The 238226-nt window shown below is 38.6% G+C and overlaps 2 protein-coding genes, 2 non-coding genes and 2 pseudogenes across 4 annotated transcripts; 3 read left to right on the top strand and 3 right to left on the bottom strand.

The window, feature by feature from the left end:
• Positions 1 to 97949: 97949 nt before the first annotated feature.
• On the top strand, positions 97950 to 99188 carry LOC150015281 (large ribosomal subunit protein uL4 pseudogene; annotated as a pseudogene).
• An 8021-nt stretch (positions 99189 to 107209) lies between these two features.
• On the top strand, positions 107210 to 214740 carry DIPK1A (divergent protein kinase domain 1A). Its single transcript, XM_090269737.1, has 5 exons — positions 107210 to 107322; positions 190224 to 190358; positions 206827 to 206934; positions 212124 to 212300; positions 213446 to 214740. The coding sequence occupies exons 1-5, from the start codon at positions 107269 to 107271 to the stop codon at positions 214256 to 214258; spliced, it is 1287 nt and encodes a 428-aa protein (XP_090125863.1). The 5' UTR covers positions 107210 to 107268; the 3' UTR covers positions 214259 to 214740.
• Positions 214741 to 215694: 954 nt separating this feature from the next.
• Positions 215695 to 225254, bottom strand: RPL5 (ribosomal protein L5). The gene is made up of 9 exons (XM_090268287.1): positions 225071 to 225254; positions 224565 to 224818; positions 223848 to 223917; positions 223648 to 223763; positions 222534 to 222668; positions 221108 to 221310; positions 219837 to 220014; positions 216306 to 216394; positions 215695 to 215848 (listed from the first exon to the last, which is right to left on the bottom strand). The coding sequence occupies exons 1-9, from the start codon at positions 225252 to 225254 to the stop codon at positions 215749 to 215751; spliced, it is 1329 nt and encodes a 442-aa protein (XP_090124413.1). The 3' UTR covers positions 215695 to 215748.
• LOC150015279 (small nucleolar RNA SNORA66) lies at positions 216101 to 216233 on the bottom strand. The gene has a single exon (XR_016510280.1). It is a non-coding gene; the product is annotated as a small nucleolar RNA SNORA66 (small nucleolar RNA).
• On the bottom strand, positions 220087 to 220182 carry LOC150015278 (small nucleolar RNA SNORD21). The gene has a single exon (XR_016510266.1). It is a non-coding gene; the product is annotated as a small nucleolar RNA SNORD21 (small nucleolar RNA).
• A 495-nt stretch (positions 225255 to 225749) lies between the features above and the next one.
• Positions 225750 to 227472, top strand: LOC150015276 (testis-specific gene 10 protein pseudogene; annotated as a pseudogene).
• The last annotated feature ends 10754 nt before the right edge of the window (positions 227473 to 238226 follow it).

The raw sequence follows: 238226 nt of genomic DNA, 5'->3' as shown, positions 1-238226 counted from the left end.
TATTCTAGAACGTTAGTGGTAAAAAAGAATAAAGTAGTACAGCTGTAGCGCATCTGTTAAAACTATGTCCTGATTGAAAACAGAACTGAGCTTTAAATTATAATCTTAAAATTATTGACAGAAATTTCTTGGCATATCTACCCATTTTGAAAGAGAAATTCATTTGACTTGAGCTAGATAATGTTGGTGATCCAGCATGCCAGACATTTCCAATTCCCCGCCCTTTACCTTTCCTCTATGAGCTCGCCCAGCCTCTGGCAGCTCAGGTGGCTTTGGCTACAGGATGCCTGGGGAAACTTTTTCTTTCCTGATTGAGATGATTGACACAGCAGGGCACCTGTGCCCCCTCTCTCTGAAGCAACCCCAATGTGAGGGCTGGGTCCACAGTAGTCCCTTCTAACACGAGGGCAGAAATGGCCCAGAGAACCTCCGTGATGCCACCGCACACTGCCAAGCTGTGCCAGCCCCTGCCTGTCTCTAGACAGCTTTTTATGTAATAAAATGTCTTTATATTTGGGGGGGAAAAAAGAAGGGACTGGGAAGAAGTATCCAAAGTGATGAAAAGCAAAGACCTACAACCAAGATTACTCTATCCAGCTAAGCTATCATTTAGAATGGAAGGACAGATGAAGTGTTTCCCAAAATAAATTAAGGAGTTCATCATCACCAAGCCATTATTATATAAAATGTTAAAGGGACTTATTTAAGAAGAAGGAGATCAAAACTATGAACATTAAAATTACAACATACTCACAACTATCAACAACTGAATCTAAAAAGTAAAAAAGTCTAACTAAGCAAACCAGAATAGGAACAGAATCATAGGTATGGGGATCATTTGGAGGGTTATCAGCTGAGAAGGGGAAGGGGGAGAAATGGGGAAATGGTGCGGGAATTAAGAAACATAATTGGTGGACTTCCGGCCAAGATGGAGGCTTAGACGGACACGCTAGGTCTCCCTCAACAACTATAGAGGAATACAACTACTTCAAAACAAAGGATAACTAGAAATTCCAGAAAATAAAACTACACGGAAGCCCAACATATGAAGTTATAAACCAGCGGTGCCATTTGGGCAGGTAAGAGTTAAAGAAGACAAAGCTGTTTGCGGAGCGGCAGGCGGGGCGGCGAAAAATCCCGGAGGCAATCAAGCCCCTGGCGTGCGCGACTCCAATCAAGCCCCTGGCGTGCGCGACTCAGGGCGCTGGGGAGAGCAGCCGCAGCATCGCCTTGAACAGTGAGGTCCAGGGGGGCGGGAGGACGGATCCCGGTCTCCTAGCTGAATAACTGTGTGAATCCATCTTGGACCCCCGCCCCCACAGAAAGCACCACAGGGCTGCGAAATAGGTCGCAGACAGGCAGGCGCCGGCTGGTCGCTGATTTGTGACGCGTACACAGGCACCGCCCCGGACAGCCAGCCCAGGAAAACAAAACGCATCTGTCAAAATGTGGCAGACAAATATAGAGATCCCGGTGACACAACTCACCAGACAGCAGATAGAGAACCTGACAGATGAACAGATAAGAAACCTGTCAGAGGCTCAGTTCTGGGCCATTGTTATCAGGTGGCTTACAGAATTCACAAAAGAGCAGGAAAAAGATATGAAAGAAGCGAAAAACTTTCATAACGAAAGGAACAAAACCACATACGAGACAGATGGTGAGGAATCCAGAGTTCATTTCAACAAACTGGAATATGGAGAAGGAACAAGCAGTCAACCAATGCAGCGAGAGGAAATAGGAAGCAACAATGAGAGGATCAGAAACCTCTGGGACAGCTATAAAAGGCCCAACATAAGAATCATTGGTTTGCCAGAGAATGAGGAAGATGAACTAGAACTTGAAAAATTGAGTGAAAATATAATAAAGGAGAACTTCCCAGACTTGGGGAAGGGAATAGACATGCAGGTCCAGGAAGCAAGGAGAGTTCCCAAGAGACTGGACCCAGGGAGAACCACTCCAAGACACATTATAATCAAAATGTCAAAAATTAAGGATAAAGAGAGAATCTTAAAAGCAGCAAGAGAGAAGAAAAGAATTATGTACAAAGGGGTCCCAATTAGACTATCAGCTGACTTCTCAAGGGAAACACTACAGGCAAGAAGGGACTGGCAAGAAATATTCAAAGTAATGAAAATCCAAAACCTACAACCACGAATACTCTATCCAGCGAAATTGTCATTCAGAATAGAAGGACAGAGAAAGTGTTTCCAGGACAAAATAAAACTGAAAGAGTTCATTAGATCCAAACCACTGTTATATGAGATGTTAAAGGGACTGGTTTAAAAAACAGAAGCTAGGGAGATGAAACAAAGGCAAACGAAACAGGCAACGAGAATGGAAAAGGAACTGTGGGTAAGGGAAGCATAGTGGGGGGAGGTCAACAGGGAGGGGGAGTGGGGAGAGGGAGGGAGATGATATAGGAATTAGGGATCATGGTAGGAGGGAATGGAATAGACGGAGAGAGATTGGGAGGAACTGTATGCACAACTAATGGACATAATCTAAAAGGGGGGGACAACTGGAGGGAGGGGGGCCACCGGGTGGAGGGGAGCAGAGGGAAGGGAAATTGGCACAAATGTAATATTTTAATCAATAAAGCACATTAAATCTGAAAAAAAAAAAAAGAAGCATAATTGGTTGGTACAAAACAGGCAGGGGGATATTAATAATAATATAAGAAAGGATGAAGTCAAAGAATTTATATACACGACCCATGGACATGAACTAAGGAAGATGGGATTTCTTGAGGGGAGGGGATACTGGGCAGAGGGGAGGAAAGGGAAAAGAAATTGGGACAACTGTAACAACATAATCAATAAAATATACTTTTTAAAAAAGCACAATTTAAAAAGAAACCACCCTGGCTGGTGTGGCTTTAGTGGATTGGGCACTGGCCTGAGAACCAAAGGATCGCTGGTTCAATTCCCAGTCACGGCACGTGTCTGGGTTGCAGGCCAGGTCCCCATTTGGGGGCATGCAAGAGGCAATCACACATTGGTATTTCTCTCCCCCTCTTTCTCCTTCCCTTCCCCTCTCTAAAAATAAATAAATAAAATCTTTATTTAAAAATCCCACAGAATTGTAAAACCCGAAGAGTGAATTCTAATGTAACTATGCACTTTTGCAAATAAAAATGTATCAGTGTTGGTTTATCAATTTTAACACATGTACCACATCAATGCAAGGTACTAAGAGGGGAAACTAAGGCAGGAAGGTAGTATATGGGAACTCTTTGTGCTCTACTCAATCATTCTGTAAACGTTAAATGGCTCTAAAAATAAAGTGCATTAATTTTTTTGAGAGAAAATAAAATAATATGGATCTTCAAATCTCAATACTTTTCTGATGGATTCTCCATCTATATGATTGCTGAATCCTTTTCCTCTTCCTCTTAAATAAAAACCAGGACACCTCTTCCTCAGTCCTTTTCCTTTCATTTTCTAGTCAACTCTTTCTGAACTAGTTCATCTATTTCCATGCCTTCAACTGTTACTTATTATCTATGATTATTTCCTCCACTACTCTCATTAAAATTACCTACTTTCCCTGTGTTCCCATCTTGGCTCTATGTCTACCATTTTCTACCCCACTTCCACTTACTGTTTTGGGCCCATCAGATAAGTGATGACTTTACCTAGCACTCTGCTTATTTTATTCTGTTCCCTCTTCCTGGGCCCTCCTCATCTTTCTATATGTTATCCTTCCTTTAAGGCCTACAGAAAATGTACCATTTTTGTGAAGCCATTCCTGAGTCAACCTTCACATAAATTTAACATTTGCTTATAATCACAACTGGGCTTCAAGTAAGGGAAAAAACACCACATAGTCTAGTTTATATTCTCATTAGTCATAAATTTTGCTTATTTCCTTCACTAATCTGTGACTTCCTGGGAAGTAGGAAATAAATATTACTCAACTGCATTGCTCTGTTACCAAGTATGTACTAGGAGCATAGAAGATAGTAAGTACCTCATTTTGTAATTATCAGGCTTTGAGCAAAACTCTCACTATACTGCTTTTTACAATGTACTCATTGAACTCAGTGGAAACATTGATGAAATTGGTTGTCCACAAGAAATATTTCTGAAATATTAAAATTTACAGTTTAATGCTAATGGTCTTTTAGTGTTGAAAGTAACGTATTTCCTACTATATCATCAAGAAGCATGCAGTTTAAAATGTAATAAAAATTTATAAAATAGAGTATTAGAGTATCTCACTTGGTATGAGAGTCACAGTCTCATGTGAGAAATCAAATATTCACAAAGAACCTGAAACAGGGATAACACACGAGCTTGTTTTTTTCCAAGAATAAGACTCTCAGCACACTCTGAGTGTGACTCTCAGTACACTCAGCTCAATAACACACACACACACAAATAAAACTGAATATACTGTAGCAATGATCAGCCAAGTATATTAATTAATTTAGACTAGAAGAATACAAGCATTTTAACTATCAGAGTTAATTAGTGTATTTGGAAGTGGAGATGGAAAATGTTACAACATAGAGTACAAAACCCATTACTTCACATGCAGATAAGTATAAATAGAGGCGGGCTGGGGAAGGACTTGAAGATCAGCACCAGGTACAGGGATGTGAAAATACAGAATGTGATCAGGAGCAAAGCTCTCTCTCTTCCTTCTTCCTTCCTGGAATAAAGGTTAATTTAATGCTTATTACATAGGCATTGTGCTAGATACAGGAGATACAGATATTAAAAAGCCTTTATGAATCTAAAAGTAAATAAAAAATTTAATACAAATTAAATGCTATAATAGAATAAAAATTCTGTGAGGCAGAAGGACTCTTAAGGTTGTGCAGGAAAAGAGGAGGAAAGTGAAATTAGTGTATGGGGTGTGGATTGCTATCTCCAATGAGATAAAAATGTGAGGTGATAGATGATGTCCAAGGTCTACACCTCTAAAGGAGTAGTGTACCATGAAAAGTGAATAGGCCTGTCTTACTAGGACAAGGAATTTGTGCTGGGAATAGAGGTATATAAGTTTAAAACTATAGGCAGTCAAAGGGCTTGAGTCAACTTCTCATTAGAGTTTACCACTAGAGTTTTGGAAGCTGAGGTCCACATGGGGAGCATCAAGGATAAAAAAGGTGTGAAAATCTCCAGAATCTACCAGTGTGGACTCAAACCAGATAAATGGCTCTCGTCTCTTCCTTCCTCTCCTAACCCTGTTCTGGTTGGCTCCCAAATGGAAATAGCCTGAAAAATAAAGGAGGTTCAGTACTCACTGATACAGAATAGTGAATTAAAGACAATTTTCTTTCCATTTCTCAATGGCAGAACCATGTGTTCATTTTAATATGACAAGTTTAAACATGTTATTCTCCAATAGAAAAATTACTACAGATAATAAAAGAAATTGATAAAACATCAGGTCATAAAATTAGCATACAAAAATTACTAGCTTTTTTGTATATAAACAAAAACACTTAGAAGCTATAATAGAAGATCTCTTTACAAAGGAAAAATTTAAAAAAGAAAATACCTAAGTGTGAACAAGAAATGTCCAAAAGTTATATAAACCATAAAATACTATTGAAAGATACAGAAATAAACTTGAACAAATAGAAAGGTATATCATGTTTTCAGATACAAAAACTCAGCATCATAAAAAATGTCAATTCACTCTAAGTTACTGAATAAATTTAATTCAATTCCAATAAAAATATCTAGATTTTTTAAAAACTGGAACTAGACATTGATTATAGTGTATATATGGAATAATAAGAATAACTTGAAAAATCTAAAAATGAAAAGCATTGAGAGATAGGGCTAACCATAACAGAAAAAAGAACATTTTACAAAGTCCCCATAATTAAAACCAAGTGGTACTGGCACATAAATAAGCAGATGGATAAAGAGAATACAATAGAAAGTCAAGAACTAAGCAATTATGTATAAGGAAATTCAGTAATTGATAAAGACAGCACTATGAATTAGTGAGTAAAATGTGGGTTTTTAAATAAACAATGATGGAACAAGTAGATAATTATATGGAAAAAGATATAATTGAACTCATTTCTTATACCATATACCAGGATAAATCCTAATGGGATTAGAGTCTTTATTGTATAAGGAAGAAATTAGTGAATTTCTCTACAACCTGGGAATAGAGAAAACTTTCCTCCCCAGAAGCAAAAAGAAAAAAGATTAACAAATTTGATTTCATAAATATTTAAATTACATGATAAAAAACAGAATGAACAAAATGAAAAGAAAAGTTCCAAACTGGGAAAAATTCTGCATCATCTGTTATAGAGAAGGGATTAATATCCCTAGTATATAAAAAAAATTGTAAAGTATAAAACTGAATTAGAGATATAGACAGGTCACCCCCCCAAAAAATGCAAATATCTCTTAACCACGTGCAAAGAGATTGCACACCATCTCACTCCTAAAAAGAACAATGCAAGTCAAAACTACAGTGAGCCCTGGCTGAGTGGTTCAATTGGTTGGAGCACCATCCCAAACACCAAAGGTTGCAGGTTTTATCCCCAGTCAGGGCATGTATGGGAGGCAACCAACTGATCTCTCTCTCCCCACCCCCCCTCTCTCTCTCGCTTCCTTCCTCCCTCAAATCAAATAAAATGTTCTTGGGTGAGGATTTAAAAAAACTACAGTGAGATATGATCTCTCACCTGTAAGACTGGTGAGAATTAAAAAGTTTGACAACACTTTTCGTGAAGGTGTTGAGAAGTGTACACTTTTATATATTCCTTGTAGCAATGCAAAATGCACAAGTGTTAATGGTAGGGAAATTGGCAGTATCTAGCAAAATTACATGTGTATTTCACTCAGAAATTGAGGCGAGCCGCCCCCAACTCCCTTTGCTCAGTGGAAACTCACTGTCCAGCAGTATGGTCCCAGGATCATGGATGAGAGACAAATAAGTAACCCAAACATTGTATTTTGTCTGGGAGGAGGAAAGGTAGCTGATCTCTCTAGGGGAGAATAGCCCCAATTAAGCCTTCCAAGCTCCTTTTATTGAGAAGGGTATCCAGGGGATACAGAGTCAGGATACACAAATCACCAATCATTTTCAAATGCTTGGATTACTGTTAACAATCACTGGTACTAATAACAATGTAAGGAACACAGTGAGCATTCTGGGTCACAGTCTATTAGGCATCCTGGCACTGTATGGACATCAAGTGCATACACCTTCTGGGTACTTGATGTTACACAGGGTCTATTGCTAACTTAAGAGATGAGAAAAACACAGCAAGCTTCAAGGCAGAATATTCATTCTTTAAATCCAATTCCCATGGAAACCCCCTGAATGGGCTTTCAGGTCATGCCTGTCTCCAGCCTTCCAGGTCTTCCAGTCAAAAATTATAGGCCTCCCAGGCTGGGGGGCGGGGCGGGGGAGGAGCTAGCTGGTGGCCAGGCTACAATTCCCAAAACCATGCAGGGTGGGCCCCTACAAGAAATCCCACTTATGTCCCAAAAACAAGGAACAGACTGACAGTGCCCAGAAGGGAAGGGGGAGGAGGAGAATGAGGGAAAGAAGGGGAAGAGCCTAGTCAAGGAACTAGTATAAATGACCCATGGACATGAACAACAGGGTGGGAATTGACTGTGGGGTTGTGGGTTGGGGCAGTGGAGAACAATGGGGGAAAAATTGTGACAACTGTAATAGAACAATAGAAAAAGATATTAAAAAAAAGAATAATCATGGGGATGTAAAGTATCATACAACAAAAGGGGATACAGTCAACAATATTCTAATAACTATTCTAATAACTATGTATGGTGTCACATGGGTACGAGATGCATCAGGATGATCACTTAGTAAGTTATATAATGTCTAATCACTGAGTTTTATACCTGAAAGTAATATAAGATTGTATGTTGACTATAATTAAAAAATAAAAAATGATTTAAAAAAAAGATTAAATAACTTGTTCAAGTTCTCCCTCCTGCTAAGTGGTATGGGGATTTGAAAAAGGACTGATTCCAAAGCCTGTACTCATAAACACTGTGCTGAATGGTCTAACATTGTATTCCTCTGAACTCTCACAGCATTTGTTAATTGTACCACTCATTCATTCATCAAAGATTGTCTATCATGTACCAGTCATAATAAATGACTCTTGCTCATGTTGTTTAATATTTAGGCTATTGTTTGTTTGCTAAATTGTGGGTACATGTGTAAGTGTCTGACTTTCTTAGATTGATTATAAACTTCTTATGAGTGAGAAATTTTAGGTAGGCCCTACAATATAGCTTTCATCTTGCATTTGACTTCCACTCAGCTAACCACTAAATCATTTTTATTCTATCTTGAAATGCCTCTCAGATCTTTCTTGCTTTCCCTTCCTATTGCTACAACCCTAACACAACTTACATCATTTCTTCCTGTGTCACCTAAGTAATCTATGAACCTTCATTTTCTTCTTATCCCTTCAATGATTCTCCCTTTCTGCAGCCCTGATTTATCTGTACAAAATATGCATCTTACATCATTCCTCTTATCAAACACCACTCATACCACAGGACAAAGGCAATATTCCTGAGCCCTGAGCCTAAGGTCTATCAGAACCCTCCTCTCCTGCGCCTCCATTTTCTAGCCCACTAGTCCAGCCACATTTCCCAAACAGAACAAGTTCTTCCCTAGCCCTGGGTCTTCTGCCGTGGTGGAATGAACTTCCTTTCCTTGTTGACATGGTGAGCTCCTCCTCATCCTTCAAAGACCAGTGTTCTAGCTGTTAGTCTCATTAGTACCAGAATTGAAAGTTTCTCCTGTGCTTCACTTTGTTCACATTTCCATGTTTCACTCATTCACATGGATTTATTTAGATATTGATTAACTTGTTTCTTCCTTTTAGTGTGTGCTCCTTGAAAAGAAAGGACTATGTCTCCTCCTTGTTTTCTATTGTAGAGCAGGCTTACAATATAAATAAGTGATGCGTCAACAATTAGATGGACATTTCTTTTATTCTTCTATTTTTTAAACAGCATTTTTTTTTTTGCCCATGCTTTGCCATTAGTTAGTCTATATATACCCTTAAAAGAATATTTTAAAACCCCAATGTGTATTTTTTGTTATATATTTTTTCTCATAAGATTTTTTCCTTTCCCACCTCTATAACAACAGGGAATGATATCCCAAGGTGTCCTGGAGACCTTCTTTCCGCCCATTCTATTCAATTCTGAAGCATTAAATCAGCCTTCAGGCTTGTTTTGACTCTTAAGTTGTAGAGCTGCTGTTTGATTCAGACAAATGTCCTAGTCTTCTTTACATTTAAACTATTCACCAGTCAACATTCATTTATTTTCATGGCAAACATTAGTCACAACAGAAAGATAAAATCAAATAAAGTCACTATAATGGCTTTTACCAAAAATTAAATCCGTTCTGCCCTATCTTCAGTAGACAGAGGCACCAGGAAGCTTCAGAGGCCAGGTTTCCCAGGTTCTTATCAGCATGTCTGCTGTTTCCTGCTCATTTGAGGGAAAAGGCACTCTGTTGATCAGCACTCAGGGAGTCATTATTCATATGAAATTCACCAACGCTGATCCCAGAAGTTGGAGCACACTCTTCCATGGAGAACTCCCTGTCCAGGTCTAACTATACTCTATGTCTTGAAGTGTTTTTGTGTTGAGTACACATAAATATTATAATTTTATTGAACTTGATGATGCAAATATGGCATACATTTGATTTATATTATACCTGCTTATCATACTATAGACCACTTAAGGGCAGAAACTGTCAACTATAATACCTTAAGGAAAACACATCTAACATGTATTTCTTGAATTAAATGACCTGAAACCAGGGCTAGGAACACAATATACAAACTGAGTGAGGAAAAAGAAAATAAAAATATAGATTCCCCTTGTTCAAAACTCAGGAAAAGACTACCATAAAAAGTACTAAAATGTAATGTTTATATGAACATTATTCAGAGTAGCCAAAAAATGGAAACAATTCAAATGTCAACTAATCCATAGATTAAAAAAAAAAAAAAGTGGTATTTCATACAACGGAATATTATTCAATCACAAAAAGGAATGAAGTACTGATACATGCTACAACATGAATGAACCTTGAAAGCAGTATGCTAAGTAAAAGAAGCCAGTCACACACAAAAAACCACATCTACATGATTCCATTCCTATGAAACATCCATAACAGGGAGCTCTATAGAGATGAAAAGCAGATTAGTGGTTGCCTAGGACTGGACAGGACAGAGGGGCCTGCAGTGGTAAGAGGAGGCTTAGTTTTTTGAGGTGATGAAAATGTTATAAAATTGACTGTGGTGATGGTTGTACCTATCTGTGAATATACTAAAAACAATTGAATGTACATTTCTAATGGAAGAAGGGTATGCTATGTGAGCTATATCTTAATAAAGCTATTTTTTAAAAAGGTACTAAAATATAAAGTTTTCTTCTTTCTTTCATTGTCTCCTGAACCTGATGTTTTTTACTGGGTATTTAATGTTGTTCTAAATAAAGAAAAAACTACATTTAAATTATTAGCAGAAATTTTAATGTTCATCTTTGTATTATGCAATGTCAGTTTTAAATGCAAATGTAAGAGCATTTAACTCATGCAGAATTACCAAAATTACCCAATTCCTATATAGGGTGGGCAAAAGTAGGCTTACAGGGGTAATATAAATAAATAATACAATAATTAATAAATAACAACAAAAGAATAAACTCTGTGTGTCACATACTCACAACTGTAAATCTACTTTTGCCTGCCACTGTATTGTAGCTCATGGACTTTATTCTTGGAAGGATAGTGGAAAAACTGTACAAAATGAAGTCAACTGTTTTTTATTTCATTTCTTGAGATGCATACATTCTACAAGCACTAACTCCAGCTTACTGATGAGTAAGATAGAACTGAAAGGAAAAGAACTGTGGACTGCTATCTTTTGCTTTCCTTTATGTCATCATATTCAGAGTAAGTGATTGACTAATATAAGGAAGTGACATAAGTGAGAAAGGCTATGATAGGGTTCCTTAGTCATTTGTATTTTTAGGATGTCATGGCTTGCTTTCTGCTTTCAAAGCAAATTCTGGTTTGAATGAAAAATATGCCCTCTCAGGGCTATTAGGGACCCACTTCGCTTTGGACACAACAGGCTTATCTTGTACTTGCTTTGAGTCTTACTGAAGTCTCAGGCATTGTGGATCCGCACTGGAGTTCTATGCTTCTGGGACAAATCTAGAGAATTAATGAAAATTTGGCAGTAAAAAAAAAAAAAGGGGGGTGGGGGAGTTTATATTCCCTCTGCTTGTGTGCAGGCTTTATTGTCCCATCAGGCTTCACTTACAAAATACTCATATACTTTCAAAGGTAACATGTTTAAGAATTTCTAAATGAAGACAGCAGGGTATAAACCATCTGCGGGACAATTTTGAGGGTGGGCCCTGTGTGATTGCACAGGTTGCATGTCCATAAAGCCAATATTGATTGAAATATTTGATTTCTAAATTATTTTAGATGTGTCTTCAGATAAGCAATACATCTGAGGACATGAAATTGCAAACTCTAATCTTTTATCTGACTGAGTGACTGTGAGGAAATGATGTTTTATTCTTTAGGTTTTCAGGCTTTCATTGGATGTTTTCATCTTTCCTTTATACTGTCTTGACCTAAAAAATTTAGAAGAATGAATTACATTTTGCTCAGCAATTCCAGATTCAGTGAAAACACATTCCATAATCACCTGGATGTCCCCCAAGAGGGACTGTTGTTGACTGAGGGAATGGGGGCAAGATTGAACAGTTGGGTCTTGCAAGGAGCATGGTTGCGCATGGTTGTGGTTCACTGGGGCCCGCATCTGGTCTGGATCTGCATCAGACAAACCAGGAGAGATCTGAGATAAAAGCTCACCAGTCTCCCAATCCTCTCTCCAAATAAATGAGTCAAAAGGTAGTTTGTAAATTACAATTGCAAATGCTCAACAATAAATTTTAAATAGCTTTTTTATCTACAGCTAATTTAATTACCTTAATAAATAAAGGTAATCTATACAGATTGCTTAAGAGAAATAATCAAATAATAAGTTATTTATACTATTTACTATTTAATCAGAAAAATACTTTCATGAGGGTTCATGAAGCTAAAGCATAGACCACTTCTGTTACTTTATAACTATTACAGTAATAGGAGATTAAAAATACTTACTGAATGTAGAAGGAGACGAGAGAATCTCATTCTAATCTCCTTCTACATTTTTGAAGAAAAGCAGTTTAAGCTGGGGTGATGAACGGCTACATGTTATTGACTGCAGTAAATTCTACCATCCATTATTCTGTTAGCAAGAAAAAGTTGTTAGATGACAGTTCTCTTTTTAACCCAGTACTATGTAATGAATACAGGGTTTCATATAGGGCCTCATAGTAACAAAAAATTTTTAAATGATGTAATTACATTTGATTTTTATTTTAGTAACATCATATTTCAGGGCCTTGAAGATTTAATTCCCAGAACATTGTATTTATAGTGTACACATAAATTGTGTTTGATTGTCAATACATCTTGTCCTCTCACCAAATATACTCAAATAAGCAAAGATTTTAGTTTCTAGATTAAGATTTCTAAAATTTCTCTATGTATCATTAAAAACATTTCTACTTTTTAAAAAACTTGCTTTTTTCATTGTCAAATATAGATAATGAATTTATTTTTCCCACAGCCCTGCCCTTCCAAGGTTATAAAATTCATTTTTGTCGCCTTCTTGTGTCACAAGCCCTTCTATCAAAACAATGCATACTCTTTAGCAACTGCACGATGCAAGTGTAAATTTTATCCCTGTGCAGATGGATAATATACTAGTTTGGTAAGAGGAGGTGGAGACCTGGGAAATACAATCCCAGACCAATTTTCATGGCATTGTTCAAGCATAGAACAATCTGAGAGGCCACCTGGGACCTTCTACATTAAAGAACACTCAGTGCACGAAAAGATGCACCAAGCTTACCTTTTAAAATGATGATGCATCTAGCCTTACTTCTTAAAGAAAACCATTTAACTGTTTGACTATATAACTAATGTCAAAGTGAAATTTAAAAAAATCTTCTATCTCAATTACATTTCCTGGATGTAAAATTGTAGAAATCAAAGCTTTTTCTACTCTTACCCACCCCCTTCCCTTTATTTGACTCAAGTGAATTCCCAAGGTATTGAACTCCGTATCCAGTGAACAATTTTATCATGGATGACATTAATCCAAGCTTTATCTAAAAGATTGTTTATCTAAAAGAAGTAAATATATGTTGCTAATCTAAGAACTTATAAATGATCATTGCCTGCATCGATCACCTGTGACCTGGGAAGCTGCATTGGAAACAATGATGCCAAAGAGAAATATTTTTTTTTCTTTATCAACCCAACTAATAGATTCAGGAAATGCCTTGATTGCAATGTTTCCTAATTAGATCAGGGCAAGTGACAAAAATTTCCCATTGTTTCCTTACGGATAAGATGTTAAAGTATAGGCACACACATGGCATTACAAGTGTCTTCATAGCTGATGGGTTGTTGTACCCAAAGGCTATTCCCTACTAGTCTGGAGAGAATTTTCTAGAAAAGTGTCCTGAGAAAGTTCTTGGACTTGCCCAAGTCAAGTTTTATATCAATGATTTAGATCATGATTTTGAAAGGTTTTTTTTTTTTAAAGCAAAACTTCTCTCAAGGAAAATCTTCACAGAGGAGAAATATATGCAATAGATAAAAATGGAATGGCTTTGGTGAAGGTAGGAGAGTAAACAAAGACACTTTCACATAACTGTAGGTCTTTCCAGAGCTCAGTTAGAGCACTATTGACCCAGGTTAATAATACAAGCTAACTTTTATTGGGACTATGTGCCAGGCATTGTGCTTAGAACTCCAAAATCTATTATCTCATATAATCATCACCACAGCTTTCTATGAGAAAGAACCCCTTATTAGTTTCATTTCACAGATAAAGAAACTAAAAGTCAGAGTTACTAAGTTAATTAATGATTATACAGTGATAAATAATGACACCAGGTTTCCTGACTCCAAAGCCCAGTCTTTTAACTGCCATGTTATTTGGCCTTCTATGAAAGTGTGCATGTTACAGGTGTCAAACACTGGGCAGTGCAGAGAGGTGAGAGGAATAAAAGTGGCATTGGGCTCACTCAAAGCAGCCTAAACCCCAAATGCACCATTCAGCCAGTCACACTGAACTGATATACATCTGCCTTTCCCATCTCTTACCTTTATCTCTTTCCTCCTGCCTCTCTTCCTTTCCCAGCTACTCATCTGTGACTTCTCTCTGTTGGCATCAACACTTGATCAAATTTGGCACCTTGTGGTTGAACACAGGCTTCACTCTATGATGTTGTCATTGCTTCTCTGATGGAATCTGACAGTTACTTCTGCTTTCTAGGAGCCCACACATCTGTTTTCAGTTTTGTGATACCCCAGGTGTGGCCACCAGAAAGACAGACGTGGGACAACTGTTAGTAATGTAAAAACTGGGTGAACAGATGTATTCTTTCTTTTATTTAGAAAAACACAAGACTTTTTATCTTTTGAGGTAAAATTAAGTGCTCTAGTTCCCACACTTATATGTGAACTTCTTCTTTCCTAATAATTCACTAGTTTGAACTAAAGTATTTCAACATTGCTTTGAAAAGAAAAAGGTTGCTTATTCCATACTGGCATGTAGTCAGTAACGGAATACTTGTAAGAAACGTGGGAACAGTTTATTTTTTTCTTTCACAGCACACACACACACACACACACACACACACACACACACACACACTCATTCACAGTAAACACCTCAAATGCAGTAGGTAATTAATATTTCTATAGAATTCAATGCATGGAAAGAATCTTTCTGCAACCATCAACAAAAATGCATATAAAGAAAAATAGGTGGTTGCCGTAGCCAAGTAGCTCAGTTGGTTAGACTGTCCTCCCAATATGCCAAGATTGTGGGTTCAATCACAGGTTAGGGCACATATAAGAATCAACCAATGAATACATAAATAAGTGGAACCACAAATTGATGTTTCTCTCTCTTCCATTTCCTCTCATTAAAATCAATACATTTTTTAAAAATTGATTATGCTGTTACAGTTGTCCCAATTTCTTTCCCCTTTGCTCCCCTATGCTCAGTAACCCCCTTCCCTCCAGCAATCCCACCCCTCTTAGTTCATGTCCATGGGTCGTGCATATAAGTTCTTTGGCTTCACCCGTTCCTATATTATTCTTAACTTCTCCCTGTCTACTTTGTACCTACCAATTATCTTTCTTTAAATTTTATTTTAATTGTTTTTCTATTACAATAGTGCCACTTTTTCCCTCATTGCGACCCCCCATCAGCCTACCCCTTCTCCCAGTCAACGCCCACCCCATTGTCCATGTCCATGGGTTATTTATACTAGTTCCTTTACTAAATCTTTCCCCTACTTATACCCCTTCTGTCCCTCCCCCCTTCTCCCTGATAACTGTGACTCTGTTCCTTGTTCAATTTTGTTCATTTGTTTGTGTTGTTCATTAGTCTCCTGTATCAGGTGATATTATATGATATTTTTCTTTCATTGCCTGGCTTATTTCACTAAGCCATGTTGTTGCAAATAGCGACATAGTTGCTACATAGTATTCCATTGTGTAAATGTACCACAGTTATTAAATCCACTCATCTACAGATGGGCACTTAGGCTGTTTCCAGCACTTGGCTATTGTAAATAGCACTGCTATGAATATAGGGGTGCATAGGTTCTTTTGAATTGGTGTTTCAGGATTCTTCGGGTATAACCCTAGCAGTGGAATCGCTGGTTCAAAATGCAGTTCCATTTTTAGTTTTTTAAGGAAATTCCATACTGTTTTCCATAGTGGCTGCACCAGTCTGCATTCCCACCAACAGTGCAATAGGGTTCCCATTTCTCCACATCCTCACCAGCACTTGTTGTTTGTTGATTTGTTGATGATGGCCATTCTGACTGGTGTAAAGTGGTATCTCATTGTGGTCTTTATTTGCATCTCTCTGATGGCTAGTGATGTTGAGCATTCTTTCATATGCCTGTGGACCCTCTGTGTGTCCTCCTTGGAGAAGTATTTGTTCAGTTCCTTTGCTCATTTTTTAATTGGGCTGTCTGTCTTCTTTGTGTTGAGACGTGTAAGTTCTTTATATATTTTAGAGATCAATCTCTTGTCTGAGGTATCATTGGCAGATATGTTTTCCCATACAGTTGGTTCCCTTTTCATCTTGCTGATGTTTCCTTTTGCTGAGCAGAAACTCTTTAGTTTGACGTAGTCCCATTTATTTATTTTTTCCTTTATTTCCCTTGCCTTAGGAGATGTATTAGTGAAAATATTGTTACATGGGATAACTGAAATTTTCCTGCCTATGTTTTCCTCTAGGACTTTTATGGTGTCACAGCTTACATTTCCGTCTTGGATCCACCTTGAGTTTATTCTGGTGTATGGTGTAAGTTGGTGGTCTAGTTTCATTTTCTTGCATGTCCCTGTCCAGTTCTCCCAGCACCATTTGTTGAAGAGGCTCTTCTCATTCCATTTTATGTTCCTTTGTTGAATATTAGTTGACCATAGAGACCTGGGTTTATTTCTGGGCTCTCTATTCTGTTTCATTGATCTATATGTCTGCTCTTATGCCAGTACCAGGCTGTTTTGATTACAGTGGCCTTGTAGTATAGTTTGATGTCAGGGATTGTGATTCCTCTTATTGCGTTCTTCTGTCTCAAGATTGCTGTGGCAATTAAGGGTCTTTTTTGGTTCCATATAAATTTTTGAAGCATTGTTTCTATGTCTGTGGAATATGTCGCTAGTATCTTAATAGGGATTGCATTGAATCTATAAATTGCTTTGGGTAGTATGGACATTTTAATGATGTTGATTCTTTCCATCCATGAACATGGTATATGCTTGCATTTAGTTGTATCTCCCTTAATTTCTTTCATCAGTGTTATGTAGTTTTCCGAGTACAGGTCTTTTATCTCTTTGGGTAAATTTATTCCTAGGTACTTTATTTTTCTTGTTGCTATAGTAAATGGGAGCTTCTTTTCTAGTTTCTATCTCTGATATTTTATTGTCAGTGTACAGAAACACCTTTGATTTCTGAATATTGACTTTGTACCCTACTATTTTGCCAAATTTACTTATTAGATCAAGTAGTTTTTTCATGGAGTCTATAGGATTTTCTGTGTACACTATCATGTCATCTGCAAATAATGACAGTTTTGCTTCTTTTTTTCCAATTTGGATGCCTTTTATTTCTTTTTCTTGTCTGATTGCTGTGGCTAGAACTTCCAAGACTATGTTGAATAGGAGTGGAGAGAGTGGACATCCTTGTCTTTTTCCTGATCTCAGGGGGAATGCTTTCAGTTTTTGTCCATTGAGTATGAGGTTGGTTTCGGGTTTCTCATATATGACCTTTATTATGTTGAGGTATGCTCCCTCTATTCCCAGTTTGCTGAGTTTCTTCATCATAAATGGGTGTTGTACTTTATCAAATGCCTTTTCAGCATCTATTGGTATGATCATGTGGTTTTTGTCTTTCATTTTGTTTATGTGGGGTATTACATTTATTGATTTGTGAATATTAAATCATCCTTGCATCCCTGGGGTGAATCCCACTTGATTATGATGTACAATCTTTGTAATATGTTGCTGTATCTGGATTGACAATATTTTTTGAGTATTTTAGCATCTATGTTCATCAGTGATATTTGCCTGTAGTTTTCTTTCTTTGTTGTGTCTTGACCTGGTTTTGGAATTAGGGTAATACTGGCTTCATAGAAAAGAGTTTGGGAGTCTTCTCTCTTCTTGGATTTTTTTGGAATAGTTTGAGAAGGGTAGGCATTAGTTCTTCCCTAAATATTTTGTAAAATTCACCTGTGAAGCCATCTAGTCCAGGGCTTTTGTATGCCAAGAGTTTTTTTTATTACTATTTCAATCTCACTCTTTGTTACCAGTCTGTTCAAGCTTTGTGCTTCTCCTTGATTCAGTTTTGGAAGATTACATGTTTCTAGAAATTTGCCCATTTCATCTAGATTGTCAAGTTTCTTGGCATATAGTTGTTTGTGGTAATTTCTTACAACCTTTTGTATTTCTGTGATATAGGTTGTGATTTCTCCTCTTTTGTTTCTGATTTTGTTTATTTGGGTCCTCTCTTTTTTTCATGAGCCTGGCTAAAAGCTCCTCAATTTTGTTTATCTTTTCAAAGAGCCAGCTCCTTCTTCTGTTGACCCTTTGAATTGTTTGTTTAGTCTCTATGTCATTTAATTCTGCTCTGATCTTGATGATTTCCTTCCTTCTACTTTTCTGGGCTTTGTTTGTTGTTTTGTTCTAGTTCTTGTAGCTGTAGGGTTAGATTTTTTGTTTGAGATTCTTCTATCCTTTTCAGGTAGGACTGTATTGCTATGAACTTTCCTCACAGAACTACTTTTGCTGTGTCCCATAGGTTTTGGGCTGTTGTGTGTTCATTATCATTTGTTCCCAGAAACTTCTTGATTTCTTCCTTGATGTCATTGTTAACCCATTTATTATTTAATAGCATGTTATTTATTCTGCATGAGTTTGAATGTCTTTGAGTTTTTTCCTTGAGGTTGATTTTTCGTTTCAAGGCATTGTGATCTGAGAAGATGTTTGATATAATTTTAATTTTTTTGAATTTGTTGTAGCTTGTTTTGTATCCTACCATATGCTCTATCTTTGAAAATGTTCTATGTGCACTCGAAAAGGATGTATATTTTACTTATTTGGAGTTAAATGTTCTCTATATATCAATTAAGTCCATTCGATCTAGAGTGTTGTTCAATGCCTTAATATCCTTGGTGCTCTTTGCTTCGAAGATCTGTCAATTGTTGACAATGGAGTGTTAAAGTCCCCTACTATGAGTGTGTTGCTGTTGATATCCTTCTTGTAGTCTTCCAAGATTTACCTTATATATTTGGGTGCACCTATGCTGGGTGCATATATGTTTACCAGGGTTATACCTTCTTGATGGATTGTTCTCTTAAGTATTATAAAATGTCCTTCTTTGTCTTTTTATGGCCTTTGCTGTGAAATCTGTTTTGTCTCATATAAGTATTGCTACCCCAGCTTTTTTTTTTTATGTCCATTTGCTTGGAATATGTTTTTCCATTCCTTCGCTTTCAGTCTGTGTAAATCTTTTGTTTTGAGGTGTGTCTCTTGTAGACAGCATATATGTGGGTCATGTTTTCGTATCTATTCTGCTACCCTATGTCTTTTGATTGGAGCATTTAATCCATTTACATTTCAGGTTATTATTGACAGGCATTTATTTTTTTCCCCTTTATACCTGTGCTACTCTCCCTCTCTCTCTCCTTTTTCTTAAAGCATTCCCTTTAGCATCTCTTGCAATGCTGGTTTGGTGGAGATGTATTTTTTTAGTCTTCCTTTGTCTGGGAAGCTCCTTATTTCACCTTCCATTTTGAAAGAAACCCTTGCTGGGTAGAGTAGTCTTGGTTGTAGGCATTTGTTTTTCATTGGTTGGAATATTTTTTGCCATTCCCTTCTGGCTTGTAGTGTTTCTGTTGAGAAATCATTTGATAGTCTTGTCGGAGCTCTCTTGTATGTTATTTGTTTCTTTTTTCTTGCTGACTTTAGGATTCTCTCTTTGTCTTTGAATGTTGCCATTCTAATTATGATGTGCCTTGGAATGGGCCTTTTGGGTTACCTTCATTGGGATCCTCTGTGCTTTCTGGACTTGCATGACTTTTTTTCTTTTCAAGTTAGGAACATTTTCTGTCATTAATTTTTCAATCTGGTTTTCTATCCCATGCTCCTCTTCTTCTCCTTCTTTTATCTCTATGATATGGATATTGTTTCGTTTCATGTTGTTCTGTTGTTCTTGTAAACCCTCCTCATTCTTTTTATATCTTTTTTCATTTTGTTGCATTTTTCGGGAATTTTTTTCTATGTTGTCCTCTAACTCACTGATCTGATCCTCTGCTTCATTTAGCCTGCTTTTGATTGATTCTACTGTGCTCTTCAGTTCAGAAATTGCATTCTTCATTTCTTCCTGGTTCTTATTGATAGTTTCTATGTCCTTTGTTATGCTGGTATAGTTCTCAGTAAGTTCCTTGTAGCTTCCCTGGAGTTCTTTGTAGTTACCCTGAAGTTCATTGTAGTTTTCTTTGAGTTTGTCGAGTTCATTGAGCTTCCTCATTACTATTGTTTTGAATTCCATGTCTGATAGTTTGCTTGCTTCTATTTCATCTATCCCTCCTTCTGGGAATTCCTCCTTTCATTTTGGTGTGGTGTTGTTTCTGTTTGGTCGGTTGTTATTTCACTTCCCCATTTTGGGTACTGGTCTTGTTTCTGCTTCTTAGATTGATCTGATTTTATTTTCTGCCTTTATGGTGTGACCTTCTTGTATACATTTGTTGAGCTGCTGCCTCCAGCTGATGCCACTTGGAAGGGAGCAGTCTGCTTAAGTGATTTCTCCCATAGCACTGGGGATGATTCTGTTCTGCGACCTAGTCTACTGCTCTCCCAGCTCTTTCTCGAAAGCCAGTGCCCAAAACTTATTACAAAGTGCCTCTAGTTCACTTCACCATCCTTTGGCCTCAGCCAGGGGTGAGTGGACTCCCTCGCGCAGGCCAGGGACAGATTGACCCGTTGTGCACTGGGGCGGGAAAGTCCAAGGCAGACTGATTGCTCTCTTTGTTGTGTGTCTGTTGGGATGGGGCCATGGGCACCTGTGCGCGGGGGCTGGTGCATTAGTTTCATGCCTGTTAGGGTGGGGTAAAATCAATACATTTAAAAAAATGACTTTTAAAAAGTACTTTAACCTATACCCTTTAAAAACAACTTTATAATTTAATATACTTTTTGAAAAGTGCAATAGATTAGGTTATGCTATTGGTATATTAAAAACATGTTTTGTTTCTTAATTGTAAGTTCCATTAATTGAAACAAAATCACAGCATCAAAATAAAGAAAAAGAAAGAGAGAGAGAGAACAAAATGAAGAGAGAGAGAGAGAGAGAGAGAGAGAGGGAGAGAGAAAGAAAGAAAGAAAGAAAGAAAAGAAAAGGAAAGGAAAGGAAAGGAAAGAAAGAAAAGAAAAAAGAAGAAAGAAAATACGCCCTGACCAGGCTGCTCAGTTGGTTGGAGTATTGTCCCATAACACCAAAAGACTGAGGGTTTGATTCACCATCAGGGCGCATACTCAGATTGTGGATTTGATACCCGGTAGGGGAGCATTTGAGAGGCAACTGATTGGTGTGTCTCAGATCTCTCTCTCTCTAAAAAATATAATTAAAGAAATCAGTAAATATATCCTCAGGTGAGGATTTAAAAATATATATATGTGTGTGTTTCCAAAGAGAATTAAAGTGTTTTCACTCTGTTACTTCCAAAGTTCTCTCCATGGTACAGTCCAAATGAACTATGAGTTCAGGGAATTGGAGCTGCTGCAGGAGCCTGGCTTTGGCTCTCATTACATCAGGCCTTAGGAGCAAAGCCCTACAGAGGACCAAAAGATGAAGCAACCAGACTGCACCACCCTCTGTGCCGTCCAGACCTGGTTGTCACTCAGAACTCTCTGTCGAGGGATTATGTTCTTTAAAGCTGCTTCAGCTCCTATGTCCACCACAGCATCAAATACTCTATAATTCCATGGGCCCAGGCTATTGCCGGCATCTGTGGGAAAACTAAAGAGTAGGGAAGCACTGTCCTTTTGCTTGTGGAAGCCCCAAATTTGATACTTTCTGTCTGAGTTTCAGTCCCAAAATCAGGAACATTTCTGGAGCTTGGGACTAATTAAGAGGAAGATGTAGGGGTCAGACAGCTGGAGATCAAAATATCACCTTAACTACTGACAAAGCCTAATACAGAGGATGTAGTTTAGCAGTAGAACTGGACAGACTGGCCCACACACTCACAGGCAGAGAAGCAGGAAGGAGAATGCTCATCTTCTTCTGAAGTCACCAACCAGGTAAGTCACTCTGCCTGCTGTGCAGTGGTGTGGAAGGGGAAATAGTCTGAGGCAAGAATATATACAGACTCCTGACAGTGGCCAATAGCCTGACCATCTTTCAGAGACATGAAAGAAAAGTACTGGAAGATTGTAGACAAGGAACACAGATATGTGAAAGCACATAGAGAGTAGGCACTGAGGGTGGAGATTTGTGTATCATGTGTTAATGGTGGCCAGCAGCATTCACCACAGAAGTGCTGAACAAAGTAGGCAAGACTTCTCAGCTAGTTGATGTTAGCCAGCCTTTGCCATTGTCAACCCTGGAACAGGCATGTTGTGCACACAAACGGACTGGCCATCATGGCAGGAATAAAGGCTATGTATTGACCCAAATTATGGACTTTTACTTCACATGGCCAGTCTAGCTATGGCTGACTCTGACTGTCCAAACTGTCAGCAACATAGACCAACACTGGGGTCCTCTTATGGAACTATTCCTTAAGGAGATCAGTTTAAAGGTCCCTTTCATCCTGGAAGGGCCAGTGATACACCCTTGGAGGGGATGGATACCAATTCCAGGTATGATTGCCTTTCCTGCTTGCAGAGCTACAGCCAGTACTACCTTTAGGTACATATGAAATCCTACTCAACATAGACTCTGACCAGGGGATTCATTTAATAGGGAAGAAGGTGTGGGAATGTGTCCAACACTCCATTTCTTGTTTGAGTGGTGTGGTCAGAAAATGATGGATTTTCCATTTTCCATTTGGCATTACCTGAATAGTCATGGTGAAATTGTTATAATTTTTCTTTTATATATGCTATTATGAGCTGAATTGTGTCACCTGCAAAATTCATATGTTAAAATTCTAACCCTTAATACCTCGGAATGTGACTGCACTGGAGATAAGGCCTTTAAAAAGGTAATTAAAGTAAAATGAGGTCATTAGGGTGATGCTAACCCAATGTAACTGGTGTCCTTGTAAAAAGAGACTAGAGTGCAGACACTCACAGAGAAAAGCCTGTGTGAAGACACAGGGGGAAGACAGCCACATACAATCCAAGAAGAGAGACTTCAGAAAAAAAATCAACCCTGCCAACACCTTGATCTGGGACTTCTGGCATCCAGAACTGTGAGAAAATAAATTTCTGTCGTTTAAGCCCCCCAGTCTGTGGTATTGGTTATGACAGCCTTAACAAACTAATTTACATGCTAAATTAATAATAACTAACATTTATACAGACATACCTTGAAGGTACTGTGGGTTTGGTTCCAGATCACCACAACAAAGCAAGTATTGCAATAAAGTCAGTCATAATCTTCTTCCTGGCAGAGGGTCTTGCCTTTAATTTGTAAAAAATAAAACATCTGTGAAGCATGATAAAACAAGGTATGCCTATAGCAGTTAATTTTACCACTTACCAAACACTTTAGGTTACGTAGCTTAATTGAATCTCATCACAACTCTGTGAGGTGGTTGGTAGGGTGTTATAATCTTCAGTTAGGAAACCGAGACATGGGAATCCCTAAGACCACACAGTAAGTGACAAAATTAAGTCTTAAGTCCAAGTATTTGGACTCTATCTCCCCTCTGGGACCTTCTCTGTTTAAAAATTATCAGCGCCTAAATTTGTTACTTAGAATGGCACACAAGGTCCCTCTCATTCTAGTGTGCCCTAGCTTTCCTTTTCCATCCACTATCACTCTCCGTCTTCAGCCCATGCTTTACCAATATGGAATCACTCACCACTCCTCATGGGTCAAATGCACCTTGCTCTATCATGCCATTTGTGAACTGTTTCTCCAGCTGAGATGATTTTGCTCCTTTCAAATTATTACACAGCCGAGTCAAGCTATAACTAAATTCTAAGTTTTGGCTTAGTACATTCTGCTGGATTTTTGAAATAAATTATTAAAGTGTCAAAAAAAATTATTACACAGCCTTCAAAACCCAGCTTAAATATCACCTTCTCTGTGAACCCTACCATGACTTTCTCTCCTCTCTGCTCCCATATTTTGAATACATTTTGTTTCTACAATTGCAGCAAAATAGCAGAGTGAAACAGCTAGGGTATTAGAGCCGGGCAGCCATATGGTCAGATCCTGGCTCTGCCATGCTTCACTCAACCAATAGCTTTTATTGAGTATGAATTATACAAAATACACTGAGCCATGTTCCAGGAATACAAAGATAACAAAGCTGTTCACTCTGGAAGAAAATCAGTCCTAATGCAATTTAGTTGAGGATTCAGACAAATAGTAAAAATTTAGAGAGACATGTGCACTGCTAGAGATGTACAGGAAACACTAGACAAAGCACTGACTCTTCTCTAGGTCAAAGAACATATTAAAAAATGTTTTATTTATTTTTAGAGAGAGAGAAAGTAGAAAGAGAGGGAGACAAACATTGATGTGTGAGAGAAACATTGATTGGTTGCCTCTTGCACACACCCCAAATGGGGATTGGCAGGCAACCCAGGCACATACCCTGACCAGGAATTGAACCAGTGACCTTTCACTTTGTGGGATGACGCCCAACAAATTAAGCCATGCTGGCCAGCACAAGAAGGTTTTTTGAAGGACAAACAGGAATTAGATGAAGGTGAACAGAAAATTTTAGACAGAGAAATTAAATGTACCGAGGAGAGTGAGGAAATGGCACAGTAGCTCTTTAAGCTTTGGTCGCCTCATCTGCAAATGGAGAGATGTACACCTACCTATTAAGGATGGTCAGATTAAATGTGAATCATATGTAAATCATCTAGTAAAGTGCCTGACATTAATAAGTATTTCAAATCTTAAGGCTATGATTATTATGTTGTGATTATTTCTAAGTTTCTGTCTCTCCTACTTGACCATGGGGTTCCTCGAGGGCCAGAAATGGTCTTACTCATCTTTGTGTCATTAACTTCTGCCTGGCACATGGTGAGCACTCAATACATATTTGTTGCATAAGCTTATGAATGCATACAGAACTCGGCATGTGTTTTAGGATCTCGTCTTTTCTAAGGCAAAATTAAGAAGGTTAAGAAAGGAACCAAAAAACAATAGCAGCCCTAAAATATTCTTCAAACCTTTTAAAAGTTTCCCTTTTAAAATTAATAGAACAAGGTGGGCTTCCTTCTGGGATTTATCAGAAATTACCAAACCTGTTACCTTAAAAAAATTAAGAGTGCTACAGATCTAGGATGAACTGGTTTGGATATGAAAAAGAGGAGGAATAAGTGCAGGTCAGACCAAGTACAAATCCAAATCCCCTGATCTCTTGCCCTTCAACAATTATCAATACTTTATTACAGAGGACTTAAAGTTATACTTAACTGAGAAGTTGCTCAATGAGAGAAGGCTGGAAAACCAATGTCTCAGGAACTCCCTCTTTCCCCCCTCAGCAAATTCTAAGGGAGGATCCTGGGAACATGGTAAAAATGTTTTAATAAAGTTTATAAATACCATGTGTATAAATAGAAGCTTCTAGGTCTTTATTACAACTATTCTTTTTTAGCACCAAAAAAAAAAAAAAAATGATTATAAGATAAATAGACATCAGATTTCAAGGTCAGATTCTCTTGAAACAATCCCAAGCTATTAGCTGTGAGAGTAATTAAATTGTAATTGAAGCACATTTTAAATAGCCTAACAAATCTTTGTCCAGTCATGCCTTCCTAGAGGAGATGCTGTACTTCTAGTCAATATTAAAGATAATCCAGCTGTATGTATAACCTGAATTTATGGTCCAAATTATCAAATCCAAATTCTACTCTCTACTATACAATCTATTTTCTTCAGTTTGTATGCAGATTCTGCCAAGCAGGTGGTCTTTAGCTCGCAATTGACAACACTTACCAGCTGTTAAATTTACACAGTGCTCTCATTTAAATGCTTAATTGTTCTCAGTGGACTAAATCAATATACAGCTCATAAACCCTTTCCTAATGGTTCCCAAACATCTTTACCTATGTGATAGATCATAGTGTCTCTTGGTAGAAAATGAAATACCTGAATAACCTTATACTTTTATAATGTTTGTAATTATTTATTAGAAAAAATAACATCTTAGTGTTTTCTCTAAGTTAATTTTGGATAGAAGTAAAAAGAAATGTTCACTGCCAGGTGTCCTACTAGTCCCTTAACACCCTTTTTGAAATTAGAACTCAAGGATGTTACCTCCCTTTAAATTTACAGAGTCCGGGATGACCGGGGAGGATCAAGGAAATTTACATACTTTGTGGACAATGACTATATCATTACACATTCTTCCTGTGTCAATGGCATCTAAGGTAAAGAACACAAGAGCTGTGAGTGACCCAGTCTGGTGGGAGAGTCTGTGCAGACATTTCTGTCTACCTTCCCCCTTACCTAGTACATTCAATGTTGATTTTAAGAGCTCATCTTGTTCAACTTCATTGTTTTATGGATGAGGACACTGAGCCTCAGAAAGTTCAAGTGGTTTGCCCAGCTAGTGAGCGATGTAGGGCAGGCCCTTTCCTCCTGGGGCAGCATCTTGACCAGCTGACCATTCAGCCTCTCTTGTCCTCCAGTTCGTTGCCATCAACTGCAGCAATAAAAGGGCAGAATATAAGTAAGCCTTTTTAAATCCTTGCAAAATATACAGAAAAGGATTTTTTTTCAACCAGTGATACCCAGGTGCTTTCTGCTTTAAGTCAAACTACATATAAAAATAGATTTAAACTAGGCTAAATTATATACAGAATGCTTCTTGACTTAATTTAAAGAGATTTACTACTGGATTCCTTTAAGTATCTAGCTTCCCTACTGAATATTAAAGTTGGCTTATACTAACCTTAAGAACACATCTATTATGTAAATTAAGGTATATATGTCCTCAACTGGTGAGCAAGTGTTTCTTTTTTTTAAAATTTGTTTTTTTGTTTATTTATTTATTTTTAGAGAGAGGGGAAAGGAAAAAGAGAGGGAGAGAAACATTACTGTGTGGTTGCCTCTCACTTGTGCCCCCAACTGGGGACCTGACGTGCAACCTAGTCATGTGCCCTGACTGGGAATCAAACCAGCGACACTTGGCTCGCAGGCCGATGCTCAATCCACTGAGCCATAGCAACCAGGCGCAAGTGTTTTTAAAGTACCTAGCACGGTGCCAGGTGTTATATGATTAAAAAAAAAAAAAAGTACAATATAAGCCTGTTCCCTACTGACAAGGAGCTAGCATCTTAGTTGTGGGCATGAGACAAATACAATGAAGTGTTAAATTGTACAGTATGGAAAATTTGTAGGATATGGATAATAAAGAAAAAAAAAACACAAGTGAAAACTGTGAGATTTAAACATCTCTTTACTAATCTTTTTGTATGTGTGTGTGCAGTTTGGAATTATTTTTATTCAAAATGATTAAAATAAAAATATTCTAGCATTAAAAATGACAGACCAGCATCTAGAAAAACTGAATGTACACAGTACTAACCGAGGTTCTCTGTACCTATAGCTATACTGTAACAAATGGGTAATCCCTCATCTAAAAACAAACTAACCCACATCTCTATTCTCTCTTAAATAGCTATTCTGATGTGCTCTCACAGGTAGTCTTTCTCTTGTTTTCAATTTTATTTTTCCTTCTTTAATATAATTTTTGACGGTGAATGTACTAATCTTATTAGTATGATTTTCTGTTTATTCTTGGGTTAGCAAATGGAAGCAGGTTAAAAGCAACGCAAAATCAGAAACTTTGTCCTTATTCCTTGATACTAGTCATTTGACAGGTTTGCAAGAGTTTTAATGCCCCCTAGTGGCCAGTCATAATAGTATTGTCCGCCCACATTTACTATTCTGCAAACTTTAATGACAAAAACAACGGAGAAGACTGTAATTCAAAACTACTTTTCAAAGTTTTCTTTGAATAATAGAGACCACATACTACAGTGGCTAACACACAATCTCTGGAGCTAGACTGCCTCAATCCAAACACCAGCTTTGCACCTTACAGGTTGTTTGGATGTGGACAAATGCCAATTAATCCTTCCATATCTCAGTTCCCTGTCTGTAAAATGGGAATGGGAATAAAATAGCATCCTCTTCATGACATTATTATGATAATTAACAGAACTGTTATTACAGAGTAATTATAAGAGTGTCATTCACATAGTAAGCATAATATAAATGTTTGCTAAATAAATGATAACACAACAATGCTGGAGAGGATGTGGAGAAAAGGGAACCCTTTTGCACTGTTGGTGGGAATGCAGACTGGTGCCGCCACTATGGAAAACAGTTTGGAGATACATAAAAAAATTAAAAACGGATCTGCCTTTTCACTCAGCGATCCCACTTCTGGGAATATATCCAAAGGAACAAAAAACAACCATATTGATTTGAAAGAACATAAGCACCCCTATTTTCATTGCAGTATTATATACAATTGCCAAGATATGGGAGCAGCCCAAGTGTACATCAGTAGATGAGTGGATAAAACAACTATGGGACATTTATGCAATGGAATATTACTCGATCATAAAAAAGAAACTTTTACCCCTTGTGACAGTATGGATGTACCTAGAGAACATTATGCTAAGAGAAATAAGCCAGTCAGAGTAAGACATATACTATGTGATTTCATTCGTACATGTATGTGGACTCTAATGAGCAAACTGAACTAATAAGCAAAACACAGACAGACTCATAGATGAAGAACAGGGTAACAGCTAAGGTGGTGGAAAGTGGTGGGGGAGGGATTGAGGGAAAAGGAAAAAGGACTCATTGGCATGGACAACAGTGTGGTGATTGCCAGAAGGAGAGGGGTATAAGGTGACTAAATGGTAATAGAGAAAAAAAGGCGCAAAAAAATAAAAAATGCCTGGTATTCAGACTTCCGGCCAAGATGGAGACTTAGACTGACATGCTCAGTCTCCCTCTACAACTAAAAAGGAATACAACTACCTCAAAACAAAAGATAACCAGAAATTCCAGAAAATAAAACTACATGGAAGCCCATCGTATGAAGTTATAAACCAGCGGTGCTCATCCGGATGGGTAGGAGGGGTGAAAAATGGCGGTCCTGTCTGTGGTAGCAGCAGGCATAGCGGCGGGACAGCAAGAAACACCAGGGGAGCAATCCCGGCTGCAGTCGACTCCCAGCAGCTCGCGACCCCAATGCTGGGGAAGGCAGCCCCCCAATTGCCTCGGATGGTGAGGCCCAGAGGGCGGGGGAAAGGATCCTGGTCTTTCAGCGGAGAGTAACAGCAGGAATCCATTTTGGACCCCCACCCCCACACAAAGTGCCACAGTGCGGCGAAAATGGATTGCCGCCGGCCGCCAGGTAGTGATGAGTGCACGGAACTCTGCCCCCCACAGCCTGCCCAGGAAGAAAAGCTAAACACAAGTCTGTCAGAATGAAGCAGACAATGATTGAAATCCCAGTGATGCAGCTCACCAGGCAGCAGATGAGGAACCTGACAGATGAACAAATAGAAAACCTTTCTGAGGCTCAGTTCAGAGCTATTGTTATAAGGTGGCTTACAGAATTAACAAAAGATTTGGAACAAGACAGGAAAAAAGTGAAAGCTACTCATATTGAAATGAACAAAAACACATACGAGAAGTAGTGAGGAAATAAAATCCAGAGATCAAATCGACAAACCGGAACATAGAGAAGGAACAGGCAACCAATGCAGAAAGAGGAAACGAAAAGTAAGGAAAGTGAGGAAAGGATCAGAATGCTCTGGGACAGCTATAAGCGATCGAACATTTGAATAATAGGATTGCCAGAGGGCGAAGAAGAAAAACTAGAAATTGAAAAATTACGTGAAAAAACTTCCCGAACTTGGGGAAGGAAATAGACTTACAGGTCCAGGAAGCACAGAGAGTTCCAGAAAAACTGGACCCAGGGAGAAACACTCTAAGACACATTATAATCAAATTGTCAAAAGTTAAAGATAAAGAGAGAATCTTAAAAGCAGCAAGAGAGAAGAAAAGAATCATGTACAAAGGGGTCCCAATTAGACTATCAGCTGATTTCTCAAAGGAGACCCTACAGGCAAGAAGAGACTGGCAAGAAATATTCAAAGTAATGAAAATCAAAAATCTACAGCCATGAATACTCTATCCAGCAAAGCTGTCATTCAGAATTTAAGGGCAGGGAAAATGCTTCCAGGACAAAGTAAAACTGAAGGAGTTCATTAGATCCAAACCACTATTATATGAGATGTTAAAGGGACTTGTTTAGGAGAAAGAGGATCAAAACTATGAACATTAAAATGAAAACTGTATCACAACAACCAACAACAGAAGCTAGGGAATCAAAACAAAGGCAAACTAAATATGCAATGAGAGTGGAAAAAGAACTATAGGTATGGGGAACATATTGGGGGGAAGTCAGCAGGGAGGGGGAAGGGAGAAAGGGAGGGAAATGGTACAGGAATTAAGAAGCATAGTAGGAAGGAATGGAGTAGATAGGAAGAGGTTGAGAATAACTATATGCACAACCAATGGATATGGACTAAAAGGGGGGGACAGCTGGAGGGAGGGGGGGCCACTGGGTGGAGAGGAACAGAGGGAAAAGAAATTGGGACAACTGTAACAGCATAGTCAATAAAACATATTTTAAAAAATGCTTGGTATTCAAAAAAAAATGAAAACAAAATAAATTATAACAAATCACTATAAATGTCATTCTTTACCTTTTTTACATTTCTGTTAATGGGAATTTTTTTTACCTTCTCTGGGTGTAAGGTTATTTAATAATAAATAATGATGTGTGAGGAGATTTTAAAAATAGATTATTTTCTTATTTTATTTTATTTTATTTTATAGTTGATAGCCATCTCTGGCTAGAGTGATAATACTTATCTTATTAAGATTTTTCTTTTAGCCTTGACTGGTGTGGCTCAGTTGGCTGGGCATCGTTCTGCAAAGTGAAAGGTCATTGATTCCATTCCTGGTCAGGGCACATGCCTGGGTTGTGGGTTCCGTCCCTGGTCCGGATGCATGTGAGATGTAACCAATCAATATTTATCTCTCACATCAATGTTTCTCTTCCTCTTTCTCTTTCTCTTCCCCTCTCTCTAAAAGGAAAACAAACAAAAAAACGTGCTTTTAAGAGCCCTTTTAAGTTCACAGTAAACTGACAGGAAGGCCCAGGGATTTCCCATATACCTCCTGTCCCTGCACATGCATAGCCTCCCCCATTATCAACATCTCCCACTAGATAGAACATTTGTTCTCACTAATGAGCCCCTTGACACATCATTATTATCCCAAATCCATAGTTTATATATGTTTTACTCTTGGTGGTGTACACTCTATGAGTTTGGACAAATATGTAATGACATGTATCCATTATTACAGTATCATACAAAGTATTATCACTGCCCTAAAAATCCCCTGTGCTCCACCTATTCATTTCCTCACTCCCCCACACCCCTGGCAACCACTGATCTTTTGATTGCCTCCATAGTTTTGTCCTTCCTGGAACATCATAGAGTTGAAATAATATAGTATATAGCCTTTTAAGATTGGCTTCTTTCATTTAGTAATATGCATTTAAGGTTCTTTCATATTTTTCCATGGCTAGATAGCTCATTTCTTTTTAGCACCAAATAATATATTTCATTGTCTGGATGCACCACAGTTTATTTATCCATTCACCTATTTAACAACATTATGGTTGCTTCCAAGTTTTGTCAATTATGAATAAAGCTGCTATAAACACCTGTGTGTGTGTGTGCTTGTGTGGACATAGGTTTTAACTCCTTTGAGTAAATACCAAGGACTGTGATTGTTGGATCATATAAGAGTATGTTTCGTTTTGTAAGAAATCTTCAACTGTCTTCCAAAGTGGCTGTATCATTTTATATTCTCACCAGCAACAAATGAGAATTCTTATTGTTCTATATCCTTGTCAGCATTTGGGGTTGTCAATGTACTGGATTTTGGCCATTCTAATAGGTATGTGTTATTTCACTGTTGTTTTAATTTGCATTTCCCTGATAATATATGATGTGAAGTATCTTTTCATCTGTATATATTCTTCAGTCAGGTGTGACTTTATTTTTTAGAAGAGTTTTAGATTTACAGAAAAATTGAGAGGATGGTACATAGAATTCTCATATACCTAACACCCAGTTTCTCCTATTATTGCCATCTTACATTAGTATGGTACATTTGTTACAGTCTATGAACAAATATTGATGTGCTATTGTGATTTCCCTAGATTTTACCCAACGTCTTTCTGCTATTCAGGATCTCATCCAGGATGCCACATTATACTTAGTGTTCATGTCTCCTAGGTGCCTCTTGACTGACAGTTTTTCAGACTTGTTTTGAATGAGATTTTGACAGTTTTGAGGAGTACTGAGCAAGTATTTGTGGGATGTTCCTCAATTGGAATCTGATGTTTTCCTTATGATTAAATTGGGATTATGGGTTTGGGGGAGGAAAGTTCCAGAAGCAACGTGCCATTTTGGTCATATATTATTATCATTTATGACTGTCGATGTTGATCTTAATTACTTGGCTGATGTAGTTTTTATCAGGTTTCTTTAATGTAAAGTTATTCTATTTTTCCCCCTTTCCATAATCTTTGGAGGGAAGTCACTATATAGAGCTCACACTTAGAGAGTAGGGATTTATGTTATGCTTTCTCTCCTTGAGGAAGAGTATCTATATAAATTATTTGAAATTGTTCTGCATGGACAATCTGTCTCCTCTTTTCCATTTACTAATTTGTTCAACCACTCAGTTAAATAGGTATTGACTTGTAGATATTTATTTTTATATTTTGGGTCATTATCAAATATTACTTTTATTTCTATTATTTTTGCCCAATTGTTCCACCTTTTTCTTTGTCATATAACCATCAATATAATTTTTTAATCACATTTTAACTTTCTGTCACTACAAGATGATCCAGGCTCACCTATTTTCTGCCTTAGTCCTGGAATCAGCCATTTCTCCAAAAATTCCTAGTTCTTTTTATTGAAGAATGATATTAAGAATCAAGATCTGGATACTAGTGTGTTCATGCTAAGGATGACATTTCTTTTAGGACTTCTGAGTTAACAGAGGTCCTAAAAGCATATACCCAGAAATATATGGGTGTATACTAATCGGTATATATACAGTATTCCCTCATTTATCACGGGTATTACATTCTAGACCAACCCCCCCACCCCACGATAGATGAAAATCTTCAAAGTAGGAACCTTACATTTATTTTAGTATTTATATATATTTTAAGGCTTTATAAACCCTTCCCACAAACTTATAAACCATTCCCAGTCCCTTATTAACCTTTTCCACACTTTTATAAACACTACTTATGTTCTTAAACATATTCTACACTCTTAAACCTACGTAGCTTTAACAACATACGTATACAGTACCGCAATATCCTGCAATACAGTGAGGCCACAATAAATGAACCGCGATATAGAGAAGGGCTACTGTACACATCTATAAATATTTCTACATGTAACCATATATCCATATAGAGCTGAACAAGAGTTCTTACTGTTGTCTCCAACTCTAATTCATCATGTCATGGATCATTCTAGACTCCTCACCTTCCTGTAAATCCTCACTCTAACAGTGAGAGACTCAGCTTCCACTATCCACCATCCATTTACTCAATCATTCAGTTCTAGTGCATATGAATAGCAGTATTGTAATTGTTAACCCAAATCTCCAAGAGACAACTTTATAAACTAGAGTTCTATGCAATTTCTTTTGCCTTGAGTCAGTCTTACACATTCCACTCATTTTCAGTTTTGCTTAAGATCAATACCTTTTCCCCCTACAACCTTCAGTGAGGTTGTTTCATACATTTTTCATACAGTTAGATATTTTTGTCGTGGTCTGCTTTTTCTTCCTGGAATTCTCTGACCTCTGAAATAATTTAATTTTAATTTTAATTTTCATATATTAAGGTTCACTCTCTGTATTATACAGTTCTATAGGTTTTGATAAATGCACAATGTCATGTATCATTAAAGTATTATACAGAATAGTTTTCATCTCTTTAAGTGTCAACTATACTTCACCTTTCTACCCCTGCACCCTGAAACCCTGGCAACCACTGTTTTTATTGTCTCTATAATTTTGCCTTTTCCAGAGTGTCATAAATTGAAGTCATACAGTATGTAACCATTTTAGACTGGCTTATTTTGCTTAGAAATATGCATTTAAGATTCTTCCATGTCTTTTCATGGTTTAATAGCTCATTTCTTTTTGTCTATGAATAATATCCATTCAATGGATGTACAGTATACCCAGTCAGGCAATGCTTTAATAACTGAATATGCAGAGATAGAGAAGAAGTCATCCTTACCCTGGAAAATTTTACTATCATTGGAGTTGGTAGCCCATAAATAAATTACAGCATGATAACAACTATATTACATGTATAATCAAAGTGCTGTGGGCACCCATTGAAGAATGTGATAAGGTTTGGGAAAAGCTGGGATTTGTCTTGGGCCTTGAAAAAGAAAGTAGACATCTGAGGGTGAGAAGGAAGAAGGACAATGGTAGATAAAAATGAACCTGCCAACAAGTATTGTAGGAAGGTGAGGGATACTGCTCCAGGTCTGGATAAAAAGTATATATTTTCTAATCTGTATACCTAACCTTGGTGTTGTATTTGCAGGTCAGGAGGAAGAGGTTTTGTGGTGCTTTTTCACTTGGATAATAACAATGACAATGGCTTTCACTTATTTAGCATCTACTACCATGTGCCAGGCAATACTATGTACTTTACACATATTTTTCCCTGAAAGAAATGGACTTGTGTGTGTGTGTGAAAGACACATACATGAAAATATATGAAAGGATTCCATCATTCTTCCTGCTGGAAGCTGATACTACTGATGGTGACTGCTACTTAAGTGTGTGGGAGTGACTGAAGGGACACTGTCTTACATGTGTATAGAAAGACTGTGCTTTACAGTCTCCTGTAGCTGCCACTTTCAGCCCTTCCTCACCTCAGCTCATCTTTTCCAGGCCCCAAATCTTAAAAAGAAAAAAGCCATCTCATTACCAGTTGCTGCATCTCATGGCATGACCACCTCCTCTATCTTATCCAGGGATCAGACTTCAAGAGCACCTCGTTTTCTTCTTCACCTCTAAAATTCTGTATTTACCTAAACAATTCGGCCCTGGCTGGTTTGGCTCAGTGGATTGAGTGTCGGCCTGCGAGCTAAGTGTCGCTGGTTCGATCTTCCAGTCAGGGCACATCAGAGAAGGAAAACTCTGACTCCAAAAAACCTCCGCTGCCTTGCGGCATACCTCTTCAGGGGAAAGGCTAAGGGAGTAAACCCCGACAGAAAATCCGGAGCCGGAGTCCCTAAGGCGGTTTGACGTTGTAGTCAACACCGGCAACTCCTGCGGCGCACCTGAAGCCAAGCTGTATTGACTCCGTCTTTCCCTTGGATCCTTCAGCTGCGAAGAGAGGGGGGGTCTGCTGCATGGGCAACAGCAGACCCTCCATATCACCCTGCCCAGGCTCTGTAGCTTCAGCTTCACTGGAGAGGACACTCCAGCGTCATCGCAAGATGTCGATTCAACATGGGAGGAGACAGATACCGTGTCACTCCCGAGTCGGACTGCACAACCATTCTCGGCGGTGCAGATAGACTCTTAAGAAGCTACACCATCGTCTCTCGAGACGGACGGCTGCCGACGACCTAAACAATTCCAGAAACTGGAATCAGAATTGGAGGATACCAAGCTTTGATTTTATGAATGTAGCAAAAGGAGGTCAAGTTTCTCTTGACTCTTTTCCATGTAAGTTTCCTAAATAAAGTCAAAGCAAATCTGCTTATATGTATTTAGGCTGCCTGCTTCCTACTCAGAGACTTCAGAACTAAACTCTTCTCCCTCATGTCGACTATAATATATGGCAAGGCCTTGAGATTGGGCCAACACTCCATAAAGACCTACAGAACAGCACTGTTTTGGGATAGAGTTCCCTATGGCAAAGAGCTATAGAAATGCAGAAACTGGAAGAGCAAGAGCGTCTAATTTCTAACTCTCCTTGATCATCATGACTTTTGGCATTGGAAGATTGCATGCCAATTTGTACCAAAAAAACAAATTATCAGTTGGAGACAATCTTTGACGAAGACTTGGCAACCCTACTGACACTGCAGATCTTTTTCATATTTCAGCCAGTGCAATCTGCCAGGGCATGCGTACTGAGCGACATATTACACAGCTAAAAATAAAGCAGTGGTTAATTTGACACCCACTACTAGATGACAGAAAAGGAACCTACCAAGTGACTCATAATTATTATTTGCAACATTTCAAATTCTGGTAATTGAGTTTCCTGTGTTCATTCCCTAAGATGTGAATGTTTCCAAAAATAAACTCAAATCTGTTATAGAATAAGATTTCAAGATCTAAAAAATTATGGGAAGTCACAGTTGCGCAAATATCAACATATGTTCTTATCTACATTTGGTTAGGTAGTATTTAGATTATGGTCCTTATAATTTTATCTGTATTGTAATCATATCTTTCCCTTTAGTTAAAAAGTTATTTTAGTCAAGTTAAACTAGCAGTAGTTGTTTATACTGCTATGGACTGAAGCATCCTGAGGGCAGGTGTGTGTTTCAAGTGTCCTTTTACCTTCCAGCAGCAGAGGCTTCCAGTCATCCTCCAGTAGTTAAGGTACTACACCCTCCAGTTTTTAGTGGGTCACATGGCCACTTAGAAGAAAAACCACATTTCCTCAGATAGGTATGGCCTGGTAACTAATTTCAGACAAATGATATGTAAGCATAAGTGTTATACAGCAGCCTCCAGGAACCTTCCTTAATTTAGCTTTCCTCTCTGTTCCTTTCTTCTTTCTGCTGGCTGGCTGGTGGATCGGTGACCAGAAGTGAGCAGCTATCTTGGACAATGAAGTGATCTTAGAAGAGAGGCCAGGCCTGGCAGAGCAACATCGTGGAGCAAAATCACCATCCTGCCTCACTCTGAACTTTTAGGTGAGATAAACTTCTTTTTCAAGTCACTTGCAACTGAACAAATTCTAACCAATAAATGTTAAAATCTCTAACATATTCTAGCATGTCACCAGAGCAAAATATAGAGTAATAAAGTTTACTGAATAAATATTCCAAATATTGGGGTATGCATTATTTTTGTTGGCCCAGAAGTTCATGGGCAGAAACAGTAGAACAATGAGGTTATCCCCAGGTCAGCAGGAAATGAGATCAAGGAGCTCAAGCAACCAGGAGATTAGCAATTGCCAGGCAGATAAGGAAAAAAGAGTCAAAGCTAAGCCTCAGTGAAAGAACATGTGACTTAGGCTGGGGAATCTGGAGGTAAGAGGATTTTAGAAACATCTGTTTCTGGCCTGAAGGATAATGAGCAGGTAGGTCAGGGTCTGTGTCAGAGGCAATTTTGCTCCTCAGGAGACATTGGAAATATCTGGAGACAGTTTTGGTTTTTACAACTGGTTGGGGGAAGGTGATGCTGTGGGCATCTGGTGTGCAGAGGCCATGGGTACTGCTAAAAATCCTACCATGCACAGGACAGCCCCTATAACAAAGAATTACCTGGCCAAAAATGTTGACAATGTTGGAAGAAAACCTGGTCTAGCTGACTATAGTTATACAGGTTGGACCCCAAACACCAGTTACACTTGGAATTCAAGCCAGAGGTAACAGGGGTCATTTAGCCAACCTGGATAACAGTTTGGAAATAGACAATCCAGACTTCCATATTCAGCATCATTAAGCAGACTCTGTGTGACTAAACTGAGTACCTACAAATTGCTCCCAGAGTAGTAAATAGCTTATACCTCAAACTTCCTCTTGCAACACAAAGATAATTGCACCCTACCTAAGGCTGAGACTGTGACATGTTCACAAGCCATTAAGGAGTGTATGGTATATAAAACAGATATATATTGGGGTCCTAACATCTCAGATAGAGAAAGCCCCTCCCATTCCAAAAATGGGGAGAAGAATGAAATTGATAAGCAACTTCTCCTTTGATGTACATCATCTGCATACTAAATATGTGGAACCGTCCCCAGGTTCCCAAGTCCAAGGCTTGTGTAGCAGGTCCATGCCAGGGCGGCCGAGAGGGCATATCTATTCCTGATTCTACAGGAATAGATATGCTGTTTGAACTGAAGTAACCTTTTGACTTTTTCTAGGTGCTGGCTTTCCTTACAGTCTGAAGGTCAAAATTATTATCAGCTGGAGGGGCGGCATGAGGGAACTAAGGGAAAAGCAAGTTAATTGAGCTGCTCGGGCTGCTAGGCACTATGTGCATCAATCAGCTCACTTAAACCTCAGACTATCTCTGCTGGCTCTAGGATGAAAGTAATGTGGAAATGAAGTCCTATTTATAGTTCTGCATCTATGTTAGCATATATGCATTTGTTTCTCATACTAATTAGATAATAATAATTACATTTGTTTCTCAGAAAACATTTTCGCCCAATTGCATTAAATATTAATTGAACACTTATACACAAAACCCTATGCTTGGTGTTGTGGTTCCCGCCTACAAAAGGCTTTCCTTTCAGTGGGGAAGCATACATTCACACAAATAAACTACAATACAAGGTAGTATGTGACTATTTCTATGGACTGAAGTTTTAAATTGGGGTAATAAACTAATTTCAAGGATGAGTCACCAATTGACAGGGGTCTCAGATTTTGAGGGAGATGGAGTGTGTGTATGAGAGAGACCACCAAGACCCTAGAGAAAAGGGAAGAAAGGGAAGATGAAAGGCTCTAAAGAAAAACTCACCTGCCTCATAATTTTGTCTAATGGTAGCTCTGCCTATAATATCAAAACTGGGGTTTGTCAATAGGTCTTTACTATTGTACTTCCAATATTCTGCCTTAACGAGTCATATTTCTGAGTGGACCAAGCATTACACTAGCACTTACTAACAGATAAGCGGAAGTGTCACCAATTTTTTTCCGTAAATTATAGAAGAAAATCTTAACATTGAGAAAAATATATCCATCAACTTCTTTCCTGTGATTGAAAAAGATGGGCTCTGTTTAATTTTAGCTCTTGAAAGTAAGTGCTTTGAGAACCCTAGGTCTAATGCAAGCATCATAACCTGTGTTGAAGTCTAGATCATGGTACTCTCGGTTCTAGTTTGCTAAACAGTGTGGTAAGGGCACTCACTCAGAGAAGAGAGGAATTTAAAGACTCCGACCCTGCTCAAAAATACCCTTCTCCGTTAAATCCTACAAGAAAAGTCAACAATTCAGTCTCTTTAAAGAAATTTAGATATAATTCACGTACCATAAAACTCACCATTCAAATATGTACAATTCAGTGGCTTTTTAGTATATTTATGAGCTTGTATAACCATTGCTACTATCTAATTCCAGAACAGTTTTATCACCCCAAAAAGAAACCCTGACCCCGTTGGCAGTCCCTGTACCTTACCCCTCTCCTTAGCCCCTAATCTACTTTGACCAACTATGAGTTTGCTTATTTCTGGGCATTTCATTTAAATGGAATCATACAATATGTGGTCTTCTGTGACTGGTATATTTCAATTAGTATTATGTTTTAAGGTTCATTTATGTTGTAGCATTTATCAATACTTCATTCTTTTTATGTCTAAGTAATATTATGATGTGTGGATATATCAAATTTTAAAACCCATTCATCAGTTGATGGGCATTTGAGTTGCTTCTATTTTATGGCTACCATGAATAATGCTGCTATGTACATTTGTGAACAAGTTTTGGCATGGACATCATTGTTCAATTCTCTTGGTTATACACCCAGGAGTAGAATTGCTTGGTCATAAAAAGTGGTCACTCTTAAGGCCAAACCTCAAGGGAAGCTTTTTTTTTTTTTTTTTTTTTTAAATGGACTTTATATTTTTTAGAGCAGTCTTAGATTCAAAGCAAAATTAATGATTTTTCACACATGATTTTTCTTTACACCCCTTGTCCTCACACTTGCATAGCCTCCCTAATAGTCAGTATAGGGGAGCTTTTAAATTGTCCATATCTCAATGTGAATTGCTTCTAGTAACAACTCAGAGTACTTTCTCCTGGCACCTTGAAGAGGAATTTTATTTAGGAAGCAGGGGTTAGGTAAAGCATAATTTTAGAACTTAAGACAATGGGGGGGGGGAGACATTTACATTAGAACTCATCTTTATTTTTTAAGTATATTTTATTGATTATGTTGTTACAGTAGTTCCAATTTTTTCCCCCCTTTGCTCCCCTCTTCCCAGTACCCCTACTCCCTCCAGCAATCCCACTTCCCTTAGTTCATGTCCATGGGACATACATATAAGTTCTTTGGCTTCACCCTTTCCCCCTGTCTATTTTGTACCAACCAATTATGGTTCTTAATCCCTGCACCATTTCCCCATTTCTCCCCCTTCCTCCTCCCCATTGGTAACCCTCCAAATGATCCCCATACCTATGATTCTGTTCCTATTCTGGTTTAGTTAGTTGGATTTTGTTTTCATTTTATAGATTCAGTTGTTGATAGCTGTGAGTTTGTCATTTTAGTGTTCATAGTTTTGATCTTCTTTTTATTAAATTAGTCCCTTAACATTTCATATAATAATGACTTGGTGATGATGAACTCTTTTAGCTTTACTTTGTCTGGGAAGCACTTTATCTGCCCTTCCATTCTAAATGATAGCTTTCATGGATAGAGTAATTTTGGTTGTAGGTCTTTGCTTTTCATCGCATTGAATACTGCTTGCCAGTCCCTTCTTGCCTGCAAAGTATCTTTTGAGAAATCAGCTGATAGTCTTATAGACATCCCTTTGTAAGCAACTCTACGCTTCTCTCTTGCTGCTTTTAGGATTCTCTCTTTATCTTTTACCTTTGGCATTTTAATGATGATGTATCTTGGTGTGGTCCCCTCTGGGTCCAGCTCGCCCAGGACTCTCCATGGTTCCTGGACATGTATGTCTATTTCCTTCGCCAAATTTGGGAAGTTTTCCTCCATTATTTTTTCACATAAGTTTTCAATTTCTTGCTCTTCCTCTTCTCCTTCTTGCACCCCCACGATTCAGATGTTGACACGTTTAAAGTTATCCCAGAGGTTCCCAAGCCTCTCCTCATTTTTTTCAATTCTTGTTTCCTCATTCTGTACTGGTTGACCATTTTTCTTCCTTATGTTCCAAATCATTGATTTGAATCCAGGTTTCTTTCCTTTCACCGTTGGTTTTGTGTGGATTTTCCTTCATTTCATGGAGCATAGCCTTCACTTCTTCTTTTATGCATTTACCATACTCAAGCATATCTGTCAAGCCTATGAGCATCTTTATCACCAGTGTTTAGAATTCTGCATCTGTTAGGTTGGCTATCTCCTCGTCACTTAGTTCTCCCACTGGAACCTTCATCTGTTCCTCCTTTGGAACCACACCTCTCTGTCCCCTCATCTTGACAGGCTCCTGTGTTTGTTTGTTTCTGTGTCTTAGGTAGAGCTGTCACTCCTGTTACGTTGTAAGAGACGGAGCCTTAGGTATTCATCAGTACAGAGTGACCTGTTTCACCATGTTGTGGTGCTGTATGTGGGGGAGGGATCTGAGAGGGAACAATGTCGATTGCCCAGCACTCACCCCTTTTCCAGGCACTTCTTCTGGTTCTGATATGGGACTGGTGCTCCTCTAGCTGTTGCCCTGGCCATCGTTCCCAGAGTGGGTGGGTCTGTGGATGTTCTAGGACCAGGGGGGGCTGTAAAACAAGCGGACTCTGCTGAGAGACCGGAAGTTTCTGCCTCCACCCCAACCCCACTGGTTTTCACAGTCAGTAGCAATGAGGCTTGATTTTCCCCGGTGCTGGGACCATGTGCTACGTGGTCTGGTGAGGAGCTGGGGACACTCCCTAGGTGTCCCTCCTGACTTTTTAAAACGTGTAACTGTGCTTTCTGCTGACCTGCCACTGCCACCGCTGCTGCCACCACCACACCGCGTGCTCTCCCCATCTGGTTCCACCCCTCCTACCTGTCTGGATGAGTTTTTTTTTTTTTTTAACAACTGGTCTTATTAGTTTTATGCAAAGAAACTTATGTCATTACTTACTTTTAGAATGCCAAACTCTGGAGGGATCAGATAGGGAGAAAAATATATGGTGTGAAGGAAAATCCTTGTTCTTCTAATATTCACTGAACTTGCATTTCTATTCTTTATATTTTCATTTTTCCCCCCCACTAAAAATTTTTCTGTTTGTTTGTTTTTCCATTACAGTTGTCCCACTCTTTTCCCCCCTCTTGCTCCCCTGCACCCTGCCCCCCCTTCTTCCACATTCAGACCCCACCCAGTTGTCCATGTCTATGGGTCATTTATACATGTTCTTTGACTAGACCCTTCCCCTTCTTACCCCCTTCTCTCCCTCCCATCTCCCCCTTTGTTACTGTTAGTTTATTCCTTGTTTACATACCTCTATTCAATGTTGCTCATTTGTTTGTGGTGTTCATTAGTTTCCTGTAATAGGTGATAGCATAAGGTATTTTTCTTTTATTGCCTGGCTTATTTCACCAAGCATAATTCTCTTTAGTTCCAACCATGTTGTTGCAAATGGTAGAAATTCCTTCTTTCTTTCAGTACTTATTCATTGTCATTTTCCCCCTTTGTACTCGTGTTCCTCTCTGTCTCTCTGTTTCTTCATCTTCTTAAAGCAGACCCTTTAGCATCTCTTGCAATACTGGTTTGGTGGAGATGTATTCTTTTAGCCTTCTTTTGTCTCGGAAACTCCTTATTTCACCTTCCATTTTGAATGAGAGTCTTGCTGGGTAGAGTATTCTTGGTTGTAGGCCTTTGTTTTTCATTGCTTGGAATATTTTTTGCCATTCCCTTCTGGCTTGTAGTGTTTCTGCTGAGAAATCTGATGATAGCCTTATTGGAGCTCCCTTGTATGTTATTAGTTGTTTCTCTCTTGCTGCTTTTAGGATTCTCTCTTTGTCTTTGAATGTTGGCATTTTAATTATGATGTGTCTTGAAGTGGGCCTGTTGGGGTTCATCTTCATTGGGACCCTCTGTGCTTCCTGGACTTGCATGATTCTTTCTCTCTTCATGTTAGGGAAGTTTTCTGTCATTAGTTTTTCAAAGAGGTTTTCTATCCCTTGCTCTTCTTCTTCTCCTTCTGGAATTTCTATGATACGGATATTATTACGTTTCATGTTATCCTGCAGCTGTCTTAGAACCTCTTCAGCCTTGTTCAGTCTTTTTTCATTTTGTTGCACTGTCTGGGAGTTTTTGTCTACATTGTCCTCCAGCTCGCTGATCCGATCTTCTGCTTCCTCTAGCCTGCTTTTAATTCCTTCTACTGTGTTCTTCAATTCAGAACTCGTATTCTTCATTTCCTCCTGGCTCTTATTGATAGCTTCCATGTCCTTTTTCATGCTGGTGTAATTCTCAGTAAGTTCCTTGTAGTTTTTCTGGAGTTCCCTGTAGTTTTTCTGGAGTTCTTTGCAGTTTCCACTAAGTTAATTGAGCTTCCCCATAATCCATGTTTTGAATTCCGTATCTGATAGTTTGCTCCCCTCTATTTCATTTAGCACTCTTTCCGGGGATTCTACCTTTCCTTTCGATGGGGGATTGTTTCTCTGTCTCCCCATTTTTGTGACTCCTATTGTTTGTTGGTGCTTCTTAGAATTGAATTTTTTCTTTATATCTTTGTTTGTTGGACTTCCGTGCAGCTTGATTTTCTGGAACTTCTGGTTGTTTCTAGTTTTGAGGTGGTTGTATTCCTTCTTAGTCATGGAGGGAGATGCAGCGTGTCTGTCTACACCTCCATCTTGGCTGGAAGTAAGAACTCATCTAATCTTAACAGAAACTCCCCATGCTATGTTCTCACAGCATTGCCAATAGACAAAGACTAATTTTGCCCCCTAAACTCCAAGCCAAAAATCCCTGGGCGTGGATGCTAGTTCATTTCGCTTATAATTTGTCCTAGCTTTGACTAAGCTATGAAAAAGTCTGGCCAGGAAGGAAATAGACATACAAATCCAGGAAGCACGGAGTCCCAAACAAGCTAGACCACACCAAGACACATCATAATTAAAATGCAAAAGCTTCAAGATAAAGAGAGAATATTAAAAGCAGCAAGAGAAAAGCAGAAAGTTACCTACAAAGGGGTGCCTATAAGACTATCAGCTGATTTTTCAAAAGAAACTTTTACAGGCAAGAAGAGACTGGCAAGAAGTGTTCAATGTGATGAAAAGCAAGAACCTACAGCCAAGATTACTCTATCCATCAAAGCTATCTTTTAGAATGAAAGGGCAGATAAAGTGCTTCCCAGACAAGGTAAAGCGAAAGGAGTTCATCATCACTGAGTCGCTATTATATGAAATGTTAAAGGGACTTATTTAAGGAAAAGGAGATCAAAACTATGAACACTAAAATGACAACAAACTCACAACTATCAACAACTGAATCTAAAAAATACAAACAAAAACAAACTATGCAAACAACCAGAACAGGAACAGAATCATAGATATGGGGATCATTTGGAGGATTATCAGCTGGGAGGGGTAAGGGGGAGAAATGGGGAAGTGGTACATGGATTAAGAAGCATAATTGGTTGGTACTAAAATAGACAGGGGGAAGTTAAAAATAATATAGGAAAGGGTGAAGCCCAAGAACTTTTATGCATGTCCCATGGACATGAACTAAGAGGGGTGGTATTGCTGGAGGGAAGTGGGATACTGGGCAGAGGGAAGCAAAGGGAAAAAAATTGGGACAACTGTAACAGCATAATTAATAAAATGTACTTAAAAAAAAAAAGCCTGGCCAGGGCATGAAATATTTTGGCTCACTTAGTTTTGGTCATGTCTATAGAGAACAATACTCACCAAATTCAAAATAGTGGTTACTTCTGGGAACCAAGAGGGGTAACATTCAAAAGGAAGTTTAGCATTTGTTTAATATTTTAATTTAAAATATTTTAAGTATGGCTCTGACTGGTATGACTGAGTGGGTTGGGTGTTGTCCCACAAACCTAAAGGTTGCCTGTTCAATTCCTGGTCAGGGTGTTACAGAAACACGGGAGTCCAAAAATCCCCAGAGTTTGCCGCTGGGGGATGGGGAGAAGTAAGCAGCTTTTCAAATGCTTCCACATGCCTGAGGCTGGTGGCTACTGTCTTTCTTATGCAAATGGCTTTAATGCATCCAAAGCCTCAGGCAGATGGGAGGAGTCTTGAACCAGGGGACAGTATGGAAAGCACACAGAGCCTACGTAAGGGTCTGTGAATGGTCAGAACTGTTTGCAACGCACACTGCGTCAGATGACGCAGTCAGGGATATATAAGCAGCTGCAGACATTTTGGCTCAGACTCTCGCTCGCGCTCTGGCTCTCGCTCGTGCTCTCACTCTGAGACTCTCACTCTCAGACTCGGGCTCTTGCTCGCGCTCTGGCTCTCGCTCGTGCTCTCACTCTGAGACTCTCGCTCTGACTCGGGCTCTCACTCGCGCGCTAGCGCTCGCTCTCGCTCTCTCGCTCTCTCGTGTGCTCCCTCCACTTGGCTTGGTGAAGGGGCCTTCTCCATGTGGCTTGGAGAAGGGGTCTCCAGGCTGCTTTAAGAGGCTCTCACCATGCGGTTTTGAGAAGGAGCGGAGATCCGCGCGGTTTGCAGGAAGAAGGCAGTTTGCAAGGAGGCTGAGAATCCAGGTGGTTCTGCATTGAGAGATGGAGGGCACCACAGCACAGAAAGGACCTCCCCAATCAGATTGAATGATTGGCAGCTGCTGGTAAAGCTGAACTGTGTTTGGAAAGTAGGGAAACGGTTTCTCTGACTTTCCTAAAACTAGCCTGGTTTGGAAGGGGGGGAGGCAAGGATATGTGTTTGTGGGTGTTTTAAAGAGCATAAGACTTAACAATAGAAATCCGCAAATAACTAAATCTATATAACTGTTAAATAAACAATTCTTTTTCTTTTCACTAAACTCTGGTATTGAGAGTTATAATTTTGGCGGCGGGCAATCGGGCCCCTAACTAAAGAGCCCGTGGGTTTGTTTTCAATTGGAGCAGCCCAGGGGTTCTGTAACAAGGGCACATGCCTGGGTTGCAGGCCAGGTCCTCTGTTAGGGGCATGTGAGAGGCAACTAATTGATGTTTCTCTCTCCCTCTCTTCCCCTTTCTCTAATAAATAAACAATCTTTAAAATAAAATACGTTGAATATGTATATGCTTCTTTTTAAAATATATTATATAATATATTAGAGACAGAAACAGAGACACAGGAGAGAGAAATATTTTTTAAAATAGTATAAACATGAAAAAAGAATGGAAGCAATGATTTTGAATGGTAGAAATATGGCTGATTATTTTCCTTTTTATTCTTTTGTTAATTTTCAGCTCACCTTCACTAAATAAAACATAATATAAAAACAAAATTAATCACAAAAAATGGCAGAATTAAACTATTGCTAACAAGGCTTTTACTGAAATAAGCTGATGGAATAGCTTAACCACTATTTTCTGCAATGCCAAACTCACATTCTTACAGTTTCAGTTCCTAGGCTTAGGATTTATCTTTTTTTTTTCTTTTCTTAACTCTTTTCTTTTTAACATAGTGCTGATGTTCTGGAAATCTATAGAAAGATGTGAATATGACCTTGTGCCAAGTCTCTACTATCCAGAGTCATTTTAGATTCAGAACTGATTACATATTATCTCTAACCAGCAAACTGATTTGGTTCTTTGAAAGAATAGAATTTTAATGTCTCTTTTTATTAATATCTTGCATTTTTAATATTCTTTATAGAGTAGATTAGTTTTAGAATCCACAAAATCTATGGTAAAACTTATTTGATCACAGAAGTCTTTGCTGGTTCCAGCAATTGCTCGGTACCCCTTTTTAGAACTTGGAATTTTAGCAATCACTTGGTTGATTCTGTCTGAGTTAAAGAATTATCCAGGGCAAAGATTTATGTCTGCTTTGTTCATTGCTACTCATTTCCCTAGTTCCTGGAACAACAGTTAGGTAGCACAGATGTACTCAGTAAATGTTGAATAAATAAATGGATTTGAAGCATTTAAGAAATTCTTACTTGTGTATTGCTTAACTTAAGATTTGGTTTACTTTATCTCCAGTTGAGAGCCTCTAATAACATCCATAATAAAGCAGCAGAAACTGGGAGGCTGGACTGATCAGACATGGGTCTCATGCCCACTGGGGTAGTGGGAAGGAAGTATCAGATTGGAGTGGAAGAGGGAGTGGAGAGAAGTTACCAAAAGAATAGGCGATGGGGTATTGGGGAAATAAAACCAGTAGTGTGTGCATGGTAGCCCATGAACTCATCATAAACTATTCAATTGCATTAGAAATTTCAGGGGAAAAAACTTAAAATCATAAAGGAGGAGAAAACGCTAGGTATTTTAGTGAGGGGCAGAGGGGGTTGGAGGAAGCAAAGGCGAGCCAGAATGAGTGAGGTACTTGGAGATGGACACAGTGAGAGGGATCAGGCAGCAGATCAAGCAGGTCCAGCAGGCAGGGGTGCAGAGCTAGGTTTTATGCTCAGTGTAGTAGAAGTGGCATGACCCATTTATGTTTTTAAAAAATTATTCTAGCAGCTGTGTGGAGAACAAACATGGCGAGCTGGCAAGAGTGGAGGTCTGGAAACCATTTAAGAGGTTATTTCAGTCATCCAGGCAAATGATGCTTATGGTCAGGACCAAGGTGGTAGGAGGCAGGGTAGTGAGATATGTTAGATTAACCAGACATTAAGTCACTATCTACATAATTTATTGTCATTGGGATTCACACTACAAAAGAGCTGAATAAGGCAACTTGGTGCAGTCTGGGAGGCGAGAGAGCTGTCTAGTAACAATTTTTTTTGAGCAAATGACATCAAGCTGGGACTGGAAGGATGAGTGAAGAGGGAGAGGGGTACAGTTGGGAAGGCTTTGAGGCTAGGAAGAGTATAGCTCACTGCAGGAACTAAGAGAAGGCCGATGTGGCTGGAGCAGGGCATGAGCAGCAGTTATGTGAAATGAAGCTGATGTGGTCAGCAGGGGGCAGATCTTGTAGGGTCTTCTCAGCCTTATATGACTTGTAAGACTTGGGTTTTAGCCTAACAGCACTAGGAAGCTGTAGAAGAATTTTAAACCTTAGGGGAACATTACTTGTTCCCTCACTTAACTTATATTTAACAAGCATTGTCTACGTGACCATTATCTATATAAGATTCATAGTTTAGAAAAAGTATTTTGATTGCAATTATAAAGTGAATAAGATGCAGTAAGAGTGAGTGCAGAGGAATAGTGGGTGGGCTTCTGAAGTAGACAGTGGAGATGGTGGTGGTTTGAACCATGGAGGTGGCAGTGGGCATAGAGGGAGGGAGGCAGATGAGGTGGAGATTGGCAGTGCGGGGAGCAGGGGTGTGGGAGAGGATCAGAGATGGGGCGCTGCACAATAGATATTGGCAGATGAGGGTCAGCAAAGGGTTGGGGCATTTTATTAGATTCCATGGCACACCTACATAGCCCCCTGCTTCTTATTCTGTAAGTATCTTAGAATGTGCTTAGAGGACTGTGATAAAGCTTACAGAAAGGTTAGCAGAAAACAGATGGCTTCCTCAGGATATTTCTAAGTGAGCATATTTACAAAAGGTTACTTATAAAGATGGGGAAAGGGTGTAAGGGAACAACAAAGGATAACCCTAGGCCCCAACTAGATGTGATGCGGGAAGAGAGCAGTTACCAGTCCCAGAGGAGGAAGTCACATAATTGTTGGTTAAGGGACTTGGACAGGGGAGAAGCCAAGGGAGTAGAAATTCTTCCTGACTCACTCTTCTCCCTCTCATCAGTCTACTGCCACGGATCCCCCTTGCTCAACCCCAGCCAGAAGCCAGAGGGCTTGGAAAGGTTGTGGGGTGTTCAGGTCAAGCTCCAGGGCCAGTGCAAAGTGAAGGATGGAGAGTGGACCTGGAGGGGCAAACAAAAGTTCTTGCTGGAACTCAGCCAGTCAAATGAACAATTCAAATTCTCACCCCTTAGCCTGCATTGAAAAAAGATTGTAAACATTTTAAATGGGAAACAAAAATAGAAGAAGTGAAATGCTTTCAATTGCTGGAGGAAGTCCCTCCACCCATCCTTACCTAATACTCAGGATATTCAGTTGTAAATTCTGATGAAAATAATCTTTTGGGATCTGCGGCTTTTGTAAATCTTTTAGCAAGATCTTCTGAAATACAGTTTGAGAAGTAAGGAGTTTTATAGAAGTACAAAGGAATTCAGTTTGTATCCTGCCCAAACGTGTGGGTTGCTTTCTGCAACAGAGGCAGTCCTTGGAGTTTTAAGGTATCAGAACCAGGGAATCCTGGCTGGGTAACAAAATGATTTTGTGGCATCATGAATTGGAGCTACCCGGACTTTCTGCCTTTGTTTTCCCTATTACCCAAGTTACAGCAAATTTGTTTCTCTAAGCACATTGTCTTTTAAAAATCTATGACAAGTCATGGAAAAGTCATCATTCTTGCTTAAACTGTAGCTGGTCAGTACATTTTCCATCTATGACCTAGGGAAAAAGGTAAGCCAGGTATCTTATTTCCTTGCCTTCTAGAATGTTATGATCCCGGAACAGGCTTTTACTATTTGTCTTAATGGCTCTGATTTCCACTGCAAGTTAACAATGATTATCTGTGGTCTGACACTTCCCCTGGCGCTATACCAAAAAACAGGAGCAAGAAAGCACATTCTCAGCCAGAGATTTAACATCTAAGCCAGACATTAAGCTGTGAATCCAAATTTGCTTCTCTTCTATACACTCTTCTCTCCCTTGAGTAAAAATGTCATCTGACAGGTTCTTTGGTTTCCTGGCTTCAGAAAGCTATCTGAGCCCAGTAATTCCCAAAAATGTCACAGCATTTTCAAGTCAGTATAAATGTTGATCTGTTTTCCTAAGTAAAATATTTGTCTCCAAGTTAAAATCAATGAAGTATATATTTTTTTCTACTTAGAAATTTGGTTAGCAAATATTGTCTTGAGGCAGAACTGCAGCCTGAGATTAATAATGTAGAATGATCAACAGTAGGCTGTGAGGTGCTTACAAAGAAAGTGGAAAGTTATCTCTTCTCTCCCTTACTCTTCCTCCTCCAGCTCTGTGTCTGCCTCCCCAGCCCCAAAGGTTAGTCCTTCTCTTTGGAAAGAGAAAAACGAAAGGGGGTAGGGGGGAGAGGCTGTATAATAAACTTGGGAAAGCTTGGTTTCTGAACACTTTAAATATCAACATTCAATAACAACAAAAAGTTTTGATTAAAAGCCTTAGAAGCTAAAGGCAACTTAATTTTGCCTTTAGTTTTACAAATTAAGGCTGGGAGCAGAAATTTTTATTTAACAAAGATAAAAATTAATTTAAATAATCCAGTTCTAAAGTATAATCATTTAAGGGTGAGAGATGTTAGAGAAAGACAGGAGAACAAAGAGGTGAAGGAAGAAATAGAAAAATGACCTCAATGATTTTCAAATTCCTGAGAAGCTCAGATTTAATGTATTCATATTAGTTTTCAAATATTAATACCATTTTTGCATTAAAAAATTTAAATTTATAATTCCTTAAATATAACTCATATTTTTCATTAACAGTTAATTTTAGTATTTTTGAATCAAGTAATTTAAAAATTACAAAAAAATTTTTTTTTTTACTGTGTGGGGTTGCCTCTCACTTGCACCTCCAACTGAGGACCTGACGTGCAACCTAGTCATGTGCCCTGACTGGGAATCGAACCAGCGACACTTGGTTCGCAGACTGACGCTCAATCCACTAAGCCACAGCAGCCAGGTCTAAAAATTTTTAAATAAAAATTTATGTAAGGTGTACCAGAAGTTGATTTTCTATATATAGTGAAATGATTACTACAATTAAGCTAGCTAACATACAATGTCCTCACAGTCACCATTTTTTCATGCAATGAGTGCACCTAAATCTATGCTCCTAGCATACTTCCAGTGTTCAATACAATATTACTAAGTACAGTCACCATGCCTGCGCATTAGATCTCCAGACTTATTCATGCTATGTAACTATTAATTTTGTATCCTTTGCCCAAAATTTTTCCATTTCTATTCACCCTCTCCCCAGCCCCTGGTAACCGCTGTTATACTCTCTGCTTCTATGAGTTCAATTTTTTTTTTTTTAAGTTTAACATATAAGTGAGATAATATATTATTTGTCTTTCTATGTCTGGCTTATTTCACTTTGTAATGTCCTCCAGGTTTATCTGATATGCCCTCATTCTCTGCCCATACTCTCCTCTCTAGCCTGTTACAGACCCATTTACACACTCCCAAGGCCTGCCTAGTTTCTAATCTGACATCTGAAACCCACGGCACCCTAACTTCTATTGGCCTGGTTTATAATGAATAATTCCTTGCTTTGCATTGGCCTCTAGTATTTGTGGGCACCTAATTAAAACATTTATTGCTGACTCATTGCCCAGTTTAATAAGTGATCCTTTTCTTTTTCTGAGCAGTGGATCTAGTTACTAGCCCATGCCTTAGGCAGATGTGAGTTTGGATATGACACTGCCAATTTACCAGCTGTGTGAATTTTTGTTAAGTTACCTAACTACTCTGAGCTTAAATGTTATTTTTTTGTCAAATATGGGCAAGGGGGTGATTGTGAGAATTATTTGAGACTTCATACATAAAACAAATAGCATAATATCTGGCAGATAGATATTTTTCATTCTCCTTTCTCTCCAACCAGCCCAGTAGAGAAAAAAAGTGAGCGGAGAAGCTATGATTTTTATGGACATTTAAAGTTCTGTTTTACATCTCTCCAAGAAGAGTTTATAAGCACTCTCATAACTAAACTTTCTGGCAACAGGTCAGTCTCCTAGTCTCAATCCCAAGATTAAAAATCATAATAATAGGCCTTGACCGGTGTGGCTCAGTTGGTTGAGTGTTGTCTAGCAAAACAAAAGATCACTAGTTCGATTCCCGGTCAGGGCACATGCCTGCATTGCAGGTTAGGTCCCTGGTCAGCGTGCATGAAAGGCAAGAGGTGCCCAGCCAGGGTGCATACTGATTGATGTTTCTCTCCCTCTCTTTCTCTCTCCCTTCCCCTTTCTCCAATAATAATGATAATAATTACAAGAAAGCACTGGTGTCTTCGGTGTCAATACACAAAAGCTCAAGCAGTCGCTGACCATTCTCATTGATCTTTCCTCTCCCAAAGTTTCCAAGGCAGGTGGGCCAGGCCATGTGGTCGGCTCCTACTCTTGCGTTGAAGTCTCCAAGGAGATAGAGAGCGTTACTTCTGGGAATCTTGGATAACGCTTCGTCCAGTGCATGGTAGAACTGTTCTTTCTCTTCGGTGGTGGCGCAGAGGGTTGGGGCATACGCGCTAAGAATGCTGACTGGGCCGAAAGTTGTTGACAATCGGAGGGTAAGTAATCTCTCTGTGCCTCCTGTGGGTGGCTCTATGGAGTTAACAAGCGTGTTCTTCACAGCGAACCCAACACCGTGCTGTCTTGGTTGGTCCGGAGACTTCCCTTGCCAGTAGAAGGTGTAGTTGGTTTCTCTGATAGTTCCGTTGTCGGCCAACCGGGTCTCCTGTAGAGCCGCAATGTCGATGTTTAGTCGTGCCAGTTCCCTATCGATGACAGCGGTTTTCCTGGCACCCTTGATCCACGGAAGGTCTGCAGTAAGTCCGGGGCACATGGTCCTGATGTTCCAGCTAGCGAGGCGAAGAGCCGGAGGCTTCTTTCTTGTTGTTTGCTTGGAATTAACTGGTGCGGGTGTTTTGTGGCCCACTTTTCGAGAGGCGCCTCTCTGATCCCCACGCACCCAGTGGGGCAGGCGAGCCATGGCGAGACGGTAGCTGTCCAGTGAGGTGCGATGACCTCTCCCACCGTCAGAGGAGACCCCTGGCGCTTGTTTCCTTCGCCAATCGGATGAGCTTATAACCGGTATCTGTCTCCTCCCGTGTTGAGTCGACATCTTGCGATGACGCTGGAGTGACCTCTCAAGTGAAACTGAAGCTACAGAGCCTGGGCAGGGTGATATGGAGGGTCTGCTGTTGCCCATGCAGCAGACCCCCCCTCTCTTCGCAGCTGAAGGGTCCAAGGGAAAGACAAAGTCAATACAGCTTGGCTTCAGGTGCGCCGCAGGAGTTGCCGGTGTTGACTACAATGTCAAACCGCCTTAGGGACTCCGGCTCCGGATTTTCTGTCGGGGTTACTCCCTTAGCCTTTCCCCTGAAGAGGTATGCCGCAAGGCAGCGGAGGTTTTTTGGGGTCAGAGTTTTCCTTCTCTGATAGGCCATGTGTCACCATGGCCTGTGCATGACAAACACATTCTTCAAGTGCAAAGAGATCCACCAGGTGTCATGGAGGCACCCCCGCTCCCGTCATTGGCACCAGCTTGACCTCGTCATCACCAGAAGAACGGATATTGGCAGCACCCTCCTCACCCGCAGCTACCACAGTGCAGACTGCGACACGGACCATGCCCTCATGGTAAGCAAGGTGCGCATAATGCCGAAGAGGTTGCACCACTCCAAGATGAAGGGTCGCCCACGCATCAACACCAGTTGTGCCAGCAACCCAGTTAAGACCCAGCAATTCATCAACAAGATGGAAGATGCACTCGGCGAGGGAGTGGCGGCAGATGACATTATCGAATCCAATTGGCCACGTCTCCGCGACGCCATATACAACTCCGCCATTATTGCTTACGGGAAGAAAGAGCGGAAGAACGCTGACTGGTACGAGGCTCACTGGGAAGAAATGGAACCCGTGATCGAGGCTAAGAGGAAGGCCCTACTGGCTTACAAGGTCACGCCCACTCCCAGTACACTTCAAGCTCTACGGGCTGCCAGGAACAAAGTCCAGAAGACCGCCCGCCACTGTGCCAACACCTATTGGCTAAACCTGTGCAGAAGCATTCAGGAAGCCGCCGATATAGGCAACGCACGAGGAATGTATGAGGGTATCAAGAAGGCAACAGACCCAATCCCCTCCAAGATCGCCCCCCTTAAGTCCAAGACAGGTGAGGTCATCACTGACCAGGAACAGCAAATGCGGCGGTGGACTGAGCACTACCTCGAGCTGTACGCAACGAAGAACACCGTAACAGACACTGCTCTTAACGCCATCCCAGACCTACCAGTCATGGAGGAGCTAGACACCCCTCCTACTGCGGCAGAGCTCGGCAAAGCCATCGACCGCCTCGCTTGTGGGAAAGCACCAGGAAGCGACGGAATCCCTCCAGAAATCCTAAAGAGCGGGAAACCAGTCCTGCTACAGCCGCTCCACCATCTACTCTGTCGCTGCTGGAAGGAGGGTTACATCCCCCAGGATATGAGAGATGCCAACATTATCACCATGTACAAGAACAAAGGAGACCGCAGCGACTGCAACAACTACCGGGGCATCTCTCTCCTCAGCGTCGTCGGCAAAGTATTCGCCCGGGTTGCTCTTGCCCGCCTGCAGACCCTTGCTTCCCGCGTCTACCCAGAGTCCCAGTGTGGCTTCAGAGCTGGCCGCTCAACAGTGGACATGATCTTCTCCCTACGCCAGCTGCAGGAGAAGTGTCACGAGCAGCATAAACCACTCTACCTCGCCTTTATCAACCTCACGAAGGCGTTTGATCTGGTCAGTCGAAACGGACTCTTCAGCTTGCTACGGAAGATTGGCTGTCCACCACATCTGCTTGCTGTGGTCATGTCCTTTCACGACAACATGCACAGCACGGTGTCCTACAACGGCGCAACCTCTGAGGCCTTCCCAGTCAGCAGCGGAGTAAAGCAGGGCTGCGTCCTCGCGCCTACGCTGTTCGGAATCTTCTTCTCCATGCTCCTCCAATACGCCTTTAAGGACTGCAGCGAGGGTGTCTTCATTCACACCAGATCCGATGGCAAGCTCTACAACCTGGCCCGTCTACGAGCCAAGACCAAAGTCAAAGAGGTGCTCATCCGTGAGATGCTCTTCGCCGACGACGCAGCTTTGACATCACACTCCGAAGAGGGACTCCAGCAGCTAGTCACTTGCCTTTCCCACGCATGCAAGGAGTTCGGACTAGCCATCAGCCTGACGAAGACGAATGTTATGGCTCAAGGCATGGGGACTCCCCCATGCATCACCATCGACGGATACACCCTGGAGGTTGTCAACGACTTCACTTACCTCGGGTCCACCATCTTGAGCTCTCTGTCAGTCGACTTGGAGGTCAACCGGAGAATCGCCAGGGCAGCCACAGTTATGGCCAGACTGAACCGGCGAGCGTGGAACAATTCCAGCCTCACTGAGAAAACCAGACTGCACATCTACCAAGCCTGCGTACTCAGCACTCTCCTCTATGGCAGCGAGACGTGGACCACCTACGCAAGGCACGAAAGGAAACTCAACAGCTTCCACATGAGGTGCCTGCAACGCGTCCTGCATGTCGCCTGGCAGGATAAGGTCCCCAACACCGAGGTGCTGAAGCGAGCCAATATGAGCAGTTTGCATGCAGTTCTTAGCGAAAGACGCCTCAGGTGGCTCGGCCATGTCAAAAGAATGGATGCAGGCCGTATCCCCAAAGACCTCCTCTACGGCGAGCTAGCAGAAGGCAAGAGGATGACAGGGCGCCCAAAACTGCGGTTCAAAGACATCTGCAAAAAGGACATGACATAATGCTCCATCAATCTCAACACATGGGAAGTTCAAGCAGACGACCGCCTAGCCTGGAGGCTCGCGGTCAGGCAAGGTACGTCACGCGCGGAGGCTGCGCGCAACGAGGAGGAGGTCCAGAAAAGATCGAGGCGGAAGCAGCGTCAGCAGCAGCAACAACGGCCATCTGCCTTCACCTGTACCAAGTGCGGCAGGGATTGTCACTCCCGAGTCGGACTGCACAGCCATTCTCGGCGGTGCAGATAGACTCTCAAGAAGCTACGCCATCGTCTCTCGAGACGGACGGCTGCCGACGACGACGACCTTCGGTGTCAATGGCATTATTCAGCACTCTTGAAATAATTCAATCAAATCTCAGTAGTGATTTTTTTTTTTTCTGTAGGCTTTTTCTTTTATTGCTTGGCTAACTATGCTGGCCTAGTTTTTAGAAAGGGACTTGGATAGCAAAAGGAAAACTCTGAATATTAATCAGTTTCCATTCTTATAAATGGTAAACAGCATTAAAACTATCTGATCAAATCAATCCATTAAAAATTCTCTGTTATAAAAGCAAAAGAATTCTAAAAGAGTGAAAAAGAAATTTGGTATAATGTGCCTTTAAAAATTAATTTTTTTTAAGCAGTAAGGGTGATGGCAGATAAAACAATAATTAATCAGCATAAACATGGTTAAGAAAGCTGTTTCACAGAATATAAACCAGGAAGTGAAGAGAACCCCAGGCAAAATAATAAATAATAAGAATGATCAAGGCACTGACATTAAAGAAAATAAGTGGCCATTATAAAAGAGTCCTGACTAAGGAAAAACATGCAGTGATTTAAGCTGTGGAGATAATCCCATGATATATAGACAGATCTGCTGGATGATGAATTCCTGGGGACAGCAGGGAGGTATATTCTGTAAAAGAGGCACCTGGATGCCTGACATCTCTCCAGCTCTCCTATGCAAAGATATTCCAGGCATAACCAACCATACTTGCTAATATCCTATACTCATCCATACCCTTCCGGAGCATCTGGGATTTGGAATAATGAAGCCAATCCACACCACCTCCTTTCCACACAACCTCAGGGCTCTTCCCAACAATAAGCCTCAACCCCAGAAGTGGCTGACCAAGTTAAAAACACAAGGGTCTATCCAGCTCCTGATGAAGCAGGGTCAAGAAATTATGCAAAAATCTGTCTGTTTGCCTGAGATAGGATCATGAGTTTTGGTTTGCCTCAGGCTTCTGTTCTACCTGAACTGATTTTAACCCATAGTGTAATTGTGTAGGCATCCAGCCTAACCTCCCAGAATACTCCAGGGCTAAGGAAGAAGTTAGAACTGGACTGTTCCAAATGATGGCAGTGGACACAGGCCTGCCCAATTTGAGCCTATGCCCTTAGGAATGGCCTAAAACCAAACTCAGGGTTTGGGCATTACTCACTAAAGTATTTCTTTGTCATGGTATTAAAGACCAAAGGCAGGAAAGATTATATTATCATGTAACAATTGAAGTTTACTTTCCTTTCTGTTCTGTGGTTTCTTTTCCTAGTAACCTGTCTTCTTTATTAGGCAATATTAATGGTGAGGCAGAAAGTTCAGGTGTAGAGATTCTAGAAGAAAGAGCACAGCTGTAGGCAGTTGAGAAGAGAGATGTTATAACCATTAAGTCTCCTACTCCTTATGTCTCACTTCTAAATACATACATCTTCTCCATTCCTCCAGAAAAATTGAGGTCCTATTTGCATAAGCATCTAGGTTTCATAGGTTGAGTTATTCTTATCCATGGGCCCAACAAGGTTTAAAAATGGTCTTAGGTGCTCTCCTGTTGAGAGCAACCCTAAATGATACAATGACTCTGAAAATAACCCCCTGAAAGTCCTGGTGAAAAGAATCAGATTGCCATCTGCATACATCCTTGCTGAGCCTCAAGGCTTTTCTGTCCTTACATTAGCATTGCAGGTGAGATCTATCCTGGGTCCCACCTAAAAGCTGAGGTCCTGCCTTCCCACCTTGCTCCTGCTATCCCATTTCTTAGGAGCACCATTCTCTTTACACCCCCATCAACTTTGAATAGATTACCTTGAATGATACTACTCTCCTTAAAATTCCTGGGGATGGGATACATGTTAAGACCAGTGAACCCAGTAAATACACCCTTATCTTTTTTCTTTTACTGTAAAATACAGTTATTAATTAGAAGTAATGTTGTGTGGTATACCATAATGGTGAATGAAGCATTAAGTAAGTGTATATAATATTTCTGGAAGATGATTGTTGGCAGGAAAGATAGATTATCCAGAATACATTTCTATTCCTGTGAGGACAAATTGTCAAATTACAATTCCTTAGTAATAGTAATAGTAATAGTCGTCGTCGGCAGCCGTCCGTCTCGAGAGACGATGGTGTAGCTTCTTAAGAGTCTATCTGCACCGCCGAGAATGGCTGTGCAGTCCGACTCGGGAGTGACACGGTATCTGTCTCCTCCCGTGTTGAATCGACATCTTGCGATGACGCTGGAGTGTCCTCTCCAGTGAAGCTGAAGCTACAGAGCCTGGGCAGGGTGATATGGAGGGTCTGCTGTTGCCCATGCAGCAGACCCCCCCTCTCTTCGCAGCTGAAGGGTCCAAGGGAAAGACGGAGTCAATACAGCTTGGCTTCAGGTGCGCCGCAGGAGTTGCCGGTGTTGACTACAACGTCAAACCGCCTTAGGGACTCCGGCTCCGGATTTTCTGTTGGGGTTTACTCTCTTAGCCTTTCCCCTGAAGAGGTATGCCACAAGGCAGCAGAGGTTTTTTGGAGTCAGAGTTTTCCTTCTCTGATGTGCCCTGACTGGAAGATCGAACCAGCGACACTTAGCTCGCAGGCCGACGCTCAATCCACTGAGCCAAACCAGCCAGGGGTAAATAGTAATAGTAATAGTAATAGTAATAGTAATAGTAATAGTAATAGTAATAGAATGGAGGCAATGTAATCGACCTACCACCACGTTGTCTGGGCCTCCCCTGGAAAGTATTTGAGACTTGGAGCCTTGCACAGGCTAGGCAAAGGAAACAAAGCCTGTAAGACCTGACCGGAAAACCAGGGAAGCTGGGTGCATACATGCCTCAATGCTATAGCCAGTGGGCCCTGGTGGGAATCGAGCCATGAGAAAATGCTTTATGTCCTTTGAAGCTTGCCCTTTTTTTTTTTTTTTTTTTACCTCCCTTGATTGCTTTATTGTACCAGCAGCAGAGGTTTTAACTTTAACTCCCTATTTTATGGCTATCTGAAGTCTTTTTGTCTAACACACCCTGACCTGAGGAAAATTTCAATGTTCGTTCAGTTGTTATCCCTGAACAATAACTGTTTTCAGTAGTCAGCACTGTTTAACATTGATTGATGAGCTTCACATGCATGCTATATGCCCTTAAGCTTACTGCATTCAATCAAAGACCTTGGAGACAGGGAATCGAGGAATTTGTCTCAGACATTTGCAGGCCTTCTCTCCCCTAGCACAAGCTTCCTGGGAAGTCTTCATTTCATCTGTGACACCAGGAAATCTCTGCGGGTCAGGGGTCCCCAACACCAGGTGGCAGTGTTTTCATACCAAGCATTGTAAAGAATTGAGGACTCAAGATGGGTGGAATTGAGGTTCAAGACCAGGTTAACAATCACCAGTAGTGGTAACCAGATTACCTTTGTTGTAAGCAACCCCATATTAAGTCCATGAATAATCTCCATCCCCAACACCATTAGTCTTTCCATGAGCTTGTTGTGCAAGTACTAAAGTGTTTGAGGAAAGAATCTGAGTCACAAAATAGGTAATCTTGTTGACCTGGTTATTCAGAGCATCTTCTACTGCAAAGGCTATTTGATGGGCATTCACAGGGATAATCACTTTCTCACATTCTGGGGTCATTCCAAGATATTCATTCACATACATCCTCCCTAAACCTCCAGCTACTGATCCCCTGGTATTCTGTTCTTCCACTAAGTTTCTGAACATATGATCAAACCCTTAGCTCCTACACTTGAATTTATATAGATCTACAATTCAGTTTATCTTTCTTTCTTGACAAATGGACCATAAGATATACTGGCAAAGTTATGCCTACAGGGGGAATTTTTGTTCTTCACTGTTCTAAGTTGGACTGCCATAGCCATTCAATTTTGACTGGTAATGTCATATCAATTCAGGCTTGAATTTCTTTTTCCTTTGTCAACTGACCATAGGGAACTGTGTGGAGTGAGCGTGAAAGGTGTAGGCATACTGTGAGAGACACTGGCTCATGAAACTCACTTGGGTCTTCAGAATTTACTTAAACCTCATCTTATATATGCCATTTCCCCTTGATGATGGAATGCTTGACTCACTAAATTTATGATTCGGTGGCTCAGACAGCTGTCACTGAAGATGAGCAACTCACACAATATTGGGTGTCCTGTGTGCAGGTTGAGGTGGCTGCATGCCTTGGTAAGATACATGCATTCCAGAGCTGGGAGAGAAACTTCATGGAGATTCAGAGACCAGCTACTTGTGTGGTTTTTAGGAGTCCAGTGGTTAGAGGCTTGCCAAAATTACCTCTTCAAAATGAAATCCAAATTGTTGTATCTTTTCCCCTCCCCATAAAAAAAGTACAGAGCCTGAAAGTCTCTTTGGGTTCTGGAGGCAGCATATTCCACACTTAGGATGACTGCTACTGTCTATATACAGGATGACATGGAAATCTGCCAGCTGTAGGGGAGCTTGGAGCAGGAAAGGGCACTCCAGCAAGTCAATCAGCCCTTCTGCTTGGGTCATATGACCCAGCAGGCCCTATGGTGTTAGAGGCATCAGTGATGTCAACAACAACAAAAATGCAGTGAGGGTCTACAGAGAACCCCAGTGGGAGAATCACAAGGCTGGCTTCTGAGAATTTGGAGAAAGATCATACCATCCACAGCAGAAAATTATGTATCATTTGAAAAACAGTTCTAGGTAAGTTACAGAGGGCAAGTTATTCTGATAGAGGAAGAATGCTTGACTATGAAACATCAAGTGACCCACACATCCAGAACTTCCCATTATAGCTATGTTCTGTCAATTTCACCAAGTCAAAAAGTGGGAGGGCCCAGTAGTAATCTTTCACAAGATGGAAATTATATATCCAGGATCAACTTCAAGCAGGGCCAGAGGGCACAATAGGTTCTATGAGCAAGTAGCTCAGACCCTCATTTCACTCACCACAGATAATTACACTAGTCCCCCTCCCATGCCTTTTACAGCAGCCTCAGTTGTAGCAGAAGGAAAAGCCAAAATTGGTTTGTAGGTGGGTCAATTCATTAAGTATTTACAGGCTAAAAATGGGTGACTACATTAAAGCCACATTCAGAGATGGTCCTGGAAGACAGTGCAGAGGGGAAATCTTCTCATAGGACAGAGCAAAGAACAGAGTACCTGGTTGTATGTATTGGTAGAAAGAGAAATAGCTCAGGGTAAGAGTACATAGAGATTCCTGGGTCACGGGCAATGGCTAGACTGTCTTCCTGGAGGCCTGGAATGAAAAGGACTGGAAGACTAGAGATAAAGCCTGGGTAGAGAAACATATACAGTATTGTGGGAATAGTATTGGGTTGACCAAAGAGTCTGTTACATTTTTTTCTGTATGATGGCTCTAATAATGCGTAGTTGTCTTTAACTTTATTCAAAACAATTTTGTTAGATCGTATTGTGACAGTTATCATATCAACTTGCAATTAAAAAAAAATCAAAATTGGACTTCCAGCCAAGATGAAGGTGTAGACAGTCATGCTGGTTCTCCCTCCACAACTAAGGAATGCAACTACCTAAAAACTAGAGACAAGCAGAAGTTCCAGAAAATCAAGCTGCATGGAAGTTCAACAAACAAAGATATAAAGAAGACATATTCATCCAGACGGGTAGGAGGGGTGGAGCCCAGGTGGAGAGGATACGGTGTGGTGGTGGTGGCAGTGGCGGTGGCAGCAGGCTGACAGAAAACACAGTCACACGTTTTAAAAAGTCAGGAGGGATATGTGGGAAGCATTCCAAGCTCCTGACCAGACTGTGCAGCTCCTGGTCCCAGCGCTGGGGGAATTCAAGCCTCATTGCTTCTGACTATGCAAACCAATGGGGGTTGGGGTGGAGGAAGAAACTACCAGTCTCTCGGCAGAGTCTGCCTGTTTAAAGGACCCCCATGGTGCTAGTACATCCAGAGACCCACCCATTCTGGGAATGATGGCTAGGGCAACAGCTAGAGAGATATCAGTCCCAAACAGAAGTGGGAAAAGTGCCTGGAAAAAGGGTGAGTGCTGAGCAAGCAGCATTGTACCCTCTCTGACCACCCCCCCACACACAAAGTGCCACAACGTGGTGAAAAGGGTCGCCCTGTACTGATGAATATCTAAGGCTCAACCCCTTACAACGTAACAGGAGTGAGAGCTCTATCTAAGACACAGAGACAAACAAACACAAGAGCCTGTCAAGATGAGAAGACAGAGAAGTATGGCCCAAAAGGGGGAATGGATCAAGGTTCCAGTGGGAGAACTAAGCAATGAGGAGATAGCCATGTCTAACAGATGAGGAGATAGCCGATCTAACAGATGCAGAATTCAAAACACTGGTGATAAAGATGCTCACAGGCTTGACAGATATGCTTGAGTACAGCAAACGTATATGGGAAGAAGTGAAGGCTATGTTAGATGAAACGAAGGAATATCAACACAAAACGAATGGTGAAGGGAAGGAGGCTGAGGTTCAAATCAATGATTTGGAATATAAGGAAGAAAAAAACAGTCAACCAGTACAGAATGAGGAAACAAGAACTGGAAAAATGAGGAGAGGTTTAGGGACCTCTGGGACAACTTTAAACGTGCCAACATTCGAATCATAGGGGATCCAGAAGGAGAAGAGGAAGAGGAAGACATTGAAAGCTTATGTGAAAAAATAATGAAGAAAAACTCCCCAAATTTGGTGAAGGAAATAGTCCAGGAAGCACAGAGAATCCCAAACAAGCTAGACCCAAAGAGGACCACACCAAGACACATCATCACTAAAAAGCCAAAGGTTCAAGATAAAGAGAGAATCAGAGAAGCATCAAGAGAAAAGCAGAAAGTTGCCTACAAAGGGGTGCATATGAGACATCAGCTGATTTCTCAAAAGAAACTTTGCAGGCAAGAAGGGACTGGCAAGAAGTATTCAAGGTGATGAAAAACAAGGACCTACAACCAAGATTACTCTATCCAGCAAAGCTATCATTTAGAATGGAAGGACAGATGAAGTGCTTCCCAGACAAGGTAAAGTGAAAGAAGTTCATCATCACCAAGCCATTAGTATATGAAATGTTAAGGGACTAATTTAATAAAAAGAAGATCACAACTATGAACACTAAAATGACAAACTCACAGCTATCAACAACTGAATCTATAAAATGAAAACAAAATCCAACTAAGCAAACCAGAATAGGAACAGATCATAGGTATGGGGATCATTTGGAGGGTTATCAGCTGAGAGGGGGAAGGGGGAGAAATGAGGAAATGGTGCAGGAATTAGTAGCATAATCAGTTGGTACAAAACAGAGAGGGGGAAGTTAAGAATAATATAGGAAAGGGTGAAGCCAAAGAAGTTACATGCACGACCCATGGACAAGAACTAAGGAGAATGGGATTGCGGGGGAGAAGGGGGTTTCTGGGCAGAGGGAAGCAAAGGGAAAAAATTGGGACAACATAATCAATAAAATATACTTAAAGAAAAAAAAAAAATCTCTGGCACTTCCCGAGAACCACAGAACCACTTCACTGAAACTACATACTGCAGAAATCTGCATCACTGAAGCACTCGTTCTCCACTGTCCCTGGACCCTCTGAACCTGTCATTGTTTTTCCGTCATTGTTCTGAGAGCTTCTTACAGAATCTAGCAAAAAAAGTTACCTTGGTACCTTCCAAGTTCTAGAAACCTGCTCTGATTTATCTCAAGTCCCTGAAACTCCAATTTCACAGTGAATCTTTATTAGTTATCTATTGCTGCATAATAACCCCAAAATTTGCAGTTAAAGCAACATTTATTATCTCACACCATTCTGAAAGGTCAGAATCCATAAAGAGCTTACCAGGGTGGATCTGGCTTAGTGTCTCCTATGACATTGCTGGCAAGGTGTCATTTGAGGCCTTGAATGGAGCTGAGCATCTGCTTCCAAGGTGCTCACTCACATGGCCATTGGTTCAATTCCTTATAGAGTGGACCTCCCTCACAATATGGCAGCTGGTTTCTGTCAGAATGAGTGATACCAGACAGAGTAACCTAGACTGAAGCTGTAACTATAATGTCTTTTATGGCTTAGTCTTGGAATTGACATGTCAATTATGTCATATTCAGCTTGTTAGAAGCTATTCACTAATTCTAGCCCACACTTAAGGGAAGGGAATGTTTTTGAAAGGGTGAATATCAAAGAATTTGTGGACATATTATAAAACTATTAAGAGTCCAACTTTAGAAAGACTTCCAGCTATAGCATGAATCATCTATCCCATTAGTTTCCTCTGAATCCTAAAGCCGTTTGTCTCCAGGGAATAATAACAAATTGCAGATTTCAGCCCAAACTGGGTATTCAAAACCCTAGATATCATCAATTATTATCCCGTTAAGCTATTGAAGCCAATACCTATGCCTCCTGAGCACATGTGTATAAACTCTAGGGTGTCATTAGATTCTTTAAAAAAATTTAAGCATAATTTATTTTAGATTGCCAAGTATGCTGTTATTTTCCTCAAATTTTCCAACTATGTTGAGCTCTAAGGTTACAAAATACAAAGAAAGGCCACAGACTATAAAAAGGAGTGGGTTTTTTGTTTGTTTGTTTTTTTACTCAGAAAGAACTATTAATTTTATTCTAATCTGGTTCAAAGAAATAAATGAAAAACCAAAAAAAAGAAAAACAAAGAAAGAAAGAAACAATTTACAGAAGTCTTATGTAATGGTTTCAAATGGTAGACTTGGAATCTATAAACCTAAAAATATGGGGGGAAAATATCTGGGTTGGATAATCAATAAAAGTTTGATAAACTAAATATAACTTCTATTTTTAGGTATGATGGGATACAGAAACTAGATTTAATCTTATATCAGAAACAACAACACAAAATGACAAAATAACTTTGAAACTTAAGAAACTACCTCAAGCCCTGGCTGGTGTGGCTCAGTGGATTGAGTGTCAGTCTGAGAATTAAATGGTTTCTGGTTTGATTCCTAGTCAGGGCACATGCCTGGGTTGGGGGTTGGATTCCCAATTGGGGGCATGCGAGAGTCAATCGATCATTTTTCTCAACGTATCATCATTAGTTTCTCTCCCTCTTTCTCCCTCCCTTCCTCTCTTTCTAAAAATAAATAAATAAAATCTTAAAAAGAAACTACTTTAAAAACTAAAAAAAGAGCAAATTAAGCCCAGAATAAACAAAAAGGAAATAATAGAGATAAAAATAAAAATAAATGAAATGAAAAACAATAAAAAAAGTAATGAGACTTCCGGCCAAGATGGAGGCCTTGACTGACACACTCTGCCTCCCTCCACAACTAAGAAGGACTACAACTACCACAAAACCAGAAATAACCAGAAGTTCCAGAAAATAAAGCTACATGGAAGTCCAACATATGAAGTTATAAACAAGTGGTGCTCGTTCGGATGGGTAGGCGGGCAAAGCCGGGGTAAAGAGGTCAAGCTGTGCTGATAGCCTCAGCTGCGGCAATGGGCGGTGGGACTGTGATAAGCACAGACACTCGTATTTAAGGGGAGGCAAGAAGTGCCTGGGGAGTACCCCTGGCTGCAGACCAAACCCATCAGCTTGCGATTCCCACGCTGGGGAAGGCAGACCCCCATTGCCTCAGACTATGAGGCCCAGAGGGTGTTGGGATGGAGGAGGAGGCTCCTGGTCTCTCAGCGGAGAGTGAATGGCAGGAATCCATCTTGGACCCCCGCCCCCACACAAAGTGCCACAGCGTGGTGAGAAGGGTTGCCAGGTAGTGAAGAGTGCACAGGGCTCTGTCCCCTATAGCATAGGAGGTGTTACAGCCCCGCCCAAAAAGGAAAGGTAAACAAAAACTGTCAGGATGGCAGGGATCATGATAGAGATCCCAATCATGCAGCTGACCAGACAGCAAATATGTGATTTATCAGACCAGCAGATAGATAATCTTTCTGAGGCTCAGTTCAGACCTATAGTCATAAGGCAGCTTACAGAACTAACAGTGGATCATAAACAAGATGGGGAAGGAATGATGGCTAGTCCTGCTGAAATGAATGAAAACACATACGAAATGAGTGGTGAGGGAAGGAAAACCTGGGATCAAATCAACAAATTGGAACATAGAGAAGGAACAAACAGTCAACGAGTGCAGAAAAAGGAAACAAAAAGTGAGGAAAATGAGCAGAGGCTCAGAAACCTCTGGGACAGCTATAACCAGGCCAACATCCAAATCATAGGGTTGCCTGAAGGTGAAGAAGAAGAACTAGAAATTGAAAAATTGTGTGAAAAAATAATGAAGCAGAATTTCCCGAACTTGAGGAAGGATAAAGACTTACAGGTCCAGGAAGCACAGAGAGTTCCAAATAAACTGGACCTAGGGAGAACCACACCAAGACACATTATAATCAAAATATCAAAAATTAAGGATAAAGAGAGAATCTTAAAAGCAGCAAAATAGAAGAAGAGAATTACGTGCAAAGGGATCCCAATAAGACTCTCAGTTGATTTCTCAAAGGAGACTCTGCAGGCAAGAAGGGACTGGCAAGAAATATTCAAAGTAATGAAAATCAAAAACCTACAGCCACGATTACTCTATCCAACGAAACTGTCATTCAGAATAGAAGGGTAGAAAAAGTGTTTCCAGGACAAAGTAAAACTGAAGGAGTTAAAGGGATATAAAAAAATATTCCAAGCAAACGGACCGGAAAAAAAAGCCGGGGTAGCAGTTCTCATATCAGACAAAATGGATTTCAAAGCAAGGACAATAAAAAGAGACAAAGAAGGACATTTCATAATACTTAAAGGAACAATCCATCAAGAAGATATGACTTTGATAAACATATATGCACCCAACATAGGAGCACCCAAATACATAAAGCAAATACTAGAAGACCACAAAAAGGATATCAACAACAACACACTTATAGTAGGGGACTTCAACACTCCATTATCAACAATAGACAGATCATCAAAGCAAAGAAACACCAAGGATATACAGGCATTGAACAACACACTAAACCACATGGATCTAACTGATATATATAGAACTTTTCACCCCAAAGAAGCAAAATATACATTCTTTTCAAGTGCACATGGGACATTTTCAAAGATAGACCACATGATAGGTCACAAAACAAGCCTCAACAAATTCAAGAAAATTGAAATCATATCAAGCATCTTTTCAGATCACAATGCCTTGAAACTAGAAATCAACCTCAGAGGAAAAAATCAAAGACACCCAAACTCATGGAGATTGAATAACATGCTATTAAATAATGAATGGGCTAACAATGACATCAAAGAAGCAATCAAGAAATTTCTAGAAACTAATGATAATGAGCACACAACAACCCAAAACCTGTGGGACACAGCAAAAGCAGTCCTGAGAGGGAAGTTTATAGCAATACAGGCATATCTGAAAAGGCTAGAAGAATCTCAAATAAAAAACCTAACCACAATGCTACAAGAACTAGAACAACAACAACAAACAAAGCCTAGGGCAAGAAGAAGGAATGAAATCATCAAGATCAGAGCAGAACTAAATGACATAGAGACTAAACAAACAATCCAAAAGATCAACGAAACTAGGAGCTGGTTCTTCGAAAAAATCAACAAAATCGACAAGCCTCTAGCCAGTCTAATCAAGAAAAAAAGAGAGAAGACACAAATAAACAAAATCAGAAATGAAAGAGGAGAAATCACGACTGATACCTCAGAAATACAAATGATAGTTAGAAATTACTTCAGACAACTGTATGACAAGAAATTTGACAATCTAGAAGAAATGGACAAATTTCTAGAAACATACAACCTTCCAAAACTGAATCAAGAAGAAGTGGAAAGTCTCAACAGACCAATAACAAAGAAGGAAATTGAAACAGTAATCCAAAATCTCCCGGCACACAAAAGCCCTGGACCGGATGGCTTCACAGGCGAATTCTACAAAACATTCAGGGAAGAACTAACTCCTATCCTCCTCAAACTGTTCCAAAAAATCCAAGAAGAAGGGAAAATCCCAAACTCTTTCTATGAAGCCAGTATTATCCTAATCCCCAAACCAGGTCAAGACACAACAAAGAAAGAAAACTACAGGCCAATATCACTGATGAACATCGATGCTAAAATCCTCAATAAAATATTGGCAAACAGGATCCAGCAACACATCAAAAAGATCATACATCATGATCAAGTGGGCTTCATTCCAGGGATGCAAGGATGGTTTAATATTCGCAAATCAATAAATATAATACATCACCTAAACAGAATGAAAGACAAAAATCACATGATCATATCAATAGATGCAGAAAAAGCATTTGATAAAGTTCAACACCCATTTATGATGAAAACACTCAGCAAAATGGGAATAAAGGGAGCATATCTTAACATAATTAAGGCTATATATGAGAAGCCTGAGGCCAACATCATACTCAATGGACAAAAACTGAAAGCATTCCCCTTGAACTCAGGAACGAGACAAGGTTGTCCACTCTCTCCACTCCTTTTCAACATAGTGTTGGAAGTCCTAGCCACAGCAATCAGACAAGACAAAGAAATAAAAGGAATCCAAATTGGGAAAGAGGAAGTGAAACTTTCATTATATGCAGATGATATGATAGTATACCTAGAAAATCCTATAAACTCCACTAAAAGACTACTCAATATAATAAGTGAATTTGGCAAAATCGCAGGGTACAAAATAAATATACAGAAATCCAAGGCATTTCTGTACACCAACAATAAAATAGCAGAGACAGAGACAAAAAAGAAAATACCATTTACTATAACAACAAGAAAAATAAAGTACCTAGGAGTAAACTTAACCAAAGAGATAAAAGACCTGTACTCTGAAAATTACATAACATTGAAGAAAGAAATTAAGGAAGAAACAAATAAATGGAAGCAAATACCATGTTCTTGGATGGGAAGAATCAACATCATCAAAATGGCCATACTACCCAAAGCAATTTACAAATTCAATGCAATCCCTATTAAAATACCAATGACATATTTCACAGACCTAGAACAAATACTCCATAAATTCATATGGAACCAAAAAAGACCCCGAATAGCAAAAGCAATCTTGAGACAGAAGAACACAGCAGGAGGAATCACAACACCAGATATCAAACAATACTACAAAGCCACTGTAATCAAAACAGTATGGTACTGGCATAAGAACAGACATATAGATCAGTGGAACAGAATAGAGAGTCCAGAAATAAACCCAGGCCTTTATGGTCAACTAATCTTTGATAAAGGAGGAAGGAACATAAAATGGAGTGAGAAGAGCCTCTTTAACAAATGGTGCTGGGAGAACTGGATAGGGACCTGCAAAAAAATGAAACTAGACCACCAACTTACACCACACACGAGAATAAACTCAAGATGGATCAAAGACTTAAATGTAAGCCGTGACACCATAAAAGTCCTAGAGGAAAACATAGGCAAGAAAATATCAGATATCTCACGTAACAATCTCTTCACGGATACATCTCCTAAAGCAAGAGAAATAAAGGAAAAAATAAATAAATGGGATTACATCAAACTGAAGAGTTTCTGCTCAGCAAAAGAAAACAACAGCAAATTGAAAAGGAAACCAACCATATGGGAAAACATATTTGCCAATGACATCACAGACAGGGGACTGATATCCAAAATATATAAAGAGCTGATACGACTCAACATCAAGAAAACAAACAACCCAATTAAAAAATGGGCAAGGGACCTGAACAAACACTTCTCCGAAGAGGACATACAGAAGGTCCATAGACACATGAAAAAATGCTCAACATCATTAGCCATCAGGGAGATGCAAATAAAAACCACAATGAGATACCACCTTACACCAGTCAGAATGGCCATCATCAACAAATCAACAAGCAACAAGTGCTGGCGAGGATGTGGAGAAATGGGAACCCTACTGCATTGTTGGTGGGAATGCAGACTGGTGCAACCACTATGGAGAACAGTATGGAATTACCTCAAAAGATTAAAAATGGAACTGCCTTTTGAACCAGCGACTCCACTACTAGGATTATACCCGAAGAATCTTGAAACACCAATTCAAAAGAACTTATGCACCCCTATGTTCATAGCAGCACTGTTTACAATAGCTAAGTGCTGGAAACAACCTAAGTGCCCATCTGTAGATGAGTGGATCAAAAAACTGTGGTACATTTACACAATGGAATACTATGTAGCAGAAAGAAAGAAGGAACTCCTACCATTTGCAACAACATGGATGGAACTAGAGAGAATTATGCTTAGTGAAATAAGCCAGGCAAAGAAAGAAAAATACCATATGATATCACCTAATACAGGAAACTAAAGAACAACACAGACAAAGGAACTAAATAGAACAAAAAGCAGAGTAGCAGTCAATAGGGGGGAGGGGAGAGGGAGAGAAGGGGGATAAGTAAGGGAAGGGTTTAATTAAAGAGCCTGTATGAAGGACTCATGGACATGGACAGCGGGGAGGGATATGATTGCGGGAGAGGGGGTGGGCTGGGTGGGGGAGAGAAATTGGGGGAAAAGGGGACAACTGTAATTGAAAAACCAAAATAAAAAATAAAAAAAAAAAAAAAAACTGAAGGAGTTCATCAGATGCAAACCACTGTTATATGAAATGTTAAAGGGACTTGTTTAGGAAAAAGAGGATCAAAACTATGAACATTAAAATGAAAACTGTATCATAACAACCAACCACAGAAGCTAGGGAATTGAAATAAAGGCAAACTAAGTAGGCAACAAGAGTGTAAAAAGAATTATAGGTATAGGGAACATATTGGGGGGAGGTCAGTGTGGAGGGGGATGGGGTGAAAGGGAGGGAGATGGTGCAGGAATTAAGAAGCATAGTAGGAAGGAGTGGAGTAGATAGGAAGGTATTGAGAAGAACTATATGCACAACCAATGGGTATGGACTAGTGGGGGACAACTGTAGGAAGGGGGGATCACTGGGTGGAGGGGGACAAAGGGAAAGTAAATTGGGAGAACTGTAACAGCATAATCAATAAAACATATTTAAAAAAAAGTAATGAAACCAAAAGTTGATTCTTTGAGAAGATCAATAAAATTGATAAATTAAAACATTTTCTAGGGAAAAAGAGAGAATATACAAGTTATCAATATCAAGAATGAGAGCGGTGACATCACTAAAGATTCTACAGCTATTAGAGAGAAAATGAAAGCCCTGACCCATGTGACTCAGTTCGCTGGGCATTCTCCTGTAGAGCAAAGGTCACTGGTTTTATTCCCATTTAGGACATGTGCCTGGGTTGTAGGTTCCTGGTGAAGGCACATGCCTGGATGCAGGTTCATCTGGTTGGGGTTTATAGGAGAGGCAGCTGATCAATGTTCTCTCTCACATTGATATTTCTCTCCTTCTCTTTCTCCTTCCCTTTTCCTCTCTCTAAAAAATAAAGAAATACATATATTTTTATCTTCACCTGAGGACATTTTTTTCATTGCTTTTAGAGAGATGAGGAGGAAGATATATATATGGAGAGAGAGAGGGAGAGAGATTGATGTAAGAGAGAACATTGATTGAATGCCTTCTTGTACACATCCTCACTGGGAATGGAACCCATGACTTTTCAGTCTACAGGATGACCCTCCAACCAATTGCACTACACCAGCTAGAGCAATAAATAAATATATTTGTAAATATTTATTTATTTATTTTTAGAGAGAAGGAAAGGGAGGAAGAGAAACTATAGACCAATATACCTTGCGAATATAGTGCCAACATTTTAAAAATATTTTTAGTAAGTCAAATTCAGCAATATATAAAAGGGATAATACAGTACAGCCAAATAAGGTTAATCCCCATAATGTAAGGTTGGTTTAACACTTAAAAATCAATCGCTGATGTGGCTCAGTGGATTGAGCCCTGGTCTGTGAACCAAAGGATCACAGGTTTGATTCCCAGTTAGGTACATACCTGGGCCGTGGGCCAGGTTCCCAATCGCAGGTGTGTGAGAGGCAACCACACATTGATGTTTCTTTCCCTCTCTTTTCTCTCCCTTCCCCCCTCTCTATAAATAAATAAATAAAATCTTTAAAAAAAAATCAATAATTGAAATACACCGTATTAACAAAGTGAAAAAGAAAAGCCAGATAATTATCTCAATAGATGGAGAAAAAGCATTCAACAAAATTCAACATCCTTTGCTGATTAAAAACTCTCAGAGAAATAAGATTAGAAGGGAACTTCCTCAACTTGATAATGAAATATATCAAAAACCTATGCTAACATCACAGTTAATGAGGAAAGATAGAATGCTTTCCACTTAAGATTAAAAACAAGCCAATGATGATATTCATTTTCACTATTTCTACTCAACATCATACAGAGGTTTTAGCCAGAGCAAAGTATTAAGAAAAAGAAATAAAAGACAGCTACATCAGAAAAAAAGACTAAAATTGTTTTTAGTCACAGATAAAATAATTATCTATGTACAAAATCTGACAGAACTTCCAAAATCTACTAGAACTAATAAATGAGTTTATTAAGATCTCAGATCACAAAAATTGATTGTATTCCTATATACGTGGAAGAAACAACTAGAACTTGAAAAGTTTGGATCCGTCAAGATGGCAGTGTAGGAAGACAAAGCTCACCCACCTCTTTGCACAAGCACATGAAAATTACAGCCAAGATATAGAACAACCATCAGCCAGATCTGTCAGAAACCGAGCTTAGTGGAAGTCTGACAACTACAGAATTAAAGAAACCACATCCAACGAGATGGGTAGGCAGGGTGCAGATGCAGAATGGGCTGGTCTTTCATCCATATGTGGTGGATTAAAATTTGGGAGGAAAATCTCAGGACCGAGGAGTCCCTGCCCCTCACCAGGCCCCCCAGCTTAGGGTTCCATTGCCAGGAAGATAAGTCCCCACAACTTCAGGCTGCAAAAATTAGCGGGTATTGATTCGGTGAAAGAAACTGCTGGAGCCCTAAGCAATTCCTCTCGAAGAACCCACACATGGACTCACCTACTCAGATGCACTCTCTCTGAGCTCCAGCACCGGGGTAGCAGCTTGAAATGCAGCAGTGACATACAGGGAGAAACTGAGGTGTCTGGCATGAAGGTGAGCAAAGGCAAGTGTCTCTTTTCTAAACACTCCCCCAACAGAGCCAGCAAGCTGGTGCCATATCTGAGCCTCCATCAATCTGGCTAACACTGTTTGACCCACCTTGGAGATCCCCAGAGACTCCGCCCCACCCAAGCTGCTTTTCCATATAAATGACTGGTTTTGGCTCATACTTCCATATGAATGACTGGTCTCAGCTCTTGCTTCCTTCAATTTACAGGCTCACCCAAGCATCTTTATCATACGAATGACTGGTATTGGCTCATGCTTCCTAAATCCTTTCAAGCAATCAACAGCTGGCCTCAGTGAGCTCTAGGCCTGGCATTAATAGCAGCCAGCTTAGATTCACAGCTTTGCTTTGCTTGGGAATCTCTAAGCCCAGCATAAGTAGCAGCCATCTCAGGTTGCTTCATAGCTCAGGCACGGTGTCCTGGGCAAAACATAGGTGGGGCTGACCTTGGCCTGCACCACCCAGGAAACCCCAGGGCAAGTGCACCCAGTGAACAGCTACAGACCACGTCAGAGAATCACCACCCTGTATCTGCACAGCTAATCTTCCAAAGAGGGCAGAGGTAGGTGGTCCACAGTCACAGCCAGTCCTTACAGCTACTGGCTGGGTAAATCCCTCCCGATGATATGCCAATAGGAACCAAGGCTCAACTACAAGAGGAGGGTATCCTCAGCCCACACGGAGGACACATCTCAAGTACTCAGTTTAGGTGATAGGAGAGGCTGTGCTACTGGACCCTATAGGGCACCTACTACATTAGGCCATGCTACCAAGACACGGAGTCAAAGAAGCTCTACCCAATACACATAAACAAGCACAGGGAGGCTGCCAAATTGAGGGGACAAAGAAGTATGACCCAAAACCAAAACAAAACAAAATCCCAAAAAGAACTAAATGAAATGGAGACAGCCAATTTATCAGATGTAGTGTTCAAAACACTGGTGATCAGGATAATCAGAGAAATGATTGAGTTCAGCCACAAAATAAACGAAAAAGTGAGTTATACAAAGTGAAGTAAAGAAAGGTATACAGGGAACCAACAGTGTTGGGAAGGAAGCCAGGATTCAAATTAACTACTTGGAACAAAGGGAATAAATACACATTCACATAGAACAGAAAGAAGAAACAAGAATTGAAAAAAATGAGGAGAGGATTAGGAGCCTCTGGGACAACTTTAAATGTACCAACATCCAAATCATAGGAGTGCCAGATGGAGAAGAGGAAGAGCAAGAAATTGAAAACTTATTTGAAAAAATAATGAAAGGAAACTTTCCTAATGTGGTGAAAGCACAGAAAGTCCCAAACAAGGTGGACCCAAAGAGGACCACACCAAGACACATCATAATTAAAAAGCCAAAGGTTAAATATAAAGAAAGAATCTTAAAAGCAGCAAGGGAAAAGCAGGAAGTTATCTACAAAGGAGTTCCCATAACACTGTCAGTTAATTTCTCAAAAGAAACTTTGAAAGCAAGAAGGGGCTTGCAAGAAGTATTCAAAATGATGGAAAGCAAGGACCTACAACCAAGATTACTCTACCCAGCAAAGCTATCACTTAGAATGGAAGGGCAGATAAAGTGCTTCCCAGGCAAGGTAAAGCTAAAGGAGTTCATCATCACCAAGCTATCATTATAAGAAATGTCAAAGGGACTTATTTAAGAAAAAGAAGATCAAAACTATGGACATTAAAATGACAACAAACTCACAACGATCAATGACTAAATCTAAAAAACAAAAACAAACTAAGCAAACATTTAGAACAAGAACAGAATCATAGGTATGGAGATCATTTGGAGGGTTATCATCTGGGAAGGGGATGGGGCAGAGATGGGGAAATGGTGCAGGGATTAAGAAGCATAATTGGTTGGTACAAAATAGACAGGGAAGAGTTAAGAATAGCACAGGAAATGGAGAAGCCAAAGAACTTATATGTATGACTCATGGACATAAACTAAGGGAGGAGGATTGCTGGAGGGAATGGGGGTACTGGGCAGAGGGATGCTGAGGGAAAAAAATTGGGACAACTATAACAGCATAATCAATGAAATATACTTAAGAAAAAGAAATTAGAAATTTTAAATATCATTTATAATAGCATTAAAATATAAAATACTCATGAATAAATCTGACGTAAGATATATAAGACCCATACACTAAAAACTATAGAACATTTTTGGAAGAAATGAAAGAATATCTAAATAAATGGAAAGCTATATCTTATACATGAATTAGAAGACTAATTTTGTTAAGATGAAAATTCTTCCCAATTTGTTCTAAAGGTGCGTTGTAATTACAATAAAAATCCCAGTACACTTTTTCATAGAAATTCATGTAGAAATGCAAAAATCCTTTAATAGCCAAAATAATTTTGAAAAAAGAAAAACTATAACAAAGTTGGAAGGCAAACACACCTGATTTCAAGACTTATTATAAAACTATAGTACTCAAGGCTGTGTGGTATTTGGGGTAAATGTGGACAAGTAGAGCAATTCGATAGAATAGAAATTTTGAGAAAAAGACCCACATATTATAGACAACTGATTTTTAATAAATATGTAAAGTAGATCCAATAGAACAAGAATAGTACTTTTTTAAAATGGTGCTGAGCCCTGGCTGGTATAGCTCAGTAGATTGAGCGCCAGCCTGCGAACCAAAGGGCACCAGTTTGATTCCCAGTCAGAGCACTTGCCTGGGTTGCAGGTCAGATCCCCAGTTGGGGACACACGAGAGGCAACCACATATTATAGTTTCTCTCCCTCTCTTTCTCCCTCCTTTCCCCCCTCTCTAAAAATAAATAAATAATCTTAAAAAAAAAAGAATAAAAAATGGTGTTGAAACAATTGTATATCCAGAGGCAAAACAATGACCTTCAATCAACACCTCATACCATATGCAAAAATTAACTCAAAGTAGATCATAACCTAAATATAAAACCTAAAACTATGACACTTCTGAAAAAAAGGATATAATCTTTGTGACAATTTTATAGATCAAAAGCACAATTCATAAAAGAAGATTAATAAAGTGGACTTCATCAAAATTAAAAACTTTTGATTTTCAAAAAGTATTGTTCAGAGAATGAAAAGGCAAGTCACTGACTAGGAGCAAACATTTTTAAAGCATATATCTTGTAAATGACTTACATTCAGAGTACATAAAAAACTTTTACAACTCAATAAGAAGACAAACAATCCAATAAAAAATGGGCAAAAGATTTGAGTAGCTTCATCAAAGAAGACATACAGATGGCAAATAAGCACATGAAAGAATGTTCATTATTAGTCATTAGCGAAATGCAAATTAAAACCACAATGAGATACCACTGTGCAGCCACTATAATAAAAAAGAGAATAATAAGTTTTGGCAAAGATAAGAAGAAACTGGAACTTCATACACTGCCAGTGGGAATGTGAAACATTTCCAACCAGTTTGGAAGTCTTTTAAAAAGTTAAAATATACACCTATCACATGAGCTAGCCAACCCCTAGGGTCTTTTCAAGAGGAAAGTAAGCATATGTTTATATAAATAATTGTATAAGAATGTTCATAGCAGACTTATTTGTAATAGCCCCAAACTGGAAACAACCCAATATCTATTAATGAGCGAATAGATAAAGAAATTGTGATATAGCCATACAATGGTATACTACTCAGTATATCAAATATTGAACTATTATTTAAAGATTTTATTCTATATTTTTATAGAGAGGGGAAGGGAGGGATAAAGAGAGGGAGAGAAACATTGATGTGAGAGAGAAACATTGATTGGTTGCCTCTTGTATGTGCCCCGACTGGGGACTGAACCTGCAGCTTAGGCATATACTTTGACCAGGAATTGAACCAGTGACCTTTTGCTCTTTCGGACAATGCCCAACTGGGTCACAGTGGTCAGGGGATAAAAAAAAAGAACTATTGATACACAGAACAGCTGTACAAATCTCAAAATAACTATGCTAAGTGAAAACATCCAGACCAAAAAAGTACATACTGTCTTATTCCATTTATATAAAATTCTAGCAAATAAAAACTAATCAATAGCGATAGAAAATAGATGAGTGGTTACCTGGGTAGGGAGTGGCTGGTGGGTTGTACAGAGCTCATGAAAGCTTGTGTGGATAATGAATACATTCCCTATGTTGATCATGGTGATTGTTTCACAGGTGTATTCATGCATCAAAACTTACCAAATTGTACACTTCAGATATATGCAGATTTACTGTATACCAATTATACCTCAACAAAGGTGTTTAAAATGATAAAAGTGATAGTTCAGCAAGGACTCAAAGGAACTAAGAAAGTTAACTTTGTGGATAAATAATGGGAGATTACTGTATTAAAAAATTAACCAAATCTTGGCAGTGGACAATTATTTTTACTCAGCAACTTTCCTTTCTGGTATAATAGTGCTGTCTGTGACCCAGATTCCTTCTAATCTGTTGCTGCAATTTTGGCTTGTGGTACTGGCTATTCCAGGCCCAGCCAAAATGTTTCCATTCCAGGTAGTAGTAAGGAGGAAAGAATGCACACACTCTTCTGCTTATACCCCATTGACTAGAACTTAGTCACATAGTCACACGCAGGCAGGGAGAACTTGGAAATGCTGTCTTCATTCTGAGCTGCCATGTATCCAGATAAAAGTCATAGGAAAAGGGAGAATAAGGATATTGAGAAACATCTAATTAGTCTTTGCCATATCCACTTTTTTTGGGGGGGGGGAGGACTTCTTCTGTTCTCCTACAAAGCATGTGGTTCTATTGAGGACTGCCAATCATCTTAACAACTCATTAGTTACAGAAGTGGGCACATGACCAAAGCTGGGCCAATGAGGGTGACAAAGATGAGAGATGGGAACTTGGGAGCACCTGGCAGTCATGGGACCATCCTCTGGAAAGCCAGTATGCAGAGGGCAGTGAAGACCGAAAGGGCTCTGAAGGTGTTCAAATCCCTGCTCCAGTTCCCCTTGAGGTCTGCTTGGCTAAATTACTCACCCCTCATTTTTGCTATCTGAGACAATGTACTTTCTACAGCTCAACTGCCAACCAAAGGAAACACCAAGGGACCAGTTTTGTCCCTTGAGCAGAGCCCCCAAGGGGCTAGTTTCTCTAAAGAATTAAAATAAAAAATACAAATGGCTAGTAAACATGTAAAATGAGGCACAATCTCATTTCTAATTAGCAAAATAATTGTTAAAACAAAGGAGGATACATTTTTGTTTGCCTAGCAGATTGACAAAATTTCAAAAACTGGATAATATCCAATCTTAGTGAGGAAATAGACATTTTAATATACTATTCTGAAAATGTAAATTGGTACCATATTTGTAGAAAAACATTTTCCAATACCAACCACAATATAAAATGCATGTATCCTTTGATCAGAAATTTTACTTTTTTGGAAACTGCACTCCAGAAAACTATACATAAAGATACTCATTACATCAAATTATGCCTAATGATATTTATGAAAGTATTATTTGAAGATGAAAAACTTGGAATCAAAGTGAAATATTTATTAATAAAGAAGTTTCAACAAATTATGGTTCATTCACATGATGGCACATTTTATAACAATTTTATAACAAGATCATTTATAATTATGGCCCTATGGTGTGTGTGAATATATATAAAACTATTTTAAAGAATATGATGAATTTAGGAGATAGCATGTAGATGATATATTATTAAATGAAAAGAGCAAGTTACAGAGCAGTGTATAAAATACAATCTCATTTATTAAAAAAACACATATAGAGCCTGTCAAAATTTGGAATTCCTTAGGTCTCTGACTAGGACCCAATTTTCACTTAAAAAAAAAATCACAATAAGACAAAAATCAGAAGATAACAAGATAGAGACTTGTAAAAGTTTTGTTTTGTTTTATTTCAGGGAGGTGTGTGTGTGTTCTTTTGTAGTCCTACCAGGCATTGTCCTGATACCAACCACACTACCCCTGCCTGTCTGCCAGAAGGTGGTCTTGCTCAATGCTCTGAAAGGTATTGGGCCCCAGAGTGAGCTCTGCTCACTAAGCAATGAGCATCAACAACAGGAAAGACATCCTCTCCCTCTGTCAAACCTTTGCCAGACCAAGTGAGCAAAAGTTCCAAAGCAGGGAAAATGTTCTGATGCCTTCTATTAATGTCTTCTGAGTATAAATTGTGACCCCATGATAATGGCCAATCTTGGTCTTCTACTTGAGACCCAGAAGGACAGACAGGCTTCTCCCCTGACTTTTGTAGAAACACAAAAAACAAACATTGCTTCTTATACAAAGACTCAGAGCAGAGTATTTATGTATGCTCCATCAATTCTCTTTTGTTGCAGATATGAGTTCTGTCTTCCCAGAATGACCACAAAGATCTTGGTGAACCTTGCTTAAGAATAATAGACTGTAATTACAGTCTGTTCTTCTGATTTGCTCTCCATGAAAAAGAGAGAATCATTATGTTATGGGGCATCAGGCTCTCTGCTCCCACCCCATACCCCCATTGCTCCCTTCCTACAGGGGATTTCCTTAAGGTTGTGCATAGACAAAGGCCTGAAAGGAGACACAAAGAACCATCTCTGGTGGCTGGTTACCAGAGGCAGTAAGAATAGAGAAGATGAGGGTAGGAAGGCTTTCTGTGTGGTTTAAATATTTTACAAATGTTTATTATCTTTGCAATTAAAACATTTTCCTGCTGAGAATTCATGCTGTATGCCCGCTGTGTGTTTATTGAAATGGATTCCCTCCCCACACTCCCCCCAAAAATCTGAGGAATATCCTGGCTGTGTGTTTTTCAGTCTGCCTCCAGGAGGAAGTTGGGTGGCTATTTAGGTATGCATACTGATTAGGTACTTTTCTTTCATAAAGGGTATCAATTTTAGCTTGATCATCCTTAATTATTCCATAGAACTTCTACATTTCAGATTCTTCTCAAAAAGTATAACCTTGAGTAATCTGGTATTGAATTATTAGCAAAAGTTTAGTTGTAAAATCATATTCAGGGAGAACTGCCTGATGGGAATGGACTCATTCTTTTGTCAGTCTCAATTTTGCCAGGCTTGGAGATAGATCCTATCATTGCGAGGTTTCTTGGGCCCTTTTCTGAGCTGCGTTTTGGCATTTGGCCTTGGGTCTATAGTGCAAGGTGTTTTAAGAAACAGTCACTTTACAACACCGTGCTATATACTATAGGATTGTTATTGAGAACATTATCTAAGTATCACAAACACTATAGGAAAAGTTTTGTGAAGTAACATGCTGTATAGGTTTGTAGCCCAGGAGCAAAAGACTATAGCATCTAGGTTTGTGTAAGTGTACACCACGATTTCACACAACAGTGAAAACATCTAACACATTTCTCAGGATATATCCCTGTCATTAAGCAGCACATGACTGTACTTTCAAAACCTTTGTTGCTATATACCTATACCAATGTTCTCAATTAGTTTTGCAAATTTATGCTTATTTATTATATTCAATTTATTCTGCAGTCTTTGCACTCCCAAAGTATATTGTGTATATCCTAGAAAAGCATATTACAATGGTAAAAACTACATGTCTTTCTGTCTAAACTATAAATTCCTTGTTAGCATGAACTGAATGTTTTAATCTCTATATTCCCAATGATTTGTGTACAGACTTGCACATATGAAATTGTAACAGATATACAATATACGAGGTCTGTCTACAAAGTATCCAGCCATATACTGTGAAAAAGTTTTGTTGCTGTTGTTGTTTTTTTGCCACCTGCCTTTGTGAGGCTTTCAATCTAAAGCGGGGATTTAATATGCATTTTATTTTAAGTGAACAAGGAACATGATTAAGGAAGAGAGAGAGCCCTGCATGCAAGTCCATTCACAGCTGATGGTCCATTTCAGGACAAAGTCTCCTTTAAAACACTTCAATATAAGAAACATTGTACATAGGACATTAACGCCTCAGTCCCCTTTCAAAGTAGGCACCTTCGAACCTCACACAGTTCTCCAAATTGCCATCAGTTGCCCCATCATATTTTCCTGAATCTCATCAAAAGTCTGACATCTCTTCCCCTTGAAAGATGATTTTAATTTTGGGAAAAGCCAGAAGTTGCAGCGCACCAAATCTGTCTGTTGGGCGTGCTGAGTACCCTGGGAAATCTGATGTTTTGCAAAAAAACTGCACGAGACATGATGTGTAAGTGGGTGCATTGTCAGAATGAAGCTGCCAATCATCGGCTGCCCATAACTGGAGACTTATGACTTATCCGAATAGTTTCCCCAGAGGAATATTCAAGCTTAACACTAAACCTGATGCAGATTCATTGCTCTACTCACTCAGTCATTTTGAATACAAGAGCCACACAGTACACATGTTCACTCAACGATGTCTACCGCCCCACTGACTAGTACGAGGTTAAATCAAGCACAAGAGAAAATGATGCAATCAAGAGACACTGTAAACTCAAAATATGTGAGGCTGCCTCTGGAGTAACACGGCATCCTGGTTTACAGCAAACTAAAAAAATAAGTTGAAAGAGTACACTAACAAAAGTGTAGTTTAGTAAATACAGTACTGTTTATTATTATTATTTTATTACAATGACAATATTTATAAAGTTCCCAAGCTGAGTTCTAATACTTCAGAGAGAAGTATTACCTACAAATACTTATATACTTGGCATAGTTCCTTGTACATAATTAAATGCTTAATAAATGTGTTCAAAAAGCTTTGTAAAATGAATAAATAAATGCATGAATAAAATACATATACCTCCCTATCTTCTCACAATAGAGAGCTATAATACCTCCACTCCTTTTATATTTGTTGAGGTACTACAATAAGAACATAGTAATTTAGTCCCTAGGGCCATTAAATCAAAGGAAGGATATCTGAACTAGTAAGGCTGCCTGAGCAGGTTAACAGAGAGCTGTATGTTTTGAACACATGTCCAAAACATACAAAGAACTCTCACAAATCAATTTTAAAAAGGAAAGGCAACAACCCAATAGAAATATGGGCAAAAAACTTGATCAGATAAGTTACAAAAGAGGAGATCAAAATAACCAGTCAAATATATGGGCACAAATATATGGGCACATCAGAGAAGGAAAACTCTGATTCCAAAAAACCTCTGCTGCCTTGCGGCATACCTCTTCAGGGGAAAGGCTAAGGGAGTAAACCCCAACAGAAAATCTGGAGCCGGAGTCCCTAAGGCGGTTTGACGTTGTAGTCAACACCGGCAACTCCTGCGGCGCACCTGAAGCCAAGCTGTATTGACTCCGTCTTTCCCTTGGATCCTTCAGCTGTGAAGAGAGGGGGGGTCCACTGCATGGGCAACAGCAGACCCTCCATATCACCCTGCCCAGGCTCTGTAGCTTCAGCTTCACTGGAGAGGACACTCCAGCGTCATCGCAAGATGTCGATTCAACATGGGAGGAGACAGATACCGTGTCACTCCCGAGTCGGACTGCACAACCATTCTCGGCGGTGCAGATAGACTCTTAAGAAGCTACACCATCGTCTCTGGAGATGGACGGCTGCCGACGATAGGAAAAGTTATATTCCTTCCAGAGGGTCTCGTCCTCTGCTACTTAATGGACACTGCAAATCTTGTAGCAGCTTTGTTTTGCTTGGGCACTAGGAAACTGAGCCAAATGTTTGTGCTTCTCAGTGCTTATAGAGAAATTCATGGGTGAATTCTTAGTGCTTAGATGTTATATTAAAATTTTATGGCTAGGTATTATATTTTTCTACCTTTTTACTTTCTCTTTGCCCCTTTTCCTCATTTATATTAATACATTTTTATTGTTATATTTTATGAATTTGTATACATGACCTCAATTTTGGGGGGGGGCAATAAAAGATACTAAGAGGTCCACTTTATCTTTGTAGCATATAATTTGCTAAACCTCACATGATTCAAACAGGATTACAAAGTATTCTACAAGGTTGCTGATTATACCGTATTAACACCAGTGTTCTCAACAATGAACCCTGTTGTCATAACTCTAGAGTGACCATGAGAGTTACAGACTTCTGTAAAGCCAACATTGTCTAGTTCAAGCTATTGTGTTTTGGTTAGTGAAAAAAAAGTTGTAATATTATACTAAGTGAAATAAGCCAGTCAGAGAAAGACAGAAGCCATATAATTTCACTTATATGTGGAATCCAATGAACAAAATAAACAAACACACTCATAGGTACTGAGAACAGACTGACAGCTGTCAAAGGGAGAGGGGTCTGAGGGGCTGGGTGAAAGGGGTAAAGGGGTTAAGAAAACAATAACCCACTTAGACACAGACAACAGTATGGTGGTCAACAGAGGGAAGGGTGGGGAGGGGAGGTAGCAGAGGGTAAAGGGGGGATAAATGGTGATGGCAGGAGAATTGACTTGGGTTGGTAAACACACAGTACAATATACAGATGATGTATTATAGAATTGTGCACTTGAAACCTATATAATTTTATTAACCAATGTCACCCCAATAAATTCAATAAAAATTAAAGAAGACTTGAAGTCTAGACCCAGTTAATGTATTCATTTATTTAAATATTTATTACTAGTTTACTATGCGCCAGGCATGCAGTTAGGTTCTAAGGATACAATGATAAACAAATAACAGATATGGACTATTCCTTCATAGAGTTTGTAATATAGAAGTGAAGAAAGACATTAATCAAGTAATCCCACTTGTCATGGAAGTCAGGGAAGATGTCTTTGAATTGAGAACTGCAGGATAAGTAGGAGATTGGGGAAAGAGTAGGGAGAGGCATTTGGGGAAGTGGTAATAGAATGTGCAAAATAGAATGGGGGAAGCACAGTGCAATCAATGGAGGAACTAAAAGAAGAGCCCTGGCTAAATGCAGACATTTGAGGGACAGTGGTGCCAGCTGAGGCAACAGCAAGACAGGTGGAATGCCCCTAAACTACTGAACCACTTTAAATAATGACTAACCGTGTGAGCTATGACAAATGATCCAACCTTTCCAAGCCTGTTTTCTTAAGCATAAAACTCTGATCCTTAACTGCATGGTGATGCCAAGCTACCTATGGAGCTACCATTCAAATTACATGGGGATTTGAGCTAAACCTTCTCTAGGGAACAGCACACTGAAAATTTCTATTTACTCAAGAGATAGCTATCTACAGAAAAAGGGCTCTTGGGGAATTTGGGGGGTTTTTTGAAATCAAATTATGCAACGTGAAAAAAAGTCTCAGATATAAATAATCTTGTAATGGGTAACCTAGAGGGACTGATGTCTGCCACACCCCCTTTAGGTACTGAGGCTTTTACTTAACAGTTTTGTGTTAACATCTGCAGAAAATTTACAATATGCAAATTACTTTCTGATATACTTAATCCACACAACAAGCCTATGACTTAAGTATCATTTTTTAAAATATTTTTCAGAGATGAGAAAACCAGGGACCAGAAAAATTAGGTAACTTACTCAAGGCCATATAGCTAGAAAACTACAGAGCTGGGATCCAAACTCAGGTAATCTGATCCAAATCCATATAAATAACACCACAGGGGTCTCAACAATGCTGAATGTGGCCCAGAATTGCCTGTGAAGATGAGGGGGGCATGGAAGAACTGGATCCACCTGTTCTAATTTCATAAATCCAATGCACAAAAAAATTATCTTCTAAGGAAATGCCCTCAACTTCTGCTATCAACCCAGTCAAGTAAAGCATGAGCAGAAAGTCATTTACCTATCAGAGTAACTACATGAGATTGTCCCCAGTTTAAAAGAAGGAAGTAAAACAGACATAACACTCTGCCTATAGAGATAAAATATTCTGTTTCACAGATGGCCTTGACGGGGGTGGGGGTGGGGTGATTCTGAGAGACCTGTACTATATAAAGAGAAGGGAAATGTCACCAGACTTCCATATCTGTAGAATTTTATTGGCATTCTGTAAAGAGGATACCAGCTGTCAATATTTTTGTTTTAATAAAAAAAAACTACCTTTGGAATAAAATCAGACCCACACTGGGATGGAAAAGATGTCCTAGAGACAGCACGTTCTAACTTGCTGTGAGATTATTAAGAAGCAAGCTCTCCAATCCTGCAGAGTCAATGGGCAGAAACTATTTTTCAGTTCTTAACTTGTCCTGAGATGCTGTAAGTCTCTTGCCAAGTTGAATCAGTGGTGGCATCTGTGGGAACCAATTAAGAACTCCACATTACCTAGGAAGAGAGCAACACAGTGCTGTGAACTCTCATCTGCATCCAAAAGTGAAGAAATTAGTAAGGAATCTAGTCAAATCTTTTGTTAACAGAATGAAAAGGGAGGGTCTGCTCTGATTGGCCCAACTCCATATTCCCTGGGCAACTAAGGTTTCCTTTATCATACTTCTGACAGTCCCAAGCTGGATGCCATTTGGCCTGAAAATCAAGGTTTCTTTGGAGACTCCTTTGCCTGGGTACTTGACTTTTGCTGTCCAAACCTCTTGCAGAGGTTGTGCTCTAACCTCCTGACCACCCTTCTGCTCACTGGGTTCCTAACCACCTGCTGGCTTTTTGCGTTCATGGTCTTCTGACGCATTCCTGTGGGATTTTTGTTCATCTTGGTTGCTGTCTGCTTGCCTAGTTATTGGCAAACTCTAAATCCTGCCTGGCTTTGGCTTCTGAATCACTGATCTTGCCTGTCCTTTTGGTTCTTGTGCACTTCTAGACTCCTGTATTTCCACATTTAATGGCCCACTGCCTTGCAGATATCCACTGCCGGCTTCCCTTACCTGTTTGATTTTCTTAAAACCTGTTTTTGCAAAGCACCACCATTGTTCACAGTCCCAGAACTGACATTTTTAGAGCTTTTGATGGAGGAATCAAAAGGAAATGTCCTTGTGGAAAGAGGAAATACAGATTAAAGTGGAGGATTGCTTAGCCTTCTTTAGATGTGACTCAGGAAGGTAAAACAGAGAACAGCTTAAGGTCTGAATTCAAATAGAAAGCTGTTTATTGTTGGTAACACAGTAAGAAAATAATAATCATCTAGGAAGATTTTAAACTAAGAATACTGATAGGTCACTAATTCTTAATAACTTTCTGTTTTTCATATAAAGAAAAATTTGTTCTTTTGAAATAGAGGTTTTTAGCTTATTACCAAGTTTTGAACGTGTGAATTAAGATTTTTCTTAAAGTACATTTTATTGATATGCTATTACAGTTGTCCCTATTTTTCTCGAATTGCCCTCCTCCACCCAGTACCACCCTACTGTCCAATAATTCCCCCTTTAGTTCATGTCCATGGGTGGTGCATATAAGTTCTCTGGCTTCTCCATTTGCTATACTATTCTTAACATTCCTCTGTCCATTTTGTACCAACCAATTATGCTTCTTAATCCCTATATCTTTTCCCCCATTCTCTCCCTTTCCCTGCCCCACTGATAACCCACCAAATGATATCCATAGCTATAATTTTGTTTCTGTTCTAGCTGTTTGGTTAGTTTGTTTTTGTTTTTGATTCAGTTGTTAATAGTTGTGAGTTTGTCATTTTAATGTTCATAGCTTTGATCTTCTTTTCCTTAAGTAAGTCTCTTTTACATTTCATATAGCAGCTTGGTGATGATGAACTCCTTTAGCTTTACCTTGCCTGGGAAGCACTTTATCTGCCCTTTCATTCTAAATGATAGCTTTGCTGGGTAGAGTAATCTTGGTTGTAGGTCCTTGCTTTTCCTCACTTTGAATACTTCTTGCCAGTCCCTTCTAGCCTGCAAAGTTTCTTTTGAGAAATTAGTTGATAGACTTATGGGAACTCCTTTGTAGGTAACTGTCTGCTTTTCTCTTGCTGCTTTTATGATTCTCTCTTTATATTTAACCTTTGGCTTTTTAATTATGATGTGTCTTTGTGTGGTCCTCTTTGGGTCCACCTTGTTTGGGACTCTCTAAGCTCCCTGGACTTATATGTCTATTTCCTTCACCAGATTAGGGACGTTTTCTTTCATTACTTTTTCAAATAAGTTTTCAATTTATTGTTCTTCCTCTTATCCTTCTGGCATTTCAATGATCTGAATGTTGGCACTTTTGCAGATATCCCAGAGTCCACTTTTTCTCTCCTTATTTAAAAAAATTCTTGTTCTTTTATTCTGTTCTCATTGACTGTTTATTTCTTCCTTACATTCCAAATCATTGATTTGAACCCCAGCTTCCTTCCCTTCACTGTTGATTTCCTGTGGATTTTTCTTTATTTCACTTAGTGTAGCCTTCATTTCTTCCTTTATGTGTTTGCCATACACAATGAGTTCTCTGAACATCCTTACCAGTAATGTTTTGAACTCTGCATCTGATAGGCTGGCTATCTCCATTTTGTTTAGTTCTTTTTCTTGGGTTTTGTCCTGTTCTTTCATTTGAGCCATAATTCTTTGCCTCCTCAATTTGGCAGCCTCCCTGTGTCTGTTTCTGTGTATTAGGTTGAGCTCCTTTGACTCCCTGTCTTGGTGCACTTGTTACATTGTATGGGGTGGAGCCTCAGGTAATCACCAAAGCAGGGCAACCCACTTCTTTGCTTTGTGGCTCTGTATGTAGGGGAGGGGTCAGAGAGGGGACAGTGCTACTGCCTGGCTGCTGTAGGCTTGCTCAGCCTTTGTCCCGTTTCCAGTTACTTCACCCACTTCCTGTATGTGAATAGTGCCCCTCTAGTGTTACCCTGGTGGTGGTTCCCAGAGTGGATGGGTTTGCATACATTCTAGGACCATGTGGACCCTTTAAACAGACTCTCCTGAGAAACCAATAGTTTATGCCATGACCCCAACTCCCACGGGTTTTTACAGCCAGAAGTTATGAGGCTTTATTTTTCCAGTGCTGGAACCCTGGGTTGCACAGTCTGGCCTGGGGCTGAGATCGCTTGATCCACCACATGTGAACATGGACCACCCATTCTGCTGGTCACCACTGCTGCCTCCCTGCTGCCACCTCGCTACCACCACACATTGTCCTCTTCACCTTAGTTCCCCATCTTCACTTCTCCTATCCATGTGGAAGAATATGGCTTTTTAAAATCCTTGCTTGTTGGACTTCTATGCAGTTCAATTTTCTGGCAGTTCTGGTAGTTTTTTGTTTTGTGGTTAGTTGTGATCCTAATTATGGTCGTGCAAGGGGGCAAAGTGTGTCTATGTATGCCTCCATCTTGACAGGAAGTCCTAGATTTCTTAAATGGTTAAAATATTTTAACATTTACAAACACTTATAATAGAGAATTTATTTTTAGTGTCCCAAGTTTGAAACCAGTGTTTAATTAATGTAATTTAATTGTGCCATTTTCACAGGGACATACTGGCTCTTTTCTGAAAGGTTGTAGGAATTTAAGAGAGTTAATTCTTTTTTTTTTTTTAAGATTTTATTTATTTATTTTTAGAGAGCGGGGAAGGGAGGGAGAAAGAGAGGGAGAAAGAGAGGGAGAGAAACATCAATGTGTGGTTGCCTCTCGAACGCCCCCAACTGGGGACCTGGCCTGCAACCCCAAGCATGTGCCCTGACTAGGAATGAAACAGTCAGCCCTTTGGTTTGCAGGCCGGCACTCAATCCACTGAGCCACACCAGCCAGGGAAGAAGAGTTAAATTTTAAGGTACACATATATCTAGCTGTTCCATATCAAGAATATATTTTTCTTATAAATAAATTAACTCACTCTTGTCCTGTAAAATTTTGTGAATTATGTGACTCTAGAATGGTACAGTTGTAATTTTCCTTGAAATCAGAAGAACAAAATCAATAATTTCTATATTTTCCAGAATAGTACGTATATGTTCCAGTATGTCTTCCTATTGCTAACCCAAATTCAAACTGCACTATAGCTTCAAGTGTCTGCAAATGCAGTGGGCACAAGTTATGGAGTAGATCATTGGATTTCATTATATAATACTTTAACCTTTTTTTTTTTTTTTAAATCAACCTTTCTTTCGTTTCTTACTGCCCTCTCTTTGACTTCTTCATTTCCTCTTCATTAGTACCCCCAAGAAGACAAACCTAAAGAAGATGAGGGTAACTAGGACACCCAATTCTTTTTTCAACATAAGGCTGGGTGGAGGTGAAGCACCAAATCCACCACCTAAAACAGCTGGGTTTCGGATATCCATGCACTTCTTCAGGAACTGCAGCACCTAACGGTATGTTTTCTAGATCTGAAAAAAGATAATAATGGTTTCTTTCTGACTTTCTGATTTCTTTTCTTATTTTCCTGAGGCCTAAAATTCTAAGAAAAGAGGCATATTCTCTGGGGCTGTTTTTCTCCATTAGGACAATAGATAACTGATGTAAAGATTTATTCTCAGCTATACTATATAACCTTTGTTTTATTTTAAAATGAATAGAGTGAAGCAGCAGAAATATGCAGGGAATCAGACAGCCTGTGTGATACAAATTCTGACTGTATAACTTCACAGCATGACCTTGAGCAAATTCCTCAACCTCTTCTCACCTGAGAAAGATTTTTAAACAATTCCAACCCCATAGTCTGTGCCCTATTGTCAAGTCATCCTCGACACTGGTTTCACCTTGGTAATATTCTAAACTTTAGCTCTCTCCATGCATCCCTATTCTTATAATTAGACCTTGGCCTTTGTCCCTATTCCAAAGTTAATCTTCCACTTTCTACCTAGCACAGATCATCTTTAGGTTTGGAGCTCTGCCTTTCACACATATAGTGGTTATAGACCCTGACAATCTTTGGACAGACCTTCCAGTTACCACTTCCAACCTGTTTGTCTGAATCCCAGAGTACTCTCTCCCTGTGAGCTACTTGATTTTGTGCCAACTTGACTTGGTGTTCAACTGCTGCCTTGGGCTATGCTCTGAAAATTACTTTCATGAATTATGGCCTGATGCCTTTAAATAGCTTGAATACCTGTTGGTCTGTCAGTATTTGCAGGCTCCCATCCCATCCCAGTGGCTATGTTCAAGGCTGGTTCTCTTCTCCTCTCTTGTATTAGCAGGCCCTACCCAACCAAGTGCTAGATATATAATTCTGCATTATATGATCCAATAGGAACAAGAAGTTGTTATACTATGTTCCTTATATTCTGTTTAACAAGACAGGAACATGGGTGACATAGCTCAAAAAAGATCTCTATTGATGTAATAATGGTCAAGTTTTAGAAGAGTTGGTACTTAAAGGGACTAGTATTGTTTACTAAGAAAATAAATTTGTGTAGAAAAGCTCATTCCCTTAAAACTAAAAAATGAGTTTCTACCTAAAGCTTTTGGGGAAGATTTGAAGAAGATGCTGGCTGCTCATGAATTTGTTCAATAACAGATTTCACAAGAGTGATTGTAAACCAAAATCTGTTTATCCAGTTACACCTTTGATCTAAGAAAAAATCACCTTACCTGGCTTTCCAGGGTGACATTTTATATATCCATGTGTGGATAGTGAATACTCTGTTATAGGCATTATGCTAAGAGCTTTATAACATATACTCTTATTTAAACCACACACATATTTATCAACCTGTCACTAAAGAGGAAACTGAGACATAGAAATTTTAAGTAACTTGTCTGAGGTCACACAGCTAGAAAGTGGCAGAACCGACAGACAGATTCTGTCTTGGGATAGTTACTAACCACTAGATGGAACCAAGAAACACTATAAAAGACAAAAAGAAAATAAGCCTCAGGAAAGATAAGGAATGTGCTCCACGAGAAGTTTGGAACCCTTACTACATTTTCTCAACTGGTTGTTTCTAACTGGATTTTACTGGGGGTAATCAGTGAGGAAACATCTGGGTTCAAGATCCCCGCTGCCATCTGAGAGAATCGGATGTTTCCTGCATTGGAATGGTTATTCCTGTGCTCAAGAGAACTGGAAAACATTTAGGGCTGATCTTCAGAAGGAAGAAAACACTACAATCCACCCAGTGAACAGTGCGGTGGCAGTGCTACTAGGTAATTTCTTGCTGTATGATGCCTCTATGCAATTTTCCTTCTTGGTAGAGAGCATGGCATATACCTCTACACAAAATTAAGAGGGTAGTAAAACCATACTGTGGAATGCTGTTTGAATATTATGACAATGAGTTTGTCTATACAAAACCCTAAGACTATTGCCAGAGGCTGAAAATCCCTGGCTGGTTTGGCTCAGTGGATTGAGCGTCGGCCTGCGAGCTAAGTGTCGCTGGTTCGATCTTCCAGTCAGGGCACATCAGAGAAGGAAAACTCTGATTCCAAAAAACCTCCGCTGCCTTGCGGCATACCTCTTCAGGGGAAAGGCTAAGGGAGTAAACCCCAACAGAAAATCTGGAGCCGGAGTCCCTAAGGCGGATTGACGTTGTAGTCAACACCGGCAACTCCTGCGGCGCACCTGAAGCCAAGCTGTATTGACTCCGTCTTTCCCTTGGATCCTTCAGCTGCGAAGAGAGGGGGGGTCTGCTGCATGGGCAACAGCAGACCCTCCATATCACCCTGCCCAGGCTCTGTAGCTTCAGCTTCACTGGAGAGGACACTCCAGCGTCATCGCAAGATGTCGATTCAACACGGGAGGAGACAGATACCGTGTCACTCCCGAGTCGGACTGCACAGCCATTCTCGGAGGTGCAGATAGACTCTTAAGAAGCTACACCATCGTCTCTCAAGGCTCTGTAGTTTCAGCTTCACTGGAGAGGACACTCCAGCATCATCGCAAGATGTCGATTCAACACGGAAGGAGACAGATACCGTGTCACTCCCGAGTCGGACTGCACAACCATTCTCGGCGGTGCAGATAGACTCTTAAGAAGCTACACCATCGTCTCTCGAGACGGACGGCTCCCGAATACGAAAATTGCCAGAGGCTGAAAATATTCTCAGACAATCTCAGGACAAGTCTCATATCTTGCTGTCCATAACCCGCTGTAATAAGGCAATCCCTTCAATAACTTTCATGTGGCAGGTTTTATATTATTATTTTTTGACACACTTGCTATATTCATTATGAATTCTCAATATAAGTCTTTTAGTGCAACATTTTCCTTAAAGGGAATTTCAATTTCCAGAATTATAGTGTTATGCCTTGAGCCAGACAAAATCCTAGCACTAAATTATTATAGGCTGTTCTTTTTCTTAAGGAACTATTAAAAGAAAACAATATCTCTTCAGCACCCATAAGAAAAAGAAATGGTATAATGATTGTCATTCATAATACTGTTTCAGATTTTGAATATTGCTTTCAAGTTAAAAAGCATGGTTAAAATCTATTCTGTTCTTTTTAGTTGGCTTTAGAGAAAGAGAGAAACATTGATTTGTTGTTCCCCCCGTCCATGCATCTGTTGGTTGACTCTTGTGTGTGCCCTGACTTGGGATTGAACCCACAACCTTGCGTATAGGGACAATACTCTAACCAACTGAGATATGGGGCCAGGGCAAAATCTGTTCTATTTTTTTTACACTTTTTACCCTCTTTGCAGCCTCATTTATTCATTATTTCAACAAATGTTTATGTATTATCTCCTATATGCCATGTGCTGTGCTAGTTATTAGGGACATACAATGACTTAGAATTTGCCCTCAAATTCTAATCATTCCTTTTTTTTTTTCTAAAGCATTTCATATTAAAACCAGATACAGAAAATGCCTGTCCTACTTCATATTAAATTTCTTGTGTTCTACACTCTTAATATCATTTTATAACATTTTGGACATGATAGATTCATAATGCTTAGTGGTTGTGTTAGTGGAAAATTAGAGGACCATTGTACTTTTTTTATCCAATATTCAATTTGCCTTTTAATAGAAGATTAAAGAGAGTCCTGTCTCTCATTTTAGTTTATGTTCCCATGATTTACTCACAACAGACTTCATTTTTCTTGGTGCAAATTCAGTCACCACCTTGCCTTACCAATATCCTATACCATCTAGTGGATGTAAGCTAAATAGTGTAAAACTCCTTTTGTCTATTCTGTTCTCTGGGAAATTCCATGTAAAATAAGGGCTCTGTTTAACTGAATCATTAATTCAGAGACTAATATCATTTTTTAAATTCTCTTCACTAGTCCATTTCTTGCTTCCCATTTTGAAACTTCAAAGAAGTTCCCGACTAAGTCAACTTTTCAAATCACTCACTGCGAGATTAACTGAGAGGTCACAAAGTCAAATGCCTACAAGGATCAGCCTGGAGAGATAAATACATTCTGGGGGATAGAGCAGGAGAATTCAGGAATAAGGGGGACTACGGCAAACTGCAGCGCACAGCCCCCCACTCCAAAAGGAAGATGTGGATTTCAGTGCCAGCTCATTGTTGCTGAGTGAATGAAAGTCTTGGTTAGTGGATCATCTGATTTTCAAAAGAGTTGGAAATCTTGATCTTTATGTAAAATGTCCCACCCTGTAAATGGTGGACCAAACAAAACATGTCTGCCCAGGGCTGCCAATTGCAACCTCTGCTTCACTGGTATTGAATTCAAAGAATAATTATAAAAGCTCCATAGGTTTCTGCAATGTCCTTGAAAAATGTAAGGTGAGTTCTGTGATCCAACTTCACTATCAAGGGAAAGGGAAAGGAAGGGTTCTTACCAGGAGTGTAATTTGATATTGGTCTAATTAGTACATTTAACATTATTCTAATCAGGAGATTGTCATTCTGTAGTTTTTAAAAAAAATGTAATAAAGTAATCCGGAGAAACAAGATGGCGGAGGAGTAAGTGGAAGCTACACTAACTTCCTCTCAGAACTAGTCTGGATTTACAACGCAATTTTGGAGAAATCATCTGGAATAACCAACCGAACACCAGCTGGAGAGAAGTCTTATAACCACGGAGAGACAGAAAAGGCCGCTACATCACAACATGACCGGTAGGGAGTGCGGAGATGCAGAAGGGCTGGCTGAGCTCACACGGGTGGCAGCTGAAGGGACTGAGAAACAGCTCAGCAGCTGGGGATTCCCCCTGAGAAGGGCAGGGTCTAAACCCCCAGCTGGGCTTCCCAGCCTACAGCAACAGAGTGGAAAGTAAAATAGTATCCAGCTGAGAAAAGCGAAAAGCCACAGGGTTTCTTGCTAGCCAGAGAGAAACAGCTGGAGAAAAAGAGCTCTTAAGCGGATCACATACAAAAATATTTTGGCCCCCACTTACCCTGGGCTCAAGCAGAGGAAAGGCAGAGAGGACTAGAGACGATTGGGGAGAGTTTGGTGTGGTGGCTTTGAGGGGAGAGCTGGGGAAGCGGCCAGCCGGGTCCCAGTGCTGACTCATCCCCACACTGCAGGCAGACCATTCCCGGCCAATGGCGTCAGCCTGAGGGGAAGCAAAGGCCCTGCCTACAGGAATTAAGCTGCCACAACCACAGTCCTTAAGCCTGACAGCTAATCACAGATTGAATAGATTAACAACAAGCCAGACAAAGGCAATAGATCCCTGAAAGTCTCCAACAGGCTGCCTAGGCCCAGACTGGTACAGGATCTGACACCACCAGGGGCAGATCCAGGAAGTGCAGATCATTCTAAGAAGCACCAACAAACAATAGGAGTCACAAAAATGGGGAGACAGAGAAATAACCCCCCATCAAAAGGAAAGGCAGAGTCCCCAGAAAGAGTGCTAAATGAAATAGAGGGGAGCCAACTATCAGATATGGAATTGAAAGCATGTATTATGGAGAAGCTCAATGAGCTCAGCGGAAACTACAAAGAACTCCAGAAAAACTACAGTGAACTCCAGAAGAACTATAAGGAACTTACTGAGAATTATACCAGCATCAAAAAGGACATGGAAGCTATCAATAAGAACCAGGAGGAAATGAAGAATACGATCTCTGAATTGAAGAACACAGTAGAAGGAATTAAAAACAGGCTAGAGGAAGCAGAAAATCAGATCAGCGAGCTGGAGGACAATGTAGACAAAAACTCACAGACAGTGCAACAAAATGAAAAAAGGCTGAACACGACTGAAGAGGCTCTAAGACAGCTGCAGGACAACATGAAACGTAATAATATCCGTATCATAGGAATTTCAGGAGAAGAAGAAGAGCAAGGGATAGAAAACCTCTTTGAAAAACTAATGACAGAAAACTTCCCTAACATGAAGAGAGAAAGAATCATGCAAGTCCAGGAAGCACAGAGGGTCCCAATGAAGATGAACCCCAACAGGCCCACTTCAAGACACATCATAATTAAAATGCCAACATTCAAAGACAAAGAGAGAATCCTAAAAGCAGCAAGAGAGAAACAACTAATAACATACAAGGGAGCTCCAATAAGGCTATCATCAGATTTCTCAGCAGAAACACTACAAGCCAGAAGGGAATGGCAAAAAATATTCCAAGCAATGAAAAACAAAGGCCTACAACCAAGAATACTCTACCCAGCAAGGCTCTCATTCAAAATGGAAGGTGAAATAAGGAGTTTCCAAGACAAAAGAAGGTTAAAAGAATACATCTCCACCAAACCAGTATTGCAAGAGATGCTAAAGGGTCTGCTTTAAGAAGATGAAGAAACAGAGAGAGACAGAGAGGAACACGAGTACAAAGGGGGAAAATGACAATGAATAAGTACTGAAAGAAAGAAGGAACTTCTACCATTTGCAACAACATGATTGGAACTAGAGAGAATTATGCTTAGCGAAATAAGCCAGGCAACAAAAGAAAATTACCTTATGGTATCACCTGTTAAAGGAAACTAATGAACAACACAAACAAATGAGCAAAATTGAACCAGAGGTATGTAAACGAGGAATAAACTAACAGAAACAAAGGGGGAGATGGGAGGGAGAGAAGTGGTAAGAAGGGGAAGGGTCTAGTCAAAGAACATGTATAAATGATCCTTGGACATGGACAGCTGGGTGGGGACTGAATGTGGGAGAAGGGAGGGACAGGGTACAGAGAAGCAAGAGGGGAAAAAAGTGAGACAACTGTAATGGAAAAACAAACAAACAGAAAAATTTTTAGTGGGGGGAAAAAATTAAAATATAAAGAATGGAAACGCAAGTTCAGTGAATACTAGAAAGACAAGGATTTTCCTTCACACTGTATATATTTTCTCCCTATCTGATCCCTCCAGAATTTGGCATTCTAAAGAAGTAAGTAATGACCTAAGTTTATTTGCATAAAACTAATAAGACCAGTTGTTAATAATGATTTTTTGACTAAGACTTTGACTGGAATGTCATGCCTAAAGGAGACATGCTTGGGCTTTGGTTGTTACCAAAAAGCCCTGAGCAACTGGGACTGACTTTCAAAGGTAATAAAAATCCACGAGATAAAAGGCCTGGTACCTTGGGTGGATGAGCGGTCCATAGCAATCTTTCCAGGGAAGGAACAAAGGTTGTTTTCCTGAAAGATGGCTAGAAGGGACCTTAAGGCACAATGGAAAACCAGGAGGACCTGGAAAAGACAGGTGTTTACAGGCAAGGCTGAATGTCAGGTATGTGGCTCAGCTTCTGTGCCCTGAAGGGCAGACTGAAGGTCACCCTAAATGTTCCTTGCGTAAGTTCCAGCAAAGCAAAACTAAAGATCATAAGTGATCATTTGCTGCTCTTGTTGTGTTTATGCAAATGAACAGGATAAATTAAAAATGAACTTAATGCAGTCCCTTTAATGACAAGTAGGGTAATCTTAGGGAGAAAAATCAAGATTCAAGGAAGATCACAATGCCCAGTGGTAGACTATAAAGTAGTGCAGCTAACCGTCTTTAAAGCTTCTTTTCATTTAAAATTTGTTTTCATTTGAAAGTTAAACTATGTCTGTGGCATTATCAAAGATGTTTCATTTACAGGCAAGAAGAATGTCAAATGCCTTGCAACTGGATGTCTTTCCGATAAGACAGTCCTACAGATCTATAAACTTGTGTGTGGGTTATGTTACATAAATTAACATGTGTTTTCTGTTTTCAAAGGGCATAAGCCTATGATCTCATTACCTGAGTGATTGTCTGTATGTATAGGCCTCACTTAATCCTGTCTGCATTGCTGCCTTCTGAGACTCAATGGTTTGGCTGAACTAAGTGGTTGGGTTGGTGAAGAACGGGGTGGTCTGTGGGCTTCACTTTAAAACTGGTTTCTCTTTTCTATCCTAATGGCTTGGACAGAAAGAGCCCAGAGGCCTGAGAGGGGGGAAACCTAAAATATTTCCCTCAGTCCAAACTAAGTATAATGGGCAAAAGGGTTTTGGACAGGTGAGATGTACCTGGCATACCTTCCTCTAAAGAAGCCCTTCTTTTCCCTAATGTGGGACATTGAAAAATTAATACCTGTCTTTTGTCATCTAGTGGTTACGGATTGAATGATGTCCTTTAACCCTGTTGCCCCCAGAATACAACAAGGATGCCAGCCTGTTAAAGCAAGCCTGCCGTTGTCCAGAGACAGCCAACCAACCTGGAGTCTGCACGATCCTTCCCCTTGTGGGAAGGCCACCCTCCCCTCCACACCCCCACTCTTATTAGGGATTTCTTGACCCAAGGGTAGGTAGGACGATGACCATGTCCAGCTTGAAGCAACTAGAGGAGCTCGAGACCTTCGTCCATTGTCCTTTATAAGATTGTAAAGGGTCTTAAGTCTGAGAGGGAGGGATTGTTATTTTTTATTGTTAAAATATTTAACTAATTAATTAATTATTTTAAAAAAAAAGAAGAAGAATATATGAAAGGGTGAGCCATGAGCATGGACTTGGGGAGGGGATTGTCGGGGAAGGGGGGTGCTGGGCGGAGGGGAGCAAAGGGAAAAAAATTGGAACTATTGTAACAATATAATCAATAAAATATACTTAAATAAATAAAAAATAATAAAGTAATCCATTTTTATGTAAGGAAAGGGGAATGAAATATATATTCAATTAAAAATACATATTCAATTTTGCTTTTATTTATATATCTAAGGAACACTGGTACTGGAAAAGTGCATTCAGAGTTAACAAAAATATTATCTATGCAAAGTAGGGATAAGGTAGAAAGGCAGCCCTGACTGGTGTGGCTCAGTGGGTTGGATGTCGTCCTGCAAATTAAAAGGTCACTGGTTCCATTCCCAGTCAGAGCACGTGGTTGGGTTGCAGGCCAGGTCCCTGGTTGAGGGAATGCAAGAGGCAACCAACTGATGTTTCTCTCCCTCTTTTTCTCCTTCCCCTCTCCTCCTTTAAAAATAAATAAATAAAATCTTTTTTAAAAAGCATGAGTGTGAGAATAAGACTTCTCAATGTCTATTTTTATTTAGTTATTATTTTTGAACCAGGTGAGAGCATTACATACTCAAAAGTTAAAATAAAATTTAAAAATGAAAGTAAAACGCATTAAAATGTAAATTTATACTTTTCCTGTGGGGTTGAGAGGAGCATGGACTTTTCCCCTCCTCATCATAGCATGTGCTAGTTCATCGATACCTGTGTACTCTGAAAAAGGGGAACTCATTTGGAAAACATGTCACTTTGTTGATATTGTAAACTTTGTACACCAACTCATACCAAAACAATAGAAACCCTATACCATCAGTGAATTGGCAGATCATCAAACAGTGCTGAGTCTTGTACTGGCAGAACTGTGGCTCACATTCCCAGAATGCAAGGTGGTGAAACTCATAGTTCTGGCCAGGGTGCTTTTGTTGTGAGGGCCAGGTATTTGCACCAACTAAAACCTGGTGCTGTTGGCACCTCAGAGTAAATAAAACACAGAAGAGATAATGCAATCTGCTCTACTCTGGCTGCTTGGGCCTTAAGAGCGCTGGTCATGTCTAAAGGTCATTATATTGAGGAAGTTCCTGAACTTGTTTTCGTGGTTGAAGATAAAGCTAGAGGCTACAAGAAGACCAATGAGGCTGTTTTGCTTCTTAAGAAAATTAAGGCCTGAAATGATATAAAAAAGGTTTATGTCTCTCAGCAAATGAGAGCTGGCAAGGGCAAAATGAGAAACCATTGTATCCAGTGCAGAGGACCTTTCATCATCTATAATGAGGACAACAGTATCATCAAAGTTGTCAGAAACATCCCTGGAATTACCTGCTTAATATAAGCAAACTGAACATTTTGAGACTTGCTCCTGGTGGGCATGTAAGCCATTTTGGCATTTGGACTGAAATGCTTTCTGCCAAGTTAGATGATCTGTATGGCACCTGGTGTAAAGCTGCCGCCCTCAAGTGTAATTATAACCTTCCCATGCACAAGATACTCAGTACTGACCTTAGCAGAATCTTGAAAAGCCCAGAGATCCAAAGAGCCCTCCGAGCACCATGCAAGAAGATCATCACATAGTTCTGAAGAAAAATCCACTGAAAAACCTGAAAAACATGTTGAAGCTGAATCCATGTGCAAAGACCAGGCTCCAGAACACCATTCTTCATCAGGCCAAGAACCACAAACTCCAGGTGGATAAAGCAGCAGCAGCGCTAGAAGCCAAATCACATGAGAAGGGGGTTTCGGGCAAGAAGCCTGTGGTAAGAAAGAGGGCTGTTGGCATTATGAAGCAAAAGGCTTTGATGGCTTAAAAAAAAAAAAAAGGCCGCAAGAATCCAGCAGCTGAGAAGCCCACAGAAAAGAAACCCACCACAGAAGGAACCTATATTATAAATTGAAATTTGTTTATTCTGTAAAAGTCAAATCACTTTGGATGGCCAATTTTGAATAAAAACCTGATTAAGGGGCAGCGAGAAAAAATGAAGTCACTTTATTTTTTTCTGCAGAGTATGGTAGGTTGAAAATAGATTAAAATACATAAAATATATAACAGGATAAAATTCTATAAGGGAAGTAGAATTACAAAAGTTCAAGAAGAAAATTGGTAGTTACAAAATAGTTACGGGGATGTAAGTACAGCATATGGAATATAGTCAATAATATTGTAATAACTATTATATGGTGTCAGATAAGTGCTGGATTTATCAGGGTGATTATTCATAGGTTATATAAATGTCTGATCATGGGGTTGTACACCTGAAATTAATATATTGTACATCAACTGTAACTGAAAAAAATTTTTTTTAAAGTTCAAGGAGAAAGGGGAACAATTACGGCTAAAGAAACAATTTAAAATAATTTTTAAAGATTTTTATTTATTTATTTTTAGAGAGAGGAGAAGAGAGCAAGAGAAACATCAGTGTTAGGGAGAAACATTGACCAGTTGCTTCTCGTTTGTGCCCTGACTAACTGGAACCAAACCCACAATCCAGGCATGTGCCCTGACCAGGGATCAAACCAGAGACTTTTTGCTTTGCAGGACAAAACCCAACAAGCTGAGCCACACCAATCAGGGAAGAAACAATTTTTTGTTTACTCTTTAAATGGTATCAAATTGCCATGGCATTTATAATACACTCTTAGTCCATACGTAAGATTTGTGTGACCATTTTATTTTTCAATGTCAATATTTACAACAGACACTGAAAGTCACTTCCTTTACAATTATTTAATTTTATAAGAATAATTTTGGATGTTAATACATAAATGGGGAAGGGATACATGTATTTTTCAAAATTCTTTTGGTAGTGTGTAAACAAAAAGGTTTGAAGACGACTGATCTTGATTTTCATAAATTTGAAACCAGTGGAATTACTCCTTTGTCTCTGGAAGGCCGAAATTACTTTATACATAGCAACTAAGAAGCTACAGATTACTACCTCTGAACATAATCACATTGGATTAGTTTTGGATTAGCTGGTTTTTACTTAGAAAAACAGAAACTTTTAAGCTTCATAAGAATGAGTGCCAGGTAAATTTGACATAAAGAATTTGCAGCAGGACCACTGTAACAAGAGTGTAAAGAATACTCATATCAAGTGGTAGAAAAGTTTCTTACCTAACTTTGCCATGGCCAACCTGCTTGGATCCTTCTTGGGACTCATACAGGTGGATTTAAAACCAAAAGTGCAAGTCCAATGGTACAAGGACTCATCAAACCTAACTATAACGGGGTTCCCAGCCTGGACCATGGGGGCTGCTCCAGCCCCAGGTTTTTCTCTCAGGCTCCTGGGACATGTGACAACAAGGGAAACAGCACAAATTTGAAATGAAAATCATCTAAACTAATTTTCTCCTTTCAAATAAAAAAATTTTAACTACATTTAATCTTTGTTGACTCTAAATGGAAACTAAACAATCATTTCTTCTCATTAGGTTGAAACTTTGTCCTTATTATCCCTGTTTACAGCCGTTACCATAAGAAATCCCAGACACCCGTCATCTCCCACTCACCCAAGGCTCTTCATATCACCTATTTTGAAACCTTGCTCACCACTATACCATTTCTGAGACTCTTCCACTGTGTTCTCTGGAATTCACAGGCCATCATCAGCAAGATTCTCTGTATCTTCAATCTCTCCTTAGCAATATTTCCTTCACCTTCTGGTTCTAAAGCAAACCTGGTTCATGCTCCGACTTGGAGGTGGAAGAGGGATCCTCCTTGCTCTTCATTACTTCTTTCAGGCTATTCTTCCTCTTTCCTCTCTAATTCCTCCTCCTGATCAATACTTTTTTAAAACTTATGTCCTCTGATGTTGTCACTCTCTTCATCGTGGTAGTCACCTACTCACTCATAGACCACTCTGTCTTATTTCTCAAGGACTTCAGCTTTGGGCTACTGGAATCTTCTCCAGCACCTCTCCTTTCCTAAGTCTTGTTATGAAATAGGTAATCCTTATGACACTCTCACCTTGACTATTCCAATACCATATGCCACACTCTTCAGCTCTTTGACTGCCATTGTCACATTTCACCCTGGACTTCATCACATCTCCATAATCTTAATTTCATGCATCCCACTAATTTACCGTATTGTTGTGGCAACTATTGCAGAATTGAGATGGACTCCACCTAAAATTTGGTTTGGATGTTGAAACTGTTGATGCCACACATGTACCAAGAGAGCATGAAAAGGTTTATCCCTCACTAAAGAAGCTTTCTGTGAAGAGCAGAGCAGGCTTCAAGCTGTATGACTATGGCTTGAGGGGACAGAGAAAGGAGACACCTTAGGGTTTTACGGTGGTTGGAATAGGAGTGGGAACAGGGTGAAGGTTCTCTCACATTGTCTGGGTCTTACATGGTTTGAACTTCCCACTACCACCAAAGGAACGAGTACCCAAGTTTTCTTACCAGTTTTCCTAGGTGTGGGCATAGGGGAAAGAGGAGTGGTGGGGCTTCAAAGCTGTCGGCAAATATAAAAAATGGATCTGGGATCTGGTCAAGATGGTGGCTTAGGCAGACGTGGCTTGTCTCTTTGCATAACCACATCAAAGTACAACTAAAATATAGAACCACCATCAGTCAGAACCGTCAGAAATCAACTTGAATGGCCAAGTCTGGCAACTATGGAATTAAAGAAACCACACCCATTGAGACAGGTAGGAGAGGCACAGATGTAGAATGGGCTGGTCCCTCACCCATGTGTGGTGGATAAAAATTCGGGAGGGAAACTTCAGAAGCCAGGAGTCCCAGCCCCACACTAGGCCCCCCAGCCCAGGGTTCCAGTGCCAGGAAGAGTAGTTCCTACAACTTCTAGCTGCAAAAACCAGTGGGGATTGAATCAGGGGAAGAAACTGCTAAAGCCCCAAGCAGTTCCTCTTAAAAGAGCCCACACATGGACTCACCTACTCAGACTCACTCCCTCTGAGCTCCAGCACTGGGGTAGCAGCTTCAAAGGCACCAGTGGCATACAGGGACTAAATGAAGCGTCTGGCATCAAAGTGAGCAGAGGCCATTGTCTCTTTTCTAAGTCCTGCCCCCACAGAGCCCACAAGCTGGTGCCATTTCTGAGACTTCATCAACCTAGCTAACACTGTTTGACCTATCTTGGAGATCCCCAGAGACTCTGCCCCACCCAATTTATGGACTCACTCAAGTTGGTTTTTTGTAAGTACAGCTGGTTGTCTTGGCTCATGCTTCACAACTTCCTAAATCCTATCAAACAAGCAACAGCTGGTCTCAGTGAGCTCCAGGCCTGACACTAGCAGCAAAGCAGCCAGCTTAGAGTCACAGCTTGGCTTCACCTGGGAATCGATAAGCCTAGAACAAGTAGAAGCCATCTCATATTGCTTTATAGCTTAAGCAGGGTGTCCTGGGAAAAACACAGGTGGGGACTGCACCACCTGGCAACCCCCAGGGCCAATGCATCCAGTGGACAGCAACATACTATGTCAGAGCACCGCCATCCTGTCCCTGCACAGCTGATCATCCACAGAGGGCAGAGGTTGGTTGCCTGTGGTCACAGCTAGTCCTTGTAGCTGACTGTCCTGGGTAAATCCCTCCTACTGACCTGCCAACAGCAACCAGGGCTCAACTACAAGAGGAGGGTGTTCTCAGCCCACTGAAGGGCACACCTTGAGTACCCAGCTTGGGTGATAGGGGAGGCAGTGCTGCTACAGGACACCTACTACATTACCAAGCCATGGAGTCAAAGCAGCTCTACCCAATACACAGAAACAAGCACATGGAGGCTGCCAAATTGAGGAGGCAAAGAATTAAGGCCCAAATGAAAGAACAAAACAAAACCCCAGAAAAAGAATGAAATAAAATGGAGAAAGAAAACCTATTAGATGCAGAGTTCAGAACACTGGTGATCAGGATAATCAGAAAAATGGTTAAGTATGGCCATAATACAAAGTGAAATAAATAAAAAAATATAGGAAACTAACAGTGATGGGAAGTAAGCCGGGATTCAAATCAAAGATTTGGTACAAAATGAAGAAATAAACATTTACCCAGAACAGAAAGAAGAAAACAAGAATTGAAAAAAATGTACTAACATTCAAATCATAGGGGTGCCAGAAGAAGAAGAGGAAGAGCAAGAAATTGAAAACTTATTTGTAAAAAACAATGAAAGGAAACTTTCCTATTTTGGTAAAGGAAATAGACATATAAGTCCAGGAAGCACAGACAGTCCCAAACAAACGAGACCCAAAGAGGGCCCCACCAAGACACATCATAATTAAGAAGCCAAAGATTAAATATAAAGAGAGAATCTTAAAAACAGCAAGAAAAAAACAGAGAGTTACTTACAAAGGAGTTCCCTTAAGACCATCAGCTGATTTCTCAAAAGAAACTTTGAAGGCAAGAAGGGACTGACAAGAAGTATTCAAAGTGATGAAAAGCAAGTACCTACAACCAAGAATACTCCATCCAGCAAAGCTATCGTTTAGAATGGAAGGGCAGATAAAGTGCTTCCCAGACAAGGTAAAGCTAAAGGAATTCATCATCATCAAGCCATTACTACATGAAATGTTAAAGGGACTTATTTAAGAAAAAGAAAATCAAAGCTATGAACATTAAAAAGGCAATAAACTCATCACTATCAATGACTGAATCTAAAAAACAAAAGCAAAAACAAACTAAGCAAGTAACCAGAATAGGAACAGAATCATAGGTATGGGGATCATTTGGAGGGTTGTCAGCTGGGAGGAGGAAGCGGGAGAAATAGAGAAATGGTGTAGGGATCAAGAAGCATAATTGCTAAGTACAAAACAGACAGGGGGAAGTTAAAAATAGTATAGGAAATGGAAAAACCAAAGAACTTATATGCACAACCCATGGACATGAACTGGGAAGGGGAAGGAATTGCTGGAAGGAAGGGGAGCACTGGGCGGAGAGTTGTAAAGGGAAAAAATTGGGGATAACTATAACAGCATAATCAATAAAATATACTTACAAAATGGATACAGACTCTTTATTATACACCTCTGATCTTTTCAAATAATTTCCTCTTGTTCTCTGACCCCTATTGTTCCTCAATCCCACAAAGACTTGCAATTCATTGATCCTACCACCTTTTTTCTGTCCTTAATCTCTCCATATCCACTTGTTCCTCATCTTAAACTCCATGGTGAACCATAATTACTCCCTTACATCCTCAGCTTCCTTGCTCCTCTCTCCTTGCTCTTATTTCCTTGGTAAAACCTTAAATAGGATTCTAAGCCTACGCTGAGCTTATGTTTCAGCTAATATTGCTGAAAGAAAAAAAGCACAACCACACTGACTTGTCCCACTTAAATTCATGACCATGAACTCAGATGGGCCCTTTATGACACTCAGCAAGCTATATGATATTTTTCCTAGTCCATTCATCTTTCCATTCTCCTGGATGACTACTTCATACCTTCGCTTCTGGCCTTAAGCCTCCGTTACTCTTCCACACTTCCTCTCCACTCATGACCTTACTTCCTGTCTGAGAAAATTGAAACAATCAAAAGAGAACTTTCAAAGATTCCTACAGTCACTCCTACCCATCTGCCTGCCTATTTTCATAGATGAACAGTTTGTGCTCCTGTCTGCACATTATCCTTTCACTTATGTGCTGGATTCCAAATTCTCTTTCCTTCTCAAGGACACCTCTCCAACAATTCTCTCTTCTTGCTTCTACATAAATTTTTCCTTCTCTTCCTGTCATTCTCATCAGAAACGAACATTTTTCTCAATTTTTTTGTCAACCTACTTTTGACTTCACTTCCACCAACAGTTACTGTATAATTTTGGGGCTCCCTTTGCAGAACTTCTCAAAAGAATTGCATATAATGTTAGTCATCTCCAATTCCTCTCCTTACATGGTTTCTTAAACCCACTCCAATCAAGTCCCCACCACCACCTCCCATGCCTTGCTCCGCTGATATGTTACCAATGGCCTCCGTGGTAACAAATCCAATGGTCAATTCTTAGTTCTTACTCACATATGAGCACTCACATCTCCTTGATACACTACCTTCACTTGGCTTCTAGGCACTCACTCTTGGTTCTCCTACTTCATTAGCTGCTCCTTCTCAGACTTCTTTGCTGGCTCATTCACTTCTGCCACCTTGAGGTCGAAAGACTTCATCCTTAGTTCTCTTCTGTTTACAAATTCCCTTGGTGACATTGTCTAGTCTCCTGACTTTAAATATCATCTAAATGCTGACATCTTTCTTTATCTCTAGGTTGGACCACTCTCCTTAACCCCAGACTCATATATACCACTGCCTACTCTCAACCTCTGCTTGGATTTCTAATAAATATCTCAAATTTAAATGTCCAAACTTGAACTTCTGATCTTTCTCTTCAAACCTACTCTACCTGTAGTCTACCTCATCTCTACAGATTTGTTTTATTTTTTCATATCCCCTATCAATTTTAATCTATTTGATTTTTGGATTTATTACATTTATTATTTATTGCCTGTTGCCCCCACCTCCAAAATGTAGTATCTACAACGACTGAGTTTTTGTCTGTTTTGTTCACACATATAACCCAATCAACTAAAACAATTTCTGGGTGCTCCATTGATATTTATTTACTGAACGAATAAAAGAATGAATTAAACCAATAGGATCCATTCTTAGCTTACTCGGAAATTACTGAAGTGTCTTAACCCAAACTGAAAATCAATGAAAAATGGGTTTATTTGCCAGTAGTAAAATTCCACCCAGGTTTAAAACCTGTGTCTGTGCATGGTTTGGGGGAGGAGTGGGCAGGAAGGTATTTCTTCAGAAACGTAAAGCACCAGAACAAGACTTAGGTAAAAGCCACAGTGAGCGTTTGTCAAGGTTTGCTTCTGGGGAAACCACTTCTCAGAGCCACAGGCCCGAATGGGTTCTAAGTGGCCACCTAAACTTTGGTGGCATCATGTGAAAGGTTCAACGAGGGTGAAAAGCAGCAAAATGGCATGGCATCTTCCTCCAACTACAACTCTCTCCTAGCAACGTCTGTCCTCTCACTAGGGTGTCTCTGTTTTCCCTTATTTGGACTTCACTGTCAAAAGAAAGACACCACACCCTTCATTATGTAGCCCTAACTGAGTAGCTATGCCACGTCCTAGGTCTCCTGTCTTCAGGACTGTATTTAATTCAGTAATATTTTTCTTTTGAATCTGGTTTCTGGGTGGGGCCGGGAAAACTCTGAAGCTGTTTGAAAACAATACAAACAAAAAAGATCGGAATTTTTAAAAAGTACATTTTAAAAATAGTTCAAGACCCTTAGAAGCAAATTGAACTTGGGGGTCACGGTGAGTTCGGTACAGAGGAGCCCTGTGCGTATCAGCGAAGAGCCGAGTCCTCAGGGGATGTGCCCGTCGCGTTTCGGGCTGAGGCGGACGCCCCCTCCCTGAGCCGCACCCGCCACCGTGCACATGGGAGGACGAGCATGTCCCCAGGGAAGGCACCCCAAGCTTCCCTTGAATTTCCATGCAACCGGCCTAGACACGTCTGTACTGAAGGAGCAGAGTCCAAAGGGAGCGTCAGTACCGACGCGCGGGCTGGCGAGATGCACGCTGCCAGGGGAGCCGGGAGCCGGCGCTTCGGACCCGCGGGGGAGGCCGCCGCCCCGCCCCCCCTCCCCACGAGGAGCGTGCGACACCCCAGAGTCCGCGGAGCCCCATCCCTTCTTCGCACACCTCCCCTTTAAGCGCGGGGCACATTTGGATTTGTGTCGGCTGAGGCAAGGTGTGACTCCCTTTTATGGCGGAGTCGGCAGCAGCGGCTCTGACAGCCACGACGATCGCGCGAGCAGAGCAGGAAGCCGGGCCTCGGGCCGCCGTCACCGCAGCCCAGCCGGGAGGAGCGCCGAGAGCGCAGCGGCGGGGGCGGAGGAGTGGGCGGGCCCGGCAGGGCTGGGGGTGGGGAGGCGGGGGGAAGGCGGGGAGCCGGGCCGCCAGCGCTTGGGTCTGCCACTGACTGCGGCGCGGCGGGGCGATGTGTGATTACCATGGCGAGGAGTCTCTGTCCGGGGGCCTGGCTAAGGAAACCCTATTACCTCCAGGTAGGCCGGCGGCGAACCCGCCGCGCGCCCTCCCTCGCCGCGCGGTGCTAGCCTGCCTCCCTCCTCTTCCCTTGGTCGGCGCCCGCCCGAACCCCGCTGCCCCCTGCTGTCGACACCTGGCGGCGCGCCCTCCCCGCCGCCCGGGCGCCGCAGCCCCCAAGGCAGCGCTGCCCGCGACCCCCAACCGCTGCCCCGGTACCTTCCGCTCCCCGGCGGGCTAAGCTTGGGGACCTAGGTCACCCGTCCCGGGCTCGCCCTCGCACCCCTTGCTTCCCAGGAGCCCTGAGACGTGATTTGGGTGCGACCCTACAGCCCTAGCAGTCAGTACTCGGCAGACTGGGCTTGGGACGTGCCTCAGTTTTCTCCCTGATCTGGTGCTCTCCTTCCCCTTCTCCGGTGGGCCCCGCAGGTCGGCTATTTTCGACTCTGTGTCCTGGGTCTTCAATCGGTGATAGGTTAGGTGGTGTGTCATTCTTACATATTTTAGAAAATTATGGCAATTTGTCACACCAGTGTTTCCCCGAACCCCCAAGAAGCGGCGTGTGCCTCGTGCTGAGCCCCTTGGTTCGATCTCTCCATCACCCGTGATTTAAATGGGAGGTATGGCTCGGAAGCCCGAGCGAGTGGGATGGGTGTTTGCTTTTTAAAAGGAAAGGGGACAGTGTCTGGTGGCGATCTCAAATACTCCAGGAATGCAAACGTTATTCTCAGTCATGTCATGTGTACTGTTCGCGTGTTATTTTTTCATGATTTCCGTTCCACCCTCCGTTCCGCTGCCAGTCTGTGTCTTCGAACCCTACTACTGCCTTCATGTACTTACTGTTGGTCACCAGAGGGACCTAGTAGGCACCGTTAGCAGCTGAGCGCAAAACCATCACCCCTTTGGAAAAACAACTACAAATAAATGCCTGGCATGGGTCAGCAGTATTGTCTGTATTCAGAGGACAGTACTCTTTTACCACTTTTCATGAAAAGGCTTAAAGAAATTGATAGATAATTTTGGGACAGGAATTTCTGTTCAGCTGGTGCTTTTATAAATTATTTGAAAAGTTGAGAAGAAATCATCATGGGGCAAGTAAATCTTCCATTTTTGTTTGGAAATTGCATGTGTAAATCATTACCCTGCCATGAGTGATGTGCTGCAGATTAGAAGCATGGTTTGACAACCCATGAAATGATAGGTATTAGGAGTAAAACTGAACACACTGCGTCCTTATAGCAGCTCCACCAGTAGTAACTGTGCCTTGAGTAACGATGCAGCAACCCCGTCTAGAATTCAAACCAGGTGGTACCTTTATGTGAGCAAAATAATATCTTCCCAGACTATCCCCAAAATATGTTTATTGGGTTATATAAACTTTTTTTTAGTTACTAAAACTATTTAGCTGTTTATTTTTAAGTTTTTAGATTTCGCGGCAGTCTCTTTTAGACTTTGATTTGCTTGACTCGAAATGTTCTCCACAGATATGGCTGTGACATTTTTTGGCACCATAGCACACGAGCTTTTAGATTGGCTAAGATTAGTTTTTACAAATATTTATATATCCATTAATGGCAAGCATTTGGTATTTCTGCCTTTTTGATTGTGCATGTCATTGTCTGTTACCAAATTAAGATAAACACAGATTTTAAGCATTTCAAAAGGATTTGGGGGCACAGTGATATTTTAGTAGGTTATTTCTATATAAAATGATAAAACAGAAACTTTATTGATTATGGTATTATTTGAGACAAATTTAAAACTTGGGAACCCGGAAACTGGTGTTTTAAACACTGTCTTCGTGTTCATATTTATTCTTTGTATAAATCTTCTTATTGGTTGTCAGTTAAATCAGTTTTTTAAAAATTCTTGTGTAATATCTTCTTCCATTCCCTGTTGCCCAACTTCTGTTTTTTATGCTTCCATTACCAATAAGTGCTTCAAACTCAAAATTGTTTTGCACAAATCAAAATAAAATATTTTCAGCTGAGTCTATTATACAGCTACTGAAGTTTCTCAGCAACTGAAGGTTGAGCTAAATATATGGTATTACTTTCCTTTCTTATTTTCATTTTATTTTTCCGAGAATAAAATCATGTTCCTTTAGAAACAGCATGAGTCATGAACAGGAGCTGAGATTTGTTCATTTGTGCACCTCTTCCATTATGACCTTGAAAAAGTTTTATAACTTTTTGGTTCCATAGTTTCCATATCATAATGTGGAGATTGTACAGTAAGTACTATGAAGGAAAGGAATAAAGACCATCTGAGAGAAGGAGAACAGTTTATCCCTCTCCTTTAAAAGTATTTTACTGTGGAACATTTTATATATACATAAAGCAGAAAAGAATAGTGAACGCTCATGCACCTACCTATCAGCTGCCCTCCACAATTATCAGTATTTTGTTTCATTTCCCCTTCGCCGTATCTTTCTTCCGACTACCTAAAGTATTTTCAAGTAAATATGAGATATCATATCATTTTATTCAAATATCTCAGTGGCATTTCTAACAGATAAGGATATTTTTAGACATAATCACACTACCATTATCATACCTAAAAAAATTAATAACAATTCCTTACTTTTTCCCCCCTCCTAAATACGGGTTACCCCAAGCGAACCGAGTAAATTCAATTTGCCATGGAGTGGCTTTACTGTGATTTGAGAGGGTCTCTGGGCACAAAACAAAACAAGAACTCTCCCCTAACCAGTTTGTTCCTACTGGGAAGTCTTCATTTGAGGAAAGCTAATTCTCATTTCATGTCTTAGGATATAGATGTCTTAGAAAATAAATGTCTCTTTTAGTGACATTTTTAGGAAAATGTGTTTTCTTAATTCAAAGTGAGGCTGTAATTAGTCAACAGGTATAAAAGATCTTGTTTTGTTTGGGGGTAGGGAAAAGGCTGAAGAGTATGAAAGGAATTATATTTCAAAGATAGGGGGAAAAAATGAAGGGCCCAGCAAGAGGACAAGGAGGTTATAGAGACTGGCTTTGTATACTTGCAGCTTTGCAGTTGTCTTCAAATGGGTGGAATCAGAAAACATTTATGTCCTAAGGAGTTCAGGCCTTAGGGCTTGCAATTAATTGCCTCTTTCTCCTACAAATTACAGGAAAAAAAATTTGAGCAGTTGAGTTAAATATAAAGGAGCTTCATTCCCAGTGTCTTCATTAATCCAGGTATCACTGGGGTAATTGATCATATGATACTTCTAGAGAACTTTAGTATTATGCAACTAATGATATGTTTTTAGCTATAATATGGGTTGAATAGGCATTTATGGACTAATGTGGGGCCTAATCACTGTTTATAGCTTTGTTTATATAGCAAAAGAGATTCTGCTTGTGAAGAAGACAACTGATGTGGTGTATCCATAGAGTAGAATATTCAGCAATAAAGAATGAAGAACTGATAGATGCCATACCATGGATGAACCTCATAAACATTAATTTGAAAAAAGCCAGTCACAAGAGGCCACATAATTTTATGGTTCTATTTATATGAAGTGTCCAGAGCAGGCAAATCTATGGAGACAGAAAATAGATTAGTTGTTGCTTGGGGCTGGGAGGGTTGGGGGGAAATGGGTATGATGTTTCTTTTTGGGGTAATGGAAATGTTCCAAAATTGATACTGGTGATGGTTGCACAACTCTGTCAATATTCTCAAAACCATTGAGTTGTATACTTTAAACGAATACATTGTGTGGTATATGAATTATTTCCTAATAAAGCTGTAAAAGATAAAGAACTGAGTTTATATCATTGATGTGGTCTTTCTTTCTACATCTTGTTGCAGATTCTACCAGTGTCACTCCTTCCAGAGGAGTGGCTCAGGCACACTATTAGCCTGTGTGGCCTCTCAGAGCCAGGAGGGCTTGTGACTTGCACAACCAGCTTCTCATGGCAGTCCATTCTTCCCAGAGCATACTACCTTACACTTGCATCCTTTCCAGCAGTTTTTTAGAAACCTTACCTGGGAAATAGTACTTCCTGGTTTGGCTGAATGTACATTGGAGAGTAGAATCCTGCCTCTGAATCAGAAATTAGATGTATTAACCAGTTTAGATCATTTTTAGGTGTTTTTCTTCCACTCACCATTATAGTGATACTACTTGTGGTGTGGTAACTGCAACACCTGCATTTGTCCATTTTTAGCAGGATCTACTTTGTTTAGAGTTTACTTAAAGTCTGAGTTGACCAATAACATAGCAGCCCTATAATTTGTTGGTTTCGGTTTAGAATACCTTCTTCTCACTGAAGAATTCTTAAGTCCTGAAGAATTAAAGTTAAGACAATTTTGGGTTATGCACATTTTCTATTCCAGTCATTCTGTCTGCATGCCCTGTTGCACATAAAAAGCTATCAAAATTCTAATGAAATTTGAAGTCTCAGATACTTGGGTACTTCTGAAGGTTTTAACCCCTTTGGACTGCAAAAGTTTTAAATTTCTTGACGCGTCATCCTCTTAAAAATAACTACTCTAGCAGTTTCATTGTGTGTCCAATAAGGCTGTCATGAATAAATGGATAGATGGCATGTTCTAATTTGGGTATTAACACTTGTTTAACGTTTCTGATACTTGGCTCTTTGGCTTATATTGCACTATTTTCCAAACATGACTACTGAGAATGGTTTGGTTCTTTATAACTTCATGTGGATATTTTGTGGGATTTAGTGTCAGGATTACTGATAAAGATTATGGTAATAGTGACAATGTTGACAAATATCTTAGTAAGAGTAATATGGCTTCTTGCCCCATTTTCAGCCTCCTGGATTATTTTAAATCTAAGGATAATTAGAGCAGGTGGCTGTTCTCTGTTCCCCAAAGGCTTTAGAGAGAGAAGGACTACAGGTGGTGTGGTTCACATAGGCTTTCTCAGACCTGCTCTTCAGAGCTCAGCTTTTGCCATTGCCTGAAACTAAATCTCCAGATTAAATTTAAATCTAAATCTTTTGAGACTGGTATGTATACAGAGAGCATATGCATCCCATAATGTCTTAAATTCAAGTATAGAATTATAATGCAACCATTTGATATTACCATTAGTTGCTTTTATACCCCTGTTGGAAACTCAAATGGTGAATTCTCAGGCAGATTTCATCTTCACCACACTTTTGGGCTGGAGCACACAGTGAAAGTGTTCTTCATTGTCTCCTTCCCAGTGCCCTGGTGTTCAGCTTGATGGATTGTAGTGTTGTTTTGTATTCTTTATAGAAGTTTTCCCTTCCTTCTCTCTTCCTTCCTTCCTTCCTTCCAGCAGTTAGGTACATTTTAATGTTTTCATTTCTTCAAGTTGAATCTAGAAACCATACTGTACCACTGTTAAATACAAGCTTTTTATATTGTTTGATTGGAAAGATAAACATCTCACCTTTTTAACATACTTATTTCTAGACATTCAAACCACTTGTGAATAATTTCCCTTTCAAACCTTTTAATCTATAGAGTATAGGAGTTTACAAAAACCAAGATATTGTAATGTGAACATGTTAAAAAAAAACCAAAATATTAATGGATGAGTTTTCCTTCTGAAGTAAGTAGTTCTTTTTTTATTTTTTGGTTACCTGTTTAATGAAATTAAATAATTATCTTTTTTAGATGTGATCATGGTATTGTGGTTATTATTTTTCTTTTGTTTTTTATTGTGGCCCAAAACACACAAAGTTCACCATCTTTACCATTTTTAAGTGTATAGTACAGTAGTGTTAACTATATGCACATTGTTGGCAACAGATCTCTAGAACTTTTTCATCTTGCAAAACTGAAACTCTGCTTATTGAACAACTAACTACCCATTTTGTCACTCCCGCCCCAGCCTCTGGTAACTATTATACATTCTACTTTCTGTTTCTATGAGTTTGACTTCTTTAGATACCGCATATAAGTAGAATTAGGCAGTATTTGTTTTTGTGACTGGCTTATGCCCTCCAGGTTCATCTATGTTGTCCCAAATGGCAGAATTTGTTATTTTAAAGGCCAAACTATTGTGAATAATGCTGCACCGAACATGGGAGTGCTGATATCTCTTTTAGATCCTCCTTTCAATACATAAATATATCTTGAAGTGGGATTGCTGGATCACTGGGTAATTCTGTTTTTAATTTTTTGAGGAACCTCTGTACTGTTTTCTATAGTGGCTGCATCATTTTACATTTCAACCGGTAAGGCACAAGGTTCCAATTTCTGCACATCCTCACCACCATTTGTTATTTTCTGTTTTTGTTTTGTTTTTGATAGTGACCTTTTTAACAGGTGTGAGATGATATCTGCATTGTGGTTTTGATTTGCAGTTCCCTGATGATTAGTGTTTGGAGTCCTTTACACGCTTCAGTCATCTTTTCATGTGCTTCTTGGTTGTTCTTTGGAGAAAGTTCCTTCTTTATTTTACAGTTCTGTATGTTAGAAGTCAAGGCACAGTGTGGTCCAGCTGGTTCTCTGCTCTAGGTCTCACCAGGTTCAAAATCAAGGTGTTGCTAGGGTTGAATTTCTTTCTCGAGCTCTAGGAATGAATTAGCTTTCCAGGCTCTTTCAGGATGCTCTGAGAATTCAGTTCCATTCAGTTGTATAACTGAGGTCTCCATTACCTGGTGGTTGTTGGCTGGTGGTTGTTCCCAGCTTTTAGAGGCTGCCTCAATTCCTTGGTTCAGGGCTCCCTTTCTCTGTCTTCAAAGCCATCAACCGTGGTTGGAGTTCTTTGCATGCTTTGGCTCTTTCTTGGCTTTCCCTTCCGCCTCAGCTCTCTGACTCTTCTGCCCTCCTGTTCTGTGTCAAGGGCTTATATGATTACATTGGGTCCACCTGTGTAATCCTGGGTCGTATTTCTATTTTTAAAGTTGGCTGATTTAGTAACCTTAGTTTCAACTGCAAATCTCCTTCACAGCAACACCTGGATTAGTTTTTGATTAAATAACCAGGAGTCGGGAATTAAGGAGACATCTTTAGAATTCTGCCTATCACAGAAAGAATGTAAGTGAATTCTGACAGTTTAAAAAAATCAATCATTTCCTAAAATATTTTGTTTCTTTCCCATTATTATTAGGTTTAAAGATGTTGCCATAGAAGAGACTTTATAAGAGAGTTATTTATCATCCCTGCAGTTTCTGTGAGAGGAATTTTGGGTATTAAAAGGAAAGAAAATGCAGGTATCTGTTGAACAATCACATGTATAAATACTTGTTTTTTAATACAGTTGATCCTTGAACAACATGGATTTGAACTTATCAGGTCCATTTATACGTGGATCTGTTTCGATAAATAAAATAAATGTATTTTTCCTTTTTTACGATTTTCTCAGTGACTTTTTTTCTGGCTTACTTCATCATAAGAATATAGTATATAATACATATAACATGCAAAATATGTGTTAATTGATGGTTAATGTTATTGTTAAGGCTTCCAGTCAACAGTAGGCTATTTAGTAGTTAAATTTTGGGGTTAATCAATAGTTATACTTGTAAGAAATGAGGAAATAATGACTCCCAAACCAGTAGAAAATCATTAGTAACAAAGGGCAAATGTAATTAAAGGGTCTTAAGGGCAAATGTAATTAGAGGGTCTCAAGGGCAAATGTAGTTAGAGGATCTCTGAGAAGGAAGTTGACAGCATATTTACAAATCACAAAAGGGGCATCCTGAAGGGGAAAAGATAGTCATCACCAGACTAAGGGAAAATGGGAGAAGGTAATTGACAGTATTAACATATTTACAAATCACTAAAGGGGCATTTAGATAATCATTAGATTGTAACTCCACAGTATCCAGCATGGAGAAATGGGGAAGGAAAGAGAGAGGGAGGGGGGTTTAGATGCATTAGGGATAAAAGCAGCCAGCTCCCTCTTTTGGTGCGCACGTTCTCTTGGCTGAGGGTGTGCCTGACTCTGCAGACTCGTGAATAAACGCCTCGCTTTGCTGCTCAAGCCTTGTGTCCCAGTTTTTATTGTGAGCATTTCTCACATACTCAGATTTTCTGTGGGTGGGAGAGGGGTCAGCATTCTTAACTCCCGTGTTGTTGAAGGGTCAACTGTAGATGCAGTTCTTAAACCTTTAGTGCCCTTACACAAACTGGAGTAAGAGTTTGAACTCTAAAAAAAACTTCCTTAAAGTGTAACTTATTTATTTCTGTTTATCACTGTAATTAATTAAGGTTGTTTTTCTTTACCCCTTAGAGAAGGCAATACTTGATTTTGTTTCAGTGAGTCAGCTTCCAACATTTTGGATCACACCTGAACCAGCAGAAATGAATTTGTCCCCAGTGAAGGCAGAGCCTGTTTATTACCCTGGTCTTGTCCTTTATCCTGAGCATATATACACTCAGGATGTGCAAAATGATGTAGTATAGTACATATACTTTTACATATATTCAAAAATATTCTGTAATCACTCTAAGATATTAAACAGCAAGCACACACTTCTCTCTTTTGCATTCTTACTCTTTAGTGTTAACACCACCACAATCATTTTACCTCATCATTGTCATCACCATTAAGGTCCTTGCCACTCCCATTTTCTCCATTCTGTCAATCCCTCTGGCTTCCTTTTTCTGTTCAGTCAGGACTCCATTTTCTGTCATTTTAACTACTCTTCTGTGCTCACTACTTCCTTGCTTCTCTGACCTTCTTTCATTCTTGCCCTGAACTTCCACAATTTCCTTTTTGTCTCATCTTCCTTTGCCCCCTGCTTTCTCCAAGACCCCAGCCTTCTTTTCTCATTTTGTACATTTTCCTTGAGTAATTGCATCTCTTCACATGACTTCCATTAAAAACCAACACTAATAGGACTCAGCTCTGTGTCACCAGCCCAAAACTTTCCGCCAGAACTTGAGATTTGCATTTCCAACTGCTTATTTTATATCTACTAGCACTTTGTATTCAACATGTCCAAATCTAAACCCACCCACAACTTCTTTTCCTCTTTCAGTTAGTGATACTATCTAGTTACTCAAGAGAGAAATATATCCAAATCCTTTTAGACTCTCCCTCTTTCCTTACCCTCATATTTAATCCCTCAGTAGGTCCTCTAATGCATTTCCTAAATAATACTTGATTTCATTGCCTCTTCTTTTTAAAAAAAAAAATGTTTTACTTATTTTTTAGAGAGAGGGGAAGGGAAGGGGAAAGAGAGGGAGCAAAATATTAATGTACAACTGGTTGCCTCCTGCACACCCCCAATGGGGACCTGGCCCATAACCCAGGCATGTGCCCTGACTGGGAATCAAACCTGTGACATTTTGGTTTGTGGGATGATGCCTAGCCCACCAAGCCACGCCAGTCAGGGCCTTTTTCTATTTTTTTTTTCTTACACAGTGTTACCAACTATAGTCACCGTGTTATACATTGTATCTTCAGATCTTATTTTATAGCTGAAAGGTTGCCCCCTTTTAACTACCTCTTCTTGTTTTCCTCCTCTCCCCTCATGAATCCCTGGCAACCATTTTTCTATGAGTTTGCCTTAAAATTATTTTTTGTGTGGATTTCACATATAAGTGATAACACTCAGTATTTATCTTTTTCTGTTCAGCTTATTTCATTTAGCATCATGCCCTCAAGATCCATCCATTTTGTTGCAAATGGCAGACTTCCCTTTTTTCTCATGGCAGAATGATCCATTATGTGTATTACACTTTTATTTATTCATCTGTTGATGGACACCTGGGTCTTTCTATATCTGGGCTATTGTGATAAATGCCCCAATGAACCTGGGAGTGCAGATATCTCTTTGATATCTTGTTTCCATATCCTTTAGATATTAACCTGGAAGTAGAAATACTGGATCATGTAGTAGTTCTATTTTTAATTTTTTTGTAGAATTTTCATACTGTTTTCCATAATGGCTATACCAATTTACATTCTCACCTATAGTGCATGGGGTTTCCTTTTCTCCACATCTTTGCCAGCACTTGCTATCTCTGGTCTTTTTGATGATAGCCATTCTGACAGGTGTAAGGTGATATCTCACTGTAGTTTTGACTTGCATTTGCCTAATAATTAGTGATGGTGAGCACCCTTTCAGCCATTTGTCTCTGCTGGTACCACGATTCTCTCCTTTTGTCTCTTAGGCCCACTGCAATAGTCTCCAGAATGCCCATCCTGTTTCATTTACACCTTTCTTTAGGTACATCCTTCACATTGCTTTTCAGAGTAATCTTCCCCAAAGTGCACATTTGATCAGATCTCCTTCCCTGCTGGTGAAAGCCTTCAGTGGCTTCTCATTGCCCTCAGGAGACTATGCAGAGTTCTGAGCATGACCCTTCATTTCTGGCCCTTTCCTGTCTTGCTGTTTCATTCCTACCACTCCCACCTCATGCACTATTTGCTCTAGTAATCCTCAGAAACTTCCCGTTTCCCAAATACACCATGCTCTCTCTCTCTTACACACTAATCTGTCTTCCCCACCTTTTTTCCTTTTTGCCCTAGGATGCCCATCCTGAATTTCCCTGCATCCCTCTTCACCTGGTTTATTCTCAGTTTTCTGCTTGTCCCTTAAGTTTCAACTCAAAGCAAAGGTGACTTTTCAGTAATCACTCTCGAACATCCTACATGATATTAGTGTACCTCTTCTGTGCATCATATCCGGTACATATTTCTCTATGCTCCAGTCTGTGATCTCCTTGAGAGCTGAGATGGCAGTTTCTTCTCTATCCCCTGGGCCTGTCTCAGAGTAGATGCTCGGTGTGTTTGTTGAATGAATAAACTGTAGAGACATAGAGCTTTATGGAACTGATTAGATCAACTTATTTCTTATTTGAAAGAAAGGGTGTGATGTAAAATCTCCTACTTCAACTTCATTCTACACCCAGCTTTACTCCCAAAAGGTAGCCTCTTTGTATGGCTTATCTTTAGATTTTCTAGTGGCTACAACTCTGACTTCTAGAACAGTGTGTGTAAAGGGAACTGTACATATCCTGGAAGGTGCATGAGTTGCTGAATTTGGATACTGGCAGAAATTATTTGAAATTTTTATTTAGTCTCATGCAATTTATATCTTAAAATGTTTATTTATTTTTTTCAGAATAGCTGGTGATTTTCTCTTTTGTTTTTTTCTTATTTATTATTATATTAAGCATTCTCCCCTTTATGATCTATTCAAAATTATTATTATATACTTTTAACTTCTATATTTGTATGTTACAATATATATATAACAGATTAGTATAGTTATGTTTATATAGAATATAAATAAGTGAGTTTATAGATGTTAAGGATTTGTGCTCTAAAATATTTTCCTGACTGGGTTGTACAATTTAAAAGATTTGGGGCTGCTGCTCTGAATAATAGACTTTACCTCTAGTTCTTGATTTATCAACTTTAGATAAGAGCTATTGACTTTCCAGTTTTAAAAGTAAGTATTTAACTTTCTTATACTACAATCATATCCTCTTCCAGTGATTGATAGTTGTATCGTTAATTTTATTTATTCTGTTGCTTAATTGAATAACTTCAGATAATGACAATCCTATGTCTCATTTCAACCACTTTTGATAGTTTTTTCTTTTTTTAAAGTATATTTTATTTATTTTGCTGTTACAGTTGTCCCAATTTTTTCCCTTTGCCCCTCTCCACCCAGTACTCCCCTTCCCTCCAGCAACCCCTCTCCCTTAGTCCATGGGTCATGCGTGTAAGTTCTTTGGCTTTTCCGTTTTCTATGCTGTTCTTAACATCCGCCTGTCTATTTTGTTCCTACCAATTATGCTTCTTGATCCCTGTACCTTTTCCACCTATATCTCTCTTCCCCCTCCCAGCTGATAACTCTCCAAATGATTCCCATATCTATAATTCTGTTCCTGTTCCAATTGTTTGCTTAGTTTGTTTGTGTTTTTGTTTTTATTTTTTTAGATTCAGTTGTTGATATTGTGTTTGTTGTCATTTTAATGTTCATACCTTTGATCTTCTTCTTTGTCTTAAATAAATTTCTATAACATTTCATACAATAAGGACTTGGTGATGATGAACTCCTTTAGCTTTACCTTGTCTGGGAGGCACTTTATCTACCCTTCCATTTTCAATGATAGCTTTGCTGGATAGAGTAATCTTGGTTGTAGGTCCTTGCTTTTCATCACTTTGAATATTTCTTGTCAGTCCCTTCTTTCCTACAAAGTTTCTTTTGAGAAATCAGCTGGCTGTCTTATGGGAATGCCTTTGTAGGTAACTCTCTGCTTTTCTCTTGCAGCTTTTAAGATTCTCTCTTTTTCTTTAACCTTTGGCATTTTAATTATGATGTATCTTGGTGTGGTCCTCTTTGGGTCTAGCTTGTTTGGGACTCTTTGTGCTTCCTGGACTTGTATGTCTATTTCCTTCACCAAATTAGGGGAGTTTTCCTCCATTATGTTTTCAAATAAGTTTTCAATTTCTTGCTCTTTCTCTTCTCCTTCTGGTACCCCTGTGATTCAGATGTTGGCACATTTAGAGTTGTCCTAGGGTTCCTATTCCTCTCCCTGTTTTCTTCTATTCTCGTTTCTTCTTTCTGTTCCAGGTGAATGTTTCATTTCTTCCTTATGTTCCAAATCATTGATTTTAATTCTGGCTTCCTTCCCATAACTGTTGGTTTCCTCTATATTTTTCTTTATTTCACTTTGTATAACTTTTATTTCTTCCTTTATTTTGTGGCTGCACTCAATTGTTTCTTTGAGCATCCTGATCACCAGTGTTTTAAACTCTGCATCTGATAGTTTGAATATCTCCATTTTGTTTAGTTCTTTTTTTTTTTTTTTGTTATTCTTTTATTTGGGCCATATTTCTTTGCCCCCTTAATTTGGCAGCCTCCCTGTGCTTGTTTCTGTGTATTGGGTAGAGCTGCTTTGACTCCATGGCTTGGTAGCATGGCCTAATGTAGTAGGTGTCCTGTGGGGTTCAGTGGCACAGCCTCCCCTATCACGCAAGCTGATTAATTGAGGTGAGCCTTGGTTGCTGTTGTTAGGTCAATGGGAGAGATTTACCCATGCAGTCAGCTGCACGGACTAGCTGTGACCACTGATCACCAACCTCCACCCTCTGTGGAGTATCAGCTGTGCAAAGGCAGGGTGGTGGTGCTCTGATGTGGTCTGTAGCTCTCCACTGGCTGCACTGGCCCTGGTGTTTCCCAAGTGGTGCAGGCCAAGGTCAGCCCCAATGTGTGTTTTGCCCGGGGCACCGTGCCTAAGCTATAAAGCAATCTGAGATGGCTGCTACTTGTGCTGGCTTGGAGATTCCCAGGTGAAGCCAAGCTGTGAATCTAAGCTGGCTGCTGGTAGTGCTGAGTCTGGGGCTCACTGAGGCCAGCTGTTGCTTGTTGGAGAGGATTTAGGAAGTTGTGAAGCATGAGCCAAGATCAGCCATTCATATGGAAAAGCAGCTTGGGTGGGCCCATAAATCAGGTGGGGCAGAGTCTCTGTGTATCTCCAAGGCAGGTCAAATAGTGTTAGCTGGGTTGATACAGTCATCAGCTTGCCGGCTCTGTTGGGGGAGGGCTTAAAAAAGAGACAATGGCCTCTGCCGCCTTGATGCCAGACACTTCAGTTTCTCCCTGTATACCACTGGTGCCTTTGAAGCTGCTATCCCGGTGCTGGAGCTCAGAGGGAGTGAGTCTGAGTGGGTAAGTCCATCTATGGGTTCTTTAAGAGGAACTGTTTGGGGCTCCAGCAGTTTCTTCCCCCAATTCAATCCCCACTTGTTTTTGCAGCCAGAAGTTGTGGAGGTTTATCTTCCTGGCACTTGAACTCTGGGCTGAGGGACCTGGTTTGGGTCTGGGACTCCTTGCTCCTGAGATATCCCTTCCGAATTTTTATCTACCACATGTGGGTGAAGGATCAGCTTGTTCTGTGTTGTGCCCCTCCTACCCATCTCAATGGATGTGGTTTCTTTAATTCTGTAGTTGTCTGACTTCCATTCAAGTTGATTTCTGATGGTTCTGGCTGATGGTGGTTTTATAATTTAGTTATACTTTTGATGTGGTTGTGTGAGGAGGCGAGCCATGTCTGCCTACTCTGCCATCTTGACTGGATCTTCTTTTGACAGTTTTGTTGAGTCCCCTCCTTTTAAGATGGGACATGTGCTCCTTTTTCTGTCTGTTTTTCACACTTTGTGTCGACTTCTACATTTTATTATGTTACTACAACAAAGTCTCCATATAAGTTGAATCTAAAAGATGAGAACTGTAAATAGTACTATGTTCTATTTATAGTTCTACAAGGATTTATTCCTTCCCAGAAGCTAAACCATATTTCTTTTAGTAGAGAAGAGAACATGTGATGTTTGCACATTCCCTGTAAAAAGTTCCTTTTTGCTTATAATTCATGTGTGCTTGCTTTTTAATATTCTAACTAAAGAATAGTCATTTAAAGCCTAGTCTATGGGACCTGTAATGAAGTAACAGAGTTATGATTTGAGGTCACGACGGGCCACAATTTCTCCTGTGAGCAGTCAATACACCTTTTCTGGAATGGTTACCTGGTTATGCTCAGCTGTAGGGAGCAGGTGTTTCTTCTGTTATCTGCCCCCTAATTCAATGACCCGAGCTGATTCTGGGTTGCTGGACAATTTGAATAATGAAAACAACTCTCAAGGAGAGCATTGCAGGTAGGAATTGGCTATCATTTGGTGCCATGTTTATAGAAAATAAAAGGAGAATGAAACACTTTTGGCCCATCCTACTCTTAGGGTCCTGAAATTTATGTCTTGAGACCAAACATGTCAAAGTTAGTTCTAGTCTAAGATGAAGAGCATCTCTATTTTTAGTACCTCCTAAAGTGTGATTCTATAAATACTTAGGGCAGAACCAGTTTGTGTGCTAGGATTACATTTTTTTCTCTCCGGGGCCAGAGTCATGACTCCTGGGCTCTCAAGAATCTAAGATCAATAACAACTAGATCCTCTTTTCTTATATTCCATTTCTTCCTTATAATCAGGATGCATGTAAGCTCACCTCATATTTGAAATGTAGCTTTTTTGTGCCACTTGTCTTTTTTATTTTTTTTTAAACTTTTCAGGGAGTTTCTAATTGCCTTTGTTCTACTTTTTTGGGGAGCGGGCATAATACACCTTTGTCATGGCCTCACTTTTTCCATACTCTCAGTATTTTTTTCTATTCTCTGGAATCCCCCATTGTGACCAAATGTTTTTCTAGGCTACTGCACAGCTGTTTTCCAAGGATTTTCCTCCAGTCTTCTCCTGGCTTGGAATCACTGTTCTCTGGATCCATCCTGTGTCTTTCACTGTCCTGATTTATGCCATCATTTTACTGGAGTATATCCTGAAATAAGTTCTTGAGAAAAAATGTGCAGGAAATAAGCCTTCTGAGTCATACATACTAAAATGGTCATTCTACCTTAGTACTTGGTTGTAGTTAGGTTGAGTATAGCATTCTGGCTTGAAAATAATTTCCTCTAGAAAATGTGAAGGCATGCTTCCCTTGTTTTTTAACATCTGTTGCTGGTAAGAAGCTAGGTTGATTACTAGTCATTTGTGGGTGACTTGTTTTTCCTGTTCAGTCTCCTTATTCTATTTGCTTTTGCATTTTCATGATGAGACCTATAGATGAGGTTCTTTAATCAGTTAGTTTTTTTTAGTACTCACTGACCCCTTTCAGTCTTAAGACATGCTTCCCTTCTTTGCCCCTGTTGAATTATATTACTTATTTAATAATATCTCCCCTCTTTTTTTACGTTGTCTCTTTTTGGGGCTCTTACTAGTCAAATGGTGTACCTTTTGGATTAGTTGTTTGTCTCTTATCGTTTCTCTATCATTTCTACCTTTTTATCCATGTGCTCTCATTCTGAGTTTCTCAATTTTGCTTTCTAGATCATCTGTTGATTTTCTTTCATTTTTAGTCACTCTTTAAATTCTAAGAATTTTCAATTTAACTTAAAAGAGTTAGTCCAAGTTCTTTGTTCCCCTTTTTGTGGATTCCTATTCCCATTTTCTATGGATGCAATGCTCTCTTAAATCTTTGGATTATAGTAGGTTTTGAAATGTTTTCTTATGTCCCTTAATTATATTTGTCTTTTCAGGGTTCCATTTTCTATATGTTTTCCTTAGCTCTTCTTTTTCATGCTACTGATTTCCCTATGTGCCTGGTAATCCTTGGTTGTCTATTTCTATTTTAGAAAGAAAGGCTGAGGAACTGGTGTGGATTTCCTCTGCTACTTTAAAAGTTGGTCTCTTTTCCCCTTAAAGCTATCACTGAGTGGACAGCTGACTGACCCCTCTGTGTAGGGCAGAATGTCTTGGCTGACTGGCTTGCTCTAGAGTGAGCCTGTGCTCAGGCTTTGGGGGTCTGGTCCTTGTGCCAGAGGAGTGCCTTACTTTGGGAAAACAGCACTCCCACTAGAAACCTTGGCTTTCCCCAGGTTGTTTGTTACTTCAGCTCTCTGGTTGTTTCGGCTGAGGGTTAATGCCAGGCTGCCTGTGATCTATGTGGGGGTGGGGGAAGCAGATGTCAGTGCCAACCTGCACAGTTCCAGGTACAGACCTTCAATTACCCTCACTGTCTTCAGCCCACTTTCACCCCTGCCCTCCCTTGTACCTGCTGGCCCAGAGCCCAGAGCCCAGAGCCCAGAGCCGAGAGTCATCAGGTGTTCCCGGGCAGTCTGGCTCTCTAGATTCCTTCTAGCATTCCAAAAAGCAGTTGGGTTCCCAGTTCCTTTCAGGTTGCTTTGTGGGGCATTCTGGGCTATGACTTTCACTGCCTGTCTGCTCCATCAACACAATCTGATTTTTTATTTCTAGAAATTTGTTGAGTCTCTCATCCACTGGTGAACCTCCTACTTTACCTTTCCTTTTGCTCTTAGAAGTTTATTGCTTCAGACTTCTTTTAGTTTAGTGCAGTTTTACAATCTGTTAGTAAGCATATATATCCTCAATTTATCATCTTGAATTGAAAGTCTTGTTGTGAATTTAAACTATCTGTCTTCTGGATATTTACTCACTGAGCTTGTTTATCTTCATGACTGCAGTGTGTCCTTAAGCATTGAATAATTAATAAATTATTTCAATAAAACAAGGCAAGAGAATTAGAGTAAGTAATTTCAGAGGCATAAAGGTAATAATGGCACAATTTTTCAGAAACTCTTGTATAATAGCAACAGTTTATTTTAGTAAAAAAAAAGAAAAAAACTATTCATTTAAAGATTAGAGCCTTAAGGACTTGTGGTGAAGATGGAGGCCTAGACAGACACACTGCATCTCCCTCCACAAGTAAGAAGGAATACAACTACCTCAACACTAGAGACAACCAGAAGTTCCAGAAAATCGAACTGCATAGAAGTCCAACAAAGAAAGATATAAAGAAGAAATACTCATCCAGACAGGTAGGAGGGGCGGAAAGGATGCAGTGTGGTGGTGGCGGCAGCAGTGGCAGGCCGGCAGAAAGCACAAACATTTAAAAAAGTCAAGAGGGACACCCGAGGAACACTCTCAGCACCAGACCAGGCCGCACAGCTCACAGTTCCAGCACCGGGGACAATAGAGTCTCATTGCTTCTAACTGTGCAGCAGAGACAGAAACTGCTGGTATCTCAGCAGAGTCTGCTTCTTTAAAGGGCCCGCAAGGTCCTATAACATCTGCAGACCCATATACTCTGGGAACAATGGCTAGGACAACAGCTAGAGGGGCGCCAGTCCCATACAGAAGTGGGAGAAGTGCCTGGAAAAGGGGCAAGTGCTGAGCAAGCAACATTGTTCCCTCTCAGATTTCTCCCCCACACAGAGTGCCACAACGTTGTGAAATGGGTCACCCTGTACTGACAAATCCCTAAGGCTCCGCCCTTACAACTTAACAGATGTGACAGCTCTACCTAACACACAGAGGCCAACAAACACCGGAACCTGTCAAGATGAGGAGACAGAGAAGTATGGCCCAAAAGACAGAATGGATCAAGGTTCCAGTGGGAGAACTAAGTGATGAGGAGATAGCCAACCTAACATATTAAGAGTTCAAAACACTGGTGATAAAGATGCTCACAGATTTGACAGATATGCTTAAGTATGGCAAACACTTACAGGAAGAAATGAAGGCTATGCTAAATGAAACAAAGGAAAATCCACATAAAACCAATGGTGAAGAGAAGGAAACCAGGGTTCAAATCAATGATTTGGAACATAAGGAAGAAAAAAACAGTTAGCCAGGAAAGAATGAGGAAAGAAGAATTGAAAAAAGTGAGGAGAGGCTTAGGAACCTCTGGGAGGTGCCAACATCTGAATCATAGGGGTGCCAGAAGGAGAAGAGGAAGAGCAAGAAATTGAAAACTTATGTGAAAAAAATAATGAAGGAAAACTTTCCAACTTTGTCGAAGGAAATAGACATACAAGTCCAGGAAGCACAGAGAGTCCCAAACAAGCTAGACCCAAAGAGGACCACACCAAGACATATCATAATTAAGATGCGAAAGGTGAAAGATAAAGAGAGAATCTTAAAGGCAGCAAGAGAAAAGCAGAGAGTTACCTACAAAGGGGTTCCTATGAGAATATCAGCTGATTTCTCATAAGAAACTTTGCTGGCAAGAAGGGACTGGCAAGAAGTATTCAAGGTGATGAAAAGCAAGGACCTACAACCTAGACTACTCTATCCAGCAAAGCTACTGTTTAGAATGGAAGGGCAGATAAAGTGCTTCCCAGACAAGGTAAAGCTAAAGGAATTCATCATCACCAAGCCATTAGTATATGAAATGTTAAAGGGACACATTTAAGAAAAAGAAGATCAACACTATGAACATTAAAATGACAACAGACTTACAACTATCAACAACTGAATCTAAAAAACAAAAACAAACTAAGCCAACAACCAGAACAAGAACAGAATCATAGTGGGGATCATTTGCAGGGTTATCAGCTGGGAGTGGAAAGGGGGAGCAATGGGGAAATGGTGCAGGGACTAAGAAGCATAATTGGTTGGTACTAAAATAGGCAGGGGGAAGTTAAGAATAATATAGGAAACAGTGAAGCCAAAGAACTTACATGCATGTCCCATAGACATGAACTAAGTGGGGTGGGATTGTTGGAGGGAAGGGGGCTACTAGGAAGAGGTGAGCAAAGGGAAAAGAACTGTAACAAAGGAGTACTGTAACAACATAATCAATAAAATATACTTAAAAAGAAAAGATTAGAGCCTTAAGTTGGCATCAATTTTGTGCCTTATTTCTATAGGATATTACCTGCTGTGTCCCAGTTAAGTACTGTGCTGGCAGAACTGATGTGATAGATGCTTTCATAGACTTTGTATGTTGTTTGCAGGGGGAGAGGCACTGATAGGTAATAAAGGAATATACAAAAAACCCCAAAAATGTCAGGTAGCTATGTGCACAATGCAAGTAATTAAAATAGGAGGTGTGGTAATGAGTGTCAGGACATGTATGTTGGCCATTTGGTTGGAGAAACTTGCTGTGGACGGGGTGGTTACCTGCGATCCAGTAAGCAGGAGCCAGCCAGGCAGAAACTATGGACTTGGCATTACCATCTGAGAGCATATCCTTTCCACTTTATTCAGTGCTACCCTCACTTTGGTTTTTATCATACTTTTTCCTATAAAAGATTTTTATATTAATGTAATGAATTGCTTAAACGTTTCATCAGCTTTTAAATAGCACTTCGGCGAAATAGAAAGACTCATGAGATAATCTATTCCCCTAAGACAGAAAAGGGATAAACAAGCCTTTTTAGTCTGTGATAGCAGAATGGTTTGGTGATTTAAAGGCCTTAATTGTTATACTTTGAGCAGTGACTTAATTTGCTTAAGTCTTATTCTTAGCTTTCAAGTAGAGTTCTTCTTTTGATATATTGTGTTGCTATTTTGGTGCTTGTCATTTTGCTATTGCACGTTCATCTTGGATCTTACAGAGGTCCCTGGATTTCAAAACCACCAGGCGCCGAACACAGGGCAATTGAAAATATTGGTGTCTATGTTAAGATAGTGAATAACTAAGTAACACTATCTCAGGGAATGACTGGATAATATTTTCTTTGCAATTCAACTAATTTCCAATTTTTTCTCTCACAAAACTGAAGGACTACCTAATTGAGTTGTTTGCTAATTCACTAATAGATTATTAAGTATATTTTTGATGGTAGATTACTGTTATTTTAGTTACATAGCTCAAAAGATTTCAAAGACTTGAGAAATAATTGTTTTAACAAGACTTCCATTCTCATCTTCTCATTTATGTAAAGAAGGCTTCTCACCACTTAGTTATAAAAACAAAACGTAGGGATAGAATTGATGCTGAGCCCTGTTTCATTCTGGCAATAAATAATAGTCACCGTACAAAAACATGAACTCATTGAAGTAGAAAAATTTCACCCATGTCTTTAATAAAGGTTTTTTTCTTATGTTTTTAAAGAATTTTTAAAATAAAAATTCACAGCATATTTATATTTTAATCAATTGGATATTAATAATTATTGTAAAGAAAACTCAGCAGCTATTGTTTTAACAAATGGGGTTCTTCATTACAGAAAATAAAGAGAAATTTATTTTCAATTTATAAACAGATTTTTGTTTAGGAAAATATAAAGTGGCCAATTAAAGACTTTAGAACATAAAATGTATTATATTAAAAATAATTTGTATGGGAGGAATCACATTTCCTGATGTTAAGCCTTACTATATAGCTTCATTAATCAAGATAGTGCAGTACTGGCAGAGGGATAAATATATAGATCAATGGAATAGAATAGGGAACCCAGAAATAGAACTACATAAATGTAAGTAATTAATTTTTGACAAAGGCTTGAAAAGCAATTCAAATGGTGGAGGGATAGCCTTTTTATTAAGTGGTGCTGAACAACTGTGTATCTCTTGGCAAGAAAAGGAAATTGGCCTAAATCTTATATACTAATTAACTCAAAAGGATCATGGACATAGAAAACATAAAACTATAACACTTCTAGGAAAAAAGGAGAAAACCTCTGGGGTCTAGGACTAGGCAAAAAGTTTTTGAACTTGGCACCAAAAACATGATCCCTAAAAAGAAAAACTGATAAATTTGATTTCATCAAAATTAAAATCTTTTGCTCTGTGAAAGACCTTTAAGAGGATGAAAAGACAAGTTACAGACTGGGAGAAAATATTTTCAAGTCACATATCTGACAAAGGACTGATATCTAGAATATATAAAGAACTCTCAAAACTCAACTGTAAAAAATCAAACAACCCAATTAGAAAATGGAAAAAGACGTGCACAGACATTTCACCAAAGGATATAATATGGCAGATAAGTACAGGAAAAGATGTTCAACCTCATTAGCGATTAGGGAAAAGCAAATTAAAACCACAACGGCATACCACCAGATGGTTTAAATAAAACTTTTTAAGAATAGTGACACCACCAAACACTAGTGAGGATGCAGAGAAACTGGATCATTCATACATTGATGGTAGGAAGATAAAATGATATAGCCACTCTGGAGAACAGTTTGACATTTTCTTAAAAAAACTAAACATGTGCCCTGACTGGTATGGCTCAGTGGGTTGGGCGTTGTCCCACAAACCAAAAGGTCACTGGTTTGATTCCTGGTCAGGTCACATGCCTGGGTTGTGGGCCAGGTCCCAGGTTGGGGATGTGTGAGAGGCAACTGATTGATGTTTCTTTCATGCATCATTATTTCTCTCCCTTTACCTCCCTCCCTCCCTTCCCCCTTCTCTAAAAATAAATAAATAAAATCTTAAAAAACATAAAACCAAACATGCAATTACCCTATGGCCCAGCAACTAAACTAGGCATTTATTCCAGAGAAATGAAAACTTATTGCTATGGATTGAATTGTGTCCCACCCCACCCCAATATTCATCTGTTGAAGCCCTAACCCCCAGTGTGTGGTATTTATTTGGTGATGAGGCCTTTGGAGTTAATTAGGTTTGATGAGGTCATAAGGCCATATTCCCGGAATGGGATTAGAGCTCTCATAAGAAGATACACCAGAAAGCTAGCTTTCATTCTTACGTCCTTCCTGTCTGCCTCCCTCTGTCTCTGCCACGTGAGGGCACAATGAGAAGGCAATCATTTACAAGCCAGGAAGAGATCTCTCACCAGAACCGGAGTGTTCTGGCTCCTTGGTCTCAGACTTCCAGCCTCAAGAACCATGAGAAAGAAATTTCTGTTGTTTAAGCTACCCAGTCTATGGTATTTTGTTATGGTAGCTCGAGATAGCAAAGACACTTATGTTCACACAAACTTGTACAGGAATGTTTATAGCCACTTTATTTGTTATAGCCCCAAACTGGAACAACCCAGATATCTGTCATTGTGGTGTATGAATGGTTAAACAAATTGTGTTAGTCCAAACCATGGAATATGACTCAGCAATAAAAAAGGAATGAGCTATTGATACATGCAAATACTCGGATGAACCTGGAGGAAATTCTGATTAGTAAAAAGCCAGCCTCAAAAGGATACATAACTGCATGATTCCTTTTATGTTACATTTGTGGAATAATATAATTATAGGGATGAAAAAAAGATTAATGGTGGCCAGAGGTTAGGGAAGGGACAGGAAGAGGGAAGCTGTGACTATAGTGACGTAATATAAAGGAGTCTCCTGGGGATGGTACAGTAAAGTACTGGATTGTGGTCGTAGTTACACAGTTACATATGTGATAAAATTGCATAGAGTGCATACACACGCACATGCACACACACACAAGATGAGTGCATGTATACTGGTGAAATAGGAATAAGCCCTGGATTGTACAAATGTCAATTTTCTGGTTTTGATATTGTGCTGTTTTTATGCAGCAAATTAATGTTGGGGAGCACTGGGTGAGCAGTATGTGGGACCTCCCTGTACATTTCTTAGTACGTTCCTATGAAGCTCTAAATAATTCCAGTTAAAAGTTAAAAATAATTTGCAATGAAAGTAGAAAAGAAAATAAGTTCAAAGAAAAAAATGAGAAAATTTACCATTCTGAACCAGTTATTCATCAGTGTTTTGAAATGAATAATGGTGTTTATCAAATAACTGTAGAATTTAAATTCAATTTGATACTTTTAAGGTAATATAAGAGCTTTATTCTAAAACATCAATATGTACAATATATTAGAAATTACTCCTTTGCAACTGTTTAAATTTATAAGGAGAGCATTTAGGTGCCAAATTAAAAATGTGTGAGGGGGTGTATAGTTTGCGAAATTCTCTTGGGCCCACAAACAAAAAGCTACATTTAAGAGCATAATATCCATATTGATAAAGGTATACATTCCATAAGTATACTTCTAAAAAAAGTAAAAATCTTAATTATCAGAGGTAGTTGAAATATTAAATAACTTGGGAGCTATTGGTTAAGGGTAGGATTGTAGTACCAAAAAGCCATTAAATAAATAAAAATAAAAAATATGGCTCAGGAAAAATAAGAAAAAGAAAGTGGTTGTACTGTATTTAGATGATGTTATTGGCCCTAAATGCCTATTGTTTAAATCAATACAATTATGTTCAATAACTGTGTTCCAAATAGACAAGAGAAGCAAAGGAAAGGGAGGTAGGTGAGGGTTTTATTTTGAGCAATTTGTGTTAAGAAAGACAGAGTGTCAAGGAATATTTACCTCCACCCCCAGCAATCACCCTGAAAGGACTGAATCTGGTTCACTTTAGATAATGCATGATTGTAGACTTACTATGTCTATTGTTCCTCAGTCTCTTTTTATGCTTGATGATGTCTCTGTCTTAAGTATTAACCCTTTCGTTTCACCTTTTGTCAGCTTAATATACAAGTATTTGTGGGATTAATTATGGTATGAATGAAGTTCAATCATTTGATATATGTAAATTATGTTGATCATTTTCTAGTTGATAGAGGACTGGAATACAGGGGAAGGGAGCAGTTGAGAAGGTTGGGGAAGTAGACAGTTAAACTTTGAAAGCTGCAAATAGAAGCATAAAATGAGGTATTTTGGTCTTGCTAATGCATTACTTAACATGATTTATAATGTTTTGGTTAATATTTAAAAATACTGCACACTGCTTCATTAGGAATTTGTATCTTGAGGGTTAATTAACCTAAACTAGGTTTCATTAAACAGATTAATATAAAAATGGCCCATAGCTAGATCTACCAAGTAAATGTAAAAGTCATTATGTTAAGTAGCCTTCCCTCCCCAAAGGTGATAGAGTTAACCATACAAAATGATAGTGCCAGGTTATAAATGTCTTACATAGCAAGTATCAATATTTCTATTGAAGTAACTTTGAAATTAAAGAAAAGTGGAAAGAATTCTCATGTTATATGATTTTAAGGTGAGTAATAATATACTGTAGCATGCAATTTCAAGCATGTAATTTGACTTGTATCAAAGCACTGTTGTCTTTCTTAGGCTTATTTTGCTTATTTACTGGTGGGATGATGATTGATAGGACAGTTTTTTCTTACCTTCTTGATAACAATTCAAATTTTTCTTATTATTCGAATAACTATTTTCACTATGAAAGAGGAATGCTTTAGCTTTCTCATGAAATGCTATGATAGCCACAAATTATAAGATTTTTAATGATTTCAAAAGACACATACGGCTTTCTATGTTGGACTCTTGACTATTTTAAGCACATTTTGAAGTCAAATTAGTGAAATGAACAACTCCTCCCTTCAAATGGATTGTTTATCTTGGTATATATTTCTGATTACCTTGGAGGAATCAGTCAATTATTTCTTATTGAGAGCTGTTAACATATCCATTACATAAGGATTTCTAAAAATTCATGTACCAGTTATTTAAAAATTTGTCATGTTTTTTCTTTTTGAAACTTAAAAAATTGATTTCAGAGAGAGAAAAACATTGATTTTTTTGTTGCACTTATTTATGCATTCATTTGTTGCTTTTTTTATGTGCCCTGACTGAAGATGGAACCCTCAACCTTGGCTTACGGGGATGATGCTCTAACCAACTGAACTACCCGGCCAGTGCCTGTCATATTGAATATAGAAAATTTCATTATTGTGTATGATGACAAAAAAATGCTTTAACAAACTACAAAATTACGTGGCATTTTTTTTCACTTTCAGTAAATAAATAGGGGCATGTGTTACCTAATACGAAAAAAACTTCTAATATTTTTTTGTAGGACTTTAAATATAAAAGCAGTTTACATTTTTAAAAATATGCTTTATTGATTATGCTGTTACAGTTGTCCCAATTTCTTTTCCCTTGGTTCTCCTCCACCCAGTGACCCCACTCCCTCTACTTGTCCTCTCACTCCTTAGCCCATGCCCATTCGTTGTGCATATAGTTCTTCTCAACATCTTCCTGTCTACTCCACTCCCTCCGACTATGCTTCTTAGTTCCTGCATCATCTCCCTCCCTTTCTCCTCTTCCCCTCCCCGCTGACCTCCCCCCAGTATGTCCCCCATACCTATAATTCTTTTCCCACTCTTGTTGCCTACTTAGTTTGCCTTTGTTTCGATTCCCTAGCTTCTGTTGTTGGTTGTTGTGATACAGTTTTCATTTTAATGTTCATAGTTTTGATCCTCTTTCTCCTAAACAAGTCCCTTTAACATCTCATATAACAGTGTTTTGGGTCTGATGAACTCCTTCCATTTTACTTTGTTCTGGAAGCACTTTCTCTGCCCTTCTATTCTGAATGACAGCTTTGCTGGATAGAGTAATCGTGGCTGTAGGTTTTTGATTTTCATTACTTTGAATATTTCTTGCCAGTCCCTTCTTGCCTGCTGAGTTTCTTCTGAGAAATCAGCTGAGAGTCTTATTGGGACCCCTTTGTATGTAATCCTCTTCTTTTCTCTTGCTGCTTTTAAGATTCTCTCTTTATCCTTAATTTTTGACATTTTGATTATAATGTGTTTTGGTGTGGTTCTCCCTGGGTCCAGTTTTTTGGAACTCTCTGTGCTTCCTGGACCTGTAAGTCTGTTTCTGTCCCCAAGTTAGGGAAGTTCTGCTTCATTATTTTTTCACATAATTTTTCAATTTCTTGATATTCTTCTTCACCTTCTGGCAACTCTATGATTTGGATGTTGGCCTGGTTATAGCTTTCCCATAGGTTTCCAAGCCTCTCCTCATTTTCCTCACTTTTCGTTTCCTCTTTCTGCACTGGTTGACTGTTTGTTCCTTCCCTATGTTCCGATTTGTTGATTTGATCCCTGGTTTTCTTGCCCTCATCACTAGTTTCGTATGTGTTTTCATTCATTTCAGCAGGACTGTCCTTCATTCCTTCCCCGTCTTGTTTAAGATCTGCTGATAGGTCTGTAAGCATTTTTATAACCAAAGCTCTGAACTGTGCCTCAGAAAGATTTCCTGTCTGCTGCTTCGTTAGATTAGATATTTGCTGTCTGGGTAGCTGCGTGACTGGGATCTCTATCATGATCTGTGTTATCCTGACCATTTTGTGTTTACCTTTGTTTCCTGGGCAGGGCTGTCACACCTCCTACACTATAGGGGGAGGAGCCCTGTGTACTCATCACTACCAGGTGACCCTTCTCACCACGTTGTGGTCTTTTCTGTGGGGGCAGGGGTCCGAGATGGATTCCTGCCATTCAATCTCCGCTGAAAGACCAGGAGCCTCCTCCTCTGTCTGGGCCTCACAGTCCAAGGCAGTGGGAGTCTGCCTTCCCTGGCATTGGAATGACAATCTGACGGGTCTGGTCTGCAGCCAGGTGTGCTCCCCAGGTGCTTCTCTCCTCCCCTTAAATACGGGTGTCTGTGCTTACCGCCATCCCACTGCCATTGTTGCTGCTGCCATCGCCAGCACAGCTTGACCTCTCCACCTCGGCTTCGCCCCTCCTACCCATCCAGATGAGCACCACTTCTTTACAACTTCATACGTTGAACTTCCATTTATTTTCTGGAACTTCTGGTTATTTCTGGTTTTGCAGTAGTTGTATTCCTTCTTAGTTGTGGAGGGAGACAGAGCGTGTCAGTCTAGGCCTCCATCTTGGCCGGAATTCTTAGCAGTTTACATTTTTATTTGAGAAAAGGGCCCAGACAGAATAACACAATGGAGATATAAAAGGGATGCTATCTGTATTTACTGAAGAGAGCAGCATGTAAATTTTCTCCCCTGTAGCTATAAATCCTTTCAAGAGGCACATAGTAGATATTTGTCTAGATGGGATGGTCTCCATCCAAGCTGCTGGGTATAGCTTAAATTCAAACATTGGGCTGTCTCCATAGGGTAGCTGTGAGGATTATAGCACTACCAGGAGGTTGCTTTACCTATTGGTGTTGGGAGAGATGGAAGTGGGGAGTACCCCTAGGTAATATTTTGATTATGATTTTGTATGAAAAACTAACACACTCATTAAGTATATAGTTGTATGATATAAGCAAGTACGTTTTCTCTGTATTATAAAGAATGGCATTTAAGTTTTAATGACCTTTCGGTTGAGTGCTTCAAAAATAAACTTTGAAGTTCTTTATAAATGAAGAAGGAAGATGGAATCATCCTCAGGTCAAGGTGTGATTTTTAACTCTCATGTGGACTTTTGACACAAACTGAGTTACTTCTTTTAAGATCCACTTGGCTCTATTAAGCAATTTTGTCAAAAATAAAGATCAGTAGATTAAAAAAGAAAGATTTTACTTATTTTTAGAGAGAGGGGAAGGGAGGGAGAAGAGAAGGAGAAATAGAGGAAGATAAATACTGATGTGTTTATTGCCGCATTCCCAAGCTGGGGACCCAGCCTGCAACCCAGTCATGTGTCCTGACTGGGAATCTAACTGGTGACCTTTTAGTTCGCAGGACAACACCCAATCCACTGAGGTACACCAGCCAGGGCCAGTAAGAAAATTTTTGATTGTACATAGCTCTCTGCATTTCTTTAAGTCTTGCTCTAGAGAATATTATTTCTGAAAGTTATGCTAACAAGTATTGATTATTTAATATGGATACTAGTAAAGCTTTAATAATTGAGTTGGTAGAAAAAATATGATCAACTAGACTATTAATCGTTGCTCAGTTTCTGATCTTTAGCTAGATATTTCTCTATTCAGAAAAGTATCACTTAGCAGATACTTTCCCAAATTGCAGGTATGGTACCTTAGAGAAAAGAGGCACTCTTAGTCATTCTACTTTGGAAAATTCTAAACTTAAAAAGTAACTGTCAGGAGTGCCCTTCTAGCTACTAGTAGACAGCTATGCACAATCAAGAACCTTTTCACTGCTCTGGCCAGGTAGTTCACTTAGAGCATTGTCCTGATACGTCAAGGTCGTGGGTTCAATCTCAATAAGGGCACATACAAGAATCAACCAAATAATGCATAAATAAGTAGAACAACAAACCAATGTTTCTCTTTCTTTTCCTTTCTTTCCCTCCCTCTTCCTCTAAAATCAATCAATAAAAAAAAATTAAAAAGTAAAAGAACTTTCTCACTGATTTTCATTTTTGACAAAATTGCTTAATCTGTTTCTTCCATTATGGCCTAAGACATCCACTCTAAATTATTTTCTCATCTGTGACCAGTCTCCTAAGGCCTCTAATTTCCCATTTAGCCAGTTGTTGAAAGCTGTCAAACATTTTTTATTGTACACCTGTGCATTACATGGGCTTTCTGTCTTTACTTGTTGATGTCCAGTGTTCACTCTTTAACAGTCTATTCCCTCTATGAAGTCTTTCTTAAAAAGGTTGGGGGAAAAGTGTTCTGTTCATATATAGCCTACTAATATGATTAGGCAAAAGCCTAAGAGGGTTGTCATCACCTCATGCCGTAATGTCCCGGTATGACAATGAGGCAGTATGAAATGGTGGTTAAAAGCATGAGCTTAGGAGTTGGATATTCCAGGATCAGGTCCTGGCTCTACCTAAATCTTCATAATTGTAAAATTATCAAAATAATAAAAATATTTAATTCATGGAATTATGAGGATTAGATGAATAATGTATATAGTGTACTTTGCTCATAATAACAACAGGGATAAGGGGGGGAGAAAATAAATTTTTTTAATGCTCTTCTAATTTTTTTAAATCAGAGAGGAGCAAATTTCTACCATTAGACTGTTAGTAGATCTCTAATTCTGTGAAGCTGTGAAGTTGATAAAGGTTAAACTAATAATAATCAGTTTTGTTATTAGCCTTTATAGCACACTTTGCTGTTTATTTAAGGCGGGCTGACTTTTTTATGTGAAAGGCCAGACCCTTAACATCAAATAGTAGGAAAAAGTACTGCTTCTTAACTTTTTATTGAAGTATAAAATGCCTAGAGAAAAGTACATATGTGACCAAGAAATAGAACCTGTCAACTTGAGGAGGAAAAAAGCTGCCAAGAAGGGCTCTTGTGGTTAACAGGGCCCAAATTCACAATCAGATCTAAAAGCCATTGTTTACGGGGGCCTGTCATGCACACTGTATATCAGGGAAAAGGCGCAGATTGAACTACCAAGCCTCCTGTACTGCATTTCTGCTGGATCCTTATTAAGAAGCTCTGGCATGTAATGTGTTTCTACCAATGGAACTGAGATGTTCCCATCCAATAAGAGCTACGAAGCTATATCCTCATTTGCATCTTTACCCACTAATCAGAGTGGCTCCATTAAGACCAATCAGAACAGGAGATTCTGACCAATCTGGAGAGTGGAATTAGGACCAATCAAACTGCAGACTTGGAGTTCACTTTTGCTTTACAGTGAAGTGGCCACGACGGGAGCTTCCTCTATATAAGACAGCCTCCCCTTTGAGGGAGTGCATTTTTGGTTTCCTGTGAAGGCTGCATTACCCTGGTTTGCAAACTGTTTACCTGAGTAAAGTTTCTCCTTTTACTGCAGCCCAGATTGGGGACACCAGCTGGTATTGATTGGATTGGTGGTAGCGACCTTTGGCTGACAACCTTTCCAGCATTCTAGAAGCCCCTTCGTGTTCTCTTCCTATTATTATAATGGTGACCTGCAATGGTATACGACTACTATACTGACTTCTGATGGAATAGATTCGTTTTGTCTGTTTTTGTTTTTTATGTAAATGGACTCATATCTTTTGGGTCTGGCTGCTTTTGCTTAGCATTATGTTTATGAGTGTCATCCATATTGACATGGGTAGTTATATGTATTTATTTTCACTTCTGTATAGTATCCTATTGTGTGAGCATATCCCAACCTGTTTATCCATTCTACTGTTAATGGGTGTTTGGGTTACTTCCAGGTCTCAGCTATTACATATATTCAAGCTGTGGACATTCTAGTACCTGTTTTTTGGTGAATATATGTAAGCACATGTATTGGACTGGAGTCGTTGGGCATAGATATGTCTAACATTCTGTTTTAATAAATGATTGCAATTTTCCAAAAAAAATTGTACCAGTTTATACCACCTGCACTCTATGAGAGTTCCTTTTGCTCCATGTTCTCACTGATACTTGGTATTATATATATTTTTCATCTTAAATGTTCTGGTAGTTGTAGAATGATATCACATTGTGTTTTAAATTTGCATTTCCCTGATGACTATTGAAGTTAGACATCTTTTTAGGTTTATTTGCCATTTGGATAGCCTCTTTTGAGAAGTCACAAAGTTCAGGTCTTTTGTTTACATTTTTATTGAGTGTTCTATATTTTCTTATTGATCATCTGAATGACCAATTTGATCTCTGTATGCCATTGTTCAGATATAGTATTGTTATGTCTTCTTCCACTTCTGGGGATTGTCATCTTTATTAATATTGTTTCTTGATGAACAGAAACTCTTAATATAATCAGATTTATCAATATTTTTCTATATGGCCAGTTTTTAATATCCAGTATAAGAGGATACAAATACTTCAGATACTCTAATGTCACTGACAAAGATATTTTATGTTTTTCTCCAAAAGCTTTATTGCCTTATCCTTCACATTTAGAATTGTAGCCTACCAGGAACTTATTTTTGTGTATGCTATACTGAGAGGTTAAGATACTTTTTTTCTCAATTGTATATTCAAAATTGGATGTTGAGATTTTTTGAGAAGCAGCATATGAATAGTTTGGTCATTCACGGCTAGAATGACTTCTAATCCTAACACAAAGGAGACTGAAAGAGCATTTTAAGACAATTTTCTCTTTCTTGATTCACCATTTGGTTTCCAGCACAATAAATCATGTGGGAATTTCTGTTGAGATCCCCATAAGCTGGAAGTTGTCTTTGCTCCGATTACATAGAATGTGGTGTTCAGTGTCTGTACAGTAATACTTGTAAATTATTCATGATGGGTTAGTTACCAGTTAGTGTTCTGTGAGGAAGTTGGAATGATTGGAGAAAGATATAGATCTGATGATATCTAGTTTTTAACTTTATGAAAGGTTTTTAAAAAAATAAGCTTAATAATGATATTGCCTTACATTTATAGGAAAGTTTACATGGTACTTTTATTTACACTATTTCATTTTGATCCTTATGCTAACTAGCATTGTGCAATTTTCAAGACAAATACGGTTCCAGTTTAACAGAGGAAAAAAACTCAGATCAGTTAGTTAGCTTTATAAGTAATTTAACAAAATCGATAACCTAAGTAGTCTTATTTCTCTGATCCAATCATCTTTACAAGACTGCTCTAGGCAAATTGAACCAGAGATTCAGACAGCTCCAAAATATTTATTCTTTCAAGGAGATATAAAACTTCAGTGTTTAATCAAAACCAAATATTTTAGGTCTGACGAATGAGCTGGAGCTTGGAGGGGTTTTGGCTCATAGAGCTTGATAATATCACATTTTCCTATTGTCTTTTTATTGTACAACTATCAATTAGATTATCTCTTTATGATACTTTAATCTCTTTCTCTAGCACTTTACAAATGAACTTTGTGTTTGATGTCTTTTAGCAAACAGACTCAGAAACTAAATACAATTACATAATAAAGTGGACATAAACACTGGTAAGAATTTAATTCTACAAATGTAACTCAGAGGTCATGAAATTTGTGTTATCCTACTCAGTTGTAAGCTCCTGGCAGTTGGTGGGTAAAGAAACTGTGTATGTAATTTTTGGTTTTCCCTAGAGTAGCCTTCAGTGAATTTCATATGATGAACATCTGTAGTCTACATGAATTAATCATTATCTCAAGTAGAAAAGTGAAGGTTAAAGTTGTTTCTACAAATGGTAGATTTTTTTATTAAAAAGCTCTAAATGACCTACTTATTAAAAGACTCAAAGTTAAATCATCCAGGATTATATATAACAGCATTGAATAAAATAATAGATCAAGGTTTTCTTGATATGTGACAAAGGTGCACGGTTGTTCTGGCAGAGCTAGACTAAAACAGCCACTCTGAGCTGTTTGTGTTCTCCTTCACTGTTTCCCCCTGCAGAAAAAACTAGACTTGGGTTTTTTAAAAACAACTACTATTTAATTAAATGAATACAGAAAGATATGATCTAAATCACCATCACTTTAAATATGTACTACAATTTTCTGACAATAGTGTTCTTCTGACTCTAGTACCAAATCTGCTTTTTTGAAAATAGTAGAGCTATTATCTGTGTTTTAACTTGTTTAGTTAATCAAGGGTGTAATGATGTATTTATATCTTTGCTCTATTATTAGAATAAGTTATAAGATGATAAGATAAAGATTGTTTCCTCCAGTTATCTAGTATTGTAAATGATAGAATTAGATTTAGTGATCCTGATCCAACCTGTTTTTTAAAAAGATTTTAGTTATTTATTTTTAGATAGAGGGTAAGGGAGGGAGAAAGAGAGGGAGAGAAATAACAGTCAGTTGCCTCTGGTACATCCCCAGCCTGGGACCTGGCCTAGCTTGCAACCCAGGCATGTGCTTTGATCAGGAATCGAACAAGCAACCTTTCAGTTTACTGGACAACACCCAACCCACTGAGCCACACCAGTCAGGGCGAACTTGCTTGTTTTATGTAGGTAAGGAGGAAACAGGCTCACGTCACACAGCTAGTCAGTAACAGAGCTAAGATTAATTCCTGGTCTTAGGATCCTGACTCCAGTGCCCTGCCACTTTTAAATATATTAGGCCATAAGTTTTAAAAGAATCTTACCAAGTTTAAAGATACAGAATTTCCTAATTTTGTTTTAATAGTTTTAAATCCAGTCCTAACCTCATTTTACTTTGATGACTCTGGAACTTAAAATATATAGTCCTGCCCTGGCCGGGTAGCTCAGTTGCTTGGGGTGTCTTCCTGATATGCCAGTGTTGCGGGTTTGATCCCGAGTCAGGGCATATACAAGAATCAACCAATGAATGTATTGATAAGTGGAACAACAAATCAATGTCTCTCTCTCTTTTTCTCCTTTCCTTTCTCTCTCTAAAATCAATTTTAAAAATACACAGTCCTTTTAAAAACTGTTATGCACAAAGTTACAAAATAAAAGTATATACCATTTCTAGCAAAATATCGGTTGAGAAAGAGCCTATCTATAACTTTTAAGTTTTTGATATAGCTCATATAATAAAAGTTTAAGGTACAAGAAACTGTCTTTTTAATATTATTTAGGCAGGTGGTACTGCTCAACAGAGAAGTTGAAAGATTATTGAACTGGGAGTCTTCAGACGTATATTTTGTACTGTCACCAATTAGTTGTGTGATTTCAGACAAATGGACTACCTTTTCTGGGCTTTGGTTTGCTTGTCTGTAAGATAAGGAAATAGGGCTAGAATCATAACTGTCTCTTCAATAATTACTGTCATTATTGCACACTGTGAGAAGTTAGGCAGAGCAAGTTTGTTGTCAGAGGTCTTTGGACATGAAAATGATCTGTGCCTAATATTCTTTATCTTGACATTACTAAGTAACCACAGACCAGCCAGCCTGTGATCAATCTCCATCTGTAGAACAGCCACTATTGTCCATGTATAGAAGTCTGGAGAAGGGCCAGATTTTATTTTTGCCAGATACACTCTTGGCAAATATGTATCCCTAGAGATGTCTGTTTAATTTTGTGGTACAGTGCATGGTTTACTGAAAAAAGAATGGAATGCTGAACTATTTCATTCTAAATGCTCTTGGAGATAGTTCATGTTCGTTTGTTTCCATACTCCCTGTGTTCCAACATGTTTTGAGGGCAGAGGTGAGCCAAAATGAAATGAAAAGAGGAAGATGAGGAGCCTTCCCCAGTATATGCTGACTCTGGAAATGAATTTGAACTGTGTGAGTTGTATGTGTGTTTACATATATCGAAAACTTCTGATATGTAGTATTAAATATCTTGCCATAGTTGTCATTGTAGACTTTCTCATACTGTACATCTGTTTAGAAATCTTAAAACTTCTTAATTCAATTCTTAATACTGTTAAGCATTTAAAGCCCTCTACATGTGGTCCTTTCTCCTCCATTCAGCTAAATTAATTCAGCAAATATTGTTTTCAGCATCTATTAGTTAAAAATAAATAAAATCCAGCTTCTTGAAGATGTATAATATCAGTGTTAATTTTTACTTGTTCAGAAATATTTTCCCATTTAGAAACTTTTTCTACCTCATTCCATTCCACTTAAACTGTTCTCATTACCACATTCATCAGGAAGTTTTCAATCTTAATTGTACTTTTTTTATGGAATTGGGTACTGTTGACCATGCCTGCTTTCTTGATACTTTCTCCTTCCTTAGTTTCTAGGCATAGAAACTATTTACATTTTCTATTTCTTCCTGGAATTTTTTTTTAAGGAACAAAGTTTCTATTTTATTGATCTTCATTTTAGATCATTGTTTTTTTATTAGTTTCTGTCTTTATTATTCCTTTCTTTCTACTTCCTTGGTTTTCGCCCCCATTTTGTTTATCTGTTTTGCAGTTCTTTTTGTAACTCCCTGATTGTTGTTTAGCTCTTTGATTTTTAAAAAATAGACTTTATTTTTAGAGCAGTTTTAGATTCACGGCAAAGTTGACCGGAAAGTACAGAGTTCCCACATATCGTATACACATACAGCCTCACCTGCTGTCAACATCCTGCACCACAGTGTTACATTTGTTACAACTTATGAACCTGCATTGACATATCATTATCACCCAAAGTTCAGTTTACATTAGGGTTCATTCTAGGTGGTGGTGTATATTCTATAGGTTTGGACAACTGTATAATGATATATATCCACCATTATAGTATCATATAAAGTAGTTTTACTGTCCTAAAAATCCTGTGCTCCACCTATTCATTTCCCCACCCCAATGCTTGGCACCCACTGTTCTTTTTACTCCATTGTTTTGCCTTCTTCCAGAATATCATATAGTTGAAATGGAATGTAGCCTTAAAAAATATTTTATTTATTTATTTATTTATAGAAAGAAGGGAAGGGAGGGAGAAAGAGGGGGAGAGAAACACCACTGTGCGAGACAAACAATTGGTTGCCTCTCGCATACTCCCGACTGGGGACCTGGCCCACAACCCATACATGTGCCCTGACCAGGAATCGAAAAAGCGACCTCTCAGTTTGCAGGCCAGCACTTAATCCACTGAGCCACACTAGCCAGGGTGAAATGCAGCCTTTTCAGATTGGCTTCTTTCGCTTTATATTTATTTAAGGTTTCTCCATGGCTTTTCATCACTCATAGCAAATTTCTTGTTAAGACTGAATAATATTCCATTGTCTGGATGTATCACTGTTTGTCTGTTCATCTACTGAAGAATATTTTGTTTGCTTCCAAGTTTTAACAACTATGAATCAAGCTGCTGTAAACATCTTTGTGCAGGTTTTTGTGTGGACATAAGTTTTCAATTCATTTGGGTAAATACTAAGGAGCACGACTGTTGGATTGTATAATAAAGAGTATGTTTCATATATAAGAAACTGCCAGTTTTCCAAAGTAGCTGTATAATTTTGCATTCCCACCAGCATTATGAGAGTTCCTGTTGCTCCATATCTTCACCAGCATTTGTGTTGTCAGTGTTTTGAATTTTAGCCAGTCTAATAAGTGTGTTCTGATTTGCTGTTCTCTGATACCATATGATGCGGAGCATCTTTTCATATGCTTATTTGCCATTTGTGTATCTTCTTTGGAGAGGTATCTTCAGATATTTTAACTAAGTAATTTTCAAACTTCTTTTCTGACCTATGCCTTTGAGGCCATAGATTTCCCTGTTAATGCTTTAGTTGCTTATCTGTTTGTATGATTTGACCCCTTTGAATTTTGTTGAGACTTTCTTTGTATCTCAGCTTAAAAAAACAAAACAAAACAAGTTTCATGTGTGTTTGAAAATAACATGTATTTAGCAGTGTTATATGAAATGTTCTATTTAGGTCAAGTTTCCTAATCATGTTACTGTGTTATTCCGATCCTTTCCAATTTTACTGATATTTTTGTCTACTTAATCAATTTACTGAGAGTGGTGTTAAAGTCTCCCACAATTATTGTGAACCTGTCTCTTCATGATGGTTTCACATTTTATTATTAGGAAGTGTGCCTTGAAGTCTGTTTTGACTGGTACTAATATAGCTATATTATCAGGTATAGTACCAGCTATAGCTATACCAGCTTTCTTTCAGTTTGTGTTTGGTTAGTATAACCTTTTCCATTTTTTTACTTTCAGCCTTTTTGTATTGTTAAATACGTGTAATTCTTATGAATACCACATCATTAGATTTTTGTTTTGTTTTTATCTAGTCTAAAAATACTTGTCTTTTAACAGACTGTTAATCTTTGTTTCTTTAACAGGCTCATTTTGTTCGCTTATATTTCATGTTCTTATTAATCTGTTTGGATTTAAATCTATGATCTTGTTTTGTCTCTTTTAGCTTATATGATGCTACTGTCTTGGTTCTCTTCCGACCTTTCTAAGTATTTCTTAGTTTTTTGTGTGTGAGTGCCACTTTCTGTTTACCAGTTATATGCTCATGGTTCCCAGGACTAATTATTTATCTTTTATTTTTCTTACTCTATTTACTTACCGTAGGTGACTTCATTCATATTCATAATTTCAACTACTACTTATTTGCTGAGCTTCAAACCTATATATGATATTTAACAGCTTCCTGGACTTTACCACCTGTAAATCCTATCACCATTCCAAATTGATCATAACCAAAATCACATTTTACTCTAAAACTGATCTATGTCCTCTATTTCCTGGATTGCTTTATCACTACCATTCTTTTACAATATATCCTGGTCTGTGCTCCCTGCATACCCAATCTCCAGGTCCTGGAGGCATCTCCTTTCTATTCCCAAAGCCCCTGCCTTATTTTTGTTTCTTCATAATTTTCCTAGTACATTACAAAAGTCTTCTAAATTGTCTTGCTACATTTATTCTTACATCACTACATTTTACTCTCCATTGCTTTCAGAATGATCTTGAAGGGTTTCAAGCAGAAAAATGACATTAGATATGCATTTTAGAAATACAGCACTGAAAACTTCTAAATGTGGCAGAATTATTAAAGAAGTCTAATGGCTGTGTCCTTTCTTCTCTAGTTCTCTAGAGCAATGACTTTCAAACTTTTTCATCCATAGTGTGTAGTAAGAAATACGTTTTTAGACCATTATCGAATACACACACACATGTGCGGACGCACACATATGAAACAAAAGTTTCAGTGGTAATACTTACCTTTTCTACTCATCTTTTACAGCATTCTGATATTCTCTGGTCTAGGCTATTTCATTTTTTAAAAATGTCATTTTGGTCCACTAAGTTGATTTCATTACCTCTAGTTTGAAAAACTGCTCAAGAATATGTCTCTTTCAACTGATCCTATACAAAGGAGTCTTTTTCAATAAATGGTTGTGGAACAACTGGACATCAATGTGCAAAAAGTAAATGTATTTATTTATTTTAATTTTTTAATTTAATTTTTTTATTTTTAGAAAGAAGGTGGTGGGGAGAGAGAAACATTTGTTTGTTGTTCCACTTATTTATGTATTCATTGGTTGATTCTTGTATGTGCTCTGACTGAGGATGGAACCTGCAACCTTGGTTTATCCAGATGATACTCTAACCAACTTACCAGGGTCCCAAAAAGTAAATTTAGACACTGACTTCATATCTGCCACAAAAATGAACTCAAAATGGATCATAGACCTAAATGTAAAATACAAAATATAAAAATTATAGAAAATAACATAGGAGAAAATTTAGGTGACTTTGGGTTTGGCAGTGAGTTTTTATTTTTATTATTTTAATTTTTTTGAAGAAAATCACTTTATTCTAATAGATTCACAAAAGTATATCACAAAAGCTGGCTTGAGGCCACACATTTATTTGCCCAGCCCCAAACTCAGTACCATCTTAACGAACTTCTCTGTACAGTAAGAACACCCTCTTCCATTGCAATTCTGAGGCAAGGAAACTATCAATGATAGAAGAGAGGTTTAACTGGTAGTTTTATACATAATGCATAGCATCTAATAAAAAATCACTAGACCTGAGAAGAAAATTAAGACCATACTCAGGAAAAAAGAAATCAATAAAAAACCATCTCCAGGAAGATCCATATGTTCAAATTAGAAGACAAGTACCTTAAAAAAGCCATTATAAATATGCTGAAGGATTAGAAAGGAAAATACATCTGTAATGATTGACCAAATGAGAAATCTCAGCAGAGAAAGAGAAACGTTTTTAAGTGAAAACTGGAGAACAGGAAAGTACAGTAACTGAAATGAATAAACTGGATGAGCTTAATAGCAGATTTGGGTGTCAAAGAAAGTCAATTAACGTAGGCAGATCCAAAGAATATATTCAAATTGAAGAGCAAGCAAGAAAAGAGATTTATGAAAACTAGACAGAGCCTGAGAAACCTCTTCAACAGTAGCAGGCAGTCTAATATACATGTAATTGGAGTCTCTAAAGAAAAGAAAGAGAGAATAGGCCAAAAGTATTGAGAAACAATAGTAAATTTGGCAAAAATATAAACTTACAGATCCAAGAAACACAGAAAGCCCCAAGAATAAAGTACAAAGATAACCACATCAGGTAGATTTTATAGTCAAACTGCTAAAGTCTTGCTGCACCCAAAGAAAAACAACACTTTACACACAAGGAACCAATAATACAAAATTACCGCTGATTTTTAGCAGTCCTGTACTGTAAGAAATGCTAAAAGAAGTTTTTCAGGTTGACAGAAAATGATACTAGATGGTAACTCATATTTTCAGGACTGAATGAAGATCAATAGAAATGGTAAAAATGTGCATAACTATAAAAAACTATATATTTTAATTTCTTAATTTCTTTAAAATAAATAGTGGTTAAATGAAATATTATAGCACTATATTTTGGAGTTTATAGCATGAATGATTGGGTTAAATAGAATTGTGCTTTTACAAGATGATAATATTTAATGTTTACTAGTACAATATTAACTCTAGATAGTTATTAAAAGTACATATTTTAATCTCTAAAGCAACCAGTAAAAGAAAATGCAGAGTTACAGCTAAAAAGTCAGTGGGACCACAATGATATAGCAGTTTACACCCACTAGGATGGGTATAATAAAAAAGATGGAGAATAACAGGTGTTAGCCAGGATGTAGAGATATAGGAACTCCTATACATCACTGGTGGGAATCTAAAATGGTGTAGCTGTTCTGGAAAAACTTTGGCAGTTCCTTAACAAGTGTAACATAGAGCTGCATATGACCCAGCAGTTCTGCTCTTAAGTACAGTATATACCTAAAGGAAATGAAAATGTACAGCCATATAAAAAGATATGCACATGAATGTTTATGACACAATTATTCAAAATAGTCAGAAAGTAGAAACTACCCATTGTCCATCAACTGGTTAATGGAAAAATAAAATGTGGTATATCCATACAATGGAATATTGTTCGGTAAAAAAAAAAAACTGACACATGCTACAATGTGGATAAATCTTGAATGGAAGCATTACACCAAGTGAAATAAGTTAGTGAGAAAAGACCACATATTGTATGATTCCATTTACATGAATGTCCAAAACAGGCAAATCTATATAGAGAGTAAGTTGATTAGTAGTTGCTTAGGGTTGAGTGGATGAGGGGGACTAGGGAAGGACACCTAATGGGTATGAAGTTTCTTTTAATTGGATGAAAATGTTCTGAAGTTAGATTTTTTTGATGGTTATACAACCTTATGAATATATACATGTATTTTAAAAACATTGAATTGTTTTTTTCAAACAATTCACTTTAAGTGGGTAAATTGTATGGTATGTGAATTGTATTTTAGAAATACTAAGAACTTTTTTAGTTAACCCCAAAGGAAGAACAAGGAAACAAGCAAACAGATGACACAAATAGAAAACAGATAACAAAATGGCAAATCTAAATCCAGTCAAATCTAATGTAAATGTTAGACCAACGCTGCAACTAAAAGGCATAGTTGTCAAACAGGATAAAATGCATGACCAAATTATAAGTTGTCTACAGGCCTGTACTTTTAAAATGAAGACATTAAGGTTGAAAGTAAAAGAATGGAAAATAATGAAAAGATATATCATGTAAGATTGATATTTTAATACTTCACAAAATATACTTAAAAATAAGGAGTGTTACCAGACATTGGGACTTTTTATAAAGATAAAGATTCAATATATCAGAAAACATAATTACAAATGTGTACTGCTTAAAAATGTAGCTTCAAAATACTTGACATATAAGACAAAACTCAAGGAAAAAAGGACTCGTCTACAATCATAGTTGGAGATTTTCACATCCCTTTCAGAGTAATTAATAGAAAAAGTAAGTAAAAACCTACAGATATAGATCTGAACCACCTTGACATAATTAATAGTTGTAGAACCCAACAACTAGAGAAAATAGAATCTTTTCATGTACTCTGGAACTTTTAACAAGATAGACCATATAGAGGGCCATGAAACATGTCTTAATAAGTTTCAAAAGATTGAAATCAAATGGAGATGTTCTCTGATAACAAATAAATTAAATCACAAATCAGTAACAAAAAGATACTGGAAAATTCCCAAAGATTTAGAAATTAAATCGTGTATTTCTGAATAACCCATAGATCAAAAGAAAATCACAAGGGAAATTGGAAAATATTTTCAACTGAATAATAGTGGAAAACAAACATGTCAGCATTTGTGAGATACAGCGAAAGCTTTGCTAAGAGAAGAGTTTATAGCTTTATTGTTTATATTAGAAAGGAAGAAGAGTTAAAGTTTATTGTGTAAACTTTCTGGAAGCTAGAAAAATATAAGAAAGGTAAAGCCAAGAAGGAAGAAAACACCATATATATCAGTTAAATAGAAAATAGCAGAGAAAATTAACAAAACCAAAACAGTTTGTTTCAAAAGTTCTATAAAATTGTAAAAGCCCTAGAAAAACATAAGTTACAAATATTAGAAATGAAAGAGGGAGTATCATTATAGATCATACACATTAAAAGAATAAGGGAATTCTAAGGACAACTTATGCCAATAAAATTGACAACTTAGTGAAATAGAAAAATTCCTGGAAAAATACAACTTGCCAGAACTCACACAAAATGAAATAAAAAATCTGCTTAGTCTTGTGTATGTCAAAGAAACAGAATTTTTAATTAAAAAAATATTCCCCCAAAGAAGACTCCGGACCCAGAGATTGTAACTGGTAATTATGAAAGCAACTATAACAATTTCACAAATGCTTTCAGAAAATAAAGGAAAAAAAACACTTCTCAACTAATTTTATGAGGCCAGTATAATTCTGATACCAAAACATAGTAAAGACATTATGAAAAATTAAAATTAAAAACATTTATTATGAACATAGACATAAAGCTCTTATTTTTTCTCCCCCTTTGGTTGATTCCAGAGAGAAGGAAAGAGAGGGAGAAAGAGGAGGAGAGAAACCTCGATTGGTTGCCTCTTGCACATGCCCCAACCGGGGACAGAACCCGCAACCCAAGCACGTGCCCTGACCAGGAATCAAACCCCAAAACCTTTCAGTTTGCAAGACAGCGCCCCACCATCTGAGCCACACCGGCCAAGGCAGGCATAAAGCTCTTCAGAAAAACATTAGCAAATTGAACCCAGCAAGATATAAAAGTATTAATACAGCATGATTAAGTGAGTTTTATCCCAGGAATGTAAGATTCGTTTTGTATTGAAAATAAATAAATATAATCCATCGTGTCAACAGAATAAGGAAAACCATCATCATCTCAACAGACAAAATTCAGCATCCATAATTGATGTATGGATCCTGGAATTAGAAAGGTACTTCCTCAACCTAATAAAAGGCATTTACAAAATACCTGTAGCTAACATCATTCTTAATAGTAAATCACCTCTCTTAAGACCAGTAACAAGGCAAAGGTGCCCAGTCTCAACATTTTCCTGAATGTTCTTGCCAATGTAATAAGATAAGGAAAAGTCAAAGGAATAAAGGTTGCGAAGGAAGAAGTAAAAAATGTTCCTATATGCAGATTATTTATATAGAAAATTCTAAGGAATCAACAAAAACTTACTATAGTCAATAAGTGAATTTAGCTTAGCAAAGTCTTGAGATACCAGACCAATAAAAATATTAATTTTATTTTTACATGAGATTTAAAAAACAATTCTATTTCAATATCATCAACAATAAAATACTGAAGAATAAATCTGACATGCACAGCTGTCTACACTGAAACGTACAGAATACCACTGAGAAAAATTAGATGGAAATACATGGAGGTATATAATGTTTATGGATTGAAAGCTTCTGTTTTGTTAACACATAACTTCTAGATTAATCTGTTGATGCAGTACAGAGCCAATCATAATCCCAGCCAATTGTCTTGCAAAGAAAAACAGATCAGCTCCTTCCCTGGGAACTACACCCAGCATCTCAGCATCAAGCTGCCATATCTTTGAACTGTGTCTGTGAGCATCTGTGCTATATCTCAGTTTATCTTGTGCATCTGTTGGCAAGATGTGTACTAAGGTGATGAATTGCTTCTTCACTTTATGCCATTTTGGCCTATAAAAGGTTTTATAGGTATGCTCTACTTTTGGATAGCTGGGGAAACCTGTATGTTATGAAAGACCTGGAAGACTTCCTGAAGGACTACAATTAAGCAGAAGGCAATCACAAGTTCTTATTAGAATCCTCATCTCAGCAAACCAAACTGATGGAACTGATCAAACTAATGAATCTGAAGGAATGGGAATGTGTATGGGCATCTGGGAATTAAATTTAAAAGCAAATAATTTTCTTATGAGTTATTTCCCCAGGACGAAACTGTGTGATTGGGCACAAACAACTCATTTCGAAAATCCTATACTTCAGGCACAATATTTAGTTCAGTTAAATAATATTACAGTTTAATGTTTTTTATAAAGGAAAGAATAACTTCTCAGAAAAAAGACCAGAAGGAAATAGTAGTTAAATAAATTAAGTGATTACTATGAGACTATATGATTTTTTTAAATCCTCATCCAAGGACATGCTTATTGATTTTAGAGAGAGGAGAAGGGAGAGAGAGAGAGAGAGAGAGAGAGAGGGAGAGAAACATCAGTGTGAAAGAAAAATATTAATTGGTTGCCTCTCATAGATGCCTGGACCAGGGAACAAACCTGCAACCTAGGCATGTGCCCTGACCAGGAATCGAATCCATGACCTTTTGGTTTATTGGTCAGTGTTTCAACTAACTGGGCCACACCGGCCAGGGCGAGACTACATGATTTTTAAAATCTTCTACTTTCTTATATTTTTCATCTTTTGAAATGAGCATGTATTGTTTAAAAAAAAAACCCACAAGAAAAATGTATGAAAATGCTATTACTAAGCAAAAAAAAGCATACAAAATAGTGGAATAAGAAGTGATCCAAAAAAGAGGATTTCATTAAACAGTGAAAGGAGAGAATATTATTAGCTAAAACAATGTAAAAGGGAACATTTAAAACATTAACCCTTTCAATTTCAAAATTCTTAAATTTTAAAAGCAGGCCATAGGCAAATGTGACAACTTAATACCCTTATGCAGTATCCTCCAAAGAGGTAAATATTAAGACCACATTCTGATGAACTTCAAATGTGATGGATTTCCAGGTGACTGGAGAGCTAAGGAGCTGAGGACGGAACTCCTGGTCTCTTGTCTTGTCCCCTCTTGTAGATGACTTGCTTGTACTTTTTAGTGACTACCCTGGTTCCATACTTGAAAGTAGAGGCCAGACCAAACTTTTAGCCACACCCACATCTAACAGGCCCCACCTCTATCAATCAGTAGCCCGCCTGATCATCCCTCCTCAGATATCTTAAGAGAAAAGCCAGAAATCTACTACCTTCCCAGCTCTGGACAGTTCCACCGCTTATTCCCTGCCTGCCAGCAGTTGGCAGGGCAACACAAGGTGATTACTTTTGACTTTTTTTCTTGGGAGCCTCCTGTGTGTTAACAGCTGGGGACCATTAACAACTCTCCTCTTGAGGATTCCTTGGAGAATTCTCTATATATGCTGCTCCCAACTCAGGAAATCTTTCCAGACACCTTCCCTGACTGGTTTGACCATGAGAATCTTCTAGGCCCTTTACTTGGATCCAGTTCTTAACTACTGTGCAGCCCTGAGGAACTGATCTTTTCCAGACTCCACTTTTACTCCTGAAACACACTGCCGGAGACTGCCCCACAGCTCCTCTCTCACCTAAGTCTCGTGCCTGAGTTCCCACTCTCCCACTATCCTCAGTGGCACTTAGAATATGGCTAATTGTCTTTTTGTTTCTTTTAAAAATCTCTCCTCTCTAATTATTCAATAGTAGACCTGTCTATAGCACTGTATTTTACGTCGTTTTTTTACATTTACTTATTTTGGTAAGTATCCTCTGGACTTGGTCTGATATTCTCATATTTGAATTTTACTTTCCCCTTCATTTTCTGGGAATCTTTCACAATATTTTCATCTTCAAACACAATTGTTTTCTGAACACAACTGTAAACTCCTGTGGGCTGGAATAGTGTTCTCATACTTCTTAAATCCAACATAGGGCAAAACAACCCCATATTTAAAAATAATAATAAAATGTTCATAACAGCAGCAAGTAAATATTTCTCTGGCTCTGCATTAGCTGCCTCGCCCCCAACTGTGGAAACTCTGGCTTCCTCCAAACTCTTTCCCAACTAGTTCAGAATCCCCAAGGATATCTCAAATCTGCCTTGGACTACAGTTCTCTGGGCTACTTTGTGGGTAGGCATTTCCCCAAGCCTGTGTTTCATCAATGTTTTCCTCTCTATCACCACATCTCCCATCCTTTCTTTATTCTCCTTACACTCTGCTACTATGGTAAAGTCTTCTGCAACTCCCATGCACTGGTGCTTAATGTCCTCTGAGACCCAGTTCTTCTATTTATTTCTTCATCTGGTCCCGTTAAAAACACAGCATTGCCTGCCTCTCCAGCACTGACCCATTGTCTGCACTCTAGATATGTGCTAGGATTTACCTTCCCTTAGAATCTTTCCTAAGAGAATATTTGAGCCATAGAGCAAGTAATCCCCTTCATGGACTTACCAACCAACCAAACATATTAAGACATCTCTTACATCTAAGATTGAGCCCAGGGACCATCTCCTCCAGGCAGTCTTTCCTAAATTCCCTCCCATACCTCTACCCATCACTTCCAGTTGGGTAATATATATTTTTTCTTTGTCCTATGGTTTTCTGAACATGTCCTGGATATAATTTTTGTCATGTTATGTGATAGTTATCTTTTCCTGAACTGATTCCCCATCGAAACCTTGAGCCCTTTCTGGGGGAAAATTATGTCTCATCTTTGAATTCTGAGTGTCTAGCTTAGTTCTGGCACTAAGATTCCACAGAATCTCCAGCTGGGCCCCTAATGGGCTTGTGTGCACCACAATTGATTTGGTTCAAATAATACATTGTTTTGATTAATGGCAGTTCTATTTTTCAGAACTTTATGCCAAAGTAGTTTACTTCTTTTTCATTTAAGATTTATGTGAAACCAATTTATCAAACATTTGATGAGCATTGTGTGTCCAAAATACTTTCCTACCCCCTGGAGCTATGGAGATGAATAAGACATAGTTCCTGCACAAAGGAGGTCACAGAAGCTTTCTTGGGTCTCCCTTCCCCCATTTTTCAACTCTTTGTCATCTGGATTATTTTTACTGAGCCTGGAATTGTAGCTAATGAAATCAAAACATGTAAAGAGCTTAATAACAATATAGTACACTCAGAGTTTAATTGCAATATAATATACTCAGTCCAACAATAGAAGTTTGTTCTGGGTATAGAGATGGCACAGAAGAAAGCATCATAGAATTCATGGGTGATCCTGGAGGAGGTGACTTATAAGTGACTTAGTAAGGATGAAAAGACAATCCAGATGCTCAGGTGGGTGAAAGGTCCTCCTGAGAGAAGAAAAAGCATGTGCAAAGTCCTAGAGATGTGAAATAGCACCATGTGTTCCAGAAACAATAACACTTTGTTATCTGTGCAGCATAAAGTTCAGCAGGGTGGGGTGGGAGATGAAGCTAGGGTAATAGGTAATATCTGGAGGGCTAAGATGTTTCATGTTTGGACAACTTCTTAGTTAAGAGAATGGTGTTCTTTAATATAGCTGGTGGTGTTAATAATCCAAGTATGAAGCTGAGTATTGCAATTTTCCATCCTCTTCCATCATAAAATTAAGCAAGGTTCTGCAGCCATCTAGCTACATTTTAGTGTTCATTGTATGAGTGGATAAGAATGAAAAGAGGATGCTCTCTGGAGTTTATGGTTTTATCACGGATGGAGAATGTATTCACACAAAGTTTCTACAGACTAGTGCAAATTAAAATTGTAAAGATGGTGTATGAGTACAGTCTTGACATTGGGTTATACGAATGATTAGAGAAGTGTAGGGTTATAAAGATACAACCTGATTTTTGGATTAAGAAAAACAATTTTCATCAGAGCTGTCTGAACATGGAAAATGCAAAAATGGAGGAATATACTTGTAAATTAGAAACTTTAATGATTTGTAGTCTATAGTAAAGAAATGGCCTAGCTAGACCGAGAAATAATCATCTTTGAGCTTTATAGTATAAGCAGGAACCAGTTTTATTTTTCCTTTATAATAAATTTATCTTTTTATTCTCTATGAAGAACATGAACCTGTGTTAAAAGTTTTAACACTTATTTTTCACTAATTTTATGTTATGTACTTTTAGGTATTCAATTTGTCTTAGAGTTTGTTTGTTGTTTATAAAAAAGGATCCTTGTGTTTCTGCCAAGCCAGTCTCAGTTCAGACTACACTGGGATTATTTCAGCCTCTCCTTTCATCTTTTTACTCTCAAAAATAAGCCACAGTCTCTTCCTTTTTCCTTGCAGAATGTATTAACCCAACATCATCTCCTTGTCCCGTTAGTCTTCCCATCCCCACAGCCCTCTACTTGGATGTTCTTTCCTCTCATGGAGCTTTTGTTACACCATAGGGTTTCTCTGTGCACCATCCTAGAGTCTTTGATCATTAAATCACATTTCACATTTTGGTAAACTCAGATTTAGAAGGTGATGTGTTTTAATCAATCCTCCAAAAGAAAATTGTGGGAATATTTGACTTCCTATTTGTATAGTTCATAAATATTTGACAGTGAGCATTTGCTATTTTTATAATTAAAAAGTAAAAATGGTTTAATTTTGAAAAATTAAATTCAATAATAGAAACTTTAGTACATTTCAGGTCTGTTAAATTTAGCTCTATCTATACCTACACACATACACACACCACAGTGCAAAATTGTGTTGAAAAACTCATACTAGTTAGAAAGCAAGAGCCATAAAAATGTTCATAGTGTATGAATGACCCAGAAACTATACTTCTGAAAAACAACTTAAGGAAGTAATTCAAAAGAAGGAAAAGAATAAGAATCTATATACAGCTTGTCAAACACACAGAAAAATTGGGGAAATAGGACTTTCATAAGGGAAAAAGGACAACAATGATTCATCAACTGGATGGAATACGTATTATTGAAACACCGAAAATGATTGTAATAAAAACTATATTAATAACATAGCATGTTTATACTATAATAAGAAAAATAATACAAAATTATATATGCATCGAATACAGCTATGTATAATATAAATTACATGTGGACAACTAGAAGGAAAAATGGATAATAAAAATAGCTGTTTTCTAGTGTAGTGAAATTATCAGTGATTTTAAACGTCATTGAATGTTTTTTCAGTAAATAAAATTGGAAAAATTTAGAGTTTTGGATTTTCGGTTAATTCAGATTATTGCTATTCTGGGACTTTTACAGCAAAAAAGATGAAGGACTTTGGAATCTGAGGGCTTTTCCTCTTTCTTTCATTGACCAAAGGAATTACCCCCTAGGAAAGAAGGAAACCTGTACTTTCTTAGAAAGTTATAAAAAGGAACATTCTCTAGGCATGTGATACTTGAATGGCTTCCAAGGGGGAGATTGTAGACTCCATTCTGAGAAATATTTAAGAAAAATTAGAAAGTGGTTGTGGTTGATTTATTTATATTACTAAAAATGGATCAAGCCTGATAATTTTTTAATAACCACTTTATTGAGAAAAAATTTACATACTATAAAATTCACCCTTTGAAGCACACAATCAGTAGTTTTTAATATATTTACAGATTTGTATCACTGTAACTATTATCTCTTTTTAGAACATTAAAAAAAAGTACCCATTGGCAGCCACACCCCATTCCTCTACCCTGGCAACCACTAATCAACCTTCTGTTTCTATGGATTTGCCTGTCCTAGACACTTCATATAAATGGAATCATACATGGAATCTACAATATGTGGACATTTGTGCCTGTCTGCTTTCATTTAGCATAATAATTTTGAGATTCAGCCATGTCCTAGCATGTATTAGCACTTCATTCCTTTTTATGGTTGAATAATATTCCATTGTAGAGTATGCCACATTTTGTTTATCCATTCATTAGTTGATGGACTTTTGGGTTGTCCTCCCACCCTCAATTTTGGGACCTTTTAAGTAATACTGCTATATAAACCTGTGTAAAGGGTTATCAGGTGGACATATGTTTTTAGGTTTGGGGGGGATAAATGTAGGAGTGGAATTTCTGGATTATATGGTAAACCTATGTTAAACATTTTGAGGATCTGCCAAACTCTTTTCCAGAGTTTCTGTACCACTTTACACTCCCATCAGCAATGTGGGAGAGTTCCATGATGATCTTTTGACATCCCTTCCAGTTCTTAATAGAGTGCTTGGCACCTAGTAAACATTGAATAGATGCCATTATTCTTACTGATATTGTCCTCACTGTCACTAGAGAAAACTGGAAATTGCCCTGGGATACATTGTAAGTAAAATGAAATTACTGTTATGTTTCTTTTACTAGGTTTATTTTGACCTTTTTTTTTTTTTGAAATTTTGTAAGAGTTTATTTAAGCCCAAATGAGGACATTTATATAATTAATTTTTTCCTTAATTATATTTTAGAGAGAGAGGTTGTAAATGTGTACGTGAATGTCTTCCTTTCAATAAATTATGTTGACATGGTTCTGAAGTCTGTAACTATTAAGTAAACTCATGTACTCATATTTAGGGCATGCCATTTCATCCTCCTGGGTCCCCTCACCTGCTGCCTTGAATATTGGTGGTGGGTTAGACACAACAGCAGCTGTTATGTCACAGCAGGCTTTTAGCGCAAAGGAGCATGAAGAAGAAAAATAGAGACCTGGGCCTTGAATACCAGGATCACCAAGGTTAGAAGTGCAGTGGGGTGTGTGGGGGGGGATGTGCTCACTTTCTTAATGTGTGACCGTTCTTTCATGTCCTTACCTCCTTTGCCCTTTTCCTCCTCCCTCACTCCCTTACTGCCTCCCTCACACTTCCAGTTCCTATTTTAAGGACAAATTAATATAAAAGGGTTTCATACATTATTAATAATTAAACTCATAGATATAGGAACAGTATTGTGGCTGTTGGGGGTGGGCGGGTAGTAAAGGGTAAAAGGGGTCAAATATATGGTGATGGGAGAAGATTTGACTTTAGGTGGTGGGCACCCAATGCAATATAAGATGATGTATCATAGAACTGTGCATTTGACATCTATATCATTTTATTAACCAATATCACCCCAATAAACTTAAGTTTAAAAAATTTTGACCATACAAAGACCTAGTTCTAGCCATTGTTCAACATCTTTCATGGTTTTTCCCTTATTGCCACATTTAAAAAATATTTTCTTGCTGTGGCTCAGTTGGTTGGAGCATCATCCTGTATACCAAAGGGTTACAGGTTTGATTCCATTCAGGGCACATACCTTGGTTGTGGGTTTGATCCCTAGTCAGGGAATGGTGCAGTGATGGTGGGGGGAGGGAGGGGCAAATGATCGATATTTCTCACATTGATGTTTCTCTGGCTCTCTCACCCCCTTCCTTTCTCTCTAAAGCATATCCTTAGGTGAGGATTAAAAAAATTTATTTTCTTCCCTTCATGCCTGTTAATCTAATTATTTGACAGATAATTATTGCTCACATAGTATATACCAAGCACTGTTTTAGGTCCCTGCTCCTATTATTTTCCATTGTCTTTTGTATCACTTTTTATTTATCCCTTTCATTCCCTTTCTTTCCCAGACTGGAAGTTAGGGAGAGACAAATGAGAGAAAGAAATTGTAGGATGGAGTACTTATGTATATTGTAGTCTCTGCATATTCTAATAATTTCACTAATTTTAATTTCAAAAATCATGTATTTTGCTTGAATGCCTTAGTTTTATATAACAAGACATTCCATTTGTGTGTGCACTGGATTTAAAAACTACTAATTATCTCTTTCTCCAGAATTTCAATATTAATTTATTTTCTAAGTCTGACAAAAGGGGAAAGAGGTCCTGGCAGGAGGAGAAAGACAGAGGTACACCAGAGGAGATTGCCAGAGTGAGACAAAATGAAAGTCTGACAGAATGGGGGCTAGGAGGCAGAAAAGTTGCTGAGGCTTCTGGGAATATAATAATAGTTTATATACAGTATTGTTACATTATGTTCTCTCATGTGTCAGCTCAGTAAACTACTTTTGTTTTACCTCATGGAGCCAGGAGAAATTTTAGAGATTATTTAATTCACTTAAAAAAAGTATGTCATGGGACTTCTGGTCACGATGGCAGTGTAGGCAGAACAGCTTGCTTCCTTGCAGAGCCACGTCAAAATTACAACTAAACTATAGAACAGTCGTTCTCAGAACTGTCAGAAATCAAGTTGAATGGAAGCCTGACAACTATGGTATTAAAGGAACCACATCTATTCAGACTGGTAGGAGGGGTGGAAACGTGGTACAGGCTAGTCCCACATCCACGAGGGGTAGATAAAAATTTGGGAGGATACCTCAGGAGTGAGGAGTCCCAGACACACACCAGAACTCCAAGTCCAAGGTTCCAATTCCAGGAAGATAAGTCCCCATAACTTCCAGCTGCTAAAACCAGCACAGATTGAGTCATTAGAAGAAATTGTTAGAGCCCCAAGCAATTCCTCTCAAAGAACGCACACACAGAGACTCACCTCCTCAGACTCACTCCCTCTGAGCTGCAGCACTGGGGTAGCAGCTTGAAAGGCACCATGGTATACAGGGAGAAACTGAAGTGTTTGACATCAAAGCAACTTGGGGAAAGCTTTCTCCCAGAAAGAAAGGCAGGCAGAAGCCACTGTCCCTTTTCTGAGCCCTCCCCTCACAAAGCCAAAGAGCCACAGAGCCAGCAGGCTGGTGCCATATCTGACTCCATCAACCTGGCTAACACTGTTTGCCCTGCCCTGGAGGTGCCCTGAGACTCAGACCCACCCAAGTTATGGGCCCACTCAAGCTATAAAGAGTGACTTTTCCATATGAATGGCTGATCTTGGCTCATGTCACACAACTTCCGTATTCCTCTCAAACAAGCAACAGCTGGCTTCAGTGAGCCCTCAGCCCCCATACCTCCTCCTGAGTGGCCCCAGGCCCAGCACTAACAGTAGCCAGCCTTGATTCACAGCTTGGGAATCTCCAAGCCCAGCACAAGTAGCAGCCATCTCAGATTGCTTTATAGCTCATGCAGGGTAGTCCCGGGCAGAACACAAGTGGGGCTGACCTTGGCCTGCACCACCTTGAAAACCCCGGAGCCAGCACACCCAGTGGACAGCTACAGACCACATTGGAACACCACCACCCTGCTCCTGCACAGCTGATCCTGCATGGAGGGTGGAGGTTGGTGGTTTGTGGTCACAGCCAGTCCTTGCCCCTGACTGGTATGACTGAATCCCTCCCATTGACCTGCCAATAGCAACCAAGGCTCAACTACAGAGGAGGGTGTACTCAGCCTACACGGATGGTACACCTCGAGTACCCAACTTGGGTGGTAGGAGAGGTTGGAGAGGCTGTGCCACTGGACCCTACAGGACATCTACTATATTAGGTTAATCCACCAAGGCAGGAACTAATAGCAGCTCTACCTAATAATAGAAACAAACATAGGGAGGCTGCCAAAAGGAAGAGGCAAAGAATCATGGCCCAAATGAAAGAACAGATCAAAACTGCAGAAAAAGAATTAAACAAAATGGAGATAAGCAATCTATCAGATGCAGAGTTCAAAACACTGATTATAAGGATGCTCATGGATCTTAGTGAGGACCTCAGCAGAAGAAAGAAGATCCAGTCAGAAACAAAGGATGCTCTAATTGAAATAAAGAACAATTTACAGGGAAACAACAGTAGAGTGGATGAAGCTGAGTCAAATCAATGATTTGGGACATAAGGAAGCAAAAAACAAACAAACAAAAAACACCAAAAACAATCAGAACAAGAAGACCCCCCCAAAAAAGAATAGAGTAAGGAGCCTCTGGTACAACTTTAAATGTTCCATTATTCACATCATAGGACTGCAAGAAGAAGAGAAAGAGCAAGAAATTGGAAATTATTTGAAAAACAATGAAAGAAAAGTTCCCTAATTTGGTGAAGGAAATAGACATGCAAGTCCAGAAAGCACAGAAAATCTCAAACAAGTTGGACCCATTCCAAGAGATATCATCATTAAAATGCCAGAAGTTAAAGAGAATCTTGTAGCAAGAGAAAAGAAATTAGTTACCTATAGGGGAGTTTCCATAAGACTGTCACCTGATTTCTCAAAAGAAACTTTGCAGGCTAGAAGGGATTGGCAAGAATAATTCAAAGTCATGAAAAGCAGGGAGGGACACCAGGCAGGATTGCTCTACTCAGTAAAGATATCATTTAGAATCGAAAGGCAAAGAGCTTACCAGATAAGCTGGGGACGCGAGTGAGAGGCAACCACACTGAGATGTTTCTCTCCCTCTCTTTCTCCATTCCCCCTCTCTAAAAATAAAATAAGTAAACAAACAAATAAATAAATAAGTTATTTTAAAAATAGCTATACACACACACACACACAAATGAATCTAAGAAACTAAGCAAACAAGAAGAACAGAATCATAGATACAGAGAAGGTTTTAATAGTTGCCAGATGGGAGGGAGGCATGGGGAAATGGGTGAAGAGGTGAGGGGATTAAGAAGTACAGATAGGTAGTTACAGAATAGCCATGGGGCTATAAAGTACAGTATAGGAAATGGAGCAGCAAAAGAACTTATACGCATGACTCACAAACATGAATAATGGTGTGGGGATTGCCTGAGGGAGTGGGGTGGGGGTGCTGGGTGGAAGAGGCCAAAGGGGGAAAAATTGGGACAACTGTAATAGCATTATTAATAAAATATAAAATTTAAAAAATAATTGTATTTCTCTGAAAAAAAAAGGTCATGCTATAAAAAAGAATAATAATTTTTAAAGCACTAGTGCAAACAGACAGGGCTACTATCACCTGGAGGTGACTGACCTGAGTCTGAGGCAATCAGTATCTCCACCCACCTGTAACCCTATTTCACACAGCAATTGAGGAGCTCTGGAATAAATTGTGTAAACCACAGAATTATGTTGAGTCAGTATTGAATTTTACTCCTTACTGAGAAAAGTCAAAATTAAAAGACTTAAGACTCTTTTGTCTGCATAGAAAATCTGTCATTTAGTGTAGCCAACTTCATTAGCTAGATCTTCAAAATAACTTGCTGCAGCTTCTATATCAGTACCTGCTGTTTCACCTTGGACTTCCGTGTTATGGAGACAGCTTATTTCCTTAAACCTCATGAACCAGACTCTGCTAGCTTAATACATTTCTTCTGCAGCTTCGTCACCTCTCTCAGCCTTCATAGAATTTAAGAGTTAGAACCTTGCTCTGAATTAAGCTTTGGCTTAAAGAAAGGTGTGGTTGGTTTGATCTTCTATCCAGACCACTAATACTTGCTCCATATCAGCAGTAAGGTTGTTTTGCTTATCTTTCGTATGTTCACTGGAGTAGCACTTTTTATTCCCTTCAAAAACTTTTCCTTTGCATTCATAACTTTGCTAATTATTTGGAACAGGAGACTTAGCTTTTGACCAGTGCTGGCTTTCAACATGTCTTCATCACAAAGCCTAATCATGTCTAGCTTTTGATTTAAATTGAGAGCCATGAGACTTTTCCTCTCACTTGAACACTTAGAGGTCATTTTAGGTTATTAATTGGCCTAATTTCATATTATTGTGTCTCAGGGAATAAGTAGGCCTGAGGGCAGGATATGTTGCTGGTGGAGCAAGCAGAATATGCTGATCATTTACTAATTAAGTTCACTGCCTTATATGGGCATGGTTCATGGTATCCTAAAGCAATTACAGTAGTCGTCGGCAGCCGTCCGTCTCGAGAGACGATGGTGTAGCTTCTTAAGAGTCTATCTGCACCGCCGAGAATGGCTGTGCAGTCCGACTCGGGAGTGACATGGTATCTGTCTCCTCCCGTGTTGAATCGACATCTTGTGATGACGCTGAAGCTACAGAGCCTGGGCAGGGTAATATGGAGGGTCTGCTGTTGCCCATGCAGCAGACCCCCCCTCTCTTCGCAGCTGAAGGGTCCAAGGGAAAGACGGAGTCGATACAGCTTGGCTTCAGGTGCGCCGCAGGAGTTGCCGGTGTTGACTACAACGTCAAACCGCCTTAGGGACTCCGGCTCCGGATTTTCTGTCGGGGTTTACTCCCTTAGCCTTTCCCCTGAAGAGGTATGCCGCAAGGCAGCGGAGGTTTTTTGGAGTCAGAGTTTTCCTTCTCTGATGTACCCTGACTGGAAGATCGAACCAGCGACACTTAGCTCGCAGGCCGACGCTCAATCCACTGAGCTAAACCAGCCAGGGCAATTACAGTAGTAATTGTAATATATTGGCATAGTTTGAAATATTACAGAAATTACCAAAATGTGATACTGAGACATAAAGTGAGCAAATGCTATTGGAAAAATGATGCCAACAGGCTTCTCTGTGGCAGGGTTGCCCTAAACCTTCTATATGGAAAAAAATGAAATATCTGGAAAATGCAATAAAACAAGGTTTATCTGTATGTGTTTGGATGATATTGTGGCTAGTAATATGTGTTAAGTATAGCTACATCAGAAAAAAGTAGTTCATATTTTAGATTATTGAACCTGATTTCTAACTTTTAGCTCTCCATGGCCACTTGGGTTTTGGAGAAAATTTGAGTGGGGATGTTGAACTCAAAGTCCTAGATCTTTGGACTCATCATCAAGCCTTGGAGAAGGGGGAATTGGGATTTGAAGGTTCAAGCAGGTGAAACTTGTTTATATTTTAATGATTATGTTGTTACAGTAGTACCAATTTTTTTCCCTTTGCTCCCCTCTGCCCAGTACCTACCACCTTCCCTCCAGCAATCCCACCCCCCTTAGTTCATGTCCATGGTTCATGCATATAAATTATTTGGCTTCACACTTTCCTATATTATTCTTAACTTCTCCCTTTCTATTTTGTACAAACCAATTATGCTTCTTAATCCCTGCACCATTTACCCATTTCTCCCCCTCGCCCCTCCCAGCTGATAACCCTCCAAATGATCCCCATACCTGTGACTCTATTCCTATTCTGGTTTGCTTAGTTGGATTTTGTTTTTATTTTTAAGATTCAGTTGTTGATAGTTGTGAGTTTGTTGTCATTTTAATGTTCATAATCTTGATCTTCTTTTTCTTAAGTGAGTCCCTTTGACATTTCATATAATAATGGCTTGGTGATGAACTCCTTTAGCTTTACCTTATCTGGGAAACACTTCATCTGCCCTTCCATTCTAAATGATAGCTTTGCTGGATAGAGTAATCTTGGTTGTAAGTCCTTGCTTTTCATCACATTGAATACTTCTTGCCAGCCCCTACTTGCCTGCAAAGTTTCTTTTGAGAAATCAGCTGATGGTCCTGTAGGCAAGTCTTTGCTTTTCTCTTGCTGCTTTTAAGATTCTCTCTTTATCTTTAACCTTTGGCATTTTAATTACGATGTGTCTTGGAGTGGTCCTCCTTAGGACTAGCTTGTTTGGGACTGTGATTCCTGGACTTGTGTGTCTATTTCCTTTGCTAAATTTGGGGAGTTTTTGCTTCATTATTTTTTCACATAAGTTCTCAATTTCTTGCTCTTCCTCTTCTCCTTCTGGCACCTCTATGGTTTGGATGTTGGCACATTTGAAGTTGTCCCAGAGGTTCCTAAGCCTCTCATTTTTTTCAGTTCTTGTTTCCTCATTCTGTACTGGTTGACTTTTTTTCTTCCTTATGTTACAAATCATTGATTTGAACCCCGGTTTCCTTCCCTTCACCATTGGTTTTGTGTGGATTTTCCTTCGTTTCATTTAGCATAGCCTTCACTTCTTCCCTTATGAGTTTGCCATACTTAAGCATATTTGTCAAGCCTTTGAGCATCTTTATCACCAGTGTTTTGAACTCTATGTCTGTTAGGTTGGTTGTCTCCTCATCACTTATTCCTCCCACTGAAACCTTGATCCATTCCCTCTTTTGGGCCATACTTCTATGTCTCCTCATCTTGACAGGCTCCTGTGTTTGTTTGCCTCCGTGTCTTAGGTAGAGCTGTTGCACCTGTTACATTGTAAGGGGTGGAGTCTTAGGTATACGTAAGTACAGGGCGACCTGTTCCACCACATTGTGGTGCTATGTAGGGGGGAGGGATCTGAGAGGGAACAATGTCGCTTGCTCAGCACTCACCCCTTTTCCAGGCACTTCTCCCACTTCCATATGGGACTGGCGCCCCTCTAGCTGCTGCCCTGGCTGTCGTTCCCAGAGTGGGTGAGTCTGTGAATGTTCTAGGACTGTGGGGCCCTTTAAACAAGTGGACTCTGCTGAGAGACCAGCAGTTTCTTCCTCCACCCCAACCCCCACTGGTTTTCAGTCAGAAGCAATGAAGCTTTATTTTTCCCAGTGCTGGAACTGTGAGCTGTACGGTCTGGTCTGGTGCTGGAGCGCTCCCCAGGTGTCCCTCCTGACTTTTTAAATTGCGTGACTGCACTTTCCACTGGCCTGCTGCTGCCACCACCACACCGCGTCCTCTCCGCCCTGGCTCTGCCCCTCCTACCTGTCTGGATGAATATTTCTTCTTTATATCTTTGTTTGTTGGACTTCCATGCAGCTCGATTTTTGGAACTTGTAGTTGTCTCTAGTTTTGAGGTAGTTGTATTCCTTCTTAGTTGTGGAGGGAGATGCAGTATGTCTATCTAGGCCTCCATCTTGGCTGGAAGTCCCCAAGTGAAGCATTTTTACAGCTATCTAATCTATAGTATTTTGAAAGTTACATCTGTATTTTTATCAAACACTTTTTTCTCTGCCTTTCTCTCTTTAGGTCTAAAGAAATTCTTCAGGTTTTGTTGTTGTTGTTGCTGTTCTATTACAGTTGTCCCATTTTTACTCCTTTGCTCTCTCCTGCCCTGCTCACCTCCACCCCTCTCTCACAGTCAATCCCCACCCTGTTGTCTGTGTCCATGGGTCACTTATACCTGTTTCTTGACTAGTTCCTTCCCCTTCTTTTCACCCTTCTTCCCTTCCATTCCCTCTTTCCTCTGGTCACCGTCAGTCTGTTCATTGTTTCCATGCCTCTGGTTCTATGTTGCTCATTTGTTTGTGTTGTTCATTAGGTGCCTGTATCGGGTGATATGATATGGTACTTGTCTTTCATCATCTGGCTTATTTCACTAAACATAATACTCTCTAGTTCCATCCATGTTGTTGCAAGTGGTAGGAATTCCTTTTTTCTGCTGCATAATATTCCATTGTGTAAATGTACCACAGTTATTAAATCCACTCATCCATGGATGGGCACTTAGGCTGTTTCCAGCACTTGGCTATTGTAAATAGCACTGCTATGAACATACGGGTGCATAGGTTCTTTTGAATTGGTGTTTCAGTATTCTGCGGGTATAATCTCAGCAGTGAATCACTGGATCAAAAGGTAGCTCCATTTTTAGTTTTTTGAGGAAATTCCATACTGTTTTCCACAGTGGCTTCACCAGTCTTCATTCCCACCAACAATGCACTAGGGTTCCCTTTTCTCCACATCCTCACCAGCACTTATTGTTTGTTGATTTGTTAATGATGGCCCATTCCTACCAGTGTGAGGTGTTATCTCATTGTGGTTTCAATTTGCATCTTTCTAATGGCCGGTGATACTCAGCATCCTCTCATATGCCTATGGGCCCTCTGTATGTTCTCCGTGGAGAGATGTCTGTTCAGGTCCTTTGTCCATTTTTTAAATTGGATTATTTATCCTCCTGCTTTTGAGTCATGTAAGTTATTTATATATTTTAGAGATCAATCCCTTGTCTGAGGTATCATTGGCAAATATGTTTTTCCATATGATTGGTTCTCTTTCCATCTTGCTGATGTTTTCTTTTGCTGACCAGAAACTCTTTAGTTTGATGTAGTCCCATTTGTTTGTTATTTCTTTTATTTCCCTTGCCTTATGAGATACATGGGATATGCTGTGGGAGGTACCTGATATTTTACTGCCTGTGTTTTCCTCTGTGACTTCTATGGTGTCACTTCTTACATTTAAGTCTTTTATTCATTTTGAGTTTATTCTGGTGTACAGTGTAAGTTGGCGGTTAATGAGAGGTATATTGTCTTTCAAAAATTCCATGAGTGTTTGAAACATACAAATATATATATTACGTTTGTAAGTTCTGAATCATAATATAAAAACTAATGTACATGAACCTATTACAAAATGAATGTGTTTCTTTTTTTAAACCAGGACATTTATTGCAACTAATTATTTAAATCCTTAAGATGGACTGGGTGCTGCAACAGCTGCCCTCTTGGGTTTAGGTGTGGTCCCATCCATGCCCCAATGTGCAGTGTATAATTTTGGTGCCTTGTTTGACCAGTCCTGGTGGTATTTCATCTTTTAGCCTTAGCACCCAGTTATACATTCTCTTCCACATGGCAGGGTAGCCACATTTGCCACGGGTTGACTTCTGAAGGTGGTAGTTTTAAGTTAAGGTTCGTCCATGTTAGTAAGTGCTGGGGTTGGGGTGAGAACTGAAACGCTCTCATTCTAAATTCAGTGCTCTTTCTAATAACTATCTCTTTGTTGATACACATCATTACTCATTTTTAAAGTGTGCATTCCTGCAACTGAAACAAATTGAAATTGGTGAGAATACCAAAAGTTGGTGAGGATGCAGAGAAACTATGTCCTCATACATCGCTGGTGAGAATGTGAAATGGTACAGCCACTCTGGAAAAGAGTTTGGCAGGCCCTTTAAAAATTGAACATGTAACTGCCATACAATCCAGCAGTTATACTCTTGGGCATTTATTCAGAGAAATGAAAACTTATTTTCATAGAAAAACCTCTTCATGAATGTTCATAGCATCTTTAGTTGTAATACTCTACTACTGGAATCAGTCCAGATGTCCTGCAATAAGTGGATATTTAAACAAACAGTGGTATATACTACTCAGTAATAAAAAGTAAGGAACTATTGATATATACAACACCTGGAGGAATCTCCAGGATATTATGCTGAGTGAAAAAAACCAACTCCAAAAATTTACATACTGTATGAATCTGTTTATATAACAGTCTTGAAATTGTAAAGAGGGAGAACTGATTTATGGCTGCCCTGTAATGAGGAGATGGGATGGAGGTAGATGTGGTTATAAAGAGCTGTATGGGGAGCCTTGTCTTAATGAAACTGTTGTGCACTTGACTGTACTAGTGGATACACAAACCTACACATAACAAAATTGTATAGAACTAAATACATTTACACAAACACACACAAATGAGCACAAGTAAAACAGAAAACCTGAGTAAATCAGTAGATTATATCGAAGTTGTTATCATGGTTGTGATATTATAATTTTACAGAATGTTACCATTGGGAAAACTGGGCAAAGGGATCTCTGTGTTATTTCTAAAACCACATGTAATTCTATAGTCATCTCAAAATAAACAAAAACCTAACAGAAATTCAATTTTGAATAACTAAATTTTTGGACTTCTTGTCAAGATGGAAGCATAGGTAAACATGCCTCGACTCCTTGTACAACTACAGCAAAAAATTACAACTAGAGCACAAAACAAATATCACCCAGAATGGTCAGAAAGTCAAACTGTATGGAAGTCCGACAGTCAAGGATTTAAAGAAGCCACATTCATCCAGACAGGTAGGAGGGGCAGAGACACAGAGAGGTGCAGAGAATCATAAAAGCAGCAAGAGAAAAGCAGACAGTTACCTACAAAACAGTTCCAATAAGACCGTCAGATGATTTCTCAAAAGAAACTTTGCAGGCAAGAAGGGACTGGCAAGAAGTATTCAAAGTGATGAAAAGCAAGGACCTATAACCAAGATTACTCTCTCCAGCAAAGCTATCATTTAAAAATGAAAGGCAGGTAAAGTGCTTCCCACAAGGTAAAGCTAAAGGAGTTCATTATCACCAAGGCATTATTATATGAAACGCATAAAGGGAATTATATAAGAAAAAGAAGAAGATAAAAAAGATAAACATTAAAATGGCAATAAATTCACATCAGTAACTGAGTCTAAATAAACTAAGCAAACAAACAGAATAGAAATAGAATCATAGATATGGAGAACATTTGGAGGGCTATCAGTTGGGAGGGGGAAGAGGGAGAATAGGGGGAAAGATTCAGGGATTAAGAAGCTCAAATTGGTAGGTACAAAATAGGGGAATGTTAAGGACAGTATAAGAAATGGAGTAGCTAAAGAACTTAAATGCGTGATCCATGGATGTGAACTAAGGGGGTGGATTGCTGATGGGAATGGGGGTACCAGGTGGAGGGCATGGGGGGAGAAATTGGGATACCTGTAATAGCATAATCAATAAAAGAGTAAAAACAGAAATCTAAATTATTGGCTGATACTTTTAAGAGCTATAGCATATTTCTTTTATTAATAATAGTTTTTGTTAAATTTATGTTTTTTAATTTTTTTACTTATTCTTAGAGTGAGAAACATTGATTTGTTGTTTCACTTATTTATGCATCTGTTGACAGATTCTTATATGTACTCTGACTGGGGATCAAACTTACAACCTTGGCATATGGGGATGATACTCTAACCAACTGAGCTATCTGGCCAGGGCAGGTTTTCTTACCTATTAATAAATCATTTATTATTTAATGAAATATTGTAATGGTGGGGACCTTGAATGATACATTCCAGTCCTAGCTCTATTGCCAGTAGGTAGTTGTTCAATGTAATCTTATTTTATATAGTTGACAGAGGTTTCATTAGAGGTTATTATTATTTTTTAAAATATTTATTTTTAAAGAGAGGGAGGAGGAGGGAAAAAGAGAGGGGAAAAAACATCAATGTGCAAAAGGAATATTGATTGGTTGCCTCTCACATGCTCCCAACATGTGCCCTGACTGGGAACCAAACCAGGAACTTCTCCGTCTGCATGATGGCACTCAATCCAGTGAGCCACACCAGCCAGGGTGAGAGGTTATTATTTTTATATAATCCTTTCTCCCTCAATATAATATGAATAATATGGGGAACTTTAAAATGCCTATTTCCAGGCTCCATCCCCTAAGACTTCTGATTCAGTATGTCTGGAGGTTTGTCCTGACAACCTGCATTTAAAAAATTATGTCAGGTGATTCTGATTCAAAATTTCAGTGATTGCACTTTGGGAATATTAAATTATAATTTTTATGGTAAATAAATAAGAACCCTGTAAATTCCTTTGTAGCATAAAGGATTTGTGGTTAGGTGAGAATTTTAAGAGCAAAGCACTGATAAAATTTTTCAAACACCCACATGTTGAAAAAAGAATGTTTGAGCAAACTGAGTATGTACTTGCTCTGAATCAACAAGAACTTTGGACAAAAAGGAACTTGCCTGTGGTTCTTATTCATGTTGAAGGAGTCCTGCCCATTTTTTAACTATTTGGCCTGCCTGACAGCTCATGATTTACTTTGTACAAAGAAGGCGAAGATTCCTCTTTTAGTTATGTAGACTGTATAAAGGGCATACTTTTCTCGGGTGAGGAAGGCTGAAGTGCTTTATAAGCTTTGAATCTAATGTACTCATTAATTACTTATTTTCTGTAAATGAGATTTCAACTAAAGTAATGACCCAGGCTTATTTTTTTCCCTAACCCTAGAAGTCAAATCAGTTAAAAGGATTGTTGTTATTGAAAAACATATGCAAAGAAATTATCCTATTCTGTTTTTTGGGGGGGTGCTTAGTTTGCAGCTTGTTGAAATCTGAGTGCCCTCTCTCTGCTCTGCCACCTAGAGCAAATAATTAGCACATTTTTCCTTGGGGCTTCTTCACTTCCCAAACTCCTGGGTATATATATGCTTTGAGCTAGCCAGTTGTTCTATGAAAGCTCAATCTCTCTAGGCTTCAGGCTAGGAAGGTTCAATCCTACCCGCTCCTCTCAAGAGAATTCATAGCAGAACAACACATCTTACCAATGATACCCCTGCAAATCTGTCCTCATTTTTTACCTCAGATCTGACTGGGAATGGAGTCAGAGAACCAGTACTTAGCCCTTTTGGCTTTTAATGTGTGTGTTTTCTTGGGCAGTTAGTTAGCTTTGGTGTGTGGCTTTTATTGTATATTTGTGACTCACAGTACAAAGCACATAGCATCATGTATGAGGGGGGACCCAGAAAAACCTGGAATCATCTTTGGGTGGGCTCTTTGTAGTACAGTCTTCCCCGCTAGGTGAGTATTCTAGAAACCCATATGTATCAGTGTACCAGCTGGCATTGTTGTTAGAGGCTGTGTTTGGCTTCAGTGATATTTTTTTTTAAGACTCTTTCAACATGTTTGCCCATTTCGTGATGGGTGATTTACGAGCACACCTGCCCATATCATGCTGAGTGTTCAGCAGTTTATGACCCAAAGCAGCATAACCCCTATGCCCCACCCGTCCTATTCACCCAGTCTTGCCCCAAGCAACTTCTTTTTTGTTTTCCTGGATGAAAAAAGTCCTCAAAGAGAAACGTTTTGCTGTTGTGGAAGAGGTGGGAAAAAAAAAATTGACAGGAGTGCTGAAAGGCATCAAAATTGATGAATTCAAAAAAACTTTTGAGCATGGAAAAAAGGTCACTCTAGGTGTATTGCATCAAATGGAGAGTACTTTGAAGGTGACTGAAGTGTAAACATGTAAGAATAAATATAAAATTTTTAATAAAGTTCTGTTTTTTGAACCCCCCCCCCTTGTATTATACATAAGTTGATGCTTTATGTAGTAAAAATACAAAAATATACATGGGAAAGATAGATACAGATTTCCATATAATGATTCCCTCTGAGGATGAAGGGGAAGATGAGGAATGTAAGGGGAAAGGGTTTAGGTCTGTTTGTAACATTTTTTTTCTTCTTAGAAAAGTTTTAAATCAATATGGCAAACTGTTGACATCTGTTTACATTTAGTGGTAGATGTAGAGCTACTTTTCATATTATTATCTCTAATACAGATATTTTTTCTGTGTGTTTGAAATACCTTATCATTTAAAATTAAATGGGAAAATGAACCTAGGTTACAGTGATTTTGTTTTGCAGATTTCTCTCTTTCTTTATTCTTAAAGACAGAGAAAATAGAAGTCATCTGGTAGAAATTATCCCTGCTCCCCACCCTCAGATGTACACATGTGCACCGTCCTTTCCTTCTTTCCTTGAGGTACAGTGGAGTCACTGTCTCTTCATCTCTACTCTGGACCCCCATCCTTCTAACTTTCTCAGGAACCTTGTCCTGTTAATCTGTCAACACCCTAGTAGTTTCTCTTAAAAACAAAAACAAAAACAAAACTCTGCTTCAAGCCCAGCTAATGCCCTATGTCTTTCCTCCCCTTCATAGTCAAACTTATCTTGAGATATTTATTTGGTTGTCTTTATTTTCACACCTTCTACTCTTCAACATCCTCCAATCCAGCTTCTTTCCCATGAAGTTGTTCTTGTCAAGGTCAATAGGACTTCTGTGTCACTAAATCCAATGGATGTCTTTCGGTTCCCAGCTTTGTCACCTCTCAGCGGCATTTGACAATCATTGATCCCTCTTTGTGTCTTGAAATCCTCTTTCCCTGATTTCCATGTTACAACATTTTTATGGGTTTTTTTTTTTTTCCAATCTATTTTCTCCTCCATGCTCTCCTATATCAGTTCTTCTTTTTTCAGCCAGCCATTAAATAGTGAAGATTCCCAGGTCTCAGTCCTAAAGCCTTTTCTCCCTCTGAATTTTTTCCATGATAGCATCTACTCCCATGGTTTCTATTACAATACTTTTGCTGTGAGTCCTCTGGACCTTCCTTGTGACTCCCACACCTCTACTGGAGGAACCATAGTTAAAGATAAGAGGTAATTTAGGTTCCATACAGGTAACTCAGCCCTCTATCTTCACAGGTAGGCTGGTCTGGGGTAATTAGGTTCTGGATAGAGACCCGCAGTATAATGAAAGAACAAGAGTGCTAGACCTGACATGTATTTTGGAGAAAAGAACACTACCAGGTCCCACGTACTGTTTCACTGATCTTTGCACTTTTTTTTCATTGTGCATCTCTGCTGGGAAGTCTTTTTTTGAGTATACATGCCTGGTATGTGTCACTATTAATAATATACACATTATTATACTTCCATGAATAGGAACTTTTGTTTTTCTTTTGTTCATGATTTTGTTTAATTTTCACAACATCTACCTTTTATAGATAAAGATACTAAAGGTCAGGAAAATTTACTAACTTGTCCAAGATCACAGAACTTACCAACTGGGTTATATGTAAAAAATCCCAACTATTTGAGGCTTTAGTTACAAAGTTGCAAATTTCAGCTGTGATCTGCAAGGCTTCTAGCTCTGAACAACCTGTGCTCCTTTGCAGTTGCTAATACTCACCTAAGATATCATCTCTGGTTTAATATTTTTAATAGATAATGTGTCATGATGATCTGTTTATTAATAATGAGAAATTTTAGGAATTGGTGGAAGAGAAAGTAAATACTTAAAATAGTGTCAAATTAATTTGGTGTTTGGTGTATAGCCATGTGCCACTTGATGGGAATATGTTCTAAAAAAGACATTGTGGGGCTTTTTGGTCATTGTGCAAACATCATAAAGTATACTCACAGAAACCTACATGGAATAGCCTACTATGCACCTAGGCTATATGGTATAACCCATTACTTCTATGGTACAATCCTATACAGCATGTTACTGTACAAAACAACACAAAGTTAAATCAAACAAGAAAAAAAATGATACAATCAATAGGTGGATCAGGCTGCAGCTTACAGTTATACAGAAAACTATCTTTGCAATGAGTAGAAAGAGTACTTGAAAATGCTAAGTATAAGTAGAGTAAATACATAAGCCAGTAATATAGTCACTTACCATCATTATCAAATATGTACTGTATATAATTATATGTGCTATACTTTTTTATGACTGGCAATATCGTAGGTTTGTTTGCATTAGCATCACCACAATTATATGCGTAATGCTTTGTGCTACAAAGTTAGGGCAACTACGACATCACTAGGTGATAGGAATTTTTCAGCTTCATTATAATTTTATGCAATTAAAAAATTATGAGTTGTTTATTTCAGAAATTTTCCATTTAATGTTTTCATACCATGGTTGGCCATAGGTAAGTGAAACAGCAGAAAGCAAAAACATGGATGGGGGGCAGGCTACTATATTTAAAAGATTGGTAGCAACGGTCACTTCAAACATAGTCTATAAGATAGCTGTGATCTTGAATACCATAGGTAATTCTGTTAGAATATTTTCAGGAGAATTTTTAGATAATTATCTTTCAGCATTTTCCCCTACAGCAAATGGAAGCCTATTATTTCTCTAAGTACTAGGGTTGCAGTAAATAACTGCCAGCCTGGTTGGTGCCTCTCTCTCCACAATGTCAGCAAAAACATTTTCATTTAGAGACTGTCTCAGTTCAGTGCATTTTCTTTATGTCAGCTCCTTCTTTTCTTTATAAAATTGCTATGATCAAAATAGCTGTCTTTGGCCTCTGAAGCATTTTCTGTAGGCTTTGTTTTGTTTTTAGCTTTCTTTGGAATTTAAAAGAGAAATGGGAAGACAATGTTAGATTAACACCTGTCTGAGAAATTCCAAAATTAGAGATGGCCATCTGGCTTGCATGATTTGTAATATTTTCAAATTAGGATCACCATTCCAAACAGATTTTTAGACTATTGTAAGATAATAATTTATTTTAAAATGGCTACAACTATCAACATTTAACTATTAAACTGAAAAGAGGATAGTTAGACATTGGTGATGTTTATTCCACTGAGGAATGCTTCTGTAACCTCTTTGTTCTCTAAGAGACTGATATGGGTCATTTAAGGCTCTTATTTCTCATTCCTTGGACCCACATAACCTGAAGCTTAGATTCCTCTGTGCTTCTAATTGTTCTAGGTCAGGCCGAAAGTAATCAAACACAGCAGCTCTTAAGATATCTGAATTTTATGGAAGACATCCCTGTGTTGAAAGTACTTTAAAATTTGACTAGCTCTCCTGTATCCAGTGATCATTTTGAAATAAATTTCTAGCTACATCCACAAAATTCTGCATTTTAGAAATCCTGAGGTTATTATTCACCCGCTCTATTCAGTTCTCAAATGGTCTAGGTATACTAGAGCTTTTGCCAAATCTAGTGCTAAAGATTCAAAGAGTAAATAAAAAAGCCAAGGTCACTGTCAAAGAAATGGAACTAAAACTGTAATTGATTATAGAATTGGATGCTGGGGAAGGTTAAAAAATAAGTGCATTTGAGAAACCAGTGAATGTTAATAATCACAATCTTTTTGGAAAGCAGTGTAACATTATGTATTATACATCTTTTAAAACTGTATACCCTTTGACTTAGAATTTTCACTTATTAAAATCTCTCCTGGAAACAAAAATAAAATATTTATATCCTTAATGCAATAGGTAGTAGAGCAAGTATGGACTCTGAAGCCAGGTTGCTTCAATTCAAGTCCTGGTTCTTCTACTTACTGCTAGTGTAGTTTTGCTTAACTTCTGTATGTTTTTCAGTTTCTCCATCTATTAATTAATGAATAGTTTCCTACTCACAGAGTTCTTGTACAGAAATAATAGTAATCCCCTCCAGTATCTTTTAGCTACCACAGCAATGCTGTATATTACAAATTGCCCCAAAACTCAGTGGCATACAGTGAGCATTTATCTCTTAGTCATACATCCACAGGTCAGTCTGGATTCAGCTTTTCTAGGGTGGCTTGGCTCCAGGCCATGCATTTGGCTCAGGTGCCCTACAGTATCATTTATTCTTCTGGGATTAGTGTCCTACCAGGGGTCTGTTCTTCCTCAAGCAGTATCTAAAGTGCAAGAAGTTCAGTCCAATTGCACACTTTTCCTTCCATCACATCTACTAACAAACATTGGCCAACGCAGGTCACATGGCTGACCCCAACATCAGTGAGGCAGGGACAGTGGGGCAGGGCGCAGGGCTGAATATTTACAGTCCAAGTTCTAACATATTTTTGGTTTTGCTAGCCATCCAATCTCTGCTGTAGCCACTCAGCTCTGCCATTACAGCATGAAAGCAACTTTAGACAGTACATCAATAAATGGGAGTGGCTGTGTTCTAATAAAACTATTTGCAAAAACAGGTGGCAGTCTGGATTCAGCTCATGGACTATAGTTGTCCAAACCTGGCCAATTTACTGCACCAGATCATAGATTTTTTAAATGAAGGTTAAATTAATATATAGACAGTGCTAATAACAGTTGGTACCAAGTCATACTAATAAATATTGGCTCTGATTAATAGTATTGTTGTTAGTATTATTGTAGCACAGTACTGGAAATAATAAAAATGTCCAACAATAGAGATAGGGTTAAGTAAATTACAGCACATCTACACTGTTAAATGTTATACATCCACTTAAATATGTTTTTTAAAAATCAAAAATATTAGCTTAGAAACATGTTTATAGTGTGTTAAGAGAAAGGGACAAATGATATTATATGACCCCAAATATTTTTCTTACAAGATAATGTATTTTAAATATTTACATACATGGAAAAAACTAGAAAAGATACACCACGCTGCATCACTTATTTTTTTACATAAAATTTTTTTTGTTTTTTAATAATTGATTTATAACATTTTATTAGTTTTAAGTGTATGACATGATTTGATATATGTGTGTATTTTGAGATTATTACCATAATAAGTTTAGTTAACATCCATCACCACACACAGTAATAAATATTTTTCTTGTAATGAGGACTTTTAAGATCTACTCTCTTACCAGCTTTTAGATATACAAAACAGTATTGTTAACTATGCTGTACATTATATTCCCAGGTTATTTATCTTATAAAATTATATAATTATTGTCTTTTTTTCTACACTGAGCATGTACTGTTTTTTGGTATTAAAGTACATTGATGAGAAAAAATATAGAATCTGGGTTTACTGAGGATTCTTTTAAGTTCTGATTTAGTTTCTATTATACATGCTACATTTTAATTGCTTAACAAATTAGTAAGAGTTTACCTTCACAGATAGCTGATTAGATGGACACTACCCAACCTGTTGTATTCTTTTTAAATTATATTTTATTAATTATGTTATTGCATTTGTCCCAATTTTTCTTCCTTTGCTCCCTTCCACTCAGCAACCCCCCACCCCCAGGAAATCCCCACACCATTGTTCATGTTCGTGGGTCATGCATGAAATGGCTTCTCCATTTTCTATACTGTACTTTACAGCCCCATGGCTATTCTGTAACTACCTATTTGTACTTCTTAATCCCCTCACTTCACCCATTCCCCGTACCCCACCCACTCCTATCTGGCAACTATCAAAATGCTCTCCATATCCATGATTCTGTCTCTGTTCTTGTTTGCTTAGTTTGTTTTTTATATTCAGTCATTAATAGATATGTATTGTTGCCTTATTGTTCATAATTTTCATCTTCTTTTTCTGAAATAAATTCCTTTAATATTTCATGTAATAATGGTTTGGTGATATGAACTCCTTTAGTTTTTTTCTTCTCTGAGAAGCTCTTTATCTGCCCTTCAATTCTAAATGATAGCTTCACTCCGTAGAGCAATCTTAGCTGTAGACCCCTGCTTTTCATGACTCTGAATATTTCTTGCCCAGTTCCTTCTTGCCTGCAAAGCTTCTTTTGAGAAATCAGCTGACAGTCTTATGGGAACTACCCTGTAGGTAACATCTTTTCTCTGGCTGCTTTTAAAATTCTATCTTGCCATGACTGGTGTGGCTTACTGGATCGATTACCAGCCTAGGAACAAAAGGGTCACTGGTTCAATTCCCAGTCAGGGCACATGCCTGGGTTGTGGCCTGGGTCCCCAGTTTGGGATATGGGAGAGACAACCACACATTGATGTTTCTTTCCCTCCTTCCCTTTTCCCCTCCCAAAAAATAAGTAAATAAATTTAAAAAAAAAAAAGATTCTCTCTTTATCTTTAACCTTTGGCATTTTAATTATGAGTGTCTTAGAGTGGGCCTCTTTGCATCTATCTCATTTGGGATTCTCTGTGCTTCCTGGACTTGCATGTCTATTTCCTTCACCAAATTAGAGGAGTTTTCCGCCATTATTTTTTCAAATAGATTTCCAATTTCTTGCTCTTTCTCTTTTCCTTCTAGCATCCCTATGATGCGAAATGTTGGAACACTTTGACATTGACCCTGAGGCTGCTAAAACTATCTCGGTTTTTTGGATTCTTTTTTCTTCTTGTTGTTCTGATTGGTTGTTTTTTGCTTCCTTGTGTTCCAGATCTTTGACTTGACTCTTGGCTTCATCCACTCTACTGTTGTTTTTATTGTAAATTATTGTTTATTTTAATTAGTGTATTTTTCATTTCTGACTGCATCTTTTTTATGTTGTAGAGATCCTCACTAAGTTCCTTGAGCATCCTTATAATCAGTGTTTCGATCTCTGCATCTGAGAGATTGTTTATCTCCTTTTTGTTTAGTTCTTTTTCTGCAGTTTTGATCTGTTCTTTCATTTGGGCCACATTTCTCTGTCTCCTCATTTGGCTGCCTCCCTATGTTTGTTTCTATGTATTAGGTAGAGCTGCTATTACTCCCTGTCTTGGTAGCATGGCCTGATGTAGTAGGTGTCCTGTAAGGTCCAGTGTGGTTGTGGGAGGAGGCAAGTCTTGCTTACCTATTCCCATCTTTGTCGTCTTTTCTCATGCTGTATTCTTTAAACATTTTTTAATTGAGTTTTGAGAGAGAGAAACATCGATTTGTTGTTCCACTTGTTAATGCATTTATTGGTTGATTCTTGTATATTCCCTGACCTGAGATTGAACCCACAACCTTAGCATATGGGGACAATTCTCTAACCAAAGTTGTTCTGTTGTAGGGCTACTAGAAATCTATAGTAGGTTACAAACAAATGGGAGTAGAATACCCACTCAGACTCTCAAGTTGTAGAAATAGTAGCTCCTTTCAGATCACATTTCCTGAGCTACCACAGTCTTTTCAGTGATACAGAGGCAGAATGTTGTCACATAGAGCTGAACAACCTCCCTCACCTCTTCTCTATCCTCCCCAGTATTTGAATATACCCATCTGCTTTTCTCTTGTATCAAAAGGAGGATAAGTTTCAATATTTAAATGCTACTGTGTCTCAAAGTCATACAAATGAATACAGGGAAAGGAAGCCTTAGAACCCAACAGCCTCCTTCATTAACCTCATAGAATAGTAACTAAAATTAATTCCTTTTTTATAGTCCCTTTACAATGGTCAAGTTTATTCCAAGTTATAATCAGTTAGCCTCTAGATACTCCTCAAGATTCTAAATGATGTTGAGAATTATGTTAAATAAGTTGTACAACCCTATAAGTAGCTATTCCAAATATATTTGCCCTAAAATATGCTTTACAATCTGGAGTTTAAAGGGACCATGCTCTTTAACCTCCAATTTTAGGTAAAAATGTAGCTAATCTTCATTTGTAGTAAGTGAATTGTTAGTGAATTTAAGTGCCAACTAGGATTCCTATGTAAGATTTGCCTGTGGCTACTGTATATTTTAGTAACTTTTAGACCCAGTGTGATGTCACTGGACCACTATAAAGAGAAAATGGACACCTGACTTCCCCATTCTGAGTGCCAGAATCTTAACTGAAATAATAATATGATGTGAACCTTATTCAGAAACATATCTATAGCCACATCTCAAGTAATTCTTTAATTTAGGACTTTGTGTATATCAACTAAAGATTCATTGATGGTTACTGAGCCTATGATATGGAATTAGAACTATATTCTTTCAAGTTTAAACATAAATATGTACAACTACACATACTATTAATGAATGTTAGTTGCCAGTTCCATTTCTTCCCCACCAAGGAAAAAAGAAGAACCTTTAATCATAATGACCAAGAAAATTATCTCTGTTCTGGCTGGGTCCTCCACATTGCTTTTCTCCTCACCCCTAGATCCTGCTTTGCTGATCCTATCCTAGAATGGTAGCTAGTCTCCAAAGATGACCCCTCAGTGAACCATGCCTCCTGGTACTCATGCCCTTCTGTAGTGCCCCCTACATTCAATCTGAAGTGGCCCAATGTAACCAAAAGAAATGATGCAGCTTCCATCTTGGTCTGTGGGAAGTCAAAAATCATGTAGGAAACCTGAGTACTCTGAGCACATTCTCTGAAGAAGTGTGGCTAGCCACATGAAGCTGTTCCAGGCATTCCAGCTGAGGGGTTGGACATGTGAATGAGGAAGCCATCTGCAAGCCCAACCCAGTCAGCTCTTCATTACATGACTCCAGCTCTAGTCACAAATTCATGAAAAACCTGAGGTAACTGACCAGCTGAGTCCAGTCAACCCTCAGAACCATGAAAGACTTAAATTGTTGTAAGCCATTAAGTTTTGGGATAGTTTGTTATATAACAACAGAAAATTGGAACACTTAGTTTTCTTAACACCCTATCCTTTTGCACTGGGATATTGAAGAATACAGTGATTGAGTTTTTTTCATTTGCTATTGCAAATGCTATCGTTCCTTTTATGTAGAGTGCTAATAGAGGCTACACCTGCCTCCCAGATGCTCTGTAAAATAATGGCTTTTGTTCATTAAAAGCCTTCTGTGTGCCTTCTCTTGTAACCCTGTGATGGCTTTGATCTGTTTTCTAGGTCTTGCAGCTCTCTTAAACATGTGCCTGGACTCTGTTCTCTAAAACAGCAGCAAAGCAAGAATTATATTCAACTTTTGGCAGGAAAAGTCATTTCTTCATTGGCTAAGAATTAAAGTTGCACACATACCCCCAGGGAATTCTATAACATTTCCATGTTATGTCTTTACACTTCCTCCTGCACCAACCAACTCAGGGCTGAAACTGTTTAATCATTCTAAGCCTCATGTCATATCAGCATATGGTTGAACTATATGTTCTTATTATCTCTCCCAAACTTTCTAAGTCCATGAGTTCCAGGAACAATGCATGAAATCTACAGCTAGCATAGTTTTCAAAATTATTGTTGCTACAAATATCTAAAATTTATTTAAAGAAATGGGTAAAGTCATATTTGGGGCTATATGTCAATAACTTTAAGTCTAGTTTTTGTGGGGTTTTTTTGCGACCAGATTACTTCTAAATATGTTGTAAAAGTCATCTAGCTATAATATTGTCAATATAACAATATGAAAAAATTTCTGAAGATTACTTCAAAGTAACTGGTAATTTAAAAATTTGAATAAAATGGACAAACATGTCTCTCAGCTTTTTCTATAAAATGATGAATGGTGAAATGATTATATTTGAAGCTAGCAATTGTATTTCATCAATTGTGTTTATCAATTGTTTCTTGAGAATTTAAAACCACTCAATAAAGATGGAGGCATAGGTAAACACACTTTGTCTCCTCGCACAACTATAGAAAAAAATCACAACTAAACTACAAAACAAATATCACTCAGAGCTGTCAGAAAATCAAGCTGCATGGATTGGTCTGACAACCAAGGATTTAAAGAAGCTGAATTTATTCAGATGGGTAGGAAGGGTGGAGTGGCACTAAGAAGCTGTGGAATGGGCAGTCCCACGTTTACATGTGGTGGATTAAAATCGGGAGGGATACCTCAGGAGTGAGGGTTTCCGACCCCAAACCAGAATACCCAGCAGCCCAGAGTTCCAGTGCTGAGAAGATAAATTCCCATAACTTCTGGCCATAAAGACCAGTAGGGGTTGGGGTGGCAGGAGAGACTGCCAGATTATCAGGAGACTCCTTTTGGAGGGCTCATATGTACGTAGAACTTACACAGACCCACCCCCTCTGGGATTCAGCACCAGGGAAACAGCTGGAAGGGCACAAGTGGCATACAGAGAGAAAGTGAAGTGACTGGAAACATGGTGAGTAACAGAAAACAGCTTCCTCCCAGGCAAACCTCCAGAAGCCAGACAGCAGCATTGTTCTCTCTCTGAGCCCTCCCCCAACACAGCCACAAAGTGGTGAAACAGATTGCCTTTCCCTGGCAATCACCTAAGGCTCTGCCCCACACAATTTACAGGTCCACTCTTCCTCAAGAGACCATGCTACTAAGATAGGGAGTCGAAGCAGCTCTACCTAATACACAGAATCCAACACAGGGAGACTGCAAAATTGAGGAGGCAAAGAAATGTGGCTCAAATGAAAGAACAGAACAAAACTCCAGAAAAAGAACTAAACAAAATGGAGATAAGCAACCTATCAGATGCAGAGTTCAAAACACTGGTTATCAGGATGCTCAAAGAACTCATTGAGTATGACAACAGCATACGAAAGACCCCGGCAGAAATGAAGGTTACGATAAATGAAATAAAGAAAAATCTACAGGGAACCAACAGTGAAGGGGATGAAACTGAGAATAAGATCAACAATCTGGAACATAAGGAAGTAAAAGGCATTAACAGAACAGCAAGAATAAAAAGGAATTCAAAAAAAACAAGGATAGGCTATGGAGCCTCTGTGACATCTCCAAATGTACCAACAACTGAGTGAATCATAGGGGTGCCAGCATGAGAAGAGGAAGAGCAAGAAATTGACAATTTATTTTTAAAAATAATGAAACAAAACTTCCCCAATCTGGTGAAGGGAATAAACATGCAAATCCAGGAAGCACAGAGTCCCAAACAAGTTGAACCCAAAGACCACACCAAGATGCATCATGATTAAAATACCAAAGGTTAAAGGTAAAGAAAGAACCTTAAAATCAGCAAGAGAAAAGCACAGTTACCTACAAAGGAGTTCCCATAAAATTATGAGCTGAGGACTTCCAGCCAAGATGGAGGCATAGACAGAAACACTGCATTTCCCTCCACAACTAAGAAGGAATACAACTACCTTGAAACCAGAAACAACCAGAAGTTCCAGAAAATCAAACTGCATGGAAGTCCAGCAAACAAAAATATAAAGAAGAAATACTCATCCGGACAGGTAGGAGGGGTGGAGCCGGGGCGGAGAGGACTCGGTGTGGTGGCAGCAGCAGCGGCGGTGGCAGCAACAGGCCAGCAGAAAGAGCAGTCACACGTTTTAAAGTCAGGAGGGACACCTGGGGAGCATTCCCAGCTCCTCACTAGATCTAGCAGCTCACAGTCCCAGCACCAAGGAAAATCAAGCCTCATTGCTTCTGACTGTGCAGACCAGTGAGGGTTGGGGTGGAGGCAGAAACTGCCAGTCTCTCAGCAGAATCTGCTTGTTTAAAGGGCCCCCACGGTCCTAGAATGTCCGTAGACCCACCCACTCTGGTAATGATGGCCAGAGCAGCAGCTGGAAGGGTGCCAGTCCAGTACAGAAGTGGGAGAGGTTCCTCTCAGACCCCTCCCCAACATACAGCGCCACAATGTGGTGAAACAGGTCACCCTGTACTGACGAATCCCTAAGGCTCCACTTCTTACAATGTAACAGAAGCGACAGCTTTACCTGGGACGTGGAGGCAGACAAACACAGGAGCCTGTCAGAGTGAGGAGACAGAGAAGTATGTCCCAAAAGGGGGAATGGATCAAGGTTCCAGTGGGAGAGCTAAGTGATGAGGAGATAGCCAGTCTAACAGATGAGGAGATAGGCAACCTAACAGGTGCAGAATTCAAAACAATGGTGATAAAGATGCTCACAGGCTTGACAGATGTGCTTGAGTACGGCAAACGCATAAGAGAAGTGAAGGCTATGCTAAGTGAAATGGAGGAAAATCTACACAAAACCAATGGTGAAGGGAAGGAAACCGGGGTTCAAATCAATGATTTGGAACATAAGGAGGAAAAAAAACAGTCAACCAGTGCAGAAGGAGGAAGCAAGAATTGAAAAAAATGAGGACAACTTCCCAAATTTTGTGAAGGAGATGGACATACAGGTCTGGGAAGGATGGAGGGTCCTGGGCAAGCTGGACCCAGAAGGGACCACACCGGGATGCATCGTGACTGAGATGCAAAGGTAAAAGATAAAGAGAGTCCTGGGGGCAGCAAGAGAGAGTCGAAGAGTTGCCTACAGGGGGTTGCCTATAGGACTATCAGCTGATTTCTCAGAGGACACTTTGCAGGCAGGAAGGGACTGGCAAGCAGTATTCAATGTGATGAAAGGCAACCTGCAACCAGGACTACTCTATCCAGCAAGGCTATCATTTGGAATGGAAGGGCAGATGAAGTGCTAAAGGAGTTCATCATCACCAAGCCACTATTATATGAAATGTAAAAGGAACTTATTTTAGAAAAAGAAGATGAAAACTATGAACATTAAAATGGCAACAAATTCACAACTATCAACAACTGAATCTAAAAAAAAAAAGAGAGACACCTCAAGCAAACAACCAGAACAGGAACAGAATCATAGATATGGAGTTCATTTGGAGGGTTATCAGTTGGGAGGGGGAAGGGGGAGAATGGAGGAAAAGGTACAGGGATTAAGAAGCAGAATTGGTAGATACAAAATAGACAAGGAAATATTAAGAACAGTATAGGAAATGTGAAGCCAAAGAACTTATATGATTGACCTATGAACATGAACTAAGGATGGAATTGCAGGTGGGAATAGGGGTAGTGGGCAGAAGGGGACAAAATGGGAAAATTTGGACAACTGTAATAGCATAATCAATAAAATATGTTTAAAAACCACTCAATATGTTAAGTAAACTATTTGTGGGTAAGAGTAGAAATATGATGGGTATTTTCCTTCCCTACTCAAAGTTAAGAACTTCTATGTAGGGAGAATTTAGGGGTAGAATAAATGGGACCTTGTGCTTTATATGTTTATGAAAGATATTGAATATGAAATAGATAAATAATAGTCTTAAATTTTGATGTGTTGTCCCTTTATGCCTATTTCTGAAATTTATTGTAAAATTATTTAACAAAACTAAAGCTTTTCAGATTTGTTTTGAAATAAAAAAGTTATCTCAGTGAGATCAAATGATATAAAAAAAATGAAGAAGTGTTCCTGTTTTCTAGAGTGGAATTGGTAAAGAAAGTTTGTTTTGTTACAGAACTCTACCAATGCTATTCTGGAACAGCAGCCTGCCACCAAGAACCATGATTCCCAATGAAAGAATTTGGTGAAAAGGAAAGGGAGTTGTTTATTTAAAGGTTATATAGATTTAGAATAATGGCAGATTTCTCTTGTTAAGTCCAACTCCCTTTACCACTACCCAAAAACACATAGTCCTGGCTCCTTTGCCAAAACAGGCAAATAATTTCAGAATATGCCACTCAGAGGTACCGTCTTTCAGACCAGCAGAAGTCTGCAGCTCAGTATTTCTGGTCACAGTTCAGCTCCAAGCGTCTCTTACAAATCTGGGTGGCTGGGCAGGTCCCATGCAGCTCTGTCAGCTCTGCTGCTGTCTTCTCCAAGCAGACTTGAATCTGGATAGCTGGGCAGGTACCCCACCACTGCACTGTCAGCTCTGGCAACTCACTTCTGAGTTCCAGACTCTCTCTCTTTTTCCAAACAGCATTCTTTCCCCCTCTTACTCCAGACTACGTGGCTTGGCCCTGACTCCTGGTGGACTTCCTCTCTTACACTCCAGACCTTGTGGCAGACACCCTTCTCTTTCAGGCCGTCCTCATTTAAATACTCGGCCTGGAACTTCCTGCATGATCTCATATCTCGCCCTTCCTATGGTGTGTTAGCTTCTGCCCTTTTGCCAGTTTCCCAGTATCTTTTATTTTCCTTTGGCTGCCATCTTTAGTCAGGGCAAAAGTTCCCAGTGACATCCGAGGTGGGCATCACCCCCTGCCTCTTATGCAGGCGCTATATCCTGACTATGTCAGGAGTCCCTGGATGTTCTCACAGTCAAGTACACAATTCCCCTCTTCACCATAAGTGGCAGCCCTCTTCCTTGCATGGAGGCAGGGCTATTAACTTGCCATTTGTTATGCAACATATTTTAAATGCTGCACCATCTACTCTTCCCTTTCTCCAATTAAGGATTGTGGGGGTTTTCTCCTATTTTCAGGGTACCCTCATTCTGCATCACATTAGTTTCATCATTTATATCTTTTCCATCTCCAGTAATTTTTCTTTATCGTAATAAGATATTGCTACTCATTTCCTCCAGTTATAAAGAATGACTTCTCAAGGAACTAGTATGAATGATCTATGGACATGGACAACGGGGTGGGCATGGACTGAGGGAGAAGGGGTTGGTGGGGTGAGGGTGAGAACAATGGGGGGAAAAGTAGGACAACTGTAATAGAAAAATCATGTCTTCTAATGGTTATTTCTAGACAGATGTTTATTTTTATAATTAACAGTATTATGCTTCAGACACTAATTTCAAATAAAATGATAGTATCATGTAAATTTGATTCTTTCAACCCCATAATTTTTGTTTTCATTTTATCATGAACCATAATACAAGGTTTCTCAACCTTACCACTATTGACATTTGGGCCAGGTAATTCTTTGTTGTTGATGGTGGTGGTGGTGGTGGTGGTGGTGGTGGTGGTGGTGGTGACGATGAGCTGACTTTTCTGTGCATTGTAGCAACATCTCTGTCCTGTACCTACAAGATTCCAGTAGCACTCCCCAATTGTGAAACAAACATTATCTCCAGCCATTGCCAGGAGTTCCCTGGGAGACAAAATTTACTCCTGTTGAGAATCACTGCCATAGTATATCTACTAAAATTCTTATCATGCTTTTCAGGATCATAATTTGGAATAAAACAGTGTAAAATCAGTAGCTAGGCACAAAATCAACAGCATAGAAATGTTGCTAGACAGTATTTTGTATAATTCAATAGTTCAACATAAATAAAATGGTCATAAACAGTAACTACATTTCATAATCAAAGACAAGATTGTCTAGGTAATTGGTACAGAACAGACCACTGGGAACATTTTTGTGAGTGCCACACAGGGCAATAAAATTAGTTAATAGTTACACATGTCATTTACGGCTGTTTTTCTTCAATCACTATTTTAAATATGAAGTAGCAGGATCTGTAGATATTAAGAGGACATGTGAAGGTCCTTGTACTATTTTGTGTTACACCAAAAATCACAGTAGTTTTCCATGGCATGCTGGAGTAAAAATGTGTTTCACTCCTTTTGTCATTATGTCTACAACAGGTGATCCCCAGTGCCCTGCTGGGAACATCATTAATTGAACTTCCTCTCCAAAATTTTTGGCATTCTGCATCATGACGAGCACTCAGCAGGCCAGCCAATTTACAAGATGTTTTTCAGTTTAAACATATGCCAGAGGAAAAATTTAAATGTAGCTATTTGAGTTATATAGAAAAGAAAAATTATTTCAATTTATTAAATTGGATATGCAGGAGGGAGAAATTTACAAAAGCCTTAGTTTCCAATATCTATTAACTTATTATGCATTAGAAAGCACTTTATGGTAGTTTTATTGAACATTTGTATGAAAACCTAAATAAAAGTTACTGATGGAGAATCTAAAGTGCAGTTGACATCACTAGATTTTTTGAAGTGGGTGTCCAGAAGAAGGTAAACTACGACCAAATCTTGAACACTGGGTGAGAACCCTACTCTCCAGAAGAGTTTGTGTTGTGACTTATTCCTGCTGTGGAACAAAGCAGGAAGAGGAAAAAAGAATATAGTGTCAGGTCTTCCCTGATTCTGTTACTAAATGAGTTGAGAGTAAGCTTGTTTTAAAACCTTGTCTCAACAACAACAAAAAAAAATCGTGAAAAACATTAATTTAATATTAGACTTAAAAGTAAAATTATGTCATGCTATGGTCTTTCAAGTTACACTTTTAGCTCTGGCTGGTGTAGGTCAGTGGGTTGAGCACTGGCCTGTGAATCAAAGGGTTGCTGGTTCGATTCCCAGTCAGGGCACATGCCTGGGTTGCAGGCCAGGTCCCCAGTTGGAGGTGCGCGAAAGACAACCACACATTGATGTTCCTCTCCCTCTCTTTCTCCCTCCCTTCCCCTCTCTCTAAGAACAACAAAAAAGTTACACTTTTTAACTATTTTAATGGTTCTTTTGTGGTAGATTTATTATGTGTTTGTCCCTAACTGGAGATGTACTGAAAGTACCTAACACAATACTTGGCACACAGTAGACAATCAATAAATAATTGCTGAATGAATGTGTGGGAAGAGGGTGTCTTGGTGTAGCAGTCTGTCTTATTGTACAATATAAAGATTTTTAAATCAGGAGACAAAAAATATACAAAAAGAAGGGGTGTACCCATCACCCAGCTTGAACAGTTATCAACTCATGACCAATCTTGTTTCAATCATGCTCCCCATACCTTTCCCTTCTCATATTATTTTGAAGCAAATTTCAATATATCAATTCTTTGATAAGTATTTCAATATCTATCTTTAAAAGATTAGGGCTCTTTTCTTCAAACATTGCCACAGATCCTTAGCATACCTGTTGAATAAAATAATAAGATAATTCCTTAATATCACCAGGTACCATGTCAGTCTTCAAATTTTCAGTTATCTCATAAATGCCACCCCCCCACACACATATTTTTATTTGAACCAGGACGCAAAAAAGGTCTGCATATTTTTTAAAAATCCACCACATATTGTCATTATTTGATTTATTTCTTAAATATTTTTAATCACTAATTTTCCCCATCCTCTATTTATCTCCCCCCCCCCTTATACTTTACTTCTTGAAGAAACTGGGTTGTGTGTTGCAGCGTTTCCCACAGCCTAGAGTTTGCTGATTGTATCCTAATAGTGTCCCTTACTTAAGTGTCACTTAGGTTCCTCTGTCTCTTGTATTTCCTGTAAACTGGTAGTTGGAGCTAAAGGTTTGATCAGATTCAGATTCAGTTTTCTTCTTGGCAAGTTCAAAAAGAATAATGGCAGCATTATTGGCTTTTTGCTTAGTGCCTTGCATATTGATTTAACTAACATTTATTGAGTATTTTTCTGTGTGCCTAGGAATGTACTTATATTTTACAGGTATTGTGTCATTTAATCATATTTAAGCGTCATAATACTATTACATATCCATTTCTAGCTGATGACCAGACCTCTTATTAGGGCCATCTTTTTTCCTTTATATTGAATTTATTGGGGTGACACTGAATAACAAAATTATACAGGTTTCAGGTGCACAATTTTATGATACATCATCTGTACACTGTGTTGTGTGTTCGCCACCCCAAGTCAAGTCTTATTCCATCACCATTTATCCTCCCTATACCTCTTCCACCTATTCCCCAACCTTCTCCCCAACAACAGCAGTCACTACTCTATTGTCTGTGTCTGTGAATTTCTCTCTCTCTTTTTGCTCAGTCTCTCCATCCCTCTGCCCACCCCTCCACCTCTACAGCTGTCAGCCTGCTCTCTTTCATGAATCTGTCACTGTTTTGCTTGTTAGTTCATTCTGATCATTAGATTCCACATATTAGTGAAATCATATGGTACTTGTCTTACTCTGACTGGCTTATTTCAGGGTCAAGTAATTTTAAATGTCTTTCAAACAAACCCCTTGATATATACCCCCATTGTCATTTATGTGATTTAATTTGGAATTGTCTGAATTTTCTTTTTACTGGATTTATTTAGACTATACAAAAATACCTCGCATTAAAGACATTTTTATATTTTAATAAAATTAAAATAATAAAGCTTAAAGACCTATTATTTAACTGTGAATTTGTTGCACTTAAGCTTTTTGTAATGGGGTTAACCATAATTTAACTTCACAAAGACTGATATCTAAACCACACATAGGGCTAACAGAATTCAGTTCCTGTCTCTTTTTTCGTTTTCACTCAGTGTCTTCTGGAGGTGCGCTTTTATATCTTTTTCATCTCTTTCTGCTTTCATTGTATGTTCACAGTGCTCACAGGGTCCTACTGTTGCCCAGCATAAGAAACTGGCTTGTGATTTTAAAAGCAAAACTACCTTTTCATTGTTTGTTTACACATCTTTAATTTTTTCTGCTCAGTTCTTTCCATAGTCCTAAATTCTACTGTTTATAAAACCAGACCATTGGAACTCCAGACTAAAAAAAGAAATGTTAAATTATCTTGACCAGCTAACACTTTTGAAGATTAAACTGCTTGATAGGTGGTTTGTTGACTCCAAGAAAGAATATGGCTGTCAAAAAGGGCCCCTTGTCGTTAACGGGGCCCACGTTTATCATTGGAGTCTAGCAGCTATTGTTTATAGAGGCCTCTTACACCGCATATCAGGGAAAAGCCTCAGGCTGAGCTGCCAGCCTCTTGCACTGAGTTCCTGCTACCTGAGCTGTACCTAACAAAGAAGTTCCTGGAATCGTATTTTAACCAATGGGCTGAGACCTGCCCCATCCAATTGGAGCTACACAGCTATATCTTCATTTGCATCTTTACTGACTAATCTGAGCAGCTCCATAACAACCAATGAGGACAGTGCTGTTTGAACCAATCAACTGCAAATTTGGATTTCCGCTTTGCATTAAAATGGACCAGTCCAGGACCAGGGCAAGCACATTGTCTATATAAGCCAGCTATCCTTTTGTGGAGAGTGGGGCATGTACTTTTGATTTCCACTGGTTGCTGTGTTTCCCTGGTTTGCAAAATACCTGAATAAAGTTTCCCCTTTTACTGCACCCCAGATGGGGACACCTGTTGGCACTAGATTGGTGGCAGCAATCTTTTGTTGACAGGTTGATGGAGAAAAGTACCAACCAGCCCAAGTAACAGATACTAGAGCACTGGGAGCAAAACAATGCAAAGAGGATCCTATTATACAGCTTTACAAGCTGACTTGCAAGGAGTGATGATGTATTCTTTGTATATCTTAACCTTTCTTCTCCAATCATTTCTCCTTTAATAGTTTAACATTCTCAACTTCGCAGAATATCTATCAGGTGAAGCATTTGGTTGATCAAATAGAAGGAACATAAGGCACTAGTGAATACAACAGGGAACTCGGAGTTTGGTTTCTTATTCTGGTTGTACCTCACTATGAGGTATTGGGCAACTAGCCAAATTCTTGTTCTTATTTTTTTTAAATATAGTTATTTTTATCATAATTATCCATACAGAACTTCAAGATTCTTATTGGAAACAGTCTTCTGTAAGTTTGTAGTAAATAGAAATTGTGTCTCTCTTTACCTGATCTTACAGGGTGTCCAGGGTAGTGTGGTACACGTGCTTGTGCTTAATAAATAGCTTTCAGTGATGGTGGTATTTGGAAGGTTATACATTTTAAAGGGTATTTTGTTCCCCTTTTCCTTGGCAGGACCAAGGAGCTTCCTTTTCTAAGACCAGTACTGTTTGAACTCAGTGAAAGTACACTTTGTTCTAGGAGAATTGCCATATGAAAGCCTAGAATATATATTGAGTTCTTCCAAGAGGGGGGAAAATCACGTTCTAGGACAGTGAATGCTGACTTGGTGCTGAATGAATGATTGTTATGTGCTCTTTTACTCACAGGCTCGCTTCTCATATGTGCGGATGAAATACCTTTTCTTTTCCTGGTTGGCGGTTTTTGTTGGAAGCTGGATTATATATGTGCAGTACTCCACCTATACAGAACTATGCAGAGGAAAGGACTGTAAGAAAATAATAGTAAGTATTTTATATTTTCTGGTATATGGCAAAACTTAGATTAATAAGTTATATTGATAACACATTATATTTACTATTTACATATTTAATATTTTCAAAAAGTAACAGTTAATTTGACCTTAAAGTTGTGCTTCTTAGCATTTTGATATAAACAAGTTAGTAGGAGTCTGCCCCACTTTGAAAATCCAATATTCAGAAGTCTAAATATATAATATAGATTAGTGTGAGAACATTTTTATTACAAAGAGGCATTTTTATTTTTCAAACATACTTTAAATTTAGTTTAATCAGATGGGATTGTTATGTACAGGCAACCTTTCCAGAACGCATCTTATGAATAAATGGAGTCATTCTTGAATATCAGAAATTTATCTAAAAAGCATATAAGTTCTCTTATTATTTCATTTCTATCCCAATGTTTGGCTGTATCTTAGGAAGATCACTCTATCAGTCTAAGATTTCTAGTAGTAATTATTGGTTCCATAGCACTTGTATTTTAAATGTTTGAGAATAAGTAAATTTAATGCCTTGTTTTCTGCTAATGTATTCTGCTGTAAATAATATTTAAACATTTCTTCTGAGAATTATCTTTTTGATAACAATGATTGTTGAATTCCAATTATTATAACTTGTTAAAGGTTCTATAATTATTGAGTGGCTACTCTTAACCCACGCCAGTGGTGCTAGGTGTGTGCATAGAGCAGAGAGCAAGACATCCCAATGTTACACACTTATAGGAGGGAAGAAAATGAATAATTACAGTAGGAAAGTTAAATATTACAATGAGAAGTATCACAGGAACATAAGACAGGGAGACCTGACCTTTCCAAAATCCTAAGAAAATAAAAATCAATTTAACTTTAGGTGCTCTATGAGTCAGGATTTTTTAAAAAAATTATTCTTCAGGAATATTACAACCTCTTAACTAGGCAAGGGAGGAATTACTAAATAATACAAGAAGTATAAGAAGCAGGGAAATTAATTAGCAAAGGAGAGCCCAGATCAAGGTTTAAAGATATCAATCTTATGTCCATTCCAATTGGTCATACAGATCCTTGATGAATTTTAATGTAGGAGGAACCTCCAGGGCCAGGCAATGTACTGGGTACTTTTACATGGCCATTAATACTTAATATAATACTATGAAAGTCCGTCCTTTCAAATAAACAAATGTGACTCAGAGAGAGAAGAATTTGCCTGTGATGGTGGAGCCAGAATTTGATCCTGATTCTGTCTCTGTATAAAGTTCATACTCTCTCTGCTACCCTGTGTCAGAAAAGACTGATAAAGAAAGCTAAAGTTTAATAAAGCTAAAAAATAACCAAACCCTATAAAGCTTACCTTCAATGAAGAAGCAGAAGTTATGCTATTAAATATAATAACATATAAATAACCAAAACTATTTGAAATGCTTATTTCCCTTCTTCTAGACCACCTTTCTCAAACTAGGTGCCTAGGAGCACATTAAAAGGTTTTTCATGGATACAGGATTTCCATGGCCAGATATATTTGAAAACAGAGGATTAAACAAAGATAAATAACTGACTTAACTGAGGACTTCTCAAGATCTTTAATATGCTGATGTGGATTATGCGTCTCCAGAGAAAGCAAGTGTACTTGATTAAGAAGAAAATCTGTGCTTTCCACAGCCCTCCCTGGAAGACATACTAACATCATCATTTATTAGAATAGTTGTTCTAACAAATTAAGCCAGATGAAACAGATATGCTTTTACCTTACATTAACACAATAAACTTCAAAATGTAAGGCGTATGTTGGTACATATTCTCTTATGAGTGGGCTATGGTATCTCATTATTTTCCTTTAATTTTGCTTTAATTGATAAGAAATAGAAGCAGAATATAATTCTAGATAATTTAATACTTATATTAATAAAACTCGAAAATGATGGAAAAATTTTCTGAGCCTGAAACATATCTTTCCTCTAAGGCTAGCTTAAAAAAGAAACATAGTCACTCTGCATTTGGAAAGTATGTTTTTAAAACTTACCAAAACTAATAGTACTAAGATAGTACGTACTAATATTACACAGGAATTGTTTGATTAGAACTATAAGCAAGCAGAAAAAAATTTTTTTAAAGTATAAATGAAAGCTTTTAAAAAAAATCCTCACCTGAGGATATGTTTATTGATTATAGAGAGGAAAGGAGAGAGGGGGAGAGAGAAACATTGAATGGTTACCTCCCGTATGCACACTGACCCAGTAAATAGGTATGTGCCCTGACTGGGAATGGAACCCACAGCCATTTACTGTATTGGGCAATGCTCCAACCAACTGAGCCATCCTGCCAGGGCAATGAAAGCTTTTTTAAAAAATCACATGTAAGTGAACTTGTGCAGTTTAAATTTGTGTTGTTCAAACGTGAGCCATAGAATAGTTTCTACCTTTTGGCTATTGTAAATAATGCTGCTATGAACATTGGTGTTTGAGTCCCTGCCTTCAATTCTTTTGGGTATATACCTAGAAGTAGAATTGCTGAATCAGATGGTAATTCTGTATTTAACTTTTTAAGGGACTGCCATCTTGTCTTCCTAATTCTATTAAATTTATTTCAATTCTCTATTGAAATTATCCATTGTTTTATTTATTTTTCTCTTCTTTTTTCGTTGTTTACTTGAACATGAACGTAGTTGTTTTAAAATCCTTTTTGGATGACTCCAATATCTGGATCTGTTTCTGTTGTCCATGTTTATCGCATTTTTGGTCCTGTCGTTTTGTCTTTTGGCATGCCTGCAATTTTTTACATAATGCTTCCAGATAGTTTCCCTTCCCTCTAGTAGGCAGTTATAATGGTCTCTGGTCATCTTAACCCCATCATGCACTCTTTGGACAAGAGGCTGGGTTGCACCTCTGGTAAAGCTCAAGCTATTTTTGGCTCATCTTCATTCCAAGAACATAGCCCTCTAGAGACTTTAACTGAAAGCCTGGGAATTTATCGGGGTTTCTCCCTCTGGCAGGTTCATAACTCTAGTCTGTATCTTGTGAGGCTGCCAAAACGTCTGCTCTGCTTTTCAAAGGCTTTCCAATGAGATTTTTAGCCTCGCATTCTGTAAAGCCTCAGGATTTGGCACATATCCCAACAGGATAACTGGCTGTATGTTTGAGGCTCCCTTAGTTTCCTATGAAAGCTTGCTGGTTTCTTGTCCCCACAGCAGCTCTCTTGTAGTATATAGTACTGGGTCTCAGACCTCTCTGTTCATGCCCAGTATTAGCAAAGTCCCCCAGGAAAGAAGAGGCTGTGAGTCAGCTTACTTCTCTGAAGTTCTTTTAGTTTCACTTTTACCCCTGGGGTTCAGCCCTTCAGGGTCTCAGCCCAAAGCATGGTGTACTAAGATCCCATCCTTGGTAGTCACTGAACTAGATTTTTATCTTCCATAAGACTCTGTATTTCAGGTCATATCTGAAGGCAGTTGCAGCCACAAAATCTGGGTTCGTCTCTCTCAAATCTTATCCTCTCCCAGGTCTTGATTAAGTAATATCTTGTTAGCTTTTTGAAGCTTTAATATATACTTTAAAATATTTTTTTCTGCTTCTTAGTTCTAATCAAATAATACCTATATGATATTAGTACTATCTTAGTATTACTGATCTTAGTACTACTACCAGTTTTGGTAATATGAACATAATTCCCAAATGCAGAAAAGCAATAATTTTTTAAAAGCCAGCCTTAGGGAAAAGATATATTTTAGACTTAGAAAACATTTTCATCATTTTCAAGTTTTAGGAAAATAAACATTAAATTATACTAGAGTTATTTCTTATCTATTAAAGAGAAATTAAAGTCTCTAGGGAATTACTGTGGCTGTCTCATTCAGGACTTTGACTCCAAAGTGAGATCATTGTTTAGGAGTTAGGAATGACAGGTGATCAACAGAGTGTGGTAAATAGTTCACTTATGTTTAAAAATTGTAGTCTATCACATCTTACATAGCTTTCTTCTCTGTATACCTGTCTCTGTCTTTTCCCCTCTCTTTCCATATGTGTGTGAGGGGTCATATCTATTGTAGTGTTTAAGAGCGGAAGCATTGGAATAAGAGCTTCAGGTTTGAGTTCTACCTTTGCTGTTCCTTAGCTGTATATGCCTGGGCAAGTTATTTAGCTTCTGTAAAATGAGGTGAATAATACTATATGTCTCATCAAATGGTTGTAAGGATAAGGTGAGTTCATGTATTAAAAGATCAATAATACTGTATTGTATATTTGAAAGTTGCCATAAGAGTAGGTTTCAAAGTTATCACAAGAAAAAAAAATGTAACTGTATGATGATGGAAGTTAACTAGAGTTATTGTGGTGGTTATTTCACAATATAGATGCTCCCTAACTTATGATGGTTCAGCTTATGATTTTTCAACATTATGATTGTGAAAACAATGCACATCATAAATTACGAGATATTCAACACCTTACTGGCTTTTTGTTAGATGATTTTTCCCAACTCTAGGCTAATATAAGTGTTCTGAGCACATGTAATGTATGCAAGGCTAAGCTATGATGTTCTTTAGATTAGGTGTATTAAATACATTTTAGATTTAATGATAGTTTCAATTTACAATGGGCTTATTGGGATGTAACACTGTTGTAAGTCAAGGAGCATCTGTATATACAAATATCAAATTTATTTGTATATACAGATATCAGATTACTACAATGTACACCCGGAACTAAAATAATGTTATATGTCAATTATATTTCCATTTTTTAAAAAAGAGAGACTTATTACCAGGAATTGGCTTACGCAGTTGTGGGGGCTGGCTAAGCAAGTCTAAAATCTATAGGATAGGCTGTCCAGAAAGGCGGTCTGGAGCGTCTGGGCCTGGGCTGAGGCTGATGTCCACGGATAGAATTTCTTCATCAGGGAGGCCGGAACAGTTTCCTTAAGGCCCTTCAACTAATTGAATCAGGCCAGCACAATCTATCTAGGATAAACTCTCTTCAAAGTCAATTGCTTATGTACTTTCATCACATCTACAAAACCTTCACAGCAATACCTAGATTGTTGTTTGCTTTATTAACTGGGGGCTTCAGGGTAGCCAAGGTGACACATCCAAAGACCAACACATCAGGCTAAAATTATTCTGTTAATACTATAAATAGCTGTACTACAAAAAAATGTATAGGAAGAAGGCTTCAATGACTAGAGAGATCATCGTGGGTAGAATAGTGGAGAATAGTGGAGAAAGGCTATTTAGAGGAGATAGAACTTCTGCAGGGCCTTATAGAATAGAAGGGATTTAGAAAGATGCTAAGGAGCATCTTTCTCTTTTTAATTACAAGCCCAGTTTGCCTGAACACTTTTATCCCAAAGAACAAGAAGCTGAGAATTCCCAGAACCATGCATTACTAGCCCCTGAACTACAGCTCGGTCACTGAGCCTTTTGGCTGCCTGTAAATTAATGTATTTTCCTCTTTTGTCCTTTTATTGTAAATTTAAAAAACAAAGTGTTGAACAAATCAGGTATGTATTTCATATAAATTATAAACTACATGTATTAGCCTCTTTTAGTAATCAAGTCTATTATAATTTCAACATTGGTCATCACTATAGAATATTACTATAATTTCCATAAGATGTTTTCTCTAATCACTGGATATTATAAGGTTAAGAGGATTCTCAATTTATTTAAGTTTCTAGGAAGCTGGGAGCGATAACTGGGATTAATTTTGCACATTGTCCATTGATTTGCAATTTGAATTCAAATTTCTTATTTTCAGTTTTAGTAAAAGTATGAAACTTCCTACTGTCATATCTGTTACTTAGAACTTGATTCTAGTGAAATGTATAACAGGCTTTTAAAACTTCTGAGAAGGGAAATGGAGTAGGGGTGGTACACCCTGCGAATCCAAGGCTAACCTGTAGAAGTTGTTTACAGGCAGCTCTCTAAAACTGACTAATGCTAATTAGATGTGCTTGAGAGGATTCATTTCTTTATGCAATTGTGCTTCTTTCTCTCTCTCTCCCTCTCTCTCACCAACCTAATTAGAATGTTATACAATATAACTCACTGTACAGTACATTTTCTCTGATCATAGAAATCACTTATTCACTCGTTATTTAAGCAAGTCCTATTTGGAGCTTAATCATAAAGTATTTTGCACAATTTGACGTGGTTTGCTGGGTTCTTTAAAGAAGAAAAAAAAGTGAGAGAGGGAGAAAACTTTTTCTTCTATACATTTTTCAGGACAACATTCTTTAATATTGATATTTCTGGCATGTTCCTCTATGATCCAAAGTGAGGTTCTCCCTGGGTACTAATGAGGAATCACAGTGCCATTTTGGTGAACCTTTGTGACTGTTATGTGAGCATGTGCTTTAAAATTGAAGCATTAAAAGATGAAAGAGCCTCTAAATTTTATTATAGTCTCTTTTAAGATTTAATTTCTAGAGATGATTGTTTGTTGCCTAAAACAACTAGTTTAACATATACTAAATTTAATATATTTATTATAACCATGTTTCCAGTTAGATAGCAATACATAGCTAATGACTTCATTTAACTTTGCATCTGCTCAGGAATATTTATTATTTGACTGCAGAGGTTCATTTTGTTCCATTATCTTATATTTTTAAAATATATGGGACCAATCTACTTGGTACACACTGTTTTAAAAGTACAAGCTTAATTTTTTCCTTTGAAGAAAAGTATAGTCTTCCTTTCTGCCAACTTGAGTTAGGTTACCAATCTTTTCTTTGTAAATTTATAGAAAAATATTTACTGAATAAGTTTATTTCAAGTCTTAACTAACATAAGCTTTATTCTAAGGATAATCTCACTGGTTTTATTATAATAGCAGTTCTGGTGGCCTTCATGTGTTATGCTGCACTCATGTCACGTGATGGTCACTGTGATTCTGAGACAAGTGGTATCATTGTAATCCTTTGCCATCATTCCTGAGAAGCAATAAAGAGACTAAGGGTGAAAGCCAGTTTAGAAGAAACAAGCCAGTAATAAAACACCATGTCACTTTAGTTCTGTGCTTACTAGCACTGTGCTAGAATCTGGAGGTACAGAGATAAGAGGATATGGAAAAATAAACAAGAAGCACATGACTAAGACTGGAAGTAGTGTTGCTAGATTTAGTAAAAACAAACAAAACAAAACAAAAAACAGGGTCTTTGGTATTGTAAATAATGCTACACTGAACATGGGGATGCATATATTTTTTCAGGTTAGTGTTTTAATTTTCTTTGGATAAATACCCACAAGTTGAATGGTTGGATCATATGTGGTTCTATTTTTAATTTCTTGAGGAATGTGTATACTGTTTTCTATAGTACCTCTTAATCATTTTTAAGTGTAAAGTTTAGTAGTGTTAAGTATATCCACATTGTGTGTAACCAATCTCCATAACTTTTTCATCTTGCAAAATTGAAACTCCATACCCTTTATACAACTTCCCATTCCCCCTACCCACAGGGCCTAGCATCCACCCTTCTCCTTTCTGTTCCTATGAGTTTGACTACTTTAGAGACCTTGTCAGTGGAGCCTTACAGTATTTGTCGTTTTATGACTGGCTTATTTCACTTAGCATAATATCCTCAAATTTATCCATATTGTAGCCTGTGTCAGAATTTCCTTCCTTTTGAAGGCTGGACAATATCCCATTGTATGTGTGTGCCACATTTTGTTTACCCAGTTATCCACTGATAGACCCTTGGGTTGCTTCTACCTTTTGGCTGGGAAATGGTTTTAAGTTAACTTATCCAGTTTGGTCATGCATGTTTCTTAGATTCTGTTTTGAAAGATAATGGCAGCCATTGTATCATAATGTTTGATACAGGTGAGTATTAGTACTTCCACACAACCAAATTACTAGGTTATAATGAAAATGATTTCTACTATACATATAGGCATTTATTCAGCACAAAGTTATTTACAGGTAGCCACACAACATTTCATATAATCAGTCTGTAAACTCATTGAATCTCTAACTCAGTCATTTTAGCAGTTCTGTCACCTTGCTTGAAAGATTTACTTAAGGCAGAAGCAATGATGCTTCAGAGACAAGCGTATTATTACCCTTATAATTAGTATCAGGGAACTAGAAATTCTGAACCAGTGATTCTCAGAAAGTTGTCTCTTTGACCAGAAGCATTGGTGTCATCTGGCAAGTTGCTACAAATGCAGATTTTCAGCTCCCCCTAAACCCTAATGAGGCAGAAACGCTGAGAGTGATGTTCAGCTGTTTGTGTTTGAACAAGACCTCCAGGAGATCTGAAGTGGCCTAAAGTCTGAGAATCTCTGCTGTAAAATGATTAGCTCTGGGTACCTCCCTAAAGATAAAGATTATAGCTTCATCTGGTTCTTATACCCTTTTTGTGAAAGGGTAGGGAATATCTCATATTTAACCAATTCATATATCTTAAATACCTTTAATTGCACCAATAGGCATTTCTAACATTCATCATGCTGTTTAACAGGCCACATATTTCACAAATGAAAATCTAATTTGCTAGTAACAAATTTAAGGAATGGATTAATCTTGATCAGGATATGGAGCATGGGTTTCCTTATTACCTCATTAGAACTCTAGCTGAGCACCTGTACAAGCCTGCATCCTGGTTAGGATATTAGAAGCACCTGGACTATAAATTCACCTGCACATGCACAACTTACCACCATCACCACACTGTGTATGCTGACAAATTTTAACATATATTAGAGACATTGTAACTGAAGGGAAGGAGAGGGGTGTGTGTGTGTGGAGGGGTGTGTGTGGTGGGAGATGAAAAGAGAGTACAATGATCACTGTTAATGGCCAGGAAAAAGAAGTCAGGAAAGATGGAAAATATGAGAAGCTGAACACAGTGCAAGTGCAGAGAATGGGGAAGATTTTAAAGCTGATGTAGGACTTGGGAGAGGGTGCTGACTAGAGACTTGGAGAATTTTCAGGCATTGTTAAGAACCCAATTCTGCTGTTTTTTTCTAAGTAAGGAGAAATGGATAAGATTGCCTCAAATACATTTTTAGAACATGAATCTTAGAAAATCATTTAAAACCTAGTACTGTGCTTCTGTTCATTGTCTTTGCCCCTGAGATACAATTTCCGTTGCTTATGAAATCATTCTTTCATCTTAGGTGGGTTTTGTAAAATTTAGCCAAAGAGCGCCATCTTCTGGTATTATGGTACTATGTCCAAGCAAAGGAGGATATATGGTAAAATCATTGTAGTAATAAAAATATCTTAGGGAAGGAAAAACCTTTGACGTTTTCTGCTGAGTTTTCTATTGTAGAGTTGAACATTCTTTATAAGCTTTATGTCTTTTTAGTTAGAAGATCAAATTACTGACCGTGATTATAGTTGTGTATGGCCCTGCCTGAAAAAGCAAAACAAAACAGTGTGTGGCTAACCATCCTTTTTATACAAGCATGAGGGAAATTTGCTTTTGGTTCGTGATGGAAGCCACAAGTTGAAGAGCCTGTTTTTTGTAACTGCCTCTTTGATGCAGGGTTGGCTTGAGGCCTTTCCTCAAAACAAGAATGTGATTCTTTTAGCTGAATGCCAGATTATTCTTCACTGCTTAACAGCTTACTGATAAAGGTATTGGTTTTTTCTTTTTTGTCTGTTTTAAATTTTATGAAAAAGTATTAATTTTACTTCAGGGGGAGCACTGGGAACAGGTATGTGACCCAGCCATTGTTAAACCTGCTACACTTTCCTCTCCAAGATGAGTAATTCTGTTTCTTTTACCTCAGTGGTTAAAAGCACAAGCTCTGGAGGCAGACATCTGGGTTAGTCAGATCTCAGCACCACCACTAACCTGTTCTGCTTCTTAACCTCTTCTTAACCTCACTTGCCTCAGTTTGTTCATCAGCAAAATGGAGATACTGTAATGGTAATAATACTTCTTTCAGAGGAAGGTTGTAAAGATTAAGGAGATCTACATGAAAGCTCTTAGAGCAATGTTAACATGTAGAAAACAACATGACAAATACCCAGGTACCTACCTTCTATGTAACAAACCTTAACCTTTCACCATATTTGCTTCATTTTTAAAAAGAAAAAAATCATTACGGTACAGGTGAAGCTCTCTTTATCTTCTCTGATAGTCTCCTTCCTCCTCCCCAGGAGTAACCACCATCTTGAATTTGATATGAGTTCTTGCCATCAGGTTTTCATAATTCCACTGTGTGTATGGGTATATAAATAATATCTAGTATTGTGGTTTATGTTCCTAAACTTTAATAAATGACACTAAACTGCACATATTCTGCAACTTTTTCCATCTGAAATTATGTTTTCAACATTTTTCCATTTGATATATATAGGCCAAATTCTTTTATTTTAATTACTGAATAGCATTTTATTGTATGACTATGCCACAATTTATTCAGCTATTTACTTGATAGACATTTACGTTGTTACCTTATTTTTGTTATTGTTTTACTTTATTTTCTTTTGTCTTTATTTTTATTGTTGACACTATGGCAGATGGTCCCATTTTTGTTAACTATTTTTCACTCTTAAAAAAATCCTGTATCACACCCTGAGGTCCTCCTTGACATGATTGAACCTGCAACCCAGGTATGTGCCCTGACAGAAATGAACCCTCAATCTTTTGGTGTATGGGACAATGCTCCAACCAACTGAACCACCCAGCCAGGGCTACTGATTCAATTTTTTATAAATGTTTATTAGTCTTATTCAGATTTTCTATTTCTTCTTACATCAGTTTTATTTATATTTTTCTATAAAAATTGCTTATTCAAATGTTTTGCCACAGAGTTGTTAATATTATTTACTATCACAACCCTTTCTTTTTCAGTCATCTTTATTTGTGCCTTCTCTTTTTCTCATGATCACTCTTGCTAAAGGTTTATCTCTCTTGTTAAAGTTTTCAAAGAACTAGCTTTTGGTATCATTGATCACTCAATTATTAAGCCTCTTTAGTTGAGTGCTATCTACTTATACTGTCTCTTGTTTTTTCATCATTGTAAAGTTGAAAATTTTCCTCTAAGAACTGTGTTAGCTGTATCCCACAAGTTTCGATGTGTATAACTTTGTTGTTGTTCCGTTCTAGATATTCTACATTTCAATTGTGATTTCTCTTTTAGTCCACAAATTAGTTAGGAGTGTGCTTTTATTTATTTATTTTATTGTTGTATTTTTCCATTACTATTTAGTCCCCCTCCCCACCATCACCACACTGTTGTCCATGTCCATTAGTCCTTTTTCCTTCTTGTTCAATCCCTCCACCCCCTAACCTCCCCTCTTATGGAAGATAAGAATGTGCTTTTTAGTTTCCAAACATGTCTGTATTTATTTATTGTTGGTTTCTCATTTCTTTGTGGTCAGAGGATGTGGTTTATGCAATCTTAATTTTTGAAAACCCTACAAGCTTTTGAATAAGGCCTCAGAACTCCTACCACCTTTGGCTCAATAAAGAAACATGCCAATGAAATTGATGGCCATCTACTACCAAGCAAAGATGCCAGACAAATGATTCTATGTTTCCTAAAAATCCTCCTAAAATGACCTGGGGAAGAAAGTATTGAGCATCTCTCTCTGAGTGGTCTCCCCAAAACTTGAGTGTAAGAACTATTACTCTGCTCCTTCTATGAAGATGAAACCTAATATTCATGCTTACAACTAGGTATGAAGGAGAAAGCAGGCTCAGTCAAGGGCTCACCTAGGAATTTCTTTGCTAATGATAGCTGAAGGACAGCAAGCCCTAAGTGCTGACACTTAACGCTACACATGGGCAGGGCTCTCCATCTCCATCAAGGCTCTGCTATCCTCACAGCAAACTGTGGGAAGTATTAGATTTAAACTTTATATACTACACTTAGTGGAAATGGGAAAAACAATATTTGCCAATCACAATACAATAAAGCTCAAAATTAACAAAAATATATCTGGAAATTTTTTAATATTTAAATTATTGAGTCAAAGAGAATACAAATAGAAAATTTAAGTATCTAAGAATAACAATAATAATGTATTTAAAAAAATACATTAGAGCCCTGGCCGGATAACTCAGTTGGCTAGAGCTTTGTGCTGATACACCAAAGTTGTGGGTTCAATCTCCCGTCAGAGTACACATAAGAATCAACCAATGAATGAGTAAATGAGTGGAACAACAAATCAATGTTTCTCTCCTTTCCTCTCTCTGAAATCAATTCAAATAAAATAAAATATATCAGAAACTAAAGATAAAGCTAACCATAAAATTGAAGAAGTATTTAGAGAAGAATATAGTCTTAATTACATTAATAAATGACAACAAAACAGATGGATGAATTAAAAATTCAAGATATTAGAAAACATCTAAAGAAAGCAGAATTAAGGAATTAACCAATATAGAATAAAAATAAAAGACTATGTTCCTGTAGCTGAGGGAATTCCTCTGATCATCATCTTCAAATCTCTGCTGCTGGCTGATATAGCTGTACTATCTTTTATTTTCAACTTTGACACTGTTTTCTCATGATTTTTTATTTAGGTGAACTTACTCATTGACATTTATAGACATCACTTAGTTCTGTGTCACATTTTACAACCTGCTTTACGTTTTTAAAGATTGGTTTCTATTTTTCTTGAGAGGTTTTCTATTTCTTTAATTTGTTTTATGCATGTACCTTCTGATAATTTAGGAAGGTTTGTATTTGTTTTTACCTCTTCCAGTGGTTAGCTTTATACTATAACTTCCTTTATTGATGAGAGAGAGAGAGAGAGAGAGAGAGAGAGAGAGAGAGAGAGAGAGAGAGATTTATTGTTCCACTTATCTATGCATTTGTAACTGTGTAAACTTGAGCAAGTTACTTAACAGATTTTTTTTTCTTATTTTTACAATGGATATAGAAATAGATTCTATGGCTGTAACAGGGTTGTTGTCATGATAATAAAAGTATAGCACCGGAACAGTCCCTGACACATACTAAGCATTTAGTAGCTATAAGATATTGTATTAACAATTGTTAAGAAATAGATTCTTAGGGTCGATTTAATCCCAGGACTACATTTCAAATGGCTTCCATGTTTAGTTTCTCCATTCATCTCTTGGTTCCCTGAAATACATTCTCTAATAGTTCAAGAGATATTATTGGGGACCTCCAGCCAAGATGGAGGCCTAGATAGACATGCTGCATCTCCCTCCATAACTAAGAAGGGATACAACTACCTCAACACTAGAGACAACCAGAAGTTTCAGAAAATCGAGCTGCATGGAAGTCCAACAAACAAAGATATAAAGAAGAAATACTCATCCAGACAGGTAGGAGGGGCAGAGCTGGAAAGGACGCGGTGTGGTGGCGGCAGCAGTGGCAGCAGTGGCGGCAGCAGACCAGCAAAAAGCACAGTCACACGTTTTTAAAAGTGGGGAGGGACACTTGGGGAGCACTCCCAGCACCAGACCAGACCGCGCAGCTCATGGTTCCAGTGCTGGGGAAAATAAAGCTTCTTTGCTTCTGACTGTGAATATCAGTGGGGACTGGGGTGGAGGAAGAAAGTGCCAGTCTCTCAGCAGAGTCTGCTAGTTTAAAGGGCCCCCACAGTCCTGAAATGTTTGCAGACCCACCCACTCTGGGAAGTGCAGCCAGGGCAACAGCTAGAGGGGCACCAGTCCTATACGTAAGTGAGAGAAGCACCTAGAAGAGGGCTGAATGCTGAGCAAGTGGCACTGTTCCCTCTCAGATCCCTCCCCCACATACATTGCCACGACATGGTGAAACGGGTCACCCCATACTGATGAATACCTAAAGTTCCACTCTTTATAACGCAACAGGTGTGATAGCTCTACCTAAGACACAAACACAGGAGGATGTCAAGTTGAGACAAGAAGTATGGCCCAAAAAAGGGAATAGATCAAGATTCCAGTGAGAGAACTAAATGTCTAGGAAACAGACAAACTAAGAGATGAAGAGATGGCCAGCCTAACAGACACAGAGTTCAAAACACTGGTGATAAAAATGCTTACAGACTTGACAGATATGCTTGAGTATGGCAAACACAGAAGGGAAGAAGTGAAGGCTATGCTAAGTGAAACGAAGGAAAATCCACACACAAGCAATAGTGAAGGAAAGGAAACTGGGGTTCAAATAAATGATTTGGAACATAAGGAAGATATAAACAGCCAACCAGTACAGAATGAGGAAACAAGAATTGAAAAAAATGAGAGGATTAGAAACCTCTGGGACAACTTTAAACATGCCAATATCCGAATCATAGGGGTGCCAGAAGGAGAAGAGGAAGAGCAAGAAATTGAAAACTTATGTGAAAAAATAATGAAGGAAAACATCCCAAATTTGAAAAAGGAAATAGAAATACAAGTCCAAGAAGCACAGAGAATCCCAAACAAGGTAGACCCAAAGAGGACCATGCCAAGATATAATTAAAATGCCAAAGGTTAAAGAGAAACAGAGAATCTTAAAAGCAGCAAGAGAAAAGCAGACAGTTGCCTACAAAGGGATTCCCATATGGCTATCATCTGACTTCTCAAAAGAAACTTTGTATGCAAGAAGGGACTGGCAAGAAGTATTTAAAGTGATGAAAAGCAGGGACCTACAACCAAGATTATCCAGCAAAGCTATCATTTAGAATGGAAGGGCAAATAAAGTGCTTTCCATGCAAGGTAAAGCTAAAGGAATTCATTATCACCAAGCCCTTATTATATGAAATGTTAAATTGACTTATTTAAGAAAAGGAGAATCAAAAACTATGAACATTAAAATGACAAACTCACAACTATTAACAACAGAACCTATAAAAAAAATAAAAACAGAAACAAACTAAGCAACCAACCAGAACAGGAACAGAATCATAGGTGTAGGGACCATTTGGAAGGTTATCATCAGGGAGGATGGAGGGGGAGAAAGGGGGAAATGGTGTAGGGATTAAGAGGCACAATTGGTAGTTACAAAATGAGAAGGGGGAATATAAGAATAGTATAGGAAATGGAGAAGCCAAAGAACTTATATGCACAACCCATGACATGAACTAAGGGTGGGATTGCTGGAGGGAAGGAGGGTACTGGGTGGAGGGGAGCAAAGGGAAGAAGTTGAGACAATTGTAACAGCACAAACAATAAAATATACTTTTAAAAAAAGAGATATTATTTGGTGTTATATTTTGTGATCCTTACATGTTCAGAAACATTTGATGCCTTTTACTTGAAAGAAAGTTTGGCTATGTAAAATGATCATTGCTATTACTGAGCACTGATTATCTGTTGAGGTATTATTTTAAACTGTTTCATTAAGTCCTTTGAATTCATAGCCATGTTTGTTCTGCTTCAGGGCAGCGTTTTTCTAGAAATTTTATTTATCTGACACTTGCTTTCCCTATTCCTTTCCTCCGTTTCCTTGTAAATTTGCTGTACAGATCTCATGCTTGTTTTCTTTTGATTATTACTCATTACTGAGAATTTTTGGAAGCAATTGGGGCAGTAAACTGAATCTGTAGAGAAGCTTCTGTGCCCACAGTTCATGTGCGTTGTGTGTGTGCAAAAGAAAACAGGTGAGACAGAAAGACAGAGACACTCACACAGGTTGGTTTAGCCTGTGCATCTCCCTAGCAACAATAGAGATGCTCATGACATGGTGTTCTCCAACCCTTATTTCATTAACAGCCTACCTCCAACATGGATAACATTTGAAAGATTTTTATCACTCAACATTCCCTTGCCCTGCACTTCATGATGCCAAATAGAGTCCCTGAAAGTTCCCACAGCCGTACCTCTTAAACCTTCATAGCAAACCATGGTGATGATTCTTCTCCTTAGATGTACCACCTATGCAGTGTTTTGCCAGCTTTGTCTGAGAATTGAGGTCACAACAGGTATTTAATCTCAGCGTGTTTCTGGACGCTGGTATAATTTTCACTGAATTTGGCAGGCCATCCTTATTTATTGTGTCCTAGGATTACATTAGTACCTCATTTTATCAAAGATAGAGTTGGCAGTTCTTTTTTAAAATTTTGTTTCCTTTTCCTTTTTATTGAATTTATCGGGGTGACACTGGTTAACAAAATATACAGGTTTTAGGTGCACAGTTCTACTACACATCATTTGTACACTGTGTTGTGTGTTCACCACCCTGTTTATTTCTTGATTTTTGGATGACCTCAGGATAACAGAGATAACTTTATTTTGTTATTTAAAACCTTTTGTTAACTTAAACTTTATTTTTAAACTTATTTTAAAACCAGAGCCATTTTAAAAAATAGTGCTCCTATTCTTGGAGAGAGTAGATACCGTACTGCCTCAGACCATGTTAAGTGGGAAGAAGTTTCAGAATTCTGTGCATGCTATTCGCAACAAGGTCTCGCATCATCACATCGCTACTAAGGAATAGAGCTTGGGTTCAAATCCAAGTCTGTCCATATCCCAAGCCAGAGTTCTTTGTATTGTGGAACCTTCTCTTAAAGAATATAAATATCTCTTTATGGTGTCTTTATTATGTTTCTTCTTGTGACCGTTTTTCTATTAACTACTTTATGTCCTGTTTTTAGTGTGACAAGTACAAGACTGGAGTTATTGATGGGCCTGCATGTAACAGTCTTTGTGTTACAGAAACTCTTTACTTTGGAAAATGCTTATCTACCAAGCCCAGCAATCAGGTATGGATATTATGAATACACATTACAGATTGATGGTACACTCTAATTTCATCTTTAACTAAAGCATTATTAAAAGAATTCTTGAACCTGAACTTTAAGACATTTTATATATTCTAGTTTGGCGTGCTTTGATTCACTCATCCCACTGATGGTTATTGATCCCCTATTCCATATTCCAGCACTGTTTCAGTTACTAGGAATACAATGGGGATTGAGATAGATAAGATTACTTTGTTATGGATCTTCCATTACCCAGAGGTGTGAGAAATACAAACATTTAGTAGATAAATGAATGGGCAAGATAATTATAGAGTGTGGTATCTTTTATAAGGATATAAACAGGGTGAATTAATGGAGAATGCAGGGGTCAGGGGTTGTGAAGATGTGCTTTAGAGGGGGTGATCAGGCCTTAATGAAAAATCAAACTACAGGCAAGGGGCAAAGGACAGGATGAGCTAAGTCACAAAAAAAAGAACTACAAATAACTGATAAACAATGAAAAAAATGTTCTACCTTACTTGCCATCAAAGAAACATAAATGACAAAAGTAAAATACTATTGGGCTAGAAGAAACTATAACAAGCATCAACACTGATTTTCCTTGGGCAGTGGAATATTACATAATTTTTAAGGTCATCTTTTTTCTTTATATTATTTCTAAATTTCCAGTATATCTTCCTATAATTACTCATAATTATAGGTAAAAGTATAAATGTATTTTAAGTCGACAATGCTAACAATGTTTAAGAGGATTTCTGAAACAAAATCTAACATGTAAATAACTATCATATGATCAGAACTGTTTAAGACATTGGAGAGTCCATGGAGAACAAGACAGATTAAGCCTCTGGCCTCCTGTGCCTTATGTTTCTTGTGAAAGAAGAGATAATATATGAGTCATTAACTTAATAAATAAGGTCGTATTCAGACAGTGCTAAAGGCTATAAAGAAAATAAAATGGGGTAATGGGTTAGAGAGTGACCTGAAACGGAAGAGGGGCCCACTCTAGATGGGTGGTTAAGGAAGGCCTATCCAAAGTGACACCTGAAAAAAAAAAAAAATGAAAAAAAAAACAAAGTGACACCTGAGCTGAGAGTTGGAACATGTGAAGGAGCAGCTGTGAAGATCTGTGAGTTCATTCCAAGAACCAAGAGCAAACAAGGCAGGTCATTAAACAGAAATAAGGTTGTTACGTCCAAGGAACAGAAAGAAGACCACCGTAGCTGGGAAATAGAGACCCAGGAATATGTGGTACAAGATCGAATTAGAGAATAAGGCCAGGACTGCTCACACAAAGCCTAACAGGCAATGGAAAGGTCTTTGGACTTAAGTCAAACTGAATTTGAGGATTTGAAAGCAGAAGAGTGATATAATCTGCTTTGCTTAGATTAATATTATTACTGACTAATATAATCCCATTTGTTTTTTATATATAAGCAAGAGTACACTGCCTGGCCTCAAATGCTGGGTTTGCCATGATTGTGTTATCTTCAGCATGCTAGGTAACACTACTGTGTTACCTTCACACCCCTCTGCTTCAGTTTTCCATCTGGAAATTGAGAGTAATAGTATTTATTTTATAGGGTTGTTATAAGGAATAAAATAATAAATTAGTAGACCAGAGCACACAGTAAGCACCATATAATGTTAGTTTGATAAAAAGATAAATAGTTCATAGTGACTAATTCTGGGCTATGGGATTAGGGAAATGGATATAGCAGAACTTTGCCTTTCATCTTTTTATGTAATTTGACTTTTAAAAAATTGTATTTATAGCTGTAAGTGCTTACATTAAGAAACAAGAAAGATCTCAAATAAACAACTTAGCTTTACAATTTAAAGAACTAGAAAAAGACAACTAAATTCAAAGCTAACAAAAGAAAAGAAATAATACAGGTTATAGTAGAGATAAAAGAAATAAAGAATAGAAAAACAATAGAGTGTGTCAATGAAAACAAAAGTTGGTTCTTTGAAAATATCAATGCACTTTTAGCTAGGTAGTCAAGAAAAAAAGAGAGAAGACTCAAATTGCTAAAATCAGAAATGAAGCGGTGGGGGGCATTTCTACTGATTCTACAGAAATTAAAAGGATTATGTGAGTACTATGAACAATTGTACACCAACAAATTAGATAACCTAGATGAAATGGGCAAATTTATAGAAACACAATACTTACCAAGAAATAGAAAATTTGAATAGACCTATATATACCTAGTAAGGAAACTAAATCAGTAATCCAAGTCTCCTAACAAGAAAAGCCCTGGGCCTGCTGGCTTCACTGGTGAATTCTACTCAACCTTTAAAGAACTAACACCAATCCACCTCAGACTTTTTTATAAAATATTAAAGATGCCCTGATTGGTGTGGCTCAGTTGGTTCGGTGTCATCCCTCAAAGCAAAAGACCACTGGTCTAATTTCTGTCAGTGCACATGCAGGTTCAGTCCCCAGTTGGGTTGCATACGAGAGGCAACTGATCAATGTTTCTCTCTCACATTGATGTTTCTCTCCCTCTCTTTCTCCTTCCCTTCCCCTCTTTAATAATAAATAAAAATTTAAAAATTGAAGAGGAAGGAATACTTTCTTACTCATTCTATGAGGCCCGCTTTACTCTGATACCAAGGTCATATAAAGACACTACAGAAAACAGATCAGTATCCCATGCAAAGAGTGATGTAGAAATCCTCAACAAAATAATAGCAAACCAATTTTAGCCATCGATTAAAAAGGATCATACACCCTTATCAAGTGGGGTTTATCCCTGGAATTTGAGGATGGTTCAACATAGGAAAATCGATCAATGTAATACACCACATTAACAGAATGAAGGAAAAGAGAAGGATCCTCTCAATTGATGCAGAGAAAGTATTTGACAAAATTCAGTACCCTTTCATGATAAGAACAGTCAACAAATTAGGAATAAAAGGCAACTATCTGAACATAGTAAAACCCATATATGAAAAAACCACCCATAGCTAACATCATACTCAATGGTGAAAGACTGAAAGCTTTTCCTTTAGGATCAGAAACAAGATTAGGATAACCACTTTCAACACTTCTATTCAACAAAATACTGGAAGTTCTTGCCACTAACCAAATCAATTAATTAGATAAGAAAAAAATATTGGGTTGGCCAAAATGTTTATTTTTTTTCTGTAAGATAGCTCTGTTGACACTTAGTTGGCTTTAACTTCATTTGAAATAATTTTGTTAGATTGCATTGTGATAGCTGTCATATCAGCGTGCATTTTTAAAAAACTGATCAAAATTGGTGAATTTGTGTTCCGTCATTTTAATATTGAAGATGGAAGAATATACACAACATTTTCCACATATTATGCTTTATTATTTCAAGAAAGGTAAAAACACAACTGAAATGCAAAAAAAGATTTGTGTAGTACATGGAAAAGGTGCTGTGACTGACCAAACATGTCAAAAGTGGTTTGCAAAGGTTTGTGCTGGAGATTTCTGACTGGATGATGCTCCGTGGTCACATAGACCAGTTGAAGTTGATAGTGATCAAATTGAGACATTAATTGAGAACAATCAACGTTATACCACACAGGAGATAGCTGACATACTCCAGATATCCAAATCAGTAAAGTTATTGGTCAAAATGAAAAAAAATGTGTCTTATTTTGCAGAAAAAAACTATATCAACTTTTTGGCCAACCAAATACAAGGCATCCAGATTGGAAAGGAAGAAGTAAAATCATCTCTGTTGACATATGATATGATCTGATCTAGAAAACCCTAAAGATTCCACACACAAAAAAATTGTTAGAGCTAATAAGTTAATTCATCAAAGTAGCATGAAAGAAAGCAACACACAAAATTCAATTCCATTTCTATACACTAACAGTGAACAACCCAAAAAGGCAATTAAGAAAACCATTCTATTTACATAGCATCCAAAAGAATACTTAGTAATTAACCAGGACGTGAAAGACTTGTACAATGAAAACTTCTGAAAGAAATTAATGACAAGCAAATGGAACACATTCCATATTCATGGTTGTAATCCTGAATATTAAGTTGTTAATATTCCCCCAACGTGATCTCCAAAGTCAGTGCAGTCAAAATCCCAATGACAATTTTTGCAGAAGTAGAAAAAAAACATCTTAAAACTCATATGGCATCTCAAGGGACCCTGAATAGCCAAAACAATATTGAAAAAGAAATACGAAGCTGGAGGACTCACACTCGTGATTTCAACTCTTACTATAAAGCTACAGTAATTAAAACAGAGTGTTATTGAAATCAAGACCATCATATAAACCAATGGAATAGAGAGCTCAGAAAAAGCCCTCACATATATAACCAAATGATTTTTGAGAAAGGTGCTAAGACCATTTAATAGAGCAAGGACTGTCTCCAACAGAAAAGAATACGTATGGTGAGGATGTAGAGAAATTGGAACCCTTGTGCACCATTGGTGGGAATGTAAAATGATACAGCCACTGCAGAAAACAGTATGACAGTTCCTGAAAAAAAAAAAAAGAAAATAGAATAACCTTATGATCCACAGTTCTATTTCTGGAACTGAAAGCAGGGTCTTGAAGAGATATTTGACACCCATGTTTATGCTAACATTCACAATAGCTACAACATGGAAGCAGCCCAAGTGTCCATTGGCAGATGAATGGAAATGCAAAATATACTATATTTATAATGGAATATTACTCAACTTTAAAAAGGAAGGAAATTCTGACACATGCTACAATATGGGTGAACCTTGAGGACATAATGCTAAGTGAAATAAGGTAGTCACAAAAAGACAAATTCTATGTGATTCCATTTATATGAGTGAGTAGTCAAAATCATAGACAAAAAGTAGAATGGTGGTGCCAGGGGCTGGGAGGAAAGGGGCAATAAGTTATAGTTTAATGGGTATAAAGTTTCCGTTTTTCAAGAAGGATGGTTTTGTAGTTTTATTACAATAACAAAAATAGAAAAATAAAATTGATTATGGTAAAAAATATAAATGTATTTAAGCATACATTACTTCTATATTTAAAAATTAAGAAAGAACTTTAGAGTATGATTTTGAGTTTGCAATTCAAAAAGAAAATCACAATCTTAGTGCTTCGTTGCTTGTTTGTTTATGGGTGTTCTTAGAGGAGGAGGATACTGGAAATGTGATAGTTTTCTACTCAGCCTAAAGCATAACTTGCCATTCTTTTTCACATAGATGTATTTAGGGATTTGGGATAATCTACCAGGGGTTGTGAAATGTCAGATGGAACAAGCACTTCACCTTGATTTTGGAACTGAATTGGAACCAAGAAAAGAAATAGTGTTATTTGATAAACCAACCAGGGGAACTACTGTACAGAAATTCAAAGAAATGGTCTACAGTCTCTTTAAAGTAAGTATATTCGTTCGCATGTTGCTAGTGTGAAGCGGTATAATCTTCTGGATGAATTGATAGGACCTCATCCTAAACCACAAAAATGTTGCTATTTCTTTGACTTGTATCAGGGATTCTGTCTTGAGTGAAATAATTCAAAGGAAAAAATACATGGAAGATGTTTAACATTACAATAGCTAAAAATGTCCAGATATGAGAGGTGAGTTCATTAAATAAACAGGCTGCTCTATAGTTTGACATTGTAGCTGGTACAAGTTTTTTAAAAGGTGAAATAAAATTAGTACACCCTGATTTGCAAATTATTTTTTAAAAACTTAAATACTCATGCAGGTATTAAGTAGAAATATTGAGATGAAAATAATTACTTTTGGAAAGAATCCTTTTTTCTCATTGTTATTGCTCTTATATTTTCACTCATAATCTTTCTTTTCTCTGGACAGTTTATGTTTTCAGACTATTTTATCCCAGAGAACCTACATAGGGAAATATTTTTTAATGTTCATTATTGGAACTTAAACAAAATAATTGTGTTAATGTAAAAACTACAAAATAGAAAATTTTCAGTTGACCCTTCTTATAACTGGATATGAGCACATTATACTGCAATTTTGCAAGTAAATATATGAGTAAGACAAAATAATTAGTATCTTGGTTAACCATATTTATGCAGAGTGTAAGAGGGTTATGGGACTTAGGGTGGCCATTTCTTAACAAGCAGATTTAGCCAAGTTTTACTGCAATTAAATAAAACATAGTTCTGCCCTGGCCGGGTGCCCAGTTGGTTGTAGCATTGTCCTATACACCAAAAGGTTGCAGGTTCAAACCCTGGTCAGGGCACATACCTAGATTGCAGGTTTGATCCCTGTTCTGGGTATGCATGAGAAGCAACCAATTGATGTTTCCCTCCCTGATTCTCCCTCCCTCCCTCCCACCCCTCTATCAAATCAATTAACATACTCCCAGGTGTGGAGAAGAAAATAAGTTCTGACTCACTTAGCAATCTTCATAAATATTTGGAGATGTTTTAAGTTCCTTTAGAGGATTCAGTAGCAACATTACTTAGCATGGCAATAATCACCATAAAGGAAATTAGTCTATTTTTCATTCCTTCTGTTTAATTAGCTAAAATCTTATCTTTACAGGCAAAACTGGGTGACCAGGGAAATCTTTCTGAATTGGTTAATCTCATCTTGACAGTGGCTGATGGAGACAAAGATGGCCAGGTTTCCTTGGGAGAAGCAAAGTCAGCATGGGCACTTCTTCAATTAAATGAATTTCTTCTCATGGTGATACTTCAAGATAAAGAACATACCCCCAAATTAATGGGCTTCTGTGGTGATCTCTATGTAATGGAAAGTGTTGAATATACCTCTCTTTATGGAATGAGCCTTCCATGGGTCATTGAACTTTTTATTCCATCTGGGTTCAGAAGAAGCATGGATCAGTTGTTCACACCATCATGGCCCAGAAAGGCTAAAATAGCCATAGGACTTCTAGAATTTGTGGAGGATGTTTTCCATGGCCCGTATGGAAACTTCCTCATGTGTGATACCAGTGCCAAAAACCTAGGATATAATGATAAGTATGATTTAAAAATGGTAGACATGAGAAAAATTGTGCCAGAGACAAACCTGAAAGAACTTATAAAGGATCGTCACTGTGAGTCTGATCTGGACTGTGTCTATGGCACGGATTGTCGAACTAGCTGTGATCAGAGTACAATGAAGTGCACTTCAGAAGTGATACAACCAAACTTGGCAAAAGCATGTCAGTTACTCAAAGACTACCTACTGCGTGGTGCTCCAAGTGAAATTCGTGAAGAATTAGAAAAGCAACTTTATTCTTGTATTGCTCTCAAAGTCACAGCAAATCAAATGGAAATGGAACATTCCTTGATACTAAATAACTTAAAAACATTACTGTGGAAGAAAATTTCCTACACAAATGACTCTTAGTTCATTTGGACATTGTGACCATTGTGGGAAACTTAACACTTAGAAAATATTAAGCATTTAAAAAAATGGCTTCTGATTCAAATCCCTGTCACTTATACAAAATTCCTTTCCCAAGGTCCCAAGTCATCATCTTAAAATATGTCAATTACTGAAGTAATGGCAGAAGATATAGGGTCAATAGGTCCAAAAATATTTCATTCCTGCTTTCAGAAGCCCTGGCATATTTCCCAGTACATTCACTGTGTAACTATTTTGACTGACTGAAATAATGCTGTGAAGCCTCATTCCATAAACATCACAGTGAGAGTATTTTGTAGATTTATGTTACCCAAAATACCACTGCTGGAAACATTGTTTGCATTGAAGCTGCTGTTTAAAATTTATACGTAAGTTTACTAATGTCTTAGCATGGTAAAACTTGCACATTAACAGAAATGAAGTCTGCAGAACAGGTAAATTAAAACTACTCATTTATAAACAGATGTTAATAGTATGCTTTGTTATGTTATAGACTTAAAACATATTTCAACTCAAGACACCAAACTGGCTTCAAAATGTTTTGAACTCTTCCTGAGCCACTTAAAATTCAAATCCTATCAAGAAGTGTTCTCCTTAGCAACATGTAATTGCCACTTTTAGAAAATGGATGAGCTTTCCATCTTAGATTCAAATGGTTCATCCTGGTATCCATCAGCCAAATGAGTCCTTCAAAAAAAATGACCATTTTAAGGCCACGACCCAATCTAGATACATGTAGCTTGAATTTTTGAGTTATGGAGATGACAGAGGGCTGTCTTAAAACTTAAGTAATTTGACATTTTCAAACATATTTCCTATTGGTCAAAGGGCTATTTGCAGAGACATGTAAATTTATCCAGCTAATATTTTCTCATGTAAACTAGATGTGCAAAGATTTGCTCCTTTCATGATTTTCATGTTTGTTGAGACCTGGGAATCTACATTTCAACATCTCCATAAAATGAAACACCTTTTAGAGAAAAGACAGAGTTATTTTCTGTTCAAAGATTTTACCTGATTAAAAGTATGTTATGTGACCTTCATTGGATAGCTCTCTCTCAAAAATTAGCCATGATTAGCACCAGTTTTGTTTCAAGTTATATACTTTGAAGGTACCGATCCTTCCCACTAATCATCTGCTTACAATAAATGAATGAAATAAGTATTTCCTAGTGGAGGATTAGTATGTTGCTTGCCAGACTTGTAAGGGAGAACTGTACATCCTACAATATGAGGGATAACTTATATCAGGGATAACAGAAGCCCAAGAAGCAGGTGTGAACTTTTGAGTCAATATGCAAGACATATTTTTCTGGAGAAAACTACACTTGTTTCTTTAAGAAAAATACTGTCTATTTCAGGGTATTCCCTACAGTTTCACTAACAAGAGCTTAACACAGAAATAGCTGCTTGTTGAATAAGTTTATTATCTTTATCTGAAAAGTCTTCATAGAAAATTGTGGTTTGGTTTATTAGCTCTCAGCAGCCCGTTCCTGAGCTCGGAGGAAGCTTGCTTTCTTCTGAGCTACCCGATCTTTCTTCTGGGCAAGGGACATTTTGGGACGATTCCACCTATTAAACAAAAGAAGAAACAGGAGAGTTATTTTTGAAAAACCACAACTAACAAGGATAGAGAATATTTACCTTGAATTGAAAAAGACAAAAACTTTTTAGTATTTCTAATACATGTACTTATTTATGATTTTAAGCTAACTTTCCGAAACCTCAAATTTGCGATACTATCATTTTACCACACAATGCCAAAGATCAAACATGTTACTACAATGTTTAGAATTGTGAAGTATTAGCAGTAGCTTGTAGTTACACTGTACTAGGATAGAATGGACCACCTCAGTAGTTTCTGAGGCTAATACATTTCTATCACCACGATTACTTTAGCAAACCTGGTTCCCTTCACTTCTGCAACATCATGCAGAGTTAGTGATCGAGTTTGCACTTGACTCAGTCTGGGTAACATGAAACAAAGCAGGGACCCCGTCCCAACTCTTTCCTTTGAAAAGATGCATACCTCTTCTTTTTAACCTCTCTCTTCGGTTTCTTCTCATAGACTGGATTCTCTCGTATAGCAGCATGAGCTTTCTTATACATATCCTCCATCTGAAACAAAGCAAAGCAAACAGTACTTGGCTTCATTTCATATGCCCTAAACAATACAACAACATAATGTCATCTATTACTTGCTCAGTTTTGTCTTTCTAAGCCAGATTCTCAAAAAGCACTATAAACTAGGTCAGTTTTATCATCTGCTTAAATTTCTAAATTTCTTAATGCCCAATTTTTACCATAGGCAACTGAATTGATATTCACAAAACTCAGGAGGGCTTCAGCTACACTTTATTTTTCAAAAATTTTTATTTATTTATTTTTAGAGAAAGGGGAAGGGACAGAGAAAGAGGAGGAGAGAAACATCAATGTGTGGTTGCCTCTTGCGCACCCCCAACTGGGAACCTGGCCCCAAACCCACGCATGTGCCTTGACTGGGAATCGAACCAGTGACCCCTTGGTTCACAGGCCAGTGCTCAATCCACTGAGCCATACCAGCCAGGGCACAGGTATACTTTTTAAGTCATTCAAGCTTAGAGCAAATTGATTTCTGCAGAACTACATTTTATATTCATTTAAAATAGTGTCTAACCTAAATTCTTTCATTTAAGGGAGGACACGTGCCAAAACAAAGTTTTTAAGATGTTGAGTGTTGGGATGGTAAGCAAATATACAGATGACATATTGTAGAACTGTATACCTCAAGCCAATATAATTTTGTTAACCAATGTCACCCCAATTAAAAAAAAAAAAAAGAAATTAAGAGTGTGTGAGGCTGTACTGCCTGGGTAGCTCAGTCGGTTAGAGTATCATGCTGATACACCAAGGTTGTGGGTTTGATACCCAGTCGGGGCACATATAAGACTTGACCAATGACACATATCGATTTTTCTCTCAAATCAATTTACAAAAAAAAAAAAAAGATGTATAAAGACAGTTAGTCTGTCCCCTCACACTCCCCAGATTTATATTTTCCATTGGTCTCTGATAGGTCTTTCAAAGCCATTCCCAGTATCATATACCAGGGACCTCTTACATCTACTACTACTAGTCACTAGTTTCTGGCGGCAATATTAGGCTTCTGGAACCAGAAAGGTCAGAATTTCTCTAGAATACCTTGAAAAGCCATCCAATTAGATATCCTAATAAAAATTTTGTTCTAAAATGTATCAAAAAAAATGTTGCAACTCTGAATTGTTTCAATTACTGCCCCCAAATACAGTTGACCCTTGAATAATACACGTTTGAACTGTGTAGGTCTATTTATACACAGATCTTTTTTCAATCAATATACAGTTGGCCCTCAATATCTCCAGGTTTTTCATCTATGGATCAAAAAAATTTTCAATCCACAGGGGGCAGCTGCAGTCAAATTGTGGGGAAGTCAAAGGTTTTATGTGGATTTTCAACTGTGCACGCACTTGAGGGGACTGGTGCCTCTAACCCCCACGTTGTTCAAAAGTCAACTGTAAATGACTTGATCCTGTGCAAGATCATTCATGAGGAGCAGCTGTAAAATGCCTGAGTGTTCATTATCAAAACTAGTAAAAATCACAGCCCCCTAAAGAATGAGGCAATCCAGGTCTCTGAAATTACTCATGTGGAGAATGTGATTACTATTACTAAAGCTTAGCAAAGGGAAATAATGCAAAATTTTTCACTACATGCAAACTCAACTACCTAAATCCCTTCTGAGTTATTTCTCTTCCTCTTTTAGCACTCTACAACTCTCCACTGTATTTAACAAACTTATTTGAACACTTCATATATATTAAAAAAAAGAAAAAAACAGAAAAATCTAAGCAACCCAGTTCATTTCTTCCACAAGATCAGACCAGCAGGAAATAAAAGTGCTTGTAGATAATGCTGAGTTTAGGTAAAGACCATTTCCTGTTGGAGACACACTAGATGTCTGCACAGGGCTTCATGAGGAAAGATGCTTCCATAAAGTTAATGAGCTAGATGGAAAGTACACTAGCCTTAGAGTCCTGGCTGAAGCACAGAAGCTATATAAGAAAGCATTAGGAAACAGATATCTGAAAAGTTTAAAAAGTTTTGAGCATACAGTAGTCCCTCTCTAGATCGCGGTTCACTTACCGCGGCCTCACTGTATCCCAGGATTTTAAAAAATATTATGCTTAATTATTTATAGTGGATTTTTCGCTATATCACAGATTTTGCGGTACTGTATATGTATATTGTTACATAGGTTTAAGAGTGTAGAATATGTTTAAGAACATAAGTAGCATTTATAAAAGTGTGGACAAGGTTAATAAGGGAGTGGGAAAGGTTAATATGGGACTGGGAATGGTTTATAAGTGTGTGGGAAGGATTTATATAGCCTTAAAATATATATAAATACTAAAATGTAAGGTTCCTACTTCACGGATTTTCACCTATCGTGGGGGTGTCTAGAACGTAATACCCACGATAAGTGAGGGAATACTGTATATGATATGACCAGAGCAAGAAATGGTTGAGGAAGAAAAATTCTGCAGGTCAAGTAAATCAGTCAAAAGTAAAAAACTATTTTAGCAGGTGAACAAAGACAGTATCAGTAGCAATCTAAGGGAATATATAGATGCATCTACACAGCTAATATAAAAATACCTTTTTCCTAGTTCAAAACTCAACTTGTGTGTTTATCCAGTCCTAGACTATGTATTGTACAAAGCATACAAGTGACCTTTTCACAGTAACTCTATTTTAAAAATAATTTTCATAACCAAAGAAAGCTATGCCAAAAATAGAAACTATCCACTAACAGAAAACAGTACTTAATACACAACCCATCCATTTATATTTATAATAGTTTTACAGTAATCAGTGTGATTTTTCTACACTTTCACTACAGTTTCAACACTGGTGCTATCAATTACTCCAATGTGTTCATAGAGATAGCCCTGGAGACTCAACTTTAAGGGTGATCAATTTTCCAACATTAAACTCACTTTTGCAAACATTGTTTCCCTTTACTTCTCCAGCATCATGTTAGAATCCATACATCTACTTTTCTTTGTTATGCCTGAGACATTCAGAAGTCCAGAACATAGCACTTGTTTGTTATGAAGAAAGAACCTTTCTTCCCCATGGTGTCAAAAATGAATGAAGTTTAGTAACTAGTGGCTCATAGCAGACAGGGTACATTGTAACTATGACCACAGGAATGAAATCTATAAATGCAGAACAGCCAAATGCATTAAAGCCACCAAAGGCTTTAAATTTGGATGCTTAAAACCTGCCATTGTTCAGCACCTAAAAGATTCCAAAAAAAAAAAAAAGAGGCCTGCTGACAAGTCTAGCTCGTTATACACTTCATCCTTTAACCTACCCTGGCTTATGCCATTTCATTTTAAGCCAAGGACAGCTTATAAGTCTTATCTGTACATATGAATATACCCACATTCAATTTTTAACCATTAACCTAAAGTAAAACTACATAATGTACCCACTAAAAAAAACAAACAGTAAACCAGGTTTCATATAAAATTTTTACCATGTCTGGAGTTACGCTGTTCTTTATGTATTGAGAGAATTGTTTCTTGTAAGCATCTTCATCTTCTTCCATTAGGTAACGCATATAATCTGCGACATTCTGACCCATGATGTGCTTCCGATGTACTTCTGCATTGAATTCTTTGCTTTCTGAATCATAACCAGGGAATCGTTTGGTACTAAAATAAAGTTTTTCACATTTTAGTATACACTAACTGAAATCAGTTCACTAGCAGGAATTCATTTCAGTAGCTGCCATCAGTCCCGTCTTGAAACAATTAATTGCATCATATGCAACCAAAGGACCAACTACTGACTGCTCAGTTGGTGGGATATCATCATTCAGCAGCTAATCTCTGAATTCCAGGGTAGAAAATCATGCCACAAAGTACCTTTAAAAACCATTAAATGAACCAAGGCTTTCACCACTATAAAGTTAGTTCTCCTTATTATCATAGGAAAGTTTCAAAACTGCTCCCTGCAAATCCTACAATTTCTCTGTGGTGCCTCAGGGCAAGTAAGAGTGATTTACTCAAAGTCACATAGATGCCTTTCCAACAAAACTGCAGATCCTCAAAAAAGAACAAAAACCCTTCCCCCACATTATAAGAGTAAGTTCCAGTTAGGTTACATTTTTACAGGCTTACAAATATATATACATACCAGAAAAATTGTTTTGGTTAAATCACCTACCACTAAAATATTTGTAAGAAGCTAATAAATCACTTTAAGATGTATCTACATAACAATTACAAAAATCATTAATTCAAACTAAAAGAACCACCAAATCAAAACCTACTTAGTTTCTAAGAACGGCCTACAATCTTATTTCTAGTTGAAAGTTTAAAAATCTGTTATAAGCCTTTTTCTATAGTCTACTTTTTTCCATTACTTAGTAAAGCCATTTTCTTTCTGAATGGAAAAAAGAAAATGCATTGGAAGGGAAGAGAGTGGTGGTGAAATCAAGTTGCTCATTTAAAACCAAAATCAACCAAGTCACACCTAAAAGGTAGTGGTTTCAACCCCAGCTCTTCCACTTATTGGCTCCAGAACCTCAGACAAATCATTTACCTCTCAACCCGTCTCTTCACTTGTAAAATACACTATAATTCCTTCCTGTCCTGCCAGGTTCCTTTTGCAGTGTCTAGCATATAGCAGGCGCACAACAACAGCTACTATTACTTTTCATTAATTCAGTAGTCTCTACAATCCAACTAGTTAGAAACAGCAAAGTTCTGGAGTCCAGGCAATGAGGCCTTGATACTATATTACCTGTGAGGGATAGACAAGCCTCCATCCACAGCTCCTTTCAGGGCTCCAAAAACTTTATTTCCAGTAGTAGTTCTGGCAAGCCCTGCATCCAAATAGCAGGTGAAGGCACCAGGTTGACCATCAATGCTTTCCACATTGTATTCATCTCCAGTCACCTCCACTTGGCCTTCATAGATCTTGTCCATGCCAAACCTATTGAGAAGCTATGAACAGAGAAGCCAGTCTAAATACCTGTCTGAATATATTCAAACAACTCTAATATCAAGTCACAACTTTGACATCCAACAACAAAAAAATTTCCTTCCAATTTACTTATCCTTTAATCCCAATCTACTTTTAAATATCAATTTTTAAATGCTACAAAATGAAACTTCATTTCAATTTCACCAACTGTATCAACTTTATTCAATAGCTTCTTAATCTGCTACATGTCCATATTTGATTTATGCAGCAATCAATTAGGAGGTACATAAATTTGATTCTTAAATTTACTCAAGGGAGGTAATCACATTACTCAAGCAATCTTATTTGGCTACAACTCAACAACCAAATATTACATGTTATCATATGTAGTTTTAAGTAGGATCCTTGGTTGAAGACATCTTTTGTGGCTCTATCTCTAATTATATTATGTTAATATGGGCAACTCCTGTTAGTACGTATCACCTAGCTATGGTTTCATAAGCAATGCCTTTGCACCAAGTTGCTCTCCTATATAATGACAATGTTCTCCACTCCCACTCAAACACATTTATAACCAACGAAGGTATAGGTCCCCAACAATGATGTATGCATGCTTAATAATTCCACTGCAAAACAGGATCACAGTATCTATAAGGCAAAGTCACATTTTCATCTTTTATGCATATTTCAGTAAATGCTGCCACCCAGAGGCAAAGATGATGAAACTCCCCCACCAATGCTGCCTCTCCCAAGTTTAAGACATTGCTTATTAAATTTTAATAGGTATATAAATCACTTGGAATCTCATTAAAACAGATTCTAAAGATCTGTCCAATGAGGTAGCCACTAAGGAGCCATAGCTAACTATTCAAATTTAAATTTCAGTACATCAACAGCACTAGACACATTTCAGGTGCTCAACAACCACATGTGACTGCTGGCTACCACATCAGCTCTGATTACAGATGTCACTGCACAAAATTCTATTGGTCTAGATATACCTAACAGCAGAAAACAGGAAAACTGCTTACCCAAATTATTAGAAAATGCACTGCTATCTCAAACCTTGCATTTATAAACTCATCTTTCCTAATGATGCCCTTCTAAGCCACAGATTACTATTAGGCACTCTCTTGACCCCACAGCTGAAGGTATCTTGTCCCTGTGTGAACATTTATCTTTCAGACAACTTCAAACAATGAAATACATCAAAATACATCAATTAAAGTAATCCTGTACATACCCTGCGGGCCAGCAGCAGGCCAGTACAATATGCTGCAGCGTAATTTGTCAGGCCAACCTTCACACCATACTTTGGGAGTTCATGAGCATAAGCTGCACAAACTATCATATCTCCTTCTATACGAGCATAAGCAATCTATAGTATAAGAGAAAAACCAGGTTAGTAATCTGCTTTCACTGTTTGTCCTAAGCGCCTTTGTTTTCAAAGAACTCGACACAGATCTGCATCACGTAAAATCTATCTTTGTTAAACCCGCTCAACTCTAAGTAGTTCATGGCTTGGTCAACTACAGCAAGTAGATTTATGAGCCTGTAAATATGTTCGACTAATGTCACAGTATGTCAGGCTAACATTACCACATTGAGACTGAATATTAAAATGCCTTCTAAATAAATTATACTGTAGTTCCTTACTTCTAAATACTGAAAAGACTTAGCTGGGATAGCTGGTGAATTAAGAGGCACTTTAAAAAGTCAAAGGAATTCCCGATTATTTCAAACATCTTTTGAACTAAGCATTTAAAAATCAATAAGGTTTCAGACACCTTGTGTTTAGTTATGTCAGGAAGCCATTGCCTTCACAACCGCAAATTAGTTTACCCAGAAACAGGCCTGCCTGCCTCATGCATGCAAAGGCCTAGAAAACCTCAAAAAAATTTTCCCTAGTTGTAAAATTCCAGAAAATTATCTTCTAGGAGCACACTGGCACTTTCTGGAGATCTCTGATGTGTACGACAACTTCATACATGATAATTAAAAACTATTTTCAAACAATATCCAAGAATAAGAACAATCTTGAAAGTTTAATTTAACCTTCACAAGGACGCAACCCCTCAGAAGGGTGGGCATGCAGCCTGTAAGGCCATACAGCAGGAACCAGGATGCAGCCCATGACAAATCCTACCATTCCACTGGGGTCGGAAGGGGCAGGAACCTTCTACATGGCCTCAAATTTATCCTTCCAGCCCACCCACCCCACAAAACAGTACGTTACATTTCTCTAATCCCCCCTACCACCAATTAAAAATAAGTGGGATTAAAATGGGTCAGGATGGTCAAACATGGCTGACCTTCAGCCAAGAATATTCATTGCTTGAGTCTAGAATGCAACTTACCTGACAAATGATATCTCTGTTGGTTACACGAACTATCATCCTGTATTTGGGTGTGTTGTACTTATTTTTATCCTGGATTACCAAGCGTTTCCGGGCATAATAATCAGTTTTACCCTCTGGAAAAAAAAATAATTTAAGCAAGTCTACTCCACTACAAAGAATATTCCTTTAATATTGTGAACACGAAAACCTGACCTTACCTCGTCGTCTTCTAAATTTCACTTGGTATCTCTTGAAGTAGGCCTTATTTTTAACAACTTTCACAAACCCCTTTAAGAAAAAAAGATCATTATTCAATGTTTTAGAATATGCTACTTTTGACATTCTAGATGTAACAAACTAACACCTGAACTTCAGAAGTGAATCTAGACAACTGTCATGTTTGTCAAGTCCAGCCTTTCTCCTACAAGGGTCAAGAATCGTTTTCCTACTTTCCATCTGTCAAGACTGATAAGCGACCTCTTCAGACCAACGACACAGGCTTTCTGAAGCACCCGTCGCGCTCCCGGAAAAGCCACGAAGCGTGGAGCTGGGTTCTAGGAGCCGCAGCCCGTCTCGCTCGGAATCCCCCACCTAGTCTGAGGCCGACGAATGCCATCTCCCCAGTCCGGCCGCCTGACGCGGCCCCCTCGGACTAGCTGGCACTATTCCCTCAGGCTGTCTAATCAACTCACCGCAGCCCCCACCTTCAATCAGTGCCTCAGCCCCTTTTCTTCGCCAATCCCTTTCCCCCGAAGCTTGCGCGCCGAGCGGCAGCCATTAAAGCCACGCTAGAAGCTGCAGCCTGACCAGGGCAGAGCCTTCAATCTAATGCCATCCGATCCCTCCGCCACGCGAGACCAATCGCAGGCTGGCATTAGGGCAAGGTGAGGGAATCCCCGTCCATCTGTAGTCCCGAGATCGGGATACCCACTCACCATCCTGCGGATGAGAGACCCACGGCCGCGGCTCGCCACAGACCTGCAGGCCCAGCACAGCCCCGGTGGGAGGAAAAGGGCTGCAGCCCTTGCGCAGGCGCAGTATGTAGCGTCCGCGATCACGCTAGCGACGTGTAGAAGAGAGGTCCTCTCGCCGTCAGGCGTGCGGCATGCCGCCTCCTGCTGGTAGGAGGACCCATGCGGGCCTTCGTCTTGCAGCAAATCCTTAGTGCTCCTGGCTGATGGTGATCCGACTGCGAGGAACAATGAGCAGTGACAAGGAGGATTACCTATAGGAGGCTTTCACTCTTCTGTGTCAGGAAGTTGCTTCATAACATGTATTACTTTTGTAAGCAGGAAAAAGTTTAAAAACTAGACAAAGAATTTGCTCCGCAACTCTTTGTCTGCTCTGGGACTCTGCCTCCTGAGCTACTCATCCCGGTCCGGAACAGAGTCCTCCCAGGAAGCCTTGGGTTAAGAATCCTTCTTCGGCCTTCTTACCCTACCTGTGTATTCTGCTTCGGCTCGCCCTGAACTGTAAACTCCCGGGGGGTGTGCCCTACTGTCAAGTTCACCTTTGAATCTACAGCATCTAGCGCGGTGCTGACATTCAGTAAAATGACAAGAGAAGTGCTCTCTCCTTCCTGCCTCTTTATCTCCATCGCTTTCCCTGATCCCTGACCACCTCATTCCTTTCCTCTCCCTCCATCTTTCTGGTCTAGTCAGCTTAACTTTTTTCTGTTTAAGTCTTTTTTTTACTCATTCTTTTAAAACCAATTGTAATAAGTCATTTTCCTATTTTCCACATGGAGACTGATGAGAACCAACCAACTAACCAATAAAAGCACCTCAAGACAAAGTATTCCCTCGCCTAACAGTACTTCAAAGGTGATATTTGGGCTATTGCATGGGAATTATTTGGGTGCTGGTTAAAATGCAGGCTTATGAATATATGCCATCTCTTCTGAATCAAAATCGCTGGTTTGAGGGGTGGGAATCTGCCTTTTAAATTTGGCTTAAGTTTTAATCAAATCAAGAGGTCTCAGGAAAGTAGAAAACAAATCCTATTTTGCCCAATAATGGAATTAACTGCGTACTAGGGAAAGAAGACAAATTACTTACCAGCACAGCAGTTTAAAATAATGACATTTTCCAATGATTTAAGCCGGCGCTTGTGAGGTGGGTATGCATGATTTTAATCTAGCAGGAAAGAATCAGTGTGTAAACAGCTCACTGTCAGAGCTGGGAGAAGGATCTGCCAAACAAGATGACAGGTTAAGTGGTTCCAAAAAACTGCCACTAGAATAAATCAGAATTAAGATGCCAAGTTACTCTGGTTTCAATTTGTATCTCATCATAAAACCAGAAAAATGTGCATTGAGTCCACTTCGGTCAATGTCAACAGGGCCATCAAGGAGAAATGTTAAAACACTCCTCACAGCTAAGTATGGTTCTGTCTTTGTTGAGGGGCTTTTGGAAGTGCAAAGAAAGAGGCATGCAATTTGTATTTACATAATATTTAAAGATCTTTATTTTTGTGATTCATCAAATTATTAGCCTATGACAGGTGCCACATGTCTTGGTCAGGCCCTGCTTACACTGAAGATGGAAGCATCAGGAAGAAAAGTACATGGAAATAGGCCTACCCCTAACTTTTGCAGGTTTTAGGGCAAGAGTACATGTGAAGGCCCACATACCATTCATCTGAATATTTAGAAGTTATGAAGCAAGCTAATACATTGTTGAATTAAATATGTTTTATTTTTCTTAACCTGCTTCTTACCTTATACATATTTATAACTATAACATTTAATGTATATCTATTCCTCTGCGCTGTGGCTGGGGGTTTGTGGCTAGCATGGCTGGCTCAGCCTGTGCAGTTGGTGATACCAGGAGCCAGGGCAAACTTGTCCAGCATCCTTGACCAGCTAATCTTGTTCATGGTAAAAGTTGAAAATCACCAGTAATGGGACAAGTGAACTTTGTATTCCTCCTGATGTGATGTACTAAGAAGAACACAGAAGCATTTTGTACCAAATTTATATAATTTAATTACATAATTTATCTATCTAATCTGATACATGATGAATCTGCATACAAACTCAGATTGAGGAACATTATACAAAGTAACTGTTCAGTAGTCTTCAAAAAATTACAAAATCACAATGCCGCCAGCTCAGCACTCTCCCCTCTTCCAGGCACCTCCCCCACCTCGCGCTTAAATGCAGAAAGGTCTTACAAGTCCCAGATTTGTACCTTAAATAAATCTCTTGTAAAGATGGAAGCGGAGCTTCAGAAGGTTCATTTTGAAAAAGTGTCTGCCCTGGTAGACTTGTCTTCCACAAGGGAACTTTGTATTAAACTTGACTCAAGCAAAGAACTTCTTAATTGACAGCTGATTGCTAAAGATCAAGAAATTGAAACGATGGAGAATGAATTAGATTCTGCTCATTCTGAAATAGAACTCCTCAGGAGTCAGATGACAAATGAGAGAAGCTCCATGCAGAATCTAGAAGCTCTGCTGGTGGCCAATCGAGACAAAGAATATCAGTCTCAGATAGCGCTTCAAGAAAAAGAATCTGAAATCCAACTTCTTAAAGAACACCTTTGTCTGGCAGAAAATAAAATGGCCATCCAAAGTAGAGATGCGGCCCAGTTCAGGAATGTCATAACACAACTGGAAGCTGATTTAGACATTACCAAAAGATAACTAGGGACGGAATGCTTTTAAAGGGAGAGGGCTGTGCAAGAACTTCGCCACCAGAACTACTCAAGTAATGCTTATCATTTGAGCTCTACAATAAAGCCCAATACAAAATGTAATTTACCAGAACATGCTCACCATCGATCTCCTGGGCGAGGTCTAGATCGATCACTAGAAGAGAATCTTTGCTATAGAAATTTCTGACACATGAAAAGATACTTCACATCCTTGGGAAAGGTCAAAATTACAAACTGATTTTTTTTTTTCTGCTATATGATTGCATTTATCTTTTGAATGCTTGACAGTATTAAATGTATTTATTTACTTTGTGCCCCTGAATCTCTGTTCTCATGAGCCATATTGCAGTGATCGGAGATGACTTATAAAAACAAAAATTCATATGGCTCCTCTATCCATACAGTAATAGTAAGTGTAAAATCTGCTTACTTCACTATTGAACACTTTTATGTTAACCATCCAGAGTAAATAAAGAAGCTTATAAAAAGAGAAAAAAAAGACAAAATCATGATAGATAAGGAAAGACAAAAGAAATATTCTAGACTGAGACAGACCAAAGTGACATGACAACTGCACACAATGTGTGATCCTAGATTGAGTCCTAGACAAGAAAGGAAAATGAGAAAAGGAAGGTTTTTTCTTTCTTTTGTACAAAGGATGTTCTCTGGACAATCAGTGAGATATGAATGGAGTCTGTGTATTAGATGGTAGTAATAGATCAATGTTAATTTTATTTTGATAGATACATATGGTTATATATGAGAGTGCTCTTTAGGAAATGCAGTCTGAACTCTTTTGGAATAATGGGCATTATCTCTGCAACTTACTCTCAACAAGTGACTCAAAAAAAGCTGCATATATATGTGTGTATATAGATACATATATGTGTGTCTAAAAGGAAAGAAAATGAGGCAAATGTGTTAAAATATTAACAATGGGGTATCTGGGAGAAGAGTATATGGAAATTCTTTGTACTGTTCTTATAATTTGTAATTTTCAAATTATTTCAAAGTAAAAAAATATTAATCCCTGGTGGAATGGGAAATTTTTATTATTTGAAATGAAAGTAAACTCAGTTTTATCAAATATGTCAAACATATATCATAAATAGACTATAAATCAGCAACTTTTAGTTCTGGTAGTGATGATTTTTTTTTAAAGACTTTATTTTTATTTATTTGTAGAGAGAAGGGGAGGGAGGGGAGAAGGGAAGGGAGGGGTTGCCTCTCACGTGCCCCTAGCTGGAAACCTGGCCTGCAACCCAGGCATGTGCCCTGACTGGGAATCGAATCAGCGACCATTTGATTCACAGGCCAGCACTCAATCCATTGTACCACACCAGCCAGGGCTAGTAGTGGTGATTTAACAGCATAATATGAAAAGATTTCTATGAAATTCCCATATATTATGATTTTGAGGAACCTACTTACTGCTCTAATCAGCAGATTCTGTATTAAAACCACAGACTTTCATAATTATACTCTAAAAGCACCTTGTTATTTCAAAATGTTTTCTCTTTGCATTTGCTTTTTGCTTTACATTAGTTTATGGTTATTCATGAAGGGTAGCAAATAGGGTGAACTACTTTATGGCTGGATCCCCTTTATTGATATTAATCCTTTAGAAACATTTTAAACATTTTAAACCTGTACTTTTTATCTAGGAAAAACATTAGCCTTCAATGAAAAAATAATCTTTGTTTCTTAAAAAAAAAAAGTATAAAACTATGGTTTTTATGGGACCAAGAGTGAGAAGAATATTAAGTACAACCCAATATAATTATGATTGAGCATGTCTGGGTGTTCTGTTCATAGGCTACTGATGTCTGAATGACTAATACGGTAAAAACATGCAATTCATAAATTATATTTATTTCATAAAAGCTTTTTGTATATTCATTTTAGCAAAACTTTTATGTTGTTATCACCAAGATATCATATCATTTATGTTCTACAGATAGTAATGCCAAGTTGGACAAAAAATTTTTGGACCTTGTGATTCTTAAATAATTTTCACTAATTTCACTTAGGGGAAATTTTGCTATGCTGAAACAAGAGGAACTGGAATTTTAAATAAAATTCATAAAGCAATGCTTACATTTGGAAATGAATAATTTTTCCATATCAAATTAAAACAATGTAACAGTGTCATATATGATAAATTACTGTTTTATAAATACTATTACTAGATGTTTGATATTGTCATATAAATCACTGTCACTTGTGTTGATATTTTCATTCTCTCTTACAGTAGTATACATATCCATACAGGTTTTGTTATTCTTCCAATATTTAAATATTGGGGCATGGTAAGGGAAACAAAAATAGCAGTATGTTGCTCAATTTGTTCAAATGTCTTTTTTTAAAGATTTTATTTATTTATTTTTAGAGAGGAGGGAAGAGAAGGAGACAGAGAGGGAGAGAAATATCAATGTGCAGTTGCCTCTCACATGCCCCCAACTGGGGACCAGGCCTGCAACTCAAGCATGTGCCCTGAGTGGGACTCGAACCAGCGACCCGTTTGTTCATATAAGTATGGCTACACTTGCCTGTTTCTGGGTGCCATTTCCTTGAAGTATCATCTTTCACCCCTTCACTTTGAGTCTGTGTTTGTCTTTGTAGCTAAGTTGAGTCACCTGAAGGCAATATATGTTGGTCTTGTTTTTTAATTAATCCTGCTACTCTGTGCTTTTTAATTAGTGAGTTCAGTCTATTTACATTTAGGGTGATTATTGATATATTAGGACTTACTACAGTCATCTTATCTTTTGTTTTTCAGTTGGTCCGTAACTTCATTGTTTCTTTTCCCTTGTGTTTCTATCTGCTATTTCAGTTTGGTGGTATTGTATGCTTTTTTTCTCTTTCCTCTTTTTTTATTTTATGTGTCTCAGTTATAGATTTGTGTGTGTGCATGCATGTGTGTGTGTGTGTGTGTGTGTGGTTACTATTAAGTTTATACAAAAAAGTTTCATATGTACAATAGTTATTTTTCTTCTGATTGTATCTTTTCTTTATTGACCTATGCAAGTTCATTTCTTTTCCTCTTCCCCTTTTATGTTTTAATTTTCCTAGATTATCCCTTTTTATGCTGTATGTTCATTTCCAAATTGCAGAAGTTATAGTCTTTTTAAAGATGCTTTTACCCCCCTTTACCTTTATGTTATAGTTGTGTTTGATACACTCTTCTGAAAAAGAGTTGCAATTTTCTACTTCTTTCTGTTTGTCATCTTAACAGTTTTGTACCCTTTTTGTCTTTTCAGTTCAAGTAGAAGAGCTCCTTTCAATATTTCTTGCAATGCAGGTCTGGTGGTGGTAAATTCCCTCCACTTTTCTTTGTCCAGAAGTTTGTATTTCTCATTTTTTCTAAAGGATAACTTTGCTAGGTATATAATTTTCAGCTGGTGATTTTTCTCTTTCAATATTTTGATTATTTGATTCCATCCTCTCCTAGCTTGTATGGTTCCTGCTTAAAAATCTGATGACAACCCAGTGGGGTTTCTTTGTAGATTACAGTCTTTTTTCCCCAGTGGATGCCTTTGGAATTCTTTCTTTGTCATTCACTTTTGACAGTTTTAATGGAATGTGCCTTGGAGAAGGTCTTTTTGCATTGAGATAATTAGGTGTTCTGTTAGCTTCTTGTATTTGAGAGTCCATTTCTTTCCATTGGTTTAGGGAGTTCTCATCAATTATTTGTTTGAATAGACTCTCTGTTCCCTTCTCACTCTCTTCTCCTTCTGGTATACCCATTATTCTCACACTGTTTCTTCTAATGGAGTCAGGTAGTTCTCATACAGTTCTTTCTTTCTCTCCCTCTCTCTCTTACTCTCAATTCTCTCTCTTCTTCTACCTGAGGCATTTCTAAATTTCTGTCTTCAAGATCACTAATTCTTTCTTCCATCTGGTCTGCTCTATTTCCTAAGTTCCCTAGTTCATTCTTCATCTCATTTGAGTTCTTCTGCTCCAAAATTTCTGTTTGGTTCTTTTTTACAGTTTCAATCTGTTTTGTAAAGTATGTCTTTTGTTCATTGATTTTGTTCCTGAGCTCACTGAACTGCCTTTCTGAGTTTTCTTGCACTTTTTTCTTTCAGAACTGCAATCTTTAATTCTGTGTCATTTATTCCACAGTCTTCCATATCCCTTCCCATGTCTATTTTCTGGAGGCTTGTCATTTTCCCTTTGAGCTACCTTGTTACAGTGGTATATATGATACTTGATGAATTACACAGGAGAACAGTTTTTAACGTAATTCCTGTTGAGTTTGATTTTTCAGCTGTTTTAGACTTAATTAGGCACGCTGATTTCAAAACTGCAGTTAGTTTTCTTCTATCACATCAAGTTTTTTTCCTACAGCTTATCTTAATGCAACCACTCTAGGCTGGATCGAGCCTGGATGAAGGTAAGCACTAGTGCTCTCCTATTGGCTGAGAGCAAACCTCCCTCAAGTGGTGGTGAGGGGGGACCTTGGAGACCAGAGACAGGTTCATACTTGTCTAGGCTATTCAGTTACACATGAGACAGTGTGGTGAGAGGTTGTGTGCCACTCTATATAGTGAATCGTATTCTGAGATGTAGTCTAAGTTCTTGTCTGTATACAAGGAGTTAGCAGAATTTATTTTTTTTATTTACATATGTACTTATTTCCTTTTCTTCAGACATGTCTGCCTCTGCTAATTCTCATTGTAAGTGTCTAAACAACCCTGATTTATTTTGTTATATCTGTGGCAGTTTCACCATTCCCAGTCAAAGGACAAACATCAGCGCATTTGTGAGGCAAGCCTATTTTGCATATTTTAAAGTAAAACGTGGTGATCAAGATAAGTCTTGGACCGCTCACAAGGTGTGCAAGCAGCGTGTCGAGAGTTTACGGATGTGGATGAAGGGAACATGTGATAAATTGCCACTTGGTATTCCTATGGTTTGGCGACAGCCCAGAGATCATTCAAGTGACTGTTACTTTTGTATAGTGAAAATGTCAGGATATAACAAGAAAAATAAATGTAAAAGAGAGTATCCTAGTCTACCATCAGCTATATGCCCAGTGCCTCATTTAGCTGAAATCCCAGTGCCAGTTTTCATTGAACTACCCTCTTTCGAAAAACAGGAGCATGGTGAAGAACTAAGTGACAGCAACAATGAATATTTTGAACTTGAAGATGACTCAGTTCATAAGGGATTTGATCAGCATGAGTTTAATGATTTGGCATGAGATTTGGGACAATGCAAAAAGGCTTCAGAACTCCTAGCATCAAGACTGCATGAGAAAAACTTGCTTGAAAAAGGAGCGAAGGCATCCTACTTTCGATCAAGAGAAAGTGCATTTCTGCAGTACTTTCAAAGTATTGCCATAACATACATGGTTTAATGGAGGAATTGGGAATTCCAATCTAGAATGCAACTGAATGGTGACTGTTCATCAATAGCTCAAAGCGAAGCTTGAAGTGTGTCCTCCTCCACAATGGCAATTTATTTGGTGCAGTCCCAATTGGCCATTCAGTTTATTTTTGTGAAGAATATGAAGACATAAAGAGAGTCATTGATCTGTTGCAATATCACAAGCACAGTTGGATCATCTGTGTTGACCTTAAAACGATCTGCTTCCTTCCTGGTCAGCAATGCGGATACACCAAGTATCCCTGTTTTCTGTGCACATGGGACAGCAGAGCTCATGAGAAGAATTGGTTGGAGTCGAATTGGCCTCCAAGATCTGCCCTCAAACCTGGTGATCCAAACATTCTACATGAGCCACTTGTTGACAGAAAGAACGTTATATTCTCACCTCTGCACATAAAACTGGGTCTCCTGAAGCAATTTGTTAAAGCTTTGCCAACTGAAGGAGACTGTTCAAAGTATCTCATTTTAGCATTTCCTAGCCTGTCATTTGAAAAGATAAAATACCTTAATATGTATGTTTGGTAGTAGAACTTTACTACATGTACACAATTTGATTTACAGTAACAATATGTAGCCTTTATATGAATAAAATAACTTTAAATAAACAGTATATTGTGGTAATGTTTTCTTTATTTTCCTTTGTATGTACATTTTGTATGATTTTTGGGACAAAGGGAGGGTATTCTGTACCTTAAAAAGTTGACATGATAGAGAAAAACTGTGGTCATTTTTTTATTCAGATGCCAAAAGTTAGTCAATCAAAAACAAGTATCAGATATAAATCAACGAAAATTGTGTTCCCCAGTGTTATTTCTCTGCCTGGGCATTTGAGAAATTGAAATCTTTCTGTTTGTTTTTAATGGGTTAACAGTTTGATAAGTAGAGGTCTTTCTTCTGATTTCCAGTAGATGGTAGTATAGTGCAAGTTCTTTTAACTGCACTGCCAAGGGTTCTGGGATCTCTGTGGAGCAGGCTCCTTGTGGCAGAAAATGCCCCATATTTCCCGAGGGGGTGAACATCCCCTGTATGATGGGGTCTTTTGGTCTCAGGGCACCGCCCCTGAGGTGGGATGTGGCAGGTATTGGGCTAGGACCTGTAAATTCACTGCTACCCTGCAATCAGAGGCTGCCAGCTGCGCTATGCTGTATGAGCTGTTTCTGTTGTCTCTACTGGGTTCTGGCTGGGATAGGCTGGCTGCAGAGGGGAGAGAGTGGAAAGAGCTTTCGTGCGTTCGAGGCTTTGTTTTTTCCACTGGGTTTAGCTGCAATTTGTACACCTCAATCAGGCTGGAATGTTGCTTCTGCCCCTCTGACCTTCTTCTCCCGAATGTGGAGTGAGAACTATAACGTGACACCTCCACTGCTATTACGTCAGCAGGAGCCCAGTGGGCCACAGGAGCAGGAGAGCAGGAGCGGATTGGGCGTGGGGTTTGCACGTCTGCAGCTTTGTTTTGCCCCCTGGTTAGGGCAGCTGCTCCACTACAGCCTCTATACTACCTGTCAGTGGGCTTAGCCGCACTGTGTCCTGGCCACCCTCAGGCAGAAATGCTGCCCCTTTGGACCTCTACAGGCTGCTGAGTGGGGGTTGCAACCTGATGCACCACTGCTAAGAACCACAGTGAGCACAGGCTTGCATCTGTCGCTCCATCTCCACGCTTCCCCGCTCCCTGTCTCCCTTGTTCCTCTGATACAACCACCTCAACTGTCTCAACGCACGGATCTCTTCGATTTGTTTGTTTGTTGAACAGGGAATTCTTTTTTGAATTACAGTTGTTCAACTTGTAAGTTTAAGGGGAGAGACTTAGAAGTTTTCTCAATCCACCACGATGCTGATGTCCTAGTTTTAGGTCTATTTGAAAGTGAATTTCCTTTTTCACAATCATGCAAACTTTTTTTGTTTCCTTGTTCTAGTATTCTTTAATTAAAATGTCACATCTGTTGACTATTTCTCATGTGGCTTCATTCAATTTAGAAAAACAATTTGTTCAAAATTTTAATCCTTTAATAATTTAGACCTGTTTGGGTTTTGAACACTTGTACTAACATTATTAAAAGTGAGCAAACACCACATATCAAATGACTGCATAGCACAAATTCAGAGTTGATTTTCCTGCCAGACTTTGATTTGCTCTTTATTTGAGCACCTCCTGTTGTTTCACTTTACTCTTCCACAGCCTCTCATATCTTGTCTATATCAAATCTGTTTTAACATGATGAATACCTCTGGAATGAGGAAATGGAACATAAAGATAGGCAAGAAAATAGAAGTTTGGCTCTTCTCAGACATGAAACTTTATTATTCAAGAATCCTTTGCATTCACATCTTATCAGAAAGAATTTGACAAGTTAATCTGTTTTTTCTTCTTATCTAAAAAAAACTACCATTTCTCAAATCCTTCTGCCCTCCAAAGCAGTGTCCATTTCAGATACCACCAGCAGCACAAAACCACAACCTTCATGACATTTAGACACAATTGCCTTTTGTCTCAAGGACACAGCACAAGAAATGTGGAATAGCATTTCCCTGGGGCCTGAAAGGTGTTGATTACCAGGGCAGATGCTTAGGGTTTCTGGGCAGATCTGAATGCCAAGTCCTAAGTGACAGAGGTAGCCATATCCATGCATCTTTAATAAATTTACTTTTTGGTGTGTTTGTGATATGCAGGGTTTTATAAAGTTCAGTGTCAGGGCAAGGATACTGCTTGCCTGGGTCAAAGGGAGGTCGTTACTGGAAACTTCACACCCACCAAAGATCACAGGATACAAGCCCCTTTCCTGTTGGACTGCTCTGTTGCACTAACCTCACAGATTTGACCAAGGACATAGTGAGTAGGGCAAAGAGAATGGGCTTCAGGATCTCTCTTTATTAGACACAGCAACTATCTGTTGAGAATTTACTATGTGTCAGAATCTATGCTAAGCATTTATTACATTATCTCATTTAATTGCAAAGCTACTCTAGTAGATACCATGACGATCCCTGATGTACAAATGAAGACTGGATGGCACAGCCTACCACAGTGGAACACAGGTAGCTGCGATCAGTGCAATTCTTGGGGGGTCTGAGCCTGCCTGCACTGTGCTAAAAGAGAGACCTCATACTCTAAGCATTTCATGAGTGTGCATATTTGCCTTTGGGTATTCCACTATTTATTTTTGTTGGACTGAGATGTAAATGTTCTTTGGCTTAGACTAACTACAATTAACTTTGTTTAAAAATAAAGGTGAAACTGTAGCTAGAAAACTGATTGTTATCTCCTAAGTCATCAGGCTGAACCTGAAATACTACAAACTTCCAAAAAATGAAGACTTGCAAAATCTGATTAGTTGAAGTAAGGGACATAGTCTTGTTTGCCAGATGAAGCCCGTATCATGAGAAATACGAAGGAAGCCCTTGGTACTTAAAGAAGGCAGTCTCAGGACAAATCTGGGAAGTTCAGCACACCTAGATCAGATGGTTAGTTAATACATGAAAGTGAAAATATTTAAATGATTCAGTAATATTTACATGGTTTCCTGGAGACTGGGTTTATAGTAAGTCATTAAGAAAAGTTAAAAAAGTCTAAGGATTGCTAAACTTCATAAGTCAGTACTGCTTTAAGGCCATTCATCATCTATCCTGCTTACCTAAAACATCTCTTATTGCCACAACATTGAGGGGGTCCTGGAATACGTAAAGAGAAAGAAGTAGCTGGCTAAGAGTGTGTTAGATGGTAAGAAACCTACCTGGGAATTAAAATTATGTTTCTTCATCTTTCCTGGAGTCATCAAAAGTGACTATAGTTGTATTTTATTTTTGTTTGCTTAAAATGTAAACTCGATAATTCCTTTCGAGATTCCACTTGTTAAATGACACTAATAATATTTATCTCCCTCTTCAGTTACTTTGGGCACATAGGGAGGACCCAAGATACACACATGAAAGCCCATCATGTTTTTTGAGAGAAACAGCATGAATTATTGTGGCTGATTCTCCTTAGCATATGACAGTAAAGCCAACTTCTGGATTCTCCCTGTCTCTTAGATCACCTTCTTCAAAGGAATATTGCAAACAAAAAATATGTGATTAAAGACAACTTCAAAGTGATGGTCACAAGGCTGAGTCATTCCCGCATTTCCGAGAGGGGGATCAGCATCCTGGAGAGTCTCTGCTTAAAGACACAGTGTCTTGAATGGCACTTGGTACTGACATCATATCCATAATATATGAATGTTTGAATGCACAGAGCAACTCTGAAACAGAACAAATATTTACATAAAATATTCTTGCTATGAAGCAAATAACACCAAAAACCATAGAATTATACTTGATGCTTCTCTTTTAATCAAGTCCCATGTCCATATTGTACTGGCTATTCTTTAAGTACACACACACACACACACACACACACACACACACACTAATCTGACCATCTTTCATGTCTTGGTCTAAGCTACCATCATCTGTTACTTGGATCATTGTGTTAAACTCTTAACAGTTCTGTCTGCTTCGAATCTTGTACCCCTACAATCTATTCTCCACATAACCAGACTGATATTTTAAAAATATAAGTCAGATCATGTCCTTCGGTCCTCAAAGCCCTCCAATGAACGAAGTCCTCACTACATTCTATGAAGCCCTACATACTCTGACCACCCCCTACCCAAGTTTCTCTGATTTCATCTCTTCTCCTCTCCTTTTTCTCTCATTCTGCTCTGAAGTACTGGCCTCCAGGCCACTCCTGTCTCAGAGCCTTTGCACTAACGAGTCACTTTGTCTTCATAGCTCATCCCCCAGATGGCCATCTGATGTGCTGCCTTACTTCTTTCACGTCTCTATTCAGTTATCTTCTTTTCAGAAAGGTCTTTTTCTAACCACTCCACCAGAAATGGAACACCACATATCCTGCTTTTTATCCACAGCATTTACTGCCACCCAGCAATTATACACTTATTTGTTAATTTGTTTATAGTCTGTCAGCCTTCTCTACTTCAAGCACTCTGTGAAGGCAGGGAGGGGACATTATCTGTTGCAATAATTGTGGTATCCCCAGCACAAAGAACAGATCTTGGTATGAAATAAATTGAATGAGTAAATGAAATGAATACAATATTATGATAGACACACTATAATCTCTGATCATTTATTCTAATCATTTCATTTACCAGTTGGTATATAATAATCTACCTCAAACATAGAGGTTTAAAATAATAACACTAATTTGTTTTGCTCATGAATCTGTAATTTGGGTAAGGCTCAATTTGAGTGACTTATCTCTGCTCCATTTGGATCAGCTAAAGTAGCTGACCTGGGGACAGATGGATCCACATTTAAGATGGCTCCTTCACATGCCTGCTAAGTGGGAACGTGCTGTTGTATAGGAACTTGGTTTCTCTCTCTGTGACATCTTGACATCTTGTGCTTCTTCACAGAATGATGGTTAGGTTCTAAGACAGAATGTTCCAAGGGAGCCAGGTAGAACTGCATGATGGCACAGTGTGATTTCTATAGTACCCTGCTGGTCACAGCAGTCACAAAGGCTCACCGAAGGGGACAAGAGACATGGATTTT

The sequence above is a fragment of the Furipterus horrens genome, unplaced genomic scaffold (assembly GCF_987537825.1).
Source record: "Furipterus horrens unplaced genomic scaffold, mFurHor1.1.pri manual_scaffold_3, whole genome shotgun sequence".
Lineage (NCBI taxonomy): Eukaryota > Metazoa > Chordata > Mammalia > Chiroptera > Furipteridae > Furipterus > Furipterus horrens.
The sequence above is the reverse complement of the archived record's forward strand: the minus strand, read 5'-3'. Positions and strand labels throughout refer to the sequence as shown.

Bases quoted from the DNA above. Each gene is read 5' to 3' on its own strand.
- DIPK1A (XM_090269737.1), top strand. From the start codon at position 107,269: ATGGCGAGGAGTCTCTGTCCGGGGGCCTGGCTAAGGAAACCCTATTAC. The intron at 107,323-190,223 runs GTAGGCCGGCGG...TTTTACTCACAG, and splicing joins GGAAACCCTATTACCTCCAG to GCTCGCTTCTCATATGTGCG. The intron at 212,301-213,445 runs GTAAGTATATTC...TTATCTTTACAG, and splicing joins TGGTCTACAGTCTCTTTAAA to GCAAAACTGGGTGACCAGGG.
- RPL5 (XM_090268287.1), bottom strand. From the start codon at position 225,254: ATGAGGTGGTCAGGGATCAGGGAAAGCGATGGAGATAAAGAGGCAGGA. The intron at 223,918-224,564 runs GTGAGTGGGTAT...TTTTTCTTAAAG, and splicing joins GGTCTCTCATCCGCAGGATG to GGGTTTGTGAAAGTTGTTAA. The intron at 221,311-222,533 runs GTATGTACAGGA...CTCTGTTCATAG, and splicing joins GCCTGCTGCTGGCCCGCAGG to CTTCTCAATAGGTTTGGCAT.